Genomic DNA, 288,358 nt, shown 5'->3' on the forward strand with positions numbered 1-288,358 from the left:
GGATTTTAATACCTACCTGTAAATCCTTTTCTCTTAGTCCGTAGAGGATGCTGGGCGCCCGTCTCAGTGCGTACTGTATCTGCAGTTTGGTTATAGTTACGCTCATGTAACGTTGAGTTCAGTCAATCTGTGACTGTTGTTGGTCATGCCGTTGCATGCGTTGTTGCATGCCATGTTGTACGGCGTGTTAGTGGTGTGAGCTGGTATGTATCTCACCTTAGTTTAAGTAATTAAATAAATCCTTTTCCTCAAAATGTTCGTCTCCCTGGGCACAGTTCCTATAACTGGAGTCTGGAGGAGGGGCATAGAGGGAGGAGCCAGTTCACACCCATTCAAAGTCTTATAGTGTGCCCATGTCTCCTGCGGATCCCATCTATACCCCATGGTTCTTGAAGCATCCCCAGCATCCTCTACGGACTACAGAAATGGATTTACCGGTAGGTATTAAAATCCTATTTTTTTTTTCATTTTTTTAATAATAATTTGCTTCTCTCCAAGCAACCAACTTCATTATTTCTTTAGTTAGTTTCATCATCGTCACTGATTAACCTGATGACACACAGTTGTGGGTAAACAGTGAGTACAATAGGTGGGTTGAGGACACAGCCCTGCGGGACACCTGTCTTTATCAACATCTCCTCTGACACAAGAACACTCCATTCTAAGGGGTTTATTCATGAAGCAGTGAAAAGAGAGAAGTGAGCCAGTGGAGAAGTTGCCCATGGCAACCAATCAGCTGCTCTGTGTGTTTTAATACTATGTAAATTATAAATGTTACTTCAATGCTGATTGGTTCTTCTCCACTGGCTCACTTCTAAACAGTTTTCACTGCTTCATGAATAGACCCCTTACTAACTGCAGTCTATCTGTTATGAAATCTAAAACCCAATTACAGTTAAAACCACTAAGTCACAAATCAAACAGCTTAGATACCAATGACATTGGAATGTATTGTTAAAGGCAGAAGTAAAATCCACAAAGGGGATCCTAACATAGGACTTCCTCTTGTTCAATGGCCCATTTATCATACAATATTTTCAGCTATGTCCTCAAAACACTTGTTTTTGGGGGCTAGCTGCAAATATTAAGCATCCCTGGAATGTAAGGAGGGATCTCCAATACCTACTTTGATCCCTCCATTTCCGCCTGCAGCCGCATCCCCCACAGGTTTCTATGGGGGATGCGATGCTGCCAGATTTACCAATAGCGGGAAGGCTAAAGTATTGGTATTGAAATCTAAAAAACAAAGCAAAAAAAATCCCTTCCTTTTTAGATTGTTGCCTTATGTGCTTAGTCACCTCACCCTGCACTCACCCCTTGGGCGCCCAGTAAAGTGGTCGGGATAAGGGGCAGTGAGGATGCTTCACTTTGGCGACGCAAAACCAGAGATCCCAGCAAAACATCACAGAGGCTGGGACTGCAAGGACGCAATTCACGGCGACAAGCCCCCACCCTGCTCATCAAGGCTGTCCTCTCCTGGAAACTCCCGGACAGGATCTCGCTGAAGTCAGAGATCATGGTGCGATACCAGTCATCATTCATCAATGTGCACCTGACCAATCAGATTCTAGCTATCATCTATCCTTAGGTGTGCGCAGGGGGGGTGCCTGGTGCGCACAGGCACCCCCTAATGTCTGGCACCCCGATCTCACATGCCTGATGCAGCGATTGCCGAGCAGGCTGATTACTGTCCCCTCTGCACTGCACCCTGTCAGGACTGCATTACTGACCAGACGCCTGGGTTAATCAAGGGTGCCACTGCCACCAGCTTTCAGATTTCCTACTCCACTTCCATGTACAAAAACAACGTGCTGTGAAGTGATTACGTCATGCTGCTCGCACGCCCACCTCACTCCTTTTATGCTATGCCAATGCCAGCCACTGATGAGGAGCAAGAGAAGTTATACCAAATGGTAGTTAAGGCGCTGATGTGGTTTGCTTCTACCTAGCGGCTGCTGAGTGGAGATAGTCAGTCTTCGTAATACAGCTAATACAATAACCTAAACCAGCGCTTATGTGAATACACAATTCTGGTGTGAATTATTAACACAATTTAATATTATTAAAAACCATTACATATTGCACATCATTTGTTAAATAAAATTACTTTAAAAACAAGGATCTCACCCACTGAAATGTGATAATACACAGATTTAGTCAATCCTATATGCCCGTTCCTAAATTGCTCTCGGTAGATTGGTGCCCTTAGTATTTCCACTTTATACTGTGGTTTTTCACCTTATAATTAGGTGCTACAGTTCCAAGACAAATGGATTTTGGAGGCTTGTTCTTGTGCTCACCGCCCAAGGAAAAAATGCCAGGCTGAGGAGGAGCAGTGTAATTGCAGTAAGTGCCATCAGGGGTGTTTGTTTGGTGCACACCACAACATCTGGCAATGTATCTGCATTATTAGGATTGGTGCAAGGGTGGATATTTTATATTGCGTTGACCGTCAATAGATGGTGCTAGACACGCCCAAAAGGCGGTGCTAGACACACCCCTCTGACGGTGCACCCCCTAATAAAATGTGCTGCGCACGCCTATGCATCTATCTAGTGCAGTCTATAAAATAGAATCTGATTGGCAACTTGTCCTCTTTAGAAGGTTTGATCTCCCCCTACTTATGAATATCTAATAATGTATAAAATTTACATCAGGCACATAGAGATGGAAGCGGGAATCTTTATTTTATAATAAACTAGCTGGAGTACCCGGCGTTGCCCGGGATTTTAAGAATGTCTGTTGACAAAAAATAAATGTAAATAATAAACACACAGTATAAATAACATTGTAGATAGCTGAATACCCGTGCTTCGCTACGGGATGAGGATGGTAAAATAAGATTTTACTTACCGATAAATCTATTTCTCGTAGTCCGTAGTGGATGCTGGGGACTCCGTCAGGACCATGGGGATTAGCGGCTCCGCAGGAGACAGGGCACAAAAATAAAGCTTTAGGATCAGGTGGTGTGCACTGGCTCCTCCCCCTATGACCCTCCTCCAAGCCTCAGTTAGGATACTGTGCCCGGACGAGCGTACACAATAAGGAAGGATTTTGAATCCCGGGTAAGACTCATACCAGCCACACCAATCACACCGTACAACTTGTGATCTGAACCCAGTTAACAGTATGACAAACGTAGGAGCCTCTGAACAGACGGCTCACAACAATAACAACCCGATTTTTTTGTAACAATAGCTATGTACAAGTATTGCAGACAATCCGCACTTCGGATGGGCGCCCAGCATCCACTACGGACTACGAGAAATAGATTTATCGGTAAGTAAAATCTTATTTTCTCTGACGTCCTAGTGGATGCTGGGGACTCCGTCAGGACCATGGGGATTATACCAAAGCTCCCAAACGGGCGGGAGAGTGCGGATGACTGCAGCACCGAATGAGAGAACTCCAGGTCCTCTTTAGCCAGGGTATCAAATTTGTAAAATTTTACAAACGTGTTCTCCCCCGACCACGTAGCTGCTCGGCAGAGTTGCAATGCCGAGACCCCTCGGGCAGCCGCCCAGGATGAGCCCACCTTCCTTGTGGAATGGGCCTTGACAGATTTAGGCTGTGGCAGGCCTGCCACAGAATGTGCAAGTTGAATTGTGCTACAAATCCAACGAGCAATCGTCTGCTTAGAAGCAGGAGCACCCAGCTTGTTGGGTGCATATAGTATAAACAGCGAGTCAGATTTTCTGACTCCAGCCGTCCTTGAAATATATATTCTCAATGCCCGGACAACGTCCAGCAACTTGGAATCCTCCAAATCGCTAGTAGCCGCAGGCACCACAATAGGCTGGTTCAGATGAAACGCTGACACCACCTTAGGCAGAAAATGAGGACGCGTCCGCAGTTCTGCCCTGTCCGAATGGAAAATCAGATATGGGCTTTTATACGATAAAGCCGCCAATTCTGATACTCTCCGGCTGAAGCCAGGGCCAGTAGCATGGTTACTTTCCACGTAAGATATTTCAAATCCACCGATTTGAGTGGCTCAAACCAATGGGATTTGAGAAAATCCAAAACTACATTAAGGTCCCACGGAGCCACAGGGGGCACCACCGGGGGCTGTATATGTAGTACTCCTTTAACAAAAGTCTGGACTTCAGGAATTGAAGCCAATTCTTTCTGGAAGAAAATCGACAGGGCCGAAATTTGAACCTTAATGGACCCCAATTTGAGGCCCATCGACAATCCTGTTTGTAGGAAATGCAAGAATCGACCCAGTTGAAATTCCTCCGTGGGGACCTTCCTGGCCTCACACCACGCAACATATTTTCTCCAAATGCGGTGATAATGTTGTGCAGTCACCTCCTTCCTGGCTTTAACCAGTGTAGGAATGACCTCTTCCGGAATGCCTTTTTCCCTTAGAATTCGGCGTTCAACCGCCACGCCGTCAAACGCAGCCGCGGTAAGTCTTGGAATAGACACGGTCCCTGCTGAATCAGGTCCCGCCTTAGAGGTAGAGGCCACAGATTTTCCGTGAGCATCTCCTGAAGTTCCGGGTACCAAGTTCTTCTTGGCCAATCCGGAGCCACGAGTATCGTTCTTACTCCCCTTTGCCGTATAATTCTCAGTACTTTGGGTATGAGAGGCAGAGGAGGAAACACATACACTGACTGGAACACCCACGGTGTTACCAGAGCGTCCACAGCTATTGACCTGGCGCAATACCTGTCCAGTTTTTTGTTGAGGCGAGACGCCATCATATCCACCTTTGGTTTTTCCCAACGGTTCACAATCATGTGGAAGACTTCTGGATGAAGTCCCCACTCTCCCGGGTGTAGATCGTGTCTGCTGAGGAAGTCTGCTTCCCAGTTGTCCACTCCCGGAATGATGCCAGCAGGACTCACTGAAAATAAAAAACCTAAAAACTTTTTCTAAGCAGCTCTTTAGGAGAGCCACCTAGATTGCACCCTGCTCGGACGGGCACAAAAACCTAACTGAGGCTTGGAGGAGGGTCATAGGGGGAGGAGCCAGTGCACACCACCTGATCCTAAAGCTTTATTTTTGTGCCCTGTCTCCTGCGGAGCCGCTAATCCCCATGGTCCTGACGGAGTCCCCAGCATCCACTAGGACGTCAGAGAAATTAGAATGATAGTTGTTTGTTAATTTACGTTGGTTGGAGATGTAGTATATAGGCATATATTGCTTCCCTGACGCACTTTGTGTAGTGGCCGGACCCCTTTTTGGTCCCCCAAGGGACCTTGCTCTTCCCACTATACAACTCTCAGTCTGTGGCTTCCTGCTGCCGCCATTCCCCTCCTCGCATCATGTCGGTGCCCCTGTGAAATTATCGATTTTTTTACAGTTTCTTATATAGCGCAGCACATTATGTATCTCCCAATATACTCTGTGCTGCTGGGGGACCGTGCTACTTCCACTATATAACTCTGTGTATGTGGGTTTGTGCTACCTGCATTCCCCTCCTCACATCATGTCACTGGCCCTGTCACATGCAGCCCTGTCATCACTGACATATCATGCATGTCCTGATATAGTCTGTGCTGCTGTCCCACCCATAGGGGTGCTAGTGGTGTGTTACCCCCACAGTTTTTATTCCCAGAGTGTAAGTCATTAGAATGTAAGCTCTCACCCTTAGAATGTAAGCTCTCACGAGTAGGGCCCTCTTCCCTCATGTGCTTATCCTTTCCTTACTTTAATAATCCTCAACTGCCCAAATCCCGCTGTTTTGTGGCCACCTTGGAACTTATCTCTATGTTGTTTACTGGTGTAGTTATGCTTAGTTACCCTGTACTTGTCCTATATTGTCTTCACCTGTAAGTCACTGTCTTCCTGTTTTGACTATGTGCATATGTACTCTGTAATTGGGCGCTGCGGAACCCTTGTGGCACCATATAAATAAAGGATAATAATAATAGTGTAGCAAGTTTGGTGTAAATTGCTTCAGGCATTCCAGAGTTATGCTGTCTGCTGAAAAACTCTGTGCTGCTGCCTCACCCCTAGGAGTGCTAGGGGTGTCTAACCCCCACAGTGTTTGTTCCCAGCTTGTAAGTCATATGTGTACCAAGTTTGTTGTAAATTGGTCCAGGCATTCCAGAGTTATGCTGTCTGCTGACATACTCTGTGCTGCTGTCCCACCGCTACGGGTGTCTAAACCCCACAGAGTTTGTTCTGAGATTGTAAGTCAGATGTGTACCAAGTTTGGTGTAAATTGCTCCAGGCCTTCCACAGTTTTGCGGTCTGCTGACATACTCTGTGCTGCTGTCCCACCCCTAGGGGTGTCTAACCCCCACAGAGTTTGTTCTGAGATTGTAAGTCAGATGTGTACCAAGTTTGGTGTAAATTGCTCCAGGCCTTCCACAGTTTTGCGGTCTGCTGACATACTCTGTGCTGCTGTCCTACCCCTAGGGGTGTCTGACCCCCACAGTGTTTGTTCCCCCCCTCCCCCCACAGTGTTTGTTGCCAGATTGTAAAGCATATGTGTACCAATTTTTTAGTACATTGCTCCAGTAATTCCGGAGTTATGCTGTCTCCTGATATACTTGGTGCTGCTGTCTGCCCCCCTAGGGGTTGCCTCCGCCGTGTTTTAATACACTCGTATGTAAAATTTCACGATCTTCACTTGTAAACTGTGGATTTGTATAGAAAGACAGACAGAGGGACAAATTTTCATTTTTATATATTAGATTATATGGCAAATGAAACGCATAAGCAGCAGTAGCACAATGTACTGTAAATTAGGTGGTGATATTCTGGGGGATGGGGTGTGTGGGAGGGATGTAGTCATGTGACCGGCGGTCAGGAGACCAACGGTTACATAACTTTCCCCTACATCCCGTACAAGAAAAAAATAGACCCTTTGTGCGCTTAAATACTAATAGCAGCCCTTGGAAACCAAAGGAACCTTTCACCGTGATTCACAATAATATAGTAGATAGAACAGTGGATGTGGCACCACGTGGCGCTACTTAATACCCTCAAATAAATAGCCTTACACAGTAGAGTCTGATTTGGTTCTCATAGATGATCTCATATGCGAAAAAATTCATAGGTCTTAAAAGCTCGTGAAGGGAAGGAGCCTACTGCACTCGTCTCCCCCCTCCCCCCTCACTGCTGGGATTCTACTATCGGGATGCCGGCGTCGGGATGCTGACTGCTGGTCACGCATACCACACCCGTGTGGGGAGAGTATGCTATGAACAGCACTAATTTAGGATGAAGACAGATTGTAAATTCATTTGATCAAAGCCACATCTAACTTCTGCTTATATTATGTTTGTAATAAGGATTCCTTGGTACAGCATTGGATAAAATGTTAGAGCTCTATAAATAAAATAATAATAATGATAATAATAATAATAATATTCACCATATTTTCAAATTTAATCAAAGGGAGACCTTATTTTCCGAGACATATCTATTGCGGAAGAACAGTCATTAGAAATTAAAGCATGGACTCGGTGTCTTAATCCCCCTTTACCTCACCTGTCAGGGGACAGTGTTCGCGGAGCCGGGAGAAACTCTAGGCCACTCTGCGGGTTGCGGCCTGCCCCCCCTGCACGAACTGGGACCTGGATTTCTAGGTCTGCCCGGCTGAGGGACCGTGAGATATCGCCGGCCCTCCTGACCCCTTCTGAGACCCGGCGGCGCCCGGCCCGATCCCCGTTACACTCTGCAGTGGGTGCAGTCCTCTCTGCCTCCCGCCTCAGCTCTCTTCGGCTGCCGCAGCTGCTTGTCTCCCCGGCCCGGGCTGACTTCCGCCATCCTCCGTCGCCCCCTGAGACGGCTCCCGGAGCGGCACTTCCGGACGCGTGGAGACGGAGCGACGGCTCTACAGGACGGGGGACCCGGCTTCTCATCTGCCCTCTGCAGCCTGACGGAGGACTGTGTAGCGGACGGGAGGTAAGGCCCGCTGACACACGGCGGTGGCTGGCTGAAGCTCCTGGTGCCCCTTGCCCGTTGCTCTCCGGCCCGCAGCACTCAGCCCTGCAAGTGCCATATAACAGAGGAGGCCAGCAGATGAGAGCGGCCCCCATTATAAAGGGACTCCAGCAGGTTAATAAGGCAGGTGACTGCTGGTGCACGCTTTTCACCAAACCAGTGTGGCCTGTATACCCCATCTGGGTACTCACCCGGCACCTACAGCCCAACCTTGCCTCTCATCACCTGATTTCATACTCCAGCCCCCCCCTCATACCTTCCTGACTCCCATCACTAGCTCCGGGTAGACCCGCAGAGCTGGAGTGTACGCGGATTGCAGCAAACCCGCCCCCTGGAAGCAGCCGCCCTAACTCCACCTACCCAGGGGCTCTCGGTCCAGCTGTGTTGGCCCGCCCGGCACCTACCCGAAGCACTAGGACTTTGCTCCAGACGCCATTCCCCCCTGCGGATCCCCCTGCTGCATTGATTGCTGACATGCGGCAGCCCTTCCATCTTCAGCCTATCCTACCTAAGCGTGCAACCGCACCCCCCCCATTGTTGGTAGCCACCTGACCCACGTCTACTGCTGCTTTTACCCGTCTATGCCCTGTGCCCGCCGATTGCACTTCACCCCCAGAGCCCCCCGTGACTTGCAGCTCTGCATCGACTGCTCGGCGGGGAGCAGCTCCCCATGAGACAACGCTAGAGTGCACTGTGGTTGCCCACGATGTCTAACAGCCTCCATGCCCACCTGATCGCACCATAACCCGACCCTCCAGTGGTTCGCTCTCTGGCTATCTGGTTACTTCAATATCGTTTCCTTATTCAGTGCTATATCTGCCCTTATCTACTTCAACCTGCCCGCTGAGATGCAACCATGTCTAAGTCCAACGCGACCACGAGAAAACGTGCAGGAACGGATATCTCTCAACACTTCACTAAAAACGACAAGAGCGACAAACCTTCCTTGCCTTCAGGCCCCCCCTCTCCTAGTCTATCCTCATCAGATAGAGAGGATCCATCCCCCTAACCCGCTCTATCAACCAAAGAGGATATCCTGGCCTTGAAATCGCTTATAATGGACTTTAAAGAATCGCTAGAGTCCAAGTTAAACCGAGCGGTCACTTCCATCAGATCAGATATTTCATCTTTATCCTCTAGGACCTCCAAATTGGAATCTAGACAGGACATTCTCCAAAAGGATCACATAGATACGGTCAGGGATGTCGATCACCTCATCCGAGATATATCGGAGCTACGCACCAAAAACGAGGACCTGGAAAATCGTGAAAGGAGAAATAACTTTAGCATCCGTAATATCCCAGAGACTATTCTCCCAATGGCTCTTGAGCCATATCTACAAAGGTTATTCTCCATACTTGTGCCAAGTATAGGCTCTCGGGAGCTACCCCTGGAAAGGGCTCACAGGGCCCTCCGACCTAAACCTCGTGATGGCGAGCCCCCTAGGGACGTTGTCATGCGCTTTCTTAGTTTTAAGGATAAAGAACTGGTTCTCCTACCGACTCGGGGCAAGCCACACATAATGTTTGAGGACTCCAAGCTTCAGTTCTTTCAAGATTTAGCCCCCTCGACAATACTCAAAAGGAGAGAACTTAGGGACCTCACCTCCGCGCTTGGCACGCGTGGTATCCGATATCGCTGGGGTTTCCCCTTTAAACTGCTGGTCGACTACAATGGCAAAACTATCATCATCAAAGATCCAAGAGACGGGGGAGATTTCCTGTCACACTTAGAGGACTCTGACCCCCCACCTGGGCCGGTCTCCAACTCTCGATCTGATTAAACAATTTTGCACTCGCGGTCAAGTGACCACTCCTCTCGTTATAATGTTCTAGTTAATTGTCTTATTTCAGATCATCATCCTGAATAGCACTGAATGCCTACTGTTAATTGTCTGTCCCCTTTTTTCCCTCGTACCATCTCATTATTCTCGCTAGTCATATATCCGAGGCTAAGTTTGTTTTACTGTTTCTGTTCTCGCGGCACTATCTGTCGCTCAATTATTATTGACGCATAACTTATCATCACGTTCGCATTCCAGGATGTATAGTTAGAATCTTTAAGTAACATCAGTAGCTCAGGTTATTGTAATATGGTTAATGCTATATCTACTATTAGGCTCTGCACACTTTCTCTCTTACTCTATCATATATTCTTCACGCACTGGTTCTTCACCCTCGTGGCCATAATTTTGCACTTCACACAGACCACCACTGGAGGGACATGTTTCCCCACTGTTTTTGCCTATAACACTAGTTTACTATGTTGATCTTTAGTCTATAGTCCTACCTCCCTGTCCTTTCCCCTCTGTTGAGGGAGTACGATTGATACTCGTTACTCCCCTTCTCCGGATCTACCGATCCTACTCACTGTGCCTGTTCCTTCTCGCTGGTCGTAAGGAACCCCTGCACAGACCCCTCCCCCCAGGCACTCTCTTTTGGTATCTGTTTCCTTTTCCTTCTTTCTCCCTTCCCTTCTCTCTCCTACATTGGGTCGGGAGCCTTCTTTCGTTCCCCTTTTCCCCCTCCCTTTTTTTTTTTCTCGGCATTTATTAATTTATCTATTTTTATTTTTTATTTTTCTTCTCTTTCTTCCCCTCCCCACTCTTCCCTCTTCGGCGCCTTCCATCATGCCCCTAATCTTGGCATCTTTGATCGCCAAGGGACTCAATACCCCTCAGAAACGCTCGTCCCTGTTCCGCTCCCTCCAGACTCTTAAGGCGGGAATAGTGTTTATTCAGGAAACTCATTTCAAATCCCGGTTACACCCGACCTTGTCCACCAGACGCTATCCAACGACCTTTTACTCCTCAAGTCAATCAAAACACAATGGGGTGGCCATTCTGATCCACTCTAAAATTCCATTTACGCTACACTCGACCCAAACGGACAATGACGGCCGCTATATCATTCTGACGGGCACGCTAGGACATTTATAATGCACGATCGCCACTGTTTATGCCCCCAACACCGGGCAACCCTCCTTTTTTAACTCTTTTTTTGCAGAACTAAATAAAGTCAGAAAAGGCTACCTATTATTAGGGGGAGACTTCAACACCGTCCCAGACGACTGCATAGACAAATCCTCTGTCCCGTCCCGCCCACAACACGACTCTTTCTCACGATCCTTAACTAAACATATCCACAAATCCGGCCTCTTTGATGTTTGGCGGGCCCTTAACCCGACGACTAAGGACTATACCTTTTTCTCGATCCCGCACCAAACATATTCCCGAATCGATCTTTTTTTCTGCGGCACACTAGTCTCTAAACACATAACGGATTCTTCTATTATCACCAACCCCTGGTCTGACCACTCCATCATCACAGACACCTTTGACTTTCTCAACACTCCGACAACCCGTCCCAACTGGCGATTAAACGAAACACTTTTAAAAATCCCCAAGTTTCAAGACAAAATTAATCGGGCTATAGCCAACTATTTTTTCTTGAATATTACTGACTCCCCTTGTACCCCACTAGTCTGGGAAGCTCACAAGGCTGTCATTAGAGGCCACATTATCAGCTACGCATCACATAGGAACAGGGAACACAAGAAGAAAATATCGTCCCTCACAGATGAGGTTCACAACCTAGAAACCCTGCATAAACAACGGCCCTCACGCTCTCTCTACATAAAACTCACATCTGTGAGGGCAGACTTAAACGCTTTACTAGCCGAAACAACTGAGCGCTCTCTCCGCTGGTTAAAACAAAAATTCTACGAAAAAAGCAACAAAGCTGATACACTATTGGCCAGCAGACTGAGAGCCCGGAAGGCACATACCGCCATTCCGGCTATTAAAGATGATAATGATCCCCTTCAGTATAATCCAGTGACTATTAACTCTCTTTTCAAGACTTACTACGAGCGACTCTACAATCTACCTGACACCTCACCTTCTTTGACTCCGACCCATCCCACGACCTCTGACTATTTGACGGCTGCTGACCTGCCCCGTATCGACTCAACTACCTCTTCGGATCTTGATAAACCCATATCCCCTGAAGAAATCGATCTTGCCATCAAATCCCAGAAACCTTCCAAAGCCCCAGGCCCGGACGGCTTCACGATGTCCTATTATAAAACTTTTCAACACGCATTACTCCCCCACCTAACCACAGTATTTAATCTTATACTAGACGGATCTCCCTTCCACTCCCACACAACTAAGGCTGTTATCACTGTGATCCCAAAACCCGACAAAGACCCCAGCTTCTCTCTAACTACCGACCTATATCACTTCTGAACTCTGATCTGAAAATTTTCGCTAAAGTATTGGCCAATAGACTTAACCCTATTTTCCCCTCACTCATACATCCTGATCAGGTGGGCTTCGTCCCGTCCAGACAGGCACTCGATAACACTAGACGCGTAATCAATATTATTCATCACATTAATCTACATAAGATCCGGTCTTTGGCACTCGCTTTGGATGCAGAGAAAGCCTTCGACAGGGTATCATGGCCTTTCATGCAGCAGACCCTACAGCGCTTTGGCTTTCAAGGTAAATTTCTGCAGGCCATACAGGCCCTATACCAAAGCCCTTCAGCGTCAGTACATTCTAACGGTTTGCTATCAGACACCTTTAAAATCTCCAACGGAACCCGACAGGGGTGCCCACTTTCTCCTCTCATATTCGCGCTTGTTATCGAACCCCTCGCAAGCCGCATCCGCGCAAATCCTGACATCTCCGGGGTCTGCGTCAATCATGCCCAATATACCATCTCCCTCTTCGCCGACAATATCCTTTTGATCCTGACGAACCCAACTATCTCTTTCCCGAACCTCTTCCGAGAACTATCCATGTATGGCGCCCTCTCGGGATACAAGATTAACCAGACAAAATCCGAAGCCCTCTCCCTACATATCCCTAAACCTATAAAATCTCAACTACAAAAGAATTTACATTTTTCTTGGCGCAGGCATTCACTTAAGTACCTTGGGGTTTCCATTACCAAACCCTATAGTTCTCTCTACAGAGCCAACCGTTCCCCGTTAATTGCTATTATTCTTAAGGATATCCATCAATGGGAATCCTACCTACTTTCTTGGGTGGGCTGTATCAACGCAATAAAAATGAATGTCCTCCCCAAAATCCTATACTTATTTCAGACACTTCCAATTTCAGTCCCTCACCAGACTATCGCTACCCTCCAATCTTCTCTAGGTAAATTTATTTGGAACCACAAAAAGCCCAGAATACGTCGAGATATTTTAGCCAAACACTCTCAAAATGGTGGTCTTAGCCTTCCTATTCTCCGGCGTTATTACAACGCGACTAGGCTAAGCCAAATGATCGCCTGGCACACCTCAAAACACGCGAAAAGATGGGTTGACTTGGAAAGTGATCTTGCGGAAGTCCCGTCGATTTCATACCTACCTTGGCTCTCTAGAAAACAATGCTCTCATTCGCGTTACCCTTCACCCACAATAGAACTGACACTTACCCAATGGCAGAACCTGAACAAAAAGTTGAAACTGTCCACTCATCCCTCCCCCCTGACCCCCATATGGTATAATTCAGCATTTCCCCCAGGGCTTTCCCATCGAATGGCCCGCCCTTGGATCTCGGCAGGCGCCACCAGAATCCACCATTTCACAGGGACACACGCCATTAAATCATTCTCCGACCTGCAAACTACATATAATTTACCAAACTCTCTGTTTTACCAATACCTACAAATCCGTCATTTCCTTTCCTCTCTTCATCTATCATTTCCACTGCCGGTTCCCTCCCCCCTTGAGAGATTCTGCATCTACAACTCGACCGATAGGGGCATAATCTCTCTTCTCTACAAAACCATCCTCAACCCTGAAGCTCCCTCTCTCAAACCGCATGAGCTGGCATGGGAGGCGGATCTCTGACAACACTTCGATGAGGAGTGGAGCGCAATTCGTACCGCAATTTCACAATGCTCCATCAGCGTAGCAATCCGCGAAAACTCATACAAAATATATACGAGATGGTACTTGGTACCGGATCGGCTGCACAGGATCTATCCTAATACCTCCAATCTCTGCTGGAGGAACTGCGGCCAAGTGGGCACATTTTATCACATCTGGTGGACCTGTCCGGTTATCGCCAAGTACTGGGCGATGGTCCGCACGCTTTCCTCTCAACTAATTGATTTACCCGCACCTCTCTCGCCCGCTAACTTTCTTCTCTGCGCCCCACCCGATTTTATTTCTAGAGACTCGAAAAAAATGATCCTTTTTATTTCAGGCGCAGCTAAATATCAAATAGCACGTAATTGGAAGCCCCCCGAAGCCCCAAGGCGTTAATAAACAGAATCTGGTTTGTTGCAAACGTGGAATATATTACCAGCCTTCAGCGCAATACAGTACATAAATTCCACTCTGTCTGGCTTCCCTGGTACCGACACCATGACCACCCCCTCCCAGGTTTGAACTAAATACAGACCCCAACCCACAACTTTTCCCCCTCCACCCTTCCCCCCCCCCCCTTTTCTTTTTTTGTCTCCTCTCCTCCTCCTCCTCTCATTCCCTTTACACTTAGCAGATCACCGACCCATGGAGGGACCCTGTCTTCTTCTGTTTCTTCTTCTTTCTTCTCCACCTCTTGATCTCTCTCCCAGTTCTCCTTCTCCTACTTGTTAGACCTCTCTACTTTGCTATTTACCTATTGTCTCCATTTTAACTCGGCAACTTGCGAGCTCGTGCTTCTTCCCAACGTTGTGTCTCTCTTTCTTCTAAAACTATCTAATCTCTTTTATATTTAACCTCTAGATGTGACTATGACACGATATGTACCTCTACTCCTTTACTACTTATTTGGGAGTTATTCGAAGCGCTCACTTTTATGCTGGCTACATAGCCACGTGTACACCGATTGTATCTCTGTTAACTTGTTATATACTTTTTATATGCTTTTCCCTTTCAATAAAAAAACTACATGATTGGAAAAAAAGAAATTAAAGCATGGACTCCAACAAAATGGCTGCCTCCACTGTGTGCAAGTACACTTTTATTAAACTTTCTCCAATATCGTGTACAGGAATTTTTAAATTAAATTTTAACATTTGCATGATTTTTAATTCCCATGTAAACTTTAATCTACAAGCTAAAAAAGAGGGAATACACTAAATACTAGTTGCTTTGTCATTTGGGAACAACCTAAATGCATGTATATGGATATTATATACTGTACTGCCTACTGGTATCACTTGCAAGAAGTATAAAATTAACTATAATTGTAGACCCAGATGGTAATACACGTGATATGTTATTAAAAAAAAAAAAATCACTTCAAGTCTTGCAAATGCTGGCAAATATTGTAATCTCATGCATAGAGCATATTGTATATTTGTGCTTCTAAATCATTGTTATATATTGCATTCTCATGAAGATTGCTTATGCGGAAGCTGCCGAGGCAGATTTTTTTGGGTGTCAACATCAATTTTGCTTCCGTGATGTCATTGGCTCCCAGTGAATGGATAGGCTGCTTGTTCGTGAATATAGTCTCACACCACAAAATGGCTGCCACCACTGTGTGAAGCTGACAGTTGCATTTTTATTGAAGGATGAGGCCTGCTTGCATCTATTATCCTCAGGTAGAAAGCAGAAATGATAGTCTCAGAAAAACGTTGAAGTCCTAAATATAATATTAGGTTTCTATTCAAGCACATTCCTGCAAGCACTTACATTTTACAAACTGGATTTGGACTGGAAGTTGTGCAGCAAATAGGCAGCTTGCATCCCTCCTGGTAACCAGTTACTCCAGGTCACCGATGCTTGTACTTTGGCATAAGCTTCTGCATTCTTCATAGTTTTCATGCGCTTGTTATTCCCCAAAACAGTAAGTGTCCTTCAAATTTTTTTTATTACATATAATTTGCATGAAGGAAGCGTAAGGCATTTGAAATGTGAGAAAGTTGTGCTTCACCTCTTAAAGGCACAACATATAGCAGTGACATCACAAGGGGGGTGCGGGCCGCACCCGGGTGTTACCCGCAGAGGAGTGACACCAAAATGCCAGCTCCTGCTCGATGACAGGAATCGAGTGCTGCACTGTAACATTACATGCAGCACCCGGGTCCTGTCACAGTGAAGGAGCCGGGAAGTGCAGACACACAGTCTCCGAGAGTCAAAGCCACACCCCTCCGCTAAGCCACTCCCTTTTTCATGGCATGCCCCGGCAATGCCGCACTGGGTGTCACTGGGGTGAGTGACACCTCTGTATATGGGGATTCTTCCAGTGTGAAGGCCAGTATAGAAGCTTTGGCATATGAAGTATTACACAGTATGCGTCTCTACCCAATGACACAATCTCTGCGAATAGCGGGAGGGACTGACCGTGGAGAATTCCTGCCCGCGGTAACGCAAACTCTTCCACACATGCTCCAGTCTTTTCTTCAAGCCGTAGACTGTGAATATGTCAATTATCCCGATGAAGTATCGTAATTCTGGGCCATCCATCACATGCAGCGGGTTTCTGTAGTTGGGGAGCAAGCGCCGATTTTGTGCCATGACGTCGGAAATATTGGACACAGTGCTGGCCTGCTGGCCAATTTTCTTCATGGGCAGGCGTCTTCCAGAAGTCATTTCCGGGGTCCCACTAAAATCCGTCCCCCCTTCCTCTTTTTCCACGGATTCACCCTCCTCATCGACAGTGCCAGGAACAGATGCGCAGTTAGAGGTGGTCGGACTGCCTGTCCCATTTACAGACCTGTGAATCACATAGGAAGCAATTAGTTTTTTTAATAAAACATGAAAAATATATATTTTTAAATCAAAACCAAACAAAACATAAATAAACCCACTTATACATATTATAAATAGACCAATTAAAAGCACAGCGCTCATAATTAAAGATGGATATTCAAATTAGAATTTTTGGCTTTGGTAATACTGGGGAATGTTAGTAATAACTCCTGTCTTTCAATTGGACACAGTGGGGGTCATTCAGAGTTAATCGTAGCTGTGCTAAATTTAGCACAGCTACGATCATCCTTAACATGCGCATGAGACGTCACACAGCTGCCGCGGCCTGCCCCCCCAACGGTCCGCTCCACGCCTGCGTTGGCCAGACCGCGCCCCCTAAACGGCCAACGCAGGCGTCCAGCCCCCTCGCACCCCGCGACCGCCTCTGCCTGTCAATCAGGCAGAGACGATCGCTACTGAACAATGGCCTTCGGCTGTCCGGCATGCGCCGGCGTACTGCGGCGCCGGCGCATGCACAATTCCGACCCGTTCGCTGCGATAAACTGCAGCGAGCGATCAGGTCGGAATGACCCCCAGTGTGCGGAGATGTTGGGGAACTATTTCCTAGCATAGAAAAAAAAATTATCTATAAAAGCTTCTATCATAATTAGTGCCAATTATATCATTATCTATGAATATGGAATACATAACGTCATGAATATCCCTCTCGTATGTCAGGAGAAAGGGACAGAATAAAATCACATGAAGAAGAATTCCCATCTCTGCGTATAATCTAAATCATGAGCCACAAACAGTTATTCCTTTTTATAGAGTCCAGCAGGGTAATAATAACCTGTAAGTAAATTAATTAGAGCAATTGATCTCAGGAACATGTGACAGATTCCACAATTTCCTCCCAATAATAAGAAGACATTGGGGTATATTTACTAAAATTCGTATTTTTCAGAATGAGATTAAAGTTTAAACACGAATGACATCGAATGTGTGAATTTGCAACTTTTTGAATTTATTACGCCTCATTTACTATGCTGTCGTGTTTTGATTATTTTCATTTTTCAATGTCGATGTCATTCGTGTTTTTCCAAGGTAGAATGCGGCCGATTATGTGTTTTTGCGGCCGTGTTGTTTGGTTTTTTTACGAATGCGCCATTTTTCATTTACGGCAGTGTTTTTCCGTTCCCGGCCGCGTTTTTTTCCTAAGTTTCGTTTTTGTCACTCGTCCGTGATTGGTTTGATTCGTGATGGAGGAGTGTCTGTGCTCATTACTATAAAACCGCCCCAAACCGTCCGCTCCTCGTGGGTTTAGCTAGTGGAGAGGTGAGAGGAAGGTGTGTTTGGAGTTGGTGAGTTGTTAGGAGTTTTTGGTGGTTTTGAGGAGGTTCTTTGCGATTGTTGAGTGCTCTACTGTGTGTGTAAGTAGTCTTGTCATACTTGTTGTGTAGTTATTTAAAAGTCTGTCTAGTTTTTTGTCTTTGTTTTTTTTTTTACGTCTATTGTCATTGTTTGTGAGTGAGTGAGTGTGTGTGTGTGTGTGTGTGTGTGTGTGTGTGTGTGTGTGTGTGTGTGTGTGTGTGTGTGTGTTGGTGTGTAGTGGTAGTGGAGGAGTGTGTTGTGTTTTTTTTTCTCAGTGTTATTTGTTGTTTGTCCTGAATATGTCCCAGTCAGAGGTGAGTGTGGTGGAGGAGGTGAGTGAGGTGGAGGAGGTGAGTGAGGTGGAGGAGATGAGTGAGAGGGAGGAGGTGAGTGAGGTGGAGGAGGTTAGTGAGGAGGAGGGGGAGGTTGCTGCTGCGGCCTCGGCTGATAGTGACAGTGATGGTGCTGTGGCTCCGCAGCCACGCACCACTACAAAGACGAGCCGCAATGTCAAATTCAGCTACGCAGAGAATATGGCATTGGTGCGGGAGCTGATGAGGCATCATCGACAGCTGTTTGGCCATGATGCTGCTAAGGTTTCTTCACGCAGGAAGACTGTTCTGTGGGGGAAGGTAGTTGCGGCAGTTAATAGTGAGGGTGTGGTGAGGAGGACCGAGGACACGTGTCGTAAGCGATTCTACGACATCAAGCGCCGTGTCAAGGCTAAGATGTCTAAGGAGGCTAAATCGGCCCGCCAAACGGGGTGCACACCCCTTCCGAGCGGCATATCGGGATTGGGAGGAGCCTGTGCGTACTCCGATTCCGCCAGAAGTGGTTGGTGCGACTCATGTCCGGGATTCGGATCGCCCAAGGCAGGATGGTGAGTTTTTTTGGGGGGGGGTTATTTTTAATTAAAACATCTGTGCTTTGTCCTTAGTTGTCTGAAATGTCTTCTAGCTAATTGTGATTGTAAGTTGGTTCATTCTTCTACTGTGTTGGTGATGTAGTTTTAATCAGAAATAGTTATGTTTTTATCCTTTGTATTGTCAATTTAGCAGGTGGCCTTGGGCTTTTTCTGGTGTTTTAATACAAAAGTAAATTGTTGTTGGTGTCTTTAAAAGAAGTGTGAGTCATGTGTTTTAGCAATTTTTTTTATTAAAAATATTTACAATGGACTTATGGTTATTGTGTGTTGTCTGGGTTGTCCTTTGTGTGGTTGATGTGATTTGTCATGCATATTTGTTTTTGATAATTACAATTTTGCAAATAGATTTGGGGATAGTGTTTGGTTGTTAGCAGCGAAAAAATGTAACATACAGAGCAATATTCTGGTTGTGTTAAGCTACCACATTTGGGTTTTAAGTAGTATAATATTGTGAATTTTGCACCTTTGTGTATGGATTGGTTGGTGTAATTGTTTCATAATTGAACTATACACACCCAATGAAGTCAGACAGAAAAGCATAAGCATAGTTTTGTTTACTTCTCATCAGGTTCCTCATATGTTTACATCACAATAAGGATTTTGCATAAACATAATAGTATGTTCATAAGGACATTCTTCATATTTGTACAGTACGAAAGAGACGCAGCACAGCCAGGCCACAACCCACACTGCCAAGAGATGCAGATGCTGGCGATGCAGGTAAGAATGTAGTCTATACACATATTCGGAAAACACATAGAAAAGCAGAATGTTAATGTTTATCTTATCACATAGGTTCTTCTTCAGCAAACCCCACTCCACTAAGGCGCACATCACAGGGCTCGGATACTCAACATAGGAGGCCAACCAAGAGACGCCGTCTTGAGGCTGAATCACCAGCAGCATCCTCACCACCCCAACGGCGCATCTCCGCAGTGTCAGCCCTGCCACCACAAGCCATTTTGGCCAGCCCACAAAGCGAGGATCCACAATCCCCTCAGCTGTCTGGTGAGTAAACATAACAATTACTTGTAAAGAAGTTAAAAAACAGTGTGGTAGATGTATTAACCTGGAGAAGGCATAAGGAAGTGATAAACCAGTGATATGTGCAAGGTGATAAAGGCAGCAGCCAAACAAATCCTAACTGTTAATTTACATATTGGATCTGATTGGCTGGTGCCTTTATCCCCTTGCACATATCACTGGTTTATCACTTCCTTATGTCTTCTCCAGGTTAATTCATCTGCCCCTCTGTTTGTGCACAGCAAAAAAAATGTGGCACAAATAAACAGTCATCCTTGTAATAATCACCAACAGCAAGCACATGGGGGTAAGGTATTTTTTGGGGGGTTAATTTTCAGATGTGATGTTGGGCATAGCAACAAAAATGTTTATTTTTAATCTTTGCTAGAAACAGCTACATAAATTTTAAGTCTCATCCAATTGTTTTGCATGTCCAACATCACCAGTTCTAAACATAGGCCACCTTAAGACTTTTTCCCCCATTGTTAATGTATTCATTTTTTACCACTATATTTGTTTAAGTTTTGGCCAGACCACTGACTGCCTTGAACAATGTATGAGTGTATTGCTCAACACATTTATTGTATTGTGTGTGTTGTACAAAAGGAAGCTTCATACACAATATGTAAATGTAGTAATTTGTATTTGTTAGAGTTCTCCGTTTTCGCACATTAATTATGGCTCAGAGTCCAACAATTCCCTCAAACATTTTTCAACTGAGTAGTGAACGTTAGAAGCCACATATTTATACAAAAAGGTGAGCAACATAGTTAAGTTTAGGCCACAATCTATTTATCAATTCCAACATGAATATGGGCCCTCATTCCGAGTTGTTCGCTCGGTATTTTTCATCGCATCGCAGTGAAAATCCGCTTAGTACGCATGCGCAATGTTCGCACTGCGACTGCGCCAAGTAACTTTACTATGAAGAAAGTATTTTTACTCACGGCTTTTTCTTCGCTCCGGCGATCGTAATGTGATTGACAGGAAATGGGTGTTACTGGGCGGAAACACGGCGTTTTAGGGGCGTGTGGATAAAAACGCTACCGTTTCCGGAAAAAACGCAGGAGTGGCCGGAGAAACGGTGGGAGTGCCTGGGCGAACGCTGGGTGTGTTTGTGACGTCAACCAGGAACGACAAGCACTGAACTGATCGCACAGGCAGAGTAAGTCTGGAGCTACTCTGAAACTGCTAAGTAGTTAGTAATCGCAATATTGCGCATACATCGGTCGCAATTTTAAGAAGCTAAGATTCACTCCCAGTAGGCGGCGGCTTAGCGTGTGTAACTCTGCTAAATTCGCCTTGCGACCGATCAACTCGGAATGAGGGCCCTTAAGAAGTAATGCATGTTGACGTAAAGCTATAATAAGACCAATGCAAAATATTGACTAAATAGTTGCTGTCTTCAACCCCATACAGAACCACCCATCATGGCCGAGGATGCCCAGCAGGAAAGTGACCAGCAGGATACGTACACACTACACCTGCAAGCGATAGATCCTACCCAGCCAACCACGCCACAGGACATACCCCAACCACCCCAAACATCCCACAGCCCCCAATTGAGCCCAACACCACCCCAGCAACAAATGGCCCCAGAGTTTTGGAGCAGTTGGGCCACACAACAGGCACAACACTATGCATGCCTGAACACCCACACCCAATACCTTGCCAGTCTGCCCCATCATCTGCCTAGACTCAGTCGAAACTCAGGCAGACTGATTGTTCAGGTTGGCAGAATTGCCAATTCAATGGAGCAGATGAGGCAGACAACAGCCAAATGCATGCCAATCTGCAACGCATCATGGATGAACAACAGCGGCAGCAACAAGCCCTCATTCAACTGATTCAACACAACCAAATGATTAACGAAACCCTGTCCAGAATTATTGCAAGCAACACTGCCGCTAATAGCCAACTCACTGCAAGCCTAAATAACCTCAGCCAAAGCCTTAATGTGTTGGCATCACACCAACTAAGCTCTAGCTCGGGAACAACTACACCAAGCCAGACCCCAGTTACCTCCCCAGTTAGACGCTCCAGCAGAACCTGGACCAACGAACCAGGGCACGCCTCTGCACCCAGCACACACAAAAAAAAAAAAAAATAATGACGGCTGCAGCAAATAGTTTGTTACAAATAATGTTTTTTGAATTGTTACACAAAAAATGCCTGTGTTCAGGGTAATAAATTATTCACACGTAATAATAAGAATTTACTTACCGATAATTCTATTTCTCATAGTCCGTAGTGGATGCTGGGAACTCCGTAAGGACCATGGGGAATAGCGGCTCCGCAGGAGACTGGGCACAAAAGTAAAAGCTTTAGGACTACCTGGTGTGCACTGGCTCCTCCCCCTATGACCCTCCTCCAAGCCTCAGTTAGGATACTGTGCCCGGACGAGCGTACACAATAAGGAAGGATTTTGAATCCCGGGTAAGACTCATACCAGCCACACCAATCACACCGTACAACCTGTGATCTGAACCCAGGTAACAGCATGATAACAGCGGAGCCTCTGAAAAGATGGCTCACAACAACAAAAACCCGATTTTTGTAACAATAACTATGTACAAGTATTGCAGACAATCCGCACTTGGGATGGGCGCCCAGCATCCACTACGGACTATGAGAAATAGAATTATCGGTAAGTAAATTCTTATTTTCTCTAACGTCCTAAGTGGATGCTGGGGACTCCGTAAGGACCATGGGGATTATACCAAAGCTCCCAAACGGGCGGGAGAGTGCGGATGACTCTGCAGCACCGAATGAGAGAACTCCAGGTCCTCCTCAGCCAGGGTATCAAATTTGTAGAATTTAGCAAACGTGTTTGCCCCTAACCAAGTAGCTGCTCGGCAAAGTTGTAAAGCCGAGACCCCTCGGGCAGCCGCCCAAGATGAGCCCACCTTCCTTGTGGAATGGGCTTTTACAGATTTTGGCTGTGGCAGGCCTGCCACAGAATGTGCAAGCCGAATTGTACTACAAATCCAACGAGCAATAGTCTGCTTAGAAGCAGGAGCACCCAGCTTGTTGGGTGCATACAGGATAAACAGCGAGTCAGATTTTCTGACTCCAGCCGTCCTGGAAACATATATTTTCAGGGCCCTAACTACGTCCAGCAACTTGGAGTCCTCCAAGTCCCTAGTAGCCGCAGGTACCACAATAGGCTGGTTCAAGTGAAACGCTGAAACCACCTTAGGGAGAAATTGAGGACGAGTCCTCAATTCTGCCCTGTCCGTATGAAAAATTAGGTAAGGGCTTTTATAGGATAAAGCCGCCAATTCTGAGACACGCCTGGCTGAAGCCAGGGCTAACAGCATTACCACTTTCCATGTGAGATATTTTAAGTCCACAGTGGTGAGTGGTTCAAACCAATGTGATTTTAGGAACCCCAAAACTACATTGAGATCCCAAGGTGCCACTGGAGGCACAAAAGGAGGCTGTATATGCAGTACCCCCTTGACAAACGTCTGAACTTCAGGAACTGAAGCCAGTTCTTTCTGGAAGAAAATCGACAGGGCCGAAATTTAAACCTTAATGGACCCTAATTTTAGGCCCATAGACAGTCCTGTTTGCAGGAAATGCAGGAAACGACCCAGTTGAAATTCCTCTGTAGGGGCCTTCCTGGCCTCACACCACGCAACATATTTACGCCAAATACGGTGATAATGTTGCACGGTTACATCCTTCCTGGCTTTGATCAGGGTAGGGATGACTTCATCCGGAATGCCTTTTTCCTTCAGGATCCGGCGTTCAACCGCCATGCCGTCAAACGCAGCCGCGGTAAGTCTTGGAACAGACAGGGTCCCTGCTGGAGCAGGTCCTTTCTTAGAGGTGGAGGCCACGGGTCCTCCGTGAGCATCTCTTGAAGTTCCGGGTACCAAGTCCTTCTTGGCCAATCCGGAGCCACGAGTATAGTCCTTACTCCTCTCCTTCTTATGATTCTCAGTACCTTGGGTATGAGAGGCAGAGGAGGGAACACATACACTGACTGGTACACCCACGGTGTTATCAGAGCGTCCACAGCTATTGCCTGAGGGTCCCTTGACCTGGCGCAATATCTGTCTAGTTTTTTGTTGAGGCGGGACGCCATCATGTCCACCTTTGGTTTTTCCCAACGGTTCACAATCATGTGGAAGACTTCTGGGTGAAGTACCCACTCCCCCGGGTGGAGGTCGTGTCTGCTGAGGAAGTCTGCTTCCCAGTTGTCCACTCCCGGAATGAACACTGCTGACAGTGCTATCACATGATTTTCCGCCCAGCGAAGAATCCTTGCAACTTCTGCCATTGCCCTCCTGCTTCTTGTGCCGCCCTGTCTGTTTACGTGGGCGACTGCCGTGATGTTGTCCGACTGGATCAACACCGGCTGACCCTGAAGCAGAGGCCTTGCTTGACTTAGGGCATTGTAAATGGCCCTTAGTTCCAGGATATTTATGTGAACTGACGTTTCCATGCTTGACCACAAGCCCTGGAAATTTCTTCCTTGTGTGACTGCTCCCCAGCCTCTCAGGCTGGCATCCGTGGTCACCAGGACCCAGTCCTGAATGCCGAATCTGCGACCCTCTAGAAGATGAGCACTCTGCAACCACCACAGGAGAGACACCCTTGTCCTTGGAGACAGGGTTATCCGCTGATGCATCTGAAGATGCGATCCGGACCATTTGTCCAGCAGATCCCACTGAAAAGTTCTTGCGTGGAATCTGCCGAATGGAATCGCTTCGTAAGAAGCCACCATTTTTCCCAGGACCCTTGTGCATTGATGCACTGACACTTGGCCTGGTTTTAGGAGGTTCCTGACTAGCTCGGATAACTCCCTGGCTTTCTCCTCCGGGAGAAACACCTTTTTCTGGACTGTGTCCAGATTCATCCCTAGGAACAGCAGACGTGTCGTCGGAATCAGCTGCGATTTTGGAATATTTAGAATCCACCCGTGCTGTCGTAGTACTACTTGAGATAGTGCTACTCCGACCTCTAACTGTTCCCTGGACCTTGCCCTTATCAGGAGATCGTCCAAGTAAGGGATAATTAAGACGCCTTTTCTTCGAAGAAGAATCATCACATTTCGGCCATTACCTTGGTAAAGACCCGGGGTGCAGTGGACAATCCAAACGGCAGCGTCTGAAACTGATAGTGACAGTTCTGTACCACAAACCTGAGGTACCCTTGGTGAGAAGGGCAAATTGGGACATGGAGGTAAGCATCCTTGATGTCCAGAGACACCATATAGTCCCCTTCTTCCAGGTTCGCTATCACTGCTCTGAGTGACTCCATCTTGAATTTGAACCTTTGTATGTAAGTGTTCAAGGATTTCAGATTTAAAATAGGTTTCACCGAGCCGTCCGTCTTCGGTACCACAAACAGCGTGGAATAATACCCCTTTTCCTGTTGTAGGAGGGGTACCTTGATTATCACCTGCTGGGAATACAGCTTGTGAATGGCTTCCAATACCGCCTCCCTGTCGGAGGGAGACGTTGGTAAAGCAGACTTCAGGAACCGGCGAGGGGGAGACTTCTCGAATTCCAATTTGTACCCCTGAGATACTACCTGCAGGATCCAGGGGTCCACTTGCGAGTGAGCCCACTGCGCGCTGAAATTCTTGAGACGACCCCCCACCGTACCCGAGTCCGCTTGTAAGGCCCCAGCGTCATGCTGAGGACTTGGCAGAAGCGGGGGAGGGCTTCTGTTCCTGGGAAGAGGCTGCCTGCTGCAGTCTTTTTCCCCTTCCTCTGCCCCGGGGCAGAAATGAGTGGCCTTTTGCCCGCTTGCCCTTATGGGGATGAAAGGACTGAGCCTGAAAAGACGGTGTCTTTTTCTGCTGAGAGGTGACCTGGGGTAAAAAGGTGGATTTCCCAGCCGTTGCCGTGGCCACCAGGTCCGATAGACCGACCCCAAATAACTCCTCCCCTTTATACGGCAATACTTCCATATGCCGTTTGGAATCCGCATCACCTGACCACTGTCGCGTCCATAACCCTCTTCTGGCAGAAATGGACAGCGCACTTACTCTTGATGCCAGAGTGCAAATATCCCTCTGTGCATCTCGCATATATAGAAATGCATCCTTTAAATCAGGGGTGGGGAACCTTTGGCTCTCCAGCTGTTGTTGAACTACACATACCAGCATGCCCTGCTACAGTTTTGCTATTTGGCTATGCTTAAATGTTGCCGGGCATGCTGGGATCTGTAGTTCAACAACAGCTGGAGGGCCGCAGGTTCCCCACCCCTGCTTTAAATGCTCTATAGTCAATAATATACTGTCCCTGTCCAGGGTATCAATATTTTCAGTCAGGGAATCCGACCAAGCCACCCCAGCACTGCACATCCAGGCTGAGGCGATTGCTGGTCGCAGTATAACACCAGTATGTGTGTATATACTTTTTAGGATATTTTCCAGCTTCCTGTCACAACTGAGGGCCTGAGCTGACGGGAGGCAGCCTCAGTTGTAGGGGCTGAGATGTAACGGAACCTGGGAGGTTGTATCAGACCCCTAGACATGTAAGTAACATGTAGAATAACTGCCCGAAGGCGTGACCACGACAACCAGGATAAAAGTCAATGATGTTTATTATGACAAACTCCGTAACACAGCAGCAGTAAAAGGAAACATAAAAGTCAACAGAGGATAAATACAATTCCTGGGTCCTACAGGGTGACAAGGGCCACAGGCACTGGTAGTGTGAGACAGTTCTTATAATCTTCTAGTTGGAAAGTCCTTACCAGGCCTGACTGTAGCAATGGAGAGAACCCAGGATCGTACCAGCTGATGTTCCAGGAAAGGCTGGGCTGCTGAAGGTAAAACGGCTGCTGTGGATACTGGCTGGAACCAGACTGTTGTTGGTACGGAGTGGATACTGGCTGGAACCAGTTAAATAATAAACGAACTTGAGAGCGATGAAATAATAATGAAGTTTGGAGTTTGAGAGCGGTGAAATAATAATTCCGGTGGAGAGTGGTAAACTGCAGAAAAGGACACCGGCCCTTTAAGAGAAGCTATACACTGCTGGAAGCTGGGCTGGAAGCAGGTGATTGTTTAAGAGCGGTGAAATAATAATACCGGTGGAGAGTGGTAAACTGCAGAAAGGACACCGGCCCTTTAAGAGAAGCTGTACACTGCTGGAAGCTGGGCTGGAAGCAGGTGATTGTTGTAGCTGGAAACAGGTGAGTCCAGAATGGATCGGAGAGTCAGGCTACACCGCAGATGGAATGCTGGTGCGGGTCTCTATAGCAGAAGTCTGGAGACAGGAGCTGGAACCTGGAAGACAACCACAGGAGAGAGACAAACTGGAACTAGGTTAGACAACCAAAGCACTGACGCCTTCCTTGCTCAGGCACAGCTTACTTATACCTGCAGCAAGGAAGGGGTTGGCTAGGCAATTATGCAAATCAACAATACAGACAGCAGATTGGTGGAAATGCTCAGATGACAAAATCCAAGATGGCTGCGCCCATGCAGACACTTGGAGGGAAGTTTGGTTTGTAATCCATGTGAGAATTGAAACAGTAATGGCGACGCCGGCCACAGGAGACAGGAGACGCCAGACTGACAAGCGCACATTTAACCACGCGGGCACAGCGGAGGCCGCGGCTGATGAAATCACCACTCTGACATTCTGCATGTGGAAACTCAGGAACAGCGGGATCCGGACCTGGAACTAGAGATGAGCGGGTTCGGTTTCTTTGAATCCGAACCCGCACGAACTTCACTTTTTTTTCCACGGGTCCGAGCGACTCGGATCTTCCCGCCTTGCTCGGTTAACCCGAGCGCGCCCGAACGTCATCATGACGCTGTCGGATTCTCGCGAGGCTCGGATTCTATCGCGAGACTCGGATTCTATATAAGGAGCCGCGCGTCGCCGCCATTTTCACTCGTGCATTGAGATTGATAGGGAGAGGACGTGTCTGGCGTCCTCTCCATTAGAATAGAGATAGATAGATTAGATAGAGAGAGATTGTGCAGAGTCGCAGACAGAGTTAGTTTACCACAGTCAGTGACCAGTGCAGTTGCTAGTTAACTTTTATTTAATATAATATATCCGTTCACTTCTCTCTGCTATATCCGTTCTCTGCCTGAAAAAAAAAACGATACACAGCACAGTCAGTCACACAGTGTGACTCAGTCTGTGTGCACTCAGCTCAGCCCAGTGTGCTGCACAGTCATCAATGTATAAATTAAAAGCTTATAATTAATTGTGGGGGAGACTGGGGAGCACTGCAGGTTGTTAGCAGGAGCCAGGAGTACAATTATATTAATTAACAGTGCACACTTTTGCTGCAGGAGTGGTGACCAGTGCCTGACCACCAGTATAGTATTGTTGTATACTACTAATATCTCTTTAAATATCAACCAGTCTATATTAGCAGCAGACACAGTACAGTGCGGTAGTTCACGGCTGTGGCTACCTCTGTGTCGGCACACGGCAGGCAGTCCGTCCGACCAGAATTGTATTATTTATTATTATATACCTACCACCTAACCGTGGTTTTTTTTTCATTCTTTATACCGTCATAGTGTCATCCTAATTGTTACGAGTATACTACTATCTCTTTATCAACCAGTGTACAGTGCGGTAGTTCACGGCTGTGGCTACCTCTGTGTCGGCACACGGCAGGCAGTCCGTCCGACCAGAATTGTATTATTTATTATTATATACCTACCACCTAACCGTGGTTTTTTTTTCATTCTTTATACCGTCATAGTGTCATCCTAATTGTTACGAGTATACTACTATCTCTTTATCAACCAGTGTACAGTGCGGTAGTTCACGGCTGTGGCTACCTCTGTGTCGGCACACGGCAGGCAGTCCGTCCGACCAGAATTGTATTATTTATTATTATATACCTACCACCTAACCGTGGTTTTTTTTTCATTCTTTATACCGTCATAGTGTCATCCTAATTGTTACGAGTATACTACTATCTCTTTATCAACCAGTGTACAGTGCGGTAGTTCACGGCTGTGGCTACCTCTGTGTCGGCACACGGCAGGCAGTCCGTCCGACCAGAATTGTATTATTTATTATTATATACCTACCACCTAACCGTGGTTTTTTTTTCATTCTTTATACCGTCATAGTGTCATCCTAATTGTTACGAGTATACTACTATCTCTTTATCAACCAGTGTACAGTGCGGTAGTTCACGGCTGTGGCTACCTCTGTGTCGGCACACGGCAGGCAGTCCGTCCGACCAGAATTGTATTATTTATTATTATATACCTACCACCTAACCGTGGTTTTTTTTTCATTCTTTATACCGTCATAGTGTCATCCTAATTGTTACGAGTATACTACTATCTCTTTATCAACCAGTGTACAGTGCGGTAGTTCACGGCTGTGGCTACCTCTGTGTCGGCAGTCGGCAGGCAGTCCGTCCATCCATAATTGTATTATTATTATAATATATACCACCTAACCGTGGTTTTTTTTTCATTCTTTATACCGTCATAGTGTCATACTAGTTGTTACGAGTATACTACTATCTCTTTATCAACCAGTGTACAGTGCGGTAGTTCACGGCTGTGGCTACCTCTGTGTCGGCAGTCGGCAGGCAGTCCGTCCATCCATAATTGTATTATTATTATAATATATACCACCTAACTGTGGTTTTTTTTGCATTCTTTATACCGTCGTCATAGTGTCATACTAGTTGTTACGAGTATACTACTATCTCTTTATCAACCAGTGTACAGTGCGGTAGTTCACGGCTGTGGCTACCTCTGTGTCGGCAGTCGGCAGGCAGTCCGTCCATCCATAATTGTATTATTATTATAATATATACCACCTAACCGTGGTTTTTTTTTCATTCTTTATACCGTCGTCATAGTGTCATACTAGTTGTTACGAGTATACTACTATCTCTTTATCAACCAGTGTACAGTGCGGTAGTTCACGGCTGTGGCTACCTCTGTGTCGGCAGTCGGCAGGCAGTCCGTCCATCCATAATTGTATTATTATTATAATATATACCACCTAACCGTGGTTTTTTTTTCATTCTTTATACCGTCGTCATAGTGTCATACTAGTTGTTACGAGTATACTACTATCTCTTTATCAACCAGTGTACAGTGCGGTAGTTCACGGCTGTGGCTACCTCTGTGTCGGCAGTCGGCAGGCAGTCCGTCCATCCATAATTGTATTATTATTATAATATATACCACCTAACCGTGGTTTTTTTTTCATTCTTTATACCGTCGTCATAGTGTCATACTAGTTGTTACGAGTATACTACTATCTCTTTATCAACCAGTGTACAGTGCGGTAGTTCACGGCTGTGGCTACCTCTGTGTCGGCAGTCGGCAGGCAGTCCGTCCATCCATAATTGTATTATTATTATAATATATACCACCTAACCGTGGTTTTTTTATACCACCTAACCGTGGCAGTCCGTCCATAATTGTATACTAGTATCCAATCCATCCATCTCCATTGTTTACCTGAGGTGCCTTTTAGTTCTGCCTATAAAATATGGAGAACAAAAAAGTTGAGGTTCCAAAATTAGGGAAAGATCAAGATCCACTTCCACCTCGTGCTGAAGCTGCTGCCACTAGTCATGGCCGAGACGATGAAATGCCAGCAACGTCGTCTGCCAAGGCCGATGCCCAATGTCATAGTACAGAGCATGTCAAATCCAAAACACCAAATATCAGAAAAAAAAGGACTCCAAAACCTAAAATAAAATTGTCGGAGGAGAAGCGTAAACTTGCCAATATGCCATTTACCACACGGAGTGGCAAGGAACGGCTGAGGCCCTGGCCTATGTTCATGGCTAGTGGTTCAGCTTCACATGAGGATGGAAGCACTCAGCCTCTCGCTAGAAAACTGAAAAGACTCAAGCTGGCAAAAGCACCGCAAAGAACTGTGCGTTCTTTGAAATCCCAAATCCACAAGGAGAGTCCAATTGTGTCGTTTGCGATGCCTGACCTTCCCAACACTGGACGTGAAGAGCATGCGCCTTCCACTATTTGCATGCCCCCTGCAAGTGCTGGAAGGAGCACCCGCAGTCCAGTTCCTGATAGTCAGATTGAAGATGTCAGTGTTGAAGTACACCAGGATGAGGAGGATATGGGTGTTGCTGGCGCTGGGGAGGAAATTGACCAGGAGGATTCTGATGGTGAGGTGGTTTGTTTAAGTCAGGCACCCGGGGAGACACCTGTTGTCCGTGGGAGGAATATGGCCGTTGACATGCCAGGTGAAAATACCAAAAAAATCAGCTCTTCGGTGTGGAGGTATTTCACCAGAAATGCGGACAACAGGTGTCAAGCCGTGTGTTCCCTTTGTCAAGCTGTAATAAGTAGGGGTAAGGACGTTAACCACCTCGGAACATCCTCCCTTATACGTCACCTGCAGCGCATTCATAATAAGTCAGTGACAAGTTCAAAAACTTTGGGTGACAGCGGAAGCAGTCCACTGACCAGTAAATCCCTTCCTCTTGTAACCAAGCTCACGCAAACCACCCCACCAACTCCCTCAGTGTCAATTTCCTCCTTCCCCAGGAATGCCAATAGTCCTGCAGGCCATGTCACTGGCAAGTCTGACGAGTCCTCTCCTGCCTGGGATTCCTCCGATGCATCCTTGCGTGTAACGCCTACTGCTGCTGGCGCTGCTGTTGTTGCCGCTGGGAGTCGATGGTCATCCCAGAGGGGAAGTCGTAAGCCCACTTGTACTACTTCCAGTAAGCAATTGACTGTTCAACAGTCCTTTGCGAGGAAGATGAAATATCACAGCAGTCATCCTACTGCAAAGCGGATAACTGAGTCCTTGACAACTATGTTGGTGTTAGACGTGCGTCCGGTATCCGCCGTTAGTTCACAGGGAACTAGACAATTTATTGAGGCAGTGTGCCCCCGTTACCAAATACCATCTAGGTTCCACTTCTCTAGGCAGGCGATACCGAGAATGTACACGGACGTCAGAAAAAGACTCACCAGTCTCCTAAAAAATGCAGTTGTACCCAATGTCCACTTAACCACGGACATGTGGACAAGTGGAGCAGGGCAGGGTCAGGACTATATGACTGTGACAGCCCACTGGGTAGATGTATGGACTCCCGCCGCAAGAACAGCAGCGGCGGCACCAGTAGCAGCATCTCGCAAACGCCAACTCTTTCCTAGGCAGGCTACGCTTTGTATCACCGCTTTCCAGAATACGCACACAGCTGAAAACCTCTTACGGCAACTGAGGAAGATCATCGCGGAATGGCTTACCCCAATTGGACTCTCCTGTGGATTTGTGGCATCGGACAACGCCAGCAATATTGTGTGTGCATTAAATATGGGCAAATTCCAGCACGTCCCATGTTTTGCACATACCTTGAATTTGGTGGTGCAGAATTTTTTAAAAAACGACAGGGGCGTGCAAGAGATGCTGTCGGTGGCCAGAAAAATTGCGGGACACTTTCGGCGTACAGGCACCACGTACAGAAGACTGGAGCACCACCAAAAACTACTGAACCTGCCCTGCCATCATCTGAAGCAAGAAGTGGTAACGAGGTGGAATTCAACCCTCTATATGCTTCAGAGGTTGGAGGAGCAGCAAAAGGCCATTCAAGCCTATACAATTGAGCACGATATAGGAGATGGAATGCACCTGTCTCAAGTGCAGTGGAGAATGATTTCAACGTTGTGCAAGGTTCTGATGCCCTTTGAACTTGCCACACGTGAAGTCAGTTCAGACACTGCCAGCCTGAGTCAGGTCATTCCCCTCATCAGGCTTTTGCAGAAGAAGCTGGAGGCATTGAAGAAGGAGCTAACACGGAGCGATTCCGCTAGGCATGTGGGACTTGTGGATGCAGCCCTTAATTCGCTTAACAAGGATTCACGGGTGGTCAATCTGTTGAAATCAGAGCACTACATTTTGGCCACCGTGCTCGATCCTAGATTTAAAGCCTACCTTGGATCTCTCTTTCCGGCAGACACAGGTCTGCTGGGGTTGAAAGACCTGCTGGTGACAAAATTGTCAAGTCAAGCGGAACGCGACCTGTCAACATCTCCTCCTTCACATTCTCCCGCAACTGGGGGTGCGAGGAAAAGGCTCAGAATTCCGAGCCCACCCGCTGGCGGTGATGCAGGGCAGTCTGGAGCGACTGCTGATGCTGACATCTGGTCCGGACTGAAGGACCTGCCAACGATTACGGACATGTCGTCTACTGTCACTGCATATGATTCTCTCAACATTGATAGAATGGTGGAGGATTATATGAGTGACCGCATCCAAGTAGGCACGTCACACAGTCCGTACTTATACTGGCAGGAAAAAGAGGCAATTTGGAGGCCCTTGCACAAACTGGCTTTATTCTACCTAAGTTGCCCTCCCACAAGTGTGTACTCCGAAAGAGTGTTTAGTGCCGCCGCTCACCTTGTCAGCAATCGGCGTACGAGGTTACATCCAGAAAATGTGGAGAAGATGATGTTCATTAAAATGAATTATAATCAATTCCTCCGCGGAGACATTGACCAGCAGCAATTGCCTCCACAAAGTACACAGGGAGCTGAGATGGTGGATTCCAGTGGGGACGAATTGATAATCTGTGAGGAGGGGGATGTACACGGTGATATATCGGAGGGTGAAGATGAGGTGGACATCTTGCCTCTGTAGAGCCAGTTTGTGCAAGGAGAGATTAATTGCTTCTTTTTTGGGGGGGGTCCAAACCAACCCGTCATATCAGTCACAGTCGTGTGGCAGACCCTGTCACTGAAATGATGGGTTGGTTAAAGTGTGCATGTCCTGTTTTGTTTATACAACATAAGGGTGGGTGGGAGGGCCCAAGGATAATTCCATCTTGCACCTCTTTTTTCTTTTCTTTTTCTTTGCATCATGTGCTGATTGGGGAGGGTTTTTTGGAAGGGACATCCTGCGTGACACTGCAGTGCCACTCCTAGATGGGCCCGGTGTTTGTGTCGGCCACTAGGGTCGCTAATCTTACTCACACAGCTACCTCATTGCGCCTCTTTTTTTCTTTGCGTCATGTGCTGTTTGGGGAGGGTTTTTTGGAAGGGACATCCTGCGTGACACTGCAGTGCCACTCCTAGATGGGCCCGGTGTTTGTGTCGGCCACTAGGGTCGCTAATCTTACTCACACAGCTACCTCATTGCGCCTCTTTTTTTCTTTGCGTCATGTGCTGTTTGGGGAGGGTTTTTTGGAAGGGACATCCTGCGTGACACTGCAGTGCCACTCCTAGATGGGCCCGGTGTTTGTGTCGGCCACTAGGGTCGCTTATCTTACTCACACAGCGACCTCGGTGCAAATTTTAGGACTAAAAATAATATTGTGAGGTGTGAGGTATTCAGAATAGACTGAAAATGAGTGTAAATTGTGGTTTTTGAGGTTAATAATACTTTGGGATCAAAATGACCCCCAAATTCTATGATTTAAGCTGTTTTTTAGTGTTTTTGGAAAAAAACACCCGAATCCAAAACACACCCGAATCCGACAAAAATAATTCGGTGAGGTTTTGCCAAAACGCGTTCGAACCCAAAACACGGCCGCGGAACCGAACCCAAAACCAAAACACAAAACCCGAAAAATTTCAGGCGCTCATCTCTACCTGGAACGCTGAGCCAGCCTTAGGAGGCATCTGAAGGGTAAGTAATGGCGTCCAGATACCCGGATCGTGACACTTCCTATCAGCTGGCTCCTTGAGGGCGGCCGTATCAGGAGACGGTAACGCCACTTGTTTTGATAAGCGTGTGAGCGCCTTATCTACCCTAGGGGTTGTTTCCCAACGCGCCCTAACCTCTGGCAAGAAAGGGTATAATGCCAATAATTTTTTAGAAATTAGCAGTTTTTTATCGGGGGAAACCCACGCTTCATCACACACCTCATTTAATTCATCTGATTCAGGAAAAACTACGGGTAGTTTTTTCACACCCCACATAATACCCTTTTTTGTGGTACCTGTAGTATCAGAAATGTTCAAAACCTCCTTCATTGCCGTGATCATGTAACGTGTGGCCCTACTGGAAATCACGTTTGTTTCCTCACCGTCGACACTGGAGTCAGTGTCCGTGTCTGGGTCTGTGTCGACCATCTGAGGTAACGGGCGCTTTAGAGCCCCTGACGGTGTTTGAGACGCCTGGACAGGTACTAACTGATTTGCCGGCTGTCTCATGTCGTCAACAGTCTTTTGTAAAGTGCTGACGCTATCACGTAATTCCTTCCATAAGACCATCCAGTCAGGTGTCGACTCCCTAGGGGGTGACATCACTATTACAGGCAATTGCTCCGCCTCCATACCATTTTCCTCCTCATACATGTCGACACAAACGTACCGACACACAGCACACACACAGGGAATGCTCTGATAGAGGACAGGACCCCACTAGCCCTTTGGGGAGACAGAGGGAGAGTTTGCCAGCACACACCAGAGCGCTATATATATACAGGGATAACCTTATATAAGTGTTTTTCCCTTATATAGCTGCTGTATTGATTAATCTGCCAAATTAGTGCCCCCCCTCTCTTGTTTTACCCTGATTCTGTAGTGCAGGACTGCAGGGGAGAGTCAGGGAGACGTCCTTCCAGCGGAGCTGTGAGGGAAAATGGAGCTTGTGTGCTGAGGAGATAGGCTCCGCCCCCTTCTCGGCGGCCTTTCTCCCGCTTTTTTAAGGAAAACTGGCAGGGGTTAAATGCATCCATATAGCCCAGGAGCTATATGTGATGTATTTTTCGCCATCTAAGGTGTTTTTATTGCGTCTCAGGGCGCCCCCCCCCAGCGCCCTGCACCCTCAGTGACCGGAGTGTGAAGTGTGCTGAGAGCAATGGCGCACAGCTGCGGTGCTGTGCGCTACCTTATTGAAGACAGGACGTCTTCTGCCGCCGATTTCCCGGACCTCTTCTGTCTTCTGGCTCTGTAAGGGGGCCGGCGGCGCGGCTCTGGGACCCATCCATGGCTGAGCCTGTGATCGTCCCTCTGGAGCTAATGTCCAGTAGCCTAAGAAGCCCAATCCACTCTGCACGCAGGTGAGTTCGCTTCTTCTGCCCTTAGTCACTCGGTGCAGTGAACCTGTTGCCAGCAGGACTCACTGAAAATAAAATACCTATACTTAAACTTTTTCACTAAGCCACCTAGTGTGCACCCTTCTCGTTCGGGCACAAAAATCTAACTGGGGCTTGGAGGAGGGTCATAGGGGGAGGAGCCAGTGCACACCAGGTAGTCCTAAAGCTTTTACTTTTGTGCCCAGTCTCCTGCGGAGCCGCTATTCCCCATGGTCCTTACGGAGTTCCCAGCATCCACTAGGACGTCAGAGAAATGTGTATTGTTCAATTTGCTACACAAACCACCTGCACATTAGTGGATTGGCCCAGATGTCTATTGGTATAAATATATTGCCTGCCCCTAGGTGGGCTCAGCTCAACGTGTGTGCAATCTATGGCACCCAGCACATTGGGCATGCCAGCAAGCTCAGAGAAAGCTACCCTGACTGCATGCCACTGCGACTCCTGGGTAGGGAAGCAGAGAGAGGCATCTATGTGGGCATCCAAGACAACCAAAACCTGAGTGGACATTACAAAATTTAAGGTGAGTGTCATGACCTGTAATCAATACAATACTGTGTTATATTACATAACAGAAGCACCACTTAGACATAGACGTGTATGTATGTTTTAACTCACCTGAATTAAATATTTAGAAAAGGTGGCCTGTGAGATACTAATTACATTGCCAGTCACAGGCTGGAAGCTGCCATTAGCCATAAAGTGCAATACAGCCAGGAGTTTGTGCAGGCCTGAGACAGAGCGAGAGCGTGCAGTCTCAGGGTCTAGGTTCAGTTTGACAAGGTCATACAGACGGAAAATGTTTCATATATTTAGCCGGACCATCTGTATAACCTGGTCATCGGGCAATTTGTTCAAGTTTAAACGCCCCCTAAAAAAACCAGGCCTGCCCAGCCTACGCGGAACCTGTACAACCTGCTGACAATGTTCAGTTTCCTGGCCTTGGTTTATTGTTGCCTCATGGAGCAGGCTCAGGTATCCCCCAGCAAACAAGAAATCAGTACTACACACGGTAGCAGACATTTCAGAGTGAGAGATGTTAAAAATGTGATTGGGTCCCTTTTAAAGGTCCAAAAATTCAGGTGTGAGTAATGTAGAATTGGAAACACATGTAAACACGCTTCTCAAAAGCAGGTCTTTTTTAGGCTTTTTTTACGATTTGCATTGTTTCATGGCCGCAAATGCATTTTCACGGTAGAGATTTCAAATACGAATGCTTAGTAAATGACCGAGTTCTATACCTAAACAGCCGCGTTTGACCGATGGTGTATTAATTCGTATTTTTACTGCACAGCCGTAAAAAAAATACGAATGCCCTCATCACTGCTGAGATTTGAGTTTAGTAAATTCCCGAGATGACACTTTGAAGAAAAAACACCATCTCGGTCAAAATCAGGAGCTTAGTAAATATACCCCATTGGGTCTAATTCAGTAAGGATCTCAGAAGCAATTCTTCCTGCATTTCCCTATAGTCAGGAACTGCGCACGCTCAGGATCCATTCTGTGCATGTGCAGATCGTGTCCCGCGATCGCATCGCAAGCATGAGTGACAGGCAGAGGCATTCGCGGGGAGGAGCGGGTGTTGCCAGCGTTGCCGGAAACGGGCGTAGGAGTGGCGAGGCCAAGGACTGCGTCGTGGACGCAATTTCCTTTGTCTGGCAAGGCCACCTGCGATGTCAAGCCTAAGTAAGCTCAGGCTTACTCAGCCTGCCATTGCAGATGATTAGTTGCGATGTTCATCACAGATGTGATGACATCACAAATGCAGGAAGAGGTGGTATGCACATCCTCCTGCACCTCCTGCACATCCTCCTGCACATCCTCCTGCACATCCTCCTGCACATCCTCCTTGTCAAAGTCGAAAAATATCATGCTGCACGTTGCCATATATTCACCCCATGCGCTTGCCTGCTGCACGTGCACATACTCGCAGTTGCGTGACAGCGCCTCCACGGCCGTGCGCTCAGGCGCGTGGTATGTGCATTTACGGTACAGTTTGTGTGCGTCTAGCGGGCGACTCAACCGTTACATAGTTAATCTGAATAGTATGATTTATAGGTAATGTTCCCCTTAATAATAACTGTAAGTTTGTTTAGTGTAACTGGTCAGTGGACAGAGGAATTCCTCTTTGCATGATACGAAGGGTCAGACAGGGTTTGAACGATGGTGTTTGGTACCTAACTAAAGAACATTTTATTAGAAACAATCCGGTGCTGGTTAGGTAAAGATTAATCGCTCCTGCGTATAGTTATGCCTATAAGTAGTTTCTGGACATTTACTATATTTGCGGTTCATTATCCATGCGGCGGGAATCCTGAGATTCCCTCCCACCTGAGCAGTTTGATATAGTCACAGCCCACCTGTTTAAACTAACCTATGACCTTTTGTTATAATGCGAGGAGACATTCCTGTGTCCAATGAACAATGAGATTATAGGTCCCCTTGTAGTGTACTGTATGCAGTGTATATAAGAACAGCCAGCTTGGACCAGCTCAGTCTACTCTCCACAACGGTTTTCATCATTGACTAACTAGAGAGCTGGTACCAGGACTGCGCAGCGATCATTCCCCAGTGTGTAAGTTCTCTCTGTGACCACCTTATTCTCGGACTGTATTTTGCCACATTCTCTCTCTCTCTCTCTCTCTCTGTTATTGTATAGGATTAAGACGCTATTGTATATTTATGTGTAGTTATTCTGTTAGATATTGATGTTAGCCTGTAGTGTATAAGATGTTAACTGTAATTTCCCTTTTCGCATAACTAAATCTCGTTAGTAAAGGTTTTGGAACCTTAGCAAGGTATTGTGTGTTTATTACATTACTGAGGGTATTCAGAGCGTCTCAATCGCTCAAGCAGCTTTTATATTAACAAGGTTAAGAAGCGTTATATCATAACAGTATTTCAGTATTAAGGTTTACAGTATAAGCTTATCCTTTCTGTGTGTTGCATACAAGGTTTACTGTGTGTCATCCTGCGAGCGTCTGCGCCGCTCGTGTTCCTCCCGTGGGCACAGCGTCCACTACGCTAGTTGCGTAGCATTACGGTACTCGGGCCGCCTATAGCGTGCTCGATACCTAGCGTAAGCCGTGAGCGAACGTGCCGCTCGTGCGTCTCGACCACGGCTAAGCGTCTGCTACGCTAAGTGCGTACCCTTACGGTACCCCGTACGCCAATTGCGTACTGAGTCTCTTACCAATATGTAGTGAATGTTATAAGATAAATAATCAGCTTTATCATCCTGCATTTGCATTGCAAAGGATTGCAGCAGCTTTGCAACTGCAATCCTTACTGAATTAGGGGGTCATTCCGACCCGTTCGCACGCAGCGGTTCGAACGGGTTGGAACAGCACATGCGCAGCGGCCGCATTGCACACTCGCGTTGTTGCCCGGCGACGGCTGCCAGAACAAAGCAGAAAGTGATTGCAAGAAGATTGACAGGGAGGAGGCGTTCCGGGGCATCTACTCACCGTTTTCCGGGCGTGGAGATCCGAACGCAGGTGTGTCCAGGCGTTTGGAGGGCGGTTGTCTGACGTCAATCCCGGGACCTTCGTCGCTGGATCCGTCGCACAAGGTAAGTAGGTCTGACCCTGCTCTTGTTTTGCAGGAAACTTTTTTAGCATAGCAGGGCTGCACAAGCGATCGCATCCCTACTATGCTAAAATACACTCCCCCATAGGCGGCGTCAAGTTGATCGCATGAGCAGCAAAAAGTTGCTACATGCGATCAACTCGGAATGACCACCTAGGCCAGTATAGAAGTATATTAATGGCCATAATAAAAGTATTTAGAGTTCTTAAATTGTGTCAAATGACTGTTATACTTAGGGGTGGATAAACAAAGTATATATTTGTGTAATTGCAAACAAAAAACTTCCAAAACACCTCTAACACCCACCTGCAATCGTAAAAACAACTGTCCCATTCATACAGCACCCCTATAAACCTGTCCCACTTCAATTAACCGGGATTCCTGCATTTTGCACATTTTCATGCCAATAATGACATGTCATTATTGGCCAAATTAAGATAATTAAAACGTTCTAAGTGTCTAATTACTCATTAGGGAGGGTGTCCCAGTGGTTCTAAACCAAGGGCCTAATTCACTATCATTTGCAGATGAGAGAACGCAGGCACTGAACAGTCTGCATAGGTAGTAAATATGCCTCTCCCTGCCTGCGAATAACATGAGCAGATGCACCAAGAACACGTCAGGAGGTGCAGCTTCACTGTGAGTACAAGATGGGCAAAAACTCCCCAAGACTGCGGAGTTCTGGGATATGGTCATCCGGATCACCAGGGCTGTGGTTGGGGATAAGACGCCATCTGATACTGGCTGCTTAATCTTCTAGACCTAAGCATGTCTAAACACAAGAAGCCTCCTCTCAAACATGGTAATTAATGCTGCAAAATCTGTAACCCCAGTCTACTGGAAGGCCCCTCATCCTCCACCGATATCTATATGGTTTATAAGAATTGAATTTACATGGACATGGAAGACTATCCCTTTCCAAGCAGGTTCAATGCTAGAAGGTTTGCCCAGATAGACTACAAATCTGCGGAGTATAGGGCTTGTCCGTAGAAACGGGACGGTTTGGTACTGACCTATTGCAGTCGCCATTTATCCAATAGATGACCTTTAGCCTTTAATTTTACCACTCTCCAACACCCTTTGTACTCAGACCCCCTTTCTCACACCTCCTTATTGGCGTTCTTCCCTCAATACCCCCCCTCCCCTTCAAACTTGCTTACTCACCCGAAATGTCCCGGGGGCTCCCAAATCTTGGGTCATGCTTTTGGTCCCACAGAAGAGTGGGCGGTCTGGGCACCCCATATCGTGACTGGCGCTGAATTAACTCCTTGTGGCCCCATCCCATTTTATAATGCTAGTAATTGTGCCATCACGTCCACACTCTGCCCACTTCTGCCTTACTGACCTGGGTGCCCCCCTTCCATAGGGGGCAGGCCAGAAGTCAGCAATCATGCCCCACCCGCCTCCATATTAGTGTGTATTTGTTTCCCCCCTGTTTCTTGTTATGTTGGAAAACACACTAACAATACGACTGTACTTTATGATTCTCTTATTGTTCCTGCATGTCTGTGACTGCCAAAAAACACTGATTACAGAAAAATAAAACCAGGTGAGCAAAAACACAGCACACAATTCATACACGTTACAGTAAATGGCCGGAAAGTACCCAACATTTTAAAAGCAAACCAAAACAAGATCTAAACATAACACTTTCACTCTAATAGTATGCCCCCCCCCCCCCCCGTCAGCGTCCACTCTAATAGTATGCCCCCTCCCCCGTCAGCGTCCACTCTAATAGTATGCCCCCTCCCCCGTCAGCGTCCACTCTAATAGTATGTCCCCTCCCCCGTCAGCGTCCACTCTAATAGTATGCCCCCTCCCCCGTCAGCGTCCACTCTAATAGTATGCCCCCTCCCCCGTCAGCGTCCACTCTAATAGTATGCCCCCTCCCCCGTCAGCGTCCACTCTAATAGTATGCCCCCTCCCCCGTCAGCGTCCACTCTAATAGTATGCCCCCTCCCCCGTCAGCGTCCACTCTAATAGTATGCCCCCTCCCCCGTCAGCGTCCACTTTAATAGTATGCCCCCTCCCCCGTCAGTCTGAGTAAGGGACTACTCTCCCCTCAGCTTATTTTTTGTTGGTTTTTGTGTTGATATGTGAGTTTGACTGCTTATGTGTTTTCTAATGGGCTTGGGTATGGATAACCGCCAGTTAGGCTCCCTTGGGGGCGAGTGCAACAAAGCTACAGGTTCTATTCCTACTCTATTGGTGTTACGGACACCCACGAATGGGAACAGTCCCTGTTAGTCAGGCTTTCAATAGTCTCCTGACCGCCAGTCACATAACTACATCCCTTTTAATGCAATGTCCTGCACTGCAGGCTTTCGTGTGTATTATTCTGTGCTCTCTCAGCACTGGAATTCTACTATTAGAGCGCAGCCACAGCACAATTAGATGTGTTTAGTGACCAGGCAGAGCCAGCGACCATCATCCTCTGTGCAGCTTGCACTCCCCCCACCAACAAGACACATGCACCTGTGATGTCATAATCTTTGGGTCACCACGCCCTTACTGTGTTCTGGCTATGTCTATAGGTTCCGGTATGAATGGTCGACAATGTTAAGGTCGACACTCATTAGGTCGACCACTATTGGTCTACACTGACATGGTCGACACATGAGAAGGTTGACATGAGTTTTTTTTACTTTTTTTGGTGTCGTTTTCTGCGTAAAGTGCACCGCGTTGCTTCGCTCGCCATGCTTCGGGCAAGCTGCCTCGCTCCGCTACCGCTGTGCTCAGCACAGGTTACCGTTCCCAATCGTAGTCCACGTGGATCATAAAGTATGAAAAAGTTCCATAAAAGAAATAAAAATGTGAAAAATTCATGTCAACCTTTTCATGTGTCGACCATTTGTCCATGTCGACCACGTCAATGTTGACCAATAGTGGTCGACCTTAACACGGTCGACCATCTGACCGGATACCGTGTCTATACACCCCCACCAACTCCCATCTCAGTTCCTTTGTGCAAGTGCAGAAAGTGGGCAAAACATCAGGGCAAAAACATACGTCATGAAAACGTGTAATAAATAAATAAACAGGTTGCCGGGTAGAAGATGAGGACCGTGCGTTTACGTCCGACCTGAATCAGACCCTGTGTGACATTAGATTGCTATAAATGGTACAGGGCTGAGAACCTAGGTGATTTGGGAAATAATGGTAATTTACAGTTTCATGTTTCATGTGTCTGTGCTCACCTCTTAGTGCGGACAATGAGGTTGGCTAGAGACCAGTTCTGGTTCTTCTCATCTGGGTGCAGGGTCTGAAATCCTACAAGGAGACTGTAATCCAGAACATTGAGGTCCTGAAGGAAATGGGTGTCCAGCTCAGTCTGACGGAGCAGCCAGGAGCGCTGCTGATCTGAGGGAGGAGAGGAGGGGGTTATAGCATGCACCAATCACTCCTGCGTCCTCCTCTGAACCAGGCCTCTAGTCTTTAAGATCATGCCAGTCAGTTCACAATTCAGTACAGTTCCATTATTTGTCTTCACTTCCCTATTCTCATGACCCTGAGCTCTCCAGTCTTTTTTAATTAAGACACAATAATCATCTCACAGTACAATAGCTTGGGGACACAATGGTCTATTGGCAAGGCATAGTCACCATTACATTGATTCCGTGTCGGACTAGAATACATTTCTGAAACAAAACACATGACCTAAGAGCTTTTGGCATCTTTGTAGTATGTTGCACAATCTCAGTTTGAAACACCTCAATGCTTTTCTTATTGCCATTATTTTACTTAAAGGGTAACTCCACTCAAAAATGCAGATACTAAAATCATTATGATAGGTATACAATTTACTGGAGTAGCTCGTGACATTTGAAATACAATTGGCTAAATGTTATAGCCTGCAAGAAGCCTGGTTTTGCCTTCTAAATGATTACCGTTTTAAAAATATGGGCATTCTCGCACAAAGTCCTGCACCTCTGGCGTCTCACAGGTTTTTACATTTAGCCCAATGTCTTTCTGAATCCAGAAATACTTGAGCCTCATTTATGATGGCCAAAATGGCTAACTGTCTGTACACACACACCGACGTGCCAATATATATCTAACAATACATTGGCTGTCGGCTCTGCAGCAGGGCTGACGCGATATGTCTGTGAACGACAGAGTTCAGACATATCGCCCGTACACACTGGCCGACGGACCCGCGATATATTGGCCGTTCAATAGAATGGCTGATATATCAGCCAGTGTGTACACACCTTTACAGCCTCATTCTGGATTGGTAGTATAGCAAAAAAAAAAAAAAAAAAAAAGTACCGTATTTGCCGGCGTATAAGACGACTTTTTAGCCCTGCAAAACATGCCACCAAGTGAGGGGGGTCGTCTTATACGCCAGGGGTCGTCTTATACGCCGCAGTGCCTCCCGATGCACTGCGGCCGCGGCAAGTCATCAGCGTGGCTGCGGCGATACAGGGGTGCCAGCCTTTTCGGCGTGACCGGCCCGTTCTGCTCGGGAAGCAGCGTCGCTCCGGCCCGCCCCTTGCGGTCATAATATAGTAATGTCACTTGGTATTAATAGACTGCTGCTAGTGACAGGGAGACAGGGAGGGCAGACAGGGAGCAGGGACCAATCCAATCAGGCTTTGTATACAGCCAACAGCCAACCACAGTACTGCACCATTGTACAGTACAATACAGGCTTTTAAAGGGAAACTGTTCCTGAGAAGCATCTACCCGTCCATAGGGTTCACTTGGAGTGTTGCTTGCGCCGAGGAGGGAGTGTCTTTTCTTTAGTGAATTACGGTACGTTTAATAAACTTGCACTGTTTTATGTTTACTGTACATGTTTTGATAGCATACAGCCTTGTGACAGTTTTCCTGCATGTCATAAGTATTCGAATATAAATTAACATGTTGAAATCAAATATGATGTTCTTTTACGTTTTATTTGGTGTGTGGAAGGTGTGCGGAAGAGGGGGTAGTCTTATACGGCGAGTATATAACAAACTCTATATTTTGAGTGGAAATGTTGGGGGTCGTCTTATACGCCCAGTCGTCTTATACGCCGGCAAATACGGTAACTGTGCACCTGGGCAAAACCATGTTGCACTGTAAGTGGGGCAGATGTAACATGTGCAGACAGAATAGATATGGGTGGGGTGTGTCCAAACTGAAATCTAAATTGCAGTGTATAAATAAAGCTGTCTAACATTTGTGGGCTACATGCAAATGCAGCCAGTATTTACCCTGCAGAGAAACAAATACACATGTAGTTGCTTCCCTTGCATTGCATCATGGTGTGTTTCAGATACAAAGTTACTTGCTTTTTTTTTTTCCCTTTACTTCCAAATCAGTATCAGGTCCTAAGTACAGAATGGGATCACCGCTGTACCTTGTTTTGCAGAAAGGTACAAAACCAAACACAATATTTCATTTTGCAGCAATGGTTATTGAAATTAAGTAAAGGTGCAGCCAGGGCACATGTGTAGGAGTGTAAAAGGGCAATCCTCACACCATAAAAATATCAAAATATAGAGGAGGAGGATGATGATGATGAGGAGGATGAGTAGGAGATCTCCAGGGTCTTCATCAATTGTAAAAAAAAAAAGTTTTAAAGACATTAAAGTGACACATTTCACAAAAGGCAGTCTAAGAGATTTGGGGGACCATTAATCATTGACTGCGATCTGGGCGCGATATTAGCGATCACATCGGCGGCATGTATCAATAAAAACCCGCAGGGACAGGGGCTCTGAAAGGAGCCCGTCCATCCCTGCAATGGGCTGTGATGGCGCCCAAGGGTTTTTGCATATGCGAGTTCCCACTGACCGCACATACAAAGTGGTTACTTCCAGGGAGGTTTCCAGGGGAACCCTTTGTCGGACAGGTATACGGTATATAGACTGCAGGGGCCAATATCGGGAATAGTTTGCATTCCGGAAATTGATAAATCTGGCAACATCATCCAGAGGCTTAACTAAGGGGGGTTCAAGCCCTGGGCGCTTTGGCAGGCCCAGCAGAGGGGGGCACCCCCGGCGGCCAGGAAGTCATGCCCACTCGCCCCCGGGCCGTCCCCCATCCCGCTGCTATGGTAGGGGAGGAGAGCGCAGCGCCTCTCCTGCCCTTCAATGTGCTCAGTGTCTGGTCTGAGGTCTCCGGCGGCGGCGGGGCAAGTCTCATTGGTTTGGTTTGTTTGCCAATCAGAGCTCGCGGTCCGGCTCCTGATTGGCTAACGAACCGTTGCCAAGATACCCACAGCCGGCCACCGGAGACGGGACTTCATGGTGCATTAAGAGGCAGGAGAGGCGCTGTGCTCTCCTCCCCTCACATGGCAGATGGTAGCGGTGAGCGTAGGGGGGGCAATGTGTATCTGGCACTGTGGGGTAATGTGTATCTGGCACTGTAGGGTAATGTGTATCTGGCACTGTGGGTTCAATGTGTATCTGACACTGTGGGTTCAATGTGTATCTGGCACTGTGGGTTCAATGTGTATCTGGCACTGTGGGTTCAATGTGTATCTGGCACTGTATGTACTGTGTAAAAAGGGGACTCTGCCTGTGTACTGTGTAAAAAGGAGACTCTGCCTGCGTACTGTGTAAAAAGAGGACTCTACCTGTGTACTGTGTAAATAGGAAACTACTGCCATAATGTGCAAAAATTGAATGAAGGTGTGCTGAGAGACGACACAAGGGGTAGGTGATAGTGTGCTGAGAGGCAACGCAGGGTGTAGGTGACAGTCATGTTGGCACGCCCTATTTTCAGTGGACACGCCCCTTTTGGCATATGACCAAGTTCCTTCTGGTGCATGGCACACATAGTTGATTTTCTGGGGGGGGGGGGGGGGGTCTTTTTTTTTTTTTTTGAGGGGGGGGGGGGGCGCCACTCTTCATCTTGCCCTGGGTGCCGAAAAACTCTAGTTTCGCCTCTGACATCATCACATCCCCCTATGGAACCTGGCAGGAATGGAGGGATCGCAGCAGGTATCGAAGATGTCTGCTGCGGTCCCTCCTACATACATTCAACCCCCCAAAAAAACGTGTTTTCAGGGTAAATAGTCACAAATATGGTTTTCTAAATAGGCCCCTTAGCTTGTTGCCTCCTGAGAGCAGGGAGCAAACAGGCACCCTCCAGTATTCACAGAACTTTAAAACTGAGCAACTATCTTCTAACCGGGTAGGGCCATTTACTCACCCAAGCAGATGGCATTTCCTTCAAAGTTTATATCCTTGAAGACCTGCAGGACCCTGCTTCCCTCTGGTTCTGGCTCAGTCCAGCGGCTCACGTGGCAGCCTTTTATATCATATCTGAACAGACAAGAGAAGAGTTACTAACACCAACCGCAACCCTCCCCGGAGTGTGATAGCAAGCCATTAAATCCATTCTCACCGGCCAGTGATCCGCTCATCTGGGAAGAAGACGCTCTGCATGATGATAAAGTATTTCTACAGTGGGGAAAAGAAGACCTGCATTAGTGATACAGACTGGCGCTCACAACCCACAAGTACATGAAAACAGCATCACATAGCACTGTGTTAAAATAGGCGAGACACCCAATCAGCTTCTAACTATCATTTAGCTAGAAGCTTATTGGTTTTTATGGGTCACTTCTCCACCTATCCTCTTTGGAAGGGTTGTTCCCTTTTATCTGGAAATCACAAATGATAGCCGGATTCAGGGGATCTAGAAGCAAAGCAGGATATGAGAAGGTGGGCGGGGCTTATTAAAGGACAATCGCATGATCAATCCTTGTCCACCTCAGTACACACCAAGTAGTAGGGGTTGTAGTGATGACGTCAACTCCGGCCCACCTTGGGGCAGGTTAGCGCTCCTCAAAGAATTCCCTGCTCTCTCAGAAGTCAACTGTAAAGCATTGCAGAATATGCTAATGCTTTATAAATAGATAAATAGGATTTGGCTCCCATACATTCTGAGATTGGGCAATTTTACTACAGATTTCATTTAAGATTACTATGGTGGTCATTCCGAGTTGTTCGCTCTGTATTTTTTTCTCGCAACGGAGCGATTAGTCGCTAATGCGCATGCGCAATGTCCGCAGTGCGACTGCGCCAAGTAAATTTGCTATGCAGTTGGGTATTTTACTCACGGCATTACGAGGTTTTTTCTTCGTTCTGGTGATCGTAATGTGATTGACAGGAAGTGGGTGTTTCTGGGCGGAAACTGGCCGTTTTATGGGTGTGTGCGAAAAAACGCTACCGTTTCTGGGAAAAACGCGGGAGTGGCTGGAGAAACGGAGGAGTGTCTGGGCGAACGCTGGGTGTGTTTGTGACGTCAAACCAGGAACGACAAGCACTGAACTGATCGCAGATGCCGAGTAAGTGTGGAGCTACTCAGAAACTGATAAGAAGTGTCTATTCGCAATTTTGCTAATCTTTCGTTCGCAATTTTGATAAGCTAAGATTCACTCCCAGTAGGCGGCGGCTTAGCGTGTGCAAAGCTGCTAAAAGCAGCTTGCGAGCGAACAACTCGGTATGAGGGCCTATATGCAGAGAGAAAATACCAAGAACGGTGCTCGGGCGCAATATGTGCTGTTGTTCTAATGCTGCTGCTATATAACAGGATTAGTCAATCCTGATACCTAAGCATACACAAAGAGAAAACCAATAATAGCAGCGCTGAATTCAATTAATGCTAAAAATTTAAAAATGAGATGGATTGAATGAAAACAGATTAAAAAATTTTTTTTTAAATTTATTAATAACTCTGATTTATAACCAATTAAAAGTCAATGTGACCACCGGCAGAATAAGTGAACCAGAAATGTCCGTTCCTTTTAAATAACTGGACACCAGTTTAGGCAGAATATACAGGCTTAGGCTTTGAAAAAGCTTTGAAAAAGCTGCAGGACCTGCAGCGAAACGCGTCAGGTGCCACCCTGATCACCGTTGCTTTGTTGCTGAACCAGTGCCCGGACCATACTGGATGCCCAGAGTTTGCTATTTGGTGGATTTTAACAGGCGTACTTAGGACCATCCCGCAAGTCAAGCTCCGCATACTGGTGAGGATTGAGAATATGCTATCAACTCCCAATTGAAGGATCATCTATGGGATATTTCTCCCTCCAGCGGCCTAAGAAGCGGTAATAACCCTTTTCGGGACTGTGCAATCAGCTCCTAAGCCTGTATATTCTGCCTAAACTGGTGTCCAGTTATTTAAAAGGAACGGACATTTCTGGTTCACTTATTCTGCCGGTGGTCACATTGACTTTTAATTGGTTATTAATCAGAGTTATTAATACATTTAAAAAAAAAAAATTTAATCTGTTTTCATTCAATCCATCTCATTTTTTAATTTTTAGCATTAATTGAATTCAGCGCTGCTATTATTGGTTTTCCCTATATGCAGAGAGAGTGACTGGATGACCATGCTAGTTTACCAGCTTAGGCAACGCATGGTGTCTATTCATATGACGGTGTTGGTAGTGGGTGTGGATCATAGGTCAACAGTAACTAGGTCGACAGTCATTAGGTCGACCACTATTGGTCGACAGTGACTAGGTCGACACCTGAAATAGATTGACACGGTCATTAGGTCGACATGGAAAAAGGTCGACATGAGATTTTTTTTTTAAATGGTTGTTGTTTTCTTCGGCCGGGAACACCAATTAGCGCACCGTGTCCCTCGCATGGCTCGCTCCACTCGCCATGCTTCAGGCAGGTTACAATACCAAATCGTAGTCCACGTGGATCGGAAAGTTTAAAAAATTAAATAAAAAAAAATAAGAATTTACTCACCGGTAATTCTATTTCTCGTAGTCCGTAGTGGATGCTGGGGACTCCGTAAGGACCATGGGGAATAGACGGGCTCCGCAGGAGACTGGGCACTCTAAAAGAAAGATTAGGTACTATCTGGTGTGCACTGGCTCCTCCCTCTATGCCCCTCCTCCAGACCTCAGTTAGGGAAACTGTGCCCGGAAGAGCTGACACTACAAGGAAAGGATTTGGAATCCAGGGTAAGACTCATACCAGCCACACCAATCACACCGTACAACTTGTGATAACCATACCCAGTTAACAGTATGAACAACAACTGAGCCTCATTCAACTGATGGCTCATAACAATAACCCTTTAGTTAAGCAATAACTATATACACGTATTGCAGAAGAAGTCCGCACTTGGGACGGGCGCCCAGCATCCACTACGGACTACGAGAAATAGAATTACCGGTGAGTAAATTCTTATTTTCTCTAACGTCCTAGTGGATGCTGGGGACTCCGTAAGGACCATGGGGATTATACCAAAGCTCCCAAACGGGCGGGAGAGTGCGGATGACTCTGCAGCACCGAATGAGCAAACTCAAGGTCCTCCTCAGCCAGGGTATCAAACTTGTAGAACTTAGCAAATGTGTTTGAACCCGACCAAGTAGCTGCTCGGCAAAGCTGTAAAGCCGAGACCCCTCGGGGAGCCGCCCAAGACGAGCCCACCTTCCTTGTGGAATGGGCTTTCACTGATTTTGGATGCGGCAATCCAGCCGCAGAATGAGCCTGCTGAATCGTGTTACAGATCCAGCGAGCAATAGTTTGCTTTGAAGCAGGGGCACCCAGCTTGTTGGGTGCATACAGGATAAACAGCGAGTCAGTCTTCCTGACTCTAGCCGTTCTGGTTACATAAATCTTCAAAGCCCGGACTACGTCCAGCAACTTGGATTCCTCCAAGTCACGAGTAGCCGCAGGCACCACAATAGGTTGGTTCAAATGAAACGATGATACCACCTTAGGGAGAAATTGGGGACGAGTCCGCAATTCTGCCCTGTCCTTATGGAAGATCAGATAGGGGCTTTTACATGACAAAGCCGCCAATTCTGACACCCGCCTAGCCGATGCTAAGGCCAACAGCATGACCACTTTCCACGTGAGGTATTTTAGCTCCACGGTCTTAAGTGGCTCAAACCAGTGGGATTTCAGGAAATCCAACACAACGTTAAGATTCCAAGGTGCCACTGGTGGCACAAAAGGAGGCTGAATATGCAGCACTCCCTTTACAAATGTCTGAACCTCAGGCAGCGAAGCCAGTTCTTTTTGAAAGAAAATGGATAGGGCCGAGATATGGACCTTTATGGACCCTAATTTGAGGCCCATAGTCACACCTGACTGTAGGAAGTGCAGAAATCGACCCAACTGAAATTCCTCTGTAGGGGCCTTCCTGGCCTCACACCAAGCAACATATTTTCGCCATATGCGGTGATAATGCTTTGCGGTCACATCCTTCCTAGCTCTTATCAGCGTAGGAATTACTTCCTCCGGGATACCCTTTTCCGCTAGGATCCGGCGTTCAACCGCCATGCCGTCAAACGCAGACGCGGTAAGTCTTGGAACAGACAGGGCCCCTGTTGCAACAGGTCCTGTCTGAGAGGCAGAGGCCATGGGTCCTCTGTGATCATCTCTTGTAGCTCTGGGTACCAAGTCCGTCTTGGCCAATCCGGAACAATGAGAATTGTTCTCACTCCTCTTTTTCTTACTATTCTCAGCACCTTGGGTATGAGAGGAAGAGGAGGAAACACATAGACCGTCTGGAACACCCACGGTGTTACCAGTGCGTCCACAGCTATCGCCTGAGGGTCCCTTGACCTGGCGCAATATCTTTTTAGCTTTTTGTTTAAGCGGGACGCCATCATGTCCACCTGTGGCCGTTCCCACCGATTTGCAATCTGCTCGAAGACTTCTTGATGAAGTCCCCACTCTCCCGGGTGGAGGTCGTGCCTGCTGAGGAAGTCTGCTTCCCAGTTGTCCACTCCCGGAATGAACACTGCTGACACTGTTTGCACGTGATTCTCCGCCCAATGAAGAATCCTTGTGGCTTCCGCCATTGCCACCCAGCTTCTTGTACCGCCCTGGCGGTTTACATGGGCAACTGCCGTGATGTTGTCTGACTGAATCAGCACTGGTTGGTCTCGAAGCAGGGGCTCCCCTTGACTCAGGGCGTTGTATATGGCCCTTAATTCCAGTATGTTTATGTGCAGACAAGTCTCCTGACTTGACCACAGGCCTTGGAAGTTTCTTCCCTGAGTGACTGCCCCCCATCCGCGGAGGCTTGCATCCGTGGTCACCAGGACCCAGTCCTGTATGCCGAACCTGCGGCCCTGGAGAAGATGAGCACTCTGCAGCCACCACAGAAGAGACACCCTGGTCCTTGGGGACAGGGTGATCAGCCGATGCATGTGAAGATGCGATCCGGACCACTTGTCCAACAGATCCCATTGAAAGATCCTGGCATGGAACCTGCCGAAAGGAATGGCTTCGTAAGACGCTACCATCTTTCCCAGGACTCGTGTGCAGTGATGCACCGACACCTGTTTTGGTTTCAGGAGGTCCCTGACCAGAATCACCAACTCCTGAGCCTTCTCCTCCGGGAGAAACACGTTCTTCTGTTCTGTGTCCAGAATCATACCCAGGAAGGGCAGACGCGTCGTAGGAATCAGCTGCGACTTTGGAATATTCAGAATCCAGCCGTGCCGTAGCAACACTTCCTGAGAGTGTGCTACGCTGATCAACAACTGCTCCCTGGACCTCGCCTTTATGAGGAGATCGTCCAAGTACGGGATAACTGTAACTCCTTGCTTCCGAAGGAGTACCATAATTTCGGCCATTACCTTGGTAAATACTCTCGGTGCCGTGGACAGACCAAACGGCAACATCTGGAATTGATAATGACAGTCCTGTACCACAAACCTGAGGTACTCCTGGTGAGGCAGATAAATGGGGACATGCAAGTACGCATCCTTGATGTCCAGAGATACCATAAAATCCCCCTCTTCCAGGCTTGTAATGACTGCTCTGAGCGATTCCATTTTGAACTTGAACTTTTTCATGTAGATGTTCAAGGATTTTAAATTTAGAATGGGTCTTACCGAACCGTCCGGTTTCGGTACCACAAACAGTGTGGAATAGTAACCCTTTCCCTGCTGAAGGGGGGGTACCATTATTATCACTTGCTGAAGGTACCGCTTGTGAATTGCCGCCAGGACTACCTCCCTCTCCGTGGGAGAAGCTGGCAAGGCAGATTTTAGGTAACGGTGAGGGGGGGTCACTTCGAACTCCAGCTTGTATCCCTGCGATACAATCTGTATAGCCCAAGGATCCACCTGTGAGCGAACCCACTGATTGCTGAAGTTTCTGAGACGCGCCCCCACCGCTCCTGGCTCTGCCTGTGGAGCCCCAGCGTCATGCGGTGGACTTAGTGGAAGCCGGGGAGGACTTTTGTTCCTGGGAACTAGCTGCATGGTGCAGCTTCTTTCCTCTACCCCTGCCTCTGGCAAGAAAGGATGCACCTCTGACTTTCTTGCTTTTTTGAGAACTAAAGGACTGCATTTGGTAATACGGTGCTTTCTTAGGCTGTGAGGAAACCTGTGGCAAGAAAGTCGACTTTCCAGCTGTCGCTGTGGAAACGAGGTCCGATAGACCGTCCCCAAACAACTCCTCACCCTTATAAGGCAAAACCTCCATGTGTTTTTTAGAGTCGGCATCCCCTGTCCGTTGCCGAGTCCATAAGACCCTCCTGGCAGAAATGGACATTGCATTTATTCTAGAGCCCAGCAGGCAAATGTCCCTCTGGGCATCCCGCATATACAAGACGACGTCTTTAATATGGCCAAGGGTCAGCAATACGGTATCCCTGTCCAGGGTATCTAACTCCTCTGACAGAGTATCTGTCCATGCTGCTACAGCACTGCACATCCAGGCTGAAGCAATAGCCGGTCTCAGTAGAGTACCAGAGTGTGTATACACTGACTTCAAGATACCTTCCTGCTTTCTATCCGCAGGCTCCTTTAGAGCGGCCGTATCCTGAGACGGCAAGGCCACCCTCTTAGATAAGCGCGTCAGCACCTTGTCAACCCTAGGGGAGGATTCCCAGCGTAACCTATCCGTTGGCGGGAAAGGGTACGCCATTAGTATTCTCTTGGGAATCACCACTTTTTTATCAGGGGATGACCACGCTTCTTCACATAACTCATTTAATTCATGTGATGGGGGAAAAGTCACTGGCTGCTTTTTCTCCCCAAACATATTTACCCTCTTGTCAGAGACAGGGTCAACCTCTGAAATGTGTAATACATTTTTCATTGCAATAATCATGTATCGGATGGCCTTGGTCATTTTAGGCTGTAATTGTGCCTCATCATCGTCGACACTGGAGTCGGACTCCGTGTTGGTGTCAACCAACTGAGATAGTGGGCGTTTTTGAGACCCTGACGGCCTCTGAGGTGCCTGGGCAGGCCCGGGTTGAGGGCCCGGCTGTCCCCCGGCTGCAACATCATCAAACCTTTTGTGTAATGAGTTTACATTGTCATTTAAGACCTTCCACATATCCATCCAATCCGGTGTCGGCACCGACGGCGGCGACACCACATTTATCTGCACTTGCTCCGCCTCCACGTAACCCTCCTCATCAAACATGTCGACACAGCCGTACCGACACACAGCACACACACAGGGAATGCTCTGACTGAGGACAGGACCCCACAAGGTCTTTGGGGAGACAGAGAAAGAGTATGCCAGCACACACCACAGCGCTATATAACTCAGGGATACACACTACACAAGTGATTTCCCAATAGCTGCTTAATATACACCTTTAGTGCCTAAATTTATGTGCCCCCCCTCTCTTTTTACCCTTCTAGTGCCAGGAGACTGCAGGGGAGAGCCTGGGGAGCGTCCTTCCAGCGGAGCTGTGAAGAAAAATGGCGCTGGTGTGCTGAGGAAGAAGGCCCCGCCCCCTCAGCGGCGGGCTTCTGTCCCGCTGTCTGTGACTGAAAAATGGCGGGGAAGTTTACACATATACAGTACCTGACTGTATTATGTGTATATTTATGCCAAAGGTACTCTAATTGCTGCCCAGGGCGCCCCCCCCCCCCCCCCCGGCGCCCTGCACCCTACAGTGACCGGAGTGTGTGGTGTGCAGTGGGAGCAATGGCGCACAGCTGCGGTGCTGTGCGCTACCTTCAATGAAGACAGGAGTCTTCAGCCGCCGATTTCACCTTCTTCCAGCTTCTGATCTTCTGGCTCTGCGAGGGGGACGGCGGCGCGGCTCCGGGAACGGACGATCGAGGACAGCTGCCTGTGTTTGAACCCTCTGGAGCTAATGGTGTCCAGTAGCCTAAGAAGCGCAACCTAGCTGTGAACAGGTACGTTTGCTTCTCTCCCCTCGGTCCCACGTAGCAGTGAGTCTGTTGCCAGCAGATCTCACTGAAAATAAAAAACCTAACAAATACTTTCTTTACTAGCAGGCTCAGGAGAGCCCACTAGGTGCACCCAGCTCTGACCGGGCACAGATTCTAACTGAGGTCTGGAGGAGGGGCATAGAGGGAGGAGCCAGTGCACACCAGATAGTACCTAATCTTTCTTTTAGAGTGCCCAGTCTCCTGCGGAGCCCGTCTATTCCCCATGGTCCTTACGGAGTCCCCAGCATCCACTAGGACGTCAGAGAAATGAAAAATAAAAATGAAAAACTCATGTTGACCTTTGCCATGTTGACCTAGTGACCATGTCGACCTAATGCATGTCCACCAATAATGGTTGACCTAATGAGTGTCGACCTAAAGACCAGATACCGTTGAGAGTCAACTGATGAGGATCTACAAGGAATGGGACGGGTAACAGGCAGATGAGGGTGTTTTTATGGGAAATTTGCCAAATTACTGAGTACTGGCTCTGTCCGAGATGGGCATCTATCTGTGGCACTGGTACAAGTGGCAGAATCTGCCAGTTAGTCCACCATTACTTTCCAGAGATTATTTATATGAAGGAAGATCACAGGAAGAAGTGTCAGTAGTAATGTTGATTTAATGAGCTTGGGGGTAGTGGTGACTGGAATACAGGTTGTCAGAGTTTAAATGCCATAACAGCGCCAATAGGTGTACACATGTTCAGGAGGCAAGTAGGGCACAAATCTCATAAAGACAGCACAAGAATTTGTGCACAAATTTTTTGCTGTATACCTAATGAAAAAAAGATTAGAGACATATTATGTAAGACCATGGGCGGGATGTAATGACATCTGAGATCGCCGGAGGTACGGGATGCCGGCCGATCTCAGACGTTTTATTAAAGGGACAATCACTTACAAGTCATGGTTTTGCCTTCAAGGTGATTGCCCCTTTAATTTATATCCCGCCGCATGTGTTAGCAGTCTTTAGTGACAGGAAACTGGAAAATGAACATCTCTGTGTATGTGTATATGAATATATATATTCAAACCGGCATCCGGAGAATCTGGAGACAAAATCAGATAAAAAATTCTGACTATAGTACAACAGTATCCGGTCAGCTACACAGGACTGATAACATAAGAATTTGAGTAAGCTAGACACAAAATCAAAGATTCTTTCGGGTGACCTGACTTCCCTGATTTGAGAGCCAAAAAACTCCAGCATATACAGTATATAGACATCCTAAATGCAGCTAGTGATATGTAATATGGAGGGATCTGTGCTTGCCATATCCTGCACACTACTGCTACCACACTAGTTGGGACTTGTATGCACACCACATCACTTGTCTCCTTCACGTCGCTCTCACTCCCCCCCCCCCCCTTAATATCTAATTTGTGCAATTTGCAACAGTACAATACATCATAATGCTGAACAGTGTTGGTGAAACACATTTAGGGGTATATTCAATTGAGGTCTGATCCAATACGATATGCATTTGTCGGAATGGATCCGACAAGGGCTATTCAATGTCCATCTCAATTCGACTTTAAAAAAAAGTCGAATTGAGATGAGGGACCGGAGAAGGGGGAGACGGGGGACAGCCGCAGGCAGACATGGGGACAGCAGCGCTACAGCACAGGGTTGCAGGAGGATGTGGCACAGCCGCCAGACCTGACGGCAGCGTCCACCCGGCTCCAGCAAGCGGGACCTCACTTGCTGGAGCCGGGTGGACGCTGCCGTGAGTGGCGGCTGTGCCACATCCTCCTGCAGCGCTGTGCTCTAGCGCTGCTGTCCCCTGTCTGCCCGCGGCTGTCCCTTGTCTCCCTGTGCCCCCCTCCTCCTCTCTCCAGTCCTTTGCGAGGAAGATAAAATATCACAGCAGTCATCCTGCTGCAAAGCGGATAACTGAGGCCTTGACAACTATGTTGGTGTTAGACGTGCGTCCGGTATCCGCCGTTAGTTCACAGGGAACTAGACAATTTATTGAGGCAGTGTGCCCCCGTTACCAAATACCATCTAGGTTCCACTTCTCTAGGCAGGCGATACCGAGAATGTACACGGACGTCAGAAAAAGACTCACCAGTGTCCTAAAAAATGCAGTTGTACCCAATGTCCACTTAACCACGGACATGTGGACAAGTGGAGCAGGGCAGGGTCAGGACTATATGACTGTGACAGCCCACTGGGTAGATGTATGGACTCCCGCCGCAAGAACAGCAGCGGCGGCACCAGTAGCAGCATCTCGCAAACGCCAACTCTTTCCTAGGCAGGCTACGCTTTGTATCACCGCTTTCCAGAATACGCACACAGCTGAAAACCTCTTACGGCAACTGAGGAAGATCATCGCGGAATGGCTTACCCCAATTGGACTCTCCTGTGGATTTGTGGCATCGGACAACGCCAGCAATATTGTGTGTGCATTAAATATGGGCAAATTCCAGCACGTCCCATGTTTTGCACATACCTTGAATTTGGTGGTGCAGAATTTTTTAAAAAACGACAGGGGCGTGCAAGAGATGCTGTCGGTGGCCAGAAGAATTGCGGGACACTTTCGGCGTACAGGCACCACGTACAGAAGACTGGAGCACCACCAAAAACTACTGAACCTGCCCTGCCATCATCTGAAGCAAGAAGTGGTAACGAGGTGGAATTCAACCCTCTATATGCTTCAGAGGTTGGAGGAGCAGCAAAAGGCCATTCAAGCCTATACAATTGAGCACGATATAGGAGGTGGAATGCACCTGTCTCAAGCGCAGTGGAGAATGATTTCAACGTTGTGCAAGGTTCTGATGCCCTTTGAACTTGCCACACGTGAAGTCAGTTCAGACACTGCCAGCCTGAGTCAGGTCATTCCCCTCATCAGGCTTTTGCAGAAGAAGCTGGAGACATTGAAGGAGGAGCTAACACGGAGCGATTCCGCTAGGCATGTGGGACTTGTGGATGGAGCCCTTAATTCGCTTAACAAGGATTCACGGGTGGTCAATCTGTTGAAATCAGAGCACTACATTTTGGCCACCGTGCTCGATCCTAGATTTAAAACCTACCTTGGATCTCTCTTTCCGGCAGACACAAGTCTGCTGGGGTTGAAAGACCTGCTGGTGAGAAAATTGTCAAGTCAAGCGGAACGCGACCTGTCAACATCTCCTCCTTCACATTCTCCCGCAACTGGGGGTGCGAGGAAAAGGCTCAGAATTCCGAGCCCACCCGCTGGCGGTGATGCAGGGCAGTCTGGAGCGACTGCTGATGCTGACATCTGGTCCGGACTGAAGGACCTGACAACGATTACGGACATGTCGTCTACTGTCACTGCATATGATTCTCTCAACTTTGAAAGAATGGTGTAGGATTATATGAGTGACCGCATCCAAGTAGGCACGTCACACAGTCCGTACTTATACTGGCAGGAAAAAGAGGCAATTTGGAGGCCCTTGCACAAACTGGCTTTATTCTACCTAAGTTGCCCTCCCACAAGTGTGTACTCCGAAAGAGTGTTTAGTGCCGCCGCTCACCTTGTCAGCAATCGGCGTACGAGGTTACATCCAGAAAATGTGGAGAAGATGATGTTCATTAAAATGAATTATAATCAATTCCTCCGCGGAGACATTGACCAGCAGCAATTGCCTCCACAAAGTACACAGGGAGCTGAGATGGTGGATTCCAGTGGGGACGAATTGATAATCTGTGAGGAGGGGGATGTACACGGTGATATATCGGAGGATGATGATGAGGTGGACATCTTGCCTCTGTAGAGCCAGTTTGTGCAAGGAGAGATTAATTGCTTCTTTTTTGGGGGGGGTCCAAACCAACCCGTCATATCAGTCACAGTCGTGTGGCAGACCCTGTCACTGAAATGATGGGTTGGTTAAAGTGTGCATGTCCTGTTTTGTTTATACAACATAAGGGTGGGTGGGAGGGCCCAAGGACAATTCCATCTTGCACCTCTTTTTTCTTTTATTTTTCTTTGCGTCATGTGCTGTTTGGGGAGGGTTTTTTGGAAGGGACATCCTGCGTGACACTGCAGTGCCACTCCTAGATGGGCCCGGTGTTTGTGTCGGCCACTAGGGTCGCTTATCTTACTCACACAGTCAGCTACCTCATTGCGCCTCTTTTTTTCTTTGCGTCATGTGCTATTTGGGGAGGGTTTTTTGGAAGGGACATCCTGCGTGACACTGCAGTGCCACTCCTAGATGGGCCCGGTGTTTGTGTCGGCCACTAGGGTCGCTTATCTTACTCACACAGTCAGCTACCTCATTGCGCCTCTTTTTTTCTTTGCGTCATGTGCTGTTTGGGGAGGGTTTTTTGGAAGGGACATCCTGCGTGACACTGCAGTGCCACTCCTAGATGGGCCCGGTGTTTGTGTCGGCCACTAGGGTCGCTTATCTTACTCACACAGTCAGCTACCTCATTGCGCCTCTTTTTTTCTTTGCGTCATGTGCTGTTTGGGGAGGGTTTTTTGGAAGGGACATCCTGCGTGACACTGCAGTGCCACTCCTAGATGGGCCCGGTGTTTGTGTCGGCCACTAGGGTCGCTTATCTTACTCACACAGTCAGCTACCTCATTGCGCCTCTTTTTTTCTTTGCGTCATGTGCTGTTTGGGGAGGGTTTTTTGGAAGGGACATCCTGCGTGACACTGCAGTGCCACTCCTAGATGGGTCCGGTGTTTGTGTCGGCCACTAGGGTCGCTTATCTTACTCACACAGTCAGCTACCTCATTGCGCCTCTTTTTTTCTTTGCGTCATGTGCTGTTTGGGGAGGGTTTTTTGGAAGGGACATCCTGCGTGACACTGCAGTGCCACTCCTAGATGGGCCCGGTGTTTGTGTCGGCCACTAGGGTCGCTTATCTTACTCACACAGTCAGCTACCTCATTGCGCCTCTTTTTTTCTTTGCGTCATGTGCTGTTTGGGGAGGGTTTTTTGGAAGGGACATCCTGCGTGACACTGCAGTGCCACTCCTAGATGGGCCCGGTGTTTGTGTCGGCCACTAGGGTCGCTTATCTTACTCACACAGTCAGCTACCTCATTGCGCCTCTTTTTTTCTTTGCGTCATGTGCTGTTTGGGGAGGGTTTTTTGGAAGGGACATCCTGCGTGACACTGCAGTGCCACTCCTAGATGGGCCCGGTGTTTGTGTCGGCCACTAGGGTCGCTTATCTTACTCACACAGTCAGCTACCTCATTGCGCCTCTTTTTTTCTTTGCGTCATGTGCTGTTTGGGGAGGGTTTTTTGGAAGGGACATCCTGCGTGACACTGCAGTGCCACTCCTAGATGGGCCCGGTGTTTGTGTCGGCCACTAGGGTTGCTTATCTTACTCACACAGTCAGCTACCTCATTGCGCCTCTTTTTTTCTTTGCGTCATGTGCTGTTTGGGGAGGGTTTTTTGGAAGGGACATCCTGCGCGACACTCCTAGATGGGCCCGGTGTTTGTGTCGGCCACTAGGGTCGCTTATCTTACTCACACAGCGACCTCGGTGCAAATTTTAGGACTAAAAATAATATTGTGAGGTGTGAGGTATTCAGAATAGACTGAAAATGAGTGGAAATTATGGTTTTTGAGGTTAATAATACTTTGGGATCAAAATGACCCCCAAATTCTATGATTTAAGCTGTTTTTTAGGGTTTTTTGAAAAAAACACCCGAATCTAAAACACACCCGAATCCGACAAAAAAAATTCGGTGAGGTTTTGCCAAAACGCGGTCGAACCCAAAACACGGCCGCGGAACCGAACCCAAAACCAAAACACAAAACCCGAAAAATTTCCGGCGCTCATCTCTAGTATAAACCATAATCGTCTGGTCATATGATGAACATGCCGGCTTGTAGCAAATAGATAAAGGGTTTACGCATTTCTCTGCCTTTAAAACCATTCGGCAGCTTCCTTAGAACACAAATTGCTTTGTTCCCTACATACTACGGTGATTAAGAAAATTGCACACAGTGACTTTTACGGGACAAGTCAATATATATTCTGGTTATTAAGCAGTTTTATATTCACCTGATTTCCTGATATGTCCACATAAAAAGGAATTGCTACCAGTGGACGGGAAGAGTGAACACGCTTATAAAATTGGGCTCACGCACGAGTAAAATATATTAATAATATCCAGATATGTGTGTATTATAAAGGACATTCTGCACTATAGCTCTGCTACTAATTTTTAGATACAGAAATTGATCTGTTTTTAAATTGTATATTTTTAGGACTGTATAAACAATGGAACATCTTTGATTATATTTACCGGCCGGTACTAATACTAATAATCATTTGTCTTAATAAATTAAAAATTGCATATATTGTTGTATTGCATATTTATTTATAATATTTTCATATCAGCGCCTTCACTCCTTATTCAGTTTATGTGTGTCTCCAGAGTCAGGGGTTCAGAGATAAATGCCCTGGTCTGGGCAGTCTGAGAATATTGTCATTGTTGTGCCTTCCGTGGATCAGCAATTCATTCCATCTCCCACCTCCCTCTCTTCCTACTTATCCACCTTTTCCACCAAAATCCTGGGTTTGAACACTGTGCGACCCCGTTTACAGTGCACATTCGACCCAGGTTATTCCCGATCGGCCCGTTTCACACCGCACCCGTGTGCAGTGTTTGTGTTCTGCCGGGGCTTGGAGATTACAGAATAACCTGGGTTATTCCAGCAGTAGAAAAGGGGTATTACCCTTCTTTCTCTCACCTTCTTCTTTTCTTACGTCCCCTCCTCTACTCTTCTCTCCTCCATTCTACACACACAGCTGCTTTACACAGGTTTCAAGGTCAGAGGGGGCACCATACACCCCAATATCTTATTTTGTTGTTCACAAAAAAAACCAAATTACGAAAGAAAAAGAAAAAAAAACATGAGAGCTTAGCTTCCATTAGACATCAAAGCTACTCATGTTTTTACTAGCATTTTTATATACATGCCAAATGGATTGCTAGTAAAAAGAGCAGTGGGTATGGAGAAACTAAAAATAATGCCATATATGTGTTCAGTTAGTCGTATCTATGGTTTACAAGGGACTTTTTCTATGTTTTACACACCCTAACACAATATAGTGATCTGTCCCTCTGCTCCGTGTCAAAATGGACTAGAAGAGAGAAGCCCTAAAGCCCAGGCACTGTTTGCTGGAGCTGCAGGGTAACCATAGTAATGGAGGTGTGCTGACATGACATGTGTGACCTCCGACCTTATGCACTACTGCACATGCGCGTGTGAGAGACTGTGACAAAGACACACTGCGGTACACACACTTATATATATATATATATATATATATATACACACACACACACACACACGCACACAGTATATCACTGTGTCACCATTGCCGGCTACCCTATGCACTCCACTGCCACCACTGTGTGAATGTGCTCCAGATACCGCACAACACCTGTATTAACCTGTTCCTGGCTGTATCTGTCATACTGTATGTTCCTGCGTAGTATTCCTGCTGCATTAATCCTGTATTGACTAGCATCCTGTGTTTTACCTGGTTAGTAAACCAATCCCTGGTTAAATTACTCATTATGTGGATTGACCTCCATCACACACCATCACCCACTGCTGACACCAATCAACACACTGCCAATATGCAGAACGGCCACTTGTCATGTGTTACTGCTCCCTTATGATAACCTCGGGGAGAACAGGAGCGCACCGCTATAATCAATGGTGGGGATGTAAATGTACTGGCTTGTGAGCAGATGTTCCGTACAACAGGAAGTACATTTACATTACTGCAGCACCATGGGGTAAACAAAATGTATAGACAATTTGGGTGTTAAAATGTGTGTACGAGTCCTCAGGGGTCACAGGAATAAGATACAAGTACAGTATGTGGTACTTACCTTTTTCTCATGTTCCCTGACAATACTGTGGACACCTGAAAAGTGAAAGTCACATCAAGATTGATTTCTTTGTGCAAATAAAATCTACATTTTACAATACATGTTGTAGCTAGCCAATGTGATGTACTTATTGAAAGCTGAGTTAGGAATAAATAAAATATCTGGCATTTAATTATGACATTAACTTCCATCATATTTGCAAACAGCGTAATCCCCCTTTTCACTTGTGCTTTGCGCTCCGGTAATATCATCGTGAGCGCTGACTGGGCAGAAGGATCACAGAGGTTTTCAGAGCGAGCGAGTACTTGTAGCATGGCCGACCCATACAAGTAAGTGCACTGGCACATATACAGCTGATGTAAATGACCCCAGTTTTTCTCTTGATCGCACACATGTGATTTCCTCTATTACTCACCCAAGATCTTGACCAGCAGGGAGTGTGGGTAGGCCTGGAAGTGCTGGATGTATTTGTGCAGGATCTGCAGTAAGAAGTGAACCTCCCTCTTACTCTGAGTTTTCAGGAACAGACGCTTGTCATTCCTGAAAGCAAAGAACATCCAGACTAAGCTCATGCGACATTGCAGAGGTCCACAGTTGAGGTGGATCATAGCTGAATAATGTATACATCATTATAATGACCTCTTATGATATATCAGGGGCTTGGGCACCTGTCACTCTCTCCAGTAGCTATAGATTTACAAGAATATTGCATTCCCACAGCTGAAGCCACATCCCACATCTTTAGGGTAAGATCTTAATTGGATGTGAAATTTCATTAAAGGCCAGTATTCACGGCCCGATTTGGGGAGAGATGTGTGCTGAGCATGCGGGGGGGAGACGGGGGGACCGCTCATTTCACCCAGCGGGTTGAGCCTGCATGGCAGGCCAATCTAGTACCAGCGATAACGATGCTCGGGGCTGCGCATGGCTATCGCTGTAGGGGGTACACACGGAGCGATCATGCTTAAAATCTGAGCAATCTAGTCAGATTGCTTCGATTATAAGCAGCGATCGCTCCGTGAGTACCCCCCTTAAGTGAAGCTGCTGTGACATCACTGGCCTGCGTCCTGCCTATCCCTGTGTATGACTCCACCAATCCATTCAGTGCATTTCTGCAGAACAAGACTGGAAGCCTGTCAGATGTGACTGTTCACATAGAGAGTATGATAGGCATATTTAGCTACCTCTAAACTTATGTATCTATCCACATGTTGGTCATTGTTTGGGGTGATTCACAAAGGAAACCTGTAAGGGTTCCACATATAGGCACAATTTTAGGACTGTAACGTCCAATGAGATGAGAGTTTACATTTATTACCAAGTCATCATCAAAATCGTCATTTCGGCCCTGGAGGGTCTTTGTCAAGACTGGTTTACTGGAGGTATGTCAGCACACATACTGCAAGCTGCCTGCGTGTGCTGACATTCAGTAAACCCGTCTTGACAAAGACCCTCTGAGGCTAAAACATTGGCTTCAGTGGCATAACTACCATGGGTGCAGGGGATGCAGCTGATATGGGGCCCGAACTGCTACCACGGTCCACAACTCCCCCTGCATCCAGTCACGCACGCAATGGACTGCCAGGAACAAGGGACACCTGTTCATCTGCTGGCCAACCAGTGCTGCATGCCTCCGTTGGTGCTTTGATCGCTGGTCCCTCCCTCCTGAGTACCAGCCACCAATAGGAATGCACAGGGGGCGTGGTGTACTTTGGCAGCCTCAATCAAATATTTTTTTAAGCAGCCTAATCGTAGGTAGCACTGGCAGCCAGAGTGGGCGCAGTCTGCAGAACCACTGCTGGTCACAGTGATCGGGACAGGGGGAGAGGGCAGAGCTGCGGCTGGCTGCTATTCTTGACCTGATTGCTGGCAGTAGGGAGGCTAGGACTGCCCGGACCCCCTAGAGCTGCTCTTTGCAGTATTTCATTCATTCTCGCTGGAGGGGGGGGGGGGGGGGGGGAGTTAGGGGGGTGACTACCTGATAACTGTGGCCAGTCCTTACAGGACACAGGCAGAGCCGGAGCCATGGGTGCAGAGGTGCCGGGAGCAGCACAGTGGGCATTTCTGACTGGTCGCCGAAGATGCAACCATGTCAGAGAAAGCCCTTATGTGACCATGCCAAGCAAGTGGTTAAGGGGGCAAGTCCCTGTACTAACTCTGCCTAATCCTACCTTAGGGAGAGTTAGACACCATCTGTGGCTGTGCGGTGCTGAGAGGCTGGGTGCACACTGGGACAACAGCCGTTCCAACATTGGAATGAATGCCCGTCTGCCTAGGTTTCCCGGTAAACACTCCAGTGATGTTAATGAATAATCGCTCTAGTGTATGGGGACATGTAGCTGGGGGAATGCGATCTAACGTTAGCACATATCGTGAGTCCAGGAGCTGCCGGCGGCTGGCGGGGAGTTAAAGAGGTATCGCATGCACTCCGTTGCATGCGATACCTTGCTCTAGTGTATTGCTTGATAAACAGACCGGTAAAATCATTAACAAATCCAGATAGGGTAAGCCCTTAGGTAAATGTGTGGTAGATTTAATGAACTGGTATAGAAACAATTTTTGCAGAAACCTTAGTAACAAAGTAAGTACTCAATAGAAGCCCCATTAGACTTACGTCAGGAAGAAGTCAGCCTTACTCTTGGAATTGCTAATGAATTGTAGGTAGAGGCCACAGGAGGAGAGAGACCGCTGGTAACCTTCCTCTGATAACCTCAGGGACTGACGAAAGTGCCTGAACACGGGGCCTGCATACGTCCTCATAACGTAGCCCTGTAGAACATTAAGCCAATGAAGTGAGACAGGGGCCACAGGGTGGTGTAAGGCTGGGGTAGGCAACATGTGGCTCTCCAGCTACTATGGAACTACACATCCCAGCATGCCCTGACACAGTTTTAGCATGTCTTAACAGCAAAACTGTAGCAATGCATGCTGGGACGTGTAGCTTCACAGCAGCCAGAGTGCCACAGATTGCTACCCATGGTGTAAGGAATAAAAGAGCACAGGCGGAGGGATGACATTGGGCCTTACCTCATGGCCCTGTGTGAGTTTAGCACTGTAATCCTCATCGGTCAGACACAGCTGCTGCAAGAGATATAAAAATAAAAACAAAAACAAAACAGCATACTGTGATACAGACATCCAGCACATTCCCTTCCGCATTCATACCCCAAGTCCCTCTAATTATGTGCTCCGACAAGGCCAGACCGTGCAGGGGCGTAGGTGAGGTGAAGTGATGCTTACACTGTCAGCAAGCTCTCCAGTTTACACAATCGCACAGTATATACACAGCCTGCTGGGACTGAGCTGTCACACTGAGCTGGGTGAATGGAGGAAAATGTAAATGAATTACTGTAAAAATCACAAGACACTTGTGAATGACAGTGCACTTGGCTCTTTCACAGTGGGCGGGGCCACACCCTTTATCCTGGGCAGTGTGACAGTGACAGAGGAGAGTGAAGTGGGTGGGTCGGGGAAATTTTTGCAACTGTCTCATTTTTTATTTTATTTTTTTATAAAGGGAAAATTGTGATAGGGATTAAAGTGTACAAATGCTCCTGTGTATTCTGCTTCACCACAGTTGTGCTTTAAACATAGAACAAATACACATTTTTAGCATTTACCCAGTAAAAAAAACAACGCACAGCAGCAATCAGGTCTGAATCGGGACCTATCACAACGTAAGATCTGCGTTAAATACAGACATGATGAATATAATACAAATGTGAGAAAGCCATCAATTCTAAAGATCATTCATTCTACCCATGCTGGATCCCGGGGAGGTACTGTAGCCATTTTAGGCGCATTACACATTTCCAATGCGATCTGGGCACAGTGTTCACACCCAAGTGTGCTGTCAGTGCTACTGCGCATGCGTGATCCCGATGACCACACATGCGCTGCAGCCATTGCTGGCGAGGGTTCCGGGTGAGCTCTCCGCCGGCTACATCTGCAATGTGTAGCCCAGAGGTTGGTCAATCTGGCAGCATCGCATCCCCCATAGAAACCTACGGGGGTTGCGGCTGCTGGCGGGAATGGAGGGATCGCAGCAGGTATTAGAAATATTTGCTGTGATTTCTCTGTCATACATTCGGGGGATACTAAATATTTGTGGCCACCACCAGAAAATGGATGTTTTCAGGGAATAATCCACAAATATTTATTAATAAATGGGCCCCTAGGTGGGGTGTGGTATGAGTTGCTGGCGGCCTGGGTCCCCGGCGGCCAGCATACCGGCACCGGGATCCCGACCGCCGGCTTGCCAACAGTGGGGCGAGCGCAAACGAGCCCCTTGCGGACTCGCTACGCGCGCCACGCTATCTGTTCTCCCTCCAGGGGGGTCGCGGACCCCCAAGAGGGAGAAAAGGTGTCCATATGCCGGTTGACGGGATTCTGGAGCCGGTATACTGTGCGCCAGGATCCCAACAACCGGTATACTGAATACCACCCCCTAGGTGAGATCCTTGTAAAACCATTAGAACCATGTGTTGTTCGTGCTACTGTATACAAGTATCAAGATACACAATGCATGGAGACGTTGCCCTATATTTATGCTGACGTGACACCCCTACTCTCCAGCTGTAAGTGATGACATCACTGCTCACTAGATATAAGGATAGAAATTACAAATAATCATGTCACTTGAATATCATATTTATAAAATACGTGTAACAAATGCTATCACATGTTTAAGTAATCTGCGGCTTTCATTTGTTATTGGACTACTCTCTGTCATTATTTAACAAATCCTCCTAAAAGTAAATAGTCTGCAAAGCTTGCTATCAACCTACTATAGCAGTGATTCCCAACATCAGTCCTTATAGCAACCAATCAGATTCTACTTATTTTTATCTAGCACCTTCTAGAAGATAATAGAAATCAGCTGATTTGTTGCAATGGGCAACATCTCCATTACTAAAAACCCGCATTTTAGTAATTATAACCCTAACAGTCCAGGGTTTAAGGATATCCATGCTTGGGCACAGATGGTTAAATCACAAGAGCTGAGACATTAAGTAAGTCACATGTGCTCAAAAATGGCTATCCTTAAAACCTGGACTGCTAGTGTGCTTTGAGAACAGAGGTTGGGAACACTGTACTGTAGTTAAGTATTTTCTATTAAGCTAATTAATGATGCACGTTTTAGGTGTACCACAGAGAGGGGTTGTTGGCATGGGTGTATAGCCAGGCTTACCGTGGCATCCGTGTCTATAGTATCCTGAATAGCATCTCTTAACCCTTCTTTTAGATCACAGGTCAATGGGTAAAACTCATGTTCTTTGTCAATCTCAAAGAGCCCAAGTAGTTTCCATCGCTGCCGAAGTTTCCAAAATAACCTGCGCCTCCGTGAACTGCCACGGGACTCCCCCTGTCATAGAGAGGGGCACAGTGGGAAACAGTCATGTACAGATTATTGCTACAGAGAGTCACAGGAAAAGAAGAAACATCATTTAAAAGAAAAAGAAACTGTTGGAGTTCTGCTGGGCAGGGTGGGGGCTGGATTGTGAGTTATACATAATGATACAAGAGATAAATGGTCAGCGAGAGAAAAATTCAGAATGATAATACTACCGCAGATTTCTCCATGAAGAGGGACAGTGATCCGTACAATGGTTCCAGGCTCTGTCCTGCACAGTCAGAGCTTCTGTATCAGGGAGTGATTGGGAGCATGTGAGCCCTGTGTCATCAGCAGAGCATCACTAACATAGAAGGCACACTGGGCAGAGATGGGCAGGCACAGGAGGCAGACATAAAGCATGGCTAGTTAGGTCAGAGCCACAAACACAGGGATCCGATGAGGGAGAGACACAAACACAGGCACCACAGAAGGTGGGAAGAGTCACAGTCCACACACACACATTCCACATCAAGCTGAAAGATTCACACAATACAACTATCAGAAAGACACACACACCCACACATACACATAGACCACAGTTGGATGAAAGAGACACACACTACAACTGAACTATCCAAAAGACACACAACACAAACTGTACAAAATATACACACATGGTACAGCTGGCCGACAGATACACACACCCGCTACAGCTGACTGACAGACACATACGTGCTACAGCTGGCCTATAGACACACACGTGCACGCTACAGCTGGCCTATAGACACACACGTGCACGCTACAGCTGGCAGACAGACACATGCTACAGCTGGCAGACAGACACATGCTACAGCTGGCCAACACAGACACATGCTACATCTGTCCGACACAGACACGCGTTACAGCTGACCGACACAGAAACGTGCTGCAGCTGTCTGACACAGACACTCATTACACCTGGCCGACAGACAGACATGCACTACGGCTGTCAAACACAAGCATGTGTGACAGCTGGCTGACAGAGAGACACACACACATGCTACAGCTGACCGATAAACAGACACGTGCTCCAGCTGGCCGATAGACACACACAGAGCCGGCCCTAACCAATATGATGCCCTAGGCAAGATTTTGGCTGGTGCCCCCCTAGCACCACTGCTGGTTCCGCCTCTGACCTTGCACCTCTTTCCCAGCACCATCACTCCTCACCCATAGCAGTCCTTATTTTGGTGTTTGTACCCCCTATATTTTAAATAGGAAGTTTGCACATTTGGAGCACAGCCCAAAAAGGGGTGTGTTTTTGCTGGCAAGGGGCATGGCCACACAATAGTAACCCCAATTCCAATTACGCCACACAGTACTGCAACTTTATTCACATTTGATCATGCGATAGTTTCCATAATTCATATTACATCCCACAGTAGTATCACTTTACCTTATAAACGTTACTCCTCACAGTAGAGCCCCTTATTCACATTACATCACACTGAATTGCTCCTTATTCCCATTACATCACACACTATTGCTCTTTATTCACATTAGACGACACAGTAGTGCCTTTTCTATATGCAACTCCACATAGTAGAGCACCTTATACACATAATGCCACACATTAATAATGCATTTATACATATAATTCCACAGAGTAATGCCCCTTACACATGAGACACATTATTAACGTCTTTATAAACATAATGCGCCTTACACATGACAACCTTTATTAATGCCCTTTTACACATAATGTACCTTACACATATGCAGCACATTATTAATGCCCTTATACACATAATGACACACATAGTGCCCCCTACACATTTGCTGCACATTAATAGTGCCCCTATACACATAATGACACACATACAATAGTACCCTTTTACACATATGCTGCACATTATTAATGCCCTTATACACATAATGACATGCATTGTGCCCCTTACACATATTCCGAACAATACTGCACAACCAACCCACTCACATGCACACAGCAATCACACTGCCATTAACACTGTGACCTCTGCCTCTGCTTGGATACAGATGTGTCTCAATGCTAACGTCTGGCACCTTTTTTTAATCAAAATGCATCTTATTTGCATTGCTATGTGGCTAGGATGCACAAGCAGCTGCTACTGATTAAAATGATATGCAGCATGCCTATATACTGTGTGAGACTGTGGCTGTATCTGCATATGAAATGCTACACACAGAATATAGACATGCTGCATATCATTTTAATTAGCAGAAGCTGCTGATGCCCCTAGGCGTATCAAACGCCCTAGGCAATTGCCTAGTTTGCCTATACCTATGGCCGTCCCTGGACACACACATGTGCATGCTATAGCTGGCCGAAAGACAGAGGCATCACGAGGTGTGGTGACACCCGGTGTGCATTCTGCACTATCCCCCCATGCCGAAAAGGGGTGTGACCTAACAAAAGGAGCGTGGTCTCATGGAGGTCTCTGTTTCTTCACTCCAAGGGCATGTCCAGCATACGAGGAGATGCTGGCTGTCCCCAGAGACTATGCTGAGTGCAGTGCCGTCTCTTCATGTATGACAGGAGTCGAGTGCTACAGGTGAATATCACACAGCAGCACTCGGCTCCTGTCACTGCAGAAGAGCTGGCACTTTGGTGTCACTCGGCATGTGACGCCACTGCCGACAGATACCCACGCGCACTTGCTATAGCTGGCTGACAGACACACACGTTACAGTTGGCGACAGACACGTACGTACTACAGCTGGCAGAAACACAAACGCATTACCGCTAGTTGACAGACAGCCGCTACAGCTGGTCGACAGACACGTGTGACAGCTGGCTCAGCTGGTCGACACAGACACGTGTGACAGCTGGCTGAAAGACACACATACATGCTACAGCTGGTAGACAGACACGCGTTACAGCGGTCCGACACAGACACGTGCTAGAGCTGGCCGACAAACACACGCTTGCTACAGCTGGCAGACAGACGCGCTACAGCTGGCCATCAGACACACACATGTGCATTCTACAGCTGACCGACAGACAGACAGACACGCACAACAGCTGGCTGACAGACAGACGCATTACAGCTGGCCGACAGACAGACGCAAGCTCTATAGGTGGATGACAGACACATACACACGCTACAGCTGGCCTACAGACAGACAGACAGACAGTGCCGGACTGGGGAATGAAAGGTCCACAAGGGAATACAGTGGTAGGGGCCCAAATTTAAGTAGTGTGGATGGCCACAACTTCATTCATGATGCTTTGCCACCGCTAGAGGGAGGGGTGGGGCCCTCCGGCAATGGGCAATTTCCCCTGAACATCTGTGGGCCCGTAGGACCTTGCAGAAAATAGGATTTTAATTACCTACCGGTAAATCCTTTTCTCGTAGTCCGTAGAGGATGCTGGGGTCCATTTTACTACCATGGGGTATATAGACGGTTCCGCAGGAGCCTTCGGCACTTTAAGACTTTTCAACAGTGTGAACTGGCTCCTCCCTCTATGCCCCTCCTCCAGACCTCAGTATAGGAACTGTGCCCGAGGAGACGGACAACTTCGAGAGAAGAATTTACATTAAGCTAGTGGCGAGATTCATACTAGCTCACACCATACAAACCATGTCGCATAACATGGCCTTCAACATAACCCATGCTAACGTGCATGCATAACATAAACAGCAACTGCTGTAAAACATCTTAACACATGAGAACCTGTGTAAAAAAGACAAAACGTAACGCAGGAAAAAATGAGCACTGGGCGGGCGCCCATCATCCTCTACGGACTACGAGAAAAGGATTTACCGATAGGTAATTAAAATCCTATTTTCTCTTACATCCTAGAGGATGCTGGGGTCCATTTTAGTACCATGGGGATGTACCAAAGCTCCCAGTACGGACGGGAAAGTGTTAATGTTCCTGCAGAACTGACTGACCAAATTTAAGGTCGTCAGCCGCCAAGGTGTCAAACTTGTAAAATTTAGCAAACGTGTTTGCACCTGACCAAGTAGCTGCTCGGCAAATCTGCAATGCCGAGACACCCCGGGCAGCGGCCCAGGATGAACCCACTTTCCTTGTAGAGTGGGCCTTTACCGAACTTGGTAACGGCAATCCTGCCGTGGAATGAGCGTGCTGAATGGTACCTCTGATCCAGCGCGCAATAGTCTGCTTAGAAGTAGGACACCCAATCTTGTTGGGGTCATAAAGGACAAACAAAGCTTCAGTTTTCCTAATCCGAGCCGTTCTTGCCACATAAGCCCTCAATGCTCTGACGACATCCAAGAACTTAGAAACGGCTGAGGTGTCAGAAGTCACTGGCACCACAACAGGTTGGTTGATATGGAAAGAAGACACAACCTTTGGAAGAAAGTGCTGACGCGTTCTCAGTTCAGCCCTATCTTCATGAAAGATTAAGGACTCTTGTGAGACAGAGCTCCTAACTCAGACACTCGTCTGCCTGATGCAAAGGCCAACAGCATGACCACTTTCCAAGTGAGAAACTTAAACTCCACCTCTTGCAGAGGCTCAATCCAGTCCGATTTAAGGAACTGCAACACCACATTAAGATCCCATGGCGCCGCAGGAGGCATAAAGGGAGGTTGGATGCGCAGAACTCCCTTCACGAACGTCTGAACCTCAGGAAGGGAAGCCAACTGCTTCTGAAAGAAAATGGACAAGGCCGAAATTTGGACCTTGATAGACCCTAATGTCAAGCCCGCATCCACACCCGCCTGTAGAAATAGGAGAAGACGTCCTAATTGAAACTCTACCGCAGGGGACCTCTTGGATTCACACCAAGATACGTATTTTCTCCAAATACGATGGTAATGCTTGGACGTTACCACTTTCCTGACCAGAATAAGTGTGGGAATGACTTCATTGGGAATACCCTTACGGGCTAGGATCTGGCATTCAACAGCCATGCCGTCAAACGCAGCCGCGGTAAGTCTTGATAAACTAACGGCCCCTGCTGAAGCAAGTCCTCGCGAAGAGGAAGAGGCCGAGGATCTTCCAACAGTAACTCCTGAAGATCTGGATACCAAGCCCTCCTTGGCCAGTCTGGGGCAATGAGAATTGCCCGAACCCTTGTTCTTCTGACGATCTTGAGAATTTTTGATATTAGTGGAATAGGAGGGAACAGATACACTGACTGGAACACCCACTGGGTCACCAGTGCATCCACTGCTATTGCTTGCGGATCTCTCGACCTGGAACAATATTTCTGAAGCTTCTTGTTGAGACGAGATGCCATCATGTCTACTTGAGGAACCCCCCAACGACTTGCTACCTTTGCAAAGACTTCTAGGTGGAGGCCCCATTCTCCTGGATGGAGATAGTGTCTGCTGAGGAAGTCCGCTTCCCAGTTGTCCACTCCCAGAATGAAAATCGCCGACAGAGCTCTTGCATGTCTTTCTGCCCAGAGGAGTATTCTTGTCACCTCTGCCATTACCGCTCTGCTTTTCGTTCCTCCCTGACGGTTTATGTAAGCTACTGTCGTTACATTGTCTGACTGGATCTGTATCGGACGATCTTGAAGAAGATGCGCCGCTTGATGAAGGCTGTTGTACACAGCTCTCAACTCCAGAATGTTTATGTGAAGAAGTATTTCTTGACTTGACCATCTTCCTTGGAAGCTTTCCCCTTGCGTGACTGCTCCCCAATCTCGGAGACTTGCATCTGTGGTCACCAGGATCTAGTTCTGAATCCTGAACCTGCGTCCCTTCAGGAGGTGAGAACTTTGTAGCCACCACAGGAGTGAAATTCTGGCTTTTGTCTACAGGATTATCCTCTGATGCATGTGTAGATGCGATCCGGACCACTTGTACAGTAGGTCCCATTGAAACACCCTGTCATAGAATCGGCCATATTGTAGAGCCGCGTAGGCCGCTACCATCTTCCCCAGCAGGCGGATGCACTGATGAATCGACAGGCGTGCTGGTTTCAAAATTTGTTTGACCATCTTCTGGATTTCCAGAGCCTTTTCCACCGGTAGAAATACTTTCTGTACTTCAGTGTCCAATATCATTCCCAGAAATTATAACCTCATTGTCGGTTCCAACTGTGATTTTGGAAGATTTATGATCCAGCCGTGCTGTTGAGGGATAGTGCAATGTGTTGTACCAACTTCTCCCTGGATCTCGCTTTTATGAGGAGATCGTCCAAGTACGGAATTATGTTGACTCCTTTTTTGCGAAGGAGAACCATCATCTCTGCCATCACCTTGGTGAATATTCTCGGAGCTGTGGAGAGCCCGAAAGGTAATGTTTGGAAATGGTAGTGGCAGTTCTGGACTGCAAACCACAGGTATGCTTGATGCGGAGGAAAAATGGGAACATGCAAGTAAGCATCCTTGATGTCCACCGACACTAGAAAGTCCTTTTCCTCCAAGCTGGAGATCACCGCTCTCAGGGACTCAATCTTGAATTTGAACCTTTTTAAAATAAAGATTCAGAGTTTTTAGGTTTAAAATCGGTCTGACCGAGCCATCCGGTTTCGGCACTACAAACAGGCTTGAATGAAATCCTTGTAAGGAAATTACTCCGTCTTGACGTAATTTCTGTATTGCGTTCAGCACTTTTGTTCTGTCCTGGACAGAAACTGGTAAGGCTGATTTGAAAAATTGACATGGGGGAAGGTCTTGAAATTCCAATTTCTCCTTCATCCACTAGGGGACACTGGAGCGCAGTTACAATGGGGAGATAGTATGCAGTAACTGGGAGCTGGCACTTTAAAACTCAAACACTGTGGCTAGCTCCTCCCTTACTATGTTCCCCCTCCAAGCCAGTCTTATTTTAGTGCCGAAGGGAGCTGGTCACACTTGGGTTCTCTCTTAAGGATTATTATATTTTTTTTTTCCTTTCTTCTTTCTTCACAGACTGGCAGCTCTGCCACTGCCAGTCTGCACCGCGGGAAGCTGCAGGCGGGGTCCCATCGCAGCTGCGTGCGGCTCGGGATGGGCCCCGGCTGAAGGAGACACTGAGCTCTCCGGAGCTGGCCGGACACCGCTGCGTGTGGCGCGTGTCGGGGCCGCTCTGTCGGCAGAAGATACCGGCAGCACGGCAGAGGTAAGTATGTGCGGCCGGACACCGCTGCGTGCGGCGCATGTCGGGGCCGCCCCACCGAGAGCAACACAGCAGTGAGTAAAGAGCTGTACTTTAGGGTGGCTATTATTTTATGATTTTATTTTTATTTAACATGTGATGCACAATAGCTACTCATGTAGCATAGTGGTACAGTGCTCTGCACTACAATGGCTGGGTCCTGGGTTCAGATCCCCATCCACCAGAGATTCTAATTTTCCCCCCGTGCGGCTCACACTCCACGCGGCTCCCCGCTCTTGTCACTGGTCCTGGCAGCCACGGCTCACACTACCCGCTCCCCGCTCTCCGCCGCTCCCTTGCTTTGATGACTGGTCCCGGCGGCCGCGGCTGGCTCCCCCGCTCTGATGACTGGTCCCGGCGGCTGCGGCTCGCTCCCCCCGCTGGGATCCCCGTTCAGCCTCCCGTGGCCATAGGGGTAGAGGCAGAGGTTCCACAACCTCAACCCAGTCAGAGGTTAAGTCCTCCACCACTACCACCGCATGACGGGCTTCCCTCCCACCTGGGAGACCACAGGGTGGGGGCTCGTCTGTGGGACTTCAGGGAGGTCTGGGTACAGTCCTGTCCAGATGCTTGGGTCAGGGATCTCATCATTTGCGGTTACAAGCTCGGTTTTCAAACCCGACCGCCCCAGCGTTTTTTTACCACGGGTTTACCAGTTTCCGACAACAGAAGAGTTGCCTTACAGGCAGCGGTCCAGAAGCTTCTATCCGCAAAAGTATTGATCCCTGTTCCCGCTCATCATTGAAAACAGGGCTATTACTCAGGCCTGTTTCTCGTACCGAAGCCGGACGGCTCGGTCAGACCAATCCTGAACTTGAAGGGTCTCAATCCGTATTTGAGGGTATTCAAGTTCAAGATGGAGTCCATCCAGTCTGTTATTGCGGGGTTGGAACAAAATGAGTTTCTTAGACATCAAGGATGCATACTTGCATATTCCCATTTGGCCTCCTCATCAGGCTTTTTTCCGGTTTGGATTCAGGACGCTCATTTTCAGTTCCAGGCCCTTCCGTTCGGTCTCTCTTCTGCTCCCAGAGTGTTCACAAAGGTCATGGCGGTCATGATGGCCCTACTTCGGAAGCAGGGTGTGACGATTGTTCCCTATCTGGATGATCTGCTCATAAAGGCGAGCTCGGCGGAGCTTTTACTTCAGAATATCCGGATAACGCAGGACCTTCTGATTCGGCACAGGTGGATCCTGAACTTCCCGAAGTCTCACTTATGCCCCGCATAACGGTTGCTGTTTTTGGGGATGATTCTCGACACGGTCCGTCAGAAGATTTTCCTTCCTCAGGACAAGATCCTGTCTCTGCAGACGCTGGTAAGGTCGGTACTTCGACACCGTCGGGTGTCAGTGTATCTGTGCATTCGTCTTCTGGGAAAGATGGTAGCGGCGTTCGAAGCTCTTCCGTACAGTCGCTTCCACTCTCGACCGTTTCAGCTGTGTCTTCTACATCAGTGGTCAGGATCTCATCTGTTCCTTCATCAGCGGGTGACGTCTCCAAAGGCAAGGTCGTCGCTTCTCTGGTGGCTCCAGTCGGCTCATCTATTGGAAGGAAGACGGTTCGGAGTGTGGGATTGGACTCTCCTCACCATGGACGCAAGTCTGCGAGGGCATTGACCCTCGAACATCGGTTTCAGGGGCGCTGGTCGATCCACGAATCCGCTCTCCCCATAAACATTCTCGAATTACGGGCGGTATACAATGCCCTACTTCAGGCACATCACCTGCTGAGCGGTCAGAGTTCAGTCCGACAACGCCACGACGGTAGCGTACATCAACCGTTAGGGCAGCACTCGCAGCCGTGCGGCGATGAGGGAGGTCACCAACATCCTTCTCTGGGCGGAGGAGTATGCTCTGTCCTTCTCGGCGATATTCATTCCAGGAGTGGACAATTGGGAAGCCGATTATCTGAGCCGACAGGACATGCACCCGGGAGAGTGGTCACTCCATCCCCAGGTGTTTTGGCAGTTGGTCCGCCGGTGGGGAAAACCACAGATCGACCTCATGGCATCCCACCTGAACCATCAGCTGCCTCTTTATTACTCTCGAACGAGGGACCCAGCGGCAACGGGTGTGGATGCCCTCACGGCTCCTTGGAATTTCCAATTCATTTACCTCTTTCCTCCTTTCCCGCTGTTGCCTCGGGTTCTGCAACGCATCAAGAGAGAAAACGCTCTGGTCCTCCTGGTGGCTCCAGATTGGCCACGCAGGGCTTGGTACTCCACCCTACACCTGTTGTCAGTAGCCGAGCCTTGGCCCCTGCCACTACGGGACGATCTTCTACAACAGGGTCCTTTTCTTTATCCAGACTTACGCAGGCTACGTTTGACGGCGTGGCTGTTGAGAAGGCCATCTTGAAAAAGAAGGGGATTCCTCGTACGGTTATACCAACTATGCTTCAGGCTAGAAAGTCAGTCACATCGTCTCACTACTACCGTATTTGGAAGGCCTATGTGGCCTGGTGTGAACGTCAAGAGTTTTCTCCTTCAGTTTTTCGCTTAGCCCGCCTTCTCAGTTTTTGCAGACGGGTTTCTCGGCAGGCTTAAGACTGGGTTCACTAAAGGTGCAGGTCTCTGCTCTTTCGGTTTTCTTCCAGAAGAAGTTAGCCTTTCTGCCGGAAGTTCAGACTTTCTTTCAGGGGGTTCTACGAATACAGCCTCCCTTTCTCCCTCTGACAGTGCCATGGGATCTCAATCTGGTCCTCTCTTTTCTGCAATCTTCGTTGTTTGAGCCTCTGGAGTCAGTGGAGATTAAATATCTCACCTGGAAGGTGGTTCTTCTCCTGGCTCTTGCTTCGGCCAGACGGGTGTCGGAACTTGGGGCTCTCTCTTGTCGACCTCCTTACCTGGTGTTTCATGCTGATAGGGCCGAGCTCTGTACTCGCATGTCTTTTTTGCCTAAGGTGGTGTCCGATTTTCACATCAATCAGCCACTTGTGGTTCCGGCCCTCTCGGTGGACTCTCCGGATTCAAGATCATTGGACGTGGTCAGGGCGCTCAAGATCTATGTGGATAGAACTTCGGCTATTCGGAAGTCCGACTCCTTATTTGTTCTATACGATGCTGCCCGCCGTGGTTGGCCGGCTTCTAAGCAGACTTTGTCTCGATGGATTCGGCTGACCATCAGACAAGCTTATTTGGCAGCTTCTCTGGAACTTCCGTCTTCAATTTCAGCGCATTCTACGCGTTCTGTGGGGCCTTCGTGGGCGGCTGCCCATGGGGTATCCATGACTACTTCATGTCGGGTGGCTACTTGGTCGGGCCGACATATACGTTTGTCAAATTCTACAGGTTTGACACTTTTGCGGCTTCTGCATCTCAGTTTGGCCGAGCGGTTTTACAGGACTCTCAGCGCTCTCCCGCCCGTCTTGGGAGCTCTGGGACGTCCCCATTGTAACTGCGCTCCAGTGTCCCCTAGTGGATGAAGGAGAAATCAGGATTTTGGTACTTACCGATAAATCCCTTTCTCCGATTCCACAGGGGACACTGGACGCCCACCCAGCGCTGTTTCCTCCTCTTTTTTTTTCGCTTAACGGTTCGCAGATCACTATGTGACTGCTTGTTTGGTTCAGGTTAACCTTTTGTTAGTAAAATATTTGTACCGAGCGCTGAAAAGATTAAATATATATATAAAGATTTGTAAAAAACTTGTAAAAAACAGTGGCACCTGTAAAGAAAAATACTGTTAATATAACGGTGTTTACAGCTCCTTTTGGAGAATTTTTGAGCTAAGTCCGTCCCGATTCACAAGATGTGAAAGATCTACCTCTCCCTAACTACTGACCGGTGCTCATGCAGGGCTCCAAGATGTAGTATGGTACGTCCTCTTCTCCCGTACCGCTGCGTCCAGCGGTCTGGGATCGCGGTCAGTTGTCAAGTCGCGGCCCGATAACGTCACACTGCGGTTCGGCGTCGGGGAGTTCGGGCCGGTCAGATGGTCGACTGTAGCTCTGTGCCTCCAACGCGTTTCGTGCGTCACCGCACAACTTGTAGGGTCTTGATTCAATATTTCATAAGTATCTTGATCTTCTAGAAGACGGGTGGCACCTTTAAGAGATGAGACGTCGCCATGTTCCCTCAACTTGTCCTCCCGCCGGATCCCGCGAGATCTGCAGATCTCGCGGGATCCGGCGGGAGGACAAGTTGAGGGAACATGGCGACGTCTCATCTCTTAAAGGTGCCACCCGTCTTCTAGAAGATCAAGATACTTATGAAATATTGAATCAAGACCCTACAAGTTGTGCGGTGACGCACGAAACGCGTTGGTGGCACAGAGCTACAGTCGACCATCTGACCGGCCCGAACTCCCCGACGCCGAACCGCAGTGTGACGTTATCGGGCCGCGACTTGACAACTGACCGCGATCCCAGACCGCTGGACGCAGCGGTACGGGAGAAGAGGACGTACCATACTACATCTTGGAGCCCTGCATGAGCACCGGTCAGTAGTTAGGGAGAGGTAGATCTTTCACATCTTGTGAATCGGGACGGACTTAGCTCAAAAATTCTCCAAAAGGAGCTGTAAACACCGTTATATTAACAGTATTTTTCTTTACAGGTGCCACTGTTTTTTACAAGTTTTTTACAAATCTTTATATATATATTTAATCTTTTCAGCGCTCGGTACAAATATTTTACTAGTGTTCATTTAAACAGAGCTGCTTAGACACACACAGCGCAGTTGTTTTTTAAATTTTATAACCTTTTGTTAGGTTAGGTTCCAAGTTGGTTTGGTGTTATCCTGGTTTACAGGGCGGCGTTAACCTCCTCTACTTTAATGTTAGTTTATTCCAGCTCTCCTCGGGCACAGTTTTACGTAGACTGGCTTGGAGGGGGAACATAGTAGGGGAGGAGCTAGCCACAGTGTTTGAGTTTTAAAGTGCCAGCTCCCAGTTACTGCCTACTATCTCCCCATAGTAACTGCGCTCCAGTGTCCCCTGAGGAATTGGAGAAAGGGATTTATCGGTTAGTACCAAAATCCTGATTTGTAACCTTGGGATACTATCTGTAATATCCAAGGATACAGATCTGAGTGAACCCAGACCTGGCAGAAGAACAGTAGACGCGCCCCCACCCGATCGTACTCCTGTAGGGGAGCCCCAGCGTCATGCTGTGGTTTTAGCAGAAGTAGCTGTTGACTTCTGCTCTTGCGAGCCTGATGGTGTAGTAGGTTTTCTAGCTCTTCCTCGCCCTCTACCTGCAAAGAAGGGGGTACCTTTTGCCTTTTTGGACTTGTTGGGCCGAAGGGACTGCATCGTATGAGAATGATATCCTTTCCTAGGTGGAGCAGCTGCGGAAGGCAGAAATGCTGACTTGCCTGATGTAGTTGTTGAAATCATGGCATCCAGCTTGTCTCCAAAGAGGGCTTCTCCATTATAAGGGAGCGCCTCAATATTCTTTTTTGATTCCGCATCAGCATTCCATTGGCGGATACATAGCGCCCTGCGGACTGAAATTGCCATAGTGGAGGATCTTGAACTCAGCAACCCAACATCCTTCATAGCTTCGACTAAGTAACCTGCTGCATCTTTGATATGGCCGAGAGTTAGGACTATTTCATCCCTGTCACCTGTGTCTATATTAACAAGTAAGTTGTCTGACCATTTTTCTACAACGTTACCCACCCACGCACAAGCAATGGTGGGCCTGAGCAACGTTCCGTTAGCCGTACATATGGATTTTAGGGTTGCCTCTAATTTACGGTCAGCCGGATCCTTTAAAGAGGCTGATCCTGGGGCAGGCAAAACAATTTTCTTTGACAGCCGAGAATTTGAGGTGTCTATCATTGTGGGTGTCTCCCATTTGTGCCTGTCTTCCTCAGGGAAAGGCTACACTACACGTATCCTTCTGGGAATAGTAAATTTTTTCTCTGGATTAGACCAGGATTCTTCAAAGAACGCATTCAGATCATTTGAAGGAGGAAAAGTCACAACCTGCTTTTTATTTAATTTAAAATAATCCTTTTCCTCTGGGACAAGTGTTGTTTCAGGAAACTCCAACACTTCCTTTATAGCAACTATCATCGATGTATGTTTTTGGCTAATTTGGGGTCTACCCCTCTCAAATCCCCAGTGTCGACATCAGTGTCGGAATCTGTGTCCCCTTGCATTATTTGGGCCATAGACCTTTTCTGGGAACTGGATGGGACCCGAGTGGATGGTATGGAGGGGTCAGTAAACAGTGCATCCTCCACCGACTGCCTCCAATATTTAGTCTGTTGTTCAGAATTTCTTTGCAAGTATTGACATATTCTACTGCAACTTTCTCACCCACTCCGGCTCCTGAGAGGGAAGGGCCCCCATGTTACCCTCTTGTGCATCTAAAATGGGTTCTTCCGGGAAGAACCCTCCCCGATGTCTGACACGTTATACCCTTTTATACACACACACCCCTATCACACAGGAAAGCTATCGGGGACAGACCTAAAGTAAAGTCTGTCAGAGACACAGAGGGATTTGCTAGTCCACACACTGCGCCCTATATGAAATGTATAATATTTACACACTTACAGCGCATATATCAATATAAGGCCCGCAGACCTAATTACAATGAACACTCCCTTCCCCCTCTATAACACCCTGGTACTTGTGTCAGCCGTGTCTTGAGGAGAAATCAGCGTTCTGGATCCTCACAGTGGCGTTCTGCAGGAGAAAATGGCGCCTAGTGAGTGAACTGGTACATCTGAGGAGAAGCTCTGCCCCTTTGTAATGGCGCGTTTCCGCCTCAGAAATGGAGTATCTTTATACTGGCCCCCGGGGGTAGCATAACCTAATACACTTAGGATGTGCCTTTTGACCAGTGAGAGTAAGGTATATACATGCCGCTCTGAGCGCGCGCGCGCTCTGCACCCGCTGCCGAGAGACATGGCACAGAGCGTCCCGCTGCGCTGTACCTGAATGCCGCCAACATTGACCGGAGGAACCCTCTCTGCAGGACTCCGGTAGATATACTCACCAACCTTCTGTCTTCTGGCTCTGTTAGGGGGTGGCGGCAGTGCTATGGGAGTGAACGCTGGCCAGGCTTGGGCCGTGTTCAGTACCCTTCAGGAGCTAATGGTGTCCTGTCAGTGGAAGCAGAACCATTAACTCACTGAGAAGTTGGTTCCTACTCCCCCCCCCCCCCACCCTAAGTCCCACGAAGCAGGGAAGCAAAATAAAAAACCTAAAAAAGTATTTTTTCCAGCAGAGCTCTGTAGAGTCCAGTCTCACAGGCACATTTTCTAAACTGAGGTCTGGAGGAGGGGCATAGAGGGAGGAGCCAGTTCACACTGTTAAAAAGTCTTAAAGTGCCGAAGGCTCCTGCGGAACCGTCTATACCCCATATTACTAAAATGGACCCCAGCATCCTCTAGCAGTGGCGTAAGTTTGTCCCAGTTGCCCGGAGGCAAGAAAAATATTGGTGCCCCCCTATAAATATATATATATATATATATATATATATATATATAGTTAGAATTCTCATGCTTCCTTTATAGGAGCAAATAGCTTCATCAGTAAGGTATCTGCTTCCAGTGTGTCTATAATAAAGAGGGTGTGATTTGTAAGGTGTAGTGACTAGTGGGGAAGTCGGCTACAGAAGAGATACCGGCTGCTGTCATTTAACTTAATTGATTAAAATTGCTGAACACACGGAACAGGAGGAAAGGTGCCCCCTTCAAAGCAGGAGCCCGGCGGCAGCTGACTCCGTTGCCTCCCAGAGTTCTGCCTCTGTCCTCTAGGACATAAGAGAAAGACACACACATATGAGAAACTACACCTGGTTGAAAGACAGACGCATACACCACAGCCCACGATAGATAGATAGATAGATAGATAGATAGATAGATAGATAGATAGATAGATAGATAGATAGATAGATAATATAATTGAGGCACACACTGGGCAGAACACAGTTGCACATATACTAGGGAGAGAACCCAGACAGTGATAGTTTGCTATTGCAAGGGCTTGCAGGCAGAGAGGCACCACAGAAGGAAACAGCATAGAGGCACAGATCACATTTTTACCAGTTAATACATTTTGCATTATTGACCCTGATCGGAAATAAGGTGTGATGTGGAATACAGGTATAACAGGGCAGGGTAAAGGGGGGACATAATCACTGCTCACCTTCTTAATCATGGCTCTATGGACTGAGTCAGGTCCTCCTTCCATTTCCATTATTAGCGGTGTGACAGTACTCTGCCCCCCTGTGCCCTCATGCTACACTCAGTCACTGTGTCTACTTATTCCCTTGTGTCTTTAATATTACCGCCCAGTCCTGCACCTGCTTCCTCTGCTCTCACACACACACAGATCTTCATCCCTTTTAATTGCAGAGTTTTTCTCTTCTGCACACTACACACATTCCCTTGTGCCCAGCCCAGTCCTGCCACTGGCTCACCCTCCCTACTCATTACACTCCACTAAACTCAGTGGACACCGTGCCCAGCCAGGCATGTTCCACATGCATCAGAGATAGGGCGAGGTGTGACCAGAAGCGTTGCCCACCTCCCTGCGCTCTCCAGTGACAGGGAATAATCCACGCATTAAGAGGCTCAGAGCGGAGAAAGCTCTCTGAACCACCTGCTCCTGTAGATCTGCAGAGATGATGACCAGATACTCCCCTGCCCCATACGTGTAATAGACTGTTCCAATATATCACTGCTGCGGCACACAGTGGATGACACACGAACCATCCCATAGACAATTTCAGAGGAAGAAATAACATTCTGCAAATGTCAGCAACCAGCTCCTAAGCCTATATGTATCTGCCCAGACTGCTGTCCAGTTAATATTTAAAAGGAACGGACATTTCTGTTTTCATCAATTCTGCCGGTGATCAGACTGACTTTTATTTGTTATTTTATTAGTGATATTAATAAATGTTTTTACCTGTTTTCACTAATCCATCTCAATTTAGTATTAATTGAATTCAGCGCTGCTATCTTCTCTTTATCGCCGACTGCAAGATACCAGCTGACTGGATAACACAGGGAAGAAGCTCGTTATAGCAGCAATGAGACATTCTATCTATCGAATCTAAACCTCAGTAAGCACCTGTCATACTCTGCCCAAAGCATACCTCCTAACATGACCCTGTCCAGGAGGGACACATTGCTCTGCTCCTGGACTTCCCTTTTAATTTATGATTGCCATCACCTGTGCTGAACACCTTTCTTATCCATTTACCTGTTCAAAACAGGTGCTGGCAATCATAAATGAAGAGAAAAGTCCAGAAGCAGAGCATTTTGTCCCTCCTGGAGAGGGTCATGTTGGGAGGTATGCCAAAGGGCGTGTCTAGTTCCACAACTGGGCGTGTCTATGCTTGAATGCTCGTTGTTTTGCTAGATATTTTTATATTACACATACTTGCCTACCTGACCCTCTCCATGAGGGAGAAAATGCTCTGTTCCTGGACTTTCCTGGTAATGTATGATTGCCACCACCTGTGGTGAGCTAGTTAATTGATAAGAAAGGTGTTTCATCACAGGTGATGGCAATCATACATTACCGGGAAAGTCCAGGAACAGAGCATTTTCTCCCTCATGGAGAGGGTCAGGTAGGCAAGTATGATATAACAGTAACAAACTAACAATATTTTTTGGGAAGTGTGACCGGACGCCTTTCGTTCACGTTCCGTCCCCTGTGCACAGAATGGAAGGTTAGGTCACACGGGACCTGACCACATAGGGGATTCCCGCTTACCGTCAGTAACCACCTGTTACTGACTCCACCCACTGCGCTGTGGGCGGGTTTATGCTGCCACCACCAAACTCCTAACCTGCCGTAGTGTTTGGAACCACGGTTCTGCTCTGTATGTGCCGACACACTGCGTTACCACACCTGTGTGGTGTTGACGAATCCTTGCTAGGCCTCTACCGGTAACTGGCGGAGGGCGGAACTTGGAGACGTTAGGTGCTTCCCTGGACAGCCGGAGGACGGGGCTATGTTTGGCATAACCCTGTAGGTCACAAGATGAAGCAATCTTCTTGAGGCAGATGTTGTTTATTTGCTCAATAATAGTCTTAAAAAATACTCTTCCCTATTGCTAGGGGCAACAGCATACAGCAAGATGTTCCAGCAGAATGAAGATGGTACAAATACACTCTGGAGGCACGCAGGCCTCCTTTTTATGTAAATTTTCCACACAGCACAACAGGGGGTCATGTCCTCCCTGAGCCCTTTCTATCCAATCAAGATATCTTAGAAAAAACAAATAAATATATTACATTTCAAAAGGAGATAAGTGCAATAAAACAATATCCTCCTTCCTGTCACGCAGACAACGTTTGGTACATACTTGACGACTTTTCAAAAGTGGTTTCAGGGAGATCTGCGCGGTGCCCCGTTGAGGGGGCGTGTCACATTCTGCCAAAGGGGCGTGTATATCTCCACCTATGGGCGTATCTATTGTCACTCAGGGGTGTGTCCTGCAGTGGCAGATGAAACCCAACGTACAAAGCGCAATACTGACTACACACCATCACATCTACATTACACGGCAGGGGAACACACTAACATCACATCTACATTACACGGCAGGGCTACACACCAACATCACAGCTACATTACATGGCAGCGCTACACACCGACATCACAGCTACATTACATGGCAGGGCTACACACCAACATCACAGCTAATTACATGGCAGGGCTACACACCGACATCACAGCTACATTACATGGCAGGGCTACACACTAACATCACAGCTACATTACATGGCAGGGCTACACACCAACATCACAGCTACATTACATGGCAGGGCTACACACCAACATCACAGCTACATTACATGGCAGGGCTACACACCAACATCACAGCTACATTACATGGCAGGGCTACACACCAACATCACAGCTACATTACATGGCAGGGCTACACACCGACATCACAGCTACATTACATGGCAGGGCAACACACCAACATCACAGCTAATTACATGGCAGGGCTACACACCGACATCACAGCTAATTACATGGCAGGGCAACACACCAACATCACAGCTACATTACATGGCAGGGCTACACACCGACATCACAGCTACATTACATGGCAGGGCTACACACCGACATCACAGCTACATTACATGGCAGGGCTACACACCGACATCACAGCTACATTACATGGCAGGGCTACACACCGACATCACAGCTACATTACACGACAGGGCTACACACTGACATCACAGCTACATTACATGGCAGGGCTACACACCGACATCACAGCTACATTACACGACAGGGCTACACACTGACATCACAGCTACATTACATGGCAGGGCTACACACCGACATCACAGCTACATTACATGGCAGGGCTACACACCGACATCACAGCTACATTACATGGCAGCGCTACACTCCGACATCGTACCTACATTACACAGCACGGCTACATAGTGCATACTGACATCACATAGTATAGTGAGGTGATACGTGTGCGTAGATCGATAGAAAGGAGGAACATCCAGCTAGCATTGCAGCAGGGTATAATGATGACTGAGTGAAAACCTCTCCATGTTGCTGCCTCACCCCTCCGCCCATAGCAGTGTTGTCAGCCCCTCTTCATGTCTCTGCCTCCCCTTCCCCCCATATCAGTATTTTCAGCTCCTTTCTTTAGGTCTCTGGCTCACCCCTCCCCCTATTGCAGTGTTATCATCCCTCCTCTCCATGTCTCTTCCTCCCCCCTCCCCCATAGCAGTTTTATCAGCCCTTCCCTTCTCCATGTCTCTGCCTCACCCTTTTGCAGTGTTATCATCCCCCATATCTCTGCCCCCCCCTGCAGTGTTGTCAGCACTCCTCTCCATGTCTCTGCCTCCATCCGCATCCAGCTCTTACCTCGTGTGTCCCTCCCATGCTGTCAGCGAGTGGTGTTGCTGAGTGGGCAGGTCCTTCTACTGCTTCTACCTTCAGGCTCTGTCTGGCAGTTCAGCTTAGCAGCCTCGGCAGGAAGTGAAAGTAAGCACACTTCCTGTCTAGGCAGAGCACGGAGGTTAGTGGGGGTGGTCGCTCCTCGTCTGCTTCTTCATGGCTGCAGGTCCTGATCCGTCGCGCATGTGCAGCTTGGGCAGCGGGGCAGTGAGGAATCCGGGGTTTGGGTTAAGGTTTGCGGGGCAGCAGGTGACTCCAACGTGAATCGGGCGTCTCCCGCGGATTGCGGGAGGGTAGGCAACTATGGTTTGGTATCAGATTAACATTCACTATTGATAAATTTATCACATAGCTTCAAAATACAAATGTTTCTGTCTCATTCACATCTCCAGGCAATCCCAGTGTTTGGGATTACAACAGGAAAGGCTGCAACACAAACAAACAGTCTTCCTTCCTGCATCTGCCATTCAGGGTTCGTATATCAATTAAATCAGGTACATGAAACAGGTTCCAAGCCCAGAACTACTTTACATATGGGATAAGGAGATCCCCCGTCAGTAACATCTCTCTCTAAGGAACTTACACATCAAAAGGTTTTGTCATTCACACCTCTCTGCTAGGACAGGGCCATTAGCATGCCACTTCCTACTGACAGGAGATGATTATTCAGACATCTATAGTAATTGCATTTTTCCTTTAAATACATTTCATTTAAACACGTGTTTCCCTTTAAATATACACTGAGCCTGTGCCCTGCACAGGCTCCACATACCCAGGCACTGTAGTGCCTCATAGCACAATATATATATTACATTTGTAAACATTGTAAACACCTGGCGCCTAGCGCCCTATACATTTAAAATTGGCGCCAAGCGCCCATTGTCCCCATAATGGCGCCGGGCACTAGGGGTTAACCCCTTCAGTGCCACGGCCGCCATTACACATGTGGCCACTAGTGCGGTCCGGCCACACACCTCCCCCCCCCCCAATTCAAGCGGGAAACCATGGAGCCATGTCCCAACGATTTGACTCCTGGTCCCGCAGTCTGTTGGGTTGAAGGGGACGCTACCTGGGGGGTGTAGGCTCCGGCCTAGACAGTTCATCCATAGTGCAGTGGGCCTCTCTTCGTGGGTGCACAATGTTCAAATAGTCCACCTGAAGTCCAAGTTCAAGGCTCCACCACAAAAGTCTGTCCAATTCCCCCAAGGTAGGTTGCAGCCACCTAACAGGTGGGTGGTAAGTCACCACGGTGGGGGGCCAGTTACACACAAGTGCCACCCAAGGTGTCCCCATAATGGCATGCCCCACCTTCCACCATAGCAGTTTTCTGCTCAAACAGGCCACAGGCTGCTCATGCCCATATGGCTCCTCCCGGCTCGGTACTCCTCCCAGTCCGTGCAGTGGCGCAGTAGTTCGTAAAACACAGTCCTTGTCAAGAATGTGCGCCATCCGCACTGGAGCAGGTACCAGAGCCTCCTTCAATGCCAGGAATGCCAACTCGCAAGCGGGTGCAAAGTCCACCGACTTGGGAATGCCCTTCCTAGCCATCTCTGTAAAGGGGTTCACTACAGGACTAAAGTCAATGACGTGTCCGTAGGGCCTTACAGGTTCTAAGGTCAGTACCGGTCTGAGTGATGTGAGCCGGGGACAGCCTCTGGTCGCCTCTGCTTTGGGCCTACCCCTGTTTCCTCCCACATGGTGCCCAAGGCACTGCACCTCCGTCATTCCTATCTGGCAATTGTCTGCCCGAACTGTCAGACCTGCCCTCCAATCCTCCTCTGTCGACCTATGACTCGGGAAACCTACCCTGTCACCTAGGCCTACTCTTTCCTCCTCGTCCGCTACCTGTGCCACAGTGATGGCGGCCAAACCACCAGCCTCTGGATCCTGTGTGGCATCCACTACAGGGAGGCTGCGTGTCTTCCCCGATCTACTGCGCACAGGCAGGGAACCTGCTATGTCCACAGCAACTTGCTGTAAAGGTTCTCCTATGGGCAGAGGCCCAGAGACAACACAACCGCTGGAGTGCCCCAGCTGCCAACGCATGGCACCAGCCTTACAGTTGGTCTGGGCGTCATCCGACATTCCAGACCAGGGTAAGCTCTGTGACAGGCACTTCAGGGTATGGTCTGTCTCCGGGTTACTGTCCAAAGGGGTTTCACTGGCAACCGACACCGGTTGCGCAGGAAAGTATCTGGTCTATCCCCTCCCACTTTCCTGTCTACCCTGTACCTTAACCCTTCCCGCCAGGTCAAACTTCCTGCCCCAACCCTGTCAATGCCGCTGCCAGAGTGGCGCCTCATGCCTTTCAGGGATGGGTCAGAGAGTTGAGCCTCCCCAAACTCCTGCCTGCGGCCCTCAATCTCTCCTAAATTGGGACACACTACAGGGGGATCTAGGTGGGGACTACTAGGGTCTAGGGTCAGTCTGGTAGGGGTCAGTCATGGAAAAGTCAGTGTGGTTTCTCATACTCACCGCCGGAGTTGGCAAACCACTTGGGTCAGGAGCATCATTGGGCACCCCCACAGGATCAAACGAGCTGGAACCAACACCCTCTGCGTTGCTAGGGGATGTAGGCATACCAGAGGCAAAAGGCATGCGGGGTCGATGTGCCGATCTAGCCGCTATAATCTCTTCCTCTGGGCTGGTTGATGCTGTGGTTGGCTGTGCTGGCAGTTGTCTAGCAGCTGTAGTCTTTTCCTCTGGGCTGGGCTGTGCTGAAGTAGCTGATGTCAACGGTGGTTGTGGAACTTGACTCCGGGGAATGGCGCCAGCAAACGTGGTGACGATCCCACCACCCAGGTCATTTCCTAGGACCACATCAGTTGGGAGACCATCCATGATGGCAACTTCTCGCAACTCTGGTCCAGCTCCCCAGTCCAGGTAGACTCTTGCCATGGGAACCTCTTTCTCCGTTCCGTCTGCCAGGGTGACCTTGGCAGTGCGACCCTGCAATACTGCAGCAGGATCTATAAGGTGGGGGCTCACCACAGTGATTGAGGCCCCAGAGTCTCTTAGGCCTTCCCCCTGCAGGGGTCCCACGTGGACCGGCTGCAGGTGCCTCCACATATTGTGTAGGGGCTGTTTGGCCATGCAGGTGACTCTCTCCGCAGAGTGCACCTGTTTCCCGCCACACTCCATCGGACTGCCTTGAGGGGGAACAGTCTCTGTAGGCTCATCTCCTCTCGTCAAACAAGCGATCCGGGCTCCAGCACTCGGATTTGGGGCACGAGTCTGGGGTGCTTGGGATGCAGGACAGTTCATCCTCAGATGTCCGATTTTCCCACAGCCGTAGCACTTCTTCTCCAGTCGTGGCACCGATGATCTCTGATCAGTTGCAGGGACGCTGCGGTGCGGTTGTTGGCCAAGAGCACCCGGGTTGGAAGATGCTTGCCTTTGGGGGTGATGAGCTGAAGAGGGGGGTCCCCTTGGCGGTACAGTCTTTTGGAGCTGGCTGCTGGATGGGCGCTTCTGCCCCTGTGGCCGAATTGCCACATACTTGTATGCTAACTGGGCAGCCATCTTTAAGCTGGGTGGCTCCCGGTCTAGCACCCACTCCTTCACTTCTGGGGCGCACCTGCGGTAGAACTGCTCCCTGCAGATCAGGTCGATCAGTACGTCCCATGTAGTGGCTTCAGAATCCTTCACCCACTTCACCACGTACTGCCGCAGCTGGGTGGCGAACTGCCCATGGGTGCTGCTAGGATTCTTGGGCAAGTCTCTGAACTTCTTCCTGTAAGACTCTGGAGTGATGAAGAATCGCTGGAGGAGGGCCTTCGCAACTTCTTCGTAATCCCCGCAGTCCTCCGTGGCCATTCCTCGATAGGCCTGCATTGCCTCTCCATGCAGAGTGGGCACAAGGTGTCTCACCCACTTGGACTTGGGTAAATCGTGTAGTTTACAAGTCCTTTCAAAAACTTGTAAATGTCCATCAATGTCCCCATCACTGTCTGCAAACTTGGCAAACTGAACGCGTCCCGATCTGTGTACAACAGGTGACTACGGCTCCCGGGGTACCACGGCCTGTGGTGCCCGCTCATCACGCCACATCTGGATGATGATCAAGCGCTCTTGCTCCGTTGCCCTTTCCCCCAATTCCGCTAGTCGATCGGCTAGGCTATCAGTGTGGCCCCCCCTGGGACGTTGGGATCCTGGCCCTGCTAGGGATTGCTGGGAAACATGGCTGCTGTGAGAGGGGGCGGGGCTTGTGGGTCTCACCGATGCCGTATGAAGGTCCACTGGTGGGCCGTCCTCTGCGATGCTGACGCCGTCAGTGCTCTCCACCTCCGCCCGATGGGACTCCTCCAAGCTCATGAGCGCCGCCTTCATGACGCTTCTGGACGCATTGAAAGGGATATCCACACCCTTCTCCTGGCACACGATCTCCAGATCGCCCTTAGACGTTCCACTAAAGTCCGTCATCTTGTGCGTTCTCCTGCGCTGCAGTTACTCCTCTCCTGAGTAACTCGGCTTCTCCAATGGGGTGACCGAAAAGCCGCCTAGGATTATCCCACCGCTATGCCAACAATTTCTGTGACCGGACACCTTTCGTTTACGTTCCGTCCCCTGTGCACAGAATGGAAGGTTAGGTCACACGGGACCTGACCACATAGGGGATTCCCGCTTACCGTCAGTAACCGCCTGTTACTGACTCCACCCACTGCGCTGTGGGCGGGTTGATGCTGCCACCACCAAACTCCTAACCTGCCTTGGCATTTGGAACCACGGTTCTGCTCTGTATGTGCCGACACACTGCGTTACCACACCTGTGTGGTGTTGACGAATCCTTGCTAGGCCTCTACCGGTAACTGGTGGAGGGCGGAACTTGGAGACATTAGGTGCTTCCCTGGACAGCCGGAGGACGGGGCTATGTTTGGCATAACCCTGTAGGTCACAAGATGAAGCAATCTTCTTGAGGCAGATGATGTTTATTTGCTCAATAATAGTCTTAAAAAATACTCTTTCCTATTGCTAGGGGCAAAAACTGTGTTCCCTAATGCACACCGAGTGAAAAATAGTAGTAATATTTTTCACTCGGTGTGCATTAGGGAACACAGTTTTTTCCTACACAGAATTACCCCTCCCTTTTAGCACCTGAGTGACATTACAATCTGATTGAGCAGCTTTCCATTTTGTCTATTGCTAGGGGCAACAGCATACAGCAAGATGTTCCAGCAGAATGAAGATGGTACAAATACACTCTGGAGGCACGCAGGCCTCCTTTTTATGTAAATTTTCCACACAGTACAACAGGGGGTCATGTCCTCCCTGAGCCCTTTCTATCCAATCAAGATATCTTAGAAAAAAACAAATAAATAAATTACATTTCAAAAGGAGATAAGTGCAATAAAACAATATCCTCCTTCCTGTCATGCAGACAATGTTTGGTATTAGATTAACATTCACTATTGATAAATTTATCACATAGCTTCAAAATACAAATGTTTCTGTCTCATTCACATCTCCAGGCAATCCCAGTGTTTGGGATTACAACAGGAAACACAAACAAACAGTCTTCCTTCCTGCATCTGCCATTCAGGGTTCGTATATCAATTAAATCAGGTACATGAAACAGGTTCCAAGCCCAGAACTACTTTACATATGGGATAAGGAGATCCCCCGTCAGTAACATCTCTCTCTAAGGAACTTACACATCAAAAGCTTTTGTCATTCACACCTCTCTGCTAGGACAGGGCCATTAGCATGCTACTTCCTACTGACAGGAGATGATTATTCAGACATCTATAGTAACTGCATTTTTCCTTTAAATACATTTCATTTAAACACGTGTTTCCCTTTAAATATACACTGAGCCTGTGCCCTGCACAGGCTCCACATACCCAGGCACTGTAGTGCCTCATAGCACAATATATATATTACATTTGTAAACATTGTAAATACCTGGCGCCTAGCGCCCTATACATTTAAAATTGGCGCCAAGCGCCCATTGTCCCCATAATGGCACCGGGCACTAGGGGTTAACCCCTTCAGTGCCACGGCCGCCATTACACGTGTGGCCACTAGTGCGGTCCGGCCACAGGAAGTTTTCCAAGTATCCAAAAATATACTGGTAGGTTAATTGGCTCACAACAAAATGAACCCTAGTATGAATGTGTGTGTGTGTACATGTAGTAGGGAATATAGATTGTAAGCTCCACTGGGGCAGCGACTGATGTGAATGGCCAAATATTCGCTGTAAAGCGCTGCAGTATATGTGGGCGCTATATAAATAACTGGTAACAATTAAATATTGATACTAACATCGCTGTCTGCAATACGAGGTTTATTTTTTGCAATATACTCCGTGATATTTCTTCTCTTCTCACTTAGCACAAGACAATATACATGATAAATGTGATTCCTATGCAATAAATTCCAAATGCAAGTTGACCGTGTTTGAATTCATCCCTAGACATATAAGTAAATGATGATTTTGGTATATTACATGTTATTTTATTGTGAACACTGGATTGTCTGCATCTAGCGGCCTAGCGTGTGCACTGCTGCTAAAAGCAGCTAGTGAGTGATCAACTCGGAATGAGGGCCATGGTTTTGCCAATCTGCTAACAAATTTGCTTCTGCGATCAACTCTGAATTAGGCTCTCTATATTGGATGTGCTATTTTCCATACCATTACAGCATTAGCCAAATCATTATACACACCAGATATTCTAACTCAGGCAGTAGCGGCTCTTGCCACGGGCAAGCAGGTTTTTTGCCCGGGTGCCGCTACCCCAAGGGCGCCGCCGGCGCCGTGGCAAGAGCCACTACTCCTGATCCCCCCTCTCCCTGGCTGCAGCAGGCGCCGTGGGTTATGTGGGCGCCCGCTGCAGCCGGTGTCGCTGACTGGCGCTAGAGGTCATAGTATCAGTGCAGCGCTGCTATGGGGGAGACGTAATGACATCTCTCCCATAGAGAGGAGCCGTCAGCGGCCAGAGAGAGGAGCCGGCAGCGGTCCGGAAGCAGGAGCGGGGCTGGTAAGTATTGTTTTTTTGTTTGTTTTTCTTGTTAGCAAGCGGCGCTACTACAGGGGGCACTACTACTAGGGGCACAACTATAGGGGGCACTACTACAGGGGGCACTACTTCAGAGGGCACTGCTACGGGGGGAACAGCTACTGGGGGCAAATCAACTGGGGGCATAGCTGCTGGGGGCACTACTACAGGGGACACTGCTACAGGGGGCACTGCTACTGGGGGCACTGCTACAGGGGGCACAACTAGAGGGGGCACTGCTACTGCGGGCACAGCTACTGGGGGCACTACTACAGGGGGCACAGCTACTGGGGGCACTACTACAGGGGGCACAGCTACTGGGGGCACTACTACAGGGGGAACAGCTACTGGGGGCAAATCAACTGGGGGCACAGCTACTGGGGGCAAATCTACTAGGGGCACAGCTACTGGGGACAAATCTACTGGGAGCAAATCTACTGGGGGCACAGCTACAGGGGGATAACTGTGGCCATGCCCCTTCCCTATGAAGAAGCCACACCTCTATAGCGCGCACCAACTCCATTTTACGGTGGGGGGAGCGCGACAGGAAACTTTCGCCCTGGGCGCCACAAGGTCCAGAACTGGCCCTGAACTCAGGGGTGGCCAACCGGTCAGAGGCACAGAGCCAGAAAAGATCTGTAGTCAAGTGAAAGAGCAATTATCATGTGACCTAGTTGTCACAAAGCCACACCCGATTTTTGTGCTCACACCTTTCAGTATGACGTTTGTAAGAGTATGCATACCTCCCAACTGTCCCGATTTTGACGGGACAGTCCCGTTTTTTCACAGTCTGTCCCGCTGCCCACCCACGACTCGCAGTGTCCCGCGGATGGGGGGACAGCGTCTGTCTCGGACAGAGGGACAGGGGGCATGGCCAGCAGCTCACTGAGCACTGTCCATGCCCCCATGATGACAAAAAAGGGGGCGTGGTTTGCGATTGCGGCATTTGCCACAAGTCCATGCGCCCTACCACAAGGTCACGCCCCTTTACCATTAGGCCACAACCCCAAAGTTGGGCGCACGTTACTGTCCCTCCTTTAGCACATCAGAAGTTGGGAAGTATGAGTATGACCTTGTGTCACAACCCTGTTTTTAGTCATGTTGTACAGTGCGACATACATATAATGCCCTGTATAATGCCCCAGTACAGTGCCACATACATATAATGCCCCAGTACAGTGCCACATACATATAATGCCCCAGTACAGTGCCACATACATATAATGCCCCAGTACAGTGCCATATACTGCCCAATAATGCTCACCACTGCTGTAGCTGGGCTGCTGCGGGATGGCATGTGCGGCTGCTACGGGCTGGTCTGGACGGCTACAGCTGCTGCCCACCTCTGAGTCTATAGCGCATATTAATTATGGCGCTGACCCGTGAGACAATCAGAGCTCGCTGTCTGGCAGCCAATCAGGGGTCGCTGCTGCTGGGCCGTGAGCTCTGATTGGCTCACGGGCCGGCACCCTTAGAAACGCTGCTGCTGCACTCGGGAGGAGTGCATTGGAAGCAGGAGGAAGGGGCAGAGAGCTGAGCCACATGCGGAGGAAGAAAAGCTCGAGAGCCGCGGGTTGGGCACCGCCGCTCTAACTAAACAAAGTGTTTATCTACAGAAAGCTTACTAACAACAATTCTTACCTTAAACAGCAAATCATCCATATCTGTTACATATATATAAAAAAGTACTGAAACAGCGCTGCCACCACAATGTCCGTAGTTGTCAACAGTTCTATCCTTCAGTAAAATCTTTATACTGTATGTGTAGTCCACTTCCTGTGTTTTAGGTGGCAGCCAGTGGCGTATCTATAATGGGTGCAGTGTGTGCGGTGCACACGGGCCCCTGGGTTCAGAGGGGGCCCACACCACACATACTGCACCCATTTCTTCTATACTTACCTTTCTGGTTGTCCGTGTGTGGGCCCCCTCCTCTCCCGTAGCCGGCAGCGCCACTGTTAGCGCTCTAAGCACTAGAGACTCTGGCACAGTGCCAGAGTCTACAGCGTATGCGCAGGTCTCCGAAAAAATGGTTGCTGCGCCATTGTTTAGAGACTTGCGCATGCGCTGTAGACTGTGACAGTGTGCCAGAGTCTCCAGTGCTCAGAGCGCTAACAGTGGCGCTGCCGGCTACGGGAGAGGAGGGGGCCCACACACGGAGACCGCACACGGGTCCTCTCCTCTCTAGACACACCGCTGATGGCAGCCATAATTCTGCTTGGAGACCGTTGTAGTGTAGTCTCAAATGTAGTAACTGGAAAAAAAGGTGTGAAAGGCGCACTCTAGTGTAGTCACTTTTTCATAAAATTGTAAAGGATATGATAATGTGCGTACCGAAATAAACTAGTTTGGGTTTTTTTGTCCCAAAAGGTATAAATGATGTGTGACCACCTTCATACAGCACGGCACTGCAGCTCAAATGACAAAACAGTTTATTCCTGGTTCAACGTTCAACATTCGAGGTCATCCATACCTGTTACTGCCTATACTTTTTGGAGCAAGGGCACGCAGGCCGCTGTGTTTTCACTAGGAAGTGCCGGGCCGCATTGGAATTTATATATATATATATATATATATACACAGACAGACACACACACACACACACACAGACAGACACAGACAGATAGATAGATAGATAGATAGATAGATAGATAGATAGATAGATAGATAGACACATATACACACACAATATTATATATCAGTATACAGTATTGCATAATTGGTGTGGTGCAGCTCTCAGGGACACTTGCTGAGAATTACATCCACTATACAGGAATATAGAAGTGTTGGCTGTGTTATGTGTAAGAGTAATGCTGAGTACACACTACCAATATTTGCTTATTATCACCCTTCTGAGCGATATCACTTGTAATATTGTCCAGTGTGTACACACTATGCTGTGAACGATGCGATCTGCCGCGGGTCATCAACGACATTCCCTGACGATACAATGCTGCCGAATGCACATGGCCTCTGTTCCCTCTCCACCATCGTTTGCGGCATCTCAAGTGTGTATGCACTTGGCGATGCCGCCAGTCCGACGGGACCCACAGCACACAATATCGCTGTGTATACACTATCGTCTAGTGCAGGCCTGGCCAACCTGTGGCTCTCCAGCTGTTATGAAACTACAAGTCCCAGCATACCCTGCAACAGTTTTGCTAGTAGGGAAAACTCTGGCAGGGCATGCTGGAATGTGTAGTTTCACAACACCTGGAGAGCCACAGGTTGGCCAGGCCTGGTCTAGTGTGTTCCCACCTTAATTATTGCGGCTGGTCTGTGGGTTACAGCTCCTAGCTTAACTTCTGCAAAAAATAAATAAATGCAACAATGTAATTTGAGTGACAAGCTGCAGAGATTAACCCTTTCTATGACTGCTGCACACTGATCACACACCCTCTATTCATAGGGCTGATTTCAATTAGGGGAGAAGTTCTCACACCACGAGTAAGTGCAGGTATATACCGCACTTACGGTACCGTTGGATTTGCAGATATTTTCTTGCTATACGCTATATACACAGAAACAAAAAATGTACTGCAGATAAGAACCACATGGCCCATCCATTCTGCCCTTTAGGGTTAAGGCATTAGGGTTATTTTAGGGTCTGTATTAGGGTCAGGGCCAGCAACAGAAATACTGGAGCCTCGGACACTGATATCTATGGGCCTCCCAGCAATCCCCCTTAACTTGGCAGAGGATGGCTTAAAACAACAAAACAGTATACACAAATATATACATACTGTATGAAAAGTGGATCACTTCCCTCTTGTCTGTAGGGGGCGGCATTGGACAGCGGTGGGGCTGCGGGGGCTTCTGTGTGGTGCCTTTGACTCAGACTGTCAGTGAGCCCGGCAGGTGGTTTTCCTGCAGGACTACCTGGCTCTTCGGTGGTGGTGGTGGTGGCAGGGACATACAGGAAAGCACCAGCGCAGCGACATGTGTAATGATGGCAATACAGCATGGACCACAAGAACTTGCCAAAGTGATGGGGTAAAAGGAGGGGGAGGGTTTAGGGGGCCTGTTAATTGTTTTCCTACTTAAATTGAGCAGTTGGAGCATACACTTTAAAAAGCAATTTTGCAGTTGGAGCATACACTTTAAAAAACAATATTGGCACTGTGACCCCGTTTTTTTGTGTCCATGATCCTTGGATCCCTGCTGAATATCGGGGCCCTGCACAAGTGTCCCCATTGTCCCTCCCCCATCGCTGCCTAACAGCTAACTAGTGCTAGCAGCAGCAGCACACTATGGGTCAGTGCACACCAGCACATATAAGAGGAGGAGAAGACCCTGCTGTGGTGATTATGTGCTGCTCTCTCTCTCCTGTCAGGGGTTCCCACAAGGGGGGGTAATGAGAGTCGTCAGCAGTGATCCCTAAGCAGCTACAGCAACTCACTGTTCTTGACAGTAAACTCCTTAGTGTCACCCCTGGCAGAATCTGACAAATTCAGGAGATGTGACCTTCAAAGCAGGGAAACAGGAGATTTATGGCTGAAACGGGAGGGTAGGCAACTCTGCATGTTGCTTGCATATTTAAAATGTGCAGAAAGATTAGAACATACCTGCCTATTCTGCTGGAATGGCCGGGAGGTTCACGAAAATGAGATGGACTCCTGGCCTCCCGAGATAGACAGCAAGTGTCTTGCATCCACTTGTCCACACCACATAATGTCACAGTTGCACTGTGGCAAAAGACACAGTCGCAGCTGCGTTCACCTTTGAATTGGGCCCAATATATATCTATAGCTAGATAGAGAAAGGAATGTGGGGGAGATGTATTATAGCAGCACAATAGCTGCAGGTGTTGGAATGGTAATTTCCACTGACCGTTCATACATTGCCCTACATATCAGTGTGCGATCTTGCAGATGGCAGCGCCAGTATAGATAGGGGAGCACCTCGCCCCTGTCATTTAACACACATCTCTGCAGTAATACATGAGAGAGAAGCAGTATCAGGGCACATAAGGTGCGCTGATACCGCTTCTCTCCCATATCGTCAGTTCATACATCTACTCCTGTGTTCAGACAAATTAGGAGTTTCAAAAACCCATTAGTGCAAGGAACTTTCTAAAGTTGGGAGGTATGTTGCTGCATTATTTAGTATCAAGGCCATTAACCATCAGGGTAACACCACAGATATCTCTAATCCTTCAATCTTTCTATGATAACTGTGAAAAATGGGCAATTTACAAAGCCTAGAAAAGCGTAAGTTTTCCGAGCTGCATCTTTACAGAACATTCTGGGAGAGTAAACAACTACTGTATGCCACACTGAGCTTCCAACAGTCCATAGAGAGAACACTACTGTAGTTACTTGCAGTCTGCAATTTCTTTGTCTTCTTCAACATAACCAACCCTTCAGCTTGTAGCTTTTATACTCCTCCCTTTGTTTAATTTCCCTTTTACTAATGGATCTAAAGAATGTTTTGTGATCATGTTTGCGGACTGTGCATTGTGTTCCTTTTGCACTTTAGCAAGTGTGTGTGTGTGTGTGTGTGTGTGTGTGTGTGTGTGTGTGTGTGTGTGTGTGTGTGTAGCTTTTTCGACTAGTGTTGTAGTATGCTTTGTTGTTATTCCATCCTCCTATGATTACATACCTCCCAACTGTCAGGAATTTCACGGGACAGTCCCGTTTTATGGGGACTGTCCCGCTGTCCCACCCGCTGGCCGCAGTGTCCCGCGGTGGGGGGGCAGTTGGGAGGCTCTGTCTCTCGCTGCCCTGCTTAGCAGAGCATCTATTCAGTGGAGACAGGAGGAGAGGGGGCATGCCAGCGGCTCACAGAGCGCTGGGCATGCCCCCTCAGTGACAAAAACGGGGGCGTGGCTTGCGATTGAGGATCCTCCTGCTAAGCCACGCCACCTTTTGCACAGGCCACACCCCTTTTTGTGTCCCTCCTTGGACCAGGACAAAGTTGGGAGGTATGTGATTAGGTCCTTTTATATTTCTGAAATGCAGCCCTTCTGATCACTTTTGTACAGAGCCAGATGGGATTATCTATATTTTTCTTTTACTAATGTCATTTAATCACAGAGTCTACCGTTTACTTCTGAGCCATTGGAGAAGTTGCCCATGGCAACCAATAAGCTGCTACGTATAATTTTATAGAATGCATTTTACAAATTTTACCTCAACACTGATTGGTTGCAATGGGCAACTCCACCACTCTTTTCACTGCTTCTTGAATAGATCCCTGACTCACAACCCGTGTAGACTCAGCAATATTGCAGCAGTGGAATGCTACAGAGAGGGGTGGTATTCATGTGACCGCCGGTCAGCTGACCGGCAGTCACATGACCTCCTCCACCAGCCCGACGGGTCACTATCCTGATGGTCGGCATGCCGACCAACAGGGACTATTTCCACTTGTGGGTGTCCACGACACCCATAGAGTGGGAATAGAACCCGTGGCGACCGCAGGTCGCCACCGAGCCCGCAGCGTGGCGAGCGCAGCGAGTCCGCAAGGGGCTTGCTGCACGCGCCCCTCCCCGCCGGGATCCCGGCGTCGGTATGCTGCCAGGATCCCGGCGTCGGTAAGCTGACCGGCGGTCAGGAGACCGCCGGTCAGCAGTACTACACCCACAGAGAGAATGTAATGAGCTCCAATCATCTGCAGCCGTGGTTTAATCGCCCTTTTAAATACTGCAGTGAAACTGTGAACCAAATGGTAGCTTATTACATTTCCCCTGCAGCTACACTTGTGAGAACTGAATCTACGATCACTTACTTCTGCGTTGCCCAGTATGTACCCTTACTAATTGGCCTTTAATAGGATTGACTGAGCCAGGGCAGTCGGACACTTGATCCCCTGCTGTAATGACTTAATCCCCTGCTGTATTGTTCTCTGTATTGTATTGCAGCTGAGAACAATAGATGAAGGGTTTATGCTAATAAACCTTGGTGTGCCTAGGTGCAGCAGAGAAGCCTAGATGAGCGTGGTTCCATCTGTATATCAATTTCAGTGGTCTCCTTTATTATTCCTCTGCCCAACTCCCCATCTCGCTCGTCTTATACCCCTTTACCACTGCCGCTAAAAACAAGCTCAGTGGAAAAGCGTTTACCTGGGTCCATGACCCAAGAATCCAACCCGGCTAACTTGCAGGGTTGGTCCCAGGTCACGGTTAGGGTTACCACCTCATCCCTTTAATTCTGGACACACATTACACAGGTTCTGTGGCTGATTAAAACCAGGTGAAATGAAGTCTTGAAGTCAGCCAGGCACAGAACCTGTGTTATTAATGTGTCCAGAATTAAAGAGATGAGGTGGTAACCCTAGTCACGGTGCAGTACAAACAGGTAAGCCGGGTCCATGCGACTCGGGACCTGCTTGCTGCGTAAGGAGAGCCGAAACTAGGAGAAGATCTCATCTCCTAATGCTGGCACTGCACAAGTGAGTGACAACTTACGTCACGACCCGGCAGTCTGATCAGGGTCTCAGCCGGGTCACATTCGGGTTAGAGCCGGCTACAAAATCCCAGGTGCGACCCGGCATTTAAATGTAAAATGTATTAGTGGTCTATAAATGAAGTGGAAAGGCTGTTTCATCATTTTCTAGACTACCCAAAATACTCTCAGGGTCTGATGTCGAGTTGGATGTGTGTTTTTGCTTTGGATTTTGCATAAAATACAGATTTTTGTGCAATGCATGCACTCAACAAAGTATTACTCTCCCACCTGTATGTAGATTTGGAGGCAAATTGCGCATACAGCGCTGAGCTTAGTCTGAGAACAGTAATGGTGTGCTTACGCTAGTGCAACCTAGCCAGACCACATCACAAATTTATATACACTGGATTGGGGGCGTATATGTTGTGGGCCCTCAACCACTGGTGTAAAATATGCTAATATGAATGATGATGGCGACCAGCAGCCACTTCTGATTGGCTGAGTGTCTTTTGATCCCTCCCACTGGCCGAAAACATAATCCTCTTTTGATTCATATGGGAAAACAATGGATGTCTGTAATTATTTAAATGTAATTAGAACGCTTACTTTGCATTTATGGTTGTATGTAATTATAGCTCACATCACAAGATAAATGCGCTTTTAGTAATTTTCTCTAATGTCCTAAGTGGATGCTGGGGACTCCGTAAGGACCATGGGGATTAGCGGCTCCGCAGGAGACTGGGCACAACTACAAAGAAAGCTTTTAGACTACTGGTGTGCACTGGCTCCTCCCACTAAGACCCTCCTCCAGACCTCAGTTAGATTCTTGTGCCCGGCTGAGCTGGATGCACACTAGGGGCTCTCCTGAGCACCTAGAAAGAAAGTATATTTAGGTTTTTTATTTTCAGTGAGATCTGCTGGCAACAGACTCACTGCAGCGAGGGACTAAGGGGAGAAGAAGCGAACCTACCTAACAGGTGGTAGTTTGGGCTTCTTAGGCTACTGGACACCATTAGCTCCAGAGGGATCGACCGCAGGACCCGACCTTGGTGTTCGTTCCCGGAGCCGCGCCGCCGTCCCCCTTACAGAGCCAGAAGCACGAAGAAGGTCCGGAAAATCGGCGGCAGAAGACTTCCGTCTTCACCAAGGTAGCGCACAGCACTGCAGCTGTGCACCATTGCTCCTCATGTACACCTCACACTTCGGTCACTGATGGGTGCAGGGCGCTGGGGGGGGGGGCGCCCTGAGGGCAATAATAACACCTTGGCTGGCAAAATATATATCATATATAGTCCTAGAGGCTATATAGATGTAAAATTACCCCTGCCAGTATTACAGAAAAAGCGGGAGAAAGTCTGCCGAAAAGGGGGCGGGGCTTCTCCCTCAGCACACTGGCGCCATTTTTCCCTCACAGTTCCGCTGGAAGGAAGCTCCCTGGCTCTCCCCTGCAGTCTGAATACTACAGAAGGGTAAAAAAGAGAGGGGGGGGCACTAAATTTAGGCGCAGTATAGATATTATATATATATAATATATATAAAAAAGCAGCTATAGGGAAAACACTCATAGATAGTGGGATCCCAGTGTTATATAGCGCTCTGGTGTGTGCTGGCATACTCTCTCTGTGTGATACGTGCTTGAGCTCACCTGAAGTTTCATGTTCGTCCCGTTGCGGCTCTTCTGGTCGTCCAATTCCTGCCTGTGCGGAGCCAGTTGGAATCTGCGGACACCTGTATAGGACCTGGGCAGAAGGACGGAGATACCCCAGTACAGACAACACCCCAAATGTGAAAGGACCACTACGGTGGGATACAGTAACAAAGATTTATTGCAGAAGGGAAACCGGGTTTGGGGTTAGTAAACCTAATACATTTTGGTTAGAATCATTACCTTTTCCACATATAATTCCCAAAATTAATATAAACATGGCAACATAATGACACAAATGCTTTTTCAGAACTTTAACAATTCCAAGAAGGTATTTAGAAAAGCAGGTTCCATGCAAACTTAGGCAGTACGCTGATTACGCCACAAGGTGGCACTATGAACTCAATAAAGAGGGGTTTCTGGCCCAATGCATATATACAATGGGGCGGATGGAGCTGCAGCTCCAGGCCCTCCATTGGAAATAGGCCCACAGCCTGCCACAGTGAAGGGGCCGGTAAACGCTGGCATTACAATGAGTCACACTGACTCATTGTATACCGTCACCAGCACTACAACCACGGCGACACAGTGCCCCTGCCCCAGGCCAGTCCGTGCATTCAAAGTCCCGGCTGCCGGAGGAGGAGGATCCGCTCTCCACTCTTCTCTCAGGCACCTCCTCCCCCCGGACTACTAGTGGTGTGATGTGCTGAGTGACATGCGGGGGGAGGAGCAATTCTCCCCTCTACTCTCAGCTCCTCCCCCCCAGTGCTAATGATGAGGACTTCCCGGCTGGAGGAGGAGGTAGCAGGCAGCACAGTGCACCGCGTGGCTTCGGCCGCGGCGGGGGTTGGTGGAGGGCAGGCTAACCAGCTGTATCTGGTATCCCACACGACAGTACAGCATAGCAACAAAGCGGACTTCTGACCAATAGGAAGCCCAATCAGATTTGCCTGGAGGCTCCCGTATTTTGCCAGAGTCCCCGGCTACCCAGCAAACTGAAGTGTTTCTCCCGGATTCCCACTGCACGTGCCCTCCAGCCCCCCCTCCTTCCTTACCAGAATTACAGCATGCTTTTAGACAGCCCTCCGGCACCTGTTGATTCCTGCACTGCAGTTTGGAGGAGTTTCTGTGCGATCTCCTTCAGTCACCAGTCCCCTGCATCCACTCAGCTGCTAGCCCAGGACCACAGTAATTGACAAGAACCAGAACCACTGCGGTCCAATCATCCAATCAGTTGTAAGACCCGCGAATCGCGGCATTTTGGGGGTGGAGCCTAATAGAATGGTGCCTTGTCCTGGACACAGCTGATCACCCGTGCTTGGTAAGTGGGGAGGTGGGTGTTTTATATGTATGTGTGCATGCATGAACTATATATATATATATATATATATATATATGCCCCCCCCCCCCCTCCTTCCTCGAATAAAAATACTGTATTTGCCACTGGGGTACCCATGAGAGAATCTGTATTACTGCCCCTATTACAAGCTGCTCCCATGTCAGTGAGTAGCTTTTTTCCTTAAGCCTACTCTTTGTCACCTCACAGCTCCAACCCCCCATCTGCAGCACCCCCAGTATCCCACACAGATTCCCCTCTCCAGCTCACACTCTCCCCTCACAGCTCCAACCCACCCCCCTTCACCATCCACTTCAAAACAATGTGAGAGCATTAAACTTTAAAGTAGTAGTTACCACCAAAGCTGGATTAATGTTTGTCACACGTGTATGTATGCAACATATACTGTATGTGTATAATTATGTAGGTGTGATGTCGGCGTGTAGCCAGGGTCGGATTGGCCATAGGGATTACCAGGACGATTCCTGGTGGGCTGACATGTCTGTGGGGCCTGTTTTGTGTTTTATCATGTGGCCCCACATGACAGTCAGCCCTCCACACTCAGTACATGGCATTGTCCTCATTCATTCTGTTATTCCATCTCTGCAGTTCAGCAACTCTGCCATCCAGTGATGCTGCCATGGCTACACGGTATGTTATACTTCTTGTGCTGCCCACTTCTACAAAATTTTACAGGGCCATGTTTAGTTCCCATTCCGCCCCTGGTCTCAGTCACAACAGCAGCAAAAGACGCAAAGAAGGCTGCAATTGCGTACAATAAGATCCTATGAGCGATCCCGCCCCTCTCAACAGACCCCACCTCCTCATCAGACCGCACCCCCATTAGGACCGCCTTCATAAATTTCCTTGGCTGGTTCTCCATCCCAATCCGCCCCTGCGTGTAGCCCTACTGTGTAACGTAGGTGTGATGTCGGCCCTGCTGTGTAACGTAGTTGTGATGTCGGTGTGTAGCCCTGATGTGTAATGTACATGTGTTGTCAGTATATAGACATGCTGTGTAACGTAGGTGTGATGTCGGTGTGTAGCCCTGATGTGTAATGTACATGTGTTGTCAGTATATAGACATGCTGTGTAACGTAGGTGTGATGTCGGAGTGTAGCTAGTACTGCGCTTTGTACTTTTAGTTTTCACCTGCCACTGCAGGACACACCCCTGTGTGACAATAGACTAGAGATGAGCGCCGGAAATTTTTCGGGTTTTGTGTTTTGGTTTTGGGTTCGGTTCCGCGGCCGTGTTTTGGGTTCGACCGCGTTTTGGCAAAACCTCACCGAATTTTTTTGTCGGATTCGGGTGTGTTTTGGATTCAGGTGTTTTTTTCAAAAAACCCTAAAAAACAGCTTAAATCATAGAATTTGGGGGTCATTTTGATCCCAAAGTATTATTAACCTCAAAAACCATAATTTCCACTCATTTTCAGTCTATTCTGAATACCTCACACCTCACAATATTATTTTTAGTCCTAAAATTTGCACCGAGGTCGCTGTGTGAGTAAGATAAGCGACCCTAGTGGCCGACACAAACACCGGGCCCATCTAGGAGTGGCACTGCAGTGTCACGCAGGATGTCCCTTCCAAAAAACCCTCCCCAAACAGCACATGACGCAAAGAAAAAAAGAGGCGCAATGAGGTAGCTGTGTGAGTAAGATAAGCGACCCTAGTGGCCGACACAAACACCGGGCCCATCTAGGAGTGGCACTGCAGTGTCACGCAGGATGTCCCTTCCAAAAAACCCTCCCCAAACAGCACATGACGCAAAGAAAAAAAGAGGCGCAATGAGGTAGCTGACTGTGTGAGTAAGATAAGCGACCCTAGTGGCCGACACAAACACCGGGCCCATCTAGGAGTGGCACTGCAGTGTCACGCAGGATGGCCCTTCCAAAAAACCCTCCCCAAACAGCACATGACGCAAAGAAAAAAAGAGGCGCAATGAGGTAGCTGACTGTGTGAGTAAGATAAGCGACCCTAGTGGCCGACACAAACACCGGGCCCATCTAGGAGTGGCACTGCAGTGTCACGCAGGATGGCCCTTCCAAAAAACCCTCCCCAAACAGCACATGACGCAAAGAAAAAGAAAAGAAAAAAGAGGTGCAAGATGGAATTGTCCTTGGGCCCTCCCACCCACCCTTATGTTGTTTAAACAGGACATGCACACTTTAACCAACCCATCATTTCAGTGACAGGGTCTGCCACACGACTGTGACTGATATGACGGGTTGGTTTGGACCCCCCCCAAAAAAGAAGCAATTAATCTCTCCTTGCACAAACTGGCTCTACAGAGGCAAGATGTCCACCTCATCATCATCCTCCGATATATCACCGTGTACATCCCCCTCCTCACAGATTATCAATTCGTCCCCACTGGAATCCACCATCTCAGCTCCCTGTGTACTTTGTGGAGGCAATTGCTGCTGGTCAATGTCTCCGCGGAGGAATTGATTATAATTCATTTTAATGAACATCATCTTCTCCACATTTTCTGGATGTAACCTCGTACGCCGATTGCTGACAAGGTGAGCGGCGGCACTAAACACTCTTTCGGAGTACACACTTGTGGGAGGGCAACTTAGGTAGAATAAAGCCAGTTTGTGCAAGGGCCTCCAAATTGCCTCTTTTTCCTGCCAGTATAAGTACGGACTGTGTGACGTGCCTACTTGGATGCGGTCACTCATATAATCCTCCACCATTCTTTCAATGTTGAGAGAATCATATGCAGTGACAGTAGACGACATGTCCGTAATCGTTGTCAGGTCCTTCAGTCCGGACCAGATGTCAGCATCAGCAGTCGCTCCAGACTGCCCTGCATCACCGCCAGCGGGTGGGCTCGGAATTCTGAGCCTTTTCCTCGCACCCCCAGTTGCGGGAGAATGTGAAGGAGGAGATGTTGACAGGTCGCGTTCCGCTTGACTTGACAATTTTGTCACCAGCAGGTCTTTGCACCCCAGCAGACTTGTGTCTGCCGGAAAGAGAGATCCAAGGTAGGTTTTAAATCTAGGATCGAGCACGGTGGCCAAAATGTAGTGCTCTGATTTCAACAGATTGACCACCCGTGAATCCTTGTTAAGCGAATTAAGGGCTGCATCCACAAGTCCCACATGCCTAGCGGAATCGCTCCCTTTTAGCTCCTTCTTCAATGCCTCCAGCTTCTTCTGCAAAAGCCTGATGAGGGGAATGACCTGACTCAGGCTGGCAGTGTCTGAACTGACTTCACGTGTGGCAAGTTCAAAGGGCATCAGAACCTTGCACAACGTTGAAATCATTCTCCACTGCACTTGAGACAGGTGCATTCCACCTCCTATATCGTGCTCAATTGTATAGGCTTGAATGGCCTTTTGCTGCTCCTCCAACCTCTGAAGCATATAGAGGGTTGAATTCCACCTCGTTACCACTTCTTGCTTCAGATGATGGCAGGGCAGGTTCAGTAGTTTTTGGTGGTGCTCCAGTCTTCTGTACGTGGTGCCTGTACGCCGAAAGTGTCCCGCAATTCTTCTGGCCACCGACAGCATCTCTTGCACGCCCCTGTCGTTTTTTAAAAAATTCTGCACCACCAAATTCAAGGTATGTGCAAAACATGGGACGTGCTGGAATTTGCCCATATTTAATGCACACACAATATTGCTGGCGTTGTCCGATGCCACAAATCCACAGGAGAGTCCAATTGGGGTAAGCCATTCTGCGATGATCTTCCTCAGTTGCCGTAAGAGGTTTTTAGCTGTGTGCGTATTCTGGAAAGCGGTGATACAAAGCGTAGCCTGCCTAGGAAAGAGTTGGCGTTTGCGAGATGCTGCTACTGGTGCCGCCGCTGCTGTTCTTGCGGCGGGAGTCCATACATCTACCCAGTGGGCTGTCACAGTCATATAGTCCTGACCCTGCCCTGCTCCACTTTTCCACATGTCCGTGGTTAAGTGGACATTGGGTACAACTGCATTTTTTAGGACACTGGTGAGTCTTTTTCTGACGTCCGTGTACATTCTCGGTATCGCCTGCCTACAGAAGTGGAACCTAGATGGTATTTGGTAACGGGGGCACACTGCCTCAATAAATTGTCTAGTTCCCTGTGAACTAATGGCGGATACCGGACGCACGTCTAACACCAACATAGTTGTCAAGGCCTCAGTTATCCGCTTTGCAGCAGGATGACTGCTGTGATATTTCATCTTCCTCGCAAAGGACTGTTGGACAGTCAATTGCTTACTGGAAGTAGTACAAGTGGGCTTACGACTTCCCCTCTGGGATGACCATCGACTCCCAGCAGCAACAACAGCAGCGCCAGCAGCAGTAGGCGTTACACGCAAGGATGCATCGGAGGAATCCCAGGCAGGAGAGGACTCGTCAGAATTGCCAGTGACATGGCCTGCAGGACTATTGGCATTCCTGGGGAAGGAGGAAATTGACACTGAGGGAGTTGGTGGGGTGGTTTGCGTGAGCTTGGTTACAAGAGGAAGGGATTTACTGGTCAGTGGACTGCTTCCGCTGTCGCCCAAAGTTTTTGAACTTGTCACTGACTTATTATGAATGCGCTGCAGGTGACGTATAAGGGAGGATGTTCCGAGGTGGTTAACGTCCTTACCCCTACTTATTACAGCTTGACAAAGGGAACACACGGCTTGACAAATGTTGTCCGCATTTCTGGTGAAATACTTCCACACCGAAGAGCTGATTTTTTTGGTATTTTCACCAGGCATGTCAACGGCCATATTCCTCCCACGGACAACAGGTGTCTCCCCGGGTGCCTGACTTAAACAAACCACCTCACCATCAGAATCCTCCTGGTCAATTTCCTCCCCAGCGCCAGCAACACCCATATCCTCCTCATCCTGGTGTACTTCAACACTGACATCTTCAATCTGACTATCAGGAACTGGACTGCGGGTGCTCCTTCCAGCACTTGCAGGGGGCGTGCAAATGGTGGAAGGCGCATGCTCTTCACGTCCAGTGTTGGGAAGGTCAGGCATCGCAACCGACACAATTGGACTCTCCTTGTGGATTTGGGATTTCGAAGAACGCACAGTTCTTTGCGGTGCTTTTGCCAGCTTGAGTCTTTTCAGTTTTCTAGCGAGAGGCTGAGTGCTTCCATCCTCATGTGAAGCTGAACCACTAGCCATGAACATAGGCCAGGGCCTCAGCCGTTCCTTGCCACTCCGTGTGGTAAATGGCATATTGGCAAGTTTACGCTTCTCCTCCGACAATTTTATTTTAGGTTTTGGAGTCCTTTTTTTACTGATATTTGGTGTTTTGGATTTGACATGCTCTGTACTATGACATTGGGCATCGGCCTTGGCAGACGACGTTGCTGGCATTTCATCGTCTCGGCCATGACTAGTGGCAGCAGCTTCAGCACGAGGTGGAAGTGGATCTTGATCTTTCCCTAATTTTGGAACCTCAACATTTTTGTTCTCCATATTTTAATAGGCACAACTAAAAGGCACCTCAGGTAAACAATGGAGATGGATGGATACTAGTATACAATTATGGATGGACTGCCGAGTGCCGACACAGAGGTAGCTACAGCCGTGGACTATTGTACTGTACTGTGTCTGCTGCTATTATAGACTGGATGATAATGAGATGTAGTATGTATGTATAAAGAAGAAAAAAAAAAAACCACGGGTAGGTGGTATACAATTATGGATGGACTGCCGAGTGCCGACACAGAGGTAGCTACAGCCGTGGACTACCGTACTGTACTGTGTCTGCTGCTAATATAGACTGGATGATAATGAGATGTAGTATGTATAAAGAAGAAAGAAAAAAAAACCACGGGTAGGTGGTATACAATTATGGATGGACTGCCGAGTGCCGACACAGAGGTAGCTACAGCCGTGGACTACCGTACTGTACTGTGTCTGCTGCTAATATAGACTGGATGATAATGAGATGTAGTATGTATAAAGAAGAAAGAAAAAAAAACCACGGGTAGGTGGTATACAATTATGGATGGACTGCCGAGTGCCGACACAGAGGTAGCTACAGCCGTGGACTACCGTACTGTACTGTGTCTGCTGCTAATATAGACTGGATGATAATGAGATGTAGTATGTATAAAGAAGAAAGAAAAAAAAACCACGGGTAGGTGGTATACAATTATGGATGGACTGCCGAGTGCCGACACAGAGGTAGCTACAGCCGTGGACTACCGTACTGTACTGTGTCTGCTGCTAATATAGACTGGATGATAATGAGATGTAGTATGTATAAAGAAGAAAGAAAAAAAAACCACGGGTAGGTGGTATACAATTATGGATGGACTGCCGAGTGCCGACACAGAGGTAGCTACAGCCGTGGACTACCGTACTGTACTGTGTCTGCTGCTAATATAGACTGGATGATAATGAGATGTAGTATGTATAAAGAAGAAAGAAAAAAAAACCACGGGTAGGTGGTATACAATTATGGATGGACTGCCGAGTGCCGACACAGAGGTAGCTACAGCCGTGGACTACCGTACTGTGTCTGCTGCTAATATAGACTGGATGATAATGAGATGTAGTATGTATAAAGAAGAAAGAAAAAAAAAACCACGGGTAGGTGGTATACAATTATAGACGGACTGCCGAGTGCCGACACAGAGGTAGCTACAGCCGTGGACTACCGTACTGTACTGTGTCTGCTGCTAATATAGACTGGATGATAATGAGATGTAGTATGTATAAAGAAGAAAGAAAAAAAAACCACGGGTAGGTGGTATACAATTATGGATGGACTGCCGAGTGCCGACACAGAGGTAGCTACAGCCGTGGACTACCGTACTGTGTCTGCTGCTAATATAGACTGGTTGATAATGAGATGTAGTATGTATAAAGAAGAAAAAAAAAACCACGGGTAGGTGGTATACAATTATGGACGGACTGCCGAGTGCCGACACAGAGGTAGCTACAGCCGTGGACTACCGTACTGTACTGTGTCTGCTGCTAATATAGACTGGATGATAATGAGATGTAGTATGTATAAAGAAGAAAGAAAAAAAAACCACGGGTAGGTGGTATACAATTATGGATGGACTGCCGAGTGCCGACACAGAGGTAGCTACAGCCGTGAACTACCGTACTGTGTCTGCTGCGACTGGATGATAAATAATGATATAAAAAATATATATATATATCACTACTGCAGCCGGACAGGTATATATTATATAATGACGGACCTGCTGGACACTGTCTGTCAGCAGAATGAGTTTTTTATTTTATAGAATAAAAAAACACCACACAAGTCACACGACGTGTGTTTAACTTTTACAGGCAGACATTCACAATACAATATAGTATACTATATACTGGTGGTCAGGTCACTGGTCAGTCACACTGGCAGTGGCACTCCTGCAGAAAAAAAGTGTGCACTGTTTAATTTTAATATGTACTCCTGGCTCCTGCTATAACCTAACTGCTCCCCAGTCTCCCCCACAATTAAGCTGTGTGAGCACAGTCAGATATTATACATAGATGATGCAGCAGCACACTGGGCTGAGCACAGATATGGTATGTGACTGAGTCACTGTGTATCGTTTTTTCAGACAGAGAACGGATTATATTAAATAATATAAAACTGCACTGGTGGTCACTGGTCAGTCACTAGTATAACTAACTAATACTATCAGCAAAATTCTGCACTCTCTGTCTGAGTACTCCTCCTAAGCTCCAGTAAATGAAGTGTCACTGTCTCACTCTGTCACTAGTATAACTAACTAATACTATCAGCAAAATTCTGCACTCTCTGTCTGAGTACTCCTCCTAAGCTCCAGTAAATGAAGTGTCACTGTCTCACTCTCACTCTCCTATCTATTTCTTCTCTAAACGGAGAGGACGCCAGCCACGTCCTCTCCCTATGAATCTCAATGCACGTGTAAAATGGCGGCGACGCGCGGCTCCTTATATAGAATCCGAGTCTCGCGATAGAATCCGAGCCTCGCGAGAATCCGACAGCGTCATGATGACGTTCGGGCGCGCTCGGGTTAACCGAGCAAGGCGGGAAGATACGAGTCGCTCGGATCCGTGTAAAAAAAGCTGAAGTTCGGGCTCATCTCTACAATAGACACGCCCATAGGTGGATATAAACATGTCCCTTGGGTGGAATATGACACACCCTCAGCGGTGTTCCACACAGCGCATTAGAGTGCAATATATAATCTCCTTGAAACTACTTTTCAAAAGTAGGCAAGTATGCCGTAAGTGCGGGGTGAGTGACATCTGCACTGTCTGTACAGACAGCACAGTGGCAGTGTAGATACGGGCTTCTCTTTTTCAATATAAGAGATAAGTGAAGTCCCTTCCGTCCCCGTCCCCCCCACCCCTCCTTCCCTAGCAGGACACATAAAACACTCTGTGACAAGGTATGTTAAACATGCAACTAAATTACTGTATCTTTCTGCATGAACAATTCAGCTTCATTTGGAGCCATCAACAAATGAACTCATGGTTATACATTGGTAGTAAAAGATTATTTTTAGTAATATCCTCAGGGGCCAGCAACAGAAATCTTTGGGCCCAGTACACGTGTTTGTGGGGCCGCCATCCCTCCCCAGTAGTTAGAGGTCGGTCGGCTATTGGCTCACTGCGTCACTGTCATCCTTCACTCACCTATATCACTTCAGCCTCATCCTTTCCTGTGTCACTCAGCACCATTCTGTGTCCCCAGCCTCAAGATGCAATATGGGCGTGTTATTGCAGTAACATGGTTGTGTTGGTGAAAGTGACTGCACACAGAGACACCAAATTGCTCACATTGGAGCCAATACTGAGACGGATGATCTGCACATCGCATATGGCTGGTGAAAGTGGCATTGGTGACTAACGATGCACTAAGCATGATTGCGGCGTCTGTAGACACTGACAGTGGGCGTGTCAGCCCTTTCATAGTCATGTGCACAGATGTACACCAGAGAAGGGCTGTGTAACTGCATTAGCATTAAGGGGTCTATTCATGAAGCAGTGAAAAGTGTGGAAAAGTGAGCCAGTGGAGAAGCTTCCCATGGCAACCAATCAGCTGCTACGTATAATTTTATAGAATGCATTTTCTAAATGTTACCTTAACACTGATTGGTTGCCATGGGCAACTTCTCCACTGGCTCACTTCTCCACACTTTTCACTGCTTCATGAATAGACCCCTAAGTCACAGATGCAAAAGTGGCAAGGAAGGCTGGGAAAGTCAAGACACTTAGGGGTATATGCAATTCACGGCGAATCGCGGCAAATTATCGCCGTTTTTAAATTCGACTTAATTCGACAGGTGAATTCCGGAAGGTGGCTGCCGGAATTCACCATATTCAATGAAAAACGGATTCGCCAGAACCGCGGGCGAAAATCGGCCGATTTGGCGGATTTTGCCGCGATTTTAAAAAACGGGAAAAAACGGGAAAAACCCGGAAAAAAAATGGCGTGGGGTCCCCCCTCCAAAGCATAACCAGCCTCGGGCTCATCGAGCTGGTCCTGGTTCTAAAAATGCGGGGGGGAAATTGGGCAGGGATCCCCCGTATTTTTAAAACCAGCACCGGGCTCTGCGCCTGGTGCTGGTGCCAAAAATACGGGGGACAAAAAGAGTAGGGGTCCCCCGTATTTTTAACACCAGCATCGGGCTCCACTAGCTGGACAGATAATGCCACAGCCGGGGGTCACTTTTATGCCGTGCCCTGCGGCCGTGGCATTAAATATCCAACTAGTCACCCCTGGCCGGGGTACCCTGGGGGAGTGGGGACCCCTTCAATCAAGGGGTCCCCCCCCCAGCCACCCAAGGGCCAGGGGTGAAGCCCGAGGCTGTCCCCCCCCATCCAATGGGCTGCGGATGGGGGGGCTGATAGCCTTTTGTGATAATGAAAAGAATATTGTTTTTTCCAGCAGTACTACAAGTCCCAGCAAGCCTCCCCCGCAAGCTGGTACTTGGAGAACCACAAGTACCAGCATGCGGGAGAAAAACGGGCCCGCTGGTACCTGTAGTACTACTGGAAAAAAAATACCCAAATAAAAACAGTACACAGACACCTTGATAGTAAAACTTTATTACACACTACCGACACACACATACTTACCTATGTTGACACGCCGACATCGGTCCTCTTCTCCATGTAGAATCCAGGGGTACCTGAAAATAAAAGATCAATATACTCACCTCAGCCATGGTCCAGAGATAAATCCACGTACTTGTAGAAAAAAACAAACCGCAAATACCCGACCAAACGGACTGAAAGGGGTCCCATGCTGACACATGAGACCCCTTTCCACGAATGAGACCTGTCAGTGACAGCTGTCACAGAAAGGTCTCTAAAGCCAATCAGGAAGCGCAACTTCGTTGCGCTCATCTGATTGGCTCTGCGCGTCTGAGCAGACAGCGCATCGCACAGCCCCGTCCATTATGGTGGGAACTTAGCGGCTAGCGGTGAGGTCACCCGCCGGTCAGCGGCTGACCGCGGGTTAACCCCACCGCTACCCGCAAAGTTCCCACCATTGAAAGTAATGGAGCGGCTTTGCGATGCGCTGTCTGACAGCTCAGACAGTGCACAGCCAATCAGGTGAGCGCCACGGAAGCAGCACTTGTATCATTGCAGAAAAGTCGAATTTGCAAAAATTCGAATTTCAAAAAGTCGAATTTTGAAAGTCCGTTTTTTGGTCGGAAAGCACTGAATTGCATAGGCGAATTTTTTTTTTGGGCGAAAATGACCCGAAATTCGACAATTTCGGGAATTCGACCGCAATTGCATATACCCCTATATGTACAAAATGAGGAGCGACAATAATGCACATACAGTACAGACTAGGAGGAGAGTGGAGAACACTACAGCATATACAGGGACCACTATGAGATCCCAGCGGACAGGAGACCGATGCCAGGATCCCGGTGGCGAGCACAGTAGGTCCCCTCTCGGGCTCGCTGCACTAGCCACGCTTTGAGCCTGGTGGCAACCTTTGGTCGCCACAGGATTCTATTCCCTTCTCGGGTGGTGGAATGGACCACCACCCAAGTGGAGAATCCACCCGAAGGTCGGAACTCTGGCCGCTGCTATTTGAGCGTCGGTATCTTGAATGCTGGGATCCCAACTGGCAGTCAATTGACTGCCTCCCCATAAACAGACTAGGAGGGGAGGGAGGGGGCACACTGACGTATATACAGACAAGTAGGGGACGGAGGGGACACACTAATACAAAATACAGACTGAGGGGGGGCACACTAATACATATACACAGTAAGAGGGGATGGAGGGCACACTAATACATATACACAGTAGTAGGCGAGGAGGAGGTCACACTGACGCATATACAGACCTAAGAGGGGAGAGGGGCAACTGACGCATATACAGACCTAAGAGGGGAGAGGGGCAACTGACGCATATACAGACCTAAGAGGGGAGAGGGGCAACTGACGCATATACAGACCTAAGAGGGGAGAGGGGCAACTGACGCATATACAGACCTAAGAGGGGAGAGGGGCAAATGACACACATACAGACCTAAGAGGGGAGAGGGGCAACTGACACACATACAGACCTAAGAGGGGAGAGGGGCAACTGACACACATACAGACCTAAGAGGGGAGAGGGGCAACTGACACACATACAGACCTAAGAGGGGAGAGGGGCAACTGACACACATACAGGCTAAGAGGGGAGAGGGGCAACTGACACACATACAGGCTAAGAGGGGAGAGGGGCAACTGACACACATACAGGCTAAGAGGGGAGAGGGGCAACTGACACACATACAGGCTAAGAGGGGAGAGGGGCACACTGACACACATACAGGCAAAGAGGGGAGAGGGGCACACTGATACACATACAGACTAAGAGGGGCACACTAATACACATAGAGACTAGGAGGGGAGAGGGGCAACTGACACACATACAGGCTAAGAGGGGAGAGGTGCACACTGACACACATACAGGCTAAGAGGGGAGAGGGGCACACTGACACACATACAGGCTAAGAAGGGAGAGGGGCACACTGACACACATACAGGCTAAGAGGGGAGAGGGGCACACTGACACACATACAGGCTAAGAGGGGAGAGGGGCACACTGACACACATACAGGCTAAGAGGGGAGAGGGGCACACTAATACACATAGAGACTAGGAGGGGAGAGGGGCACACTGACACACATACACGCTAAGAGGGGAGAGGGGCACACTGATACACATACAGGCTAAGAGGGGAGAGGGGCACACTAATACACATAGAGACTAGGAGGGGAGAGGGGCACACTGACACACATACACGCTAAGAGGGGAGAGGGGCACACTGATACACATACACGCTAAGAGGGGAGAGGGGCACACTGACACACATACACGCTAAGAGGGGAGAGGGGCACACTGATACACATACACGCTAAGAGGGGCACACTGACACACATACACGCTAAGAGGGGAGAGGGGCACACTGACACACATACAGGCTAAGAGGGGAGAGGGGCACACTGACACACATACACGCTAAGAGGGGAGAGGGGCACACTGACACACATACACGCTAAGAGGGGAGAGGGGCACACTGACACACATACAGACCTAAGAGGGGAGAGGGGCAACTGACACACATACAGACCTAAGAGGGGAGAGGGGCAACTGACACACATACACGCTAAGAGGGGAGAGGGGCAACTAATACACATAGAGACTAGGAGGGGAGAGGGGCACACTGACACACATACAGGCTAAGAGGGGAGAGGGGCACACTGACACACATACAGACCTAAGAGGGGAGAGGGGCACACTGACACACATACAGGCTAAGAGGGGAGAGGGGCACACTGACACACATACAGGCTAAGAGGGGAGAGGGGCACACTGACACACATACACGCTAAGAGGGGAGAGGGGCAACTGACACACATACACGCTAAGAGGGGAGAGGGGCACACTAATACACATAGAGACTAGGAGGGGAGAGGGGCACACTGACACACATACAGGCTAAGAGGGGAGAGGGGCACACTGACACACATACAGACCTAAGAGGGGAGAGGGGCACACTGACACACATACAGGCTAAGAGGGGAGAGGGGCACACTGACACACATACAGGCTAAGAGGGGAGAGGGGCACACTGACACACATACAGGCTAAGAGGGGAGAGGGGCACACTGACACACATACAGGCTAAGAGGGGAGAGGGGCACACTGACACACATACAGGCTAAGAGGGGAGAGGGGCACACTGACACACATACAGGCTAAGAGGGGAGAGGGGCACACTGACACACATACAGGCTAAGAGGGGAGAGGGGCACACTGACACACATACACGCTAAGAGGGGAGAGGGGCACACTGACACACATACAGGCTAAGAGGGGAGAGGGGCACACTGACACACATACAGGCTAAGAGGGGAGAGGGGCACACTGACACACATACAGGCTAAGAGGGGAGAGGGGCACACTAATACACATAGAGACTAGGAGGGGAGAGGGGCACACTGACACACATACACGCTAAGAGGGGAGAGGGGCACACTGATACACATACAGGCTAAGAGGGGGCACACTGACACACATACAGGCTAAGAGGGGAGAGGGGCACACTGACACACATACAGGCTAAGAGGGGAGAGGGGCACACTGACACACATACAGGCTAAGAGGGGAGAGGGGCACACTGACACACATACAGGCTAAGAGGGGAGAGGGGCACACTGACACACATACACGCTAAGAGGGGAGAGGGGCACACTGACACACATACAGGCTAAGAGGGGAGAGGGGCACACTGACACACATACAGGCTAAGAGGGGAGAGGGGCAACTGACACACATACACGCTAAGAGGGGAGAGGGGCACACTAATACACATAGAGACTAGGAGGGGAGAGGGGCACACTGACACACATACAGACCTAAGAGGGGAGAGGGGCACACTGACACACATACAGGCTAAGAGGGGAGAGGGGCACACTGACACACATACAGGCTAAGAGGGGAGAGGGGCACACTGACACACATACAGGCTAAGAGGGGAGAGGGGCACACTGACACACATACAGACCTAAGAGGGGAGAGGGGCACACTGACACACATACAGGCTAAGAGGGGAGAGGGGCACACTGACACACATACAGGCTAAGAGGGGAGAGGGGCACACTGACACACATACAGGCTAAGAGGGGAGAGGGGCACACTGACACACATACAGGCTAAGAGGGGAGAGGGGCACACTGACACACATACAGGCTAAGAGGGGAGAGGGGCACACTGACACACATACAGGCTAAGAGGGGAGAGGGGCACACTGACACACATACAGGCTAAGAGGGGAGAGGGGCACACTGACACACATACACGCTAAGAGGGGAGAGGGGCACACTGACACACATACAGGCTAAGAGGGGAGAGGGGCACACTGACACACATACAGGCTAAGAGGGGAGAGGGGCACACTGACACACATACACGCTAAGAGGGGAGAGGGGCACACTGACACACATACAGGCTAAGAGGGGAGAGGGGCACACTAATACACAGAGACTAGGAGGGGAGAGGGGCACACTGACACACATACAGGCTAAGAGGGGAGAGGGGCACACTGACACACATACAGGCTAAGAGGGGAGAGGGGCACACTGACACACATACAGGCTAAGAGGGGAGAGGGGCACACTAATACACATAGAGACTAGGAGGGGAGAGGGGCACACTGACACACATACAGGCTAAGAGGGGAGAAGGGCACACTGACACACATACACGCTAAGAGGGGAGAGGGGCACACTGACACACATACAGGCTAAGAGGGGAGAGGGGCACACTGACACACATACAGGCTAAGAGGGGAGAGGGGCACACTGACACACATACAGGCTAAGAGGGGAGAGGGGCACACTGACACACATACAGGCTAAGAGGGGAGAGGGGCACACTAATACACATAGAGACTAGGAGGGGAGAGGGGCACACTGACACACATACAGGCTAAGAGGGGAGAGGGGCACACTGACACACATACAGGCTAAGAGGGGAGAGGGGCACACTGACACACATACACGCTAAGAGGGGAGAGGGGCACACTGATACACATACACGCTAAGAGGGGAGAGGGGCACACTGACACACATACACGCTAAGAGGGGAGAGGGGCACACTGATACACATACACGCTAAGAGGGGAGAGGGGCACACTGACACACATACACGCTAAGAGTAGAGAGGGGCACACTGACACACATACAGGCTAAGAGGGGAGAGGGGCACACTGACACACATACACGCTAAGAGGGGAGAGGGGCACACTGACACACATACAGACCTAAGAGGGGAGAGGGGCACACTGACACACATACAGACCTAAGAGGGGAGAGGGGCAACTGACACACATACAGACCTAAGAGGGGAGAGGGGCAACTGACACACATACAGGCTAAGAGGGGAGAGGGGCAACTGACACACATACACGCTAAGAGGGGAGAGGGGCACACTAATACACATAGAGACTAGGAGGGGAGAGGGGCACACTGACACACATACAGACCTAAGAGGGGAGAGGGGCACACTGACACACATACAGGCTAAGAGGGGAGAGGGGCACACTGACACACATACAGGCTAAGAGGGGAGAGGGGCACACTGACACACATACAGGCTAAGAGGGGAGAGGGGCACACTGACACACATACAGGCTAAGAGGGGAGAGGGGCACACTGACACACATACAGGCTAAGAGGGGAGAGGGGCACACTGACACACATACAGGCTAAGAGGGGAGAGGGGCACACTGACACACATACACGCTAAGAGGGGAGAGGGGCACACTGACACACATACACGCTAAGAGGGGAGAGGGGCACACTGACACACATACAGGCTAAGAGGGGAGAGGGGCACACTGACACACATACAGGCTAAGAGGGGAGAGGGGCACACTGACACACATACACGCTAAGAGGGGAGAGGGGCACACTGACACACATACAGGCTAAGAGGGGAGAGGGGCACACTAATACACAGAGACTAGGAGGGGAGAGGGGCACACTGACACACATACAGGCTAAGAGGGGAGAGGGGCACACTGACACACATACAGGCTAAGAGGGGAGAGGGGCACACTGACACACATACAGGCTAAGAGGGGAGAGGGGCACACTAATACACATAGAGACTAGGAGGGGAGAGGGGCACACTGACACACATACAGGCTAAGAGGGGAGAGGGGCACACTGACACACATACAGGCTAAGAGGGGAGAGGGGCACACTGACACACATACACGCTAAGAGGGGAGAGGGGCACACTGATACACATACACGCTAAGAGGGGAGAGGGACACACTGACACACATACACGCTAAGAGGGGCACACTGATACACATACACGCTAAGAGGGGAGAGGGGCACACTGACACACATACACGCTAAGAGGGGAGAGGGGCACACTGACACACATACAGGCTAAGAGGGGAGAGGGGCACACTGACACACATACACGCTAAGAGGGGAGAGGGCCACACTGACACACATACAGGCTAAGAGGGGAGAGGGGCACACTGACAAACATACAGACTAGGAGGGGAGGGAGGCACACTGACACACATACAGACTAGGAGGGGAGGGGGGCACACACTAATGGGTAGCGCCTAGATCCCCTTTGCCGAGAGGACCTTTCCTATAATGCACTGGATCAATGTCACCATCTATTGGGAATAGTAACCTGTGGCGAGCAAAGTGAGACTTCAGGCCTGTTGTATGGCAAGCAAAGCAAGGCCGCGAGGGTACAATTAAGCCAAACAAGAACGGAAAATAACTTATAACAAATCTAGATTGGAGAAAAAATAAAAACGCTTTAATGGCATAATACAACTTCTGCCCTCACCTGATGTCACATCCGGGTCCTTAAGGCGATGGGGATGTTGACTCTACCCACACTAGTGTATATAAAGGCAAGGAGAGGAGAGGACACAATGATGCTCATACAGACCAGGAGGGGGCATACTAATGCATATACCTTTAAGGACACACTCCTTTTCAGTGGCCATGCCCCCTTTTTTGGCGCATGCAACAGTACTCGTGTTTAATTTCCCATACACGCACTTCACACTTTAATGACCACTGTATGTATGTGTGTATGTATGTGTGTGTATGGGTCGGTTGCTCTGTTCCTCTATTAAGTGGTTGAAGGTAGGCACTAGTTATGACCTCCATGGAGATAGCCACACCCATGGCACGGGCCACACCCCCTATTTAGACCACCCCCACCACAGCGCTTGTCACACCTTCTGCCAAGGCACAAAATAGGCCCTTCATAAATTTCAGCTCCAGGCCCATGTGGACCTTAATCTGGCACTGCATATATATATATATAATCCAGGGAAGTTCAGTGTACGTCCTTGCCAATAGCACGGAACCCCACGTCTGGCGAGTGATCAATGCACAAGGGAGGTATAGAGGAGTGGTTGCTGCAGTTTAGCGGTTTTCCTAAGTTCCGTGGGTGACGGGGAGCGAGGTGGTGACCCTGAGTGAGGATGGTTAGGGTGCTATGATGCCTCAGTGTACTGTCTATTTCAGTCTCCACAGCTGGTAGGGGATATAATGTTCCTGGGTGCACCACTCGGGCTTTATTGTGGGCCAGTATGCATTAGCAAGGGTGTGTATAGTCAGTGTGTCTCTTATTCAGCAGGAGTGAAAGAGAAGGGGTTAAAAAGGGTTGGCCACGTGGTGGCTACCTGTACTTTAGTTCTTCTCCCGAAGATCGGCACAGCTCTTCTCCCTCTCAGCAGCCAGCGCCACACGTCCTCTTAGTAGTGCAGCGGCGGGACGCGCTCTCCTCCAGGCGGCTCTTCACTTTCGCCGTGGCTGTCCTCCGCCAGCGGCTCTCCCACACAGCGTAGCGGCGGTTAGCGGCGCTGGTCTCCGTCTCCCTCTTGCCGGGTGCAGTCGCGTCTCTCTCTGTCTCAGCGGCGCAGGTCCGGTCCTCCGTCCCTCTCTGGCGGCTTCTCCTTCCCTCACTCCGCGCGCACCACCGACTCCTCCTCCTCTTCTCCCGCTCAGCGGGCGGCCAATCACCCCAGTCTCCTTCAGGTCACGGTCCGGCCCGCTGGGGTTGCCTAGCGACCCCAGCGGGCCGGACCGTGTGGGGGACAGCGGCTGCCGTTGTATTCAGCAGGGGTCAGAGTGGGGGCAGATGCTGTATATCACATATTCCCCCGCTGGAAGATTGCGTGTCCTCACGCATTAGGCAACATGGCAAAAAGGCAATGCTACAGTTTTTTTTTTTTTTCTTTTTCAGTGGTGAACAGTAGTGAACGGGTGGACATACTTAAGTTGGGTACCAACATACATATACATTTCCGAACAAAAGTATTTACAGATCAAATATTAGCTCATTCCCTGTACCTGGAGGGCGGGACGCCCTTTGTGCTACGTTCCGACCTTCTAATTTCGACCGTGGGGGCTCTGGGCTCATTATGGCTAATGGCTGGGTTGGGTCGACTCTGACCCTCTAAGGGCCCATTAACTACGGGGTCTAGGGTGTCAGGGGGTGCTGAGCTCGATGCGGGTGGACCGCACATAAAGAGTAAGAGCTCCATGGGGTCAAGTAAGGGTATGCCGCCCGGGGATCCCCGCCCCTCTGCCGCAGGTGAGCTTGCCGTTTCTGGTGGTACTTCGGAGGTGTAAGGTTTGAGTTGCTCTCTGGATACAACACTAACGGGCCCATCTTGACCTCGGCGGATCTCATAGGTGAACCGTTCTCCCTCCGGGACGCTGACGACGACATAGGGTGCGTTTTCCCACATAGTGTCCAACTTACTGGTGCGGTGGTTCCGTTTCCTCCAAACAAGGTCGCCCACGTGCAGAGGCGTAGGATGGATGGTAGCATTGTAATTCTTCTCTTGGCGACGTCGGACGGTTCCCATCCGCACCTCCACCAGCTCTCTGGCCGCTTCAATTCTCCGCTGATGCTCGCGGACCCAGTCGGTTTGTGGAGTGGCAGGAGACGTTAGCGCGGGGGCGAGCTCTAGGTCTTGAGGCAGTTTACCTTGTCGACCGAACATAAGATAGTATGGTGTGAAACCGGTGGAGGAATGTTCCGCATTATTGTAGAGGTAGACGAGTTCGGGCAACAAGGTCGGCCAACGGGCGCGGTCTCCAGCTGGTAGGCTTCTGAGCATCCCAATGAGGGTCTGATTAGCTCTCTCGCACAAACCATTCCCCTGCGGGTGGTACGCTGTCGTTCTCGCTTTCTGGCAGCCGTAGTAGGAGCACAGTTCATAGAATAGCTGCGACTCAAAGGCAGGTCCTTGGTCGGTTAGTATGCACTCGGGGTACCCATAGGGCCTGGCGAAGTGTTTCAGGAATAGTTCGGCCGTAGTCTTAGCAGTCAGGTCTTTCGCAGGGACCGCCACTAAGAGCTTGCTATAGTGGTCGGTCATGGTTAAGGCTTAGTTGTGTCCACTGGTGCTGGGCTCTAATTTCACATGGTCGAGAGCGACAATTTGCAGCGGCCGGTGACTCTTGATGGGGTGCAGGTGGTCCTTCTGATGTGCATCTGGGCGTCTCTTCAGATTGCAGGGGACACAGTCCCGACACCATCGTTCTACGTCATCATGCAGACCTATCCAGAAGTACCGGGTGCGCAAGATGGCTTCCGTTTTTTGCGTACCGAAATGTCCTGACTTGTTGTGGTAGGCAGTAAGTAGGAAATTTGCCTGTTTCCTGGGAACAACTACTTGGTTCACTGTCTGGTGAGTCCCGGGGTCAATACTGGTACGTACTAAGATGCCCTGTCTCAGGTGGAATTGTCTCCGATGTCGCAGTAGCTTTACCAGCTCCGGATCCGCTTCGGCACGTTGTGCCCGGGTCAGTTGTTGGTTACGTCGGAGGAGAGCTGTGAGTTCCCTCAGCACTGGATCCTGTCGCTGGATCTCTCCCCAGTCTACAACAGGGGCTTCGGACAAATCCAATCGCTGTTGGTCCGTGATGGTTAATGGGTCTGAGGTGACCGTCCATCTTTTCTTCGAGGCCTTGAATACAGGTGCTTCTATTTCTTCCTCAATATCCCTTCCTTCTTCCGCCACATCGGTGGTGGGCAACCGGGACAGAGCGTCGGCGTTACCGTTGGATTTCCCACTCCTGTAGGACACAGTGTATTGGAAATTGGCGAGCCGTGATACCCATCGCTGTTCAAGGGCGCCAAGTCGGGCAGTGGACAAGTGCGCCAAGGGGTTGTTATCCGTCATGATGATAAATGGTGTCGCAGCGAGATAGTGTTTGAATTTTTCTGTGACGGCCCAGACCAGGGCGAGCAGTTCCAATTTGAAAGCACTGTAATTTTCGCAATTCCGCTCTGTTTTACGTAATCCTCGACTGACATATGCGATTACTCTCTCGCGCCCATTCTGCACCTGAGACAATACGGCTCCTAATCCACGATGGCTGGCGTCTGTGCAGACTTGGAATGGCTGCTCGTAATCGGGATAAGCCAACAGCGGGGCTTCCGTCAAGGAGGTCTTCAACTGGTGGAAGGCCTGTTGCTGTTCTTCGCCCCACTGCACTGGTGACAATCCCCTCCTTTCGCGGCCAGACTGACCTCTCAGCAGTTCATGCAGCGGAGCTGCCACTTTGGCAAAGTGTTCCACGAAACGCCTGTAGTAGCCCACGAACCCGAGGTAGCTTCGGACGTCCTTAACGGTCTTTGGCACCGGCCAGTCCCGAACAACTCGGACCTTCTCAGGGTCGGGCATCACGTCTTCCGCGCTGACGACATGACCCAAGTACTGGACCTTGGGTTTGAGTAGGTGGCATTTCGTGGGCTTAAGTTTCAGGCCGCATTTTGTCAGCTGTTGGAATACTTCTTCTAGATGTTGCAAGTGGTCCTCATAACTCTTCGAGAAAATTATTACGTCATCGAGGTATAGCAAGACCATCTCAAAGTTGTGCTGTCCAAGACAGTGTTCCATGACGCGTTGGAATGTGGCGGGCGCGTTACAAAGCCCAAACGGCATCCTTTCGAATTCAAACAGACCCATCGGTGTCGTGAAGGCTGTTTTTTCCATGTCTTCGGGGGCCATCTGAATCTGCCAGTATCCACTGGTGAGGTCAAGGGTCGAAAAATATGCGGCAGTCTTCAGGGCTGTCAAGGACTCTTCTATCCGAGGGAGTGGGTAGGCGTCCTTATGAGTAGCCGCATTGAGCTTGCGGTAATCAACGCAGAAGCGTAGGCTGCCGTCCTTCTTCTTAACGATCACTAGCGGAGCTGCCCATGGACTGTGACTTTCTTTGATAACTCCTGTGTCTTTCATTTCTGCTATCATTTTTCTCACAGGCTGGTACAAGGCTGGGGGAAGGGGTCGGTGTCTCTCCTTAATAGGAGGGGTCGTCCCTGTGGGAATGTGATGGTACACTTTGTCGGCTTTTCCGAAGTCAGAAGGGTGTTGGCTAAAAGCCGCTGCATTCCGCCGCACCACTCGTAATACTCCCGTTTTCTGTTCGTTGGGGGTATCAGCGTTGCCGATCTGAATATCAGCCCACCATGGGGGTTCTTGACCCGTTGTCGGCGGCCTCTCGGTCGCCGTCTCTTGGGCAGCTGTGGTCACCTCTTGGCCTACAATGTCTCGGAAGTCAATTGAGCTTATTTTCGCCACCAGGCAGCGTTGGTGTAGTCTGATAGCATAGGGGTGCGGGTTCAATATACGTACTGGCACTCTTCCGTGTTTCACCTTTGCTAGCGTTCTCGCCACCGCGAAGGGTTGTTGGCCCTCCGAGTCACAGGGTTCCACCAAGGCTTCGTAATCTCGTCCTCCTGGACCGATTCTTGCCTTACACCAAATTACATGTTCAGAGTTTGGCCTCAAGAGGATGGCCCGGTGGTCGGCGATTCTGGCCTTCCCCACCTCTCCTCGATGGTTAGTGAATTTCTTCTCTTTCTCCAACAGGCGCACCGTCTGCTGCAAGGCTCTCCGCTCCACTGGGGCGGCTATCTGCATTTCCTGCCGAAGGGCTTCCACTAGCTCATCAGGGCAGTTCTTCAAGACATTCATCCCCAGGATGACGGGGGGTAGGTGAGTGTTAGGAGCCGTGGTGACAAGGTACCCTTGTCGGGGTAATGTCGCGTTTCCAATTTTTGTGTCCGCTTCCCAGTAACCCTGATACGTTATGGGTTGTCCATTGCTGGCCAGCAGATGGAGCCAGGTGGTTGGTGGGGACACAATGGTGGCTTCGTCCCAGTGCTGAAGGAACTCGGTGATCCGGATGGTGGAGACTTGCGACCCAGTATCCAACAGAGCTGGAATTTCAATTCCGTTGATACAGATCTTCAGGTGCGGGCATTCTCCGACGTACCTAGACCATTCTTGGGGCAGTGGACCACTTACTGGTTCCTCTCCCGAAGGTCGGTCCGTTGCCTCGGGAGTTCTTCGTTTAAAGCGGCCGCAGGGCAGTTCCTTTCGATATGGCCACTCTGTCGACACCCTCTGCATATCGGGCTCCCCTGAGAGTCGAACTGATCGGTGGGTCTTCGGCCCGATTCTCTTACCACGTCCCAGCGAGGACGACTCCGCCCACCTCGTTCTTGACGCCATTCTCGGCGCCTATTCCTGTCTTGGTCCCTGTCAAACTCATCCATCCTTTGGTTCATTCGGGAGAGATTCGTCGTTATCTCCGCCAACTTTTGGTTGAGCGTTTCCATAGAATCTGGACTTGGTGAGGCTTGCGCTTGTTGGAGGACCGTTCCTACTTGGATTGGTCCGTCCGATTTCCGGAGTGGTGCGGTTTCTCTGTAGCTGTCCTCTTCACTCCACTCCGAAGACGCGTCTTTCTCGACATTATTACTCTGATTTTTCCCAAGGATCTGCAGCACCGTCTCTTTAAATTCGGAGAAGGAGCTCCCTGGTTGCTGTCGTCTCTCCATACGCATTTGAGATCGAATCGTCTCTCCTCTTGCCCCTTCCACAAACAGGTCTGTTAACGTTCTGTCTATCCCTTCGGCCTCTCGTTCATCCAGAGCCCGTATAGTCTTTGCAGCTTCTTGTAGGGCCAGCGCGAAGTCACGCAGTGATTCATCGGGTCTTTGTTTCCTTGCATAAAGGCGGCTCTTTAATTCCGCTATGGTCTGGCAGTCAAATATGGTCACTAGCTTCTTGAAGATGCATTCGACGGTCTTCTTTTCGCTGTTTTCCCATGCCTTCACTTCCCGTAGTGCCGAATCCGTCAATTGACCCATCACGATCTCTATTTTCTGTTCTTCGGTTAGTGAGTACAGGCGGAACATGGAGTACATCTTGTCTTTAAATTCTTTGAATGTACTCGAACCCGGCACTTGTTTTCCGGCAAACGTTGGTAACCATGGTGCTCCAAAATAGTATGGCATAGTCAACGGTGATGCCGCCATGTGGTCGTGTTTCTTTGTCCGGGTGACGGTGGTAGCATCCTCCTGCCGGATGCTGATGTGGGAGTAGCGGGAACCTGTGAATCCGTCATCTTGTTCGTATCCTGTTCGCGGACGCCAAATGTGATACGTGCTTGAGCTCACCTGAAGTTTCGTGTTCGTCCCGTTGCGGCTCTTCTGGTCGTCCAATTCCTGCTTGTGCGGAGCCAGTTGGAATGTGCGGACACCTGTATAGGACCTGGGCAGAAGGACGGAGATACCCCAGTACAGACAACACCCCAAATGTGAAAGGACCACTACGGTGGGATACAGTAACAAAGATTTATTGCAGAAGGGAAACCGGGTTTGGGGTTAGTAAACCTAATACATTTTGGTTAGAATCATTACCTTTTCCACATATAATTCCCAAAATTAATATAAACATGGCAACATAATGACACAAATGCTTTTTCAGAACTTTAACAATTCCAAGAAGGTATTTAGAAAAGCAGGTTCCATGCAAACTTAGGCAGTACGCTGAATACGCCACAAGGTGGCACTATGAACTCAATAAAGAGGGGTTTCTGGCCCAATGCATATATATATATAATCCAGGGAAGTTCAGTGTACGTCCTTGCCAATAGCACGGAACCCCACGTCTGGCGAGTGATCAATGCACAAGGGAGGTATAGAGGAGTGGTTGCTGCAGTTTAGCGGTTATCCTAAGTTCCGCGGGTGACGGGGAGCGAGGTGGTGACCCTGAGTGAGGATGGTTAGGGTGCTATGATGCCTCAGTGTACTGTCTATTTCAGTCTCCACAGCTGGTAGGGGATATAATGTTCCTGGGTGCACCACTCGGGCTTTATTGTGGGCCAGTATGCATTAGCAAGGGTGTGTATAGGCAGTGTGTCTCTTATTCTTAGTATTTCTTATTCTTAGTCTTCTACTTAAGTCCAATGGTGTAGGCTGTGCAAAGCCGTTTGGCTGTGCATTTAGTATCGAAGCGTGCATTTTATCAAAGCGTGATAAAATTGACAAATAACAGCAGTGTTCTGTCAGCGTTAATTTATCCTCAGCTGATATCGATTGTGAATTGACGTTTCTTCTCTTCTTGTCATCTACAGGTAATTACAATTGACTACAGCTACCATCATATTCTGCTGCCCTATATGTATACATGCAAAGCTAATTCTGCTGGGTAATTACAATTGACTACAGCTACCATCATATTCTGCTGCCCTATATGTATACATGCAAACCTAATTCTGCTGGGTAATTACAATTGAAACATTATTGCATAGTATGTGATTTTGAAGTACTTTGTAAAGTTTTGAATGATATAGACCCAGTTTTATCTTTGTGGAATGCCTGGTTGTTGTTTTTAAGGTAATTTATTGCCTGGCATTTGAGGGGGTGGGGTGTGGTTGCAGATTTCAATTATTGGTTTCACTTGTAATAGTCTTCTACTTAAGTCCAATGGTGTAGGCTGTGCAAAGCCGTTTGGCTGTGCATTTAGTATCGAAGCGTGCATTTTATCAAAGCGTGATAAAATTGACAAATAGCAGCGTTCTATCAGCGTTCAATCGAAGTGAACAAGGAAGGAAAACAGAGGCACATCAATCAAACAAAACAAACAAAAAACTGAAGAACTAAAAACAAATGTGAGTCACTTACTCCTCAGATCACTCACCTTCTGATTGTTGCATCTGATTAAATAGCACGGAACAACCATACTTGGACAATTCAAAAACCATACATTTCACCTACAAATGCTTGTATCTGTATTATTGTAATTTTGTTTTTTATGCACAGCTGCACCAATGCAATTTTACCTGCAAACACTTAAAAAAACTAACATAATTACCATTGCTACTTAAACCTCTCACAATCCTTTGATTTCTTACACTCCAAATACATTTCTGCACCCACTTTATCTACACTTTTGACTCATTTCATACTAAATCTACACCCCGTGAGCCTACACTGCTTTTCTCACCTGCATTTCTGCAATTTTTCTGCTCGGATTCCCTTACAGTCTCCTCTCCTACTTCCACTTTCCCTCAACCTATTTACCTACTTATCACTATGTCAAGGCTTTCTTATACTCCCCACATCACTCAGTGTCTACCTAATAATGTATCTTTATCCTTTCCCCCTAGTCTCCTACACCTCCTCCTCTCTCCCCTCCTCTGTCTCCCCTCCATCCCTCTGTTTCCTTCCCCCACCTTTCCTGTTACCCCACTTTCATTCACCTCTGCCCCATGGTCCTGCTACCCCACAACTCAGCCCTGCTCCCTCTCTCCCTTCCCTGTCACCTCCCCACACCCCCATCCACATCACACTGACCTCCCTCCCTGCCCACCTCCTGCAGTTTCCCCTGCTAGCTCAGGCACCCACACCATCACTACTCTCTCATCATCCCTGCCCCCAAAGTTAATCCCACCTCATCGCTACAGCAACCCTGATAATCTCATTCACATCTCTCCCACAGACTTATACCCCCTATCCTGTGCACTCTGGAATGCCAGATCTGTTTGTAACAAACTTGTCCCCACTCATGACCTTTTCATTTCCAAATCCCTACACCTACTAGCCATTACTGAAACTTGGATTACGCCCTCTGACACTACTTCTGCTGCTGCTCTCTCTGCTGGGGGCCTCACATTCACACACACACCCCGACCTGGGGGTCGCCACGGGGGTGGTGTCGGGGTCCTTTTACCTTCTAGTTACTCCTACCAACTCATACCACCAGAACCATCCCTTATATTCTCTACATTTGAGGTCCACGCCATACGCCTCTTCCAACCAGTCCATCTTAGAGTAGCTGTCATTTACCGCCCCCCTGGCACTGCTTCCAAATTCATCGACAACTTTGCTTCCTGGCTTCCTCACTTCCTCTCTTCTGACATTCCCACCATTATCCTAGGTGATTTCAACATCCCTATTGACATCCCCACACAATCCCCTGCCTCTAAACTCCTTAACCTCACCTCCTCACTTGGTCTCTCCCAGTGGACCTCCTCACCCTCCCATGTGAATGGGAGCTCACTGGATCTGGTCTTCACTCACCGCTGTGATATCTCTGATTTTTCCAACTCCCCATTTCCCCTCTCTGACCACCACCTGCTCTCCTTTAACCTATCTCTCTCGACTTCCCCATCTCTACCTCCTAAGGCTACCATCACTAAGCGTAACATTGAAGCTATTGACACCACATTCCTTTCCTCCCTGTATGACTCACTTCTCTCTCCTATTCTCTCTCTCTTATGCCCTGAACAAGCCACTTCCACATACAATGCTTCTCTTACTTCTGCTCTTGACTCTGTTGCTCCACCAACCACTATTCACCCTCGCAAATTAACACCTCAACCCTGGCACACCAAATGCACCAGATATCTGCAAAAATGCTCACGTACTGCTGAGCGACACTGGAGGAAATCACGCTCTAAGGCAGATTTCCTCCATTTCAAACTTATGCTCTCATCCTTCAGTGCTGCCCTTTCTCTTGCTAAACAGTCATACTTCAAGAACCTCATCTCCTCCCAGTCTTCCAACCCCCGGCGCCTCTTTGCCACTCTCAACTCACTCCTCTGCCCACCTCCACCTCGTCTCCCTTCCTCACTCTCTGCTCTTGACTTTGCCACTTACTTCACATCCAAAATTGACTCCATACGTCAGGACATCACATCACACCAAACCATCAGTAACCAGCCTTCTCCCATCCCTTACCAACCCTCCCCATCCCTCGCACCAACTCTGTCATCTTTCTCCCATGCATCTGGAGAGGAAGTCATGGCCCTCATTCGTTCCTGTCCCCTCACCACCTCCCCACTTGACCCTATCCCCTCCCGCCTCCTCCGCTGCCTCTCTTCTTCTGCTTGTTCCCATCTTTCCCACCTTCTCAATCTCTCCCTCTCATCAGGCACTGTCCCCTCTGCCTTCAAGCACGCACTCATCTCTCCTATTCTTAAAAAACCTACCCTTGATCCAAACACTCTCTCCAACTACCGACCCATCTCTCTCCTCCCTTTTGCCTCCAAACTCCTTGAGCGTATTGTCTACAACCGCCTTACTTCCTTTCTTTCCTCACACTCACTACTTGACACATTCCAATCTGGCTTCCGTCCTCTCCACTCCACTGAAACTGCCCTTACAAAAGTATGCAATGACCTCCATGCTGCTAAATCTAAGGGACACTACTCTCTACTTATTCTACTTGATCTCTCTGCTGCTTTTGACACTGTGGACCATCCTCTCCTACTGCAAATCCTTCACTCCATTGGTCTGCGTGACACTGCCCTCTCTTGGTTGTCGTCCTACCTTTCTGACCGTTCATTCTCTGTCTCCTCTCATGACTCCACCTCCCCCTCACTTCCACTAACTGTAGGGGTACCCCAAGGTTCTGTCCTTGGTCCTCTTCTCTTCTCTCTCTACACGTCCTCACTAGGTAAGCTCATTAGTTCTTTTGGTTTCCAATATCATCTCTATGCTGATGACACTCAAATCTATCTTTCCTCTCCAGACCTCTCCCCTACTCTCCTCACTCGTATCTCCAACTGTCTCTCTGCTATCTCTTCCTGGATGTCCCAGCGCTTTCTTAAACTTAACATGTCTAAGACCGAGCTGATCATCTTCCCTCCCTCCCGTATAACCTCACCTCCTACAATCTCATTATCTATTGATGGCACTACTATCTCCTCTACCCCCCAAGTGCGCTGTCTTGGAGTGATCCTTGACTTCTCCCTCTCCTTTAAACCACACATTCAGCACCTCTCACAAACCTGCCGTTTTCATCTAAAAAATATTTCCAGGATCAGACCCTTTCTGACCCAGGATGCTACTAAGACTCTTATCCACTCACTGGTCATCTCCAGACTGGACTACTGTAATCTCCTCCTGACTGGCATTCCTGACAAATACCTCTCTCCACTCCAATCTATCCTCAATGCTGCTGCCCGGCTCATTTTCCTCACCAAACGCACTACGTCCACCTCTCCTCTCTTACTAGACCTTCACTGGCTCCCCTTCCCTTTCAGAATCCATTTCAAGCTTCTCACACTTGCTTACAAAGCCCTCACCCACTCATCTCCCATCTACATCTCTGATCTTATCTCGCTTTACACTCCCACCCGTCCTCTTCGCTCTGCCAATGCTCGCCAACTCTCCTGCCTACGGATTACTTCCTCCCACTCCTACCTCCAAGATTTTTCACGTGCTGCACCATTTCTCTGGAATTCCCTACCTCTCCCTCTCAGACTCTCCACCTCTCTACAAAACTTCAAACGGGCTCTCAAGACCCACTTCTTCACCAAACCCAGCCAAATCTCATCCTAACCCTCTGTTCTACACTCTCTATGTACCCCAATTGTGTCACCCCTGTCTGTCTACCCCTCCCCTTTAGAATGTAAGCTCTCACGAGCAGGGCCCTCTTCCCTCATGTGCTTACCCTTTTCTTATTTTAATAATCTTCAGCTGCACCAAATCCAGCAGTCTTCTGCCACCTGATACTTATTCCAGTGTCATCTGCTGATGTAGCTATGTTTATTTACCCTGTACTTGTCCTATATTGTAGCCAACTGTAAGTTGCTGTTTTCCTAGTTGATTATTTGTTTATGTACTCTGTAATTGGGCGCTGCGGAACCCGTGTGGCGCCATATAAATAAAGGATAATAATAATAATAATAATAATAATTCAGCAGGAGTGAAAGAGAAGGGGTTAAAAAGGGTTGGCCACGTGGTGGCTACCTGTACTTTAGTTCTTCTCCCGAAAATCGGCACAGCTCTTCTCCCTCTCAGCAGCCAGCGCCACACGTCCTCTTAGTAGTGCAGCGGCGGGACGCGCTCTCCTCCAGGCGGCTCTTCACTTTCGCCGTGGCTGTCCTCCGCCAGCGGCTCTCCCACACAGCGTAGCGGCGGTTAGCGGCGCTGGTCTCCGTCTCCCTCTTGCCGGGTGCAGTCGCGTCTCTCTCTGTCTCAGCGGCGCAGGTCCGGTCCTCCGTCCCTCTCTGGCGGCTTCTCCTTCCCTCACTCCGCGCGCACCACCGACTCCTCCTCCTCTTCTCCCGCTCAGCGGGCGGCCAATCACCCCAGTCTCCTTCAGGTCACGGTCCGGCCCGCTGGGGTTGCCTAGCGACCGGGCAGTCTATTAACCCCCTGTGGGGGACAGCGGCTGCCGTTGTATTCAGCAGGGGTCAGAGTGGGGGCAGATGCTGTATATCACATCTGTCTCCCCAAAGGGCTTTGTGGGGTCCTGTCCTCTGTCAGAGCATTCCCTGTGTGTTTGCGGTGTGTCAGTACGGCTGTGTCGACATGTTTGATGAGGAGGCTTATGTGGAGGCGGAGCAGATGCCTGTAAATGTGATGTCACCCCCTGCGGGGTCGACACCTGAGTGGATGGTGCTGTGGAAGGAATTACGTGATAGTGTCGACTCCTTACATAAAAGGTTCGACGACATACAAAATGTGGGACAGCCGGCTTCTAAGCCTGTGCCTGCCCAGGCGTCTCAGAAACCATCAGGGGCTCTAAAACGCCCGCTACCTCAGATGGTTGACACAGATGTCGACACGGATACTGACTCCAGTGTCGACGACGAGGAGACTAATGTAACTTCCAGTAGGGCCACACGTTACATGATTGAGGCAATGAAAAATGTGTTGCACATTTCTGATGTTACCCCCGGTACCACAAAAAAGGGTATAATGTTTGGAGAGAAAAAACTACCAGTAGCTTTTCCTCCATCTGAAGAATTAAATGAAGTGTGTGAAGAAGCGTGGGCTTCCCCTGATAAAAAGCTGGTAATCTCTAAGAGGTTACTAATGGCGTACCCTTTCCCGCCAGAGGATAGGTCACGCTGGGAAGTATCACCTAGGGTGGATAAAGCGCTTACACGCTTGTCAAAGAAGGTGGCACTACCGTCTCCGGATACGGCCGCCCTGAAGGAATCTGCTGATAGAAAACTGGAGGCTATCCTGAAATCTATATATACACACACAGGTGTTATACTGAGACCGGCTATAGCTTCAGCCTGGATGTGCAGTGCTGCTGCTGCGTGGTCAGATTCCCTGTCAGAAAATATAGATACCCTAGACAGGGACACTATTTTGCTAAACGTAGAGCATATCAAAGACGCACTTTTATACATGAGGGATGCACAGAGGGATATTTGCCGGCTGGCATCCAAAATTAGTGCAATGTCCATTTCTGCCAGGAGAGGGTTATGGACTCGGCAGTGGACAGGTGATGCAGATTCCAAACGACACATGGAAGTTCTGCCTTATAAGGGTGAAGAATTGTTCGGGGATGGTCTCTCGGACCTCGTTTCCACAGCAACAGCTGGGAAGTCTACATTTTTACCCCATGTTCCCTCACAACCAAAGAAAGCGCCGTATTATCAGGTACAGTCCTTTCGGCCCAATAGGGGCAAGCGGGTTAAAGGCGCGTCCTTTCTGCCCAGAGGCAGAGGTAGAGGGAAAAAGCTGCAACATACAGCCAGTTCCCAGGAGCAAAAGTCCTCCCCCGCTTCCTCTAAGTCCACGGCATGACGCTGGGGCTCCACAGGCGGAGCCAGGTGCGGTGGGGGCCCGTCTCAAACATTTCAGCAATCAGTGGGCTTGCTCACGGGTGGATCCCTGGATCCTTCAAGTAGTATCTCAGGGGTACAAACTGGAATTCGAGACGTCTCCCCCCCGCCGTTTCCTCAAATCTGCCTTGCCAACCACTCCCTCAGGCAGGGAGGCAGTGTTACAGGCAATTCACAAGCTGTATTCACAACAAGTGATAGTAAAGGTGCCCCTACTTCAACAAGGAAGGGGTTACTATTCCACAATGTTTGTGGTACCGAAACCGGACAGTTCGGTGAGACCCATTTTAAATTTGAAATCCTTGAACACATATATAAAAAAATTCAAGTTCAAGATGGAATCGCTCAGGGCGGTTATTGCAAGCCTGGACGAGGGAGATTACATGGTATCGCTGGACATCAAGGATGCTTACCTACATGTCCCCATTTACCATCCTCACCAGGAGTACCTCAGGTTTGTGGTACAAGATTGTCATTACCAATTCCAGACGTTGCCGTTCGGTCTCTCCACGGCTCCGAGGGTCTTTACCAAGGTAATGGCGGAAATGATGATACTCCTTCGAAGGAAGGGAGTTTTAATTATCCCGTACTTGGACGATCTCCTGATAAAGGCGAGGTCCAGAGAGCAGTTGTTGGGGGGGTAGCACTATCTCGGGAAGTGCTACAACAGCACGGCTGGATTCTAAACATTCCAAAGTCACAGCTGGTCCCTACGACACGCCTGCAGTTCCTAGGGATGGTTCTGGACACAGAACAGAGAAAAGCGTTTCGCCCGGAGGAAAAGGCCAAGGAGCTGTCATCTCTAGTCAGAGACCTCCTAAAACCAAAACAGGTGTCGGTGCATCATTGCACGCGGATCCTGGGAAAAATGGTAGCTTCCTACGAAGCGATTCCATTCGGCAGGTTTCATGCAAGAACCTTTCAGTGGGACCTGTTGGACAAGTGGTCCAGATCGCATCTTCAGATGCATCGTCTGATAACCCTGTCTCCAAGGACAAGGGTGTCTCTGCTGTGGTGGCTGCAGAGTGCTCATCTTCTGGAGGGCCGCAGATTCGGCATACAGGACTGGGTCCTGGTGACCACGGATGCCAGCCTTCGAGGCTGGGGAGCAGTCACACAGGGAAGAAACTTCCAAGGACTATGGTCAAGTCAGGAGACTTCCCTGCACATAAATATTCTGGAACTACGGGCCATTTACAATGCCCTAAGTCAGGCAAAACCCCTGCTTCAAAACCAGCCGGTACTGATCCAGTCAGACAACATCACGGCGGTCGCCCATGTAAATCGACAGGGCGGCACGAGAAGCAGGACGGCGATGGCAGAAGCCACAAGGATTCTCCGATGGGCGGAGAATCACGTGTTAGCACTGTCAGCAGTGTTCATTCCGGGAGTGGACAACTGGGAAGCAGACTTCCTCAGCAGGCACGACCTCCACCCGGGAGAGTGGGGACTTCATCCAGAAGTCTTTCAAATGATTGTAAACCAGTGGGAAAAACCACAGGTGGACATGATGGCGTCCCGCCTAAACAAAAAGCTAGAAAAATATTGCGCCAGGTCGAGAGACCCGCAGGCGATAGCTGTGGACGCTCTGGTAACACCGTGGGTGTACCGATCGGTTTATGTGTTCCCTCCTCTTCCTCTCATACCAAAGGTACTGAGGATAATAAGGAGAAGAGGAGTAAGAACTATACTCATTGTTCCGGATTGGCCAAGAAGAGCGTGGTATCCGGAACTTCAAGAAATTATGTCAGAGGACCCATGGCCTCTACCGCTCAGACAGGACCTGCTGCAGCAGGGGCCCTGTCTGTTCCAAGACTTACCGCGGCTGCGTTTGACGGCATGGCGGTTGAACACCGGATCCTGAAGGAAAAGGGCATTCCGGAGGAAGTCATTCCTACGCTGATAAAAGCTAGGAAAGAAGTAACCGCAAACCATTATCACCGCATATGGCGAAAATATGTTGCGTGGTGTGAGGCCAGGAAGGCTCCAACGGAAGAATTTCAGCTGGGCCGATTCCTGCACTTCCTACAGTCAGGGGTGACTATGGGCCTTAAATTGGGCTCCATTAAGGTCCAGATTTCGGCTTTATCGATTTTCTTCCAGAGAGAATTGGCTTCACTACCTGAAGTTCAGACTTTTGTTAAGGGAGTGCTACATATTCAGCCCCCTTTTGTGCCTCCAGTGGCACCTTGGGATCACAACGTGGTGTTGGATTTCCTAAAGTCACATTGGTTTGAGCGACTGAAAACCGTGGATTTGAAATATCTCACGTGGAAAGTGGTCATGTTGTTGGCCTTGGCTTCCGCCAGGCGTGTTTCAGAATTGGCGGCTTTGTCATGTAAAAGCCCTTATCTGATTTTCCATATGGATAGGGCAGAATTGAGGACTCGTCCCCAGTTTCTCCCCAAAGTGGTATCAGCTTTTCATCTGAACCAACCTATCGTGGTGCCTGCGGCTACAAATGACTTGGAGGCTTCCAAGTTGTTGGATGTAGTCAGGGCCCTGAAAATATATGTTTCCAGGACGGCTGGAGTCAGGAAGACTGACTCGCTCTTTATCCTGTATGCGCCCAACAAGTTGGGTGCACCTGCTTCTAAGCAGACTATTGCTCGCTGGATCTGTAGTACGATTCAGCTTGCACATTCTACGGCTGGACTGCCGCATCCTAAATCAGTGAAAGCCCATTCCACGAGGAAAGTGGGCTCTTCTTGGGCAGCTGCCCGAGGGGTCTCGGCTCTTCAACTTTGCCGAGCTGCAACTTGGTCAGGGGCAAACACGTTTGCAAAGTTCTACAAATTTGATACCCTGGCTGAGGAGGACCTTGAGTTCTCTCATTCGGTGCTGCAGAGTCATCCGCACTCTCCCGCCCGTTTGGGAGCTTTGGTATAATCCCCATGGTCCTTACGAAGTCCCCAGCATCCACTTAGGACGTTAGAGAAAATAAGAATTTACTCACCGGTAATTCTATTTCTCATAGTCCGTAGTGGATGCTGGGCGCCGATCCCAAGTGCGGATTGTCTGCAATACTTGTATATAGTTATTGCTTAAATAAAGGGTTATTGTTGAGCTATCTGTTGAGAGGCTCAGTTGTTATCATACTGTTAACTGGGTATTGTATCACGAGTTATACGGTGTGATTGGTGTGGCTGGTATGAATCTTACCCGGGATTCAAAATCCTTCCTAATTGTGTCAGCTCTTCCGGGCACAGTATCCTAACTGAGGTCTGGAGGAGGGTCATAGTGGGAGGAGCCAGTGCACACCAGGTAGTCTAAAAGCTTTCTTTGTAGTTGTGCCCAGTCTCCTGCGGAGCCGCTAATCCCCATGGTCCTTACGGAGTCCCCAGCATCCACTACTGACTATGAGAAATAGAATTACCGGTGAGTAAATTCTTATTTTTTCCAAAACTGTCCAGACACGGTCTTATGTATATATGATATTTCATTAAGTGCTATCGTATATATAGAAATTGGGTACTGTAACATTACCATTAACTTCTAGCACTGAGTCTGTCACCAACATCTCCTGGGGTGCAAACAAGCAGGGCCGTTTTTTCGTATGGGCTCAATGGGCTCTTGCCCAAGGGCCCCAGGGGTAAAAGGGCCCTAAGCTGATAGCTGAGGTTCCCCTCTTTCCAGCGGTACCAGATTTTTGAAAATCGGCCCTGAGGAACCAGAGATATCCGACTTCAAAGCAGTGGTCCCCATCCAAGCCTGTTAATTGCTCTTCCCAGCCAGATATCTCGAGTTCTGTCTGACTTGGAGTTTTTCTGAGGGTATATTCTAAAAGCTGTGACTCTCCTCTTTCGGGTGACACTGGCAGCTTGTCTCTACTATGCTCAGAACCAGAGATATCAGCTTTTAAGCAGCTGGTCCCTGATCCAGCTCCTCATGCCTAATATGCAGTTTTATATATTCGTTGGTGGATTGCTCTGGCTCCTGAACTCTGATCCCCAAGTCCCCAGTACCTCCTGACAGGTGGGACTCTCTAGTATTTTAGATAGCTAAGAAATCTATTTCCAGGAACTGGAGATATCTGCAGTAAAGCAAGCTGCCCTCCCACCGGAAAATGATGAATATTAAGCCCACTCCACTATTGACCCCTCCCCTGTGTATTAAACACCCCCTACCACCCTGGAAGTCACGTACCCTGGCCCCTTCATTCAGCCCAATGTCCTCTTCTACAGTTTAGTGTTCTCCTTCCTGCCCCATCTGTGCAGTAAAGGAGTAATTAGCAGAAATTATTTCTCCAGGTCCTACATGCTGAGCGAAAGAGAGCACCTCCCTACTGCGCGCGGGACATCAAAGCTGCTGCTGATAGCACCCCCCATCCCTTCCACTGATGGATGGGTAGGGGGCCCAGTGCATTGCTGCGCCCAGGGGCCTACACTGCTGTTAAGACGGCTCTGCAAACAAGGTGCATCGACAACTGTTTTCTCCTGGCTTAAGTGTAGCATGTATACTTGGCTGGCAGAGCTGGACGTATCTTTAGTTGTATCCAGCTGTGCAAAATGTATTTATTTTTTTCTGGCCCATGCGTCCAGTTCAGACCCTCAGTCTGCTGAGCCATTTATTAAAGCAGGGATGGGGAACCTTCGGCCCTCCAGCTGTTGTTGAACTACACATCCCAGCATGCCCTGCAATAGTTGTAGCATGGCCAAATAGCAAAACTGTAGCAAAGCATGCTGGTATGTGTAGTTCAACAACAGCTGAAGGGCCAAAGGTTCCCTACCCCTGTATTAAAGGGTTCAAGTCAGGATCTCCATGTTCGGGATCCCAGCAGTTGGAATTTCAACACTGCTCAGAATACCGATGCCAGGATTTCAACATAGATGGCGATGTTGGCACTGAAATCGTGAACACTGGGATTCCGAATGCACACAGCGCAGGTCACCCAGGTGGCAGAACCGTCTGTCGCCGCAATGTCTATTTTGACAGGTACCCATTTTCTTCTAGTGTAATGAGTGGGCCAGAGTCAAGTCTCTGGCGTTCCACTCTGCTCCAACACCCCCTCTCCTGCCGCAGCTCCACCCCTCCGCTGAGGTTAGTTTCTGTGACCCTGTATCACGTGTTCAAGGGCCAGATCTCTGTCCCACCACCCGGCCCCAGGTGCGTCCCTGGCTGATGATGGCTGTCTGTCTTCTCTGCTCTTCGCCGAGTTCCGCTTACACTGCCCCTGGTAATCTCCCTCCATACTGGTGTCTCCGCCATTTCTAGTCTCCTCCAGAGGCCGCAGCTTCTAGTTCTCGTCTGTCTCTGCAGCGGCTTCTGCTTCTCCCTCTCCATATGTAACTGGGGCTCATTCCCTGCTGTCTCCGTCACTGCTGCCCACCACCACCACCATTTCCTGCACTACTGTCCCCATCTCCTGCTATTCCTTTCACTACTGCCCCATCTCCTGCTGTTCCCATCATTACTGCCCCCCCACCTCCTGCTGTTACCATCACTACTCCCCCCAACACATCTCCTGCTGTTCCCATCATTACTGACCCCCCATCTCCTGCTGTTCCCATCACTACTCCCCCCAACACATCTCCTGCTGTTCCCATCACTACTGCCCCCCCACCTCCTGCTGTTCCCATCACTACTGCCCCCCCATCTCCTGCTGTTCCCATCACTACTCCCCCCAACACATCTCCTGCTTTTCCCATCACTACTGCCCCCTTCATCCCCTGCTATTCCATTTACTACAGCCTCCTTCATCCCCTGCACTACTGCCCCCCCCCCCCATATCCTGCTTTTCCCATGACTACTGTCCCCTAAATTTGCTGCTATTTCCTTCACTACTGCCTCCACATCCCCTGCTGTGTGTCCCCTTATACTGTGCCCTGTGCCCGCCTCCTACATCCATCTGTCTCTCTCCCCCTAACAATTCACCATTGTTGTAACATAGTAACATAGTATCTGAGGTTGAAAAAAGACAATTGTCCATCGAGTTCAACCTATTTGTGGTCTCCTATGCATGATGATTTGACTAAAATTTCTGACTGATGCTGCTGTCAGCCGTTGCATTTTATCCCTATTTATAGTAACTATAATGCATGACTATTCACCATACCCCTGGATATCCTTATCCATTAGGAATTTATCTAACCCATTCTTAAAGGTGTTGACAGATTCCGCCATTACAACTCCCTCGGGCAGGGAATTCCAAACACGTATTGTCCTTACCGTGAAAAAGCCTTTACGATGTATTGTGCGGAATCTCCTCTCCTCTAACCTGAGCGAGTGTCCACGAGTCCTCTGTGTTGATCTAACCAAAAACAGGTCCCGCGCAAGCTCTGTGTATTGTCCCCTTATATATTTGTAGATGTTGATCATATCCCCTCTTAGTCTCCGCTTTTCCAATGTAAACATGCCTAGTCTTTCAAGCCTTTCCTTGTATTCCATCGTCTCCATGCCCTTAATTAGTTTGGTCGCCCTCCTCTGTACCTTTTCAAGCTCCAGGATATCCTTTTTGTAGTACGGTGCCCAGAATTGTACACAGTATTCAAGGTGTGGCCTCACTAGTGATTTATATAACGGGAGTATAATACTCTCATCCCTAGCATCAATACCCCGTTTTATGCATGCTAATATCTTATTAGCCTTCTTTGCTGCAGTCCTACTTTGGGTACTACTGCTTAGCTTGCTATCTATGAGGACACCCAAGTCCTTTTCCAGTACAGAATCCCCTAATTTTACCCCATTTAGTAGGTAGGTATAATTTTTGTTCTTGTTACCACAGTGCATTACCTTACACTTGTCTGTGTTGAAGCGCATTCTCCATTTGGCTGCCCATGCTTCTAATTTAACTAAGTCGTTCTGAAGAGACTCGGCATCCTCCTCTGTATTTATAGCCTTACACAATTTGGTATCATCTGCAAAAATTGACACCATGCTCTCTAGACCTTCTGTTAGGTCGTTAATGAAAATATTGAACAATAGCGGTCCTAATACTGAGCCTTGCGGCACACCACTTAGCACTTCAGTCCAAGTTGAAAAAGATCCATTAACCACAACGCGCTGCTCCCTATTATCTAACCAGTTTGTGACCCAAGTGCATATTGTGCTTCCTAGCCCTGATTCTTGTAGCTTGTAGATAAGTCTCATGTGTGGTACAGTATCGAACGCTTTGGCAAAGTCTAAAAAGATTACATCCACGTCTTTACCCTGATCTAGGTTTGCGCTTACTGTTTCATAAAAGCCAAGTAAGTTGGTTTGACAGGATCTGTCCTTCATAAACCCATGTTGATTCCTTTTAATGACCTTATTGACTTCAAGGAACTTCTGAATACTATCTCTTAGAATACCTTCCAATACTTTCCCCACTATAGATGTAAGACTAACTGGTCTATAATTACCTGGTTCAGCTTTACTTCCCTTTTTGAATATAGGCACTACTTCCGCTATACACCAGTCTTTGGGAACCATACCTGATATAACTGAATCCTTAAAGATCAAAGATAGCGGTTTTGCCAGTTCAGTGTGAAGCTCCATTAGAACCCTTGGGTGAATACCATCGGGCCCTGGTGATTTATTAATCTTTAAATGTTTTAATCGGTCACAGACTACTTCCTCGCTTAAATAAGTACCTATCAGTGGGATATTCTCATTATTGAGATTGTGTGTCAGTCCCTGAAATGGGTCCTCTCTAGTGAATACTGTTGAAAAAAACTCATTTAGTGTGTCCGCTATGTCATTATCATTTTTGCTTAAGACTCCCAACTTGTCTTTTAAAGGGCCTATACTCTCCTTCTTTAATCTCTTGCTATTAATGTATTTAAAGAATTTTTTGGGATTCGCTTTGCTTTCCTTTGCTACTAGTGTTTCAGTTTCTACTTTAGCCGCTCTTATTTCCTTTTTGCAAATTTTGTTACATTCCTTATAGTGCTGAAATGACTCTGCTTCCCCGTCAGATTTGTATTTTTTAAATGCTCGCCTTTTCTTGCCCATAAGTTCCTTAATCTTTTTGTTAAGCCACATCGGTTTATGATTTTTATTCCTTTTTTTGCTACTCATAGGAATAAATTTGAGTGTATTTTTAGCTGGCAGGAATTTTAGTACCTCCCATTTCTCCGTAGTATTTTTTCCTAAAAACAAACCATCCCATTCAATATCCCTGAAAAATACCCTCATCTTTTCAAAATTTGCTTTGCTAAAGTTTAGAGTCCTAGTTGAGCCAGTATAGGGCTGTTTATGGAAACTGATATTGAATGTGACCATATTGTGGTCGCTGTTTCCTATGGGTTCCCCTACTATAATACCTGATACCAAATCCCCATTGTTTGTTAATACCAGGTCTAAGATTGCATTGTACCTAGTTGGTTCCTCAATTAGTTGGACTAAGTAGTTATCATTAAGTGTGTTTAAAAACATATTTCCCCTAGCAGTATCACATGAATCGTTTTTCCAGTTTATCTCTGGATAGTTAAAATCTCCCATCACTACTATGTCTCCTACTCCTGCTGCTCTTTCAATTTGCTTTAGTAACAATTCCTCATCAGATGCGTTGATACCAGGCGGCCTATAGCATACACCCAATACTAACTTTTTTATTCCTTTTTCCCTGCATGCAATTTCTACCCATAATGTCTCGACAGTGTCTATAGTCCCCTCCTGAATATCTTCCCGTATATCAGGTTTTAAAAACGGCTTTACGTAAAGACACACCCCTCCACCCTTTTTATTTAGTCTGTCTCTCCTAAACAGTGTATAGCCCTCCAGATTGACTGTCCAATCATGAGATTCATCCCAGCAAGTTTCAGTAATGCCTATAATATCATACTGTTTGCTTGCTGCAAGTATTTCTAGTTCACCCTTTTTAGTTTTTACCAGTAATGCTTCTGGTGTTTACATACATACAACTAAGATAAGTATATTCCCTTGCGTTAGGGACATCTTTCACCTTATGTAGCAATGATGACCTGTAATCGTCATTGGTTAGTGCTTTGGTAAAATCCCTTTTAGTACCCATGTTAGTAACCTTACCGCCTGCTCTTACCCTCCCCCCAACTTCTCCCCCATTTCGTTTACTACCGCCATCCCCACTATTCTCACTGCATGACCCGTAGTTTCTAGCTAAACCCTCCCCCCAGGCTCCTAGTTTAAAATCTCCTCCAACCTTCTAACCATCCTTCCCCCCAGCACCGCTGCCCCCTCCTCATTCAGGTGCAATCCGTCACGACAAAAGAGATGGCGCCTGACTGAGAAGTCCGCCCAGTGTTCCAGGAACACAAACCCCTCTCTCCTGCACCAATCCCTAAGCCACACATTTACCTCCCTAATCTCCCTCTGCCTCCCTGGACTAGCGCGTGGCACGGGTAATAATTCCGAGAATATTACCTTAGATGTCCTTGCCTTCAGTTTCTTTCCTAAGTCCCTATAGTCTTTCTTAAGGACATCCCACCTTCCGCTAACTTTGTCATTGGTGCCAACGTGCACCAAGACCGCCGGGTCTTTACCAGCCCCTCCCAACAATCTATCTACCCGGTCCGCGATGTGCCGTACCCGAGCACCCGGGAGACAACAGACTGTACGGCGATCACGGTCCCGGTAGCAGATTGCCCTATCTGCCTTCCTGATGATAGAATCCCCTACCACCACCATCTGACTAGGTACCTCTCTATCTTTTATCCCAACCGCGCCAGAGGGACCGCTCCTCTGGATGCTAGAGGGAGCAGTCTCCTCCGGCACCGTCATTTCTTCACTATCATCCTCCGATTCCTCGTTCAATTGGGCAAATTTGTTCGGGTTTGATAGTTCGGAGATGTCGAGCCTCCCCCTCTTTTTCTTCCTTCTAACTGTGACCCAACTGGCTACCTGATCATCATCCTCTTCTACCAGTGACCCCTCCCGCAACTCCTCCACCGTTCTGTCTAAACTACGCTCGAGATTGTGAATCTCCCTCAGTCGCGTAACGGTTTGCTCTAGATCAGTTACCTGGGCTTCCAGGGCAACAGTTCGCACACACCTCGTGCAGATGTAATCACACTGGGCCGGTAGCTCCAGGTGTGCATACATCTTGCACGACATGCACTGAGTGAGGTCCCCAATCACAGCCCCTCCCATATTGTTTGTAAGGTCTAACTCCCTGTTACTCTCAAAGAAAAAGCAGCAAAAATAAAAAGTAGAAGACAAGCAATCTCACTTATACAATAATTAAGCTGGCTTATACTTATCTATCTTTGTGCGGGTCTTGGTCCTTCACTTTTATGCAGCCGTAGTACTCTCTCCTGCGGCACCTATACTCCACTTAGCAGTGGTGCGGCGTAATGTGTATAAGGGGTTCCACTGTGCGGTGGAATGGGAATAAGGTTGTACTACGGTGTTACATAATTTGAATTGGGGGTACTATTGTGGGACCATGCCTCTTTCCTGTGAGATCGAGACACTTTTTTTTTGGCTTTTGCCTTTGGCGAGCACTGTACCTTCAGGTGAGAGGTAACAGTGCTCTTTCTGGCTCATGGCATCAAAATGTCTAGTTAGGACTCTGCTGCGGCACGTAACTTCTGCACAAGGAACCTAACAGAATGGGGTAAATGCAGGGGTGTATCTACCCATTGGCCAGGATGGCACTCGCCAAGGGCGCCAGCAAAGGAGGGGCGCTGCCTGGTAGTGCCACCCGTGATCAGGGGGTACATTTTTAGAGGCAGTACCTGGCCCGGCAACATGCAGAGCTGGCAGCAGCAACCACAGTTCCTGGCGGTGGTGTCTGGGGTCCGCACTGAAACGCTGCATAAACTACAGCTCCCAACAGCCCTTGAGAGCTCGGGAGCTCCCGGCAGAAAGGTCTGCTGGGAGCTATAGTTTATGTAGATTTTCTTGATTTTAGTACGATGCCGTGCTGGACACCTGTGGCTGCTACCAGCTCTACATATTGCCGGGAAACCCTGCAAGTGAGGCACTGCCTTGGGGGGGCATCTGATTTGCCCCCCGCTGTACGCACTGCACCACACACCTCAAGCCTCCCGGTCCCCACGTGGTACTGTCCACCTCCCGCACTGCGCTGTCCCACTAGTGACTTTGTCCTGTGAGTAACAGACAAACAGACAGACACACACACTCAGACTGACACACACACACACACACACACTCATTCTCTCTTTCCTAAGAGGCTCTACCTGGCACAGTGTGTATAAGGGGCTACATGGCGCAATGTGTATAAGGGGCTACTTGGCGCAGTGTGTACAAGGGGCTACCTGGTACGTGTGTATAAGACAAACCTCCCAACTGTCCCGATTTTCGCGGGACAGTCCCGTTTTTTGGGGACTGTCCCGCTGTCCCACCCGCGGGCCGCAGTGTCCCGTGGTGGGGGGGGGGGGGGCAGTTGGGAGTTTCTGTCTCTCGCTGCCCTGCTTAGCAGAGCACCGGTGAATAGACACTGTGCACATGCGCACAGCGTCTATTCACTGGAGTCAGAGGGAGAGGGGGCATGCCAGCGGCTCACAGAGCGCTGGGCATGCCCCCTCAGTGATAAAAAAGGGGGCTTGGCTCGCGACTGTGGGTCCTCCACAAAGCCACGCCCCTTTTTCTTATGCCACGCCCCTTTTGGGAGCGTGCGCGTGTGTCCCTCTTATTACAGATTAAAAGTTGTGAGGTATGTATAAGGGGCTACCGGCACTGTGCGTATAAGTGGCTACCTGGCACCGTGTGTATAATGGGCTACCTGGCACAGTGTGTATAATGGGCTAACTGGCACAGTGTGTATAACGGGCTACCTGGCACAGTGTGTATAAGGGGCTCTACATGATGCAATGTGTAGAGACCCTTATACACACTGCGCCAGGTAGGCCCTTATAGCCCCAGTTGGGTAAAACCATGTGCACTGCAGGGGGGACAGATATAACATGTGCAGAGAGAGTTAGATTTGGATGGGGTGTATTTAAACTGAAATCTAAATTGCAGTGTAAAAATAAAGCAGCCAGTATTTACCCTGCACAGAAACAAAATAACCCACCCAAATCTAACTCTCTCTGCACATGTTATATCTGCCCCTTCTGCAGTGCACATGGTTTTGCCCAATTGCTAACAAAGGTGGTCATTCCGAGTTGTTCGTTCGTTGCCGATTTTCGCTATATTGCGATTAGTCGCTTACTGCGCATGCGCAAGGTTCGCAGAGCGCATGTGCTTAGTTATTTTACACAAAAGTTAGGTATTTTACTCACGGCATAACAAGGTTTTTTTCATCTTTCTGGTGATCGTACTGTGATTGACAGGAAGTGGGTGTTTCTGGGCGGAAACTTGCAGTTTTCTGGGCGTGTGCGAAAAAACGCTGGCGTTTCTGGGAAAAACGCAGGAGTGTCTGAAGAAACGGGGGAGTGTCTGGGCGAACGCTGGGTGTGTTTGTGACGTCAAACCAGGAACGAAACTGACTGAACTGATCGCAATGGCTGAGTAAGTCTCGAGCTACTCAGAAACTGCTAAGAAATTTCTATTCGCAATTCTGCTAATCTTTCGTTCGCAATTCTGCTAAGCTAAGATACACTCCCAGAAGGCGGCGGCTTAGCGTGTGCAATGCTGCTAAAAGCAGCTAGCGAGCGAACAACTCAGAATGAGGGCCAAAGTGCTGTGATCAACTCAGAATTACCCCCATTGTGCTAATAGACTGCACACAGGGATAGCATAAAACTAGGTCTACCACATTAATTCCCCTATATAATGAATGGGGGTTACAGGGTTTTTTTCCAATCATTTTAAAGTTTTTACAGTTTGAAAGGAGCAATACAGAAATGATTGCACAGGACTTGAACGAAGCAGTTTTTATACATTGTTCAAACATGAACATGCATCATCCTGTGGCGGGCAATGATTAAATGCAATCAATATATAAATTACATGAATTTAGGAATTGTCCCTGTTAGAGCAGATCTCCGTACAGTGGTGGGGTGTGGATTATTAGATCTACACTAAAAAGGCACTACAGTCAATAGGTCTACCACTAATGGTAGACATGCATTAGGTCGACAGGATCAAAAGGTCGACTTAGAATAGGTAGACAGTTAAATGTCGACAGGGTCAAAAGGTCGACGTGGAAATGGTCGACACACAAACAAAAGGTAGACCATTTATCTTTTAGTCTTTTGTCCCTTTTATGCCACAAAACAAGCCCCTTTAATGTACCATGTCACCTCTTCGGGCAGGGTTACTATTCCCAGTCGTAGTCCATGTGGATGGTTAAGTATGAAAAAGTTGAAAAAAAAATATATATAAAAAAAAAACTTGTGTCTACCATATGTGTCGACCATTTTCATGTTAACCTTTTAATCCTGTTGATCTTTTCACAGTCGATCAGTTGAACTGTCTACCTTTTACATGCCGACCTTTTGACCCTGGCGACCTTTTGACCCTGTCAACCTAATGCCATAATACCATTAGAGGTAGACCTATTGACAGTAGACCTTTTTAGTGTAGATCTATAGGCCGGATACCACAGTTGTGGCAACCGCTTCACAAGCCCCGCTGAAAGCAGATACTATACAAAAATATTCTGTAGGTATGTGGCGTGTGGTATGGAAGGTCGACCACTCTTAGGTCGACAGTGTCTAGGTCGACCAGTACTGGTCAACAGGGATTCTAGGTCAAAAGGTCGACATGAGTTGTTGTTTTTTTAAATTGGTGTCGTTTTCTCCGTACAGTGACCGGGAACCCCAATTAGTGCACTGTGTTCGCTCGCCATGCTTCGGGTAAGGTTCCTCGCTCTGCTGCCGCTGCACTCGGCACAGGTTACTATTCCCAATCGTAGTCCACGTATGAGAAAGTTTAAAAAAAAGAAAAAAATTGTGAAAAACTCATGTCGACCTTTTCACCTGTCGACCTAGAACATGTCGACCTAGAGACCCTATTGACCTATAGACCCTGTTGACTCCAATAGTGGTCGACCTAGACATTGTCGACCCAAGTGTGGTCGACCGGGTTTTCATGCAGTACAATACATTAATGAGGTCACAATGGCTCTCTACATACAGTTGGACAAAATAGATAAATGTATCAACGCGCAATACCCGTAAAATAGTATTATTAAAATGAAATAATCACCCTTTATTTATAAGTTCAGAGGAGAAGAACCTCGACAATAAAGCCAAGTACAATGGGCCCAATCCAGACTTGATCGCTAGGCTGCGTTTTTGTACAGCGGGCGATCGGGACTAAACTGCGCATGCACCACAATGCGCAGGTGCATCGCACGGGTACAAAGCAGATCGCAGCTCAGCGATGGGTTTGTGCGAAGAATCCACTTGCACGGGCGTTCCTAAGGAGACTGACAGGAAGAAGGCGTTTGTGGGTGTCAACTGACAGTTTTCTGGGAGTGGTTGGAAAAACGCAGGCATGTCCAAGTGTTTGCAGGGCGGGTTCCTGACATCAATTCCAGTCCTAGACAGGCTGATGTGATCGCAGCGGCTGAGTAAGTCCTGGGCTACTCAGAGACTGCACAAGATCTGTTTGTACAGCTCTGCTACACATGCGTTCTCACACTTGCACAGCGAAAATACACTCACCTAAGGGCGGTGACTATGCAAACGCAGGACTGCAAAAAAAAAAACAACTAGCGAGCGAACAGGTCTGAATTAGGCCCTATGTTCCAAAAGAAACTTCTTTACATGCTCGATTGATCCTTATGTTCAGAATGTAATCTTTTTTACTCTCTCCTCCACAATATATGCCCACAGGGTTGAAAGCATGCCATATGAAAAGAGACGCAACAAAGACCAATAGTACACACACCTATTTCATAAAGGGTTAAAAATGTAATACAAATGCCCTCACAAACAGATAAATATTAAAGCATGTAACCAAAAGATGCTCTGGTTAGAGGATGTGCCATACTCATCGACCAGTCCTTTTAGGCAGGATAAGCAGAGTCCCGAACACCCTCTGTCTCAGTCAGGGTCCAGAGTCGGCAAGGTCTCATTCCACAACCAGTCCCAATAGAAAAGGCACAATGCTTAACACGTTTCAAATCACTCATGTGTGTGTCGACCTTTCGTACCAGTCGACCTTTTGTACCAGTCTACTTAATGCATGTCAACCATATGGGGCCGACCTAATGACTGCCTTTTACTCTTTACCATCAACATCCGCTGAACTAATAATTTAATAATCTATATATCTATATCAACCATTTAGATTTCTGCCTTCAAAAACCCTTAGCAGACCCGATAACGTAGAATGACCATATGCACTCTGAGATTTGAAATGCAAATTTGTTTAGTAAAACAGAACTTAGTAACGTTTTGACCAGAGGTCAGCAAATGTGTAAACGTATGCATTGGGTCATAGGTGACCGAGATTTGTACCGTAGGAAAACGTTGAATAAATCAGGTTTCTCTAGGTGATTAGCCCTATCTAAGCTAAGGTTGGTCTTTCTTCCTCATAACGCAAACAAGAAAAAATATGTGACAGTAGTTTAAGATAAAAAGATCCCACTCACAAATGTGTGTGTATACACTATAGCCAGTTGTCATAAAAACCTACTGTATATATAAAAGGCTGCCAGAGATCTGAGTTAATGTACAGTATATGTAGAGTGTCTAGAGACCTATAATTACAAGTTTGATTAACAACCTGCATTTGCATCGCTGGAAACACATTTTTTTGTTAATTTTGTTGTTGTTATAATTGACCGCAGTGAAAAAAAATTCTAAGGGGTAAATTTACTAAGATGGGAGTTTTATTTAAGGTGGGATGTTGCCCATACAACCAATAAGATTCTACTTCTCATTTATCTAGCACCTTCTAGAAGATAACACCTGGTATCTGATTGGTTGCTATAGGCAACATCCCATCTTAAATAGAACTCCCATCTTAGTAAATGTACCCCTAATACTGTAGGGCACCGTGATTTAAATACGTTTGGGAACCACTGATCTAGAATATATTTAATTTGTCTCCTGTTGGATAAATGTGCCGTGTTAGGTGTTGTTTCAGCGGGATCCCGATCGAGTGGATGCCGGCCCACCGGAGAGGTAAGCCGCAGGGGTGGGGGAGGTTAGGGGTAAGGTTTAGGCTGCAGAGGTAGGGTTTGGATTAGGCTGCGGGAAGGGGAGGTTAGGTTTAGGCTGTGTGGAGGGGATGGGGTTAGGGTTAGACACCACCGGGGAGGGTCAGCATAGGTGTGTGCAGATGCCGTGTGCCGCTCCAGACTTCCCCCCTCTGCCGCATTATTGTCTACTCTCCCCCTCCCCGTTCAGGACATAGACTGCTCACCTGGGTGGCCCAGGTGAACAGTCTTATGTCACAGAGCAAGGGGTGGAGGAGGTAGTCCGATACCGTGTCGGCGTCTGTGCACGCCTATGATGGTTAGAGTTAGGCTGTGTGAGCGGTTAGATTTAGGCTGCGGGAACACGGGGATTAGGGTTAGGCACCACCAAGGGAGGGTTAGAATTAGTCTGCGGGGGAGGGGGCGATTGCCGACGTCTGTTTTCTAATCATCGGCATCCGGACCGCCCCAGCATTTCATCCCAACCCGTTTCAGGACCTGAGAAACATATTTAATAAAACATTATTATGTTTCTAATACATCTAAAAAAAGTGCAAGAGAGCTTAAATGTCTAAAGGGATGTAAGAGAGTGGGCACAGGGGCTGATTCAGAGAGGAACACGATAAAGCTGCGTCTTTGGATGCAACTGCTGTGTGCAAATATGTAAAAGCCACAGGAGGCATTATGTGGAATTGGTGTAAGTTCACCCCAGTCGCCCGAAGGCATAATAAAATATTGGTGTGTCCCCCCCCCCCCCCCCCTATATATATATATATATATATATATATATATATATTGATTATATGCCATATGTAGATATCTGGTACACAGGATGAACAGTAGCAGCGTACTCAGGTGCCTTTCACAATAGTATAGATACACTCACACCTCTTTCACTTACACACACACACACGCCACTTTCACTTACACACACACACGGGTGTGGTATTGAAAGTCGACAGTAACTAGGTCAACAATGTCTAGGTCGACCACTATTGGTCCACATTTACTAGGTCGACAGGGTGTCTAGGTCGACAGGGTCTTTAGGTCGACATGGTCTAGGTCGACAGATCAAAAGGTCGACATGAGTTTTTAATGTTATTTTGGTGTCGTTTTCTTCGTAGAGTGACCGGGAACCCCAATTAGTGCACCGCGTCCCCTCGCATGGCTCGCTTCGCTCGTCATGCTTCGGGCATGGTGCCTTCGCTTCGCTCGGCACAGATTACCGTTCCAATTGTAGTCCACGTGGATCGTTAAGTATGAAAAGGTTCAAAAAAAGAAAAAAATTTAGTTTTTCACAATTTTTTTCTTTTGTTGAACCTTTTCATACTTAACGATCCACGTGGACTACAATTGGAACAGTAATCTGTGCCGAGCGAAGCGGTAGCGGAGCGAAGGCACCATGCCCGAAGCATGACGAGCGAAGCGAGCCATGCGAGGGGACGCGGTGCACTAATTGGGGTTCCCGGTCACTCTACGAAGAAAACGACACCAAAATAACATTAAAAACTCATGTCGACCTTTTGACCTGTCGACCTAGAACATGTCGACCTAAAGACCCTGTCGACCTAGACACCATGTCGACCTAGTTACTGTCAACCAATAGTCGTCGACCTAGACATTGTTGACCTAGTTACTGTCGACTTTCAATCCGGATACACACACACACACACACACACACACACACACACACACACACACACACACACACACACACCTCTTTCACTTAAATACACAACTTTTCTTTAAAAACCACAGACATCCTCACATAAAAACATTCACACACATAAACACAGTGCTGCCAACATTTATTAAAGATACCCCCAGTAATCACACACACATAATGCAGCAACTTGAGGCAGGTGGTTCCAGTGCCTATCCTCATAATAGAGGAAGAGAGAGCTTCAGCCGGCCAGCTCTATTGGAAGTCCTGTGAGCAGCTGTGCGCTGGAGCTCCCCCTAGCTGCAGCCAGCTGTCAGCTGAGCTCTCTCTGTGCATACAAGGAGGCAGCTGCTGCTGCCGTATCACGACAGTGACACAGCTCCTTCGTCCACTCCAGTCAGATGCGGCAATGGATTTTCGGGTGTGAGGCAATGGAGAAGTGCCCCCTGCAGGTCAGGAGCCCGGCGGCAGCCGACTCCATTGCCTCCCACAGTTCCGCCACTGGTGGAAATACGCCCACCTGTGGCTTCTGTTCTGCTGCAGCCATAGGCCTTAGCTTACTCAGAATGCCGGAACTCCTCTGCCGGGGTCAGGAAATCTGTGTTGGAAGAAGCAGACCCTGGACTCCGCAGTCCAACACGCTCAGGTTTGTAAAGCGGTCTCCATCGCTGACCTCAAATGACTGCAGCTGCAGCATAGGGGGCATTGCTAGCAATCTTGCAGGGTCTGTTCTGCACATGCTCAGTATTGGACCAGCGCATGCGCAGTCCTTATACCATCGGAGTTGTATGTAAATGCAACTCTGAATCGGGCCCATAGTTTATAACCACTCCATAATAAACTCATTAGGACAGAAGGACTTTGGGGCATATTTATCATGGATTGCATATTGAATGCGATCTGGGCTGGATCTTACCGCCCAATATCGCATTGAAAGTATCACCTGGCACCCGCAGGGACAGTGGCTCCGAAAGGAGACCATTCTTGCAATGTGCTCTGCGGGCTGCCGGGGGTCCTGTGCATGCGTGGCCACACGTGACCACGATGCACTGAGGCCACTTGTGGCAGAGGGTTCCAGGGAACCCAGCTAGATCTATTTTCCATAGGCTACAATGGCCTACCACAGTCAAAGATTGCGGTAGCTGCGGGGAACAATATCTGGAATCATTCACATTCCCGATATTGATACATCGGGCAGCATTGCATCCTCCATAGAAACCTATGGGGGATGCGGCTGCTGGTGGAAATGGAGGGATTGCAGCAGGTATCCTTTATACATTCCAGGGATACTTAATATTTGCGGCTAACTATGTCCACAAATATTATTGGATAAATGGGCCCTTATTTCCCTAAAAATGAAGCTGCTATGCACTCTTACACATTCAAGCACCACACATATCCACCCAACAATGCACAGACAAGCAAACAATCAGGGCTGCATCTATAATGGTACAGGGTGTGCAATACACATGGGGGGTAATTCCAAGTTGATCGCAGCAGGAATTTAGTTAGCAATTGGGCAAAACCATGTGCACTACAGGGGAGGTAGATTTAACATGTGCAGAGAGAGTTAGATTTGGGTGTGGTGTGTTCAATCTGCAATCTAATTTGCAGTGTAAAAATAAAGCAGCCAGTATTTACCCTGCACAGAAACAAAATAACCCACCCAAATCTAACTCTCTCTGCACATGTTATATCTGCCTCCCCTGCAGTGCACATGGTTTTGCCCAATTGCTAACTAAATTCCTGCTGCGATCAACTTGGAATTACCCCCATGGGCCCCTGAGTGTTAAGGTGCATACACACGGAGCGATATAACTGAGCGATTTTGACTATATAGTCAAAATCGCTCAGAAAGTTAGTGCAGATCGCTCCGTGTGTACACAGCCAGCGATAGCGATGCGCGTCCCCGCTAGGTCGCTATCGCTGGGAAAAATAGTCAGTGCAGGCAAGTCAATTTTGGCTATGTCGCTGCAAAAGTTAGTCAAAATCGCTAACACTTTAAGAGGCCAGCGATTTTTCCCAGCGATAGCGATGTGCAGGCGGCGGTGGGTTGTGGCGGCGGGTTGTGGCGGCGGTGCGGGCGGCGGCGGGTTGCGGTGGCGGTGTGGGCGACGGCGGGTTGCGGCGGCGGTGTGGGCGGCGGTGGGTTGCGGTGGCGGTGCGGCGGGTTGCGGCAGCGGTGCGGGCGGGGGAAATTTACCTTTCTATTGCAGAGTTTGGCAGCGGAGCGGTACCAGTTTCAAAAATGGCGCCTCAGCGTCATTTTTGAAATTCAAGATGGCCGCCGCGAGCCAATCACGGCTCGCCGCGTCATCGCCCCGCCCCCTCCCGCTGACTTATATAAGTCAGCGCGAGGCAGCGGCGGTCAGTCCGACGGCGGAGGAGGAGCGGAGAAGAGCTCCTGAAGACGCCGTGGAAGTCCTGGATGGGCGGCGGCTATGCAAAAGAGCTTAGCAGCCGCCGCCCACCAGGTGAAGATGCTGGAAGTCCTGGGAAGGCGGCGGCCATGCAAAAGAGCTTAAAGGCCGCCGCCTCCCAGGTGAAGACGTCGTGGAAGTCCTGGATGGGCGGCGGCTATGCAAAAGAGCTTAGCAGCCGCCGCCCACCAGGTGAAGACGCCGGAGCAAGACCCCAGAAGCCCTGGGGAGGTGGCGCCCCCCCAGGTGAAGACGCCGGAAGCCCTGGGAAGGCGGCGGCCATGCAAAAGAGCTTAAAGGCCGCCGCCCCCAGGTGAAGACCCAGTTTAATAAAGGATTTTTAAAAGAATGTGTTGTGTTTTTTTTTTTATATTTTCTTTACAGGTGGACTACAGGTGCCAGCGGGCCCTTTATGTCCGGGCATGCTGGCACTTGTGGTTCTCCAAGTGCCAACATGCTGGGGCAGGCTTGCTGGGACCTGTAGGCCTCCTGTAAAGAACAATATTACTATTGAAAGGCTATCAGCCTCCCATCCACCGGGCCACGGATGGGGGGGGACAGCCTCGGGCTTCACCCCTGGCCCTTGGGTGGCTGGAGGGGGGGACTCCTTGATTTAAGGGGTCCTCACTCCTCCAGTGTACCCCGGCCAGGGGTGACTAGTTGGGGGGGTAATGGCACGGCCGCAGGGACCAATATAAAAGTGTCCCCCGGCTGTGGCATTATCTCCCTGGCTAGTGGAGCCCGGTGCTGGTTTGGAAAATACGGGGGACCCCTATGTCTTTTGTCCCCCGTATTTTTTAAACCAGGACCGGACGCAGAGCCCGGTGCTGGTTGTCTAAATATGGGGGAACCCTACTCATTTTTTCCTCTGTATTTTAACAACCAGGACTGGCTCAAAGAGCCCGAGGCTGGTTTTACATAGGAGGGGGGACCCCACGCAAATTTTTTTTTTAACTTTCAGCTATTTAAATACCAGCCACCCTGTAAAATCGTCCTATATATGACACTCATCCCCTTATTTAAATGAGATAGTCAAAATCTCCCATAGCCAAAATCTCCCATAGCCAAAATCTCTTGCATAGTTAGACAAAATCTCTGGTAAAGTTAGTCAAAATCTCCTACTGCCAGTTCAAGGGAAAAGTTAGTCAAAATCTCTCATAGCCAAAATCTCTCCGTGTGTATGCACCTTTACTTTACTCACCATTACATCCACTGCAGAAGTCACTAGGAAATAGTGCAGGGGACATTTTCCTGGAGACACACGCATGTGCAGTAGAGAAATCACTGGGAAAATGGCAGTGGTGCCCTTTTCCCAGAGACCAGTGCACTGAACCAGTACACATTGGCACAGTGGCAGAGTCTTCCGAGCTCATATGCCGACACTGGGGGGGAGGAGATTGCGCACAAAGCTATACACTGGCCCCCACCTCTGATGACGCATTTATGACAGCAACTCTCACATATCTGTTAAAAGAAGCACTTTATACTTATGTGAAATATCTAAAAACATTATATACATACATCAAGCTTGTATCTACGCCCCTCTATGTAAAATCACCACCATGCTCCTCATCAAACATTTCTCAATATACTTTAAAGGTGAAATGACTGGGGAAAAACCACCTTCCTTTGCACAAAGTGAAAACACCAAACTTGCTCTAATGGAATAGCCCCTTAATATCACTGTACGTAAATGGCATGGCTTACCCTCTGTTCCTCCTCTGAAGGAAAAATCTGTCTACGATACATGGACGTTCGTCTGATAATCTAACCACCATGAATGTGCATCCAGTCTCTCTACACGGTGTGTATGGAGGGGTCAGTCCTGCTGCTGTGCTCACTAATTACTAACATACCCAATTACAAAAGTATCTTAGCAACATCAATGCGAGACACTCCTCACATAACAGGTAATAATATCTCACTTCTCTGTACCTTGTATGTCATGTTAAATAACATACTTGTCATCATTCTCCTGCCTCACGTCCAGCAGGCCATGAGATGTGTGATCAATTGGGTGAGGCAAGCAAGTAAAGCCCAACCCAGATCAATGAAATGATAGGAGCACTTAGGGCCTTCTGTGGGTTTACCATTGCTAGGGCCATCAGTAAATAACTTTGATGCACTTATCGATGGAGGTCCTGGCTATGGGGAATAACAGGCAGTGGGCCAATCACTGGAAAAGGGTAGCGCATAGATAGATGGCCATGGGCGTGGCTAAGCTCCTTTCCTGTGCTGTGTGTGTGGTCTGTTAGCGGAGTGGAGTGATACAGCTGTGTGATTTGTCTTGTCAGAGTAGCGGCTACCATTGGAGGAAACCTATTAATGGGTCACTCAAACCATCGCTGATATGCATGTGCGCCTAAATAAAAGAGACATTTATGCCCTTATTTATCAATGAGTGATAAATTTCACTGTGAGTGATAAATTGCACTAGCCAATCAGCTCCTAACAGGCTGGTTTTGAAAAATGACCGTTAGGAGTGGATTGGCTGATGCAATTTATCACTCACAGTGAAATTTATCACTCATTGATAAATAAGGGCATTAGTTGGCACATGTGCATAGAAGCACTGCCACTGACTCAGTGTAGTGAGAAATTATATTATAAAACCCCATCAGCAGGAAGCCATCGATTTTGGCAAATCATGAACCTCATGCCATCGATGGCAAAACTATCTGTTCCAGCATATTGATGGCCAACCCTATGTCAGAGAAAGAGGTTGCTTTTGCACAGCAGCTTCTGTGCAAATGCATCATCTCTGAATCAGGGCCTGGGTTTGCAGAATACATACTGGCTGCTTTTGCATGTAGCCCACAAACGCTGGACAGCTTTATTCTTACAGAGCAATTTAGATTTGAGTTTGGACACGCCGTTCCTAAATATAAATATTTCATATTGTATGGCACCATGCTCTCTTCCACTACTTTGCAGCAGGGTACCATGGTAGAAATGGGGGTGGGGCATCTCTATGAGCAGATACAGGGTGACTGACAGATTCGGAGAAATGCACTGAGCTGATTGGATGATAAATACGTAATCCCTGATAATATGTTTCTGTAGGTACTAGGTTGCAGTCATTGGTGGAATGGTGAATAGTTTGTAGGGCCACAGCAATGGTCTCCTATTGCTGGATATAGGGCTTAATTCAGTAAGGATTGCAAACTTGTGATTGCATGCTGGGTGTCGCCCATTGCAGGGCAAGGCCCTCCAGCATGTGACCGCCGCTACCCCCTACCGACCAAGCAGGGATTGCGATCGCACCGCAGATTCTGCCTGATCGCAGAAAGTAGGGTTGCCCCCTGCCGGCGCCGCAAGAGGCCCACCCCCATCTTTCTGATGGTGGCATCTGCATTTGAAATCATGTAGCTGTCGCGATAACGCCCAGGCCCCCCGTTTGGATGACACCGACCCCGTTTCCCTTCCCCTGCCCCTGCAATGCTCCATCTCCACTTAGGAAGTGGAGCCTCGCCCCCCCCCCCCCCCCCCCCTGTGAACGCCTCTGCCTAATTGACAAGCAGAGGCGTTTACATTTTCTGCAGGTCCTGCGCATGCGCCCGCATCCTTTTAGTCATTTTTGCAATTCAACCTGAATCGGCCCACAGACTGCAACTCTGCCACATATTAACAGTAAATCAGTAATTAAGTGAAGCAAGAGGGAGGCTCTTCCCCTGCTCATACCCAATTACATGGTCCCAATTATAGAGATCTCTGTCTGTGAACTCCAGACACCATTTTACCAATGACTGGGTCTATTGGAGAAATTGTGCGTGTGAAACAAAAAGTGACCTTCTGACAGTAAGATGCACATCCGCAGTACAAATTAGGAGAAATGTAGCATAATATCATAGAAAATCATAGAAAAAGAAAAAGCCCAGTGCGAGAGGCCGCTGCACAGCACAGGGAGAGATGAGAACAGGAAAGAAGACTAAAGAGAGAGCCCAGTGTGAGAGGCCGCTGCACAGCACAGGGAGAGATGAGAACAGGAAAGAAGACTAAAGAGAGAGCCCAGTGTGAGAGGCCGCTGCACAGCACAGAGAGACATGAGAACAGGAAAGAAGACTAAAGAGAGAGCCCAGTGCGAGAGGCCGCTGCACAGCACAGAGAGAGATGAGAACAGGAAAGAAGACTAAAGAAAGAGCCCAGTGCGAGAGGCCGCTGCACAACACAGAGGGAGATGAGAACAGGAAAGAAGACTAAAGAGAGAGCCCAGTGCGAGAGGCCGCTGCACAACACCGAGAGAGATGAGAACAGGAAAGAAGACTAAAGAGAGAGCCAAGTGCGAGAGGCCACTGCACAGCACAGGGAGAGATGATAACAGGAAGGAAGACTAAAGAGAGAGCCCAGTGCGAGAGGCCGCTGCACAGCACAGAGAGACATGAGAACAGGAAGGAAGACTAAAGAGAGCCCAGTGCGAGAGGCCGCTGCACAGCACAGAGAGAGATGAGAACAGGAAGGAAGACTAAAGAGAGAGCCCAGTGTGAGAGGCTGCTGCACAGCACAGAGAGACATGAGAACAGGAAGGAAGACTAAAGAGAGATCCCAGTGCGAGAGGCCCCTGCACAACACCGAGAGAGATGAGAACAGGAAAGAAGACTAAAGAGAGAGCCAAGTGCGAGAGGCCACTGCACAGCACAGGGAGAGATGATAACAGTAAGGAAGACTAAAGAGAGAGCCCAGTGCGAGAGGCCACTGCACAGCACAGAGAGAGATAAGAATAGGAAAGAAGACAAAAGAGAGAGCCCAGTGCGAGAGGCCGCTGCACAGCACAGAGGGAGATGAGAACAGGAAGGAAGACTAAAGAGAGCCCAGTGCGAGAGGCCGCTGCACAGCACAGAGAGACATGAGAACAGGAAGGAAGACTAAAGAGAGCCCAGTGCGAGAGGCCGCTGCACAGCACAGAGAGAGATGAGAACAGGAAAGAAGACTAAAGAGAGAGCCCAGTGCGAGAGACCGCTGCACAACACAGAGAGAGATGAGAACAGGAAAGAAGACTAAAGAGAGAGCCCAGTGCGAGAGGCCGCTGCACAACACAGGGAGAGATGAGAACAGGAAAGAAGACTAAAGAGAGAGCCCAGTGCGAGAGGCCGCTGAACAGCAAAGAGAGACATGAGAACAGGAAAGAAGACTAAAGAGAGAGCCCAGTGCGAGAGACCGCTGCACAACACAGAGAGAGATGAGAACAGGAAAGAAGACTAAAGAGAGAGCCCAGTGCGAGAGGCCGCTGCACAACACAGGGAGAGATGAGAACAGGAAAGAAGACTAAAGAGAGAGCCCAGTGTGAGAGGCCGCTGAACAGCAAAGAGAGACATGAGAACAGGAAAGAAGACTAAAGAGAGAGCCCAGTGTGAGAGGCCGCTGCACAGCACAGAGAGAGATGAGAACAGGAAAGAAGGCTAAAGAGAGTGCCCAGTGTGAGAGGCCGCTGCACAACACCGAGAGACATGAGAACAGGAAAGAAGACTAAAGAGAGAGCCCAGTGTGAGAGGCCGCTGAACAGCACAGAGAGACATGAGAACAGGAAAGAAGACTTAAGAGAGAGCCCAGTGCGAGAGGCCGCTGCACAGCACAGAGAGAGATAAGAATAGGAAAGAAGACAAAAGAGAGAGCCCAGTGCGAGAGGCCGCTGCACAGCACAGAGAGACATGAGAACAGGAAAGAAGACTAAAGAGAGAGCCCAGTGCGAGAGGCCGCTGAACAGCACAGAGAGACATGAGAACAGGAAAGAAGACTAAAGAGAGAGCCCAGTGTGAGAGGCCGCTTCACAGCAGAGAGAGACATGAGAACAGGAAAGAAGGCTAAAGAGAGTGCCCAGTGTGAGAGGCCGCTGCACAACACCGAGAGACATGAGAACAGGAAAGAAGACTAAAGAGAGAGCCCAGTGTGAGAGGCCGCTGAACAGCACAGAGAGACATGAGAACAGGAAAGAAGACTAAAGAGAGAGCCCAGTGCGAGAGGCCGCTGCACAGCACAGAGAGAGATAAGAATAGGAAAGAAGACTAAGAGAGAGCCCAGTGCGAGAGGCCGCTGCACAACACAGAGACATGAGAACAGGAAAGAAGGAAGGCTAAAGAGAGCCCAGTGCGAGAGGCCGCTGCACAGCACAGGGAGAGATGAGAACAGGAAAGAAGACTAAAGAGAGAGCCCAGTGCGAGAGGACGCTGCACAACACAGAGAGACATGAGAACAGGAAAGAGGACTAAGAGAGAGCCCAGTGCGAGAGGCCGCTGCACAACACAGAGAGACATGAGAACAGGAAAGAGGACTAAGAGAGAGCCCAGTGCGAGAGGCCGCTGCACAACACAGAGAGACATGAGAACAAGAAAGAGGACTAAGAGAGAGCCCAGTGCGAGAGGCCGCTGCACAGCACAGAGAGAGATGAGAACAGGAAAGAAGACTAAGAGAGCCCAGTGCGAGAGGCTGTTGCACAACACCGAGAGAGATGAGAACAGGAAAGAAGACTAAGAGAGAGCCCAGTGCGAGAGGCCGCTGAACAGCACAGAGAGACATGAGAACAGGAAAGAAGACTAAAGAGAGAGCCCAGTGCGAGAGGCCGCTGAACAGCACAGAGAGACATGAGAACAGGAAAGAAGACTAAAGAGAGAGCCCAGTGTGAGAGGCCGCTGCACAGCACAGAGAGACATGAGAACAGGAAAGAAGACTAAAGAGAGAGCCCAGTGCGAGAGGCCGCTGCACAACACAGAGAGACATGAGAACAGGAAAGAAGGAAGGCTAAAGAGAGCCCAGTGCGAGAGGCCGCTGCACAGCACAGGGAGAGATGAGAACAGGAAAGAAGACTAAAGAGAGAGCCCAGTGTGAGAGGCCGCTGCACAACACAGAGAGACATGAGAACAGGAAAGAGGACTAAGAGAGAGCCCAGTGCGAGAGGCCGCTGCACAGCACAGAGAGAGATGAGAACAGGAAAGAAGACTAAGAGAGCCCAGTGCGAGAGGCTGCTGCACAGCACAGAGAGAGATGAGAACAGGAAAGAAGACTAAAGAGAGAGCCCAGTGCGAGAGGCCGCTGAACAGCACAGGGAGAGATGAGAACAGGAAAGAGGACTAAAGAGAGAGCCCAGTGCGAGAGGCCGCTGCACAGCACAGAGGGAGATGAGAACAGGAAAGAAGACTAAAGAGAGAGCCCAGTGCGAGAGGCCGCTGAACAGCACAGGGAGAGATGAGAACAGGAAAGAGGACTAAAGAGAGAGCCCAGTGCGAGAGGCCGCTGAATAGCACAGGGAGAGATGAGAACAGGAAAGAGGACTAAAGAGAGAGCCCAGTGCGAGAGGCCGCTGAACAGCACAGGGAGAGATGAGAATAGGAAAGAAGACTAAAGAGAGAGCCCAGTGCGAGAGGCCGCTGCACAGCACAGAGAGACATGAGAACAGGAAAGAAGACTAAAGAGAGAGCCCAGTGCGAGAGGCCACTGCACAGCACAGGGAGAGATGAGAACAGGAAAGAAGACTAAAGAGAGAGCCCAGTGCGAGAGGCCGCTGCACAGCACAGAGAGACATGAGAACAGGAAAGAAGGAAGGCTAAAGAGAGCCCAGTGCGAGAGGCCGCTGCACAGCACAGGGAGAGATGAGAACAGGAAAGAAGACTAAAGAGAGAGCCCAGTGTGAGAGGCCGCTGCACAACACAGAGAGACATGAGAACAGGAAAGAGGACTAAGAGAGAGCCCAGTGCGAGAGGCCGCTGCACAGCACAGAGGGAGATGAGAACAGGAAGGAAGACTAAAGAGAGCCCAGTGCGAGAGGCCGCTTCACAGCAGAGAGAGACATGAGAACAGGAAAGAAGGCTAAAGAGAGTGCCCAGTGTGAGAGGCCGCTGCACAACACCGAGAGACATGAGAACAGGAAAGAAGACTAAAGAGAGAGCCCAGTGTGAGAGGCCGCTGAACAGCACAGAGAGACATGAGAACAGGAAAGAAGACTAAAGAGAGAGCCCAGTGCGAGAGGCCGCTGCACAGCACAGAGAGAGATAAGAATAGGAAAGAAGACTAAGAGAGAGCCCAGTGCGAGAGGCCGCTGCACAACACAGAGAGACATGAGAACAGGAAAGAAGGAAGGCTAAAGAGAGCCCAGTGCGAGAGGCCGCTGCACAGCACAGGGAGAGATGAGAACAGGAAAGAAGACTAAAGAGAGAGCCCAGTGCGAGAGGACGCTGCACAACACAGAGAGACATGAGAACAGGAAAGAGGACTAAGAGAGAGCCCAGTGCGAGAGGCCGCTGCACAACACAGAGAGACATGAGAACAGGAAAGAGGACTAAGAGAGAGCCCAGTGCGAGAGGCCGCTGCACAACACAGAGAGACATGAGAACAAGAAAGAGGACTAAGAGAGAGCCCAGTGCGAGAGGCCGCTGCACAGCACAGAGAGAGATGAGAACAGGAAAGAAGACTAAGAGAGCCCAGTGCGAGAGGCTGTTGCACAACACCGAGAGAGATGAGAACAGGAAAGAAGACTAAGAGAGAGCCCAGTGCGAGAGGCCGCTGAACAGCACAGAGAGACATGAGAACAGGAAAGAAGACTAAAGAGAGAGCCCAGTGCGAGAGGCCGCTGAACAGCACAGAGAGACATGAGAACAGGAAAGAAGACTAAAGAGAGAGCCCAGTGTGAGAGGCCGCTGCACAGCACAGAGAGACATGAGAACAGGAAAGAAGACTAAAGAGAGAGCCCAGTGCGAGAGGCCGCTGCACAACACAGAGAGACATGAGAACAGGAAAGAAGGAAGGCTAAAGAGAGCCCAGTGCGAGAGGCCGCTGCACAGCACAGGGAGAGATGAGAACAGGAAAGAAGACTAAAGAGAGAGCCCAGTGTGAGAGGCCGCTGCACAACACAGAGAGACATGAGAACAGGAAAGAGGACTAAGAGAGAGCCCAGTGCGAGAGGCCGCTGCACAGCACAGAGAGAGATGAGAACAGGAAAGAAGACTAAGAGAGCCCAGTGCGAGAGGCTGCTGCACAGCACAGAGAGAGATGAGAACAGGAAAGAAGACTAAAGAGAGAGCCCAGTGCGAGAGGCCGCTGAACAGCACAGGGAGAGATGAGAACAGGAAAGAGGACTAAAGAGAGAGCCCAGTGCGAGAGGCCGCTGCACAGCACAGTGGGAGATGAGAACAGGAAAGAAGACTAAAGAGAGAGCCCAGTGCGAGAGGCCGCTGAACAGCACAGGGAGAGATGAGAACAGGAAAGAGGACTAAAGAGAGAGCCCAGTGCGAGAGGCCGCTGAACAGCACAGGGAGAGATGAGAACAGGAAAGAGGACTAAAGAGAGAGCCCAGTGCGAGAGGCCGCTGAACAGCACAGGGAGAGATGAGAATAGGAAAGAAGACTAAAGAGAGAGCCCAGTGCGAGAGGCCGCTGCACAGCACAGAGAGACATGAGAACAGGAAAGAAGACTAAAGAGAGAGCCCAGTGCGAGAGGCCACTGCACAGCACAGGGAGAGATGAGAACAGGAAAGAAGACTAAAGAGAGAGCCCAGTGCGAGAGCCCGCTGCACAGCACAGAGAGACATGAGAACAGGAAAGAAGGAAGGCTAAAGAGAGCCCAGTGCGAGAGGCCGCTGCACAGCACAGGGAGAGATGAGAACAGGAAAGAAGACTAAAGAGAGAGCCCAGTGTGAGAGGCCGCTGCACAACACAGAGAGACATGAGAACAGGAAAGAGGACTAAGAGAGAGCCCAGTGCGAGAGGCCGCTGCACAGCACAGAGAGAGATGAGAACAGGAAAGAAGACTAAGAGAGCCCAGTGCGAGAGGCCGCTGCACAACACCGAGAGACATGAGAACAGGAAAGAGGACTAAGAGAGAGCCCAGTGCGAGAGGCCGCTGCACAGCACAGAGAGAGATGAGAACAGGAAAGAAGACTAAGAGAGCCCAGTGCGAGAGGCTGCTGCACAGCACAGAGAGAGATGAGAACAGGAAAGAAGACTAAAGAGAGAGACCAGTGCGAGAGGCCGCTGAACAGCACAGGGAGAGATGAGAACAGGAAAGAAGACTAAAGAGAGAGCCCAGTGTGAGAGGCCGCTGCACAGCACAGAGGGAGATGAGAACAGGAAAGAAGACTAAAGAGAGAGACCAGTGCGAGAGGCCGCTGAACAGCACAGGGAGAGATGAGAACAGGAAAGAAGACTAAAGAGAGAGACCAGTGCGAGAGGCCGCTGAACAGCACAGGGAGAGATGAGAACAGGAAAGAAGACTAAAGAGAGAGCCCAGTGTGAGAGGCCGCTGCACAGCACAGAGAGAGATGAGAACAGGAAAGAAGACTAAGAGAGCCCAGTGCGAGAGGCTGCTGCACAGCACAGAGAGAGATGAGAACAGGAAAGAAGACTAAAGAGAGAGACCAGTGCGAGAGGCCGCTGAACAGCACAGGGAGAGATGAGAACAGGAAAGAAGACTAAAGAGAGAGCCCAGTGTGAGAGGCCGCTGCACAGCACAGAGGGAGATGAGAACAGGAAAGAGGACTAAGAGAGAGCCCAGTGCGAGAGGCCGCTGCACAGCACAGAGAGAGATGAGAACAGGAAAGAAGACTAAGAGAGCCCAGTGCGAGAGGCTGCTGCACAGCACAGAGAGAGATGAGAACAGGAAAGAAGACTAAAGAGAGAGACCAGTGCGAGAGGCCGCTGAACAGCACAGAGAGAGATGAGAACAGGAAAGAAGACTCAAGAGAGAGCCCAGTGCGAGAGGCCGCTGCACAGCACAGAGGGAGATGAGAACAGGAAAGAAGACTAAAGAGAGAGCCCAGTGCGAGAGGCCGCTGAACAGCACAGGGAGAGATGAGAACAGGAAAGAGGACTAAAGAGAGAGCCCAGTGCGAGAGGCCGCTGAACAGCACAGGGAGAGATGAGAACAGGAAAGAGGACTAAAGAGAGAGCCCAGTGCGAGAGGCCGCTGAACAGCACAGGGAGAGATGAGAATAGGAAAGAAGACTAAAGAGAGAGCCCAGTGCGAGAGGCCGCTGCACAGCACAGAGAGACATGAGAACAGGAAAGAAGACTAAAGAGAGAGCCCAGTGCGAGAGGCCACTGCACAGCACAGGGAGAGATGAGAACAGGAAAGAAGACTAAAGAGAGAGCCCAGTGCGTGAGGCCACTGCACAGCACAGGGAGAGATGAGAACAGGAAAGAAGACTAAAGAGAGAGCCCAGTGCGAGAGGCCGCTGCACAGCACAGAGGGAGATGAGAACAGGAAAGAAGACTAAGAGAGCCCAGTGCGAGAGGCCGCTGCACAACACCGAGAGACATGAGAACAGGAAAGAGGACTAAGAGAGAGCCCAGTGCGAGAGGCCGCTGCACAGCACAGAGAGAGATGAGAACAGGAAAGAAGACTAAGAGAGCCCAGTGCGAGAGGCTGCTGCACAGCACAGAGAGAGATGAGAACAGGAAAGAAGACTAAAGAGAGAGACCAGTGCGAGAGGCCGCTGCCCAGCACAGAGAGACATGAGAACAGGAAAGAAGACTAAAGAGAGAGCCCAGTGCGAGAGGCCGCTGCACAACACCGAGAGAGATGAGAACAGGAAAGAAGACTAAAGAGAGAGCCCAGTGCGAGAGGCCGCTGCACAACACAGAGAGACATGAGAACAGGAAAGAGGACTAAGAGAGAGCCCAGTGCGAGAGGCCGCTGCACAGCACAGAGAGACATGAGAACAGGAAAGAAGACTAAGGGGTACATTTACTAAGCAGTAATAAGAGTGGAGAAGTGAGCCAGTGGAGAAGTTGCCCATGGCAACCAATCAGCACTGAAGTAACATCTACAATTTGCATACTATAAAATGATACAGAGCTGCTGGTTGGTTGATGGGGAAATTTCTCCACTGGCTCACTTCTCCGCTCTTATCACTGCTTAGTAAATGTACCCCTATGAGAGAGCCCAGTGCGAGAGGCCGCTGCACAGCACAGAGAGAGATAAGAATAGGAAAGAAGACAAAAGAGAGAGCCCAGTGCGAGAGGCCGCTGCACAGCACAGAGAGAGATGAGAACAGGAAAGAAGACAAAAGAGAGAGCCCAGTGCAAGAGGCCGCTGCACAGCACAGAGAGACATGAGAACAGGAAAGAAGACTAAAGAGAGAGCCCAGTGTGAGAGGCCGCTGCACAACACAGAGAGAGATGAGAACAGGAAAGAAGGCTAAAGAGAGAGCCCAGTGCGAGAGGCCGCTGCACAACACAGAGAGACATTAGAACAGGAAGGAAGGCTAAAGAGAGAGCCCAGTGCGAGAGGCCGCTGCACAGCACAGAGAGAGATAATAATAGGAAAGAAGACTAAAGAGAGAGCCCAGTGCGAGAGGCCGCTGCACAGCACAGAGATACATGAGAATAGGAAAGAAGACTAAAGAGAGAGCCCAGTGCGAGAGGCCGCTGCACAGCACAGAGAGACATGAGAACAGGAAAGAAGACTAAAGAGAGAGCCCAGTGCGAGAGGCCGCTGCACAGCACAGAGAGACATGAGAACAGGAAAGAAGACTAAAGAGAGAGCCCAGTGCGAGAGGCCGCTGCACAACACAGAGAGACATGAGAACAGGAAAGAAGACTAAAGAGAGAGCCCAGTGCGAGAGGCCGCTGCACAACACAGAGAGACATTAGAACAGGAAGGAAGGCTAAAGAGAGAGCCCAGTGCGAGAGGCCGCTGAACAGCACAGAGAGACATGAGAACAGGAAAGAAGACTAAAGAGAGAGCCCAGTGCGAGAGGCCGCTGCACAGCACAGAGAGAGATGAGAATAGGAAAGAAGACTAAAGAGAGAGCCCAGTGCGAGAGGCCGCTGCACAGCACAGAGAGACATGAGAACAGGAAGGAAGACTGAAGAGAGAGCCCAGTGTGAGAGGCCGCTGCACAGCACAGAGAGACATTAGAACAGGAAAGAAGACTAAAGAGAGAGCCCAGTCTGAGAGGCCGCTGCACAGCACAGAGAGACATGAGAACAGGAAGGAAGACTAAAGAGAGCCCAGTGTGAGAGGCCGCTGAACAGCACAGAGAGACATGAGAACAGGAAGGAAGACTAAAGAGAGCCCAGTGCGAGAGGCCGCTGCACAGCACCGAGAGACATGAGAACAGGAAAGAAGACTAAGAGAGAGCCCAGTGCGAGAGGCCGCTGAACAGCACAGAGAGACATGAGAACAGGAAGGAAGACTAAAGAGAGCCCAGTGCGAGAGGCCGCTGAACAGCACAGAGAGACATGAGAACAGGAAGGAAGACTAAAGAGAGCCCAGTGCGAGAGGCCGCTGCACAGCACCGAGAGACATGAGAACAGGAAAGAAGACTAAGAGAGAGCCCAGTGCGAGAGGCCGCTGCACAGCACAGAGAGACATGAGAACAGGAAGGAAGACTAAAGAGAGCCCAGTGCGAGAGGCCGCTGCACAGCACAGAGGAAGATGAGAACAGGAAAGAAGACAAAAGAGAGAGCCCAGTGTGAGAGGCCGCTGCACAGCACAGAGAGAGATGAGAACAGGAAAGAAGACTAAAGAGAGAGCCCAGTGCGAGAGGCCGCTGCACAGCACGGAGGAAGATGAGAACAGGAAAAAAGACAAAAGAGAGAGCCCAGTGTGAGAGGCCGCTGCACAGCACAGAGAGAGATGAGAACAGGAAAGAAGACTAAAGAGAGAGCCCAGTGCGAGAGGCCGCTGCACAGCACAGAGAGAGATGAGAACAGGAAGGAAGACTAAAGAGAGAGCCCAGTGCGAGAGGCCGCTGCACAGCACAGAGGGAGATGAGAACAGGAAAGAAGACAAAAGAGAGAGCCCAGTGCGAGAGGCCGCTGCACAGCACAGAGGGAGATGAGAACAGGAAAGAAGACAAAAGAGAGAGCCCAGTGCGAGAGGCCGCTGCACAGCACAGAGGGAGATGAGAACAGGAAAGAAGACTAAAGAGAGCCCAGTGCGAGAGGCCGCTGCACAGCACAGAGGGAGATGAGAACAGGAAAGAAGACAAAAGAGAGAGGGCTGATTCTGAATCGTACACAATGCCAGTATTCACAGAAATGGTTGATGGTTTTAACTGTGCATGCATCTAAGTTGCACAGCGCATGGAGTACAGAGGCGCAGTTACGACTGAGACACGTGATCTCAGAAGCATATTGGGCATTCCTGGGTGGTGACTGGGAGGAGGCTGTTGGGATACACGGAGATGTATTGTGTTATGGGACTGCCGTGGGTGTGTCGCAGAACTACCTGCAACCTCAGATATTTAATCATGTACATTGAAGGCTATACTCTGTCGGAGATTATGCACTTAGCACGGGGCTGCTGCAAGTTTTGATGTTGCGTCTAAAGAGGCAGCATGCTGGATTGTTAGCATCTAAATAAGCACAAAGTGGGAATCACAGTCCTTGCATATTCAGACGAAGGGATGTATACCAGAGAAGGACTTTACTAGTATTTAGCATAAAGTCGCAGGCGCCATACCCCCTAACCATCCTGCTTTTGGGTGAGAAGGTTAGGGGAGCATGTAATGTGCACGGCAGCTAAGCAGTGCGTTGGAATGAGCCTTGGTGAGCGCTGGGCACCCCCCTCCCTTAGAGTTACAGAAACTGGGGTGTGATATGAGACCACGCCCCATTTTTCATGGGGTCACACACCCTTTTCAGGCTCACGCACAAAGATAAATGACAACTAGAATCTGATTGATTGTTTGCTTTGCCAATACAACCACGTGTTCTCTTAAACGCCCTTGATATTTAGACCAAGAGGTATATTTACTAAAGTGTGGATTTATAGAAGTGGAGATGCTGCCCATAGCAACCAATCAGCTCCTAGCTATTATCGTCTAGAAGGTGCTAAATGAATGATAAGTAGAACCTGACTGGTTGCTAAGGGCAACATCTCCACTTCTATAAATCCACACTTTAGTTAATATACCCCAAAGTCTCTCACTCATTCTCCCATTTATTAGGAGGCATGTAGAGGCGACTGCCCAAAAAGACGCACACACACGGCTGCAGCTGCATCCAACTCTGAATCAGCCCCTGCTTGTTCCAATTTTGCGTTAACTGCATGTAAAATCATTAAGAAGCCAAAATTGAGCTCTAAAAATATAACAAAAGTGGCTATGAAGCCATAACCAGTTATCTGCCTAGGTCAGTAAGTTCCCAAACTGTGTGCCTAGATACCCTGGGGTGCTTTAGGATACTAGCAGGGGTGCCTTGGATTGGTGGTCCAGGACCAATTCAAACTATTTTTGGTCAAAGTAATAGACAAAACCAGTGCTTGTGGCTGCCAATTATAAAACATGAGGACAAACAGAAGCAAATATTGTCCCGCACCACATTAAAGAAACTAAGGATGACACATAAATATAATTTACTTATTTTCTAAAATTCTCAATAAGAAACTTTTGGCCTAGGGGTGCCGTGAAAAAATTCTGATACTCTAGGGCGCCATGATCCAGAAAAGTTTGGGAACCACTGGCCTAGGTGGATCCACAGTCCAAATAGATGCTGGCAGGTTGGCAGCAGACAAAAAGGGACACGTGAAACATGATGGAACTCAACAGTATGGAGTATCTGCACTGTTATGTAAAATAAATAAGCATCTGAGAACTTTTCTAGAGTGTGGAAGTTACTATAAACCTTGTATCAACTATAGGCGAGTACCGTTGTCCTTATTTTCATAGAATAAACACTTGCAATGAAATGCTACCCACTAGGCAACCTTTAGAAAATGCTAGAAGAACTTTAAGCTATAGCAGGGGTGTCTTCAAAGAGGAGGAGGCACGTGTGCAGTCTCCTTCTGGGCCTCCTTCGCTCTAGCCGGCAGCGCTCTTGACTCTGGGCACCAAGATCACTAGAGGACTCTAGCACTGTCCCAGAGTCTATTGTGCATGCGCAGGTCTCCGGGAAGATGGCGTGGCAGACATTTTCCATGTGATTTTCTTACTGTGCATGACAAAACACCGGGAAAATGGCCACAGTGCCCTTTTCCCAGTGATTTCTACAGCACTTCTGCTGCGACGTGGGACTCCGGAGGGTAAGTATTGAAAAAATAGGTGCAGGGTGTCTGGTGTGGCCCCAATGGACCCCGGGAAACCCCTGTGTAACACACACACACACACACACACACACACACACACACACACACAATTATTAATATGCCAGTGAGCTATAGTAAGCATCTGTCAAAGTCAGAAAAATATCACTCTGCCATGAGGTGCCATATATGCACCTCATGCGCGTGCCTGCTGCACGTGCACATTCTCTCCCGCGCGTGCGGATACTCGCAGCCGCCCATGGCGCCTCGGCCATGCGCTCGAGCGCGTGGTATGTGCATTTACGGTAGACTTTGTGTGCGTCTAGCGGGCGACTCAATCGTTTAATGATAGAACCAAATAGCATGTTTTATAGGTAATGTTCCCTTTAGTAATAACTGTAAGTTTGTTTAATGTGACTTGTTCACGGACTTGGGAATCCCTCTTTGCGTGGTACAAAGGGTCTGTTTAAGGTTGAACAGTGGTGTCTGGTACCTAACCGAAGAGTATTTTAATAGCAATAATCCGGTGTTGGTTAGGTAAAGATTAATCACTCCTGCGTGTAGTTATGGCCATTAGTAGTTTCTGGACATATTTTATATTTGCAGTTCATTATCCATGCGGCGGGAATCCCGAGATTCCCACCCACCTGAGCTGTTTGAAATAGTCACAACCCACCTGTTCAAATCCACCTATGACCTTTTGTTATAGTGCAGAGAGACATTCCTGTGTCCAATGAACAATAAGGTTGTAAGGCCCTTTGAAGTACACTGTATGTTGTGTATATAAGGGTCACTGTCCCCAGACCGGCCAGTACTCTCTCTTCAACAGTTATCGCTGATAATTGGAGGACTGGATTCCGGTTGCGCCTGCGAGTGTTCCCCGTATGGTATGTTTCTCTGTTGCCACTTTGTTACCCGTGTAATGTTAGCCATTCATTCTTAGTCTATGTATTTGTATTTGCGATTGTTCACTATTGCGTATATTTCTGTCTAGATATCCTGTTAGAATTATATGTTAGCCTGTAGTGTATGACTTGTAACTGTTTCTCTTTTTGATATAACTAGAAGCTTGTTAGTAAAGGTGTTGGATCCTTAGCACGGTATCGTGTGTTCATTACATTGCATTGGGTAATAGGAGCGTTACGATAGCTCAAACAGCTTTAGTCTTAACAAGGTCAAGCAGCGGTATATCGCTACAGTGTTTCAGTACAAGATTTACAGTATAAGAGTATCCTTTCTGTGTGTTACATTCAAGGTTTACTGATTGTCATCTTGTGAGCGTCTGCGCCACTCGTGATCTCCTCGTGGTCTCCAGCGTCCGCTACGCTGGTAGCGTAGCATTACGGTAGTCGCTCGCCTATAGCGTGCTCGACACCACGCATAAAGCTGTGAGCGAGCGTGCCGCATGTGCGTCTCGATCATGGCCGAGCGTATGCTACGCTAAGTGCGTACCCTTACGGTACCCCATACGCCAATTGCGTACTGTGTCTCTTACCCATTATTGTGAAGGTTATAAGGTAATCAAATCAGCATTATCACATCATAAAAGAGTTAAATACTGTACAAGCTATAATTACTGCAAGAGGCTGTAACGCTGAAGACTCTTATATTCCCAGAAAGGATTTCCCCTAGAAAGGGTTTTGCAGCTCTAATGCAATAGCAAAGAGAATATTTGCTGACTTACCATCGGCGGTAAAAAACAAGGCATTGACCGAGGTGATCAATACTTACGGAGACTCTGCTTCCTGTCTGGGATCTGGTCTTCTTAATTTTCTCCATTTGCAGAGGTTGGTGTCACCATAATCAGTCTGAAAACTGAGGAACTATAGCTGATGACTGAAGAACAAACTCAGAGGTGTCTAGAGATCGAACACACACAAGGTGGGCAGTGTGACCAAGGTGAAAGTTTAGGCCATGCTGAGGGTACGTAATAGAGCAAAGACGTAAGATGGCCAAATAACATGATGTGGATGTCCTATGCACAAAGGCTTAAATTGGCCATACGTATTGTAACACACAAGTCGTGGTTGTCAGCAAGACCAGGGTTGGACAAACATGGACAAGACAGCAGAAGAAGAGCAGTCTGGTCAGACACGTGTAACAGATGCAGCTGATGAGGTGGGCCAGGCAGCGAGAGAGCAGGTCGGCTGTAGGCCAAATGACAAAACCTGTTCTGCCCAAGCCAGAAGCTCCTAGTAGAACATTCACATTAACAGAGGATTGAAGTGTTGAGGGTGAGGCTGCAGGTAAAGGAAGACCCAGATGAAAGGCTGATATCATAGCAGAGTTACCTGCCTGGGTCTTGTTGCCAGGTGATACCTTGCTTTGTTGTGTCCCCTGCGACTATTCCAATATGATCTGATTGCTGCTCAGGCATGAGAACAAGTCTCTAGCACCATCCCATACTGCACAGAACCTGCCTACACCCCAGTGTGCAGACACTATACCTAAACAGCACACAGATCACTTTGCTAGGTCCATTCTAGGCTACGGTTATATCCCCTTTACCAGCAAGCAGTGCACCTCACACACTCGTCTGCAGTGTACTGACTAAGCTATTCCCGTGTGGAAACAGTAACTGTAATGGAAAAGAAAAAGCTGGACTCCTGTCTACCACCGGCTAAGAGTCATGTTCAAGCAGCTGCCTGAGAGTCACTTCCCTGGGGACGTTATAATCCTGTCTCTATTTACAGCAATCAGCGTCCAAATTGCTGCCATGATTCTCTCTCTGCAACAAAGAGGCACTCAGGGAGCTGGCATGTTAATGACGTGTATGTGTAACTCTTACCTGTTCCTCAGTCTTCATGTCACAGTAACATATGTATAGCATGCGTGTGTATGCTACTATACAACCATCAGTATCCTGAGCATAATACAGCAACCTGAGAGCTCATACACCCAATAGATGTAACACCGGTATTTGTATGTGTGAGCCGTGTTCCCCGGGATGGGTATGAAATGACGCCTGTTGGGATGCCAGTGGTCAGGAGACTGACAGCGCCATCCCGACAGCTAAAATTCCAGGTTGGTAAGTGCTCTAACCCTCCCTGTAACCCCCCCCCTCCCCTCCCCCTGCAGCCTAACCCTAACCTTCCCCCCTGGGTGGCACCTAAACTTAACCCTACCTCCCTGTACCCTAAAACTAATATTATATTATATATACATACATACAACATAAGTATATAATAGTGTAATTATCACTAATAAATGAATGAAGATTAAGGGGACACTATATTATATTAATATATATCCGTTGTGGTGAGTTAAAGCATATAAAAGGAAAGTTCCAAAGATTTCCAAGGTGTATCCCAAGATTTAAGCAGCCTAATGTGTTTCCCTGGCAAAATTGGCTTCTTCAGAGGCAACTCTTTTATACACTTTCATTTACCACAACATATATTGCCTCAGCAATTGTTTTTGATCCACACCTGCAACTCCCCCTGCTAACCTCCATTGCAAGTGTCATTGAATCGTCCTTCATGTGTTTGGCACCCAGCATCTGCAACACTCAGATAAACTATGTGACGCTTACTCATGGACAGGTCTGCAAAGGCCGCAGTGCTAACCCGGATATCTGCCACTTCATACCGCTAGGAAGGAACATTTCCTTGCATCAGACTTGATAATAATAATGATTAGGGGAAACTCACTTTGTTCTGGAGCCAGGGGTGTAGCCAGAACTTTGTGGGCCACATAGCAATATTTTGAAGGGGCCTCTGTCCCAATACTTTTAGCGAGACACCTCTCCGCAGCAGGAGTTAATTTTATGCCCCATGATAGTGCCCTAGATCATTTTTTGTTCCACAGCAGTGACCTAGTTTATGAACCATAGTAGTGTCACATTACGACACATTGTAGGGCTGTGCCGAGCGCAGCGGTAGCAGAGCGAGGCAGGACACGGTGCACTAATTGGGGTTCCCCGTCACTGTACGGAGAAAAGGACACCAAAAAACCCATAAAAGCATCATGTCGACCTTTTGACCTGTCGACCTACACCACGTCGACCTAGAGACCCTGCCGACCTAGTTACTGTCGACCAATAGTGGTCGACCTTGCATACCACATCCAATGCAGGTGCCCCATCAATCTTAGTGACAAATGCACTACTTTATACCTATGGCTTTATATATATATGTGAAGAAATAGTGATAAAGGCGCTAATAAAAGTTAACAAATTAGTGATTGTAAGTGATAATTATAAGGACAATGTGAACAGCAAAAAAATAAATAAATAAAAATATGCCCTTGTTAAACAGGTGACTCCCCGATTTTCTAAGTGGCTGCTTATTAGTTAGATCCAATAGTTCCCTTTGGGTTGGTATCGCGTGACCTTGCGAGCTCGGTGGCGAGCCACGCTGCAGGCTAGGTTGCGAGCTGTGCTCGCCACAGGTTCTATTCCCACTCTATGGGTGTCGTGGACACCTACGAGTGGGAATAGTCCCTGTTAGTCAGCATGCCGACTGTAGGGATTGTGAGGAGGCGGGAGGTCGGTGCTAATGTAGGTGCCGGTATTGTGACCGCCGGTTTTCTCACCGCCGGTCACATAACTACATCCCGTTCCCTTTGGATAGATAATCTGTAAAGGGCCGCCTAGTGCAATATGCAAAGGTGTCCACCGTGAATCTGGTTAAAGAATAATAGACACACGAACCATATTTTAAGGCAAAAAGTTTTACCCCTTTGCCCTATAAAACTTATTTGGATATCACAGTCAATCCCAATAGCTGTAGACCAAAAACCAGAATGTCCTTGGAACCATACACCAGACTCAGTACACTGCATTTTCCCTTTTAATTCTGTTATTCCATCTCTGCAGCACAGTGATGGCTGCCATGGCTATACGGTATGTTATACCTCTCCAAATCCGCCCCTGGTCTCAGACATAAAAGCTGCAAAATACGCAAGGATGGCTGCAATTGCATACAATCAGGCCCTATGAGGAGGGATCCCGCCCCCGTCAACAGACCCCACCCCCTCATTAGACCGCACCTCTAGTAGGGCTGCTTCCATAAACTTCCTGGGCTGGTTTTCCACCCCAACCCGCCCCTGTCCCACACTTCCCAGCAAGTGATGTGTAATGGCAATGTGTTTGGACCATCCATAATGCTTAGTGCTGGAAGACAAATCAATTGCTCCCTTGTTATCACACGCAATGTTGATAGTCTCACTGTGGTAAAGAAGGCTAAGCTCACATAAAGTCTCTTTCATCCATAAAGCTTCTTTTGCAGTTTCTGTAAGTGCCATGTACTCCGCCTTAGTGGTGGATAGGGTAACAGTGGGTTGCTTTCTTCTCGCCCAGCTGATCGCTGCGCCTGCCAAAATGAACAAGTATCCTCTATAGGAACAACGGTTATCCTCATCTGCTTCCAAATCGGCATCACAGAAGACTTCCAAAGTCGTACCCTTTGACTTTGTAAACATCAACTTTAATGAACTTGTACCTTTTAAGTACCTTAAGATTCTTTGGGCTGCAATCCAGTGTTGTCTCCCAGGGTTAATTGCAAACTGGCTTGCCCGGCTCACTGCATGTATGATGTCGGGGCATGACCCAATAATTGCATACATTAAGCTACCAACAGCATTTTGATAAGGAACCTCTCTAATTTCTTCAATCACCTCCTGGCTGGTTGGTGATATGGCCTTTACCATCTTTATGCTTTTGTTAATAGGAGTGCTCACTGGTTTTGCATCAGACATTCCATACTTGTGAAGCATTGCTTCAATATATGTCTGTTGATCAATTGTAACAGTCCCAACTTTTAGGTTTTGTACAATCATCATGCCTAACAAATGATTTGCAGCGCCTAAATCCTTTAGCTTGGATCTTTGTTTCAGCTGCTGTTTTACATCAGTAATGTGCTCTTCTTGACGTGCTAGCAACAGATCATCCACAACTATGATGAACGATGAACCGCTTTTCTTCTATAGTTTTGTAATATAAGCAGTGATCGGTCTCTGACCTAACAAAGGGGTTAATTCCAAGTTGATCGCAGCAGGATTTTTTTTTAGCAGTTGGGCAAAACCATGTGCACTGCATGGGAGGCAGGTGTAACGTGTGCAGAGAGAGTTAGATTTGGGTGGGGGGTGTTCAATCTGCAATCTAAATTGCAGTGTAAAAATAAAGCAGCCAGTATTTACCCTGCACAAAAATAAAATAACCCACCCAAATCTAACTCTCTCTGCACATGTTACATCTGCCTCCCATGCAGTGCACATGGTTTTGCCCAACTGCTAAAAAAAATCCTGCTGCGGTCAACTTGGAATTACCCCCTTTGTTAGTCTAGACTTTAGAAGACGTTTGTTTGTAATGTCCCAAAGTCTGTATCCTTTGCTTTCTTCATAGTATCCTAGCAGAATACATTCCACTGACCTTGGATCTAATTTCCGTCTTTTCTCCTTAGGTTTATGTGCTTAAGCTTTACAGCTGAAGACACGGAGATGATTGACAGCTGGATTTTTCTTGGACCACGCTTCCAGTGGCGTTTTACCTTTTACGGCTACTGTGGGCGCATGCAGTGGCATCGGAATGGGTGGGGGCAAGGGGGCAGCATGCCCCTCCCAAACATGAAAGCGGCGCAGGCGCTGGGGAGCGGGAGTGCTTACCTCCAGATACCCGCTGAGACAGACTCCTACTTTAAACGTCTGCCGCCGGCGCCGCAACGCGCTGCACCCTGTCCTGTCCCAGCTGGTTCTTTACCACTGATGCATTACTTGGAGGAGGCGGAGATGTCCCAGCAGGCCCAGCATGGCCACGCCTCTTCCCAATAATGCATCCCTGAAGGAGTGAAGAGCCGACCAGGACAGGACAGGACATGTGGCTGCAGGATGCGGCACCGGCGGCAACCTTTTTTACAGTAGGAGTCTCCGTGGGGAGCCAGAGGTAAGTGATCCCCACACGGGGGGGGGGGGGGGGGGGGGAGCACCAAAATGGATATTTTACTATGCCCCCACCCCCAATCACAAAATATTCCTGCGCCACTGGCCGCACGGCTTTTAAGATATACTGCAGTAGACACTGCCTCCGCCTAAAAGCTTCTCTCCAGGTCTGCGTCACTCAACATAGTCCGTGTTCTCTCAACAATAGTACGATTTGCACGCCCACTGACGCCGTTTTGTTCTGGCATGTAAGTGTCACGGCTGGCAAGGTTTGAGGATCCGGCTGCTGAGACTTGCCCAAGGAGGTAGTTGTCTGTGGGTGAACAAGACGAGGGGTTGGATATAGTTCGTTCTCATAGGACAAGGGGCAATGAAGAGCATAGGCGGGGCTAAGAGTCAGTGGATTATAGTTCTTGTGGACAGGGCTGAGGTAGAGAACTGTGGCTGGTGAATGATGACTTAAAGACGTAGTTGTAGACAAAGAACTGCGGGTTGTGGCTTGAAAGACGAGGTTGTAAATAATGAATTGAGGAACTGTGAATGGTGATTAATGACGGGGTTCACTGCGATATGCCGGCGGTCGGGCTCCCGGCGACCAGCATACCGGCGCCGGGAGCCCGACCGCCGGCTTACCGACAGTGGGCAAGTGCAAATGAGCCCCTTGCGGGCTTGCTGCGCTCGCCACGCTACGGGCACGGTGGCGGGTCGTGTACCCCCACGAGGGAAAATAAGTGTCGGTATGCCGGCTGTCGGGCTCCCGGCGCCGGTATGCTGGTCGCCGGGAGCCCGACCGCCGGCATACTGAAGACCACCCTAATGACGTGGCTGGAGACAAAGAACTGTGGACTGTGATTTGAAAGACGAGGCTGTAGACAATGAACTGTGGAACTGTGAATGGTAGTTGGAGATGTGGCTGGAGACGAGGAACGGTGGACTGTGTTTTGAAAGACGAGGCTGGAGATAATGAGCTGCGGACTGTGGACGGTGGTTTCAAAGACGTGGCTGGAGACAAAGATCTGCGGACTGTGGCTTGAAAGACGAGGCAGAAGACCCGAGGCCGACCGTGCCCAAAGGGTCTTACTGGACCGGGTTTTCCAGGAGCGTTTCCACAGGCAGCAGCGACTGCCGCAGCAACTGAGAACCGGCTAAGCAGGATTAGGAGTAACCAGAATACGGCAAGAATCCTGGGAGCACAGGGCTAAAGCACCTACAACAGGGTTGTAACTTGAAGCACTGGCGTCCCTATCCTAAATCAGACCAATTTTATAGGAAGAAGTTTCCCTGGATTTGCTGGAAGGAACAGGAAGCAAGAACTATGCCTCAAACTTGGTCTCCAACATGGCGGCGTCCAGTAATGCAGACCTTTTTACATAGCCATACAGCTCACTGCCCCTGGTCTCCTAGCAACAGCTCAGCAAGAGAGACCCACTGCAGCAGCGTCCCGCCACCACGAGCGGACCCCCTCACCACCGCTGCCCTTGGACCCGGCGAAACAGCCCACCTCCGCCGCTGCCCAGCTGCCTGTGAAGCCAGCTCCGCGGCCCCAGCGTGCCGGTAAGACCCCGGACGCTGACAGTAAGCAATTGTTAGTTGATGCTGTATGCCTTTTTTTTTTTCTTAGGAACGGTGTTAAAACTCTGTTGTCATACTCTCTGCCATTGTCGGATCTCAAGACTTTTAATTTCAGACCCGTCTGAGGGGTATATTTACTTAAATTCGTATTTTTCAGAATGAGGTTAAAGATCTAACACGAATGACATCGAAAATGTAATGTTGCAACTTTTTGAATCAATTACGACTAATTTACTAAGTTGTCGTATTTTTCTTTTTCGTATTTACCCATGTCAATGTCATTCGTAGTTTTTAAAAGGTAGAATGCGGCCGATTTAGTGGTTTTGCGGCCGTGTTATGTGTTTTTTTTACGACTGCGTCACATTTTAGTCACGGCAGTGTTTCTCCGTTCCCGGACGCATTTTTTTACTAAGTTTCGTTTTTGTCACTCGTCCGTGATTGGTTTGATTCGTGATGGAGGAGTGTCTGTGCACATTACTATAAAAACGCCCCAAACCGTCCGCACCTCGTGGGTTTAGCTAGTGGAGAGGTGAGAGGAAGGTGTGTTAGGAGTTGGTGAGTCTTGTGGAGATTTTGGAGGATTTGTTGGTGATTTTTGCGATTGTTGAGTGCTGTACTGTGTGTGTAAGTAGTCTTGTCATACTTGTTGTGTAGTTATTTAAAAGTTTGTCTACTTTATTGTCCTTGTTTTTTTTTTTTCAAGTCTATTGTCATTGTGAGTGAGTGTGTGTGTGTGTGTGTGTGTGTGTGTGTGTGTGTGTGTGTGTGTGTGTGTGTGTGTGTGGTGGTAGTGGAGGAGTGTGTTTTCTGTTTTTTTTTTTTTTATCAGTGTTATTTGTAGTTTGTCCGGATTATGTCCCAGTCAGAGGTCAGTGTGGTGGAGGAGGTGAGTGAGAGGGAGGGAGGAGGTGAGTGAGGTGGAGGAGGTGAGTGAGAGGGAGGATGTGAGTGAGGTGGAGGAGGTTAGTGAGAGGGAGGAGGTGAGTGAGGTGGAGGAGGTTAGTGAGGAGGAGGGGGTGGCTGCTGCTGCGGCCTCCAGTGATAGTGATGGTGTTGTGGCTCCGCAGCCACACACCACTACAAAGACTGGCCGCAATGTGAAATTCAGCTATTCAGAAAATATGGCTTTGGTGCGGGAGCTGATGAGGCATCATCGGCAGTTGTTTGGCCATGATGCTGCCAAGGTGTCCACACGTAGCAAGTCTGTTCTGTGGGGGAAGGTCATTGCGGCTGTGAATAGTGAGGGTGTGGTGAGGTGGACCGAGGACACGTGTCGCAAGCGCTTTTATGACATAAAGCGCCGTGTCAAGGCAAAGATGTCCAAGGAGGCCAAATCAGCCTGCCAAACCGGGGGTGGACACCCCTTCCGTGCATCTTATCGGGATTGGGAGGAGCCTGTGCGTTCACTTATTCCGCCAGAAGTGGTTGGTGCGACTCATGTCCGGGATTCTGACCGGCCAAGGCAGGATGGTGAGTTGTTTTTATTATTTTAAAAGTGTAAACATGTGTGTGTTGTCCTTTGTTGTTTGTAATTTCATCAAGCTAATTGTGATTGTCAGTTTGTTAATTGTTACAATGTGTTGGTGATGTCGTGCAGGCCTGGGCAACCTGTGGCTCTACAGGTGTTGGCAAACTACAAGTCCCATCATGCATTGCCTCAGTTTTGTTATTAGTGAATGCTACATCTGTTGCAGTGCATGCTGGTATGTGTAGTTTTACTACATCTTGAGAGCCCCAGGTTGTCCATGACTGATGTAGTGTTAATATCAATAATTTTTTTTATTTTATTTTTTGTTTTGTTTGTTAATCTGGTTGCCTTGGCCTTTTCCTTCCATTTGATATCAGTACTAAATCTTTCTAGGTGTATTTAAAAGAAGTGTGTTGAATATGTTGTTAGCATATTTTGAAAACAAATAGATTTCTTTGGATTTTTGTTTATTGTGTGTTGTTGTGGGTTGTCCTTTGTGGTTTTGTATTGTTTTTCTGGATTTTTTGTAATTATTCTAAACATTTTTGTGCAGATATTTGAGCCTAGTGTTGTATTTGTAGAATGAAAATTGGTACCTTAGCGTGCAATATTGTGGTTGTGTCAAGCTATGTGATTTGGTTTTTAAACATTAGAATATTGTGCATTATTTGGCTTTGTGTATTATTTAAAGTATACACACCCAATGAAGTCAGCCAGAAAAGCTTAAGCATCGTTTAGTTTACTTATCATCAGGTTCCAGATGTTTACATCACAAGAAGGATTTACAGAAAACATTGTTAAATAAAAGTATGTCCATAAGGTAATTCTTCATATTTCTACAGTACGCCAGAGAAGCAGCACAGCCAGGCCACAGCCAACACTGCCAAGTGATGCAGATGGTGGGAATGCAGGTAAGAATTCACTGTAATCACATATTCAGCAAACACATAGAAGCAGGCCCGTAGACAGGGGGGGTCAAAGGGGACAGCTATACCGGGCCCCATGGTTCAGAGGGGCCCCGAGGCAGAGGAGAACAAAACACGGGTGCTGGAGTGCGTGTAAATACTCTATATTCATTGGCCGCTCCGCCCGCCCACCAATTAGGAAAGAAAAAAACAACAACAGTGCACACCATTGATACCCCCACCCCTGTGCCCAGGAAGATCACCTCCCGCCGGGTGCATCTTCACAGCAGCAGCGTCACCCACAGCCCCACCGCAGTCCCCTGGCTGAGAAGCAGAGCGTCCTGAGCCCAGGAAGATCACCTCCCGTCGGGGACACCTTCACTGCAGCGGCGCCACCCGCAGCCCCACCGCTGTCCCCTGGCTGTGGTGAGTTCCTCCTGGGTCCTGGCACCCCCACTGTTTTTGTGTGTGTGTGTGTGTGTGTGTGTGTGTATATATATACACAGTATATATATATATATATATATATATACACAGTATATATATATATATATATATATATATATATATATATATATTAAAACGTTCCTATAGCATGAGAATCCCTCCTCAGCCAAAGGAAAGAAACCAGCACACCAACAATAGTCAATTCATAAAGTGCTCTATTTCAGCATGGCAACAGTCAGAATTATAATCACATTATCTTCCAGTTAGGGTAAGCATGATACATCACATGTCCCTCTGGTAAAAAGGAGAGTCCTAAACCCCTCTGCCCAACAGCTGTTTCGATGTCACCACCTTCCTCAAGGGCATCCATACTAACACTGAGCCAAACACTGCCATTTATCCACAGCCTGACGCCTGTCAACAACCTCATAATCCCACTCACCTGTCCACATAAAGCACCATCACCTGAGACCAGTCACGTCCACACCGCTCGAGGCCGGAAGTCCCCGTCTTGGAACGCATTCAGCCCGCGGTGGAACTCACTTCCTGTCCCGGCTTCCGTCACGGGAGCATCGTACTTCTGCATGACGCGGCCGGGCGCTCTCATGAGCCAATCCAGTGCATGTATAGGAATTCACCTAGGCAACCAGGGTAAACAGTCTCCTCATAGTGCGAAAGGGGTGATCGACATAAGAGGCTGCTACAGAGAGAGTGTGAATTGAGGAGTTAACATTCACTTGTTTCCTATAAATGAATGGTGAACTTTTGATTGTTTTCTATAAGACCCTACTATTGCCGTGGTTCTTGCTTGCCATGTGATTATTATAGTTAGTTTAGATGATTGGACTGAGGGCTGCCTTATGGTTACTGATTATTATTATTTATTATTTTTGATCTGTATATATTTAATGTTATGTATGTTTTTTTATTTTGTTGTTACTTTTGGGTTCTGTATTGATTAGACATAGGAGTCCGCAGTATGGCGCCTGTCAGGCAAACCTCAGTCCCTGTCTCATTAAGTTCTACGGGTACGCTGGGATCTCATCATTGCGATAACCAAAGTATGGTTATAGGTGAGTTCGCACTATGAGGAGACTGTGTTTACCCTGGTTGCCTAGGTGAATTCCTATACATGCACTGGATTGGCTCATGAGAGCGCCCGGCCGCGTCATGCGGAAGTACGATGCTCCCGTGACGGAAGCCGGGACCGGAAGTGCGTTCCACCGCGGGCTGAATGCGTTCCAAGACGGGGACTTCCGGCCTCGAGCGGTGTGGACGTGACTGGTCTCAGGTGATGGTGCTTTATGTGGACAGGTGAGTGGGATTATGAGGTTGTTGACAGGCGTCAGGCTGTGGATAAATGGCAGTGTTTGGCTCAGTGTTAGTATGGATGCCCTTGAGGAAGGTGGTGACATCGAAACAGCTGTTGGGCAGAGGGGATCAGGACTCTCCCTTTTTACCAGAGGGACATGTGATGTATCATGCTTATCCTAACTGGAAGATAATGTGATTAAAATTCTGACTGTTGCCATGCTGAAATAGAGCACTTTATGAATTGACTATTGTTGGTGTGCTGGTTTCTTTCCTTTGGCTGAGGAGGGATTCTCATGCTATAGGAACGTTTTACTATATCTTCTATATGGAATTACAGCACCCGGATTGAATCATGGAAATGTGTGCGGCTTTTCTGCGTGTGTGTGTGTGTGTGTGTGTGTGTGTGTGTGTGTGTGTGTGTGTGTGTGTGTGTGTGTGTGTGTGTGTGTGTGTGTGTGTGTGTGTGTGTGTGTGTGTGTGTGTGTGTGTGTGTGTGTGTGTGTGTGTGTGTGTGTGTGTGTGCGTTGAGAGGAATTGGGGGGGGGGGCAAAGAAATACATGTACCGGGCCCCCAAATTTCTGTTGCCGGCCCTGCATAGAAGCACAAAATGTTATTGTTTATCTTATCACATAGGTTCTTCTTCTGCAAACCCCCCTCCACTAAGGCGCCCATCACAGGGCTCGGTGACTGTGCCTAGGAGGCCAACCAAGAGACGTCGTCTTGAGGCTGAATCTGCAGCACCATCATCACCACCCCAACGGCGCATCTCCGCAGTGTTGTCCCTGCCACCACAAGCAATTTTGGCGAGTCCACAAAGCGAGGATCCACAATCACCTCAGCTGTCTGGTGAGTAAACATAAAAGTTAATTGTAACAAAAACTTAAAACAGTGTGGTCTATGAATTAACATGGATAAGGCATAATGAATTGATAAACCACTGATATGTGCAAGGTGATCAAGGCAGAAGCAAAACAGATCCTAACAGTAAAAATGCTGAACGTCCCTGTTTGGCTTGTGCCTTTATCACCTTGCACATATCACTGGTTTTTCAAATCCTTAGGTCTTCTCCTGGTTAATTCATCTGCACCACTGTTTGTGTACTGGCAAAATTTATTTATTTGTGTTAATTCTTATTCCAGGCAATAATCAAAACAACAAGCACATGGTTTTTTTGACATTTTTGCAGTAACATTTTCAGATGTGATGTTGCCCATAGCAACCATGTAATATTCCAGAAATTTAAACAAGAAACAGCAACATAAATGTAATCTAGAATCCAATTGTTTGCCATGGACAACATCACCATTTCTAAACATAGGCCACCTTAAGACATTTACATGGTATTTTTATGAAAAATGTGTGCTTTATTTCTTTGGTGTAATTTGCCCACTCAACACTGACTGCCTTGATCAATTTGGGAGTGTGTTCCAAAACACATTTAATGTATTGTGTGTGTTTAACAAAAGGAAGGGTCATACACAATCTGTAAATGCATTAATTTAAAATGGCGACAGTTCTTCGTGTTTGCACATTCATTATGGCACAGAGTCCGACAATTCCCTAATTCATTTTTCCATTGAGTATGGAAAGTTAGAAGCCACATATGTGTTAAAAAAGGTAAGATTCCTAGGTAATTTTAGGTCACAATCTCTGTTTCATTTTCAACATGAATATTATTAAGTAAGGCATGTTTACGTCAAGCAAAGAAATATTATAAAAACTAAATAGTGGCTGTTATCAACCCCATACAGAACCACCCATCATGGTCGAGGACGCACAGCAGGAAAGTGACCAGCAGCCTACCTACACACTACACCTGCAGCCCATCGATCCTACCCAGCCAACCACGCAGCAGGACATAACACAATCACCCCAAACATCCCATAGCCCCCAATTGAGGCCAACACCACCCCAGCAACAAATGGCCCCTGAGTTTTGGAGCAGTTGGGCCACACAACAGGCACAACACTATGCCTGCCTGAACACCCACACCCAATACCTTGCCAGTCTGCCCCATCATCTGCCTAGACTCAGTCGGAACTCAGGCAGACTGATCGTTCAGGTTGGCAGAATTGCCAATTCAATGGAGCAGATGAGGGCAGACAACAGTCAAATGCAAGCCAATTTAGTCAGAATCATGGATGAACAACAGCGGCAGCAACAAGCCCTCATACAAATAATACAACACAACCAACTGGTCAACGAAAACCTCTCCAGAATTATTGCCAGCAACACTGCCACAAATACCCAACTGACTGCAAGCATACACAACCTCAGCCAAAGCATTAATGTGTTGGCATCCCAACAAATCAGCTCAAGCTCCGGAACTACAACACCAAGCCAGACCCCAGTTACCTCCCCTGTTAGACGCTCCAGCAGAACACGGACCAACGAACCAGGTCAATCCTCTGCACCCAGCACACAAAAAAAAAATTGAAGGATGCATCAAATGGTTGTTAAAAAATAAAGTTTTTGGAATTGTTACACCAAAAATGCCTGTGTCCAAGCAAATCATTTAAAAACACGCAATATGTGTATGGTTTAATGTGCTAATGAGTGACAGTGTAAGTTATTCAAATTACAGTATAACTGTAAAGAACAGTATAATTAACAAACACTAACGCAACACAAACATTCACACCTACAATACATTTAAAAAAAGTGGTTAGGCAAGTTTATAACTAAATAATACTTACCGTTAAAATAACGCAGAATCACTTCTTGCCTTACCTGCCTCCCTACATCTGTACTCACACTGTCACCAGATGTTTCTAACTCACCTACTTGCTGGCTGTTTTCTTCATCACCAACATGTGGCAGATGTTGCCGCAAACACATGTTATGAAGAAAACAGCAGCAGAACACAATCCTAGTCACCTTTGAGGGACTATACAACAAAAGCCCAGAAGACTTATCCAGACACCGAAACCTAGATTTCAGCACCCCAAAACATCTTTATATCACATTCCGCGTAGACTTATGTGCATTATTATAATTGTGTTCAGCAGGAGAATCAGGTTGGGACAATGGAGTAAGGAGCCAAGAGTAGCAACCATAACCACCATCACCTGAAATACAGATATAGCCAACATTAGGACATGTGGATTATGGTAAAACACATACAAAAATCAGGAGTTTGAAGTTACCACACATACACACAACACACTTGGAACATACCCAGCAGCCAGCCATCAGGCATTTGTCCGTCCTCAAATTTATCGAACAGTGATGACTGACTGAGGATGAAGGAGTCATGGCAGCCGCCAGGGTAACCTGCAACCACACTCATAATTTTGAGATTTGCATCACAAACCACCTGGACATTAGTGGATTGGCGAAAATGTCTATTTGTGAAAACATATTGCCTGCCCCTAGGTGGTCTCAGCTCAACGTGTGTGCAATCTATGGCACCCAGCACATTGGGCATGCCAGCAAGCTCATAGAAAGCTACCCTGACTGCATGCCACTGCGACTCCTGGGTAGGGAAGCAGATAGAGGCATCTATGTGGGGTTCCAACACATCCAAAACCTGAGTGGACATTACAAAATATAAGGTGAGTGTCATGATCTGTAATCAATACAATACTGTGTTATAACGGGTGGTATTCATGTGACCGCCGGTCAGCTGACCGACAGTCACATGACCTCCTCCGTGAGCCCGACGGCTCACTATCCCGATGGTCGGCATGCCGACCAACAGGGACTATTTCCACTCGTGGGTGCCCACGACACCCATAGAGTGGGAATAGAACCCGTGGTGAGCGCAGGTCGCCACCGAGCCCGCAGCGTGGCGAGCGCAGCGAGCCCGCAAGGGGCTTGCTGCACTCGCCCCTCCCCGCCGGGATCCCGGCGTCGGTATGCTGCCGGGATCCCGGCGTCGGTAAGGTGACCGGCGGTCAGGAGACCACCGGTCACCAGTACTACACCCGTTATAACACATAACAGAAGCAACACTTAGACATAGACGTGTATGTATGTTTCAACTCACCTGATTTAAATATTTTGAAAAGGTGGGCTGGGAGATACCAATTACATCGCCTGTCACAGCCTGGAAGCTCCCAGTAGCCATAAAGTGCAACACAGCCAGGAGTTTGTGCAGGCCTGAGACAGAGCGAGAGCGTGCTGTCTCAGGGTCTAGGTCCAGTTTGACAAGGTCATACAGACGGAAAATGTTACTTCTATTTAGCCGAAACATCTGTATGACCCTATCATCGGACAATGCGTTTAAGTTTAAACGACCCCTAAAAAAACGAGGCCTGCGCAGCCTCCGCGGCACCTGTACAACCTGCTGACCATGTTGACTTACCTGGCCCTGATTTATTGTCGCCTCATGGAGCAGTCTCAGGTATCCCCCAGCAAACAAGAAATCTGTACTACACACGGCAGCAGCCATTTCAGAGTGAGAGCTGGTCAAAATGTGCTTGGGACCCTTTTAAAGGGCCAAAAAATCAGGTGTGACTAATGGATAATTGAATACACATGTAAACACGCTTATCAAAAGCAGGTCTACTTTTTTTTAGGACTTTTTTACGATTTGTATTTTTTCACGGCCGCAAATGCATTTTCACGGTACAGATTACAAATACGAATGGTTAGTAAATGACCGTGAACCATACCTAAACAGCCGCGTTTGACCGAAGGTGTATTCAATCGTATTTTTTCCCTTGGACTTCCAAAAAAATACGAATGCCCTCATCACTGCCGTGATTTGAGTTTAGTAAATTCCCGAGATGACACTTTGAAGAAAAAACACCATCTCGGTCAAAATCGGGACCTTCGTAAATATATCCCTGTGTCTCCACCAGGTTCTTGTATTCCACTTCACTTTTAGCTTTCATGAAACACACGTGTCATCAATAAATGTTCTAAAATACCTATAGCCACTCACTGATTCCATCTCCATCGGACCACATACGTCAGTATGCACTAGGGCTAGTGGTATTTCCGCTTTACTAGTAGACTTAGGAAATGGGGTGCGAGTCTGCTTTCCTTTTATACAACTCTCACACACAGGTCTCTCAGTATTACAGTGATTCCAGTTGCCATTCCATCGAGTAGTTTCTGGATGTTGTCATCCCAGATGACCTAGGCCCCTGTGCCACAGCTCCATCGACTGGTTTGAATTAGACGCCGCCATTGCAGAACCCTGGGGGTAATTCAGACCTGATCGCTGCTGTGCGTTTTTGCACAATGCGCAATCAGATCTGCGCATGCGTATGCACCACAATGCGCAGGCGCGACAGACCGCAGCACCGGGCATCGGTGCCTAGCGACGGGATGGTGCTAAAAAAAGCGATAGCACAGGCGATGGTAAAGTGATTGACAGGAAGAGGCCATTTGTGGGTGGCAACTGACCGTTTTACAGGAGTGTCCGTAAAAACGCAGGAGGGACCAGGCGTTTTCAGGGAGTGTGTCTGACGTCAGCTCCGGCCCCGTTCAGCAGGAAACAATTGCAGTGGCAGAGTAAAGGTCCATACACACTTAACGATATAATGAGCGACGTCGCTCATTTTCCCCCTCCTTGAGCGACGTCGCTCATTATATCGTTAAGTGTGTATGCCGCCAGCGACGACCGATGCGCGGCCCCGTGGGTCGGCAACGATCGTCGCTGTCGGTAGGGCATGCATGAAGGATGTGGACTGTCGTCCACGACCTTCATGCAGGGCTGGCGGGGGCGTGACGTCACTGAGCGATATGAGCGGTCATATCGCTCAGTGCGTACAGGCGGCCGCCGACCGGCCGGCCCGGGAGGGGGAAACGTTAGACGATGTCGCTCACAGAGCGACATCGTCTAATGTGTATGGGCCTTAAGTCCTGGGCTGAGCAAAGACTGCACAAAATCAGTTTGTGCAGTTCTGCTACACATGCGATCGTATACTTGCACAGCAAATTCTCCCTCCCCCTGTGGGCGGCGACTATCTGATCGCAGGGCAGCAAACATCCCTGCCTAACAATCAGGTCTGAATAACCCCCACTGCTCTGTGTCCAGGACATACAGTTGGATGCACTTTACATTCCCTTTCTCATTTTGCACCATACTTTTGCCCTTTTCAAACTGGATTCTTTAACCCTTTTTCTCCAGGACGTTTATAGCAATGAGATTGCTTCCCAAATCTGGCATGAACAAGACGTATTGGATGTCCGTAATAACCGTTTCACCTTTAATTCTTAGACGCACTGTGATTGTCCCAAATTTTGAAGCAGCAAGGACTTTGTCCAATCCCTTTTACTGCAATGGGTTCACATGCTGCCAGTAAATTAAACCATTCCTGATTACAACCGAAATGCCTCCCCTCCCCCCCCCCGAGAGCATGTACCAGCAATCCTTCTTGTAACTATCTGCTGCATTCAATGCCGACTCATTTGGTTTGTCACGCTTTTTCTGCGTACCACTGCAATTTCTCAGTCTGCAATCTGAGGCCTTGTGCCCCACCTTATGACATATAAAGCACTAGAACTTGAGCTTTCTGGACTTAGGGGGTAATTCCAAGTTGATCGCAGCAGGTCATTTTTTAGCAGTTGGGCAAAACCATGTGCACTGCAGGGGAGGCAGATATAACATTTCCAGAGAGAGTTAGATTTGGGTGGGTTATTTTATTTCTGTGCAGGGTAAATACTGGCTGCTTTATTTTTACACTGCAAATTAGATTGCAGATTGAACACACCACACCCAAATCTAACTCTCTCTGCACATGTTATATCTGCCTCCCCTGCAGTGCACATGGTTTTGCCCAATTGCTAACAGAATTCCTGCTGCGATCAACTTGGAATTACCCCCTTAGTACCTTTTGTGAATAAGGCAGGACCCTTAGCATGTGTCTTGACAGGAATACGTTCTTGGAACTGCAACAGCTTGGCTCTTACAATTTCTGTTGTCAGGTTAGTATCGTTAGACTCCAAAGCTACTACCAGGAAATTAAATTCTGATGTCAGATTTTGTAACATCGCCATCGCCAGTTCCTCGTCGTCCACCTGTGCCACCACAGATGCCAACTGCTGAGCTATTGACAGTATTTTATTAATATAATCGTTCATGCCTTTACAGGCACTTAACTTTGTCCCGTACAGCATATGCCTCAAGTTTATTCTTCTCATCAGACCTTTGTCCTCATACACCATTTGCAGAGCTGCCCACGTCTTTGACTGACACTTTCCCGCTGATAATGGAGTAGACGTGTTGTTCCACGGCCAAGCCTATCGTCCCGATGGCTCTATCCACCTCAAGTGGGTTTGGGTCTGCTCCTGACTCAATTGTGACTTTCCACAACTTTATCAGCTTAAGCTGCATCTCCATGGTGAAATTCCACCTTGTGTATTTCTCTGAGCCTTTTAGCTTTGTAATGTTCATGCTGTTCCCTGTACTGTACATTCTTCTCTATATGTAATAAAAGTACTCCTTTAATCAGCTGCACTTTTATTTCTTATGTACCTCTGTTTTAGAATGCCTTTCCGACTTGGGGTCCTGGGCCCATAACCTGTTGGCAGAGTGTTGCGGTGTTGAATAGGGATGTTAGTCCACACAATGGCACTTAACCAGGATGGTTGGTTTATTCAGATAACAGAGATAAGAGCTTGCAGTATATAGAAGATGTTCTGCAGCAGCAGGAACTCACAGTATACATGTAGGGGGTAATTCTGAGTTGATCGCAGCAGGATTTTTGTTAGCAGTTGGGCAAAACCATGTGCACTGCAGGGGGGGGCAGATATAACATGTGCAGAGAGAGTTAGATTTGGGTGTGGCGAGTTCAATCTGCAATCTAAATTGCAGTGTAAAAATAAAGCAGCCAGTATTTACCCTGCACAGAAACAAAATAACCCATCCAAATCTAACTCTCTCTGCAAATGTTATATTTGCCCCACCTGCAGTGCACATGGTTTTGCCCGACTGCTAACAGAAATCCTGCTGCGATCAACTCCGAATTACCCCCGTGATGCAGTACAGTGGTAACACAGCGTCTCAGTACACACAGGATGCGGTTGCATACACACAGGGTGCGGCTGTGGGCTAGACAAAGTCACACACCCAGGAGAGCAGAAGCTGCACGTCAGTGCAGTTGTCTCTCCCAGGATGAACTCTCTGAGACTGTGAGGAAGCTAAGCGCCTCCTCCTGCACTGAGCTAACACTAGGAGGGAAAACACTAGAGCAGGGAAGCTGCCTCTAGTGCTGGGAACAGAGACAGACCGCGGAGTGATCCACCGTCTAACAATAGGACCTATAGTATATATGGTTCAATAGAACTCAACTCGATTTTTGTTAGAACACCCAGAGGAGGCAGCCATTTTGTGTGTTGAAGCACTAGTCGTGGAAGCATGTCCTCTCCTTGCACTCGCTGCTGTAATGTAGCAATGAAATCCACAAACTACATCCACACATTGTCTGCTTCTATAATACATAACATTACATCATGAAGATGCAGTATTCCATGACTTTTGAAAGACATTCCATTTTCCTGATTTAAAAAAAAAAACCAACACCTTACTTCACAAAAGCCAATGGTGGTCATTCCGAGTTGTTCGCTCGTTGCCGATTTTCGCTATGCTGCGATTTGTTGCTAACTGCGCATGCACTACGTTATTTACCACAAAACTTAGCAGTTTTGCTGTTGTTCGTGCGGCGCTTTTCAGTCGCACTGCTGATCGGTGAATGATTGACAGGAAAGGGGCGTTTCTGGGTGGTAACTGAGCGTTTTCCGGGAGTGTGCTAAAAAAACGCAGGAGTGTCAGGGAAAAACGCGGGAGTGTCTGGAGAAACGGGGGAGTGGCTGGCCGAACGCAGGGCGTGTTTGCGACGTCAAACCAGGAACTAAACGGACTGAGCTGATCGCAATCTGTGAGTAGGTCTGGAGCTACTCAGAAACTGCAAGGAATTATTTAGTAGCAGTTCTGCTAATCTTTCGTTCGCTATTCTGCTAAGCTAAGATACACTCCCAGAGGGCGGCGTCTTAGCATGTGCAATGCTGCTAAAAGCAGCTAGCGAGCGAACAACTCGGAATGACCACCAATGTTCTGTCAATCATGATGACTTCAGCACTGGGTGATCATGTTACACTGCTTTTATAGGGACATTTACCCCACTACAGCAAAAGTATGGTGCCTCTATACTGGTAAAAATAGATATACAGATAATTAAGATGTTTTGTGCATAATACATTATTTCTCCAGGTGCACAGTATCCAAAATAACCACACTGTAACCATTGGGTGGCTAGGTTAGGACAAGTCCAGATATTTGTGCCAGCAAACAAATTTGATAGCAGTCTCTAGCGACCCATTACAAATTCCTGACAGTAAAATAATTACAGGGTTATCACATTTTGCAAACCACTCTACAAGGATCCTTGTTATTATCTGAAGCCAGGAGCCACAGCATACTGCAACACCCAGTATAGGATGACTCAATCTACCCAGACCTCTGTGATGGAGCGCAACAGAATCTCTCTGTTACATAGGACTGCAATAAGCAAGTTCCCTGTACTCTATTCCCACTCCATGGGTGTCGTGGACACCAACCAGTGGGAATATACCCCATGTGTCGTCATTCCGACGTGCGGCATTGTAATCACTCGGGATTCCGGCGTCAGCATGGGGACCGCCGGGATCCCAAGCACCAGTCACATCACTGCATCCCCATGTGTACCATACTGCAATACAGCTCTGGTGAGGGTCCCGTATATGACCTTTTTCCATGTCAACTTAGTGACCATGTCGACCTAATGCATGTCGACCAATGGTGGTTTACCTAATGACCGTATCCCCGCATATGCTACATTTGGTGGTAGTAGATCAAAAAATAAGAATTTACTCACCGGTAATTCTATTTCTCGTAGTCCGTAGTGGATGCTGGGGACTCCGTAAGGACCATGGGGAATAGACGGGCTCCGCAGGAGACTGGGCACTCTAAAAGAAAGATTAGGTACTATCTGGTGTGCACTGGCTCCTCCCTCTATGCCCCTCCTCCAGACCTCAGTTAGGGAAACTGTGCCCGGAAGAGCTGACACTACAAGGAAAGGATTTTGAATCCACACCAATCACACCGTATAACTCGTGATACTATACCCAGTTAACAGTATGATAATAACTGAGCCTCTCAACAGATGGCTCAACAATAACCCTTTAGTTAAGCAACAACTATATACAAGTATTGCAGACAATCCGCACTTGGGATGGGCGCCCAGCATCCACTACGGACTACGAGAAATAGAATTACCGGTGAGTAAATTCTTATTTTCTCTGACGTCCTAAGTGGATGCTGGGACTCCGTAAGGACCATGGGGATTATACCAAAGCTCCCAAACGGGCGGGAGAGTGCGGATGACTCTGCAGCACCGAATGGGCAAACTCTAGGTCCTCCTCAGCCAGGGTGTCAAACTTGTAGAACTTTGCAAACGTGTTTGACCCCGACCAAGTAGCTGCTCGGCAAAGTTGTAGAGCCAAGACCCCTCGGGCAGCCGCCCAAGAAGAGCCCACCTTCCTCGTGGAATGGGCTTTCACTGATTTAGGATGCGGCAGTCCAGCCGCAGAATGTGCAAGCTGAATCGTACTACAGATCCAGCGAGCAATAGTCTGCTTTGAAGCAGGTGCGCCCAACTTGTTGGGCGCATACAGGATAAATAGCGAGTCAGTTTTCCTGACTCCAGCCGTCCTGGAAACATATATTTTCAGGGCCCTGACTACGTCCAACAACTTGGAAGCCTCCAAGTCTTTTGTAGCCGCAGGCACCACAATAGGTTAGTTCAGATGAAACGCTGATTCCACTTTAGGGAGAAACTGGGGACGAGTCCTCAATTCTGCCCTATCCATATGGAAAATCAGATAAGGGCTTTTACATGACAAAGCCGCCAATTCTGATACACGCCTGGCCGAAGCCAAGGCCAACAACATGACCACTTTCCACGTGAGATATTTTAAATCCACGGTTTTCAGTGGCTCAAACCAATGTGACTTTAGGAAATCCAACACCACGTTGAGATCCCAAGGTGCCACTGGAGGCACAAAAGGGGGCTGAATATGCAGCACTCCCTTAACAAAAGTCTGAACTTCAGGTAGTGAAGCCAGTTCTCTCTGGAAGAAAATCGATAGAGCCGAAATCTGGACCTTAATGGAACCCAATTTAAGGCCCATAGTCACCCCTGACTGTAGGAAGTGCAGGAAACGGCCCAGCTGAAATTCCTCCGTTGGGGCCTTCCTGGCCTCACACCACGCAACATATTTTCGCCATATGCGGTGATAATGGTTTGCGGTTACTTCTTTCCTAGCCTTAATCAGCGTAGGAATGACTTCCTCCGGAATGCCCTTTTCCTTCAGGATCCGGTGTTCAACCGCCATGCCGTCAAACGCAGCCGCGGTAAGTCTTGGAACAGACAGGGCCCCTGCAGCAGCAGGTCTTGTCTGAGCGGTAGAGGCCATGGGTCCTCTGAGATCATTTCTTGAAGTTCCGGGTACCAAGCTCTTCTTGGCCAATCCGGAACAATGAGTATAGTTCTTACTCCTCTTCTCCGTATTATCCTCAGTACCTTTGGTATGAGAGGAAGAGGAGGGAACACATAAACCGACCGGTACACCCACGGTGTCACTAGAGCGTCCACAGCTATCGCCTGCGGGTCTCTTGACCTGGCGCAATACTTTTATAGCTTTTTGTTTAGGCGGGACGCCATCATGTCCACCTGTGGCCTTTCCCAACGGTTTACAATCATTTGGAAGACTTCTGGATGAAGTCCCCACTCTCCCAGGTGGAGGTCGTGCCTGCTGAGGAAGTCTGCTTCCCAGTTGTCCACTCCCGGAATGAACACTGCTGACAGTGCTAACACGTGATTTTCCGCCCATTGGAGAATCCTTGTGGCTTCTGCCATTGCCGTCCTGCTTCTCGTGCCGCCCTGTCGGTTTACATGGGCGACCGCCATGATGTTGTCTGACAGGATCAGTACCGGCTGGTTTTGAAGCAGGGGTTTTGCCTGACTTAGGGCATTGTAAATGGCCCTTAGTTCCAGAATATTTATGTGTAGGGAAGTCTCCTGACTTTTCCATAGCCTTGGAAGTTTCTTCCCTGTGTGACTGCCCCCCCAAGCCTCGAAGGCTGGCATCCGTGGTCACCAGGACCCAGTCCTGTATGCCGAATCTGCGGCCCTCTTGAAGATGAGCACTCTGCAGCCACCACAGCAGAGACACCCTTGTCCTTGGAGACAGGGTTATCAGACGATGCATCTGAAGATGCGATCCGGACCACTTGTCCAACAGGTCCCACTGAAAGGTTCTTGCATGAAACCTGCCTAATGGAATCGCTTCGTAGGAAGCTACCATTTTTCCCAGGATCCGCGTGCAGTGATAAACCGACACCTATTTTGGTTTTAGAAGGCCTCTGACTAGAGATGACAGCTCCTTGGCCTTCTCGTCCGGGAGAAACACTTTTCTCTGTTCTGTGTCCAGAACCATCCCCAGGAACAGTAGACGTGTCGTAGGGACCAGCTGTGACTTTGGAATGTTTAGAATCCAGCCGTGCTGTTGTAGCACTTCCCGAGATAGTGCTACCCCGACCAACAACTGCTCTCTGGACCTCGCCTTTATCAGGAGATCGTCCAAGTACGGGATAATTAAAACTCCCCTCTTTCGAAGGAGTATCATCATTTCGGCCATTACCTTGGTAAAGACCCTCGGAGCCGTGGATAGACCGAACGGCAACGTCTGGAATTGGTAATGACAATCCTGTACCACAAATCTGAGGTACTCCTGGTAAGGATGGTAAATGGGGACATGCAGGTAAGCATCCTTGATGTCCAGTGATACCATGTAATCTCCCTCGTCCAGGCTTGCAATAACCGCCCTGAGCGATTCCATCTTGAACTTGAATTTTTTTATATATGTGTTCAAGGATTTCAAATTTAAAATGGGTCTCACCGAACCGTCCGGTTTCGGTAACACAAACATTGTGGAATAGTAACCCCTTCCTTGTTGAAGTAGGGGCACCTTTACTATCACTTGTTGTGAATACAGCTTGTGAATTGCCTGCAACACTGCCTCCCTGCCTGAGGGAGTGGTTGGCAAGGCAGATTTGAGGAAACGGCGGGGGGAGACGTCTCGAATTCCAGCTTGTACCCCTGAGATACTACTTGAAGGATCCAGGGATCCACCCGTGAGCGAGCCCACTGATTGCTGAAATATTTGAGACGAGCCCCCACCGTACCTGGCTCCGCCTGTGGAGCCCCAGCGTCATGCTGTGGACTTAGAGGAAGCGGGGGAGGACTTTTGCTCCTGGGAACTGGCTGTATGCTGCAGCTTCTTTCCCCTACCTCTGCCTCTGGGCAGAAAGGACGCGCCCTTAACCCGCTTGCCCCTATTGGGCCGAAAGGACTGTACCTGATAATACGGTGCTTTCTTTGGTTGTGAGGGAACATGGGGTAAAAATGTAGACTTCCCAGCTGTTGCTGTGGATACGAGGTCCGAGAGACCATCCCCGAACAACTCCTCACCCTTATAAGGCAGAATTTCCATGTGTCGTTTGGAATCTGCATCTCCTGTCCACTGCCGAGTCCATAACCCTCTCCTGGCAGAAATGGACATTGCACTAATTTTGGATGCCAGCCGGCAAATATCCCTCTGTGCATCCCTCATGTATAAAAGTGCGTCTTTTATATGCTCTACGTTTAGCAATATAGTGTCCCTGTCTAGGGTATCTATATTTTCTGACAGGGAATCTGACCACGCAGCAGCAGCACTGCACATCCAGGCTGAAGCAATAGCCGGTCTCAGTATAACACCTGTGTGTGTATATATAGATTTCAGGATAGCCTCCTGCTTTCTATCAGCAGATTCCTTCAGGGCGGCCGTATCCGGAGACGGTAGTGCCACCTTCTTTGACAAGCGTGTGAGCGCTTTATCCACCCTAGGGGATGTTTCCCAGCGTGCCCTATCCTCTGGCGGGAAAGGGAACGCCATTAGTAACCTCTTAGAAATTACCATCTTTTTATCAGGGGAAGCCCATGCTTCTTCACACACTTCATTTAACTCTTCAGATGGAGGAAAAGCTACTGGTAGTTTTTTCTCTCCAAACATAATACCCTTTTTTGTGGTATCGGGGGTAACATCAGAAATGTGCAACACATTTTTCATTGCCTCAATCATGTAACGTGTGGCCCTACTGGAAGTTACATTAGTCTCATCGTCGTCGACACTGGAGTCAGTATCCGTGTCGACATCTGTGTCTGCCATCTGAGGTAGCGGGCGTTTTAGAGCCCCTGATGACTTTTGAGACGCCTGGGCAGGCACAGGCTGAGAAGCCGGCTGTCCCACATTAGGTATGTCGTCAAACCTTTTATGCAAGGAGTCGACACTGTCGCGTAATTCCTTCCACAGCACCATCCACTCAGGTGTCGACCCAGCAGGGGGTGACATCACGTTTACAGGAATCTGCTCCGCCTCCACATAAGCCTCCTCATCAAACATGTCGACACAGCCGTACCGACACACCGCAAACACACAGGGAATGCTCTGACAGAGGACAGGACCCCACAAAGCCCTTTGGGGAGACAGAGAGAGAGTATGCCAGCACACACCAGAGCGCTATATAACACAGGGATCCCACTATAAATGAGTGTTTTCCCTTATAGCTGCTTTTTTATATATCATATATATATATCTATCCTGCGCCTAAATTTAGTGCCCCGCCTCTCTTTTTTACCCTTCTGTAGTGTTCAGACTGCAGGGGAGAGCCAGGGAGCTTCCTTCCAGCGGAGCTGTGAGGGAAAAATTGTGCCAGTGTGCTGAGGGAGATGGCCCCGCCCCTTTTTCGGCTGACTTTCTCCCGCTTTTTCTGGAATACTGGCAGGGGTAATTTTACATCTATATAGCCTCCAGGACTATATATGATGTAGATTTGCCAGCCAAGGTGTCAATTATTGCCCTCAGGGCGCCCCCCCCCCAGCGCCCTGCACCCATCAGTGACCGGAGTGTGAGGTGTACATGAGGAGCAATGGCGCACAGCTGCAGTGCTGTGCGCTACCTTGGTGAAGACCGAAGTCTTCTGCCGCCGATTTTCCGGACCTCTTCGTGCTTCTGGCTCTGTAAGGGGGACGGCGGCGCGGCTCCGGGAACGAACACCAAGGTCGGGTCCTGCGGTCGATCCCTCTGGAGCTAATGGTGTCCAGTAGCCTAAGAAGCCCAAACTACCACCTGTTAGGTAGGTTCGCTTCTTCTCCCCTTAGTCCCTCGCTGCAGTGAGTCTGTTGCCAGCAGATCTCACTGTAAAATAAAAAACCTAAATATACTTTCTTTCTAGGAGCTCAGGAGAGCCCCTAGTGTGCATCCAGCTCAGCCGGGCACAAGATTCTAACTGTCTGGAGCAGGGTCATAGTGGGAGGAGCCAGTGCACACCAGACCTAAAGCTTTCTTTATAGTTGTGCCCAGTCTCCTGCGGAGCCGCTATTCCCCATGGTCCTTACGGAGTCCCAGCATCCACTTAGGACGTCAGAGAAAGAGAGGGGTGCAAAACAATATAAACCCTATAATGAAATGTATGGCCATCAGTAAAAAAAATAAAATGAGAACACTTTTAGATAGATACTACCTGAAATGCTTACTACATATATTGTAATTATATAAATAGTATACGTGCCTGAGTTACACCGGGAGAGAACAGTAGTATACGTGCCTGGGTCACACCGGGAGAGAACAGTAGTATGCGTGCCTGGGTTACACCGGGAGAGAACAGTAGTATACGTGCCTGAGTTACACCGGGAGAGAACAGTAGTATACGTACCTGGGTTACACCGGGAGAGAACAGTAGTATACGTACCTGGGTTACACCGGGAGAGAACAGTAGTATACGTGCCTGGGTTACACCGGGAGAGAACAGTAGTATACGTGCCTGGGTTACACCGGGAGAGAACAGTAGATACACATAAAGACCCCAGTATAGTGCCAGAAAAAAATAATGACCCCGGTAGTGCAGTGCCAAATACACATACGCCCCCAGTAGTGCAGTGCCAAATACACATACGCCCCCAGTAGTGCAGTACCAAATACACATACGCCCCCAGTAGTGCAGTACCAAATACACATACGCCCCCAGTAGTGCAGTGCCAAATACACAGACGCTCCCAGTAGTGCAGTGCCAAATACACATACGCCCCCAGTAGTGCAGTGCCAAATACACAGACGCCCCCAGTAGTGCAGTGCCAAATACACATACGCCCCCAGTAGTGCAGTGCCAAATACACAGACGCCCCCAGTAGTGCAGTGCCAGATAAACATACACCCCCAATAGTGCCAGACACACAGATGCCCCCAGTAGTGCAGTGCCAGATACACAGATGCCCATAGCAGTGCCAGATACACATACGCCCCCAGCAGTGCAGTGCCAGACAATCCCCCCCCCCCCCCCATAGTGCCAAATACACATACGACCCCAGCAGTGCCAGATACACATACGCCTACAGTAGTGCAGTGGCAGATACACAGGTACTGCCCCTCAGTGCTGCTCACCTCTGCCGCTGCCTGGGCTCTAGTGCTGCTCCAGCTGCTGGTCCTGTGGCTGGGCACCAAGGAGGAGAGCGCGCGCCTCTCCTCCCCTCAGTCCGACTCTGCAATCACCTCCGCCTCCCGGGATCACCTGCTGCTCACACAAAAGAAGGTGTGACAGGGCCTACTGGTGAGTTCACCGGCCCTCCGGTGGCCCAGTCCGAGCCTGCCTGGAAGCAATGACCATGCATGCAGATGCATACAGTAAATGAAATGCAAGAGATGAGCAGTGGCACATCAGTAACTGGATATATATAACGTGCACCACAGAACTGCACCCAATGACCCTGCCAGTAACTGGTTGTGTGTCCTTCTGCCCCCGCCCCATGCAATGCTATAGAGGAGGTGCCGACGTCTGACAGCACCTCCCCCTCCTCCCCTTCTATCACCTCCCTCCTCAGTACAGCCGCTGCCTCCTCCTATTCAGACTGTGTGCCAAAGCATTTCCCTCCATGCTGCCGCTGCCTGTGTGACAGGTGCAGCAGCAGGCTAGTGGAGCAGAGAGAGCGCCTCTCATACCCAGCGCCTCACTGCTTTGCATGACTTCACTGAGCGTGTTCCGCCTACTCTGACCACAAGGTAAGTACAGCTTTAGTATAATAGCATCACTGATCGTCACACTCATTGAATATAGGATCTCATTCAGTGGGGGATATTCAATTGTTTGAAAAGTCAGTTGGGTGTCTATTTTTTCCTATCTATTAGACAGGAAAAAAAAAAAAAAAAGAAGACACTCAACCGACTTTTCAAAAACATTTGAATTCCCCCCCAGTAAAGATTGCAAAATTTGTGAATCGCAATCCGGCTGATTATCGAACAACTGCGCATGCACAGCGTTCACATTACTCGTGCGCGAGTAAAAACAGCGACAGATAATGCGTCCAGATTGTGATCGCAATGCAACAGTGTTTGACTGACAGGAAGCCGGTGTTTCTGGGTGGAAACCTGACGTTTTCTGTGTGTGTATGTGAAGAAACGCAGGCGTGCCCAGGCGTTTTAAGGAGGGCCCCTGATGTCAGCGCTGACCACTTCCAGTCTCCTGTGTCGCAAAAATTGTGGACGACCCTGCCTGGCGCTGATAGGAAAAATCTTCGATGTTCCGGTAATTGCGTATGGTTTTGCGATAAGCTTGCATATTGCGATGCAATTTCTGCAATGGGCGTTTTTTCGCAATTTCTGGGTGGCAACTATTCGATCACAGTAACTGCTTTTTAGCAGAAATTGCAATCCTAACTGAATAAGGTCCATAGTCTTCGTGTACCAGTGATATACAGAAAGTAGGAGCAGTCATCTGGTATGCTGAAGCAAATAATTCCCCTTAACATGGCTGCCCCCTGCCATGAACATGTGCCCTTGGTTAACCTAAGAAATAATTTACGCATCTCACCTGTTTGATGCCTGTGATGGAGTAATAAGAAAAATTATAATAAGAATATAAACCATCAATTAATGTAGAAATTTTTATATTCAAGTCGTATCCACTGCAGGAACAATTCTCTGAGAGCATAAGTATCTATCTGGTGGGCTTTCTAAGAAGCACAAGAAATTAAGGTATGCGATTAGGACATTTTAAACTGTAGACCTGGAATGTTAAACTACAGTCAGCAACCTACATGCATGCTGTCATTATAAAGTTCAACCACAAGGTGGCAGCATTTCTTTGCCAAATTTTGAGGGCACAGGTGCAATGTTTACATTAACGGTAGCTTAGCCTGTAAGTGTTCCTCTGATAAAGGTGCTCTGTGATGATAGAAGAACTCGTTGGGGTCTCTTATTCCATCATAGCAGGTGTGAAATGTCATGAAGGATGTGACCTATTTGTCTTGGAATATTGCAGGTGGAAATCAGTCACTTCAAATAGGGACTAGCAACATATTCATATTTTCACTGTGATTTCTTCTTAGGGCTCCGACTTTTCATCATCACATAAGTCACAAAAATTCCTAAGGGAACAGACAGACACAAAGCACAACTGTTACGTACACTGTACTAAGCAGTGCTGCTACAAATGTGGGGCCCTGCGACTGTGAGATATCCAGTGCAAGACCCCACTATACCACTGGAGGATGCAAGAGTATTGCATAGCGGGTGTGGCTAGATTTAGAGGGGCTTGTCTAATGCGCAACATAGTCTGCCAGCTTCTCCTCCTCTGCTATTCGGTCATTGGGCTTAATTCAGACCCGATCGCAGCAGCAAATTTGTTAGCTAATGGGCAAAACCATGTGCACTGCAGGGTGTAGTATGTCTCACCGGCGGTCAGCATACCGACACCGGGATCCCGGCAGCATACCGACGACGGGATCCCGGCGGGGAGGGGCGAGTGGAGCAAGCCCCTTGCAGGCTCGGTGGCATTCCCGCTCTATGTGTGTCGTGGACACCCACGAGTGGAAATAGTCCCTGTTGGTCGGCATGCCAACCATTGGGATAGTGAGGGGGCGGGATGTCGGTGGAGGAAATGTGGCCGTCGGTAACCCGACCGCCGGTCACATGAATACCACCCGCACTGCAAGTGGGGAAGATATAACATGTGCAGAGAGAGCTGGATTATATTGTTTCTGTGCAGGGTAAATACTGGCTGCTTTATTTTTACACTGCAATTTAGATTTCAGTTTGAACACACCCCACCCAAATCTAACTCTCTCTGCACATGTTATATCTGCCCCCCCCCCCCCCCCCCTCCTGCAATGCACATGGTTTTGCCCATTAGCTAACAAATTTGCTGCTGCGATCAGGTCTGAATTAGGCCCATTATCCAGCTGAATAGGTTTGACAGATGGGAACGTGACCATGCCGACCAATAGCAATCTGCAAACTCTCTGATTGTGCTCTGCTATTGGCCTGAAAGGTTGCTCCTGCATAGTCAGTGCAGATGTACAGTTTCACTACAGAAAAAAACACTCTAAAGAATAATGCATAAAATGGCCACTAAGGGGTATATTAAATTGAAGTCGGATCCATTCCGACATTCATTTGTCGGAATGGATCAGACAAGGGCTATTCAATGCCATCTCAATTCGACTTTAAAAAAAGTTGAATTGAGATGCGGGAGCTGAGATGGGGGAGAGCCGCGGGCAGACAGGGGACAGCAGCGTAGCCGGAAGATGTGTCACAGCCGCCGCTCACGTCAGCGTCCACCCGGCACCAGCAAGTGAGACTGCAGGAGCCGGGTGGACGCTGCCGTGAGCAGCGGCTGTGACACATCCTCTGGCTACGCTGCTGTAGCGCTGCTCTCCCCAGTCTGCCCGCGGCTCTCCCCCGTCTCCTTGCTAGTCCGCCTATTCTCCCCCCTCTCGGCTCCCTCATCTCAATCAGAATGATTTTAAAGTGGGATTGAGATGGTCAAAAAGGGGGCCAAAACCAACAGAAGCACGCGGATCGGCAGCTATTCCACCGATCCACGTGCTTTACGACATGTCGAATTCCTCGACTTGTCGAATAATTTGGGGTTATACTGAATAGGTCGGAACCCCTTCCGACCTAAAAAAGTCAAAAACTGCCGTCTTTTCAACAGACAGGCAGCTTTCGGCTTTAATTGAATATACCCCTAAGAGTAGGATTCTGTACCATGCGACCGCTCAAATCCAGGCTGGTTTCCCAGCCAACTGCCATACACTGTGGGGTCCCAAGCTTCCTGCCAACCTCAAACAATCATCTTATAACAGGCTTTGCTCATTTATACACAGCCAGATAGTAACCTTGTAAAGCTTTCTTCCAATTCCCCAAGATGTGACTCACCTATAAGGAGCAGCAGAATAAGGGCAGCCAATAAGGGCAGCAGCACAGTGTACTCTCTTGGCAGGAAGAAGGAGTGAATCACATGGTCACTGTCGATGAACGGCTGAAAGCAAATGAGATTGCATTAAAAACAAGATTTTACTTACCGGTAAATCTATTTCTCGTAGTCCGTAGTGGATGCTGGGGACTCCGTAAGGACCATGGGGAATAGACGGGCTCCGCAGGAGACAGGGCACTCCAAGAAAGAATTAGGAATACTGGTGTGCACTGGCTCCTCCCTCTATGTCCCTCCTCCAGACCTAAGTTAAGGAAACTGTGCCCGGAAGAGCTGACAGTACAAGGAAAGGATTTTGGAATCCAGGGCAAGACTCATACCAGCCACACCAATCACACCGTATAACTTGTGATAACTTACCCAGTTAACAGTATGAACAACAACAGAGCACCAGATAAACCTGATGCAACCATAACATAACCCTTATTTAAGCAATAACTATATACAAGTATTGCAGAAGAAGTCCGCACTTGGGACGGGCGCCCAGCATCCACTACGGACTACGAGAAATAGATTTACCAGTAAGTAAAATCTTATTTTCTCTAACGTCCTAGTGGATGCTGGGGACTCCGTAAGGACCATGGGGATTATACCAAAGCTCCCAAACGGGCGGGAGAGTGCGGATGACTCTGCAGCACCGAATGAGCAAACACAAGGTCCTCCTCAGCCAGGGTATCAAACTTATAGAACTTTGCAAAAGTGTTTGAACCCGACCAAGTAGCTGCTCGGCAAAGCTGTAATGCCGAGACCCCTCGGGCAGCCGCCCAAGAAGAGCACACCTTCCTTGTGGAATGGGCTTTTACTGATTTTGGAGGCGGCAATCCAGCCGCAGAATGAGCCTGCTGAATCGTGTTACAGATCCAGCGAGCAATAGTTTGCTTTGAAGCAGGAGCACCCAGCTTGTTGGATGCATACAGGATAAACAGCGACTCAGTTTTCCTGACTCCAGCCGTTCTGGCTACATAAACCTTCAGAGCCCTGACTACATCTAGTAACTTGGAATCCTCCAAGTCACGAGTAGCCGCAGGAACCACAATAGGTTGGTTCAAATGAAAAGAGGACACCACTTTTGGCAGAAATTGCGGACGAGTCCGTAATTCTGCTCTGTCCATATGGAAAACCAGATAGGGGCTTTTATGTGACAAAGCCGCCAATTCTGACACACGCCTAGCCGAAGCTAAGGCCAATAGCATCACCACCTTCCACGTGAGATATTTTAACTCCATGGTTTTAAGTGGCTCAAACCAGTGTGATTTCAGGAAACTCAACACCACGTTAAGATCCCAAGGTGCCACAGGTGGCAAAAAAGGGGGCTGATTATACAGCACTCCCTTTACAAACGTCTGAACTTCAGGAAGAGAAGCCAGTTCCTTTTGAAAGAAAATGGATAGGGCTGAAATCTGGACCTGAATGGACCCCAATTTTCAGCCCATAGTCACTCCCGACTGTAGGAAGTGAAGGAAACGGCCCAGCCGGAATGCCTCTGTAGAGGCATTCCTGGCCTCACACCAAGCAACATATTTTCGCCATATACGGTGATAATGTTTAGCCGTCATGTCCTTCCTAGCCTTTATTAGCGTAGGAATAACCTCATCCGGAATGCCTTTTTCTGCTAGGATCCGGCGTTCAACCGCCATGCCGTCAAACGCAGCCGCGGTAAGTCTTGGAACAGACAGGGCCCCTGTTGCAACAGATCCTGTCTGAGAGGCAGAGGCCATGGGTCCTCTGTGAGCATTTCTTGCAGTTCCGGATACCAAGTCCTTCTTGGCCAATCCGGAACAATGAGTATTGTTCTCACTCCTCTTTTTCTTACGATTCTCAGCACCTTGGGTATGAGAGGAAGAGGAGGAAACACATACGACTGGAACACCCACGGTGTCACTAGTGCGTCCACAGCTATCGCCTGAGGGTCTCTTGACCTGGCGCAATACATTTGTAGCTTTTTGTTGAGGCGGGATGCCATCATGTCCACCTGTGGCAGTTCCCATCGACTCGTAATCTGTGTGAAGACTTCTTGATGAAGTCCCCACTCTCCCGGGTGGAGGTCGTGCCTGCTGAGGAAGTCTGCTTCCCAGTTGTCCACTCCCGGAATGAACACTGCTGACAGTGCTCTTACGTGATTCTCCGCCCAGCGAAGAATTCTGGTGGCTTCCACCATCGCCACCATTCCACCCTGCTCCTTGTGCCGCCTTGGCGGTTTACATGAGCCACTGCGGTGATGTTGTCTGACTGAGGCTCCGCTTGACTTAGGGCGTTGTATATGGCCCTTAGTTCCAGGATATTGATGTGCAGACAAGTCTCCTGACTTGACCACAGACCCTGGAAATTTCTTCCCTGTGTGACTGCCCCCCACCCTCGGAGGCTTCCATCCGTGGTCACCAGGACCCAGTCCTGAATGCCGAACCTGCGACCCTCGAGAAGGTGAGCACTCTGCAGCCACCACAGAAGAGACACCCTGGCCCTGGGGGATAGGGTGATCAGCCGATGCATCTGAAGATGCGATCCGGACCACTTGTCCAACAGATCCCACTGAAAAGTCCTCGCATGGAACCTGCCGAAGGGAATAGCCTCGTATGACGCCACCATCTTTCCCAGGACTCACGTGCAGTGATGCACCGACACCTGTTTCGGTTTTAAGAGGTCTCTGACCAGAGTCACGAGCTCCGGAGCCTTCTCCGTCGGGAGAAAAACCTTCTTCTGGTCTGTGTCCAGAATCATGCCCAGGAAGGGCAGACGCGTCGTAGGAATCAGCTGCGACTTTGGAATATTCAGAATCCAGCCGTGCTGTTGCAACACTTCCCGAGAGTGTGCTACGCTGATCAGCAACTGCTCTCTGGACCTCGCCTTTATGCGGAGATCGTCCAAGTATGGGATAATTGTGACTCCTTGCTTTCCCAGAAGCACCATCATTTCTGCCATTACCTTGGTAAATATTCTCGGTGCCGTGGAGAGCCCAAACGGCAACGTCTGGAATTGGTAATGACAGTCCTGTACCACAAATCTGAGGTACTCCTGATGAGGTGGATAAATGGGGACATGCAGGTAAGCATCCTTTATGTCCAGAGACACCATAAAATCCCCCTCTTCCAGGCTTGCAATGACCGCTCTGAGCGATTCCATCTTGAACTTGAACCTTTTCAGGTAACTGTTCAGGGATTTTAAATTCAATATGGGTCTGACCGAACCGTCCGGTTTCGGTACCACAAACATTGTCGAATAGTAACCCCTTCCCTGTTGAAGGAGGGGAACCTTTACCACCACCTGCTGGAGAAATAATTTGTGAATTGCCGCTAACACTATTTCCCTCTCTATGGGGGAAGCTGGCAGGGCCGATTTGAGGTAACGGTGAGGGGGCATCACTTCGAATTCCAGCTTGTATCCCTGAGATACAATCTGTATAGCCCAGGGATCCACCCGTGAGCGAACCCACTGGTGGCTGAAATTTCGGAGACGCGCCCCCACCGATCCTGGCTCCACCTGTGGAGCCCCAGCGTCATGCGGTGGATTTAGTGGAAGGCGGGGAGGACTTCTGTTCCTGGGAACTAGCTGTATTGTGCAGCTTCTTTCCTCTACCCCTGCCTCTGGCAAGAAAGAACGCACCTCGGACTCTCTTGCCTCTTTGTGATCGAAAGGACTGCATTTGGTAATATGGTGCTTTCTTAGGATGTGAGGGAATATATGGCAAAAAAATTTGACTTCCCAGCCGTAGCTGTGGAAACTAGGTCCGAGAGACCGTCTCCAAACAATTCCTCACCCTTGTAAGGTAAAACCTCCATGTGCCTTTTTGAGTCGGCATCCCCTGTCCATTGCCGAGTCCACAGGACCCTTCTGGCAGAAATCGACATTGCATGTATCCTAGAGCCCAGTAGGCTAATGTCTCTCTGGGCATCTCTCATATATAGGACAGCGTCTTTTATATGCCCCAGGGTCAGTATTATAGTACCCTTGTCCAAGGTATGAAGTTCCTCAGATAAAGTATCTGTCCATGCTGCTACAGCACTACACATCCAGGCCGAGGCAATTGCCGGCCTTAGTAGGGTACCTGAATGTGTATAAATGGACTTCAGGATACCTTCCTGCTTTCTATCCGCAGGATCTGTTAGGGTGGCCGTATCCTGTGACGGCAGGGCTACCTTCTTAGATAAGCGTGTCAAAGCTTTGTCTACCCTAGGGGAGGATTCCCAGCGTAACCTGTCCGTTGGCGGGAAAGGATACGCCATAAGCAACCGTTTGGAAATCTGCATTTTTTTTATCTGGAGATTCCCAAGCTTTTTCACATAACTCATTTAACTCATGTGAAGGGGGAAAGGTCACCTCATGCCTTTTTTCCCCAAACATATAAACCCTCTTGTCAGGGACTGGGTTTTCCTCTGAGATGTGCAATACATCCTTCATTGCTATAATCATGTAGCGGATGGCTTTAGCCATTTTAGGCTGCAACTTTGCATCATCGCCATCGACACTGGAGTCAGAACCGTGTCGATATCTGTGTCAACAATTAGGGATAGTGGGCGCTTCTGAGACCCTGACGGCCTCTGCGCTGTAGGAGCAGGCATGGGTTGAGACCCTGATTGTCCCAAGGCTTCAGCTTTATCCAACCTTTTATGCAAGGAATTAACATTATCATTTAAAACCTTCCACATATCCATCCAATCGGGCGTCGGCGGCGATCCCACATTCATTTGTACCTGCTCTGCTTCCACATAGCCTTCCTCGTCAAACATGCCGACACAAGCGTACCGACACACCACACACACAGGGGATGCTCTATTTGAGGACAGAACCCCCACAAGGCCTTTTGGAGAGACAGAGAGAGAGTATGCCAGCACACACCCCAGCGCTATATGACCCAGGAATTACACAGTAACTTAGTGTTTACCCAGTAGCTGCTGTATATACTGATTTTGCGCTAAATTTATGTGCCCCCCTCTCTTTTTACCCTCTTTCTACCGTGAATCTGCAGGGGAGAGCCTGGGGAGCTTCCTCTCAGCGGAGCTGTGGAGAGAAAATGGCGCTGGTGAGTGCTGAGGAAGAAGCCCCGCCCCCTCAGCGGCGGGCTTCTGTTCCGCGATTTTGTGTAAAATAATGGCGGGGGCTCATGCATATATACAGTGCCCAACTGTATATATGCCCACTTTGCCAAGAGGTCTCTAATTGCTGCCCAGGGCGCCCCCCCCCCCCCCGCCCTGCACCCTACAGTGACCGGAGTGTGTGGGTGTAATGTGGGAGCAATGGCGCACAGCTGCAGTGCTGTGCGCTACCTCATATGAAGACTGGAGTCTTCTGCCGCCGCTTTTGAAGTCTTCTTGCTTCTCACGCCAGCTTCTGGCTCTGTGAGGGGGACAGCGGCGCGGCTCTGGGATCGGACGACCAAGGGTGCGTTCCTGTGTACGATCCCTCTGGAGCTAATGGTGTCCAGTAGCCTAAGAAGCAAGACCTATCCACAGTGAGTAGGGCTGCTTCTCTCCCCATAGTCCACGTAGCAGAGAGTCTGTTGCCAGCAGATCTCTCTGAAAATAAAAAAAATCCTAACAAAATACTTTCTATTTAGCAAGCTCAGGAGAGCTCACTGAGGTGCACCCAGCTCGTCCGGGCACAGATTCAAACTGAGGTCTGGAGGAGGGACATAGAGGGAGGAGCCAGTGCACACCAGTATTCCTAATTCTTTCTTAGAGTGCCCTGTCTCCTGCGGAGCCCGTCTATTCCCCATGGTCCTTACGGAGTCCCCAGCATCCACTAGGACGTTAGAGAAAATAGACAAAGTTTATTTTAGTAAATGGTTAGATTACAACTCGTTGTGTCATCATTACTTTTATACTGAAGAAAACACATGGTATAATGTAACAACCTAAACAGAAAAAAATGGAAATCGGTGGGCGCAACACCATATAATCCTTACATTAAAAGATCTGCGGACCGAAGAATTTGCTCTTAGTCCTATATTAAGGGCTTAGTGGGTCTGAAGCAGTTTTTCTCTGTGTGTCCTTTCAGGGTACAGTTCTTTATCTCAATAAAAGGAGACAGATCATCGAACAGACCAATTTGACAAACAGATCACAGGTTTATTTACACTAAGCACTCACAATAGTATAAGTAAAACAAGCATATAACCACATAAAAGTGGATGTGGGGGTGGCTGGCATCTGGTCTCAAGTTACCCTCCCAAGAGGCACTGGAAGCTCTGGATTCCAAAGTACATCGAAGCAGAACGATCGTCCAGGTCAGACAGCAACACCCTTCACAAACAAAAGCCACTAGCTTGACGCGTTTCGGACTTAGAAGTCCTTCTTCAGAAGCATAGTGGCAGTCTCTAAATTAGTGGTATTTATACCCCCAGTCATTATCCTTAATTGGCTTAGAAGATGGAGCTTTTCCCGCTCAAACTGCGGCTATCGTCCGCGACCGGAAGTCCGTCACCGGAGTAGTGCGTTCCACCAGTGAAACAGGAAGTAGTTCATGCGTTCCACCCTCGTAAATCGGCGGAGCTTAAACATATATGAAAAAAAAAAAATGTTTTTTTGTTTTTTGTTTTTTTATGTTTTTTTTTTTTCATATATGTGTGGACTATTAATGAACTACAGGTTGAGTATCCCATATCCAAATATTCCGAAATACGTAATATTCCGAAAATACGGAATTTTTTGAGTGAGACTGAAATAGTGAAACCTTTGCTTTCTGATGGATCAATTTACACAAACTTTGTTTAATACAAAAAATGATTAAAAATATTGTATTAAATGACCTTCAGGCTGTGTGTATAAGGTGTATATGTAACATAAATGCATTCTGTGCTTAGACTTGGGTTCCATCACCATGATATCTCATTATGGTATGCAATTATTCCAAAATACGGAAAAATCCAATATCCAAAATACTTCTGGTCCCAAGCATTTTGGATAAGGGATACTCAACCTGTATGAACTTTGGTAAATCCCTTTTGGAATAATGGAGATCAACTCCTTGATTGGCTGCATTAAGCTCCGCCGATTTACGAGGGTGGAACGCATGAACTACTTCCTGTTTCACCGGTGGAACGCACTACTTCCGGTTACGGACTTCTGGTCGCGGACGATAGCCGCGGTTTGAGCGGGAAAAGCTCCATCTTCTAAGCCAATTAAGGATAATGACTGTGGGTATAAATACCACTAATTTAGAGACTGCCACTATGCTTCTGAAGAAGGACTTCTAAGTCCGAAACGCGTCAAGCTAGTGGCTTTTGTTTGTGAAGGGTGTTGCTGTCTGACCTGGACGATCGTTCTGCTTCGATGTACTTTGGAATCCAGAGCTTCCAGTGCCTCTTGGGAGGGTAACTTGAGACCAGATGCCAGCCACCCCCACATCCACTTTTATGTGGTTATATGCTTGTTTTACTTATACTATTGTGAGTGCTTAGTGTAAATAAACCTGTGATCTGTTTGTCAAATTGGTCTGTTCGATGATCTGTCTCCTTTTATTGAGATAAAGAACTGTACCCTGAAAGGACACACAGAGAAAAACTGCTTCAGACCCACTAAGCCCTTAATATAGGACTAAGAGCAAATCCTTCGGTCCGCAGATCTTTTAATGTGAGGATTATATGGTGTTGCGCCCACCGCTTTCCAGTTTTTTCTGTTTATGTATTATTTGGAATCTAGGTGAAGGTTTCTGTGTCAGTGGTAGGCTGCTCTTACACCATTGGTAGCGCATTGTGATTGTATTCTTTGTTTGCATATAATGTAACAACCTAGCAACCAGCCTTTGTGATAAACAAGTTGCATGAAAGAACTATGGTTTTAATAGAGGCGTGTCTGATATCACAGCCTTCCCGCATCAGTGTGACAGGAACTTGTCATCACTACTCTGGGTGATCCTGCTCCTGCCACAATATAACTTGCAGTCTGTGGCTTCCTGCTGCCTCCATTCCCCTCGTCACATCATGACACTACCCGTCACATACAGCCTTGTCCTCACTGACATATCACTAATTCCTGATATACTCTGTGCTGCTGGGGACCCTGCTCCTTCTACTATATAACTCCCAGTCTGTGGCTTCCCGCTGCCTCCTCTTTTCCCTGCTCACATCATGACACTATCAAATTTAGCTCCGTCCTCACCAACACAATGACATAAATGCCCACAAGTTCTCTTTGTCATGCTGCTCTACATCCTAGTAGTTAATAGATCTCCAAGTAAAAGTAACTGCCCCCAATGTAAAACCGTGAACTGCTGTGCCCAGGTCTCTTATGGTGCCCACACACGGTGCTATCTGTGCTAGGTGCAATTTGAGCTATACTATTTGTGCTGTGCGATTTGTACGTTAGTGGTATGCTATTTAAACTACAGTACATGCGATTTGAACTACACCTGAATTTGACTACACAACAATATGTAATGTATGGATGTAGTTCAGAAATACCTGCCTGCACATACTATTTAGCCTTGCGATATTGACTACAAGGGAGCGTGCATCGCATTGCAAGGGAAACTAAACAAGGTGTGATTTGAACTAGACAACGATGCGATTTGAACTAAAAATCGCGCACCGCACTGCATTGTGGGAGCGGCACTTAAGACACTAGGGGTCATGATTGACCTCTAGTGTCTATGCGGTTCTATGGGAGAAACGTCATGACGTCTCTCCCATAGATCAGAGGAGCGGCGCCAGCGGCCAGAGACGGAGGGCAGCAGCGGTCGGGAATCAGGAAGCGGGGATGGCGAGTATTAATTTTTTTTATTTATTTTTTTAAAGCAGCACAAACGGGGGCAATACTACTGAGGGCACATTGACCACACCCCTTTATGAAGCCACGCCCCTATTTTCACCCAGGGCGCCACAAGGGCTAGAACCAGCCCTTGGCACCATAACAATCCATCAATAGCTAGGAGCGCTAGATAAGGTTTGAACCTCTGGGTCATGAATAGCTGTTGATGTATGGAATTGGATGGGCGCTGCAGGTTGTCCAATTAGCTTCACTGGTTACCATTTGGCATCCATAAAGTATCGGAACAAGGCCCAAAGTAGGTAAAGTATTCATAGTCCTAAAGTCACAACTTCACTTTCTGACAAAGGCGCTATTTGTGTGGAGTTTATGTGTTCTCTCCCTGTTTGATAGACTTTTCCCACACTCCAAAAATAACTCACTGCTAGGTTAATTGGCTTCTTACAAGTATTTAACCCTAGTGTGCATGTGTGTGTCCATATAGTAGAGAATATACATTGCAAGATCAAATGGAGCGGGGGGAGTTGTGTATGACTGACATATTCTCTGTACAGCGCTGCAGAGTGGGTGCGTGTGTGCATGTGTATATATATATATATATATATATATATATAAATAACTGGTAATAAAATGGCATTATATGAAGGGGTGGGGGCAGGGCTAAGCACTATTCCCCTGTGCTGAGGGAAAGAAAAACACAAAACATTGCTGCCTGTCAGCCATCGATGGCAGAGAACCATTTGATCTCCGCCATCGATGGCAAACCCATCGACCACTGGTGGCAAACCATCAATGGCCATCTCTATAAACACATTTAAGCACAGATTTCATTATTATTATTGTGGTTGTTGTTGTTGTTGAATGACGGGGGCAGACACTGCATGGCTCTCCCGCTGCTGTAGAACTAAAAGCCCCAGCATACACAACCATAAGCTATTGAACAAGCACAGACAGCAAGGACCTCTCCAGCACCACACCAGCAGCGGACCACAGGCATGCTGGGACTTGTAGTTCTACAGGCAACTAATATGTACTGTGTATTCCATCACATACCAGGCAAATGACCCACACTGTGTAATAGCCAAACAGGAGGCTGCTGAACGCCACCAGCCCGGCCCCCGCCAGCCGATCACTTCCAGTCGCCTGAAACAAAACACATAATGATGGTGAGCAGCAAATGGCCACAGACAGGATCAGATCATCACACAGCCATGTTCCTGGCGTCAGCCCAGCTCACCATCAGTGCTGCTCCAGCGTCCTCCTCAGTCCTGCTCGTCTCTCCACACACCTCCTTTCCCTTCCGGCTCTACACTGTCCAATCCACGTCCTCCACTATGAGCTTAGGCAGAGCCTCTCACTCACTTCCTGGTTGCAGTAACTCCTTCAGGCCCTGAAGCCCAGTCTAGTGCAGTGGTTAGAGCTCCATAGTAACGAAACGCAGGACAATGCAATGTATTACAAGACTACCAGGCTGAAGTTAGCTTCTTATTCGGCCAGCTTCTTATACACTTCCAACCTCAACCTTGTCTTCACATGCGTTAAGGCTGTTTTTTTTTCTTACAAGGGAGAGACTCGGGGACATTTACTAAGCAGTGATAAGAGCGGAGAAGTGAGCCAGTGGAGAAATTTCCCCATCAACCAATCAACAGCTCTGTATCATTTTATAGTATGCAAATTATATATGTTACTTCAGTGCTGATTGGTTGCCATGGGCAACTTCTTGGTGATTAAAAAATTTTTTAAACATTAATTACCAGCTGTGTGCTGTGATAGCAACCTGCGGTCCCCCATCCAGCCTCACGACCCCTGCCCTGTGCCTGCTCTGATCGGACTCCTTCACAGCATCTAGCTCCGGGCTGCTCGGTATTCCTGTGTAAACTATGAAGTCAAAGGGGGTCATTCAGACCCGATCGTTGCTGTGCGTTTTCGCACAGCAGCGATCAGGTCTGAACTGCGCATGTGCCGGCGCCGCAGTGCCCTGGCGCATGCCAGACAGCGACGGCTGTCGTTAGCTAGCGATCGCTGGGCGAGAGGGGGCGTGCCGGCGGCATTTAGCGGCCGTTTAGGGGGCGCGGTCTGGTAAATGCAGGCGTGACGTCACATGCAGCCGTTGGTACCTGGGCAGCGATGATTAGCTCCCTGCCAGCACGCTGGAGCTGTGCTGGTTGGGAGCTACTCCTGAAGCACAAAAGCATCGCCGCTGTGCGATGCTTTTGTACTTGTGCGACGGGGCAGGGACCGACATGCGGGACAGAATAGCCCTGTGCTGGGCGTGCCCCTGCATGTCAGTGTAGCTGATCTACGATCAACTCTGAATCACCCCCAAAGAACATCAAAGAAAAATGCAGCGGCTCCCTTCTTTGATGTTCTTTGAAGCAGCGCATGTGCAGTAGCAGACTGTGGGGTACATTTACTAAGCAGTGATAAGAGTGGAGAAGTGAGCCAGTGGAGAAGTTGCCCATGGCAACCAATCAGCACTGAAGTAACATCTACAATTTGCATACTATAAAATGATACAGAGCTGCTGATTGGTTGATGGGGCAACTTCTCCACTGGCTCACTTCTCTGCTCTTACCACTTCTCAGTAAATGTCCCCCTGTATATCGCAATGTGATATACACACGCTACAGCTGCGGAATGGATTCGCCTGGACAGGGCTATAACGCAAGCTCTGTCCCGGCACCACAATTTGAATACATTAATGCGATATAATGGAATATCGCATTGCGAGTTTTAGCGTTATATACACATGCTAACCGCAATGAATTTAAGGATATTGATAAAAGCCCCCCTAAGACATAAAGGAGTTGTATGGCGGTGGTTTCCCCGGCGCACGGGTGTACATATAAATGTGTACGGACTAGAAATCATTCAGCTAAATATATAACAATTTATTAAAAGTGTAAAAACATAAACCCTGTAATAGTCTGCAGTATATGCTGTTATAGAAGACATATAACCATACATATAAAGTACAAAACCAAGAAGCAATAAGTCATGATGGATGATACATAAGACTGGAGTACGTGTGCACTGTTGTGTGCCGCACATTGGGGGTCATTCCGAGTTGTTCGCTCTGTATTTTTTTCTCGCAACGGAGCGATTAGTCGCTAATGCGCATGCGCAATGCCCGCAGTGCGACTGCGCCAAGTAAATTTGCTATGCAGTTAGGTATTTTACTCACGGCATTACGAGGTTTTTTCTTCGTTCTGGTGATCGTAATGTGATTGACAGGAAGTGGGTGTTTCTGGGCGGAAACAGGCCGTTTTATGGGTGTGTGCGAAAAAACGCTGCCGTTTCTGGGGAAAACGCGGGAGTGGCTGGAGAAACGGAGGAGTGTCTGGGCGAACGCTGGGAGTGTTTGTGACGTCAAACCAGGAACGACAAGCACTGAACTGATCGCAGATGCCGAGTAAGTCTGAAGCTACTCAGAAACTGCTAAGAAGTGTCTATTCGCAATTCTGCTAATCTTTCGTTCGCAATTTTTATAAGCTAAGATTCACTCCCAGTAGGCGGCGGCTTAGCATGTGCAAAGCTGCTAAAAGCAGCTTGCGAGCGAACAACTCGGAATGACCCCCATTGCGCGGGGGGTACAATCCGGAAATGCGAATACAAACACATAGGATTATTATCCTTTATTTACATGGAGCCACAAGGGATCTGCAGCGCCCATTACAGACTATATAAACAAATGAGCAAAACAGCACTTACAGTTGAAGACCATATAGGACAAGTATGGGAAAATAAGGGTTAGGTGCCATCACACAGAGTATGGAGTGTAAGATAGTGAAAGTAAGAGAAGGAAAGTCATATGAGGAATTAAATTCAATGCCATCGGGTACAAGCTCGCATCGCATTCCGGAGCTTAGTGCATATGCGGTAAGCGGCTAACCTCTGAAAACAGCAAATTGGAGGTGTGGCTGCAATATATACTTTGATGCATCCCGCCCTAACTGATTATACAGTTCTTGTTGAACCTGTGATCCTGCAAATTTCGGTACAGATACTGTAGGCTTCTGCATGCACTGGGGGACCCCATATTCATTTGTTCTGCACTTTCATAAATTATATTTATTACAAAAGACGTATCGTACCACATTAACCAAACTACTTTGATAAGCATTTATAGCGTAGGGCTTTATAGTGTGTAGAGAAGCAAACATTTTACTTGTATGTGTATTTACATACTGTACATACAGTACAGTAACTGTTACCTAATCTCCCTATTCGCTGTGGATATTAAAATGTTCACCAAATCCCTATGTCGCCAAACCCCATAACATTCAGACTTCCCTTATTTGGTCTTGTTCCTGGTTACCAAGCTGCCGACCATTGAGCTGATCTATCGTATTAATATGTGGAAATGGCCTTTGATCCTGATTCTAGATACTGAGAAGACGTTTAATCTGATTGGCTGGCCCCTACCAGTGAGAGGATTATTGATCCGTACAGATATGTGGGTAATATGGATGATGATATGACTAGGCACATATTCTATACCTGGGGATGAGCAGTCCTCCACTCGGGTATATCAACATTGCAGATTTTCCTGCACACATCTAAACTTCAAGAGGTCATAATTTATCATGACATGAGTCTCACAGGAGCATTGAAACCTTATGACTTATATAGTGTTGTGGTTTTAATTTGAGGACCAGATGGGAAGGTAGGGTGTGTTTCGCTTGATATGTGGTAACACAAAGTCACAGGAGGCCAGGTCTGGACTGTACCAAGCTCCTGGATGCGTTCATGGGCCAGAAAATCCACCACTTTCCTGGACATGTGGGCCCGTGTGTTGTCATGATGTAGAAGGACACTACAAGTTTGAGTTCATGGACGGTGCCTGGAAATGGCTCCCAGCACTTGTGGCATGCATTGGTTTGCATATCAGTCCTCCGTAATGGTGCACTGCTGCACAAGTGGTACACTAGCTACATGACCAGTCTTGTAGCTACATGACCAGTCTTGGCCACAAAAAAAGCCACCATCTGTTTGGCCACACTGCACTCACGTCAGAACTTCTGTGGCGGCACACCTCCAACTGGGGTCCACTGGTCCAACTGTTGTTGGGTCTTGGGGTCAAAACTGCAGATGCAGGATTCATCATCCCAGACAGAGTTGAATGATCGTCATCAAACCTGGTTGGCATGTTGTGGCACAAAGTCACCCGAGCCTCCTCCTGCTCCCGAGTTGCCCTCGGCGATGGTAGACACAGGTCAGCTGCAGCGTTCCTCATCTCCCGCATCAAAAATTCTACAAACCACTCAAACACAGTGGTTTGGGGCAGCGGTTCCTCCCCAAAAGCAGCTTGCAGTCAGTCAAAACTGTCCTGTCGCAGACCACTCGCTAATGGCCTCTGTTGAGCTCCATAACGAGTTTAAGAAAGTGAACATGCTTGGTGAGCAGTGCTGATTTTTTATCTGTGCCTTGACATTTCACAAGAACGCTTGTCAAAGATTACAATTCGCAACCACTGCAAATCCGCAAACTTGTTGACAACCTCGTAAATCGATGGCTCAGCACTGATGGTTAAATCATGTTGAGTGAGGTACTAATTAAGTCCACTGTGGCCAAGCATGGATGTACTGTACTAAAAATCTGGACTGTAAGTGCTCCTTGAGGACCAAGTTTTAGAACCACTGCTCTAGTACAAGCAACTAGTATCAGAGACCCAGTTACTGCTTCACAAGCTTGACCTAGCTTGATCCCTGGAGGATCCATTCCTGAATGCCGTTTTGACATCGCAGTGAACGCTGGCATACAGTATCTTGAACCCCTAGAATCTAGGGGTATTCAACGTGAGGCCCTCCAGCTGCTGACAGTTTTGCTATTAGGAAATGCTAAAAGTGGGCATGCTGGGATGTGTAGTTACACATCAAATACCCCTGCCCTAGATCAACCGATCTTACAAAAACTATCCAAGAATAGTCTCACTGCTGAATATGCCTTGATCTGATACCTAGAATCTTGATCGAGTCTGAAGTAAACACCAGAAGGCCTTCCACACCTCCACCCCAACCCTCACATCTGCTCATAGGCGGATTGGCCATAGGGTTTACAGGGAAGATTACCGGTGGGCCGACGCACCCATGGGGCCTGTTTTGTTTGAGGACATGTGGTCCTTTTTATAGACATAATGAATAAGATGCAAAATAATTTGCATATATGAAAATGACTTTGCCACTTAGCCTGTGATTGCAGATGATCTAGTGTATGCTCTGACTGCCTGCTTGGCTGACATATAAGATTGAGTGAATAGTGATTGGGATACGGTTGGTGTAATAAGCAAGAAAATATATCTTTCTAAAGAATGATATAGTCTTCTAAATTCTGAAGGTGTATCATATAATGTGCTCATAATGTTTAATTTTATTTCTTTTTAACTTCCCCCTTGATGCTGGACATCCCCACTATCTGGAAAGTCTTGGGGGGGAGGGTACTGCTGCCATGGCCCATGGCTAGACCTTACACCTCTGGTGCTGCCCATGTGGGGCCACTAGTACAAATTTTTCCAGGGCCGCTTTTTGTTCCCAATCCGCCCCTGCATCTGCTCTTATAATTTAATACAAAGGTTCTGATCTGTTTTGTTTTAACCCAATGCACTTTTATTTTACATCTACTATATGATTAAATATATTTCTTTCAACTTGCACTGATCATCTCAGGAGTGCTGAAGAATTGTGTCATAGGCTAGCTCCCCTCACCCCACACACGTCACTAGATGGGCGGGATGTGGGATAGTTACCTACTCCTTCGGGTGAGTATGTGTCAGTGTGTAGCAAGTGCAAAAGATGTTCCTCCTGCTCTTACATGATGGCCTGCGCTTCCATTAACATGTTCTAAGTGAACTTTGCTTTGTGAGGATCCCTCTTTCTACCCCTGTTATACCGCGCTGAGGTTTGGGAAGTGCAAAATGGGTTGGGGTCTGCATAGCCACATGTGTACCATCACTTCCTGAGCAAGATGCATAAATGGAGATGTGTGTACATTCAACTCTTCATCAGCCCCCAAATATATTATTATTGTTGACTGTAGTGTGATTTGTCAGAATGCTTAGCCTGCCAGCATCTTTGGCATTGGTTTGATGCTATTCTATTCAAAGGGTGGTCTTCTGTATACCGGCGGTCGGGCTCCCGGCGCTCAGTATACCGGCGCCGGGAGCCCGACAGCCGGCATACCGACACTTGTTTTCCCTCGTGGGGGTCCACGACCCCCATAGAGGGAGAATAAAATAGCGTGGCGAGCGCAGCGAGCCCGCAAGGGGCTCATTTGCGCTCGCCACACTGTCGGTAAGCCGGCGGTCGGGCTCCCGGCGCCGGTATGCTGGTCGCCGGGAGCCCGACCGCCGGCCAGCTGTAGTGAACCCCTATTCAAAGCCTGCTGCTCAACTAAGACACTGCGGGAGATGTATCAAATCTTGGAGAGATAAAGTGATAACCAATCAGCTCCTGTCACATGACAGTTAGGATCTGATTAGCAGGTACTTTATCTCTCTCCGTGGTTTGATACATCTCTCATACTGAGTTGGGAGGTATGATATCATATGCCTATTTTTTTGTTGCTATCTATGAAAAGGCTTGCTACTGGCTGAAACCCCATTTCTATTGGTTATCTCCTTCCCCTTAGAGTTATACAGGGGTGACAGAAATACACAATTTATCAGATCTTTTTTTTTTTTTTCAACAAAGGTAATAGCCATCTCAGTATAACAAAGTAATGGGGGCACTTAGCTTTCACGACCTTCCCCCATCATGGCATATACACACTCTAGGTCGCTCTCATTTCAAAAGGAGACTCTCCTCTTTAAACATTATGCCCCCTCAGCAGTCAATGCCTGGTAGGTACTTACACCCTATACTACCAAAAGCGTAAGCTCCCAATCTATGGCCCCATTTTTAATGAATAGTCCCAAAGTGGCCTTAATGTGCCCACCATCATTAAATTAATATCATGTACTGTGAAATGACTGGGAATGACTGTGAGGGGTCACACATGTGACATTATGGTGTGCTTGAATGTTTTGGTGACATGGGAATATGGGTACATTTAAAATGGATTTGATTGTATGCCATGTACCCAAATGATATCAAATCTGTAAAATTTAAAGCACTGGTTGGGGCTGAAATACCAGCGGCGGAATGCCGGTGCCCACAATACAGACTGCGGCACCCCGCTGTTTAGAATTCCGACAGGGGATGTAAAACAAGCTACCCCTCACCCCATTAGCCCCCAACCCTTCCTTACTGCAGCCTATTCCTAACCCTCCCCAATGGTGCCTAACCCTAACACCCCCCACCCCCCACAGCGTAACCCTAACCCCCCAACGCAGCCTAACTCACCCCAGTGGTGCCTAACCCTAACACACACACCCCTCCCCACAACGTAACCCTAACCCCTCCCCCCGCATCCTAACCCTAACCCTCCCCAGCAGTGTCGAACCCTAACCCCCCACTCTCCCTGCAGCCTAAATCTAACCCCATCCCCATAACCTAACCCCCCCTCGCCTAACCATAACCCCCCTTCCCCAGCAGCCTAACCCTACCCCTTCCCAGTGGTGCTGAACCCTAACTCCCCCTTCCCGCCGCCTAAACCAGGCATAAGAGCATAGGAGCATGATATCTTACATGGGGTCTGGCTGCATTAGGGGTTTGGTATGAGTGGCTGACAGAATGTTGACGTTCATTGATGAGAACGTCAACATGGTGATAATGTCTGGTTTAATTTGGTTATCCTGAGCTAATTACAAATGATTGCGGGAGCTACCGATAACGAGTGGTGTCCCACTGTTCTAAGTTTATATGATGATGTCATTGTTAAATGTCAGCATGCTAACAATGTGGACAATCGGTGGTGCGGCTGTTACGGTGGTTGTGGAGTTAAGTACTCTTTCCCTAAGCCTGCTCCTAAGCTTAGCCCGGTGGCTGCAACTAATGTTCCTCACATGCTGAGGGCCACACAGCACAGGACAAGGCCGCCCAGCATGTGTTAGGCCGCCTCCAGATGCATCCACAATTAGATTGTGGATGCACTGGAACTAATGTTGACCCCAGCAGCACAGCCCGGCTGTGTGTGATGTCACACAGCTGCCCCCAAAAAATGGTGCTGGTCCACCCACGTTCTGCCTGCCCCAACCCCCCACTGCCGCCCCGCGAACGCCTGCCGCTGACAATCACATTGAGGTCACATCCATCGGGGATGCGACCGCAAGGTGTATGATTGCGCAGCCGCGATGCACATGCGCAATTTGCCTCCATTGGCAAACCGCTGTGGCCCGCATCAACCGCTCGCAGTGAATATTTAATCGCAAAGTGTTTGGCTCGAAGGGACAGTTTGGGGGAGGTAACGCGGAGTGGCGGTAAAAATGCAAGAGTGTCATGGCCGTTTTTGGGGCGCATAGCAGTGCTCTCTGGACTAATTTGCAATGTTTTATACGTTGTACTGTATGCATTATATTTAATAAAATATATATATTTTTTAAAACCATGATGCCAGCATTGCTACTGCTGCGGCCAGTCTGCGTAGCCATAGGTCTAACCTTACAGTTGATGTTCCTCGTTCTTGCATATAGGCTATGGAATGTGTACGCACATGTGATGGCTCCGGTAGGCATCTACCTTATTTTCTGGGCGTCAGCTTCACTTGCTAAGACTAACAGATCCGAAGCCTAAAGTATTGCAGTTATGTAAAGACATGAATAAGGAGAACACTATTAGCGAATAAAGACACAAAACTCAGGGCTCAGCGCTCAGCACGGAAATCACTGCCCATGGCGGATGGTTTCAGTCACGCCATATGGTGCATAAAGGAATGGACACATCTGTACCTGCTGAGTTATGACCACGTGGATTATATAGTTCAACTTTCCATGCAATATGAAGCAACATGGACATGAAGTCTAATAATAAAGCTGGAACGCTGCACTTTCTTTGGTTTTAACTTTTTTTTTGTCTAATATAAATCTTATGTTGAGGATAAAACATATGTTGTTATATGCTATCTATTTTCTATAAAGCGGTCAGTAAATTTTCTCACAGACATCTCTAACCCGCAGTTGCCATTGTTTCATCTTTCCATTGATTGTGCCATCTCCTCCTAGAGGCCCCTGTCAGTCTTATTGAGGGTGACAGTAGACTATCTTACATACCTCACACAAAAGGAGTCAATACAAATGTTTTCTCGTTCTGCAGCACCTGTCTAAAGTGTCGAACGATATCTATTGTTTGTGCCACTGGGTGCAAGTTACTGGGTGCCCATTGCTTATCACACATGACACGCCCAAATGGACCGGATTTAGATGAGGAAAGAAGATAAACACATGCAAACTACTGGGCACACTGCAGTTGGGCAACCAAAAGCCCATCTTTGCTTGCCACCTCAGGATGGTGCACAGAGAAATAATGTGCGCCCGCAGAACTCGTACCCAGCAGCACAAACTATCCTTGTAAGAGTTGCTAGGCCCACTTGAAGTTTCATAAACACACAAATGGGATGGCCCATGGGCTGAACCAGTGGAGGAAGAGAGATGTTTGCACAAGGACGTCAACTTCTTAATGTACAATTCATCTGGGAGAAGAAGTTTCTTGTTTTTTTTAAAGTGGTGAGATACGGAAGTGTCTACCACAGGCGTAGCCTCCCTGGTAGGAGGAGAATATGAAATCACTGCCACACACAAAGACGCATGTCCGAGTTCTCTACCTCACTTGAAACAGCAAATCCAGGGATAATAAAGCCAGATTTGATGTCATCTGCTTAGAAAGAAAATGCTTTGCTGGGCCTGATCCTTGGCCCTAAAAATTTTCCTCAGAGGATTGCCCATTGACTGAGTGCTGAACGGCTTTATTTTTCCCTCCTCTTAACATGAGGGTGACTCTGCACCCAACGTACACAAATTACCTCAATGCCGGGTACACATTACAAGAAGCTGATCTCGGCCTAAAGCGCTGGGATGAGTGGCCGGTCGGCCATACACACTGAACCAGCACCAGATTAAGGTACACATGGCCCTGGAGCTGAAATCGATGATTGTGTGCAGATGCTGGGGTGTGACCATTTTTGTAGGGAGCATGTCCATTGCTGTGTGGGGCTTCACTGCACGTAGGGTGTCGCCTGTGCTATGGGTTGAGGCTAGTACACTATGGAGGGCATAGTGGACGTGGACCAGTGATGGTCTACAGTGGGATCATCTCATACCGCTACCCTGAGATGGTCATATATATATCTGTATGCAGACGGGCGGCACTCACAGGACTATCGCATTTATGAGGACACAGGAGTCGCCCCTCAGATCAATGTTTCAATTATTAAAACTCTGTCAAGAGCAAAAGACAATGCAAAACAATATTCATCTATGTATCACCCCATCACTGTAAACATGGCCACCCATACGCTGTTTGTCGGGTCTTGTGATGTCACCAAAATACCAATATCATTAAGTGCTTCAGATGTCCAAAAAAAATCCCCAAATGGAGCGTCACTTATGTACATAGACATCACACCTATGGGACGGCAAAGCTCCTCGGCAGAATTCACTACAAGAACTCTCTGAGTTTCTAAAAAATCGTACAGACAAGGGGACCCCCTAGTGCAGTAACCAGTAAAAGCACCAATTGTGCAAAATATATAGAAATTAACCTGTTCCAAAAATCTGAGAAGATTGAGCTTCACTGATACCCAATATGACCCCATAAGTAGTCCCAATAACAGTCATTTCTGCCTTTTTATTTATGGCTCCATAACATAAATTGAATAAAATATAACAAGAACACATAGTGTAATCCTACTTACAAATATACCACTAAAATCATACAATATTGCACGTACACTGGATAAAAGCTGGATACCTTATCTAAACTGATAACAGCTAACCAGCGGATAACATCCAATGTGTTTTGCCATGACAGAGCTATGGGGGGTAATTTCGAGTTGATCGCTAGCTGTCGTTGTTCGCAGCGCAGAGGTCAGGCATAAACCCTGCATTTTTGCGCATTCGTACTATGCACCGCAATGCGCACGTGCATCGTACAGGTACAAAGCGCGTTGTTGTTTTGCACAGGTTCTAGCGAAGTTATCAGTCGCACTGACGGCCGCAAGAAGATTGACAGGAATGGGGCGTTTCTGGGTGTCAACTGGCCGTTTTCAGGGAGTGTTGGCAAAAATGCAGGCGTGTCTGAAAACACGCAGGCTTGGCTGGGCGTTCGCTGGGCGGGTGTATGACGTCAAATCCGGACACGGATAGGGTGAAGTGATCGCAAGCGCTGAGTAGGTTCAGAGCTACTCTGAAACTGCACAAACTGTTTTTGCAGAGCTCGGCTGCACAAGCGTTCGCACTTCTGCTAAGCTAAAATACACTCCCCAGTGGGCAGCGGCATAGCGTTCAGAGCCGGCCATAGGCATAGGCAAACTAGACAATTGCCTAGGGCATTTGATATGCCATGGGGCATCATCAGCTTCTGCTGATTAAAATGATATGTGACATGCCTATATTCTGTATGTAGCATTTCATATGCAGATACAGCCACAGTCTCACACAGAAGCTGCTTGTGCATCCTAGCCACATAGCAATGCAAATAAGACGCATTTTCATGAAAAAAAAAAAGTGCCCAACGTTAGCATTAATGCAAGATTTGTGAGGACACATCTGTATCCAAGCAGAGGCAGAGGTCACAGTGTTAGTGGAAGTGTGAGTGCTGTGTGCATGTGAGTGGGTTGGTTGTGCAGTAGTGTTCAGAATATGTGTAAGGAGCATTATGTGTGTCATGTAAAAATGCATTAATAATGTGCAACATATGTGTAAAGGGCCACTATGTGTGTCATTATGTGTATAAGGGCATTAATAATGTGCGGCATATGTGTAACAGAGTACTACTGTATGTGTGTCATTATGTGTATAGGGGCACTAATAATGTGCAGCAAATATGTAGGGGGCACTATGTGTGTCATTATGTGTATAAGGGCATTAATAATGTGCGGCATATGTGTAAGGGACATTATGTGTAAAAGGGCATTAATAAAGGTTGTCATAATGTGTAAGGTGCATTATGTTTATAAGGACATTAATGTGTCTCATATGTGTAAGGGGCATTACTGTGTGGAATTGTGTATAAATACATTACTAATGTGTGGCATTGTGTATAAGGTGCTCTACTATGTGGCTTTGCAAATAGAAAGGGCACTACTGTGTCGTCTAATGTGAATAAAGAGCAATAAGGTGTGGTGTAATGTGAATAAGGAGCAATTCAGTGTGATGTAATGTGAATAAGGGGCTCTACTGTGAGGAGTAACATTTATAAGGTAAAGTGATACTACTGTGGGATGTAATATGGATTATGGACACTATCGCAAGATAAAATGTGAATAAAGTTGCAGTACTGTGTGGCGTAATTGGAATTGGGGTTACTATTGTGTGGGCATGTCCCTTCCCAGCAAGAAGATGCCCCTTTTTGGGCTGTGCGTCAAATGTGCAAACTGTTCCTATTTAAAATATAGGGGGTACAAGGACTGCTATGGGTGAGGGGTGATGGTGCTGGGAAAGAGGTGCAAGGTCAGAGGCAAAACCAGCGGTGGTGCTAGGGGGCACCAGCCAAAATCTTGCCTAGGGCATCATATTGGTTAGGGCCGGCTCTGATAGCGTTTGTACGGCTGCTAAAACTAGTTAGCGAGCGATCAACTCGGAAAGACCCCCTATGTCCTGTCACTCAAACACATTTTGTTAGAATCTGGAAGAAGCGCAGTTCCGCAGCTCCTGCTGAGGATAGTTTTAGCGGCTGTAATCAGTCTCCTGGCCATGGCCACAGGATTGATAAGTAAGGCTGCAGATAAGAAATAATATGGAAATTATTACGTTATCAATTGGGGCCTATGGATTAGTATATTGCAGACTGTAGAGTAATGATTTGGAATTGAGAAGAAATTACCATGAGACATACCAGCCCACTCAGTGGCGTAACTACTGCCCCCGCAGTCCTCGCGGTGGCTTGGGGGCGAGGGGCTGCGGGGGCGCCACTGATTTAGAACAGATTGACATGCGGACGAGCGTCCGCATGTCAATCTGCGGTCTCCTCCCTCCGCTGCTGTGTTGGAGGGACACAGAGGGCACTGCGCGCGCCTCTCCAGTGTGTCCCTCCTGGCTCTCCGGCCGGTCAAATAAAGGAAGTGCCGTTCGTGAGCTCTGATTGGGGAGCAGGCACTGTGGGGGAATATCTGGCACTGGGGGCATGTACCTGGCACTGTGGGGGAATATCTGGCACTGGGGGGAGCAGGCACTGTGGGGGAATATCTGGCACTGGGGGCATGTACCTGGCACTGTGGGGGAATATCTGGCACTGGGGGGAGCAGGCACTGAGGGGGCTTATGTGACACTGTGGGGCAATATCTGGCACTGGGGGCATATACCTGGCACTGTGGGGGAATATCTGGCACTGGGGGGAGCAGGCACTGAGGGGGCTTATGTGACACTGTGGGGCAATATCTGGCACTGGGGGCATATACCTGGCACTGTGGGGGAATATCTGGCACTGGGGGGAGCAGGCACTGAGGGGGCATATGTGGCACTGTGGGGGAATATCTGGCACTGGGGGCAAATACCTGGCACTGTAGGGGAATATCTGGCACTGGGGGGAGCAGGCACTGAGGGGGCATATGTGGCACTGTGGGGAATATCTGGCACTGGGGGGAAAAAACCTGGCACTGTGGGGGAATATCTGGCACTGGGGGGAGCAGGCACTGAGGGGGCATATGTGGCACTGTGGAAGAATATCTGGCACTGGGGGCATATACCTGGCACTGTGGGGGCATATGTGACACTGGGGGCATATGTGGCACTGGGGGGGTATATTTGGCACTGGGGGCATGTACCTGGCACTGTGGGGGAATATCTGGCACTGGGGGCATATGTGGCACTGGGAGCACGGCCCTACCAACAAGCACTACCCCCTAGCAACGAGCATGACACCCAGTGCATGAAACCCCTGGCAACGAGCATGACACCCTGAGCATGAAAATCCCTGGTACCGGGAATGGAACCAAGAGCATGAAACCTCTGGCAACGAGCAGGTAATTTAAAAGTAATTAGAAGCCTTACTGTATAACTTAATGTGTAATGGGCATTACGGTGTGTGGCATAATGTATCACGGACATTGCGGTGTGTGTCATAATGTGTCAGGCATTACGGTGTGTTGTATACTATATCACGAGCATTGTGGTATGTGGTATAATGTCTCAGGGTCATTGCGGTGTGTGTCATAATGTGTCACAGACATTGTATGTGCTATAATGTATCAGGGGCATTGCAGTGTGTAGCATAATGTATAACGGGCATTGCGATTCCTGTCATAATGTGTCACAGGCATTACGGTGTGTGGCATAATGTGTCGGGGGCATTACAGTGTGTGCATATTGTGTCATGTGCATTATTGTGTGTGGCATAATGTCTAAGGGCCATTGCAGTATGTGGCATAATGTATACTGGGCATTACTATAAGGAGGAAAAATGACAAATAATGTAAGGGGCATGAATCAGGATTATTTTTCTTTTCTGTGGTGGCTAACGTCTGGGCGTGCAGGTTGCAAAACTGGGGTATAAGGTAGTCTTTTCCTGCAATGCCACACCCTTTATGCGAAGCCACGCCCATTTCAATGAAGCCACACCCCTTTTCGGCGGCGCACGCATATTTGTCCCTTTACTAGTGCCAATTATGGGGGGGTGGGGGCGCAGAATAATTTTTTGGCTTGGGGGAGAAAAATTTCTAGTTACGCCACTGAGCCCACTGTCAGTATTACACCCAAACAGTCCCAATCTGTGACCGAACAGGGGGTTGTGCTTATGGGGTAGTGAGTGGGGTTTCATTGAAAAGTTTGAAGAAATATTGTGTAAGCTAGTCAGCAGCAAAATTCATGATAATACAGATACTCAGTAGCTGGTTTTCTCCATGCCAGTAAGAAATATGGCCGCCTGACTGCAGGTCGGCCATTTGTCTATGGACAGGTATAAGAGCCCAGTGCACAGCAGCATCAGTGGCAGTTGACAGTTGAAGCTCTGGTGGCTGATACTATAGTCTTGCCTTGGAAGAGCGAGCTAGTGTGCTTTGCAGCTAGTGTTATACTTCCAGCGATTATCTTGTTGTTCAGAGCCCAATAAAATCTGTGCTTTTCCTGAACATTTTTTTATTTTATTTTTTTTCTATTTGGTGGATTTATTTAACATCTGGAGATGAGCCGGAGGGAGTTACGGCGGCTCCAGGAGGACCAGCGAACATGGAGCCGTCAAGGAGATCATGGTAAGTGAGATTTTTAGGGCAGTGATTACAATCTAAGGGTCAGATTTATCAAAGATTGGAGAGAGATAAAGTACCAGGCAATCAGCTTCCAACTGTCATTAAAATTACAGTTAGGAGCTGACTGGCTGGTACTTTATCTCTCCCCACATTACCTTTCTACAAGCTGTGATAAATCTCCGCTATGTCTTCTCAGCCTGTGTGGCATGCGGGCAGCAGTTGGAGTTAGCTGCGCATTAGCTATATGTCCTGCCTTATACTTTGTGGGAGATTCATGAAAGCTTGGGGAGAGATAAAAAGGTCTATGTACTAAGACCTGGAGAGAGATAAAGTGAAAGGAGATAAACTAACAACCAACCAGCTCCTGTCATTTTTCAACACAGCCTATCACATGGCAGTTAGGAGCTGATTGGCTGACACTTTATCTCAATCCACTTTATCCCAGGCTTTATACATAGACCCCAGTGTACCAACCAATCAGCTCCTAACTGTCATTTTCCGAGCAGAGGGGGAGATATACTATGGGGGATATTCAATTAGCAGCGATAACTGACTTTTCGCTCAAAAAGTCCGGTTTTCGCGCGAAAAAACTGACTTTTCCCGTGAAACGCAATCACAGCCTATTCAATTTTCCGGGAAAATTTATCGGTGATAATTTTTTCACTAATTTCACTTCACCTATTCTGAATCAGGTGAAAAGTTGGGAAAAGTCACTATTTTAAGGTAAAAATGTTTGGATATGGTACAGAACTCCTGGGATACCCCCCTTAATGACTAATTAAGCACGTTGAAGTTTCTAATTATTTTTAATTGGCCAATAATGACATATCATTTTTGGGGTGAAAAAGTACAAAGTGATGGAAATTGGGGTTCAAGGTATGGGACAGGTATATTGGGGTGCTTTATGAGTGGGACAGGTGTTTTTAGGCTTGCAGATGGAAGCAATCGGTCTGTTTCCACTTTTTTTTTAAAGTACCCTAAAATGACCCAAATATATACTTATACCCATTTTCATGTACCCCAAATTTAATGAGAGCATTTATTTTGCTCAAAAAAACTTGCTTTCTATCATTTTTTTTGCATTTTTTTTAAAAATGCATATGACAGCCATTTCACACAATTTAAGTCCCCAAAAACTCTCTAATGTGATCTCTAACACACTTCTCTTCTGTTTTCCTATGTTAGTTTAGCATTTTTTGGGATACAGGCTAATTTCCCCATTTTCACCTGCACATTTCACTGCAAGAATTTTCACGTGAAACCCGTTTGGAATTAAATAGGTAGAAAAACGGAGCGTTTTCGCTGCAATTTTCGCCCGATTGGCGCAAAAAAATTTCAGGTGAAAATTTGCCGCAAATTTGCGGATAATTGAATACCCTAGTAAGCCTTAGACTTAGAGTGATATAGTGGAGAGATAAAGTACCAGCCAATCAGCCATGTTACAGGCTGGATTTGAATGACAGGAGCTGATTGGCTGCGACTTCATCTCTCCCCAAGCACCGATAAATATCTCCCCATGCTATGTTACCCTGGGTAGGTGCGGGTGGCAGCTGGAGATGTGGCCCCCATACATCAGCAATAAATTAGGGCAATTTGGCATTTTGCAGATGATGTTGAATTTTACAGATTAATGAAAGCTGTAGATCGCTAGTGTATGGTAACAATCAGCAGATTTGCAGACCGTTACTAGTAACATGATGAGCCTTTCCAGATTCAGCAGATCTGTATTTGCTGAAAATGATCTGCAATCACTAAAACAATATCTGTAATGTATGGGCACAGATTAGTGGATTGGGGAATCTACTTAACTGACGATTTTTCCATTTAAAACCATTCATAACATTTTTTATCTTTAATTTTTTTTTTTTTTAATATAGTATAAGAAGTATTTTTTTTTTAAATATTATATTATGCACATCTGCAGAAAGGATCTCCTTGTCATAAACTGGGGGACACAGTGGGGTGGCGTGGTTGCATGCAATCTGACCATGCCAGTTAAGTGATTAAATTGAGGTGTGTGGGGAAGGAGGAGAATATTACAGAATTTTACATTTTTCTTTTGTAGTTTTGTGATTGATTATGTACTGTACGGGAGCCTTAGCTGCACATTATCTCTGTGGACTGCCTCACACTTTCATATACAGTGCATCCGGAAAGTATTCAGAGCGCTTCATTTTCTCCACATTTTTTGTTATGTTACAGCCTTATTCAAAAATGGAATAAATTATTTTTTTCCCCTCCAAATTCTACACACAATAGCCCATAATGACAACGTGAAAAAAGTTTTTTTTAGAGTTTTGCAAATTTATTAAAAATAAAAAAATAAGAATTCACATGTACATAAGTATTCACAGCCTTTGCTCAATACTTTGTTGGACCAATAGGAGATGGTGATGAAGTCTGATGACAATGCAATGTGCTCTGTGTGTCAAAATGAACTGGCAATGGGGTGTGATAGATAGTGAAATAAGTAGATTATGGACGGGTGTGAGTGGTGCTGCATTAAACCCTCTGGAGGTCCCTAGGCATCGAAATCTCAGAGACCCCTCGCAAACTATCTCAATACAATTTTAATTTTACCAACCAATTTTATCATCCAACAGTCTATGATCTGGAAACTGTAATGTGAATCTGAGGTCTATGGTTTATGTACTATACAGAGTATGGAAGATATGTGGGTCAGGTTGGAGGGATTACAAGCATGAGCTGGATGGAAAGTTTTGGGGTGGAAAGAGGAGTGTGAGCAGATAGTGGGGAGTGTACGGGGTCCAGGGTTGGGTGAGATGTCACCAGCAGCCATGAGAAGGTGCAGGGTGAGATAGACATGCCCGGATGAATTGTGGGTGTGAGGTCTTTCTGCTTATGTAGGCCTGAGAGTGCGCTGGCTCAGGGAACAAAGCAGGTCATGGTGCAGACTAGCGAGGAGGGACGCAGTGATGGGGAACTAATGCAGAGGGAGAAATAGGAGCTGACAGCTGAGCTCTGGGTCCAGCAGCTGAACAGAGATGGACACCGCCAGCTTGCCCCAAACATGGTGTCTCAGAGGTCACAAAATCACCAAGTCATTGTATGATGTAAGGGGTTTCTCATACTCAGCCCTCAGTACCGCTGACAGGTCACATGCTGCAGACCCTCTAGCTGGGGCACAGGTGGGCTCATCACTCGCTGCATCTGTCACATTACAAAAGTTGCAGCGCATTCATTGCTGACTGACACAGTCTAGGTAGACACAGGAGGTCTGGAAAACATGACCTGTTAGGGATGCTGAGGACCAAGTATAAGAAACACAGACCTGAACCATTAATGCTCAGTCCTCAGCATTTTTCAATTTTTAGGCTATAGTAGTTCATTTGTTTAGGTGTTTTTTTACAAAGTGTTTTTCCCGTTCTGCTTATGGCGTTCCTTACAGGCTAGCCCAGACTCTCCTGAAGCCCTTACACCCTTATTCCCATCTCTTTATTACCCTCACACCTATTCTACCCCCACTAATGCACCCTCACATCTAGCCCAATCTCCACTCAGAGCAGCACTCATTCCTCTGGTGCCTTCTCATTTATTTTCCCTCCGACCACTCATAGATATTATAGGGGCTCCTTGTGATACTTATGGTGGTTCTGTCCGAGAATCACAGGGTTCTGGTCAGCGACTGATCGTCTGAATGTTACACTCACTGGTATTACCATACCCTACTCCGCTGCAGACACACACAGCAGTACTCACTCATGCAGCTAAATGCAGCTAATTGTACTGCTGCTGCTCATTAGAAACATCCAGCGCTGTCTCCCTTCTCTGCTCTACTCAACCCTATTTGGAAAATCTATACCTGGAATACATTTCTAGCGTCCTGCCTGAGCACCCCAGCCAGTTAGCATATATTTGGTCCCCTTGGGTTTGTCACAACGAGGCATCGTCCACTATATCCCCTCCTACCTCTAGGACTGTTTGTTTTTACCCAGTTTTGTCATCTAATTGTGTCCAGTTGTAAAGCACAACGGAATTTGCTGCGCTATATAAGAAACTGTTAATAAATAATAAATAAATAGGTCTGATATTTTATCACTTAATGATTTGTCATGCCAGCGCTCCCCCTTCCTCCTCCCTTCCTGCCTGCACCCCTACCAACACTCTCTTCTTTCTCCCCCCTCCTCCTTTTTACCTCTCATTTCCCCTCTTGTCGCTTTTCTTGTCTCCCTATATCGCTTCTGTTTAGTGCAGCTCCCCTCAGGCCTTCTGTTCTACCTGCATTATGCTGTGTCTTTTCTTACTGGAACACATAGAGATCCATTCTCCCAATGAGAGCGGTTCCTTATTGGTTCCTTTCTTGCTTAATGCTGTAATACTGCTCTTAATGGAATTTTCACTTATAAAAAATAACTACAATAAATGAAACAACTCTTATTCTGACAGTCTCTTACAGTGTAACACTATCAATCATATACCAAAATGTTTACTGTAACTCGTTATTGATTGACAATTGATTGGTCCATGTTATCGATAGGTAATTGTTATGGCTACTATATAAGGTATATCTTTTCAGATGATTCACCCCGGACCGTATTTGAGGAGAGACTGCGGTCTGAGCGCCGAAGAGGTGAAAGAAGACCTCGTCAGGACACCCAGGAACATCTGTCAAGAGCAGGAACATCCGCTCGTCTACAGAGACCTCAGAGGGAGCACAGACACCGAAGCCGCTCTCCTCTTCCTGCTCCTGACGTACCACCGACAGACGGACCAAGTCCAGATCCTCTCCCTGGTCCAAGTCTACAGCCAACGTCTCAGCAGCCAGCGGAGAATGAGCAGAATCTCTTGGACATGGTGTACGAGATCATCATGCAGAATATGGAAGCCACTGAGGATGCTAACAATGGGCAGAATCTCCCGGCCATTTTGGAAGAGATCATGGCACAGAATAGGCCAGCCGTGTTGGAAGCGATGCACAGGCAGAATGTCCGGTCCCTGCAGTTAAATATCAGCTTTTTCCAATCTACCATCACTGCTGTGGATGATGCGACACAGTCATGTGTAATCTGTCTAATGCAGTACCAAGATGGGGAGCGAGTGTCTGTCCTGCCCTGCAGCCACAAGTACCATCCAAGATGCATCTCACAGTGGGTTGCAACAAATTCCAGCTGTCCCGTGTGCCGCAGAGAGTGCATCACAGAGGACATTGAGTGTTCGATCTCCTGAAAATGGTAAGTGGAAGATCTAGATCACCCTCTTCTCTAGATTCCATACCACCTCCTCCACTCTGTCTCGTCTCATCAGCCGACTGCTATCTCTCCTCTGCTCCTACCACCATCCTGCAGTCTAACAGGCCCTACACACTAGCAGATCTCACTGCACGATATGAACGTTCTCGTTCATTAATGAACGAGAACTCGTTCATATCGTGCAGTGTGCAGGCACCAACGATTAACGATGCACGGCCCCGTGCACGTTAATCGATGGTGCCCCGTCGCTTATGCATGCAGGCCAATATGGATGAGATTGTCCATATTAGCATGCATTGCTATGGAGCCGGGTGACAGGGGAGTGAAGAAACTTCACTCCCCCCATCACCTCCCCCCCACCGCCGGTTCGCCCGTCTGCCGTTTTGGCGGTCGGGCAGCTTGGCGGCGGGTCGCCCAGTCTGTAGGGCCTTTAAGCTGGATGAAGAGATACAACGGCCTAGTGCTGACTTATCACATCAGTGGCGTAGCGCCGACTTATCCAACCTGCGGCCAAACGCCGGATCATTAGATACTACGGCCTATTGCCAACTTACCACATCTGCGGCATAGCGCCGACTTATCCAACCTGCAGCCTAGTACCGGATGAAGAAATACCACGGCCTAGTGCCGACTTACCACATCTGCGGCGCTGCGCCGCCTTATCCAACCTGCGGCGTAGCGCTGGATGAAGAGATACCACAGCTTAGCGCCGATTTACAACACCTGCAGCCTAGCGCCGACTTACCCAACCTGCAGCCTAGCGCAGGATCAAGAGATACCACGGCCTAGCACCGACTTACCACATCTGCGGTGTAGCGCCGACTTATCCAACCTACGGCCTAGCGCTGGATTAAGAGATACCACGGCCTAGCGCCGACTTACAACATCGGCGGCGTAGCGGCGACTTATCCAACCTGCGGCCTAGCGCAAGATCAAGAGATACCACGGCTAGCGCCGACTTACCAAAATTGCGGCATAGCGCCAACTTATCCAACCTGCGGCCTAGTGCCGGATCAAGAGATACCCTGGCCTAGCACCGACGTACCACATCTGCGGCGTAGCGCCAACTTATCCAACCTGCGGCCTAGCACAGGATCAAGAGATGCCACGGCCTAGCGCCGACTTACCACACCTGTGGTCAATTGCACAATTTAAGACTACTGGGCCTTGTGCCCTTGCCTATACCAACCTTGTCGTCCACACAATAGGTTTGTGCTTACCACCCACTGTGCCCTGGCCTACTGTTGCCTATCTGGTGGACTATCTGCTGCCATGGGCCTGTTGCCCACCTACCTGAAATTAACCAAATGCTTTCGGCCTATTGTCCACCTACCTGAGCCTCTTACAATAGCTTTGGGCCTAATGACCACGGGGGCCTGACCTATTTCTGCCGTTGGGGGCTAAAGATTCTATCCAACCTGTGGCCTAACACCGGACGAAGAAATTCCACGGCCTAGTGCCGACTAACCACATCTGCGGCGTAGTGCTGACTTATCCAACCTGCGGCCTAGCACCGGATGAAGAGATACCAAAGCCTAGCACCGACTTACCACATCTGCGGCGTAGCGCCGACTTATCCAACCTGCCGCCTAGCGCAGGATCAAGAGATACCACGGCTAGCGCCGACTTACCAAATCTGCGGCATAGCGACAACTTATCCAACCTGCGGCCTAGTGCCGGATCATGAGATACCCTGGCCTAGCACCGATGTACCACATCTGCGGCGTAGCGCCAACTTATCCAACCTGCGGCCTAGCGCAGGATCAAGAGATGCCACGGCCTAGCGCCGACTTACCACACCTACGGTCAATTGCACAATGTAAGACTACTGGGCCTTGTGCCCTTGCCTATACCAACCTTGTCGTCCACACAATAGGTTTGTGCTTACCACCCACTGTGCCCTGGCCTACTGTTGCCTATCTGGGGGACTATCTGCTGCCATGGGCCTGTTGCCCACCTACCTGAAATGAACCAAATGCTTTCGGCCTATTGTCCACCTACCTGAGCCTCTTACAATAGCTTTGGGCCTAATGACCACGGGGGCCCGACCTATTTCTGCCATTGTGGGCTAAAGATTCTATCCACAGCCTACTGCCCGCCTAGTGTGCAACTCTATTGGGCCTACTGCCAACACTGTTCCCCGGGCTTAGTGCCCATCTATAATGCCATTCTATTGGTCCTAATGCCCCTTTATGTCCCCCAGGCCTAGTGCCCACCTAATGCATCCCAAACCTAGTGCCTGCAATGCCCTCGGGCCTAGTGTCCGAACCCTAGTTGTCTAAGTTGGGAACGTCTGGACTTACCTATCAGCACCGATTTACCAAATCTGTGGCGTAGCGCTGACTTATCCAACCTGCGGCCTAGCGCAGGGTGAAGAGATACCACAGCCTAGCATCAACTTACCACATCTGCGGCGTAGCACCGACTTATCCAAACTGTGGCTTATCGCCGGATCAAGTGATGCCATGGCCTAGAGCCGACTTACAACCTCTGCGGCATAGCGCCGACTTATCCAACCTGCGGCCTAGTGCTGGATGAAGAGATACCATGGCCTAGCGCCCACTTACCACATCTGCGGTGTAGCGCCGACTTGTCCAACCTGCAGCCTAGTGCAGGATCAAGAGATACCACGGCGTAGCGCCGATTTACCACATCTGCAGCGTAGCGCCAACTTATCCAACATGCGGCCTAGCGCAGGATGAAGAGATACCACGGCCTAGCACCGACTTACCACATCTGCGGCGTAACGCCGACTTATCCAACCTGCGGCCTAGTGCCGGATGAAGAGATACCATGGCCTAGCGCCGACTTACAACATCGGCGGTGTAGCTGCGACTTATCCAACCTGCGGCCTAACACTGGACAAGAAATTCCACGGCCTAGCGCCGACTTACCACACCTGCAGCCTAGCGCCAACTTATCCAACCTGCGGCCTAGCACCGGATGAAGAGATACCAAGGCCTAGCACCGATTTACCACATTTGCGGCATAGCGCCAACTTATCCAACCTGCGGCCTAGCGCAGGATCAAGAGATACCACGGCTTGCGCCAACTTATCAAATCTGCGGCATAGCGCCAACTTATCCAACCTTCGGCCTAGCGCCGGATCAAGAGATACCCTGCCTAGCACCGACGTACCACATCTGCGGCGTAGCACCAACTTATCCAACCTGCGGCCTAGCGCAGAATCAAGAGATGCCACGGCCTAGCGCCGACTTACCACACCTGCGGTTAATTGCACAATGTAAGACTACTGGGCCTTGTGCCCTTGCCTATACCAACCTTGTCGTCCACACAATAGGTTTGTGCTTACCACCCACTGTGCCCTGGTCTTCTGTTGCCTATCTGGGGGACTATCTGCTGCAATGGGCCTGTTGCCCACCTACCTGAAATGAATCAAATGCTTTGGGCCTTATTTTCCACCTACCTGGGCCTCTTACAATAGCTTTGGGCCTCGACCTGTTGCTGCCGTTGGGGGCTAAAGATTCTATCCACGGCCTAGTGCCCATCTAGTGTGCAACTCTATTGGGCCTACTGCCCACACTGCTCCCCGGGCTTAGTGCCCGTCTATCATGCCATTCTATTGGGCCTAATGCCCCTTTATGTTCCCCAAGCCTTGTGCCCACCTAATGCATCCCAGGCCTAGTGCCTGCAATGCCCACGGGCTTAGTGCCCGAACCCTAGTTGTCTAGGGTGGGAACGTCTGGACTTACCAATCTTGAGGGCTGTGGCTGGACCAAGCTTGGTCCAGACCCGCCCACCGCGTGGTCTTCGCCGGAGGCGGGATGGCTCCCACCACCTCGGGGCTTCCTGGAGTCTTCACCTGAGCAGTGGTGGCCCGTGAAAGCTCTTTTCCATCGCACACCGCTGCCCAGGGCTTCCGACGGTTCTTTGATCTTCACCCATCGGGCGGCGGCGTGTAATGGCTTTTTCACAACTGCCACCTCCCTCCAGGACTTCCGTCGCCTTCCCCGGCATCTTCTATCTTCAATCTTCAGGAGCTCTTCACTGCTCTCTCCCGGCAGACATACTGCCCTCGTGCTAGGCGCTGGCTGATATAAGCCAGTACCAGGGGGCGGGGCTATTATGTGGCGATCTGGGATTTACTCGCTGCCACCACTCTGGATGCAGGTCCGCCGCCATTACACACGTGGAGCGGCAGTGCCGATTCACCACCATCTCCATGGCCGCTGCTGAAATCTGCAGCCAGTTGGGCAGGTGGGGATTGAACCAGACACGGTCCAGGTACCCAGCGCTGCCACTGTCGGATCCTTCCCCATAGGACGGCACCAGGATCCCTCCGGATCCCAGCCCGTCCCAGGCAAGGAGGAACAGAGCACATAGTAGCAGGGCCAGTGACCGCACTAGTACACTGGCCCTTGCTACATATGTGCAGTACAGGTCCATGACGTTGGTCATACCATGGTATTAGATTATCAGTGATTGACAGTCTGATTCCTCTTCAGGGTGGGAAGGGGGCGTCAACAGCCTGTTTCTCAAAATGGATTTGTGTCGCCATCTGAGGTTGGAGATTTAATGGCTGCTTCATAGTAGATGCGGTGGCTGACTTGTGTGACTCCTTGGGTCACTCAGCCAGCCGATAATGTTGCAGAAGATCCGATACTGCCTCTTAGGATACAGCTCGGATCAGTAATGTACGCAGGAGGAATGACGCATCCTGCTGTATTACCATATTAGAGCTATCACTGCTGCTTTTGTATAAGCAGCAGCAGCAATTGTTCCTCCGTCCACATCTGAATCAGGCCCACTGTGCTCCCACTGGCCAGTGGCCATCTTATGTGTGGCACTGGGGGAATCCTATGCTTACCCCACAGCCGTCCTGCTTTGGATAGGATAGTCCCGCTATCATCCCCTCCGAGGGCACAATGTCCCGGGATGGGGGGGAAGGGAGTTAGGGGGAGCACTCTCACCCCTGCTCTGCATACAGGGCCGGCGCTATCACTAGGCAGCTTTAGGCAGCTGCCTATGAGCGCCGGCCACTGGAGGGCGGCAGAACACACTGATGAGAAAATGCTGTCTCTACAAATCTGTCGCCCCCCCACCTCCGTGATAGCGCCTCACATATTCACTTGAGGGCTCAGGCATGTTGCCTGCACCCTTACCACCCCCCCACCCCCAGGGCCAGGGCACTTTTATTTTTCCTTTGCAGCCACATGCTGCAGTGTGCTCATACAGAAGCCAACGCTCTGCTGAGTTTGCTTCCTGCATGGACAGGAACAGGAAGTCACGTGGTGCACATGTGACTGTGAGAGAGGAGAGGAGCCTTCAGACGTGAGGAGCAGCAGCCCAGCAGCAGGTCTATCAGAAAGCCATACCATACGGGGGAGCACAGACTCAGGTACATTCTGCTGCTAATGAGGGAAACTGGTAATTTTACTGTGTGCAGGGGTGGGGGGGGGGGATATATTAGTGTGTGCAGGGGGGGTATATTAGTGTGTGCTGGGGAGGGGGGTGGTATATTAGTGTGTGCAGGGGGGGTATATTAATGTGTGCAGGGGAGGGGGTGGTATATTAGTGTGTGCAGGGGGGGTATATTAGTGTGTGCTGGGGAGGGGGTGGTATATTAGTGTGTGCAGGGGGGGTATATTAGTGTGTGCAGGGGAGGGGGTGGTATATTAGTGTGTGCAGGGGGGTATATTAGTGTGTGCTGGGGAGGGGGGTATATTAATGTGTGCAGGGGGGGTTGTATATTAGTGTGTGCAGGGTAGGGGGGGGTGGTATATTAATGTGTGCAGGTGAGGGGGGGGTGGTATATTAATGTGTTCAGGGGAGGGGGGGTGGTATATTCGTGTGTGCAGGGGAGGGGGGTGGTATATTAGTGTGTGCAGGGGGGTATATTAGTGTGTGCATGGGAGGGGGGGGTGGTATATTAGTGTGTGCATGGGAGGGGGGGTGGTATATTAGTGTGTGCAGCGGAGGGGGGTATATTAGTGTGTGCAGCGGAGGGGGGTATATTAATGTGTGCAGCGGAAGGGGGTATATTAATGTGTGCAGCGGAAGGGGGTATATTAATGTGTGCAGCGGAAGGGGGTATATTAATGTGTCCAGCGGAGGGGGTATATTAATGTGTCCAGCGGAGGGGGTATATTAATGTGTGCAGCGGAGGGGGGTGGTATATTAATGTGTGCAGCGGAGGGGGGTGGTATATTAATGTGTGCAGCGGAGGGGGGTGGTATATTAATGTGTGCAGCGGAGGGGGGTGGTATATTAATGTGTGCAGCGGAGGGGGGTGGTATATTAATGTGTGCAGCGGAGGGGGGTGGTATATTAATGTGTGCAGCGGAGGGGGGTGGTATATTAGTGTGTGCAGCGGAGGGGGGTATATTAATGTGTGCAGCGGAGGGGGGTATATTAGTGTGTGCAGCGGAGGGGGGGTGGTATATTAGTGTGTGCAGCGGAGGGGGGGTGGTATATTAGTGTGTGCAGCGGAGGGGGTGGGGGTATATTAGTGTGTGCAGCGGAGGGGGTGGTGGTATATTAGTGTGTGCAGCGGAGGGGGGGTGGTATATTAGTGTGTGCAGCGGAGGGGGGGTATATTAATGTGTGCAGGGGAGGGGGGGACGGTATATTAAAAATTTGTATGGGGGAGTGGCATATTAATGTGTTTTTGTTTTTTAATTAATGCAGTTTCCCACTGCCTATCACCCACTGCCTCTCCCCGCCCGTCACCTCTCTCCTGAGACCCTCTCCCTATCACTCACTGACTCTTATACCGCTTTTAGACCAACAGCGCGGGTCGCAGCCGGGAGCCTGACACGTATGCTACCCGGCTGCGCCAGCTCCCTTTCCCACTGCACTCGCCAACCCGGCATATTGCCAGTGACGCGGCGGGGGTGGCACTTGGAGATCACATGATCTCCAAGCGCCGCCCGCACATTCACTGTACACTGCAAAGTTTGCCGAGTTGAACACGTGTTCAACCCTGCAAACCACCCGAGTTGGAATACCGGGTCACTCGACCCGGATTATTCCAACTCGAACCTTTTACACCAGCCAGCAACACGGGTTATGCACCTTCAAGTGCAATAATCCGTGTTATATGCTGGCGGTGTAAAAGGGGTATTAACCCTCACTCCGTCACCTCTCTTCTATTACACTCTTCCTGTTGTTCACCATTTCCCCATCACCTCTCTCGCTTGTTACCCAGTGACTCTCACCCTCTCAATGTCACCCTCTGTTTTCACCCTCTGCTTGTCACCTTCCTCCACTCACTGGTCACTGCCTGTCCCTAGCTTCACTCTCTACCCTTCTCCCACTGCCTCTCCCTGCTGTTACCCTTTTCCCGTCCGCTCTCTCTCCTGTCACCCTCTCCCTGTCACCTACTGACTTCTGTCACCCACCGTCTCTAACACTCACCCGATCACCCTCTCTCTTTTCACATTTCTGTGGGGTCTATTATTCATGAAGCAGTGAAAAGTGTGGAGAAGTAAGTCAGTGAAGAAGTTGCCCATGGCAACCAATCAGCTTATATAATTGCATAGAATACACTTTATAAATGTTACCTCAACACTGATTGGTTGCCATAGGCAACTTCTCCACTGTTTACACTGCATCATGAATAGACCCACATTTTCCTCCCCCCCCCCCCCTCCCCCCCCACACACACACACACCTTGCGATTTCAGTCTCAGGCGTGTTTTTGACCACCACCCCTTCAGCGATTGCAGACTCCCGCATGTTGCTCGCTAGCCCCCACCCCCACAATTGCAGACTCCTGCATGTACGGCATCCACCACGTACCACTATGTAAGCATGCAGGGGAGGGAGCAGGCTAAAGTTTTGCCTAGGGTGTCAAGAAACTTTGCACCGGCCCTGTCTGCATAGCATAGATGCCATGCGCAAGGAATCTATCAGAGCCTGATTCAGGAGGCGTCTTATGCAAATAGACATCGCCTGATGGCTTCTCTTATCCGCTGCTCAGCCTGCCAAGAAAACGGGTCCGACATCAGTGGTGGAACTTGAGTGTGGTGGGCTCAGGTTTAAAAATATGCTCTGGCCCCCCACCTCGGCGATGTCATCTATAGCTTCGGCTTTTGCTTCCCTTGTAATGGCTATTGCCCCTGATTCTGCACGGCCCTCGACCATGGTGCAGGGTTGAGGTCTTACTTCCATCCCATCCAGACCGGCGATGCAGCTGTTTTTGCAGACATGTCGTAACATGGGGGCGGCTGTTGCCAAAGTGGGTATGAGAGTACCTGCAACAGTAGAGTATACTAAAGCATCCGCTGTGGTTTGTCCTCCCCTTTTGCCTGCCTCCGTAGCTTCAGCCCGAGACTTCAGGTGAGGCTGATCCAGATTAAGGAGAAGGGGGGGGCATGGGATACGTTACCCCAGGCCCCCTCGCCTCTCAGGGTCTCCCCGTGCTGGACCAATTTTGTTTTTTAGAGATGGAGACAGCCTTGTCTCCATCTCTGCAGGGGCCAGGGCCAACCGCAGGCACAATCAGAGCACCTGCCTGGCTGCTCCTCACAGAGAGCTCTGATTGGCAGAACTCTCTGCATTGTATACATTACACCCACACAGCTGAGGCCAGGAGCTACTGAGCATGTGCAGCAGCAGCTCAGCTCAGATGGACTCCGGCAGTGACTCTCCTCCTTCTCTTGGTTAGTGCTGTATTTTCTGTGAGTATGCATGTGTGTGTACATATGCTGTGTGTGTGTATGCTATGTGTAGGTATGCTGTTTGTGTTGTGTGTATGTATGTATGTATGTATGTATGTATGTATGCTGTGTGTGTTGTGTGTATGTAGGTATGCTGCGTGTAGGGATGTATGTATGTACAGTATGTATGCTGTGTGTATGCTATGTGTAGGTATGCTGTGTGTAGGTATGTTTGTATGCTGTGTGTGTTGTGTGTATGTAGGTACACTGTCTGTGTACGCTGTGTGTGTGTGTGTGTGTGTGTGTGTGTGTGTGTTGTGTGTATGTATGTATGTATGTATGCTGTGTGTGTTGTGTGTATGTATGTATGTATGTATGCTGTGTGTGTTGTGTGTATATATGTATGTATGTATGTATGTATGTATGTATGTATGTATGTATGTATGTATGCTATGTGTAGGTATGCTGTATGTAGGTATGTATGTATGTATGTATGCTGTGTGTGTTGTGTGTATGTAGGTACACTGTGTGTACACTGTGTGTGTGTGTGTGTGTGTGTGTGTGTGTGTGTGTGTATGTATGCTGTGTGTGTATGTATGTATGTATGTATGTATGCTGTGTGTATGTATGTTATGTGTGTGTCTAGGCATGCTGTATGTATTTATGTATGTATGCATCCTGTGTGTATATATGCTATATGTGTGTGCATGCATGCTATGTGTGATTGTATGTATGCTGTCAGTACACAGACGCCGGAATCCTGACACCCACTGAAATCCCGGAGTAAGGAATCCCGACCGCCAGTTTAAATCTACGCTTGGGTGTTGTCCACGCCACCATCCGAGGGAGAATTGAACCCTGTGCTCTACACCGGTATCCCGATGTCGGTCTCCTGACCGCCGGGATATCATACTGATCTCCTTTGACTTAAGTTCTCAGGCCCCCCGTAGCTTTAGTCCGGCTCTGACGTGAGGCACCGGGGGAGTCAGATGATGATGGCTCTGGCCCTTCCTCCTCTTCTTTTAGGGTGTGGGATAGATCTTGCTCTTCCTCCTCCTCTTTGCTGCTGCCTTCTGCTACTAGAGTGGTCAGGGCATTAAGCTTGCTGCTAAGGGGGGTATTCAATCAAGTGGCGTTTTTTCGACACAGGGTATTCAATTGCGGGTGTTTTCACCTGGTTTTGAATCCATGCTATTTCACTTTGTTTTTTTTGTCAAATTGTCATGGGCAAACATTACGGCAAAAACGAATTCATCAAAACACATGTATTGGCGGTGAATTCGCAGATACATGTGGTTTTAGCTAGTGCCGGATTTTTCGACCAGTCGAAAAAACGTCACGGCATTGAATAGGTCAATTGTAAATTCGACCTAAAAACTGTCGAAAAGTGCAATTTTTGTCGACTGGTTGAAAAAACGGCACTAATTGAATACCCGCTAAGTATGCTAGACAAGAGGCAGGTAGGCGTGATTAGCTAAGCTCCGGCAGGTTTAGATAGTTTGCGCAGGGCTTAGCAGCATTTAGGCGCACGCACGACTTCTTGCGCTGTTTGTTGGTCTTGTACGTCTCCCCCTGTCCTCCCTACTCGGGGATTAGCTACTCGCCACTGTTGGCAGTGGGAGTTTAGAGGGATTTGACAATTTTTTACCTGGACTGACGGACTTAATTCGGCTTAATTATACTTGATTTGGCTATTTCAATTTCAATTATATGTCCCTCAGCAGGTTTTAAGTTTTACCTCTGACCGAGTTTACTTGTGTGATCCCCCCCCCTCCCCCCCCCCCCCATTTATTTGTTTTACCACCTATCCTATTGTATCTATATGTTGCTTCGATTGGCCGGAAGCTTGTTTATGTTTTTTTTTTTCTTTTTTCTTTTTGGCAGATCCTCATTTCATTGTGTTTCCAACAGAACTGTTTCTATTGTATATGTCAATCTGAGCTTTTTCTCTAGTTCTTTCCATCCCTTATAGGTTTGCTGGGCGATAGGCGCAAGGATCGCATAGCTGGCCGCTCATGTCTTCTGCTCGGCTTGGTTTATGGCTTTAAGTTTACGCCTTTAAAGCTCATTTAAATAAATAGATAACAGTTTCTGCCAAATCATGTCTCCGTGTCGTTATTTTATGTAAGGTTTATGTTGGTTATATCACTGATGCATACACAGGGCAATCCTCAGCCGTTAGGAGGGTGAGTATAAACCTTACTGCCCATGGAGTACCTGGTACAGGTGAGCAGCAAAGGCAGAGCGACGAGAGGAAAATGAGGTGGGCAGCACAGGTAAGGGTAGACTGAGTGGGTGAGATGGTAACTGGGAACACCAGAGAGGAAGAGATTACAGTAACACAGGTGAGAGAGGAGGGGATGGTGAATGAGGGGTTATATTAGCCCCAATGTAAGAAATGAGCTGATACTGGAGATAATACAGAGGTGGAAGCAGCAGGACTGGGTGAGGGACTGAATGTGGGGGGATAAGAGGGGATACAGATTATAGATTGCACCAATGGGTACCATTATTATAAATCATAAAAGCGTAATTAGGATGAATAATTGTGTACACTGGTTATTGGATGATGATTAGTGCAGAGTCTACTGATCTATTGATGGAACAGTGATAATTTCAATGAGGTCCAACTGATTCATGTCTAACCTTTGGCAGCCCCCCTCCCCTGTTACTGCAGGCAGCATTTCTCAGCTGGTCCCTGCTCCCCCCTTCCATTGCAGTGTTACATCTACCTGGTATCCTTTACTCATTAAGCTATACCAGTGGTTCTCAAACAGGACCAATTCAAATTATTTATGGTCAATGTAATAAGCAACACCAGTGCATGTGGCTGCCAATCGTATCATATGTGGACAAACAGAAGCAAATGCTGTCCCTGACCACACAATTGAACGTAGTAATGACATATATACACAATTTACCTAATTTAATATCTCTTTGTAAAATTCTCAATAAGAAACTTTTGGCCTAGGGGTGTCGGGAGAAAAATTCTGATACTCTAGGGCAGAGGTACCCAAACTGTGCGCCGTGGCTCCCTGGGGTGCCTCGGGACACTTGCAGGGGTGCACTGGGTTGGTGGTCCAGAACCAATTCAAATTATTCATGGTCAATATAATAGGCAAAACCAGTGCTGGTGGCTGCCAGTCATAAAATATGTGGCCAAACAGAAGCAAATCTTGTCCCTCACCACACAACTGATCCTAAGGATGACATATAAGGATGACATATAAACGCTATCTACTTAATGTAATATTTCTTTCTAAATTTCTCAATAAGAAACTTTTGGCCTAGGGGTGCCGTGAAAAAAATTCTGATATTCTAGGGCGCCGTGATTCAAAAAGTTTGGAAACCACTGGGCTAGGACATTGTGATTCAAGTTTGGAACCAGTGATTTCTCCCGCCTGTATAGGAAATAAGCGTGATTACAGCACTGATTGACACGTGGATCACTAACTGAAGCGGCAGTCTGTGAGGAGCTGTGTGGCGGCCGCGCAGGTCCGGTTCCCCTGGCATTCTCCCAGGACAGATTTACAGGTCAGGTCTGTGAAGCAGAGCGGACAGCGCTGAGAACATCGGGTGCCGAGGAATCCCACTGAACAAACTGGAAAGGAAACACACTGTGTCTGAGTGACTGGAAAATGGGGTGTGGCTGGGGGTGATGTGTCACTGCACTAAGTAACTGCACATGAGTAATATCTCCAGTGTCTGCAGATGTATATAGAGAGCCAGATACCGTATAAACATCATTAATAAGTATATGATAGTAACTAAGCACTAACTCTAGTGTCTGCCAATTTATCAACATATTTTACACATTTACTTATCAACAATAACCTATCCTATTACAGGCAGGGGCAGAGAGAGTCCTGGTAAAAGGGTGGGAGCGTGGCTTAATAAAGTGGGTGTGATTATGGTCTTTAATTTAAAAATATTTTAATTACAAAATAAATGCTGGGCTCCGCAAGGGGGGCCTCATCTTAATATTGGGGGGCTAGGACTCGTACTTCCTAGCTTACTTGAACTGGAAGCAGGTTCCTCCTCCCCACACAGCACCATCTTCCCAGTGATATTTGGGAAGATGACGCTGGCCACTAGAGAGCAAAGACCTTCTATGTGTAACGCTATCACTGGGAAGATGCTGCCGCCGGACGGCCACAACTCAGATATACTCGGAGCGGTGGGGGGTAGCAGACTCAGTCCCCCCAGTCCCCTCCAGAAGCACGGGCCCAGGTAATTTGTGACTGCCCCCCCACCCCCACCCCTTGGCGCCACTGATTACAAGTGTCCAATTAGACTCCATGAATATTTGACATATACAGTGGGATACGTCACATTGAACAGTGTCCACATCCCCTATGGAGAAAGTGAGAGACTGAATGGGAGATAGCGAGAGAGACCACAGGTGAGATAATGAGAAACTGCAGGGGAGAGGGAGATAGTGAGAGAAGAGACTGCAGGGGAGAGGGAGATACAGTAGTGGAAGAGACAGCATGACAGAGGGAGATAGTGAGAGAAGAAACCGCAGGGGAGAGGGAGATAGTGAGAGAGACGGCAGGGGAGAAAGAGATAGTGCGAGAGACGGCAGGGGAGAGGGGGATAGTGCGAGAGACGGCAGGGGAGAGGGGGATAGTGCGAGAGGCAGCAGGGGAGCGGGGGATAGTGGGAGAGACTGCAGGGGAGAGGGGGATAGTGCGAGAGACGGCAGGGGAGAGGGGGATAGTGGGAGAGACTGCAGGGTAGAGGGAGATAGTGCGAGAGGCAGCAGGGGAGCGGGAGATAGTGGGAGAGACTATAGGGGAGAGGGAGACAGTGGGAGAGACTGCAGGGGAGAGGGAGATAGTGTGAGAGACCGCAGGGGAGAGAGGGAGATAATGGGAGAGACTGCAGGGGAGAGGGAGACAGTGGAAGAGACTGCGGGGGAGAGGGAGATAGTGGGAGAGACCGCAGGGGAGAGGGAGACAGTGGGAGAGACTGCAGGGGAGAGGGAGATAGTGTGAGAGACTGCGGGGAGAGGGAGATAGTGTGAGAGACCACAGGGGAGAGGGAGACAGTGCGAGAGATGGCAGGGGAGAAGGAGATAGCGGGAGAGACTGCAGGGGAGAGGGAGACAGTGATATAGACTGCAGGGGAGAGGGAGATAGTGTGAGAGACCGCAAGGGAGAGGGAGACAGTGCGAGAGACAGCAGGGGAGAGGGAGATAGTGGGAGAGACTGCAGGGGAGAGGGAGATAGTGTGAGAGACCGCAGGGGAGAGGGAGACAGTGGGAGAGACTGCAGGGGAGAGGGAGATAGTGTGAGAGACCGCAGGGGAGAGGGAGACAGTGGGAGAGACTGCAGAGGAGAGGGAGATAGTGTGAGAGACCGCAGGGGAGAGGGAGATAGTGCGAGAGATGGCAGGGGAGAGGGAGACAGTGCGAGAGATGGCAGGGGAGAGGGAGATAGTGGGAGAGACTGCAGGGGAGGGAGACAGTGCAAGAGATGGCAGGGGAGAGGGAGATAGTGGGAGAGACAGTGCAGAGGAGAGGGAGATAGTGTGAGAGACCGCAGGGGAGAGGGAGATAGTGCGAGAGATGGCAGGGGAGAGGGAGACAGTGCGAGAGACAGCAGGGGAGAGGGAGATAGTGGGAGAGACTGCAGGGGAGAGAGATAGTGCGAGAGATGGCAGGGGAGAGGGAGACAGTGCGAGAGATGGCAGGGGAGAGGGAGATAGTGGGAGAGACTGCAGGGGACAGGGGTACCTCTGTGTTGTGCTCCGCAGCTGACTGCTAGTACAGGCTCAGGTCCAGCCTTCTCCATTCTGGGCCTACGGGAGCACTGCGGCGCCGGCGCATGGCAGACAGCCGATGGCTGTCATAGCCAGTGCCGTAACTAGACTCTCTCCCATAGATCCGAGGAGAGGAGCGGCGCCGGCGGAGGTCTGCAGCGGTCGGGAATCAGGAGTGGGGATTGTATTGTAAGTATTATTTTATTTATTTCTTTTTTCTTTCAGCGGCGCTAAAGGAGGCACAAATGGGGGCGTAACTGACCATGCCCCCGTGTGAAGCCACGCCCCTATTTTTTGCCCGGGGCGCCACAAGGGCTTGAACCGTCCCTGTCTATTGAACCAGATGGGCGCGCAGTAAAGGCAGGGGGGATCACTGGCCTGTGTCTCTCTCCCCCACTCCCCTGCCTAGGGAGGCCAATCCCGGGATAGGGGTCGGCGGGATCCCGGGATTTGGGCCTAAAAATGCCGGGATTTGAATCCCGGGATTGGAGCATCCAATCCCGGGACTCACGGGATTACACTGCGCATGCGCGGGAGGGTGGGTGTGTAATTAATACTACTTACAAGTAGGCGGGCGGCAGCCATAGACAAACGCTGAACGCGGCGGCACTTCAAATGTGGCGCCGGCCGCCAGCCAATCAGAGCTGGCGGACCGGCAGCCAATCAGGGAAGCTGCCGCAGCAGCGGCAGCCAATCAGGAGCGACTGCTGCGGCCGCTTACCTGATTGACTGCTGGTCCGCCAGCTCTGGTTGGCTGGCGGCCGGCGCTTCATTTGAAATGCCGCCGCGTTCAGTGTGCCCATGGCTGCCGTCCACCTAATGGTAAGTGATATTACTTACACCCAGCCTCCCTCCCGTGCCGCTACCAACCCTCCCCGCTACCTACACCCTCCCGCACCGCTACCTACATCCTCCCGCCCAGCTACCTACACACTCCCGCACCGCTACCTACATCCTCCCGCCCAGCTACCTACACCCTCTGGCACCACTACCTACACCCTCCCTGCCTTCCGCGCCACTACCTACACCCTCCCGCACCACCACCTACCCTCCAGTGCTGATCCCTACACCCTTCTTCACTGATCCCTACTGCAATCCCGGGATCCCGGGAATCCCGGGATTGAGCGTTTTTCAATCCCGAATCCCGGGATTGAAAAAATGGCCCGGGATTGGCCTCCCTACCCCTGCCCTCCCCTCCCCTACAGTATTACTATGGGCACAAAGTGAACAATTGCTGCAGAGAAAAGTATCTCTATAGAAGCATTACAGTGGGGGCACCTGCAAAATGTTTCTACGGGGCCCCCAAAGTTCCATGCCTCTGGTAGTGTCCATCCTGACCTCTTTGAAAATAACACCAAATATTTAGTTTAAATATGAAGCAGCGACAGGGGTGTAACTACAAGCTCCATATTTTTTATTTATTTGTTTTTAACATTTTACGAAGTCGGCGCAACATATGGCAGCGTGCACTGTACCCCCTATACACAGTCACTATACAGCACAGACACAGCACTGTACCCCCTATACACAGTCACTATACAGCACAGACACAGACACTTGTGGACACAGCACATCTAATACAGCAGAGTCAGTGCAGCATATGGCAGTGTACACTGTGCCCCAGGGACGTGCAGTCAGGGGAGGCAGGGGAGGCAGTGCCTCCCCTGTGATTAATTATTAAAATCATACAAAGAAGATACTTATGACACATAGTCTGTGTCATAAGTATCTTCTTTATTTAATTCTAATAATTTGATGCATTTAAATGACTTTGGGAGGCACTGATAGCAGTGCCTCCCGTGGATAATGGGAACGGGGCAGAGCGGGGGGCGGGACCAAACACTGGGGCAGATGTATTAACCTGGAGAAGGCATAAGGAAGTGATAAACCAGTAATATGTGCAAGGTGATAAAGGCACCAGCCAATCAGATCCTAACTGTTAATTTACATATTGGTGCTGATTGGCTGGTGTCTTTATCACCTTGCACATATCACTGGTTTATCACTTCCTTATGCCTTCTCCAGGTTAATACATCTGCCCCACTGGGCTGTAAAAGCCCATTGAAACAAAGCAGGAAAGCGGCACTGAAACAAGTGCCTCGCTGACAGGGACACCACCCCCATGTCAGCGAGGCACCTGTGATTGGGCAGCGGATCCAGTGCTGGATCCGCTGTCCAATCACCAACACGACGCTGGAGGGGGAAGAGGCGGCGGGACCCGGCGGCTGTGACTGGCGTTGGAGCGACGAGCCTGAAGCAGGAGTGAGGGGTGAGCTCTATGTTTGTATGTTTGTGTTGTCTTGTCCCCGTAGTGCTCACCTCTCCTCCTGGCCCTCCGCCTCCAGCCGCTGCCGCCTCCTCCTGCCTGCGGCACTGCGACTTGTGTTGCCAGGCGCGTCCCGTTGCTAAGCAACGGGCCGGGAGCTGTCTGTGAGCTGTGAGTGAGAGTGAGCCCGGGACTTCTCTCTCTCTCTCTCTCTCTCTCTCCCTCTCTTCTGTAAGTATTTATTTCTATTCTTGTTCCAGGTGCCTGGTTCCAATATGGATTCTACTGGACAAGTGGACGTGACCGGCGTGGGATGTAGGTAAGTAATCTCTCTCTTATTTTTACAGGAACCACCTAAGTGGACGTGACCGGCGTGGGATGTAGGTGAGTATGTGTGAGTGTGTAAGTGTGTTTTTAATAAACTTTTACTGTCACGGTATGCGAGTTGTGTTTTTATTTGGGTATTTTTGTTGTTGTAGAACTACAGGTACCAGCGGGCCCGTTATTCCCCGCATGCTGGTACTTGAGGTTCTCCAAGTACCAGCAAGCGGGGGAGGCTTGCTGGGCCTTGTAGTTCCACAACAAAAAACAATACTCTTTTTTTTACACACTTATGGCTATCAGCCTGGCACCCACCGCCTAGGGGTGCTGGGGACAGCCTCGGGCTTCACCCCTGGCCCTTGGGTGCTTGGAGGGGGGGACCCCTTCATTTAAGGGGTCCCCACACCTCCAGGGAACCCCAGCCAGGGGTGACTAGTTGGGGGGGTAATGCCACGGCCGCAGGAACCTACGTAAATGTGTCCCCCGGCTGTGGCATTATGTCCCTGGCTAGTGGAGCCCGGTGCTGGTTTCAAAAATACGGGGGACCCCTACGTCTTTTGTCCCCCGTATTTTTTGGAACCAGGACCGGACTAAGAGCCCGGTGCTGGTAGTCTAAATACGGGGAACCCCTGTCCAATTTTTCCCCAGTATTTAAACAACCAGGACCGGCTCAATGAGCCCGAGGCTGGTTACACTTAGGAGGGGGGACCTCACGATTTTTTTTTTTAACCCATTCAGACCCTTTTCCATTAAGTTAATGGAAGCCCTGGACAACAAAATTGCATTCATGTCCTCCTCCCACTCCCTTCCCAGTCCCAAACACTATTTTTTTTTTCTATAAAAATGTACAATATATCACAAGTATGATGAGCAGGCAGGCAGCGGGCATTGGCGGCATCGGACTGAGATGCAAATTAGTGGCGGAGGGCTGGGTCAGTTGATGGTGGGTGAGTTTGTAAGCCATTGGCGGTGGCACAGGGCATCGACTCAGGGTCAGTAGCGGGCATTTACTCGGCGGCGGTAGGGGTCATCGGCAGATTCGGTGGACATTATGGCAGTAGTGCCTCACCAGCCACTGACCTCACCGCACGCCACTGCTGTGTCCCCTATACACAGTCACTATACAGCACAGACACAGCCACTTGTGGACACAGCACATCTGATACAGCAGAGTCAGTGCAGCATATGGCAGTATACACTGTGTCCCCTATACACAGTCACTATACAGCACAGACACAGCCACTTGTGGACACAGCACATCTGATACAGCAGAGTCAGTGCAGCATATGGCAGTGTACACTGTGCCCCCTACATGCAGTCACTATACAGCACATCTGATACAGCAGAGTCAGTGCAGCATATGGCAGTGTACACTGTGCCCCCTATACACAGTCACTATACAGCACAGACACAGCACTGTACCCCCTATACACAGTCACTATACAGCACAGACACAGACACTTGTGGACACAGCACATCTAATACAGCAGAGTCAGTGCAGCATATGGCAGTGTACACTGTGCCCCAGGGACGTGCAGTCAGGGGAGGCAGGGGAGGCAGTGCCTCCCCTGTGATTAATTATTAAAATCATACAAAGAAGATACTTATGACACATAGTCTGTGTCATAAGTATCTTCTTTATTTAATTATAATAATTTGATGCATTTAAATGACTTTGGGAGGCACTGATAGCAGTGCCTCCCGTGGATAATGGGAACGGGGCAGAGCGGGGGGCGGGACCAAACACTGGGCTGTAAAAGCCCATTGAAACAAAGCAGGAAAGCGGCACTGAAACAAGTGCCTCGCTGACAGGGACACCACCCCCATGTCAGCGAGGCACCTGTGATTGGGCAGCGGATCCAGTGCTGGATCCGCTGTCCAATCACCAACACGACGCTGGAGGGGGAAGAGGCGGCGGGACCCGGCGGCTGTGACTGGCGTTGGAGCGACGAGCCTGAAGCAGGAGTGAGGGGTGAGTTCTATGTTTGTATGTTTGTGTTGTCTTGTCCCCGTAGTGCTCACCTCTCCTCCTGGCCCTCCGCCTCCAGCCGCTGCCGCCTCCTTCCTGCCTGCGGCACTGCGACTTGTGTTGCCAGGCGCGTCCCGTTGCTAAGCAACGGGCCGGGAGCTGTCTGTGAGCTGTGAGTTAGAGTGAGCCCGGGACTTCTCTCAGCACATCTGATACAGCAGAGTCAGTGCAGCATATGGCAGTGTACACTGTGCCCCCTATACACAGTCACTATACAGCACAGACACAGCCACTTGTGGACACAGCACATCTGATACAGCAGAGTCAGTGCAGCATATGGCAGTATACACCGTGTCCCCTATACACAGTCACTATACAGCACAGACACAGCCACTTGTGGACACAGCACATCTAATACAGCAGAGTCAGTGCAGCATATGGTAGTGTGCACTGTGTCCCCTATACACAGTCACTATACAGCACAGGCACAGCCACTTGTGGACACAGCACATCTAATACAGCAGAGTCAGTGCAGCATATGGCAGTGTGCACTGTGCCCCCTATAACAGTCATTATACAGCACAGACACAGCCACTTGTGGACACAGCATATCTGATACAGCAGAGTCAGTGCAGCATATGGCAGTTGGCAGTGTACACTGTGCCCCCTATACACAGTCACTATACAGCACAGACACAGACACTTGTGGACACAGCACATCTAATACAGCGGAGTCAGTGCAGCATATGGTAGTGTGCACTGTGTCCCCTATACACAGTCACTATACAGCACAGACACAGACACTTGTGGACACAGCACATCTAATACAGCGGAGTCAGTGCAGCATATGGTAGTGTGCACTGTGTCCCCTATATACAGTCACTATACAGCACAGGTACAGCCACTTGTGGACACAGCACATCTAATACAGCAGAGTCAGTGCAGCATATGGCAGTGTGCACTGTGCCCCCTATACACAGTCACTATAGAGCACAGGTACAGCCACTTGTGGACACAGCACATCTGATACAGCAGAGTCAGTGCAGCATATGGCAGTATACACTGTGTCCCCTATACACAGTCACTATACAGCTCAGACACAGCCACTTGTGGACACAGCACATCTAATACAGCAGAGTCAGTGCAGCATATGGTAGTGTGCACTGTGTCCCCTATACACAGTCACTATACAGCACAGGCACAGCCACTTGTGGACACAGCACATCTAATACAGCAGAGTCAGTGCAGCATATGGCAGTGTGCACTGTGCCCCCTATACACAGTCACTATACAGCACAGACACAGACACTTGTGGACATAGAACATCTGATACAGCAGAGTCAGTGCAGCATATGGCAGTGTACACTGTGCCCCCTATACACAGTCACTATACAGCACAGACACAGACACTTGTGGACACAGCACATCTAATACAGCGGAGTCAGTGCAGCATATGGTAGTGTGCACTGTGTCCCCTATACACAGTCACTATACAGCACAGACACAGCCACTTGTGGACACAGCACATCTAATACAGCGGAGTCAGTGCAGCATATGGTAGTGTGCACTGTGTCCCCTATATACAGTCACTATACAGCACAGGTACAGCCACTTGTGGACACAGCACATCTAATACAGCAGAGTCAGTGCAGCATATGGCAGTGTGCACCGTGCCCCCTATACACAGTCACTATACAGCACAGACACAGACACTTGTGGACACAGCACATCTGATACAGCAGAGTCAGTGCAGCATATGGCAGTGTACACTGTGCCCCTATACACAGTCACTATACAATACAGACACAGCACTGTGCCCCCTATACACAGTCACTATACAGCACAGACACAGCCGCTTGTGGACACAGCACATCTAATACAGCAGAGTCAGTGCAGCATATGGCAGTGTACACTGTGCCCCCTATACACAGTCACTATACAGCACAGACACAGCCACTTCTGGACACAGCACATCTGATACAGCAGAGTCAGTGCAGCATATGGCAGTGTACACTGTGCCCCTATACACAGTCACTATACAGCACAGACACAGCCACTTGTGGACACAGCACATGTAATCCAGCAGAGTCAATGCAGCATATGGCAGTGTACACTGTGCCCCCCTATACACAGTCACTATACAGCACAGACACAGCCACTTGTGGACACAGCTCATCTGATACAGCAGAGTCAGTGCAGCATATGGCAGTGTACACTGTGCCCCCTATACACAGTCACTATAGAGCACAGGCACAGCCACTTGTGGACACAGCACATCTGATACAGCAGAGTCAGTGCAGCATATGGCAGTGTACACTGGGCCCCCTATACACAGTCACTATACAGCACAGACACAGACACTTGTGGACACAGCACATCTGATACAGCAGAGTCAGTGCAGCATATGGCAGTGTACACTGTGCCCCCTATACACAGTCACTATACAGCACAGGTACAGCCACTTGTGGACACAGCACATCTAATACAGCAGAGTCAGTGCAGCATATGGCAGTGTGCACTGTGTCCCCTATACACAGTCACTATACAGCACAGGTACAGCCACTTGTGGACACAGCACATCTAATACAGCAGAGTCAGTGCAGCATATTGCAGTGTGCACTGTGCCCCCTATACACAGTCACTATACAGCACAGACACAGCCACTTGTGGACACAGCACATCTAATACAGCAGAGTCAGTGCAGCATATGGCAGTGTACATTGTGTCCCCTATACAGTCACTATACAGCACAGCCACAGATACAGACACTTGTGGACACAGCACATCTGATACAGCAGAGTCAGTGCAGCATATGGCAGCGTGCACTGTGCCTCCTATACACAGTCACTATACAGCACAGACACAGACACTTGTGGACACAGCACATCTGATACAGCAGAGTCAATGCAGCATATGGCAGTGTACACTGTGCCCCCTATACACAGTCACTATACAGCACAGACACAGCCACTTGTGGACACAGCACATCTGATACAGCAGAGTCAGTGCAGCATATGGCAGCGTGCACTGTGTCCCCTATACACAGTCACTATACAGCACAGACACAGACACTTGTGGACACAGCACATCTGATACAGCAGAGTCAGTGCAGCATATGGCAGCGTGCACTGTGCCCCCTATACACAGTCACTATACAGCACAGACACAGCCACTTGTGGGCACAGCACATCTGATACAGCAGAGTCAGTGCAGCATATGGCAGTGTGCACTGTGCCCCCTATACACAGTCACTATACAGCACAGACACAGCCACTTGTGGACACAGCACATCTAATACAGCGGAGTCAGTGCAGCATATGGTAGTGTGCACTGTGTCCCCTATATACAGTCACTATACAGCACAGGTACAGCCACTTGTGGACACAGCACATCTGATACAGCAGAGTCAGTGCAACATATGGCAGTGTACACTGTGCCCCCTGTACACAGTCACTATACAGCACAGACACAGACACTTGTGGACACAGCACATCTGATACAGCAGAGTCAGTGTAGCATATGGCAGTGTACACTGTGCCCCCTATACACAGTCACTATACAGCACAGACACAGACACTTGTGGAAACAGCACATCTAATACAGCGGAGTCAGTGCAGCATATGGTAGTGTGCACTGTGTCCCCTATATACAGTCACTATACAGCACAGGTACAGCCACTTGTGGACACAGCACATCTGATACAGCAGAGTCAGTGCAGCATATGGCAGTGTGCACTGTGCCCCCTATACACAGTCACTATACAGCACAGACACAGACACTTGTGGACACAGCACATCTGATACAGCAGAGTCAGTGCAGCATATGGCAGTGTACACTGTGCCCCTATACACAGTCACTATACAATACAGACACAGCACTGTGCCCCCTATACACAGTCACTATACAGCACAGACACAGCCACTTGTGGACACAGCACATCTGATACAGCAGAGTCAGTGCAGCATATGGCAGTGAACACTGTGCCCCCTATACACAGTCACTATACAGCACAGACACAGCCACTTGTGGACACAGCACATCTGATACAGCAGAGTCAGTGCAGCATATGGCAGCGTGCACTGTGTCCCCTATACACAGTCACTATACAGCACAGACACAGACACTTGTGGACACAGCACATCTGATACAGCAGAGTCAGTGCAGCATATGGCAGCGTGCACTGTGCCCCCTATACACAGTCACTATACAGCACAGACACAGCCACTTGTGGACACAGCACATCTGATACAGCAGAGTCAGTGCAGCATATGTCAGCGTGCACTGTGCCCCCCTATACACAGTCACTATACAATACAAACACAGCACTGTGCCCCCTATACACAGTCACTATACAGCACAGACACAGCCACTTGTGGACACAGCACATCTAATACAGCAGAGTCAGTGCAGCATATGGCAGTGTACAATGTGCCCCCTATACACAGTCACTATACAGCACAGACACAGACACTTGTGGACACAGCACATCTGATACAGCAGAGTCAGTGCAGCATATGGCAGTGTACACTGTGCCCCCTATACACAGTCACTATACAGCACAGACACAGACACTTGTGGACACAGCACATGTAATCCAGCAGGGTCAATGCAGCATATGGCAGTGTACACTGTGCCCCCTATACACAGTCACTATACAGCACAGACACAGCCACTTGTGGACACAGCACATCTAATACAGCGGAGTCAGTGCAGCATATGGTAGTGTGCACTGTGTCCCCTATACACAGTCACTATACAGCACAGACACAGACACTTGTGGACACAGCACATCTAATACAGCGGAGTCAGTGCAGCATATGGTAGTGTGCACTGTGTCCCCTATATACAGTCACTATACAGCACAGGTACAGCCACTTGTGGACACAGCACATCTAATACAGCAGAGTCAGTGCAGCATATGGCAGTGTGCACTGTGCCCCCTATACACAGTCACTATAGAGCACAGGTACAGCCACTTGTGGACACAGCACATCTGATACAGCAGAGTCAGTGCAGCATATGGCAGTATACACTGTGTCCCCTATACACAGTCACTATACAGCTCAGACACAGCCACTTGTGGACACAGCACATCTAATACAGCAGAGTCAGTGCAGCATATGGTAGTGTGCACTGTGTCCCCTATACACAGTCACTATACAGCACAGGCACAGCCACTTGTGGACACAGCACATCTAATACAGCAGAGTCAGTGCAGCATATGGCAGTGTGCACTGTGCCCCCTATACACAGTCACTATACAGCACAGACACAGACACTTGTGGACATAGCACATCTGATACAGCAGAGTCAGTGCAGCATATGGCAGTGTACACTGTGCCCCCTATACACAGTCACTATACAGCACAGACACAGACACTTGTGGACACAGCACATCTAATACAGCGGAGTCAGTGCAGCATATGGTAGTGTGCACTGTGTCCCCTATACACAGTCACTATACAGCACAGACACAGCCACTTGTGGACACAGCACATCTAATACAGCGGAGTCAGTGCAGCATATGGTAGTGTGCACTGTGTCCCCTATATACAGTCACTATACAGCACAGGTACAGCCACTTGTGGACACAGCACATCTAATACAGCAGAGTCAGTGCAGCATATGGCAGTGTGCACCGTGCCCCCTATACACAGTCACTATACAGCACAGACACAGACACTTGTGGACACAGCACATCTGATACAGCAGAGTCAGTGCAGCATATGGCAGTGTACACTGTGCCCCTATACACAGTCACTATACAATACAGACACAGCACTGTGCCCCCTATACACAGTCACTATACAGCACAGACACAGCCGCTTGTGGACACAGCACATCTAATACAGCAGAGTCAGTGCAGCATATGGCAGTGTACACTGTGCCCCCTATACACAGTCACTATACAGCACAGACACAGCCACTTCTGGACACAGCACATCTGATACAGCAGAGTCAGTGCAGCATATGGCAGTGTACACTGTGCCCCCTATACACAGTCACTATACAGCAAAGACACAGCCACTTGTGGACACAGCACATGTAATCCAGCAGAGTCAATGCAGCATATGGCAGTGTACACTGTGCCTCCCTATACACAGTCACTATACAGCACAGGCACAGCCACTTGTGGACACAGCACATCTGATACAGCAGAGTCAGTGCAGCATATGGCAGTGTACACTGGGCCCCCTATACACAGTCACTATACAGCACAGACACAGACACTTGTGGACACAGCACATCTGATACAGCAGAGTCAGTGCAGCATATGGCAGTGTACACTGTGCCCCCTATACACAGTCACTATACAGCACAGGTACAGCCACTTGTGGACACAGCACATCTAATACAGCAGAGTCAGTGCAGCATATGGCAGTGTGCACTGTGTCCCCTATACACAGTCACTATACAGCACAGGTACAGCCACTTGTGGACACAGCACATCTAATACAGCAGAGTCAGTGCAGCATATTGCAGTGTGCACTGTGCCCCCTATACACAGTCACTATACAGCACAGACACAGCCACTTGTGGACACAGCACATCTAATACAGCAGAGTCAGTGCAGCATATGGCAGTGTACATTGTGTCCCCTATACAGTCACTATACAGCACAGCCACAGACACAGACACTTGTGGACACAGCACATCTGATACAGCAGAGTCAGTGCAGCATATGGCAGCGTGCACTGTGCCTCCTATACACAGTCACTATACAGCACAGACACAGACACTTGTGGACACAGCACATCTGATACAGCAGAGTCAATGCAGCATATGGCAGTGTACACTGTGCCCCCTATACACAGTCACTATACAGCACAGACACAGCCACTTGTGGACACAGCACATCTGATACAGCAGAGTCAGTGCAGCATATGGCAGCGTGCACTGTGTCCCCTATACACAGTCACTATACAGCACAGACACAGACACTTGTGGACACAGCACATCTGATACAGCAGAGTCAGTGCAGCATATGGCAGCGTGCACTGTGCCCCCTATACACAGTCACTATACAGCACAGACACAGCCACTTGTGGGCACAGCACATCTGATACAGCAGAGTCAGTGCAGCATATGGCAGTGTGCACTGTGCCCCCTATACACAGTCACTATACAGCACAGGTACAGCCACTTGTGGACACAGCACATCTGATACAGCAGAGTCAGTGCAGCATATGGCAGTGTACACTGTGCCCCCTATACACAGTCACTATACAGCACAGAAACAGCCACTTGTGGACACAGCACATCTAATACAGCGGAGTCAGTGCAGCATATGGTAGTGTGCACTGTGTCCCCTATATACAGTCACTATACAGCACAGGTACAGCCACTTGTGGACACAGCACATCTGATACAGCAGAGTCAGTGCAACATATGGCAGTGTACACTGTGCCCCCTGTACACAGTCACTATACAGCACAGACACAGACACTTGTGGACACAGCACATCTGATACAGCAGAGTCAGTGCAGCATATGGCAGTGTACACTGTGCCCCCTATACACAGTCACTATACAGCACAGACACAGACACTTGTGGACACAGCACATCTAATACAGCGGAGTCAGTGCAGCATATGGTAGTGTGCACTGTGTCCCCTATATACAGTCACTATACAGCACAGGTACAGCCACTTGTGGACACAGCACATCTAATACAGCAGAGTCAGTGCAGCATATGGCAGTGTGCACTGTGCCCCCTATACACAGTCACTATACAGCACAGACACAGACACTTGTGGACACAGCACATCTGATACAGCAGAGTCAGTGCAGCATATGGCAGTGTACACTGTGCCCCTATACACAGTCACTATACAATACAGACACAGCACTGTGCCCCCTATACACAGTCACTATACAGCACAGACACAGCCACTTGTGGACACAGCACATCTGATACAGCAGAGTCAGTGCAGCATATGGCAGTGAACACTGTGCCCCCTATACACAGTCACTATACAGCACAGACACAGCCACTTGTGGACACAGCACATCTGATACAGCAGAGTCAGTGCAGCATATGGCAGCGTGCACTGTGTCCCCTATACACAGTCACTATACAGCACAGACACAGACACTTGTGGACACAGCACATCTGATACAGCAGAGTCAGTGCAGCATATGGCAGCGTGCACTGTGCCCCCTATACACAGTCACTATACAGCACAGACACAGCCACTTGTGGACACAGCACATCTGATACAGCAGAGTCAGTGCAGCATATGTCAGCGTGCACTGTGCCCCCCTATACACAGTCACTATACAATACAAACACAGCACTGTGCCCCCTATACACAGTCACTATACAGCACAGACACAGCCACTTGTGGACACAGCACATCTAATACAGCAGAGTCAGTGCAGCATATGGCAGTGTACAATGTGCCCCCTATACACAGTCACTATACAGCACAGACACAGACACTTGTGGACACAGCACATCTGATACAGCAGAGTCAGTGCAGCATATGGCAGTGTACACTGTGCCCCCTATACACAGTCACTATACAGCACAGACACAGACACTTGTGGACACAGCACATGTAATCCAGCAGAGTCAATGCAGCATATGGCAGTGTACACTGTGCCCCCTATACACAGTCACTATACAGCACAGACACAGACACTTGTGGACACAGCACATCTGATACAGCAGAGTCAGTGCAGCATATGGCAGCGTGCACTGTGTCCCCTATACACAGTCACTATACAGCACAGACACAGACACTTGTGGACACAGCACATCTGATACAGCAGAGTCAGTGCAGCATATGGCAGCGTGCACTGTGCCCCCTATACACAGTCACTATACAGCACAGACACAGCCACTTGTGGACACAGCACATCTGATACAGCAGAGTCAGTGCAGCATATGGCAGTGTGCACTGTGCCCCCTATACACAGTCACTATACAGCACAGGTGCAGCCACTTGTGGACACAGCACATCTGATACAGCAGAGTCAGTGCAGCATATGGCAGTGTACACTGTGCCCCCTATACACAGTCACTATACAGCACAGACACAGCCACTTGTGGACACAGCACATCTAATACAGCGGAGTCAGTGCAGCATATGGTAGTGTGCACTGTGTCCCCTATATACAGTCACTATACAGCACAGGTACAGCCACTTGTGGACACAGCACATCTAATACAGCAGAGTCAGTGCAGCATATGGCAGTGTACACTGTGCCCCCTATACACAGTCACTATACAGCACAGACACAGACACTTGTGGACACAGCACATCTGATACAGCAGAGTCAGTGCAGCATATGGCAGTATACACTGTGCCCCCTATACACAGTCACTATACAATACAGACACAGCACTGTGCCCCCTATACACAGTCACTATACAGCACAGACACAGCCGCTTGTGGACACAGCACATCTAATACAGCAGAGTCAGTGCAGCATATGGTAGTGTGCACTGTGTCCCCTATATACAGTCACTATACAGCACAGGTACAGCCACTTGTGGACACAGCACATCTAATACAGCAGAGTCAGTGCAGCATATGGCAGTGTGCACTGTGTCCCCTATACACAGTCACTAGAGATGAGCGCCTGAAATTTTTCGGGTTTTGTGTTTTGGTTTTGGGTTCGGTTCCGCGGCCGTGTTTTGGGTTCGACCGCGTTTTGGCAAAACCTCACCGAATTTTTTTTGTCGGATTCGGGTGTGTTTTGGATTCGGGTGTTTTTTTTCAAAAAACCCTAAAAAACAGCTTAAATCATAGAATTTGGGGGTCATTTTGATCCCATATTATTATTAACCTCAAAAACCATAATTTCCACTCATTTTCAGTCTATTCTGAATACCTCACACCTCACAATATCATTTTTAGTCCTAAAATTTGCACCGAGGTCGCTGGATGACTAAGCTAAGCGACCCTAGTGGCCGACACAAACACCTGGCCCATCTAGGAGTGGCACTGCAGTGTCACGCAGGATGTCCCTTCCAAAAAACCCTCCCCAAACAGCACATGACGCAAAGAAAAAAAGAGGCGCAATGAGGTAGCTGACTGTGTGAGTAAGATAAGCGACCCTAGTGGCCGACACAAACACCGGGCCCATTTAGGAGTGGCACTGCAGTGTCACGCAGGATGTCCCTTCCAAAAAACCCTCCCCAAACAGCACATGACGCAAAGAAAAAAAGAGGCGCAATGAGGTAGCTGACTGTGTGAGTAAGATAAGCGACCCTAGTGGCCGACACAAACACCGGGCCCATTTAGGAGTGGCACTGCAGTGTCACGCAGGATGTCCCTTCCAAAAAACCCTCCCCAAACAGCACATGACGCAAAGAAAAAAAGAGGCGCAATGAGGTAGCTGACTGTGTGAGTAAGATAAGCGACCCTAGTGGCCGACACAAACACCGGGCCCATTTAGGAGTGGCACTGCAGTGTCACGCAGGATGTCCCTTCCAAAAAACCCTCCCCAAACAGCACATGACGCAAAGAAAAAAAGAGGCGCAATGAGGTAGCTGACTGTGTGAGTAAGATAAGCGACCCTAGTGGCCGACACAAACACCGGGCCCATTTAGGAGTGGCACTGCAGTGTCACGCAGGATGTCCCTTCCAAAAAACCCTCCCCAATCAGCACATGACGCAAAGAAAAAAAGAGGCGCAATGAGGTAGCTGTGTGAGTAAGATTAGCGACCCTAGTGGCCGACACAAACACCGGGCCCATTTAGGAGTGGCACTGCAGTGTCACGCAGGATGTCCCTTCCAAAAAACCCTCCCCAATCAGCACATGACGCAAAGAAAAAAAGAGGCGCAATGAGGTAGCTGTGTGAGTAAGATTAGCGACCCTAGTGGCCGACACAAACACCGGGCCCATTTAGGAGTGGCACTGCAGTGTCACGCAGGATGTCCCTTCCAAAAAACCCTCCCCAATCAGCACATGACGCAAAGAAAAAAAGAGGCGCAATGAGGTAGCTGTGTGAGTAAGATTAGCGACCCTAGTGGCCGACACAAACACCGGTCCCATTTAGGAGTGGCACTGCAGTGTCACGCAGGATGTCCCTTCCAAAAAACCCTCCCCAATCAGCACATGACGCAAAGAAAAAAAGAGGCGCAATGAGGTAGCTGTGTGAGTAAGATTAGCGACCCTAGTGGCCGACACAAACACCGGGCCCATTTAGGAGTGGCACTGCAGTGTCACGCAGGATGTCCCTTCCAAAAAACCCTCCCCAATCAGCACATGACGCAAAGAAAAAAAGAGGCGCAATGAGGTAGCTGTGTGAGTAAGATTAGCGACCCTAGTGGCCGACACAAACACCGGGCCCATTTAGGAGTGGCACTGCAGTGTCACGCAGGATGTCCCTTCCAAAAAACCCTCCCCAAACAGCACATGACGCAAAGAAAAATAAAAGAAAAAAGAGGTGCAAGATGGAATTGTCCTTGGGCCCTCCCACCCACCCTTATGTTGTATAAACAGGACATGCACACTTTAACCAACCCATCATTTCAGTGACAGGGTCTGCCACACGACTGTGACTGAAATGACGGGATGGTTTGGACCCCCACCAAAAAAGAAGCAATTAATCTCTCCTTGCACAAACTGGCTCTACAGAGGCAAGATGTCCACCTCATCATCATCCTCCTATATATCACCGTGTACATCCCCCTCCTCACAGATTATCAATTCGTCCCCACTGGAATCCACCATCTCAGCTCCCTGTGTACTTTGTGGAGGCAATTGCTGCTGGTCAATGTCTCCGCGGAGGAATTGATTATAATTCATTTTAATGAACATCATCTTCTCCACATTTTCTGGATGTAACCTCGTACGCCGATTGCTGACAAGGTGAGCGGCGGCACTAAACACTCTTTCGGAGTACACACTTGTGGGAGGGCAACTTAGGTAGAATAAAGCCAGTTTGTGCAAGGGCCTCCAAATTGCCTCTTTTTCCTGCCAGTATAAGTACGGACTGTGTGACGTGCCTACTTGGATGCGGTCACTCATATAATCCTCCACCATTCTTTCAATGGGGAGAGAATCATATGCAGTGCCAGTAGACGACATGTCCGTATCCGTAATCGTTGTCAGGTCCTTCAGTCCGGACCAGATGTCAGCATCAGCAGTCGCTCCAGACTGCCCTGCATCACCGCCAGCGGGTGGGCTCGGAATTCTTAGCCTTTTCCTCGCACCCCCAGTTGCGGGAGAATGTGAAGGAGGAGATGTTGACAGGTCGCGTTCCGCTTGACTTGACAATTTTCTCACCAGCAGGTCTTTCAACCCCAGCAGACTTGTGTCTGCCGGAAAGAGAGATCCAAGGTAGGCTTTAAATCTAGGATCGAGCACGGTGGCCAAAATGTAGTGCTCTGATTTCAACAGATTGACCACCCGTGAATCCTTGTTAAGCGAATTAAGGGCTCCATCCACAAGTCCCACATGCCTAGCGGAATCGCTCCGTGTTAGCTCCTCCTTCAATGTCTCCAGCTTCTTCTGCAAAAGCCTGATGAGGGGAATGACCTGACTCAGGCTGGCAGTGTCTGAACTGACTTCACGTGTGGCAAGTTCAAAGGGCATCAGAACCTTGCACAACGTTGAAATCATTCTCCACTGCGCTTGAGACAGGTGCATTCCACCTCCTATATCGTGCTCAATTGTATAGGCTTGAATGGCCTTTTGCTGCTCCTCCAACCTCTGAAGCATATAGAGGGTTGAATTCCACCTCGTTACCACTTCTTGCTTCAGATGATGGCAGGGCAGGTTCAGTAGTTTTTGGTGGTGCTCCAGTCTTTTGTACGTGGTGCCTGTACGCCGAAAGTGTCCCGCAATTCTTCTGGCCACCGACAGCATCTCTTGCACGCCCCTGTCGTTTTTTAAATAATTCTGCACCACCAAATTCAAGGTATGTGCAAAACATGGGACGTGCTGGAATTTGCCCATATTTAATGCACACACAATATTGCTGGCGTTGTCCGATGCCACAAATCCACAGGAGAGTCCAATTGGGGTAAGCCATTCCGCGATGATCTTCCTCAGTTGCCGTAAGAGGTTTTCAGCTGTGTGCGTATTCTGGAAACCGGTGATACAAAGCGTAGCCTGCCTAGGAAAGAGTTGGCGTTTGCGAGATGCTGCTACTGGTGCCGCCGCTGCTGTTCTTGCGGCGGGAGTCCATACATCTACCCAGTGGGCTGTCACAGTCATATAGTCCTGACCCTGCCCTGCTCCACTTGTCCACATGTCCGTGGTTAAGTGGACATTGGGTACAGCTGCATTTTTTAGGACACTGGTGACTCTTTTTCTGAGGTCTGTGTAAATTTTCGGTATCGCCTGCCTAGAGAAATGGAACCTAGATGGTATTTGGTACCGGGGACACAGTACCTCCAACAAGTCTCTAGTTGGCTCTGCAGTAATGATGGATACCGGAACCACGGTTCTCACCACCCAGGATGCCAAGGCCTCAGTTATCCGCTTTGCAGTAGGATGACTGCTGTGATATTTCATCTTCCTCGCAAAGGACTGTTGGACAGTCAATTGCTTGGTGGAAGTAGTAAAAGTGGTCTTACGACTTCCCCTCTGGGATGACCATCGACTCCCAGCAGCAACAACAGCAGCGCCAGCAGCAGTAGGCGTTACACGCAAGGATGCATCGGAGGAATCCTAGGCAGGAGAGGAATCGTCAGAATTGCCAGTGACATGGCCTGCAGGACTATTGGCATTCCTGGGGAAGGAGGAAATTGACACTGAGGGAGTTGGTGGGGTGGTTTGCGTGAGCTTGGTTACAAGAGGAAGGGATTTACTGGTCAGTGGACTGCTTCCGCTGTCACCCAAAGTTTTTGAACTTGTCACTGACTTATTATGAATGCGCTGCAGGTGACGTATAAGGGAGGATGTTCCGAGGTGGTTAACGTCCTTACCCCTACTTATTACAGCTTGACAAAGGGAACACACGGCTTGACACCTGTTGTCCGCATTTCTGTTGAAATACCTCCACACCGAAGAGCTGATTTTTTTGGTATTTTCACCTGGCATGTCAACGGCCATATTCCTCCCACGGACAACAGGTGTCTCCCCGGGTGCCTGACTTAAACAAACCACCTCACCATCAGAATCCTCCTGGTCAATTTCCTCCCCAGCGCCAGCAACACCCATATCCTCCTCATCCTGGTGTACTTCAACACTGACATCTTCAATCTGACTATCAGGAACTGGACTGCGGGTGCTCCTTCCAGCACTTGCAGGGGGCGTGCAAATGGTGGAAGGCGCATGCTCTTCACGTCCAGTGTTGGGAAGGTCAGGCATCGCAACCGACACAATTGGACTCTCCTTGTGGATTTTGGATTTCGAAGAATGCACAGTTCTTTGCTGTGCTTTTGCCAGCTTGAGTCTTTTCATTTTTCTAGCGAGAGGCTGATTGCTTCCATCCTCATGTGAAGCTGAACCACTAGCCATGAACATAGGCCAGGGCCTCAGCCGTTCCTTGCCACTCCGTGTGGTAAATGGCATATTGGCAAGTTTACGCTTCTCCTCCGACAATTTTATTTTAGGTTTTGGAGTCCTTTTTTTACTGATATTTGGTGTTTTGGATTTGACATGCTCTGTACTATGACATTGGGCATCGGCCTTGGCAGACGACGTTGCTGGCATTTCATCGTCTCGGCCATGACTAGTGGCAGCAGCTTCAGCACGAGGTGGAAGTGGATCTTGATCTTTCCCTAATTTTGGAACCTCAACATTTTTGTTCTCCATATTTTAATAGGCACAACTAAAAGGCACCTCAGGTAAACAATGGAGATGGATGGATACTAGTATACAATTATGGACGGACTGCCGAGTGCCGACACAGAGGTAGCCACAGCCGTGAACTACCGTACTGTACTGTGTCTGCTGCTAATATAGACTGGTTGATAAAGAGATGTCGTAGTATGTATGTATAAAGAAGAAAGAAAAAAAAACCACGGTTAGGTGGTATACAATTATGGATGGACTGCCGAGTGCCGACACAGAGGTAGCCACAGCCGTGAACTACCGTACTGTACTGTGTCTGCTGCTAATATAGACTGGTTGATAAAGAGATGTCGTAGTATGTATGTATAAAGAAGAAAGAAAAAAAAACCACGGTTAGGTGGTATACAATTATGGACGGACTGCCGAGTGCCGACACAGAGGTAGCCACAGCCGTGAACTACCGTACTGTACTGTGTCTGCTGCTAATATAGACTGGTTGATAAAGAGATGTCGTAGTATGTATGTATAAAGAAGAAAGAAAAAAAAACCACGGGTAGGTGGTATACAATTATGGACGGACTGCCGAGTGCCGACACAGAGGTAGCCACAGCCGTGAACTACCGTACTGTACTGTGTCTGCTGCTAATATAGACTGGTTGATAAAGAGATGTCGTAGTATGTATGTATAAAGAAGAAAGAAAAAAAAACCACGGTTAGGTGGTATACAATTATGGACGGACTGCCGAGTGCCGACACAGAGGTAGCCACAGCCGTTAACTACCGTACTGTACTGTGTCTGCTGCTAATATAGACTGGTTGATAAAGAGATGTCATAGTATGTACGTATAAAGAAGAAAGAAAAAAAAAACCATGGTTATGTGGTATACAATTATGGATGGACTGCCGAGTGCCGACACAGAGGTAGCCACAGCCGTGAACTACCGTACTGTACTGTGTCTGCTGCTAATATAGACTGGTTGATAAAGAGATGTCGTAGTATGTATGTATAAAGAAGAAAGAAAAAAAAACCACGGTTAGGTGGTATACAATTATGGACGGACTGCCGAGTGCCGACACAGAGGTAGCCACAGCCGTGAACTACCGTACTGTACTGTGTCTGCTGCTAATATAGACTGGTTGATAAAGAGATGTCGTAGTATGTACGTATAAAGAAGAAAGAAAAAAAAACCACGGTTAGGTGGTATACAATTATGGACGGACTGCCGAGTGCCGACACAGAGGTAGCCACAGCCGTGAACTACCGTACTGTACTGTGTCTGCTGCTAATATAGACTGGTTGATAAAGAGATGTCGTAGTATGTATGTATAAAGAAGAAAGAAAAAAAAACCACGGTTAGGTGGTATACAATTATGGACGGACTGCCGAGTGCCGACACAGAGGTAGCCACAGCCGTGAACTACCGTACTGTACTGTGTCTGCTGCTAATATAGACTGGTTGATAAAGAGATGTCGTAGTATGTACGTATAAAGAAGAAAGAAAAAAAAACCACGGTTAGGTGGTATACAATTATGGACGGACTGCCGAGTGCCGACACAGAGGTAGCCACAGCCGTGAACTACCGTACTGTACTGTGTCTGCTGCTAATATAGACTGGTTGATAAAGAGATGTCGTAGTATGTATGTATAAAGAAGAAAGAAAAAAAAACCACGGTTAGGTGGTATACAATTATGGACGGACTGCCGAGTGCCGACACAGAGGTAGCCACAGCCGTGAACTACCGTACTGTACTGTGTCTGCTGCTAATATAGACTGGTTGATAAAGAGATGTCGTAGTATGTATGTATAAAGAAGAAAGAAAAAAAAACCACGGTTAGGTGGTATACAATTATGGACGGACTGCCGAGTGCCGACACAGAGGTAGCTACAGCCGTGAACTACCGTACTGTGTCTGCTGCGACTGGATGATAAATAATGATATAAAAAATATATATATATCACTACTGCAGCCGGACAGGTATATATATTATATAATGACGGACCTGCTGGACACTGTCTGTCAGCAGAATGAGTTTTTTATAGAATAAAAAAAAAAACACCACACAAGTGAAGTCACACGACGAGTGTTTAACTTTTTCAGGCAATCACAATATAGTATACTACTAACTATACTGGTGGTCAGTGTGGTCAGGTCACTGGTCAGTCACACTGGCAGTGGCACTCCTGCAGCAAAAGTGTGCACTGTTTAATTTTAATATAATATGTACTCCTGGCTCCTGCTATAACCTATAACTGGCACTGCAGTGCTCCCCAGTCTCCCCCACAATTATAAGCTGTGTGAGCTGAGCACAGTCAGATATATAATATATACATAGATGATGCAGCACACTGGGCTGAGCAGTGCACACAGATATGGTATGTGACTGTCTTGTACTCCTGGCTCCTGCTATAACCTATAACTGGCACTGCAGTGCTCCCCAGTCTCCCCCACAATTATAAGCTGTGTGAGCTGAGCACAGTCAGATATATAATATATACATAGATGATGCAGCACACTGGGCTGAGCAGTGCACACAGATATGGTATGTGACTGAGTCACTGTGTGTATCGTTTTTTTCAGGCAGAGAACGGATATATTAAATAAAACTGCACTGTCTGGTGGTCACTGTGGTCAGTCACTAGTAAACTCTGCACTCTCTTCTACAGTACTCCTAAGCTCCAGTAAATCAGGTCAATCTCTCTATCTCTCTCTCTCTCTCTCTCTCCTAATCTAAATCACTGTACTCCCTAACAGCTGCTCCCCGTCCCCAATCCTCCCCACAATTATAACTAAGTCACTCAGTCTTTACTCTTTTCTACTATAACGGAGAGGACGCCAGCCACGTCCTCTCCCTATCAATCTCAATGCACGTGTGAAAATGGCGGCGACGCGCGGCTCCTTATATAGAATCCGAGTCTCGCGAGAATCCGACAGCGTCATGATGACGTTCGGGCACGCTCGGGTTAACCGAGCAAGGCGGGAAGATCCGAGTCGCTCGGACCCGTGAAAAAAAACATGAAGTTCGTGCGGGTTCGGATTCAGAGAAACCGAACCCGTTCATCTCTAACAGTCACTATACAGCACAGGTACAGCCACTTGTGGACACAGCACATCTGATACAGCAGAGTCAGTGCAACATATGGCAGTGTACACTGTGCCCCCTATACACAGTCACTATACAGCACAGACACAGCCACTTGTGGACACAGCACATCTAATACAGCAGAGTCAGTGCAGCATATGGCAGTGTACACTGTGCCCCTATACACAATCACTATACAGCACAGACACAGACACAGCCACTTGTGGACACAGCACATCTGATACAGCAGAGTCAATGCAGCATATGGCAGTGTACACTGTGCCCCCTATACACAGTCACTATACAGCACAGACACAGACACTTGTGGACACAGCACATCTGATACAGCAGAGTCAGTGCAGCATATGGCAGCGTGCACTGTGCCCCCTATACACAGTCACTATACAGCACAGACACAGCCACTTCTGGACACAGCACATCTGATACAGCAGAGTCAGTGCAGCATATGGCAGTGTACACTGTGTCCCCTATACACAGTCACTATACAGCACAGACACAGCCACTTGTGGACACAGCACATCTAATACAGCAGAGTCAGTGCAGCATATGGCAGTGTGCACTGTGTCCCCTATACACAGTCACTATACAGCTCAGGTACAGCCACTTGTGGACACAGCACATCTGATACAGCAGAGTCAGTGCAGCATATGGCAGTGTACACTGTGCCCCCTATACACAGTCACTATACAGCACAGACACAGCCACTTGTGGACACAGCACATCTAATACAGCAGAGTCAGTGCAGCATATGGCAGTGTACACTGTGCCCCTATACACAGTCACTATACAGCACAGACACAGACACAGCCACTTGTGGACACAGCACATCTGATACAGCAGAGTCAGTGCAGCATATGGCAGCGTGCACTGTGTCCCCTATACACAGTCACTATACAGCACAGACACAGACACTTGTGGACAAAGCACATCTGATACAGCAGAGTCAGTGCAGCATATGGCAGCGTGCACTGTGCCCCCCTATACACAGTCACTATACAATACAGACAAAGCACTGTGCCCCCTATACACAGTCACTATACAGCACAGACACAGCCACTTGTGGACACAGCACATCTAATACAGCAGAGTCAGTGCAGCATATGGCAGTGTACACTGTGCCCCCTATACACAGTCACTATACAGCACAGACACAGACACTTGTGGACACAGCACATCTGATACAGCAGAGTCAGTGCAGCATATGGCAGTGTACACTGTGCCCCCTATACACAGTCACTACACAGCACAGGTACAGTCACTTGTGGACACAGCACATCTAATACAGCGGAGTCAGTGCAGAATATGGTAGTGTGCACTGTGTCCCCTATATACAGTCACTATACAGCACAGGTACAGCCACTTGTGGACACAGCACATCTAATACAGCAGAGTCAATGCAGCATATGGCAGTGTACACTGTGCCCCCTATACACAGTCACTACACAGCACAGGTACAGTCACTTGTGGACACAGCACATCTAATACAGCGGAGTCAGTGCAGAATATGGTAGTGTGCACTGTGTCCCCTATACACAGTCACTATACAGCACAGACACAGACACTTGTGGACACAGCACATCTGATACAGCAGAGTCAGTGCAGCATATGGCAGCGTACACTGTGCCCCCTATACACAGTCACTATACAGCACAGACACAGACACTTGTGGACACAGCACATCTAATACAGCGGAGTCAGTGCAGCATATGGTAGTGTGCACTGTGTCCCCTATATACAGTCACTATACAGCACAGGTACAGCCACTTGTGGACACAGCACATCTAATACAGCAGAGTCAGTGCAGCATATGTCAGTGTGCACTGTGCCCCCTATACACAGTCACTATACAGCACAGACACAGACACTTGTGGACACAGCACATCTGATACAGCAGAGTCAGTGCAGCATATGGCAGTGTACACTGTGCCCCTATACACAGTCACTATACAATACAGACACAGCACTGTGCCCCCTATACACAGTCACTATACAGCACAGACACAGCCACTTGTGGACACAGCACATCTGATACAGCAGAGTCAGTGCAGCATATGGCAGCGTGCACTGTGCCCCCTATACACAGTCACTATACAGCACAGACACTTCTGGACACAGCACATCTGATACAGCGGAGTCAGTGCAGCATATGGTAGTGTGCACTGTGTCCCCTATACACAGTCACTATACAGCACAGGTACAGCCACTTGTGGACACAGCACATCTGATACAGCAGAGTCAGTGCAGCATATGGCAGTGTACACTGTGCCCCCTATACACAGTCACTATACAGCACAGACACAGACACTTGTGGACACAGCACATCTGATACAGCAGAGTCAGTGCAGCATATGGCAGTGTACACTGTGCCCCCTATACACAGTCACTATACAGCACAGACACAGACACCTGTGGACACAGCACATCTACTACAGCGGAGTCAGTGCAGCATATGGTAGTGTGCACTGTGCCCCCTATACACAGTCACTATAAAGCACAGACACAGCCACTTGTGGACACAGCACATCTAATACAGCAGAGTCAGTGCAGCATATGGCAGTGTGCACTGTGCCCCCTATACACAGTCACTATACAGCACAGACACAGACACTTCTGGACACAGCACATCTGATACAGCAGAGTCAGTGCAGCATATGGCAGCGTGCACTGTGCCCCCTATACACAGTCACTATACAGCACAGACACAGCCACTTCTGGACACAGCACATCTGATACAGCAGAGTCAGTGCAGCATATGGCAGCGTGCACTGTGCCCCCTATACACAGTCACTATACAGCACAGACACAGCCACTTCTGGACACAGCACATCTGATACAGCAGAGTCAGTGCAGCATATGGCAGTGTACACTGTGTCCCCTATACACAGTCACTATACAGCACAGACACAGCCACTTGTGGACACAGCACATATAATACAGCAGAGTCAGTGCAGCATATGGCAGTGTGCACTGTGTCCCCTATACACAGTCACTATACAGCACAGGTACAGCCACTTGTGGACACAGCACATCTGATACAGCAGAGTCAGTGCAGCCTATGGCAGTGTACACTGTGCCCTCTATACACAGTCACTATACAGCACAGACACAGCCACTTGTGGACACAGCACATCTAATACAGCAGAGTCAGTGCAGCATATGGCAGTGTACACTGTGCCCCTATACACAGTCACTATACAGCACAGACACAGCCACTTGTGGACACAGCACATCTGATACAGCAGAGTCAGTGCAGCATATGGCAGTGTACACTGTGCCCCTATACACAGTCACTATACAGCACAGACACAGCCACTTGTGGACACAGCACATCTGATACAGCAGAGTCAATGCAGCATATGGCAGTGTACACTGTGCCCCCTATACACAGTCACTATACAGCACAGACACAGCCACTTGTGGACACAGCTCATCTGATACAGCAGAGTCAGTGCAGCATATGGCAGTGTACACTGTGCCCCCTATACACAGTCACTATACAGCACAGACACAGACACTTGTGGACACAGCACATCTAATACAGCAGAGTCAGTGCAGCATATGACAGTGTGCACTGTGCCCCCTATACACAGTCACTATACAGCACAGACACAGCCACTTGTGGACACAGCACATCTGATACAGCAGAGTCAGTGCAGCATATGGTAGTGTACACTGTGCCCCTATACACAGTCACTATACAGCACAGGTACAGCCACTTGTGGACACAGCACATCTGATACAGCAGAGTCAGTGCAGCATATGGCAGTGTACACTGTGCCCCCTATACACAGTCACTATACAGCACAGACACAGACACTTGTGGACACAGCACATCTGATACAGCAGAGTCAGTGCAGCATATGGCAGTGTACACTGTGCCCCCTATACACAGTCACTATACAGCACAGACACAGACACTTGTGGACACAGCACATCTACTACAGCGGAGTCAGTGCAGCATATGGTAGTGTGCACTGTGCCCCCTATACACAGTCACTATACAGCACAGACACAGCCACTTGTGGACACATCACATCTAATACAGCAGAGTCAGTGCAGCATATGGCAGTGTGCACTGTGCCCCCTATACACAGTCACTATACAGCACAGACACAGCCACTTGTGGACACAGCACATCTGATACAGCAGAGTCAGTGCAGCATATGGCAGCGTGCACTGTGCCCCCTATACACAGTCACTATACAGCACAGACACAGACACTTCTGGACACAGCACATCTGATACAGCAGAGTCAGTGCAGCATATGGCAGTGTACACTGTGTCCACTATACACAGTCACTATACAGCACAGACACAGCCACTTGTGGACACAGCACATCTGATACAGCAGAGTCAGTGCAGCATATGGCAGTGTGCACTGTGTCCCCTATACACAGTCACTATACAGCACAGGTACAGCCACTTGTGGACACAGCACATCTGATACAGCAGAGTCAGTGCAGCATATGGCAGTGTACACTGTGCCCCCTATACACAGTCACTATACAGCACAGACACAGACACTTGTGGACACAGCACATCTAATACAGCAGAGTCAGTGCAGCATATGGCAGTGTACACTGTGCCCCTATACACAGTCACTATACAGCACAGACACAGCCACTTGTGGACACATCACATCTGATACAGCAGAGTCAGTGCAGCATATGGCAGTGTACACTGTGCCCCTATACACAGTCACTATACAGCACAGACACAGCCACTTGTGGACACAGCACATCTGATACAGCAGAGTCAATGCAGCATATGGCAGTGTACACTGTGCCCCCTATACACAGTCACTATACAGCACAGACACAGCCACTTGTGGACACAGCACATCTGATACAGCAGAGTCAGTGCAGCATATGGCAGCGTGCACTGTGTCCCCTATATACAGTCACTATACAGCACAGGTACAGCCACTTGTGGACACAGCACATCTAATACAGCAGAGTCAGTGCAGCATATGGCAGTGTGCACTGTGTCCCCTATATACAGTCACTATACAGCACAGGTACAGCCACTTGTGGACACAGCACATCTGATACAGCAGAGTCAGTGCAGCATATGGCAGCGTGCACTGTGCCCCCTATACACAGTCACTATACAGCACAGACACAGCCACTTGTGGACACAGCACATCTGATACAGCAGAGTCAGTGCAGCATATGGCAGCGTGCACTGTGCCCCCTATATACAGTCACTATACAGCACAGGTACAGCCACTTGTGGACACAGCACATCTAATACAGCAGAGTCAGTGCAGCATATGGCAGTGTGCACTGTGCCCCCTATACACAGTCACTACACAGCACAGGTACAGCCACTTGTGGACACAGCACATCTAATACAGCGGAGTCAGTGCAGCATATAGCAGTGTACACTGTGCCCCCTATACACAGTCACTATACAGCACAGACACAGCCACTTGTGGACACAGCACATCTGATACAGCAGAGTCAGTGCAGCATATGGCAGCGTGCACTGTGTCCCCTATACACAGTCACTATACAGCACAGACACAGACACTTGTGGACACAGCACATCTAATACAGCAGAGTCAGTGCAGCATATGGTAGTGTGCACTGTGTCCCCTATATACAGTCACTATACAGCACAGGTACAGCCACTTGTGGACACAGCACATCTGATACAGCAGAGTCAGTGCAGCATATGGCAGTGTACACTGTGTCCCCTATACACAGTCACTGTACAGCACAGACATAGCCACTTGTGGACACAGCACATCTAATACAGCAGAGTCAGTGCAGCATATGGCAGTGTGCACTGTGTCCCCTATACACAGTCACTATACAGCACAGGTACAGCCACTTGTGGACACAGCACATCTGATGCAGCAGAGTCAGTGCAGCCTATGGCAGTGTACACTGTGCCCCCTATACACAGTCACTATACAGCACAGACACAGCCACTTGTGGACACAGCACATCTAATACAGCAGAGTCAGTGCAGCATATGGCAGTGTACACTGTGCCCCTATACACAGTCACTATACAGCACAGACACAGCCACTTGTGGACACAGCACATCTGATACAGCAGAGTCAGTGCAGCATATGGCAGTGTACACTGTGCCCCTATACACAGTCACTATACAGCACAGACACAGCCACTTGTGGACACAGCACATCTGATACAGCAGAGTCAATGCAGCATATGGCAGTGTACACTGTGCCCCCTATACACAGTCACTATACAGCACAGAAACAGCCACTTGTGGACACAGCACATCTGATACAGCAGAGTCAGTGCAGCATATGGCAGTGTACACTGTGCCCCCTATACACAGTCACTATACAGCACAGACACAGACACTTGTGGACACAGCACATCTAATACAGCAGAGTCAGTGCAGCATATGACAGTGTGCACTGTGCCCCCTATACACAGTCACTATACAGCACAGACACAGCCACTTGTGGACACAGCACATCTGATACAGCAGTCAGTGCAGCATATGGTAGTGTACACTGTGCCCCTATACACAGTCACTATACAGCACAGGTACAGCCACTTGTGGACACAGCACATCTGATACAGCAGAGTCAGTGCAGCATATGGCAGTGTACACTGTGCCCCCTATACACAGTCACTATACAGCACAGACACAGACACTTGTGGACACAGCACATCTGATACAGCAGAGTCAGTGCAGCATATGGCAGTGTACACTGTGCCCCCTATACACAGTCACTATACAGCACAGACACAGACACTTGTGGACACAGCACATCTACTACAGCGGAGTCAGTGCAGCATATGGTAGTGTGCACTGTGCCCCCTATACACAGTCACTATACAGCACAGACACAGCCACTTGTGGACACAGCACATCTAATACAGCAGAGTCAGTGCAGCATATGGCAGTGTGCACTGTGCCCCCTATACACAGTCACTATACAGCACAGACACAGCCACTTGTGGACACAGCACATCTGATACAGCAGAGTCAGTGCAGCATATGGCAGCGTGCACTGTGCCCCCTATACACAGTCACTATACAGCACAGACACAGCCACTTCTGGACACAGCACATCTGATACAGCAGAGTCAGTGCAGCATATGGCAGCGTGCACTGTGCCCCCTATACACAGTCACTATACAGCACAGACACAGCCACTTCTGGACACAGCACATCTGATACAGCAGAGTCAGTGCAGCATATGGCAGTGTACACTGTGTCCCCTATACACAGTCACTATACAGCACAGACACAGCCACTTGTGGACACAGCACATCTAATACAGCAGAGTCAGTGCAGCATATGGCAGTGTGCACTGTGTCCCCTATACACAGTCACTATACAGCACAGGTACAGCCACTTGTGGACACAGCACATCTGATACAGCAGAGTCAGTGCAGCATTTGGCAGTGTACACTGTGCCCCCTATACACAGTCACTATACAGCACAGACACAGCCACTTGTGGACACAGCACATCTAATACAGTAGAGTCAGTGCAGCATATGGCAGTGTACACTGTGCCCCTATACACAGTCACTATACAGCACAGACACAGCCACTTGTGGACACAGCACATCTGATACAGCAGAGTCAGTGCAGCATATGGCAGTGTACACTGTGCCCCTATACACAGTCACTATACAGCACAGACACAGCCACTTGTGGACACAGCACATCTGATACAGCAGAGTCAATGCAGCATATGGCAGTGTACACTGTGCCCCCTATACACAGTCACTATACAGCACAGACACAGCCACTTGTGGACACAGCACATCTGATACAGCAGAATCACTGCAGCATATGGCAGCGTGCACTGTGTCCCCTATACACAGTCACTATACATCACAGACACAGACACTTGTGGACACAGCACATCTGATACAGCAGAGTCAGTGCAGCATATGGCAGCGTGCACTGTGCCCCCTATACACAGTCACTATACAGCACAGACACAGCCACTTGTGGACACAGCACATCTGATACAGCAGAGTCAGTGCAGCATATGGCAGCGTGCACTGTGCCCCCTATATACAGTCACTATACAGCACAGGTACAGCCACTTGTGGACACAGCACATCTAATACAGCAGAGTCAGTGCAGCATATGGCAGTGTGCACTGTGCCCCCTATACACAGTCACTACACAGCACAGGTACAGCCACTTGTGGACACAGCACATCTAATACAGCGGAGTCAGTGCAGCATATGGCAGTGTACACTGTGCCCCCTATACACAGTCACTATACAGCACAGACACAGCCACTTGTGGACACAGCACATCTGATACAGCAGAGTCAGTGCAGCATATGGCAGTGTACATTGTGCCCCCTATACACAGTCACTATACAGCACAGACACAGCCACTTGTGGACACAGTACATCTAATACAGCAGAGTCAGTGCAGCATATGGCAGTGTACACTGTGCCCCTATACACAGTCACTATACAGCACAGACACAGCCACTTGTGGACACAGCACATCTGATACAGCAGAGTCAGTGCAGCATATGGCAGTGTACACTGTGCCCCTATACACAGTCACTATACAGCACAGACACAGCCACTTGTGGACACAGCACATCTGATACAGCAGAGTCAATGCAACATATGGCAGTGTACACTGTGCCCCCTATACACAGTCACTATACAGCACAGACACAGCCACTTGTGGACACAGCACATCTGATACAGCAGAATCACTGCAGCATATGGCAGCGTGCACTGTGTCCCCTATACACAGTCACTATACATCACAGACACAGACACTTGTGGACACAGCACATCTGATACAGCAGAGTCAGTGCAGCATATGGCAGCGTGCACTGTGTCCCCTATACACAGTCACTATACAGCACAGACACAGCCACTTGTGGACACAGCACATCTGATACAGCAGAGTCAGTGCAGCATATGGCAGCGTGCACTGTGCCCACTATATACAGTCACTATACATCACAGGTACAGCCACTTGTGGACAAAGCACATCTAATACAGCAGAGTCAGTGCAGCATATGGCAGTGTGCACTGTGCCCCCTATACACAGTCACTACACAGCACAGGTACAGCCACTTGTGGACACAGCACATCTAATACAGCGGAGTCAGTGCAGCATATGGCAGTGTACACTGTGCCCCCTATACACAGTCACTATACAGCACAGACACAGCCACTTGTGGACACAGCACATCTGATACAGCAGAGTCAGTGCAGCATATGGCAGTGTGCACTGTGCCCCCTATACACAGTCACTATACATCACAGACACAGACATTTGTGGACACAGCACATCTGATACAGCAGAGTCAGTGCAGCATATGGCAGTGTACACTGTGCCCCCTATACACAGTCACTATACAGCACAGACACAGACACTTGTGGACACAGCACATCTACTACAGCGGAGTCAGTGCAGCATATGGTAGTGTGCACTGTGCCCCCTATACACAGTCACTATACAGCACAGACACAGCCACTTGTGGACACAGCACATCTAATACAGCAGAGTCAATGCAGCATATGGCAGTGTACACTGTGCCCCCTATACACAGTCACTATACAGCACAGACACAGACACTTGTGGACACAGCACATCTGATACAGCAGAGTCAGTGCAGCATATGGCAGCGTACACTGTGCCCCCTATACACAGTCACTATACAGCACAGACACAGACACTTGTGGACACAGCACATCTAATACAGCGGAGTCAGTGCAGCATATGGTAGTGTGCACTGTGTCCCCTATATACAGTCACTATACAGCACAGGTACAGCCACTTGTGGACACAGCACATCTAATACAGCAGAGTCAGTGCAGCATATGTCAGTGTGCACTGTGCCCCCTATACACAGTCACTATACAGCACAGACACAGACACTTGTGGACACAGCACATCTGATACAGCAGAGTCAGTGCAGCATATGGCAGCGTGCACTGTGCCCCCTATACACAGTCACTATACAGCACAGACACAGACACTTCTGGACACAGCACATCTGATACAGCAGAGTCAGTGCAGCATATGGCAGCGTGCACTGTGTCCCCTATACACAGTCACTATACAGCACAGACACAGACACTTGTGGACACAGCACATCTGATACAGCAGAGTCAGTGCAGCATATGGCAGCGTGCACTGTGCCCCCTATACACAGTCACTATACAGCACAGACACAGCCACTTGTGGACACAGCACATCTGATACAGCAGAGTCAGTGCAGCATATGGCAGCGTGCACTGTGCCCCCCTATACACAGTCACTATACAGTACAGACACAGCACTGTGCCCCCTATACACAGTCACTATACAGCACAGACACAGCCACTTGTGGACACAGCACATCTAATACAGCAGAGTCAGTGCAGCATATGGCAGTGTACACTGTGTCCCCTATACACAGTCACTATACAGCACAGACACAGCCACTTCTGGACACAGCACATCTGATACAGCAGAGTCAGTGCAGCATATGGCAGTGTACACTGTGCCCCTATACACAGTCACTATACAATACAGGTACAGCCACTTGTGGACACAGCACATCTGATACAGCAGAGTCAGTGCAGCATATGGCAGTGTACACTGTGCCCCCTATACACAGTCACTATACAGCACAGGTACAGCCACTTGTGGACACAGCACATCTAATACAGCAGAGTCAGTGCAGCATTTGGCAGTGTACACTGTGCCCCTATAGACAGTCACTATACAGCACAGACACAGCCACTTGTGGACACAGCACATCTGATACAGCAGAGTCAATGCAGCATATGGCAGTGTACACTGTGCCCCCTATACACAGTCACTATACAGCACAGACACAGCCACTTGTGGACACAGCACATCTGATACAGCAGAGTCAGTGCAGCATATGGCAGCGTGCACTGTGTCCCCTATACACAGTCACTATACAGCACAGACACAGACACTTGTGGACACAGCACATCTGATACAGCAGAGTCAATGCAGCATATGGCAGCGTGCACTGTGCCCCCTATACACAGTCACTATACAGCACAGACACAGCCACTTGTGGACACAGCACATCTGATACAGCAGAGTCAGTGCAGCATATGGCAGCGTGCACTGTGCCCCCCTATACACAGTCACTATACAGTACAGACACAGCACTGTGCCCCCTATACACAGTCACTATACAGCACAGACACAGCCACTTGTGGACACAGCACATCTAATACAGCAGAGTCAGTGCAGCATATGGCAGTGTACACTGTGTCCCCTATACACAGTCACTATACAGCACAGACACAGCCACTTCTGGACACAGCACATCTGATACAGCAGAGTCAGTGCAGCATATGGCAGTGTACACTGTGCCCCTATACACAGTCACTATACAATACAGACACAGCACTGTGCCCCCTATACACAGTCACTATACAGCACAGACACAGCCACTTGTGGACACAGCACATCTGATACAGCAGAGTCAGTGCAGCATATTGCAGTGTACACTGTGCCCCCTATACACAGTCACTATACAGCACAGACACAGACACTTCTGGACACAGCACATCTGATACAGCAGAGTCAGTGCAGCATATGGCAGTGTACACTGTGTCCCCTATACACAGTCACTATACAGCACAGACACAGCCACTTGTGGACACAGCACATCTAATACAGCAGAGTCAGTGCAGCATATGGCAGTGTGCACTGTGTCCCCTATACACAGTCACTATACAGCACAGGTACAGCCACTTGTGGACACAGCACATCTGATACAGCAGAGTCAGTGCAGCATATGGCAGTGTACACTGTGCCCCCTATACACAGTCACTATACAGCACAGGTACAGCCACTTGTGGACACAGCACATCTAATACAGCAGAGTCAGTGCAGCATTTGGCAGTGTACACTGTGCCCCTATAGACAGTCACTATACAGCACAGACACAGCCACTTGTGGACACAGCACATCTGATACAGCAGAGTCAATGCAGCATATGGCAGTGTACACTGTGCCCCCTATACACAGTCACTATACAGCACAGACACAGCCACTTGTGGACACAGCACATCTGATACAGCAGAGTCAGTGCAGCATATGGCAGCGTGCACTGTGTCCCCTATACACAGTCACTATACAGCACAGACACAGACACTTGTGGACACAGCACATCTGATACAGCAGAGTCAGTGCAGCATATGGCAGCGTGCACTGTGCCCCCTATACACAGTCACTATACAGCACAGACACAGCCACTTGTGGACACAGCACATCTGATACAGCAGAGTCAGTGCAGCATATGGCAGCGTGCACTGTGCCCCCCTATACACAGTCACTATACAATACAGACACAGCACTGTGCCCCCTATACACAGTCACTATACAGCACAGACACAGCCACTTGTGGACACAGCACATCTAATACAGCAGAGTCAGTGCAGCATATGGCAGTGTACACTGTGTCCCCTATACACAGTCACTATACAGCACAGACACAGCCACTTCTGGACACAGCACATCTGATACAGCAGAGTCAGTGCAGCATATGGCAGTGTACACTGTGCCCCCTATACACAGTCACTATACAGCACAGACACAGCCACTTGTGGACACAGCACTTGTAATCCAGCAGAGTCAATGCAGCATATGGCAGTGTACACTGTGCCCCCTATACACAGTCACTATACAGCACAGACACAGACACTTGTGGACACAGCACATCTAATACAGCGGAGTCAGTGCAGCATATGGTAGTGTGCACTGTGTCCCCTATATACAGTCACTATACAGCACAGGTACAGCCACTTGTGGACACAGCACATCTAATACAGCAGAGTCAGTGCAGCATATGGCAGTGTGCACTGTGCCCCCTATACACAGTCACTATACAGCACAGACACAGACACTTGCGGACACAGCACATCTGATACAGCAGAGTCAGTGCAGCATATGGCAGTGTACACTGTGCCCCTATACACAGTCACTATACAATACAGACACAGCACTGTGCCCCCTTATACACAGTCACTATACAGCACAGACACAGCCACTTGTGGACACAGCACATCTGATACAGCAGAGTCAGTGCAGCATATGGCAGCGTGCACTGTGCCCCCTATACACAGTCACTATACAGCACAGACACAGACACTTCTGGACACAGCACATCTGATACAGCAGAGTCAGTGCAGCATATGGCAGTGTACACTGTGTCCCCTATACACAGTCACTATACAGCACAGACACAGCCACTTGTGGACACAGCACATCTAATACAGCAGAGTCAGTGCAGCATATGGCAGTGTGCACTGTGTCCCCTATACACAGTCACTATACAGCACAGGTACAGCCACTTGTGGACACAGCACATCTGATACAGCAGAGTCAGAGCAGCATATGGCAGTGTACACTGTGCCCCCTATACACAGTCACTATACAGCACAGACACAGCCACTTGTGGACACAGCACATCTGATACAGCAGAGTCAGTGCAGCATATGGCAGCGTGCACTGTGTCCCCTATACACAGTCACTATACAGCACAGGTACAGCCACTTGTGGACACAGCACATCTAATACAGCAGAGTCAGTGCAGCATTTGGCAGTGTACACTGTGCCCCTATACACAGTCACTATACAGCACAGACACAGCCACTTCTGGACACAGCACATCTGATACAGCAGAGTCAGTGCAGCATATGGCAGTGTACACTGTGCCCCCTATACACAGTCACTATACAGCACAGACACAGCCACTTGTGGACACAGCACTTGTAATCCAGCAGAGTCAATGCAGCATATGGCAGTGTACACTGTGCCCCCTATACACAGTCACTATACAGCACAGACACAGACACTTGTGGACACAGCACATCTAATACAGCGGAGTCAGTGCAGCATATGGTAGTGTGCACTGTGTCCCCTATATACAGTCACTATACAGCACAGGTACAGCCACTTGTGGACACAGCACATCTAATACAGCAGAGTCAGTGCAGCATATGGCAGTGTGCACTGTGCCCCCTATACACAGTCACTATACAGCACAGACACAGACACTTGCGGACACAGCACATCTGATACAGCAGAGTCAGTGCAGCATATGGCAGTGTACACTGTGCCCCTATACACAGTCACTATACAATACAGACACAGCACTGTGCCCCCTATACACAGTCACTATACAGCACAGACACAGCCACTTGTGGACACAGCACATCTGATACAGCAGAGTCAGTGCAGCATATGGCAGCGTGCACTGTGCCCCCTATACACAGTCACTATACAGCACAGACACAGACACTTCTGGACACAGCACATCTGATACAGCAGAGTCAGTGCAGCATATGGCAGTGTACACTGTGTCCCCTATACACAGTCACTATACAGCACAGACACAGCCACTTGTGGACACAGCACATCTAATACAGCAGAGTCAGTGCAGCATATGGCAGTGTGCACTGTGTCCCCTATACACAGTCACTATACAGCACAGGTACAGCCACTTGTGGACACAGCACATCTGATACAGCAGAGTCAGTGCAGCATATGGCAGTGTACACTGTGCCCCCTATACACAGTCACTATACAGCACAGGTACAGCCACTTGTGGACACAGCACATCTAATACAGCAGAGTCAGTGCAGCATTTGGCAGTGTACACTGTGCCCCTATAGACAGTCACTATACAGCACAGACACAGCCACTTGTGGACACAGCACATCTGATGCAGCAGAGTCAATGCAGCATATGGCAGTGTACACTGTGCCCCCTATACACAGTCACTATACAGCACAGACACAGCCACTTGTGGACACAGCACATCTGATACAGCAGAGTCAGTGCAGCATATGGCAGCGTGCACTGTGTCCCCTATACACAGTCACTATACAGCACAGACACAGACACTTGTGGACACAGCACATCTGATACAGCAGAGTCAGTGCAGCATATGGCAGCGCGCACTGTGCCCCCTATACACAGTCACTATACAGCACAGACACAGCCACTTGTGGACACAGCACATCTGATACAGCAGAGTCAGTGCAGCATATGGCAGCTTGCACTGTGCCCCCCTATACACAGTCACTATACAATACAGACACAGCACTGTGCCCCCTATACACAGTCACTATACAGCACAGACACAGCCACTTGTGGACACAGCACATCTAATACAGCAGAGTCAGTGCAGCATATGGCAGTGTACACTGTGTCCCCTATACACAGTCACTATACAGCACAGACACAGACACTTGTGGACACAGCACATCTGATACAGCAGAGTCAGTGCAGCATATGGCAGTGTACACTGTGCCCCCTATACACAGTCACTATACAGCACAGACACAGACACTTGTGGACACAGCACATCTAATACAGCGTAGTCAGTGCAGCATATGGTAGTGTGCACTGTGTCCCCTATACACAGTCACTATACAGCACAGGTACAGCCACTTGTGGACACAGCACATCTGATACAGCAGAGTCAGTGCAGCATATGGCAGTGTACACTGTGCCCCCTATACACAGTCACTATACAGCACAGACACAGACACTTGTGGACACAGCACATCTGATACAGCAGAGTCAGTGCAGCATATGGCAGTGTACACTGTGCCCCCTATACACAGTCACTATACAGCACAGACACAGACACTTGTGGACACAGCACATCTACTACAGCGGAGTCAGTGCAGCATATGGTAGTGTGCACTGTGCCCCCTATACACAGTCACTATAAAGCACAGACACAGCCACTTGTGGACACAGCACATCTAATACAGCAGAGTCAGTGCAGCATATGGCAGTGTGCACTGTGCCCCCTATACACAGTCACTATACAGCACAGACACAGCCACTTCTGGACACAGCACATCTGATACAGCAGAGTCAGTGCAGCATATGGCAGCGTGCACTGTGCCCCCTATACACAGTCACTATACAGCACAGACACAGCCACTTCTGGACACAGCACATCTGATACAGCAGAGTCAGTGCAGCATATGGCAGTGTACACTGTGTCCCCTATACACAGTCACTATACAGCACAGACACAGCCACTTGTGGACACAGCACATCTAATACAGCAGAGTCAGTGCAGCATATGGCAGTGTGCACTGTGTCCCCTATACACAGTCACTATACAGCACAGGTACAGCCACTTGTGGACACAGCACATCTGATACAGCAGAGTCAGTGCAGCCTATGGCAGTGTACACTGTGCCCCCTATACACAGTCACTATACAGCACAGACACAGACACTTGTGGACACAGCACATCTAATACAGCAGAGTCAGTGCAGCATATGGCAGTGTACACTGTGCCCCTATACACAGTCACTATACAGCACAGACACAGCCACTTGTGGACACAGCACATCTGATACAGCAGAGTCAGTGCAGCATATGGCAGTGTACACTGTGCCCCTATACACAGTCACTATACAGCACAGACACAGACACTTGTGGACACAGCACATCTGATACAGCAGAGTCAATGCAGCATATGGCAGTGTACACTGTGCCCCCTATACACAGTCACTATACAGCACAGACACAGCCACTTGTGGACACAGCACATCTGATACAGCAGAGTCAGTGCAGCATATGGCAGTGTACACTGTGCCCCCTATACACAGTCACTATACAGCACAGACACAGACACTTGTGGACACAGCACATCTAATACAGCAGAGTCAGTGCAGCATATGACAGTGTGCACTGTGCCCCCTATACACAGTCACTATACAGCACAGACACAGCCACTTGTGGACACAGCACATCTGATACAGCAGAGTCAGTGCAGCATATGGTAGTGTACACTGTGCCCCTATACACAGTCACTATACAGCACAGGTACAGCCACTTGTGGACACAGCACATCTGATACAGCAGAGTCAGTGCAGCATATGGCAGTGTACACTGTGCCCCCTATACACAGTCACTATACAGCACAGACACAGACACTTGTGGACACAGCACATCTGATACAGCAGAGTCAGTGCAGCATATGGCAGTGTACACTGTGCCCCCCTATACACAGTCACTATACAGTACAGACACAGCACTGTGTCCCCTATACACAGTCACTATACAGCACAGACACAGACACTTGTGGACACAGCACATCTACTACAGCGGAGTCAGTGCAGCATATGGTAGTGTGCACTGTGCCCCCTATACACAGTCACTATACAGCACAGACACAGCCACTTGTGGACACATCACATCTAATACAGCAGAGTCAGTGCAGCATATGGCAGTGTGCACTGTGCCCCCTATACACAGTCACTATACAGCACAGACACAGACACTTGTGGACACAGCACATCTGATACAGCAGAGTCAGTGCAGCATATGGCAGCGTGCACTGTGCCCCCTATACACAGTCACTATACAGCACAGACACAGCCACTTCTGGACACAGCACATCTGATACAGCAGAGTCAGTGCAGCATATGGCAGCGTGCACTGTGCCCCCTATACACAGTCACTATACAGCACAGACACAGCCACTTCTGGACACAGCACATCTGATACAGCAGAGTCAGTGCAGCATATGGCAGTGTACACTGTGTCCCCTATACACAGTCACTATACAGCACAGACACAGCCACTTGTGGACACAGCACATCTAATACAGCAGAGTCAGTGCAGCATATGGCAGTGTGCACTGTG

General features: G+C 48.6%; 3 protein-coding genes across 10 annotated transcripts in view; 1 reads left to right on the plus strand and 2 right to left on the minus strand.

Annotated features, from left to right (window-relative positions):
• Positions 1–14,867: 14,867 nt before the first annotated feature.
• On the minus strand, positions 14,868–173,461 carry PIP5KL1 (phosphatidylinositol-4-phosphate 5-kinase like 1). Of its 8 annotated transcripts, none has more exons than XM_063936655.1 (10): positions 172,645–173,461; positions 67,621–67,794; positions 65,457–65,510; positions 65,044–65,198; positions 62,845–62,969; positions 62,430–62,464; positions 46,811–46,866; positions 46,616–46,728; positions 42,670–42,832; positions 14,868–16,594 (listed from the first exon to the last, which is right to left on the minus strand). In XM_063936655.1, the coding sequence occupies exons 1-10, from the start codon at positions 172,690–172,692 to the stop codon at positions 16,162–16,164; spliced, it is 1,356 nt and encodes a 451-aa protein (XP_063792725.1). In that variant the 5' UTR covers positions 172,693–173,461; the 3' UTR covers positions 14,868–16,161. The 8 variants fall into 8 exon arrangements, with proteins under 8 accessions (XP_063792725.1, XP_063792726.1, XP_063792724.1 ...); XM_063936656.1 differs by lacking the exon at positions 172,645–173,461 and adding an exon at positions 82,951–83,378 and having other exon boundaries at positions 65,457–65,507; XM_063936654.1 differs by lacking the exon at positions 172,645–173,461 and adding an exon at positions 82,951–83,377.
• Positions 173,462–201,451: 27,990 nt separating this feature from the next.
• DPM2 (dolichyl-phosphate mannosyltransferase subunit 2, regulatory) overlaps positions 201,452–288,358 on the minus strand; it is a 129,070-nt gene continuing 42,163 nt past the window's right edge. Inside the window, exons 2-5 of the mRNA XM_063936663.1 lie at positions 213,732–213,896; positions 213,548–213,637; positions 203,741–203,843; positions 201,452–201,948 (exon numbers count right to left, since the gene is read on the minus strand). Coding sequence (XP_063792733.1) covers positions 201,890–201,948; positions 203,741–203,843; positions 213,548–213,637; positions 213,732–213,734 — 255 coding nt within the window. The 5' untranslated portion in view covers positions 213,735–213,896 and the 3' untranslated portion in view covers positions 201,452–201,889. The remainder of the gene's footprint in view (positions 201,949–203,740; positions 203,844–213,547; positions 213,638–213,731; positions 213,897–288,358) is intronic.
• On the plus strand, positions 228,488–239,372 carry LOC134948585 (RING finger protein 44-like). Its single transcript, XM_063936662.1, has 2 exons — positions 228,488–228,769; positions 233,304–239,372. The coding sequence occupies exons 1-2, from the start codon at positions 228,703–228,705 to the stop codon at positions 233,951–233,953; spliced, it is 717 nt and encodes a 238-aa protein (XP_063792732.1). The 5' UTR covers positions 228,488–228,702; the 3' UTR covers positions 233,954–239,372.

The sequence above is a fragment of the Pseudophryne corroboree genome, chromosome 8 (assembly GCF_028390025.1).
Source record: "Pseudophryne corroboree isolate aPseCor3 chromosome 8, aPseCor3.hap2, whole genome shotgun sequence".
Classification (NCBI taxonomy): Eukaryota; Metazoa; Chordata; class Amphibia; order Anura; family Myobatrachidae; genus Pseudophryne; species Pseudophryne corroboree.

Excerpts from the sequence above, each read along its gene's own strand:
- LOC134948585 (XM_063936662.1), top strand. The coding sequence starts at position 228,703 with ATGAGCCGGAGGGAGTTACGGCGGCTCCAGGAGGACCAGCGAACATGG. Across the intron at positions 228,770-233,303 it reads GAGCCGTCAAGGAGATCATG|ATGATTCACCCCGGACCGTA; the intron begins GTAAGTGAGATT and ends ATATCTTTTCAG.
- PIP5KL1 (XM_063936654.1), bottom strand. The coding sequence starts at position 83,001 with ATGGAAATGGAAGGAGGACCTGACTCAGTCCATAGAGCCATGATTAAG. Across the intron at positions 65,511-67,620 it reads CTATAGACACGGATGCCACG|CAGCTGTGTCTGACCGATGA; the intron begins GTAAGCCTGGCT and ends TATCTCTTGCAG. Across the intron at positions 16,595-42,669 it reads CTCATTGTCCGCACTAAGAG|GTCTGTAAATGGGACAGGCA; the intron begins GTGAGCACAGAC and ends TGTGATTCACAG.